A 260,761-nucleotide genomic window follows, 5' to 3' on the forward strand; every position below is an offset into this window, starting at 1 on the left:
ACTCATTGTATGACTTTAGAGAGTCTTGGTAATTTTTCTGTCATTAAGCTGAAATATTTATATTACATGTAGTGTGGCTTGGCATTAAAAAAAAAGGAACCAAAAAAAAGTTCGTTTTCTTGTACCGTAGCAAAGGTCAATACAGGGATTGGTCTTTCCTAGTTTCTGGCTCATGACACAAATTTTTTTTCTCCTCCTAAATCTGATTTAACTAAGGAAAAAAAAAATCCTAGAAATAATTTTGAATTGGAATGCTGATTTTATGCAGAATTACAGAGGGTATTTTAAAAGGAGATGTCTGTATCTCCCTTAGTTCGAAGCTGCCGTCATCATGTCTTTGCACAGAGATAGTACAGGGTATCAGTATCTGTCTCTGTCTCTCTCCCTCTTCCATGCTATATTTATAGCATCCCCCTGGCCATAAAAGGTCTGGACTGGGGCTCTGACATTCCACTGACTGCAGGCATTATTTTTGTTCTGGACCTTGAAGTCCAGTCCTTACCCTCGTCCTAACTACCTCTTTCTTTGCTGGCTTCATTGTTGCTGTATTTTTGTGCTATTCATCCACTTGAGAGCTATTCCATTTGCTGCCATTCATTCGGATCCTGGTAAGTGGGTTTTTCATGCCGGAAGGTTTTATGTGTTCAATTATTTTTAATCTGAATCTGTAAAGCCAAGTTGATAGTAGCTCCCTTTATTCTTCTTAGTTCAGCAGTTGAGGGATTTGTGGACGTGCATTGAAGACATCTGAAGGATCAGCTATGAAATAAAAGAAAGTAGTGCAGGGGCTTTTTTATTTTCACTCAGCTATCTTTGCATATTGTCACAGTACTCTCAAATGAAGCATGGGTTACTGAGATACAGGAGGAATTTGTCATATAATCTCCTTTGGGTTTAGAGAATGTTTAAATAACATAAATATTTTCTAGTTGTGTAGGATGTTATCTTTGCTTACAAGAGTTTCTTTTTTAAAATCTGTTTCACTGTTTTCATTGATTGATGAAGTAGGTCTCTAAAGGATTACACAGACTGATAAACAGCACAAGAGGTAATGCCAGCAAAATCACTTCTTTTAATGTGCAGCTACAAACTGTGGGCAAGTACAGAAATGTCTGTCTGTTCAGTAGTGATTTTAAATACTCACTTCAATGGCTGCTAAAATATAGGTCCAAAAACTGCAATTCATCTAACTATGGGCACTAATATTTTTATGCCAAGCTCTGAAGTTATGAAGAGCTACACAGATCTTGAGAGGGAGTGTTGCCCTCACACTGAAGGGGGCTGCTTTATGGACACAGACTATGTGAATGCAGGTAGTATGGATAAAACTCAAGAGATGGGAGTCAATCTGATAATCAGGCAGTGGTCCGAAAAGGAGTTTCGGAGTTACTTGTCATCTCCAATAGCATCACACTACTGTATCTGATCAGACTAGTGTAACTAGCTTATCCTGGTCTGTGAGCAATCCATGATGTTTGAGAGCAAATGTAAAACATAACTCATAGTGTGATAAAATACCTATGAAAGGAGTATCCTTTTATGTGATGTGAGTCAGTGTTGATCTTTGATTTGAACCAGGAGAGCTGACTGTGCTCAGTGTCTGCCTTGCTACCTTAATTCTCACTCCTATCATGGACTCTTACTCCTGAGGACAGTGAGGTCCAGACCTTTTACGTTTGGAAGAAAAATGTTTCCTTGGTACATTTTAGTTTGTTCTTTTGGTCTGATAAAATGTTAATGAAATGCCTCATTTAACTTCATAATGGGCAACACATGCAGTGCTTTATACTTTGGATCACCTTCCTGGAAGGCTGTGGGAATGCCTGAGCTGAATGCCTGTTAGCATTGTGGCTGTTGTATGAATGGTGAAGCCAGCCAACGCCTCAAATAAAGCTGGTGAAGACAAACTGTAGTACTCTGCAGAAGGAAAACAGGATGTTCTCAAGTTCCTTCCCTTTCAGTGTGCAAGACAATATTCTTCTGTATGCCTTAACCTTCCTAGGCAGTGGTCACAATGACTTACAAGTCCTAAACCTAGCTCTGCAGAGCTGGAAGACGAAGGCAATGAAGAAAAATGAAGAAAAAAAATCTTCTGAAACTAGGGAAATTAAGAGGAGCTGGATACTACTGGTAGCTAAGAAAGTTAAACAAATAACAACACAAAATACTGACAGATACTACAAACAAGGATACTAGACAGAATAATTGCATTATTTTAGACTGACATGAAAAGATGGCCAGCATGAGGAATAAGGGATTTAAAAAGGAACATCAGTTTTTGCCACAGAGAGCAATGGGCTAACACTATTTCCCATTTCTCCTCCTTCCTCACATAAAAATAAAGTAAATGCATAATCTGGTCTCCTTGAAGTCACAGTTTCACTGTGGTCAGGAAACCAGCAATTTCTTTTATATACAGAGTTTCTGGATTAATTTCTTCCTTGTTGACTTCCTGCAACTAAATGATCTATTCAATTATCCTACAAAGAGCATCTCCCTTGTGAGAGCCCTGAAATATAAGAAAGTTTTCCTCTTTGTTTTTAGTTTTTGTTTGGTTTGGGCTTGGTTTGTTGTTGTTTTGGGGTTTTTTTTATAATTTGCCTTGGTTAGGGTGAATACCGCAACAGTTATCAAAGAGAATAGTTTGAAATCTGTTGAGTTATTATCAAAACTAAATACTAGAGAAAAAGCCAACGACTGAAATCTAGAAAGCATAAAGACCAGGGGAAAAAAAAATCACAGAATCACAGAATATTCTGTGTTGCAAGGGACCTACAAAGATCATCAAAGACCAACTCCTGGCCCTGCACAGGACAACCCAAATTGAATATCTAGATTTTCATGAAGTCATGATTGCTCTACAGTTCTGTAAGTGTGTTTTATGTCAAAACATTAAATAGTTTTTCATTAATATTAACAAAGCAAGAAGTGGAACAATTTTCCTATTGTTGTGATTGATATTTAAAAAACCAATAACAAATACCTCTCACCACTGTTTTTGGATCTTCTTTAAATCCTTCTAAACATATCCTCATTGTAGCTCATTTATAACACTAACCAGGTACCTTTTCAGGGACAATCCTATCAGCCATGTAAGCTTAAAAGAAAGACAAAGGTTATCATATGGATTACCTGGGGCAAGCTTGCATGTCAAAGTAGAAAAAGTAAATTATAGCAACAGCAAAATAAAACAAAAGCAAAATAATTACTGAATTGCTGGCTTTAAAACAAACAAACAAATAAAGCTGGGAAATTCTTTCTGCAGACAATTCTCGTCCCATTTTGAGAGGGGAACTACCTGATCAGGTGAGAACCTGATCAGATTTCGTACTACAAGTGACTACAAAACAATCTACTGATGACATGAAAACTAAAACTTAAATGGTCCTATTGTCTGGAGGAAGGGTCTTGACAATCTTGAACATGATATCCCAGGTTAAAAAAAATATATATTTGGATTGAGGAGCATGATATTATTTTACCCATTGCATACAGACTGTATCCCTGATTAAACTGTAAAATACAATAAGCAATAAGCCCTTTTAAATTGAACCCTGGTATCACATACAAAACAATCAATGTAATGCACATTTAGAGAAACACTGACATTCTTCTCAATCTTAGTGTTTTAATTCACTATTGTAATAATAAATGGAACATTAAATTCAATCTGAAAATTGGATTACAAAAATAAATGAAATGTTCATATATTTTTGTTTCAGCTTTTATAGCCTTGTTGGAATTACTCATGCCTTTTAAATAATAATAATTGCTTTATTATCTCTTTTGTAACTGAACAAAATCATTTGCACTATCTTTGAAGAAGAAGCCCAGCACATAGAGTTTCATTAGTTTGCAGTAATAAGTGAACACATAAAACTTGAATAGTTTGCAGTGGCAGGGAGGCCAGCTACAGACGAACAGACACAACAGTGCAAAGCTTTCTGGTCATGGTGGGTGACATGTGAGCATCTTGAAACTTCAATATGAACCTGTCTGAAAGTCTAAATCACACCATAAAAAGATAACCCTAAATTCATTGCATCTGATTATTCAAGCTCAGTGTTAGTTTATGTGAAGTTGTGTATTATTTGTATGCTAACTCAGGAGTTTCCTTGACGAGTCTTTATGTTTGACCTGTTCTTTTTCAGACATCACCCTTTTTCTTTACATTCAGAAAAGCGCAGTGAAACCCAAAATTCAACAGCACCCATGATGTCTTTACCTTTCTACCAAAGACACCACGAGCACTACGACCGCGCGTACCGCCACAAAGCGCTGTCATCCACTGTTAGCCAGTACCAGAAGGAAACCAAGAGCAAATCTGCCGTCTACGCTCAAGGATCTGCAGCTTACGCCAGGGGCTCCGCAGCCTATCGCCACTCGTCTGCAGCAGCCTTCAGCCTCGACTCCTCAGCAGCTTACAGTCATGGCTCTTCAGCCTACGACCTCGAGTCGGCAGCCTACAGCTATGGATCCGCAGCCTACGACCACTCTGCCGCGCAGAGCAAGAGATCTGCTGCCTACAGCCTTGACTCTGAGGCCCTCAGCACCAGCTCAGCTGCCTACAGCCATGGATCTGAATCCATCAACAAGCTGGCTGCAGCCTACAGGCTGGGATCTGAAGCCTATAGTTTGGGGTAAGTAAATCTTTCTTCAAAACAGCATTCTGGTAAAAAAATGTCCAGTCACTTCCCATTTAACTTAATGTTAATGTATTTTTCTGGTCTGGTGTTTTCCCTTGGCTTTGGCAATGGAAGGACTGTGGTCAGATCAGTTTGTTGGACTAACTCATGTGTGATGATTGGACTGTCATAAGAAGAGCACTGGCAATGCTGATGTGGCTGAATGGTGACTTATGCACGCTCCAAACTGGTTAGGCATGAGCTACCTCTCCTTCCAAGTTGTTTATCCATATTAGTACAGCTGAATTTAATATGAAGAGTTGAGATAGCTTTTGGATTGAGGCTGTCTCTTATCTAGCCTTATCTGTCTCTTATCTGTCTCTTATCTAGTTTGGAGAAGAAAAAGAACTCAAAGTTCTCCATGCAAGTTTGAGCTGATGTGTCCATAAATGATTAATTCTTCTTTGGCCTAATAGTTTCACTTTTATGCTAAGTGATTCAAGAAATTGAAATTTTCACACTGTATATTGGTTGAGGCACACTATTTCCAAAGTAGGAGTAACCTGGAGTGTCCATCTTGCATGTGAAGAGCAGCTATACTGCCATGGGTTTTTTCTAAATTTAAGATAATAAATATTGCTCAAGCAATTACATGAGCAGAATATGTTTGAAATAATAGCCTTATATTATTTGTGTGCATATATCTCGGAGATATGCAGAAATTGGGGAAGCATTAAAGTAAGATTAGAGCAGCTCTCAACAATAGAGGAAATGATCAACAAATTATAGCCCAAAACATCTGCTCACTGTTATATTAATGTAAAATTAATGTATCATTAGCAGAACTGAACAAAACTTCTCCACCAGAACATAGGGGTGAAATTATAGCCAAAACCAATGAGGCAAAGACTACATTTACCACAGTAAACAATACCTTGTGATTCCAGCCTTCACTTAGCTTTCAGGAAGTTCAGGGTCAAACCTCTGTTTGCCAGGGTTTGTTCAGGAAGTTGAACCTCAGGCTGTTATAGCCCAGGTGAATGACTTGACTTCTCACTACAAGAAAGTCATTGAGTTGCTGGAATGTGTCCAAAGAAGGGCAACAAAGCTGGTGAAGGTTCTGGAGCATGAGTCTTATGAGGAGCAGCTGAGGGAACTGCAGTTGTGTAGCCTGGAGAAAAGGACTCTCAGGGAGGCCTTATCACTCTCTACAACTGCCTGAGAGGAGAGTGTAGCCACGTGTGGGTTGATCCCTTCTCCCAGGCGATGAGAGGAAACAGCCTCAAGCTGCACTAGGGGAGGTTTAGATTGGATATTAGGAAACATTTCTTCACTGAAGGAGTGATCAGGTATTGGAATAGGCTGACCAGGTAAGTGGTGGAATCATTATTCTTGGAAGTGTTCAAGAAATGTGTGAGTGTGGCAGTTAGGGGCATGTTTTCAGGGTGGGCTTGGCAGTGCTGGGTTAATGGTTGAAACTGATGATCCCATAGGTCTTAATGATTTAATGATTCTATAGTTAATTTTCTTGGGCTGAGTGGTATCCAGGCTTTTCTGTTGAGACAATTTTACTTGTGCACATAATAACCTCTGAGTGAAGCAGTGAGAACCTCATTTATAATCTGCTGGTGAAGGGAAGAAAACTGGAGGTGCTGGGGCTGAGGGTTATGCTTCCAAAGAGATCTGGGTAGGGGAAGATATCCCAAATTTCTGCAGTGATGCAGCTGTGCCTGCACTCAGTTGCCAACCCTAACCCAAAGCCTCCTTCTTCTTGAAGAAAAGGTTCCCATGAAAAAAAGAACTTCAAGCTGTGAAAAATTATTGTTAAAAAAACCCTTTTCTGCGTCCCAGTTACAAGCATTTCAGTTGTCATATGAGTTTCTTCTGAAACCTGTATGTTCTCTTTAAGAAGAACTCTAATGTGAGCAGTATAATATTAAAGGAAATTAAATTGCTTAGTTGAGAGAGAACTTAAAACACTTCCAGGTTTCCTGAGGTTCTGCTTGAGAAAAAATCTTTTGGTTTAAAATAGTATATTTGCATATATAATACTCTGTAGTACAAGACATACCAATAGATTGAGCAGATATAAGAATGTCTCAGTTGCAATTTCTTTATTTCTGTGGTGCTGTCATTGTGTTAGAGGTTTGAGAAATTCAGTGCTACTACGTAAGACAAGGATGCTGGAGATTAGACACATGTGATTCCAATCTCTCTTACACAAAACTTAATTAACACAGGAGACAATATTTCTGAATTAAAATCTCAATATTTAACTTGGGTTTATGGTTTGTATAGCCTTTTTTTTGCAGCCCATAATTTTGCAATTTGCAAGAGGTAAATTGGAAAAAACAAGTACTATCATATTAAAAAATAATAAAGTGGAAATGCAATTCTGCAGTTAAATGTAGTTCAAGTTTGAAGGAATTCTTGCCAAATTTGTACTGTCTTTCCCAGACAACCCAAAATAATTTCAGGGGTTATGTGGAGACAAAAAGTGCTGCTAAAATAAATTAGGAAAATCAAAGGCTTTCCGTTTTCATCCACATGAGAGGAATGCACTAGGAAAAAAAATGAAAAGGAGTTTTCAAACTCTTCCAATTTTCTAAAAGTAGAAAAGACCTTGAACAGGCTGTATCTCAATGACCTCAACAGTAGTGTTTGCTTGAAACCAGAACGGAGACACAAATCCAAATCCAGACAAAATTTTTCAGTTAACAATTGATGATTGCATATCAGTGAATATTACTGTCAAATATACATTTCTGCATAATGGATATAGTTTTGCAGACAAACACCATTAAGCCCAAAAGGAAAATTCAAATACTAGGTTTTTATTCAGGTCACTTCTTATTTTTATCTGAAGTAGCTTCTGCTAACCTTACTGTTCTTGTAAAATTTAAGTCTCATCCCTTTCTGTAGTCACAGTACAGAAAAGTGTTCATGAAGCAACAGTGCTGGCATGCAGTTAGTGCTATGTTAGGAATTTGTCATGGGGAAAGCAGTGGAGAAGGACTAGGGACTAGGCAATCTGCAAGACCTCGACCCAGACCCAATTCTCTGACATTGAAGCCTCGCCTGAGTGGAAAACATTCCCAGAGAGTGGACACACAGGCAGCTTTAAGGAGCTACAGTTTGATTTTTCAGGAGGACAAAAAAATTTCCATGTGCAATTGGCCTGTCCCTTCCCCACATTTTAAAGTCTTCTTCACAGCACAACAGCTTGAAAAAGTACAAGGAGAGAAATGAAAAGTGGCAAAAGCAAGAGCAAGTATGGAAGCTTGCAGCTTTGCTGGTTGCAGTTGGCCAAAGGGGCAAACCCCTGGGCTCCCATAAGAAAGGGCAAATCACCATGTAAGGTTGCCTCTTCACACCCACCCCTCCCCAGCAGATTGTGGGGCTGTCTTGAGCCAAGCTCTTCTTCTTTGGCCTCAGCAGAGGCAGGAAAAGTGTCAGGTGCTGCTTCCCCTGAGGCTCTATACAGGTGAGGGATGTGTATCTTCCACAAGCCAATGTTGTGGCTATCCATCCTCTTCCCTATCCAATCCTTGGGGGCTGCCAGCACGGGAAAGTTGTTTCCTGTGGGAAAATCTTCTTCCACAGCAGCACTCTATCCTCAGTGTGCTTCTGAGAAACTTTGAGTCAGATCTGCCAAAGCTGCTTAAAGCACTACAGGCCTGTCAGACAGGACTGCTGGATTACACTTGTTTAACTCTTTTTTGTGGAATCTCAGAGATTTGCCTTCACTCAAACTTTCACTGCTTTTGCATGTGCTGTTCTCCTATCTAGCAGTATCAAATAATCCCATTGTGTCATGGACAGATTATCTGCCACCAAAAAGGGCCAGACACCTGCTTAGAGGGAAAGCAGAAGTTACTGGTGTGGCTCAGGCATTTGCATGTATTTTGCAGGTGAAGTGAAACAGCAAAGAAGACCCGATATAATTCAGGTGTACCAAGCAAAGAGAGGACAGGTGCCTTTCCAACCTGCAGTTAATTAGGCTGCCAGTGAGATCTAGTGCTCTTCTGAGCAGTTTTGTAACCGGGATTGGGACAAGGCTGAGTAAATAAAGCACTTCCAGAAACATGAGAAGACCATGGTCTTGGCACTGCTCATCCTTTGGTTTATTATAGGTGAGGTTTAGAAGCTGGCTTCCAGATGTCATACCCAAGCGTGGAAATTGTTTTAATGAGACCTGCTATGTGGAAACAATTCCCCTTTAAATAAAATTGTTGTGGAAGCTGTGTTAGGGAATATTGCCAGCAATATTGCCTGGACTTGTGACAAACCTGTCAGCAACTTAAAATTAATATAGTCACCAGAGAGCACTTCTCATTTGTAGAGGCTGAATTTAAAGAGCTCTTTTCTGAAAATAATCTCCTTTCCTGTAACTTCCTTTGCCAATCCACTATCTCCTATTTACAGTAAGTTAAAACACTGCATATTAGGAAGGAAGAACTGCTAAAAGACAGCCTGGACAATGCCTCTTGTCTAATGCACCTTCTGCAGCAGGTACAGCTGGTGCAGCCATTGTGTGTACTATCATCCCTTTCTGCTTACAAGAAGATACATGATTTTGTAGAGGTGTAAAAGAGCTTGCATGTGCCTTTTCATGCAGGAGTTGAAATAACTAAGGACTATGGTGTTGTGGTCTGCTCCAGGAACACATTTCTACATCCACTGGGTGCAGACTTTGTGCAGTGTGGGAAACCTGTCCCTTCAGGCACAGAAACAAGGGCAGTGCCAACATATTCTCTGTCTGAGAATAAGACATCAAAACAGAACTAAAAATCTGTTTGGGAGTTTCAGATGCCCTGCACAGTGTTTTCTTTAGTTCCTCTGTTGGGCTAGAGGGAAAGGTTAATAGTGTCTCTTTATTACATCTCTACAGGACAATGCCTGTGCCTTTTACAACTCAGTGACTCTACTGAGAAACTAGAAAAATGCTGGCATTGATATTTTAACATGCTGAAAAACACCCTGAAGTGAGGACAGTAGGCTTGGGTCACCAACCTTGACAAGCCAGTACAGATAGTATCTGACCTGGAAAAAAATGTATGTACGCTAGCTGGGCATATCAAATGAGGCTGAAAGGTGTTAAAAGGTCATGGTACTGTTCCTCCCTATGAAACTAGAGAGCACTGATACCCTGCTCCTTCTCCTCTGGGGAGATTCTGTTCCACATATCAGGTAAAGGTTGGAACATTTTAAAATAAAGGGCAAGATTTTAGAATCTGGTTCAAGAAAGAGAGTCCTCCTTTGGGCCACCTAAATAATGGTTTTAGGCAGGATTTGGGTTTTGTTTTGCATAGGAAGAAATAGTAAGAACACAAAATGAAAATAGGGAAATAAACCTAATGATAGAACAGTGTTTAACCTATTTTCCCAAGCAAAGAGCTCCATGTAAGTACATGTTTCTACTAGCCTCCATGTAGCTCTGCCAGAACAGAAGCAAATGATAGAATTTGGAAAGGAGAAATATTTTCTGCTGCTTCAAATTTATTCATCCCATCTCGGTTTATGCAGTGCAATTCTAAAGAACATTTTGGAGTGACTCTGGATTTATCTCTGAAAACACCAGCTGAGTGCTCTGGTATGGTCATGAAGGTGAGATGTTCAACATTAAACACGTGGAGTGTTTGAATGCAAAAACAGCCATCAAACAAACAAAACCTATAACAACTTAGTCTTACATTTTCAAATAAATTTAGAGATTTATAAGTGGGAGATAGGAAACTCTCACTACCATACAGGAGAGACATCAAAAAAAGTCTAGCAGGGAATGATGGGAACTACTATATATGCTTCCCATTAATTCCCTTCAAGAGTGTGTAATCTGGACCTTAAATGAAAACTAAACTGACTGCAAGGCCAAACCCTCCTTTAGGAATAATGTGTTGGTCTGGATTTAAAAGTGCTGTAAATGCCTGAGCTGAAATTTTCAACACATTTCAACTACTTTTATGAAAATAGAAACTTCTTGACATTTTAACTTAAATTCAAATGGTACAGTGATCCTTCTTGATCTAGAAACAACCAGGAATCAAGTGGCCTCCTAACAGGTTCAGCCTAAAGCTCTGAGGAAATCTAATGGCAGTCAGAGTCAAAATTCCAGGTTTGACCCATTTTAAAATAGGACAGGAATAAAAGTCACCTGCTAAGTAAAGATCTGCAGCTCCTTACAGGCTCTACTTCAATTAAGAAATATAATGAAAATAGTTTGCCTTTGATGTTTCTTATTACTTCACTTCTTATCAGTTCTTATCACATAATTTGATGAGTTGTCCCAATGTATTTGTGGTTTGCCACAGTGATTGCACCACATCATTGTCCAACCCAGGACTGAGGCCACTGCACACTCCCTTGCAATGTGTCTCTTCCTTTTTATTGCACTCTGCCTGGACTCTTCCCAAGACTTTTTTGTTTGGATTTCTGTCCCCAAAGCTGGATCCACCTCTCTTGTACTCCATCCCTGCCTGCCCTGGGCAGTGCCTGGTGTCAGAGCCCAGAACCCCCAGCATCTCTCTCCTGTAGATGTTGTCTGTGCATTGGCTGACCCACTGGTGCCTGGCTTGGAAAACCTGCAGTCCTGCAGTGTGTGCCACAGGTCCTTGCTGGTTGTGCTTTCCTTTGCATGGAAACCGGGTTCCAGGGGTAGGAGGAGGCAAGGAGCAGCAGTGCACAGTTGCTTTTACCCCCTGTACTGAGCGTCTCTTGGCAGCACTGCTGTAGGCTTGGTGATGGTGGCACCTGGGGAGCACAGAGGAATTACATTAAGAAAGAAAGAGAGCTAGAGAATGGGAGACTGATTTAACAGGAACTGGGTAGGGAGAGAATTTATTCGGGGCGTAGGGATGGACACAAAGAAAGAGGGGAGAATGAGAATGGACCTGTGTTGTCTCATACACAGTCTGAGTGGATAGATTACTAGCACATATTTTGGAAACTAAGCACTCTTCGTGTGTTGGTGGTGGTACTTTTGCAGGGATGCAGCCTAAGGAAAACATTAGCCCAAGGATATAATATTATATTACATTTTGCATGTGTAACATTCTCAGGGGCCCAGTGTTAGGATGGTTCTGATATATGTGTACAGCAATGCTGTGTGGAGACAGCAGTGTAAGCTATCCAGGGTGTGGGAAGCAGGTTATCCCTGACAGCAGCACATGTCAGGCTAACGAGCCTTGCTGAGAAACCAGAATTCTGCCTCTGCATCTGCACATGTAAGCAGGGAGCTCTGTGTAGACAAATCCCCAAACCAAAAGCAGACCTCCATGTGATTTTCCCTGGTGATGTCACAAGACTGGTGAACAGACACTGGGGATTTACAAAAGGCTGACAAATAGTTAGTATATTCCATGGATGTAGGAATTAGAGATGTGCTGCTTGGGTAAAGGAGGACCAGGTGTTTGGGGCTTTGTTTACACAGCTTTTAACTATTTAAAAAAATTAACCTAAAATCATTGCCTCAAGTATGCTTCAAACTCTTCAGAATCCCTCCCAGGCTGGTGAGGAGGGGGAAGCCTTCCTTGTGGTTTGCTCTTCTTCCTTTCCACTCATCCTCCATTCATCTGTGCTGTGTTAAATGGTGCTGCTTCGCTCAGCTCTCCACTTCCAATGGAATGGAGTGGTATGGCAGAGCAGTGGGAACAGCAACACTGGTTTCTGAGCAATGAGCTGCCCTACAATTTCTGTAGAGAGGCTTAAACTCATAATTACTTTGAATATATTTGCAAAACACAATTTTGTTTCAGGATCACACAATTTCAGGACTGTAAATTTTGGGAAAATAGCGGTTATGAGTTCAGATACAATCTTTAGAATTACCCAACAGTCTCAGTGACTTCAGGATCATCTATCAAAACTGGAAACATGAACTCCCCAAGTCACAAACCAAAAGCGATTAAAAGTACATTGCTACCAGGTACATTGTTTATCTATTTAGACTTAATATCAAGGAGCATCATGTTTGTAATGGTGAGATTGTCAAAAGTACACTTAGTTATGTGTTTAATAACTCTGTAAATAGGGCTAATAAAAATTAAAAGTTTTGATTACAAAACAAGACAGAAAAAAAATTTTAGTACTTTAATTATGTTTTGTGCCTGAACAGCTTTTTTCCTGAATTTAACAATATAATTTTTATTCCAGACTGAAAAACTCCAATTTAATGATAGAAGATCAATCCTATAAGATGAGTCCCAAAGCAAAGAGAGCAAAACAGAGTTTGACATCAGAGAACAAAGAGAACGAAGCCATAGACTACTCAGTGCCCATATTCACAGGACGGTATGTTCATTTTAATTTTGTTTGGTATCTTATTTCTGACATTTTATTAACAAATTATGAAACAGCAAATCCGTTAATCTATCTTTACACTCATGGATGTTATGGTGATAGTTTGCACTTCACATGAGTAATAAAAAGACAAAGAGAAGTCAAGTGACTGGCAGAAAATCAGACATTGATCATCCAGATCCAGGACAAATGAACATATGTGTCTGGGCTTTGTTTTGAACACATCGTCAGGACCACTTTCCATGAAATGAAAATGTACTTATAACCCTGCTTATTTGAAACCTGACAAGCATGTTGTCCACATTATTTAGCTTATTCTTTTGGTTTGAAGGCTTGGTCTGTAATCAAATATCTCTTACCAAGCATTAAACATAGAAACAATAAAACAACGTGCTAATTTCTTGTCCTGGCACAGGAAAAACCTGGAATAAAACCAAATGCTTTCTCAAATCTATTATAATGATTCATCCTGATCTCAAGTGTTGGTGGTATTTATTGCATGGTTACTACTGATGTAATATATCTTACTGCAGCAGTGTTCTCAGTGAAGCTGAATGTGAACTTTATGTGGACGCCAGAACCAACACCAGCAAAGAGGCTGTCCTGCCCTTTTTGGGGTATGGGACAGTGATTTTAGCAGGGGTCTCTAGCAGTTCCAGCATAGTCAGTTGTTCAGATTAATACTTTCTGGGGTGTAGTGTGGAAAACTGATTCCTGGTTAAAGGACAAGAGAAAATCTCCTTGCCCACCTGCAGTTCAACAGAAACCTCCTTTCAACTTGTCTACCCTCTGCAGCACAGCATTTTTCAAGGGACACTTCCAAGTTGTTTCTGGGAGCCAGTGCTTTTCTGTCTGCTGCTTAATCAACACCCAATGGCACTTCTGCTTTTTATCCAAACTGGTGGTTTCATGTGAACTGAGTTCCAGCCTGTCCATGGAGGATGTTATTGCTCTGGCCTTTTGAGCATTTGTGATGCTTTTGTGATGAGTAATTTTGATTTTTATTCACTCCCTCCCACTATCTCAGAGTAATTTTTTATCACTCCTTGTACATTCCTGTGTTGGTTTCACTGCTCTTTGGTCCAACCAACATTAAAAAACACACTGCTGCCTTTTTTAAAAACTGCTTTAGAGTTTTATCTGTATCTTCTGTGATAGAAACACATAAAAATGTGATAGGCTCACACAAAACTTGAGATAACATATTCTCAAGGCTTCTCACTACTTTTGCATCTCAGACAGTGTTTATTCTTATGTGGCAGATTTGCAGCTCACCATCATCTCTCTCCCATGCCCTCAAGCAGAAATATCCTCCCTTTTCATTGTATCTTGAGTCTACACAAGTAAAATTTATAGTGTTGGGCAATAGTTGAAAAACATGACTGTTGATTAGTACTTAGCTTTTTTACAGGCCTCTGTGATCTAAGCACATCATGTTAACATCTTAACAAATCTTAAGAAATCATTTTATTTTATTTTATTTTTTTAATGCATACAATAATGTCCAACTCTTGTTGTTGGACATTATTGTGTTGGTGTGTAGTTTTATTTATTTGCATCTGTGCAGTATTTGGGACCCTACCTTAAAAGATACTGTCAGATTCTTATGTCATTGTTACTGTATTTCTTTTGTTGTTGGTATCAATCTTTTTCCATACAGCAATTCAGAAAGTTGTGGGTTCTTTTCTGCCACAGGAATGATCCAAAAAGCTTTATTTTTGTTTGTTGTTGTTGGGCTTTTTGTTGTTGTTGTTTGGGTGTGTTTTGGAGATTTTTGTTTGTTTTAGTGGGTTTGTTGTTTTCTTTTTTTTTAATTAGTTGAAAAGCACATATGATGATTGTGAGAGAGCTCAACTCAACATGGCATGAAATGGTATAAGGTTTAGGCCTTTTTCTGTTGGCATCATGCTCATGACCACACGCCAAGACTGTGGAAGTTGCATGCCACACTCCTGTCACATATTTATTTTTGTTTGAAAGATAACAGCTGAAGCCCATTGAACCATGTGCATGCTATATGTCATTCCCAAATTCCCCTGTGAAATTGATGTGTTGTTTCCCATGGGCAGATAGCTGTTCAAAGGAATAGTTATTTATAAAAGTTATCTCTCTGTGGGTTTGTTGGAGCTCGATGACCTTCAGTGTTGTGTCACCATTTCCATTATTTACTTTATTTTGGAGCCCTCAGGTTCTGCTGTAGAAAACTACTCAGATTATTCATTTTGCAACTGATCCTCTTAAACACCTGGGCTAAACCTTGTAAGAGAAAATTATGGACAGCCAGTCAGTATTCTAGACAATAAAACACCCAGAGCTTGATGTAATGCCATAAGTGCTGAAGTTACTGAATGTGGCTCATGGAGCTATTTGCAATCACTAATAAGCTGATGCCAAAGGACTGTAGATGGCAGATACCCTTAAAATGATATTTTGTGTGTTACAGTTGGGGTTGGATCTAGTAGTATCTGTTTGAAAAGGGTTTTCTACTGAAACCCTTGAGACTTGACTGTAAAATCAACTCTTAAATGGTACAGTGTGCTGTTTTAGTGCATTAATCGTCTCAGGGAACATGTTTCTCTTTGATCTGGGAAGATTATAACAGGAAGAAATTATTAGAAAATCTAAATAGTTAATGCTGTTGATCAAAAGCATCTGGGGATTACAACTGCAGATGACTAGGATGAGTCCTATGTTAATCAGAGAATATTCATCAGCTCCCAAGAGATGCTTAATGCCTTGAGAAACCAGTCCATACTATGAAATTGCCTAGATATTAACTACTATAATTAAGGAGGAAATAGTATCAGTTTGCCTTTGAAGAAAAATGCCATGGATTCATTTAAAATGAATGTAGATAGTAATATTCATATTCGTATTCATTAGACTGATTTTTCAAAATTGTTTTTAAAAATCTCTTCCATATATCTGCAGCTTCAGGTGATATTTGAGGGGGCAGCTGATGTGCCTAAGTGGAGGGAATCTGTCATTCCACTGATTTCTTATGGATCATCCTCTTAAAGCAGACTGAAACTCAGGAAGCTGAGTTTGAGGGTGGTCAAAGCTCTGTGCTGTTAAGTCAGAATTTTAATCTTTTCAGCAATTTTTAAATGTAATGAAGTTTACAGCACATTCCACTTCTTGACTGTCTTGCATCTCACTGAACCGACTTCATAGATAAAGGGCTGGACAGTTAATTGTGAGCTTAAATCCAAATTTTATTGAGTATTAAGATATGCTATCAAATGCATAATATTGGCAATCTTAAAGAAAACAGAAAAAGCATCATTCTTCCTAATATTTTTGCTGTCTAGTAGTAGCAAGTGTTTTATGATAAAAAAGAGGCTGTGCTTGAGTGCAGTTTGGAAACAAAGGTGATGTTTCTGTAGTGCTTGCAAGGTGACACTTAATGAGTACTTAAACAGAATTTGTTTTCAGTGTGCTAACATTCCCTTGAAGTGACTAAATTCAGCAGGAGGATATTAATGCTTCTTCCTAAGTCAAGGAACTATCATTCTATGTGCACTGTTACAGCAGCTGTAATGTCCTGACAGTGCCAAAACCATATGTGAAAGTGGAAACAGGGCTGCACCCACTGAGAATTCTTTGTGTCTCACCTCTGTACAAAGCCTGAAGAGACGCCGTCAAGAAAATCCTTAATTATCTTTCTGAAAGCAATATAGGATTGAATTTTCTATGAAAGAACTTTTTGTTATCTACAGTTATATGGGGGGATTTTACAAATCACAAATGAGGACATTATTATTTAGCTACAATTCTATCCTGCTCCTTTGGCAGTGCTGTTAAGAATGATGCAGCTGCAAGTTAATAAATGAAGATCTGTGGTTATGCCTTACACTCATCTTTATGGTGATGGAGATAAAAAAACACAGCAGGATAATGGTTAAACTGAAAATGTGTGTGGCATAGTTATAGGGAAAGGCACTGATAATGGCCATGACTTTCTACAGTGAAAAACTCAGTCTTTCTGCAGAACCCCTTCCATGTTTCTGCTTTGAATACATATGAGACTATAGTAGCAAAATAGTGTTGGCCACTTTGGTGGCTAATTTGGTAGCAAGTTTAAATGGAATATGTTCTCAGCATTTTCCAATGGGATTCTGCTTTTTAAAAATTCTTTCAGAGAAGTGAATATCAGTGGTATCACAGACACTGAAGAAGAGAGAATTAAAGAAAGTGCTGCTTATGTTGCCAAGAGGAACCTTTTTGCCACAGGTGAAGGAGTTAGTGTCAGCAAGGTGGCCAAGACGACTTCTGAAGAGGAACATCATGAAAAGAAATCAAGGAAAGTAGCGATCCGAGAGTCTGCTGAGCGTGTGGCCATGAAGAAAACGGTAAAAGAGTAGAAATGAACACTTAAGCTGGAAAAAAAATGAGTCTTTTTTAGTTTGGTGTTTGTAAAGTGCCTAGCACACCCAGAGCCTGATTTACTCCATGGGCAATCACAATAGTGGTAGCAATAAACCAAAGTATTTTCAAAGGAAGTATTTTGAATTACTTAAAAGTCTTGTTATTTAGGTATCAAAAGGATAAGGAAAGAGGCACTGTGCCTGAGGCAGGCACCAGGAATGCTTCTGTTGTGCTGCAAGAAAAGAACAGGGAGGGCTCTTTGGTCATGCCCACGCCTATTTAAATGGCACAGCATCCTTCACCTGGATGATGAAGCAACTGCTGGGCAGAGCATAAAGGTGCCAAAATATATATCTTGCTCATATATAGGTGAATGGGTGATTTCTGGACTTTTATAGCCTGAGAACAAGCTTGTCCAAAGTGTTCACCCCAGGGTTTCAGTCATGAAATAATTAGGGTAAATTATATAATTAGGGTAAATTTGGGAGGAACATCTGGAACTGAATCTCTAATTGTGTGCATTATTGTCCAAATTCTTAAAAAGTAATATTCAGAGCATAGTTACAAATATACTGTGACTAGGCTGGCAGGACATGTAAGTGCAAATATGTTTCATTTAGCAAATATATTACTTTATTTATATTACTAAGCTGTTTACATAACTATACTATAGTATTACTAAATTTTATTATTTATTGTCTTGAGCAGAAGAATTGGCAATATGCTTATAAAATATCCTTATGACATAAGGTTGGAAAGGGTGTAAACACATTGAAGGACAAGGTAAAAAATTCAAAATCATCTCAAAAACTGAGGAACAATGAGGGTGAAATGTGATATCAACTGATGGAAATTACTACACACAGAAGGAAAAGATCAAGTAAATGAGGAATGCCTGGCTAGGTAGAAGTGCCTCAGGATCTGAGAGTTATAAAAGATCACAAATTTAATCTCTGCAAATTTAATATCAGTTGTATAAAAATAAATGCCAATCTAGATTATTATGAGTGACACATAAGGGGCAGTTTTTTAATTGTGTTGGAGTCTGTTGGACCTATGATAATGAGCAGTCACTGTCTGATGAATGTTGAGGACAAATAGAACCTGTCCAGGATTGAGAAACCATTGCAGGGAAAACTGGTATTGCCCAGTTTATAAAAGTCTTCTTTTAATAATCTGAATACAGGGATCTGTAATTCTCCATATATGTGAAAATTAGGGCAGAAAATAAATAGTTTAGTTTACAGAAAGCAAGATTTATACCATAGCAGGAGTTTTTTCCAGCTCTTTGGATAGTCAAGGAGTTGAACCAGTTGCCTTGGGAGAATGAAAGATCCCAGCAGGAGGAAAAGTTTGAGCATTGCTCTGTCAGAGATGATCCAGGCATACACAGCCTTGCATTACAGCAAATGTGCAAAAGACATCTGAGTTACAGGTCTAGTTCACCTTTCACTCTATATTTAAAATAATAAATAAGTAATTGCATGTGGAAAAATATTTTACTTAGAATAGTTTTAATAATGTAATAGTTTTAGTTATTTTGGAGGAAGAACTTCTGGAAAATGAAAACTTAGCTTTCTGTGTCCAGGTTAGATAAATACATTAAGTATGTCTGTCTGGGTTTTTAAATTGTGGGGTTTTGTGTGTGTATATTAATAATTTGCAGTTCTAACTGCTGCTATAATCAAGTTTATAATAAAATGTTTCTCTTCCAGCTAGAAGAGACTCAGGCATTCCATAAGAAGTTGAATCAAGATAGCCTCTTACATGCTCCTGAGTTTATCATCGAGCCTCGTTCCCACACCACCTGGGAAAAGGAAAATGTTACATTTAATTGTTCAGTGGCTGGCTGGCCAGCACCCCGTGTTACATGGTAAGTTTGTATCCCTGGCACTGAAAGTCACCACTTAACCAGAATCTGAAGTCATCTCAATGAATGTGGTAATTTTTTCTTGTAATATATAAGTTAAATAAAATAAAAATAAGATACTGATGACAGGCCTGTCAACACCTTTCAAGTGACATTGTTCAGTAAAAGAGCAAAATGTTAAAATGAAATAACAATGGTAGTAGTAATAATAACAATAATAGTAACAATAATAACAATTTATTAGTAGTATTATTGTAAATTAATATAATAATATTTTAAATACTTGCGTAACAGCACTAGGAATACATTGATTTTTTTTTAATATGGTTGAGACATCAAATGTATTTCTTCTGTTGATGATGAAGAAAAAACAGTAGTTTAATTTTATAATGTTTTTATAATGTTTTTTATAATGTTTTCCAAATATTTGTGTTTAGTCTACAAATGAGACTAATGTCCCTGATGCACTAAAGCAGGCTTTGGTCAAGAGCAAACTTCTTGGCAGCTCAGCAGTTATATGAAACTGAAATCCCCTGATGATGCTGTGAAATCTCAATAATGATGATCTGTTCATAGCAGACACCTCATCAGTGTTTAAAGTCAATCACTTCAGGTAGATCTAGAACCATCCAAATAAGCTAAAAGCTTTGGAGTCTATTGGAGAATTTTACAGAATCAGAATATGCTGATTTGGATTGGAAACACCTGCTATATCACGACTTTATGTAATAATCATATATTGCAATTTGCTGCTCTAATTGCTTTAAAGGATTCTGCATTTATTTAGGTCTTAAAAACCTTAATATCAGGGCTTGTCAAAAATTGCTATTAAGAGGTATTTTAATAGGCTAGAGCTGAGTCCACAAAGTCACTGATCTCTCTCCTTGGATTCTGACAACAGATAGCCAGGCCCTGCAGGGAAACAGTTTTCCTGTCTTGTGATGGTTGCATATGTATTCCTCCTGGAGAGGATTCCAGACAAGCCCTTCAGATCTGGTCTCAGCTGGCTATAAGGAATGATCAGCTACACTCATGGCTGTAATCCAGCTCTGTAACCTGAATCCTTCCTAAGAACTCAAGAGCTGGGTCAATTTCACTTTGGTTGAGATTCACTTTATCCCCAAAACCTGACATGGTTAAACTGAGCATTCAGCTGTCTGCCTTTGCTCTCACTGTGAATCAGCCTTTCATCTAAGTGCTAAATGTGGATGGTGGAAATTAATACATCATTTTACTGTACATCTGAGTTCCAAAGGGATTTCAGTTTGCCACAGGCTACTAATATAAAAAAGAAAGAGTTCACATCCATTTCAGCAGGTGTCTTTGCTCTAAGATATAGAACAGTGCTGACCTGGATCTGTCAGCTTTCATTCAGCCTTTCTAACAAAATGTCAGTAGAGTATTGCAAACAGTCATTCTTTATATAAGCAATGAAGACTTTTTCATGCTGTGCCTGAAAAGCTATAAAGCTTTATGAACTTTCTCTAAAGAAAACCTTACTGCCTGATGCAGCTGTTCTGACTCCCTAGGAAAAAAAAGCATATGGAAAACCCAGGACATTTGAAACCAGTAGGAGAAAGCATAAACTATGAGTGGCTAATGACAGTGGGAGGTTGCAGTCCCACATTAGCTAATGACTTGGCTGCTCTGGAATTTCCATTTCCAGAAATAACAAGTGGTCATTCTAACATGAGCTCTATTCTTTCTACAGATTAATATAAATAAGTAAAAATTGAAACTATTATTTTCACCAACCTGATAACGAAGATAAAAAAAGTGAAAGTCTTCTTGCTGCTGGCATGGCTCAGTTAAAGCTTGTTTCTGCACAGAATCCCATGCTACCAAACAACTTTCCTTCCATAAGATCCAAGGGTTGCCTAGCCCCCAGGAAAAAATTTAAAGATACTATGGAGTTAAGTCCTGTCTATAGGATTTCAAATTCCCTGGAAAATACCAGGAACTGAGGGCATTGTTCTATTTTCTAAAATATTTGACACACTAGATGTAGTATAAAGATGCCCTGATGTTACCAGAAAGATCAGTCTGGGGTGCACCAGCTCACAGACAAGGTGAAGAGTGGTGGTGAATGTATTACTCTTGCTGGACTCATGTATTATTCTTGGCCTAAGCCAGGATAATAAACTAACAAGGTCAGGAGTCTCTGCAAATGATGGTATGCAGAATAGAGAGTATTGCCCTGCACTGGGTCCCTTTTCATAGACATTTTGCTGAGAGGAAGATCAGGATGAAAAGCATTAGGGTTTACAGTCCTTAAGCACTTGTAAATCTCCAAAGATATTACTATGCCCAAATATTTGTAGTCAGGGAAATATTGTTTGTTGTACAACACTGGTGGTGGTGAAAGACAGTTTTGAGATGTGTAATGGACATAACTTCACCTTGAGGTATATTAAACTCATAATATTCCTGGTAAAAATAAAAATGTTTATCACTGATTTGTTTGGTGAAGGGGGACAGGCCACAGACACCAAACCTGTTCTCTTTCCTGACTGAAAATCATGAAAGATTTAAAATTTAAAATCTGAAATGAAGAAGCAAACCTCTTTGTTTGGTTATCTGTTGTGAGGAGAAAGATTCATTTAAGCTACATCAGAGTAAGATATGAAAACACTTTTTTCTATCATCCTTTATCATTCCACATTCTTTATATATGTACCTTATGGAAAACAGGGAAAGTTATGCTAAAGTAGGACACTCTTTTAGGAAGCATTTTTTCTTCATGGACCTCAAATCAATGCCAACTGTACTGAATACAAGTCAGAGTGCAATTTATTTATTAGACTTCTATTGCCAGTTTATTCCATATTACCAATGCCTGCTTAAGACAGGATTCACTCAAACATTTACTTGATTACACCATGTAGTGTCCAAAATGAGCAACACTTGATGCAAACATTGAAGAGGGACAATTTATCATGCACCACTGTTCTTCTACCCTGTGAGTCTCAAGCTGTTTATATAAATTCTGAAGTTAGCAGTACCAGCTCACCACTGATCAGTACTGGTTCATTCAGTCCTTCAAAGTATGTACTGGGAATTTTGAATATTAAACCTTTCCTATCTAAAGATACACTTGTGCCAGAAAACACTCACAGTGTATGCCAGTCTAATCCTGTTAAGCATGCAAGTAAACAAGAAAGTTAACTTTCTACCTGACATTTTTGTGTATATGAAGGTTTTAAGAGTAGGTCAAATATGCAAACCAAACAAAATGTTTATGATAGCTAGTAAGTAAGGAGGCTACAAAATTTTTATTTGCAATTTACAAAACTCTGAGATGTTGCTCATGTGGCTCCTCCTTTCCTTTACAAGTAGCAACATGAAGGTTGTCACTGTAGTACCTGGGACAGAGAGATTAGCACAGACATGAATCCAGTGGGAAAGTAGCAAGAGCTTTGTTGTTTACAACTTCAGCTTCTATGGGCTAAAATCCCGTAGGTAATTGGTCAGTGGTCACCCACCTCCTGGGGTGATTGGCTGAAGTCCTACAATGCCCAATTCCAAACACTCTCTGCCTTAAACCCAAACAGATCAGGAAAACAGCAGGTGTTTAGATATTATTTACAAAAACCATCTGATTGTTTTCATAGCTTGCATGAGAAAGGAGAGATTCTGACAGAGCAGGGAAAACCTTCTGCTAGCAGCTTTCAGTATCCACAGAAGCTGATGCTAATATGAACTGATTTTCATCTCACTCAAGACTATTTTCTTCTTTTAATTTGAGAATAAAACCTACCTGGAGCAGGTCAAACAGAAAGACAGAAAGATTACACTTCCAAAGATATGTAATGTCTTCCCAGGGAGTTAAACTACAGTTTAGCTAGGAGAAACATGCAGAAGCTGATGTTCTATTTCAAATACTAAGTACTTGACCTTTTAAAGTATAGACTGACTTCTCTTTGTGACATACTGCTTCTTTGCTTTTCCATAGGTACAAAAATAACGTGCCCATTGATGTACAGGCTCACCCTGGCAAGTATATCATTAAAAGTCGATATGGGCTGCACTCCCTGGAGATTACCGAGTAAGGAAATATTAAATAATTTAACAGCTCATGCTGGAATGTTGCTATAGATTGAGACCTGCAAAAGGTGAACATACCTCTTGGGGATGTAAGAGATATTAAGTCAGGTGATATCACAGATATCAACTGCAGTGAATGCTGTCTACTAAATGTTGGAGCAGTTCTGTTTTTTCTCAGTAGAGGATATGCAATTTACCTGAGTTATTTATCTGGATTATTTATCTGGATATTCTATTTATCTGGATATTCTAGTTATGGCTGAGTCAGAAATGTGGGACATCTATGATTACTTTTTCCATTTGTCTTCTTAATGAGTACAGTTTAAAATGTAAAAATATGTGAGTTAGCTTTTTTCAAATATAGCAAATTCACAATTTTTACTGAAATGAGGAACAGAACTGAGATGTCCTCACTTATATGCAAAAAAGATCTTTAGCTACTCATCTTCCAAGTGGGAAATTTTTGCAGTCACTTTACATTAAAAACATTGAAAACATGAGACCTAATCAACAGAAATCCAGATTTCACAATTTATATAGTGGCAGGTGCTCTTTGAAAATATTTTATGAAGTTTACTCTGTCTGCAACTTCCACATTAAGTACCTCTTCACAGAAGACAGTAAATTAGAGATGGATGTAATCAGAGAGCTTTTCTTACTTGTGCTCTATTCTCAATTTCAAATATGTAAGTGATATTTGAAAAAAGACATTTATTTAAATACTGTGGCTTAACACTGAGAAAAACTTAATGGCTACAATCTGTCCAGTGTCCAGTGTGTCTGTCTCCTGAGCTTTTACTTTATAGATTTTACTCTATAGCTTATACTTTATAGATTTTACCCAGATTTCTGATGTTTCCTTATTCTAAAACACTGGAGAGGCTATGCCGAGGAGTAAATGGGTGCTCTGCCTAATCATTTCTGTAATTTCAGATGTGAATTTGATGACACTGCTCAGTATCGTGCCTCTGCTATGAATGTTAAAGGAGAAGTTTCGGTTATTGCTTCCCTCGTGGTAAAGAGTAGGTTGCAAAATATTTCCTTTAAGGTTTTTTTTTGTTAAGATGTCCATTACCAGTTTTGGTTTTGTGGCTCACAGAGCCTTTACCTCTTGGTGATAATGATTGCTTTTGTCTTTTTCTGTGTAGGGTACAAAGGAGAAATTGATGCAAGTCTTTTGCATGGTAGAAATCTTTTCCTCTCTCCATGTAAGTTACAATATGTTTGTTTGACACTTCCATTTATAGTTGTGACATCATGCCACATGACTAAGCAGAATATTTATTAACATTATTTTAAAAAGAAGCAGGTCTGATTTACACGGGTGTGGAGCTCTGCAATTTAACATGGTGTTATCCTCATTAGCAGGGGGAATGGCATTGACTTCTAGGTCTGTTGGCTTATATAAGAAATATCCTTATATAAGGTTAATATTGCCCTTCACTATGAAACAGAATCTGTCAGAGAGAGAGACACTTTGTCTTTTGCAACATGGCATGGGGATGCATGCTCATATATAGAGTAGATGACTTAATTGTTCTTGTCTGCTGCTTATGTGGTTTTAAGCTGTGAAAATGCAGAGAAAATGCAGAGAAAAGATTGAATATCCAGAACCCAGTAAGACTATTTGGGATATATCAAGACAAACATTGTACATTTAAAAAGTTCATTTTACCTGAGGACCTCACATTTTAATGTGATTTACAGAATTGCATCCATGCTTCCATGATGATAATCCACCCACATATGCCACTTTCCTATGAAAGTTTTGACAGATGAGACTTAACAGACTTTTCTTCTGTCATAGTCACACAAATAGAATCAGAGATATTCTACAAAGGTATACTAGCTGGCATGTATATACCAAAGCTCTGAAATAACAGAAACAAGATTATGTACAACATTGTAAAGTGCAAGGCCATACATTTCCAATAAAATTTGGGACCTATCACTTTGTTATGGGAAAGAAAGATCATGATTTGCATATATTCGTTGATCACAGGAAGAGAGTTATCAGTGTAGGCTAGTTGAGTAAGAGGAAAATGTGACCTTAGGTTTTATCAGCTGAGCTGTTTTCAAAACAAACATGAAAGCCCCTCTGCCATGGATGTGCAGTACAAATGAAAGGCACTTAGACTATTCTGTCTGGAAAACTGCACGACTAGGAACACACGGCATGAGAAAAGATAAATCCAGGAACACGTACAGAACCAGGCTACCTGAATGCCTGGGGGATTGGAGAGCTCATTTTATATTAATAGTAGTCCCCAGATAGGCTTATCCAGCACTTAAAAACAAAGGCTGAGTGGACACTTGACTGCTCAGAGATAGAGCAAGGAGTTAAAAAAGGGAAAGAGAAGAGCCATATAAGCTGAAGATCAACTTGGCCTGAACAAATAATTAATTTCAAATAGAAATATTTTTAAGTTATGAAACAAACCTGATGATAAAACACCAGGTCTGAAATCTTGAAAATTATGAAATTAAATTCTGCAGGAGTCTCTCCCTGGTAATATGAACTAGCTGTAAGAACTAGATATGTGTGCATAAAGAATTAGTCAATTCTCTGCGATAGAAAGGGTTTGGATTATCCAACACTGCAATTACCTGTGAAGATGATGACTTAATATACATATTGTTCCTGTTTATACCTTGAACTTTACCTGGGACTGTATTCATAATCGCTGAGTACATTTTCTTCCTACTCTTGTCACAGAAGGAAAAAAAAAACCAGATTTTTTTTTTTTAATATACAGTTGCCGTTACCCCTCATGGCTATGCTTCCAGGTTTGAAATCAGCTTTGTCGACAAGTTTGATGTAGCCTTTGGGAGAGAAGGCGAGACAATGAGTCTGGGCTGCACAGTTGTCATCAATCCTGATATTAAGAACTTCAAACCAGACATTGAGTGGTACAGAAATGGTGAGAATGGTTGACAAGAAGAAATATAATCTTCTTTCATGTAAATCTTTACGTATTTCAGCTTATGTGAATGTTATGATTTGGTCATCATTTTTTCAGGTTTTCCAATGGTAATATTTTCTCTTTTTCAACAAAAATTGTTTCAAAATTTAGCATTTTGGTGTGAAACCACAGAAAACTGATGAAGCAGTGTGGCAATATCTTCTAGGGATTTTTTATTTAGTAAAAAAAAATTAAATTGGAACCATTTTTATCAGATCAAACATCTATGTGGCTCATTTATAGAGCTCATATAGCTTTTATTATTTATTTATACATCAAGATATTTTTAAGTAGTTGCACAAATGTGTCGTTAATAGCTGATAAAAAATTATTCCTTTCTGAAGTTATGCTTTGAAATCAGAGACCAAGTTGTCATAAGAGCAGAATTAGAAGTTATTTATGACTATTTTCAAAACCCAAATGTTGTCTAATAAGAGTGGTCTCTTTTGTATTTCCAGTCACTTCCAAAATATTCTCTGTACTGAGAATCTATTCCTCAGAAGAGCCAGCTGGTTCTCATAATGAAATTCTCTGCTTCCTAGGTGTTCTTATTACACCCTCCAAATGGGTCAACATGCAGTGGAGTGGGGAGAGAGCTACTTTAACACTGACACATGCAAACAAGGAAGATGAGGGTCTCTACACTCTGCGAGTGGCGATGGGAGAGTACTATGAAGAGTACAGTGGTTATGTCTTTGTTCGAGGTAGGGTACTGTCTTGTGCACAAAACTCACTACAGGGCTGAACAAAACATGTTGGCAAAATCAGTCTCAGATACTCGAGGTGCTTAGCCCTGGAGAAGAGAGGTCATAGGAGTTTATACACGTGTATAAGTACCTGATGGAGGGGAGTAAAGAGGACACTGGAACAGGTTACCCAGACAAGCTGTGGAGTCCCAATCCTTGGATATACCCACACCCTGATTTGACATGGCCCTAGACAACCAGCTCTCACTGACTCTGCTTTGAGCCAGTGGCTAAACTACACAATATCTGGAGTTTTCTGCCAATCTCAATCACTGTGTGATTCTCTGAAGTAATGCAGCAAAGAGTAGAATTAAAATATAATTTCTGTTAATTTTGCTTGTTTGCACCATCAAAAACTTCATTGAGTTTCCATTGTGAATTATTTCTTTAAAAGGAGCCATGGCTATCAGGTTGTGTGCTGATTCTATATCTGTCCCAGCTGCTAAAAGCAGCTGAAATGTGTAATGCTAATTCAAAAGGCTCTGGAAATTCTTGGCTCTGAGACCATGCCCAGAATGGCTCCTTGTTGCCAAGTCCAGCAGAGCTGTGTGAGATAACAACCTGCTCAGAAAATACAACTGAAGCAGATGTTTTCATCACCTGAACAAAGAGCCTATTGAAATGAGGATTTGTGAAAAGAAATAGGACTTGTCTTTCTTTATTTGTTTTGCATTGCGCTGCCATGTAAATAACTGATCATCCTCAATCCTATTACATCTTCTAGCAACACAGGTGTGACCTGACTGAACCCACCACCCTTTCAGCAGGGTATCTTATTAACCAATGGGTGTGTTTACCAAATTCTAATTACATTAACTATATTCTACCTTTCTATTTAAATGGCCCCCACAAGCTTGGTTGGCTACTGTATTCCTCATCACTCCTCCTAAACTGTAGCCAAATTTGCTTTAAATGGCAGCTAAGGTGTTTCAGCTGGAGAAGTTGTCTTTTTGTGTCACACATAGAAATCACTGTGGCAGGGAGGCTCATAATGTGTTCAAATGGACTTTGAGAGCACGTGTGACTCCTCTGCCATGGCTACAGGTCATCATTTGTCAGCAAGCCATCAGGGATGAAATCCTAGTCTCCCAGAGGCTGATCAGCAATGCTTGCTCTCCCAGCTCTTTCCCAGTCTGTCTTGGAAAGAAATTGTGTTGTTTCATGTTCTATTGAGTGGTAAATATGAGCCATTAAAACCTTTCATAAAGAGATCACTGATGACATATTGTTATAACTATTAATATTCTTCTTACTTTCTGATGTTAATTGGATTGTTTACTCTGTATATGACCATTTTAAAAATGCATAAAGTTACCTGTAATTAGAACCTGGACTTGGCAACTTTGGCACAGCTTTAAAAGCTCCATGTGATACTATTCTGCCTATAAAAGAAGACACTGTAAAGTATGGCTGAGTTTGTTTCTTGTCTGTTTTTTTTTTTAGCAAGACTACTGTTTTACTTAATGAAGCATATTAAATACTCTCTTATAAGACATTTTTTTCCTCACAATCAAAATAACAAAAAATAAGGATTACTATATGTTGTAAAACAAAATCCTGTAATGCTTTCAACTGTTGAACCTTTATAGGAACTCTGGGGTTTATTTGGAATGTATGAATAGTATTTCTCAACAAAATATTTTTATTCAGATATATACATCTTAGTCAGGTCTTCTTCTGAAGCAGCTCACAGTTGTACAAATCGATGTTATTCTGCAGAGAAACAACATCTTTTACTTGAAGGTCTTTCACACAAACTTCCTGCAACTGTTATTTTTCCCTACATGAAAATTACACCATCTCACAAATCAGACTCTGTGTAAACAGTAAAACTCCTCACTGCCCAGCACTATGCTCTGTTTTTTGAAGCTTTAGATAAGACATGTCCAGAAGCTGATGCTGGAGTCAAGGCTCTTTGACACCAGCAGTCCCAGATTTGTGGTAAGCACTTGAAAGGAACAATACACTCATCCTTATGAAGGTTATATTCCACAGTGATAATGTATGTGTAACAGAATTAAACTTCAAAAGGTTTTGGTACCTTTGCAGTTCATAGCCAATCAAAATCAAACAATGAAGGGCTGTGAGTGGAGATAAGATATTTAATTCAGTATTGTTATATCTAATGGGTGAATACTTTTGATTCAGCTATTGCCTGACTTAGTTCTTAGTTCAACAGTGTCTCTTGCAGCTTCCTAACCAGAATGCATGGTACTTATTCTATTTAAAATGCTTAGGTGAATTGCATTTACAGTATACTGTAACATATTAAACATTAGTAAATGTTGGAAAGAAAAAGCCAAAACCTAGAAAAACACTGGCAATATAAAAGGAATATTTTTTTGAAGCCAATAATGGGACTTCTTTCTTTTTTGGCTCAGTGGGAACACAGTTCAGTCCTTAAAGATTAATAATTGGGAAAGAACTGTGGTTCACATTTGCAGAGCTATTTCTCCATCCTCACAGATGCTGATGCTGAAATCCCTGGAGCCCCTGGTGCACCACTGGATGTGCAATGCTTAGATGCCAACAAAGATTATGTCATTGTCTCCTGGAAGCAACCCGCTGTCGATGGAGGAAACCCCATCCTTGGATACTTCATTGACAGGTCAGTGAGAGTGCTGGACTGGAAAATTCACATTGCTGCTCATTCTAACTCAAAAAGTTAAAAACACATTGAAAAACATGAGCTAAAACAGTCATTTGTTATTTTCAGTCTTGTTGCTGGCCAAAAAATAATTGCTTTTTTTTTGTTTTAGATTGGCTGGGCCTGATCTAACTTTCATGCAAATAATCCCTTATTGCTTCATTTAATTGCATAGAAAGGATTTTGTGAGATCTGCATAGCTCAGCCCTTGTTGCTTCCACTGAAGCTTGAGAGGCCTCAGGATTTTGTAGTGTTTGGTAGTTTACAGGATCTTCTTCTGCATCAGGCAGCTGTAGCTCCTTCAGAACCAGCACTCTTTTGCCTCTTTCCTAATAGTTGCTATGTACCAGAAAGCAAAATCTCAAAGGTTTGGATTTCTTTCTTATATGCTGTTGTTATCCAAGCTCTTAGATTCCAACCTTCATGGAAATAATTTTTAAAAATATGAAACCTCCATGTGTAACAGTGGCAGGATCCTAGAATCCTGTGATTTAAGAAATTAAGTCAGTATTTTGAGATTTACAATGATCTTCAGTGCTGGTAATGTTTGTTTGAATTCCAGTAATAGAGTGCATCATTAGTAATATGAGGTTCCTCTGGGTTTATTCAAATGCATGGAAAAAACACCCAAACATTATATATATAATATGAAATATACCACTATGTTATGCCATTGTATATACATAAATTATCTCTCTGTAAAAAGAGGTATTGCTTTGTGAAATAAATCTAACATTCAAATATAACTTTACTGTTTGGATAATTTTCAAATGTCAGTCACTGTGTAACTATGCTGCATTAGGTCTAAGCTATAACTCCTTAACATTCATTGAAAAATCCTAAACAAAAGACAGGAATAGACTCAGAACAACAATATCTCATTTTAAAACCAGGCTACTGAGCAATGTTAGCACTGAGAGTAAGAGAAATGGTATTTTGCTTTTTCTCTTGTGTTCACCTCCTTTATTCTGCATTTGCTCCCAAATTCAAAGCTATGTTACTGCTCTCCAGTGTTGGATCCCACCAAAGGTATTTAGGGACCCAAATATTCAGCCAGGGTAGCCCCTATCTGCCTTGTGGAGTGAGGGGTGGCCTGAGCCAGCAGGACTGCTCTGTGCTAATGTTAGAAGCAAAGCTTGGGCATCCCTCACCCCAAGCAGACACAAGAACTGCAAAACCACCCTGACTGGGATGGTAACAATTCTCATGAGAGATTCTTGCATGTACCAAGGAATCTGGGTAGGAACCATAACATTCTCTTTGGCAGCTATCTCACCAGCAATCAGAAGTATTTCCCAAGCTGTAAGGTCACGTTCCTGTTGACCATGTTGCTGGGTACTGGGAAGCCACCACCACAGGCTTCTCTTGGCTACCTGAGCTGAAGTGGCTGCTGGTCATACCTTCCTTCTGCCAGAAACCAGCCTCCTGATGTGTGTGGGGTTCACAGTTGTGGGACCAGCACCACCACACTGGGTCTTGTAATTGCAGGAACTGCAGCCAGCACACCACAGGTCCTCATGGCAACCCCAGTGGTCTGCTCTCTGAAGCAGGGTCTGACTAAATGCCTGAATTTAACCCCTTCACAGCTGCCTGTGTGCTGGGCTGGTCCCAGAACTCACAGTGGGAGTCTCCTCACTCCACGAAGCCCAGCATCTTGTGGGATATACAGTGCAGCATTGTGCAGGAAAGATGAACTGGTGTCCTTCTGGCAACTGCAAGAGATGCATATTTCCTGTCCCTTCAAGTATGCTACAGCTGACACTCCCTAAGCATACTTTGGAGGGTTCAAACAGTGAAGTGAGTTCTGCTCCTATCCGTTCTTCAGTTCAGGAAAGAATGGGTGCAGCTGTGAGGGATTTAGTGCATGCCCAGCTGGTACTTCAGCCTTGGTGCAGCTGCTTTGATGTCACCAGTATAAAATTCTGCTGAGGAAACTGGTACAGACCAGCCAATGAACACGAACAGATGGTGAAGCTGCAAAGGCGTGTGGGTGCCCTGAGTTCATGTTTTTCCCTTCCCAGCACTGCTCTTGCTGTTTGTATTTTTCAGGTGTGAGGTTGGCACCTCCCACTGGACCCAGTGCAACGAGAATCCCGTGAAGTTTGCTCGTTTTCCTGTCACTGGTCTGATTGAGGGCCGTTCCTACATTTTCCGAGTGCGAGCTGTGAACAAAGCTGGTGTCAGCTTGCCATCCCGGGTGTCAGAGCCTGTGGCTGCTCTGGATCCTGCAGACAGAGCTAGGCTTAAAAGTAAGACGTCCTTTTTACAGGTTGCCTGAGAGGTTTAAGAAGTCACAATTCATAAAAAAAAAATTACTATCAACTCATAAGCCATCAAAATCCCACTAGGGGGAGCAATGCAAAGCCAAAATATTCTTTGGAGACAGCTTTGCCAAGGAGAAATCATCTCAGCGCTCTTTGCACTAAGTGTTCTGTGTGCTGAAATGGCTTTGGCTGGCTGCAGTGCTATGCTCCAAACTTGCAGGAAGGGGGGGAAAAGGCACAGGAGAGTTTAATTGCCTAGAGAGTCTTGCTTTTGTTCAGCCAACAAAGTAGCTGAACAGATCCTGTGAATAGTCTCTCTCTGAGCCACAGAGAAGGGTGGCTGATTCTGTGCTCATGTGACAATCCAAGCCTTGCAATAACATCAGAACAACACCAAGACAGCCCAGCAGATCGCAGGCTCTCTGCTTTAAGGTTAGCAGTTTTACAAGTCAAAGGATATTTCTCCTGTGGCCTCACAATGTCTCAGACATTTTGCTTCCAAACCGACCTCTCTCCCCATATGGCATAATCATATGCCTAAAATCAATTTCAACCCCTATTCTAAACCTATTTCTACACATTTCTAAAGTTTTCCTATTTAAAATGGTCCAATGTGAAGTGTTATTGTATACAAAGCTACAGTGCTCCCACAGTCCCAGCTTGTGTGTTACTGTGCATAATGCTGCAGCCAGATGATCTAGGTTCCCATTCAAGATAAAACAAAGGTCAGAGGAAGGAGATTTGGCACTGCTGTGAAACACTGCACTCAGCCAGACATGTGAAACCCTAAGTCTGGGGTGGGGGGAGGGCTCTTCTTCTCAATGGGCAGCATGGAAGCTGTCACAGGAGATGAAGCCTGGGTTTGGTGGTCTATCCCTATTATATCTCCTCCTCTCATCCCTCATAATCTCTTCTCCCCACCTGCTCCCTCTCTTCTTGCATCTCCAAAACAGATCAGCCAATGTAAGGTGAACAATGTGGAGGCAGCGAACAGCATTTGCAAAAATTATCTCTGAAAGTGCACTGACCTGGTTGAAAGCTGAATGCATAACTGCAATAGTTTGATAACATACTGGTTGCTCAGAGAGCCACCCTAATTTATCAAGTGGACATGTTGAGTCAGGCTGAGCCATTACTGTTTGTGACTGTGACCCATGATTTAAAAGCTGGTGATGTGAGGGAAAGCAGTTAAAAAGAGACAAGATGCAGCCTGCAGGAATTTTACTGTTCCTTTAATAAATGAGCTGTTAAACTAAAGGAATAGAGGATGGAAAATAAAGCTGAAACTAATTCTTGGCAAATGATGAGCTGAGTGAACCAAATGCCTCTGCTTGTCACCTAGGAGATTTCAGTGACATTTCAGGAAGGAATAGATGTTTCAGTGGATTAAGTTTTCTAGCTATATTGACTGCTGAGCTGCTCTCAATATTCAAGCTTGTAAGCCTCCAACTAGCTTGGGTTACTAGCCTATTACATGAGCAAGTCACAACATTAACCAAAAATGGAGCTCATGGGGATCTTAGTCTTGAACCACAAAAGCATCAGTTTTCTCATTGTTTGAAAATTTACCAGTCTCCTATTTCCTTATTATCTCTGACATTTGTTTCAGGTCACCCTTCTGCTCCTTGGACTGGACAGATTATTGTGACTGAGGAAGAACCTGCAGGTAAACATGGCCCTTTTGCCTACAAAAGTCTAATGTGAAGCTGGCTGAATAATTAAGAAAACTCTGAGTGAGTTCAGTGGACTTTGGCTCACACCCAACGTTTGTTGTTCCGAGAGTCTCTTGACCTTGAATAATTCTACAACTTGGTTGGGGGGTGAGGTTTCATTATTAAGGACCTAACAAAATCATGCTTAGAATTAAAAGAAGGAAATTTAAACCAAATATTTGGAAGACTTTTAACTCTATGTTTTTAAAAAAATATCAGGTGCTGAGGTATATTGATACTACTATTTTTTTAATAATGATGCTAATTCTGACACAAAAATGAGAGAATTAAATTTGAGTTCCCTTTCCTATTCTTCTTCCCTGTCCTTCAGAGGGTGTAGTTCCTGGTCCCCCCACAGACCTCCAAGTCATTGAGGCCACCAAGAACTATGTTGTGCTTAGCTGGAAACCTCCTGGACAGCGGGGCCATGAGGGCATCATGTACTTTGTGGAAAAGGTAAAATTGGACAAAATCAGAATCATGATGAGGCAATATTTTATATTTGTTTTGTCATGTCTTCTGGACTTCTGTTTATCTTTCATTTCTGTCAGAGACTTTCAAATTAGGGCAAGGATGAGAAGTTCATCAAGATAACTGTAAAACTGTAGATTTAACTGTAGATTTAGAAAAACCAGGAGTAAAAGAAAGATGGGAAATGGGAAAGTAGATGAAGAATGTGTCACACCCTGTAATATTCTTCTTAAATTGTGTCATTGACCTACCTGGAGTAGACAGAACAAAATTCCCTCTATAATGTGCAAGCACAGAGCAAAGTCAGATGCTTATATATCTATGTGTGTGATAGATGTTTATTTTTTATATATGTATCTCATATAAATATATGATACATAAAATATATATAAAATTTGTAAAATGAAGCTTGTCTAGCAGAACAGATGGTTAATATTTTGGATGCAAGAGTTTATTGGCATCAGCACTTTCTATTCCAGCTGCTTTGTCATGTTTATCCCCTACATTAGCTTTCCATTTCCTTCACCAACTCAACAGAGGTAACAAAATTTCTTCACTGGTTTCCTAGAACAGAATCAGTTTTAATTTCAGTGTTCTGCTTTCCTGAGGTGTTTTTGCATGGCTGCTAGCCTAGAAAATTCTTCACACCATCACCCTTTCTACTTGCATCTCTTGGCTCATAAACTTTTTTATCAATGTTTTTTGCTATCAGTCTAGAGGTGTCATCAAGGGAGACATAAATATCTTCCCATTATGTGTTTTCCATCTCTCATACAAAATCTGGTCTAAATAAATGAGTTTCACTTAGCAACAGCTTTAGAGAAGATGAATATATGAATTTTGAGTTTTCATATAAGAAAGGTTTTTTGCTAACCCATTGCATGCTGAGTACTCAGCACTAATGTCACATAATCAATTAACATTCTCCTGAGAATTTGAACCCCTCAGAAACCAGAACCATTACTTGAAATTACACTTAATATAAATGAAAGCAAAAAATTAATTGCTAGTATTAGTGGTAAAAGTGATCACAGTATGTAGAATTTCTAGCCACAGAAGAAAAAACAATTCAAATTAATTGCATATGTTAATTCTTTTCTGGAAAATGAGGGTCAAATACTGATCAATTCTGAAAGCCACCCCAAAAACACCCAGAGTGCCACAAGAGCATCTAGAAGCAAAGTGGAAATGTTAGGGTTCTGCTCTTCGCATTATACTGAATATCTGCAGAACTGATTTTGAAAGTGGCACAGACTGGGTGCAGTTAATAACATCACTTCCTTTCAGGGGAGAGGGTTTAGCTTTGGTATATTAAAACCAGTAAACTTTTATGTATGTTTTCTGGAGTAAGTGGACATCTGGCAGATTCATAAGTTTTGAAATATACTCATTCCTTGGAAAGGCCCAAAAAAAGGTATTTATCTCCCTATTCTCCATATGAATTTGGTGGTCCAGGGAGAAAGCCTTGTTGTATGAGACACTCAGCCTTCAATACTTCTGTGCTAAACGTTGTGTCTGGGTTTGACTGCAGTGCATTGCTGGCACAGAGGAATGGCAAAGGGTGAACACCGAGATCCCTGTGAAGTCCCCTCGCTTTGCAGTTTTTGATTTGTCTGAAGGCAAATCCTACTGCTTCCGAGTTCGCTGCTGCAATTCAGCTGGAATCGGTGAACCCTCAGAAGCAACTGAATCCACTGTAGTGGATGACAAACTCGGTAAGTGTGTGGTCGTGTGTATTCAATTACATCCACAGGAACTTTTCAGTTTATGATGTAATTGTTTTGTCTGCAGGCAGGTTGCTGCCCAGAAAATAATTCAAGTGTGAACAGAAGTCAGCAATTTATTCTCTTTAGCTAAAATTACTTTTGTTTGGGTTGTTCAACCTTTAATGTACAGACAAACGACAGATGCAAACCAAGGAAATTAAGCTGCAAATAACGATGCCAAGAACTGCAAAGACTGCAAATAGCAAAAGAAAATGAAAACTCAAGGAAGTACAAAAATGTTTTGTTTTACTTAGAGTCTTTATTGAAAATAAGCCCAGACATCAGCAGAGTCTAACCTTCCTTGTTTGCCAAATTAAACAAAAGTGAAGAATTTAATACTTACAGGAAAGCAGAGACTATTTTCACTGGAAGAGAAGCCAATATGTTCAATACAGTAAGTCATCAGTAGCTACACCTACATCACCAATTTGTTTCCCATCAACATTGCAGATTTCAGTCCAATTCCCAAATGGTCTCTGTTCACTTCATACTGACTTCTCAGAGCGCTTGGATGCACATGAACTACAGTTTCTAAGAGTAAAATGTCTCTTCTCAAAAAAACCACTGTTGCTACTTAGCAGGAGCCTTGGTTTCTGCTTATCTTGTGGGCTGCACAAGATCTTCAATGTGCACCTAGTGCATTTTCCCTTTCAGAAAGTTCCAAATCACATCTCTGGTGCAGTTATTTAGCACAAGGGGATAAATAAAATATAATTTTAAGGAAATGTGCTGAAGCCTAGGCAATAGAGAAGTGAGGAACTTCACCACCAAAGTCTTGAATCTACTGATCCTGTCTTGTCCTGACAGATTACTTAATTTAAATTGGAGAAGTTTTTTGAAGGTTAAATCTGTACTAGTCATGCTAGCATAATCAAGAATAGAATTTCATGCTTATTTTATTTGTAAGTTTTAACTGGCTGGCCACTAATTTATTTCTGCTTCTATCCCACAGATATTCCCAAAGCTCCTAGCCACGTTATGCCAACTAGGAATACAGACACTTCAGTTGTTGTCACGTGGACAGAGCCCCCAGATGCCAAGGAGCTGGTTGGGTACTACATTGAGTCAAGTGTGGAAGGATCTGGTCATTGGGAACCATGCAACAACAATCCAGTGAAAGGCACAAGGTAATTAATTTTAGAGCATGGAAATTATGGTCACCAATTTCTGATTTATTGGATATATGTGCTTTCCAGCCATTAGTAGTAGTAGAGCTAATCTCTCTGTGGTTGCCAGCAAACTGGAATCCCTCCTGCAGGTGAAGTTCATAAGAAGTTATAAAAATGTATTTCAAACTGTGAGTCTTGTCCAAAGAGAAATTATGATCAACCTTGTATTAGAAACAATTAGTTAAGGGGGAAGAAACATGGACGTTGCTAGTGAAGAAAAGAGAAGCAGCTTGCTACTTCTGGCTATTGTATGGCCTATCAGTTTGATGAAAAACAGGACATTAAGCAATGACTGAAGTTACAAATGTGGAAAACTAAACTGCACAATGTTTGGAACCAAGGGCTTTGTTTTGGTCTAATGCTCTAAACATTCCTGGACTGTGTATCTAGACTGTCAGGAGGACATGTGGACTATATCCCACTAACAATACTAGTTTCTGACTGCTCTTTCACTTGTAACCATCAAGAAATTAATGAACACTCTTAAATATGGGGTACAAACTCACATTTCTTACCAATATGAAGCACGGTCTCTGGTCAGAAAAGGTAATCAAGATTTAAAACTTCCTGAGATAAATCAGATTTGATTTTGTTTGAATAAGTATGTAATCTTCGGAGTCTGAAGGAGTAAGTGCAGAACTTTTTCTCAAGTGGATTGATGTCAATACAGAAGTAGTCCCTGCTTGTTATGACTGATTCTGCTTATTTGTACTTGCTGTCCATGTTAACCCTTATCACAATAAGTAAGACTCTGCTAAATAATCCTGGACCAGCTTTGTTGTTTAGAAAAGCATTGTAAATGCTTAGTATATCAGAAGTACCTAAAACCTCACTTGCTTGAATGCAGGCCCAAACATTTTTATGTATTCTTTAGTGCATTTATATTGCATTTATATTTATATGTGCCAGTATTATATTCTTTAATATATATTTCTATTATCTATATTGTGGTTATATCGAGTGTTGGTGAAGTTTCATGCTTTTTGCTTATTTTAAAATATGAAATGTGACCTTTATTCACCATAGAAATAAAAATATCGTTCTGATTTACTATATATTGTGATATAAGTACACTGCATAGGTTTCTATCCCTGCATTTTTAGTCAGTGTGATATAATGTATGATGCAGTCAGGCACAGACTCTCTGGTAACTCTTGGTTTTTCTGGCTGAGTCAATCTTAAAACATTAGCTGTACTTCACAGTTTGCCTTATGCAGTATACTTTAATCTTTTGAAATTCTGCGTACATCCTGGTGAAAGCAAATGGTTTGGAAAAGTCTAGTAGAATGGGTAGGGAAAACTCTGCTTTGAAAATTTCAATTCAGGGTTTTTTTCCCCCAAAATAAAACTTTGGTTTTGTTTTCCACATTATATTTGCTTCATAGGCCATTGCATGGTGTCAGCGTTAGTAGTGCAATTATTAATACATTATGAAGTAGAACAAAAGTGGCATGAAATAAAATACACTTAAAATACTTATTGAAAAATAAATGAGGTTTTAAATAAAAAAATAAATTTCAAAATCACAATCTATTCCTAAATAAATGATTACTCTCTTTGGAAATTTTGTGTTTTCAGGGTAGACACCAGAGAAATTTATGAGGGTTTTTCTTATGTGACAGGTTATCAAGTAGAAAACTTATTCAAATAAAAGAATTTGCCTGATTTGAATTATTGTCATGTATAGAAGCAAGGAAGTGAAGTACAAAAATAATTTAGCTCCTGTACAATGCCCTGTAATTTTTCTGAGCTCTGCAATTTTTCATGTATGTTTGGAAGGGGTTTATATGAACCTGTGTTACATGTCTCTTTTACTTGTGGCATGAAAATATCCCACAAGAAGCAAACATAGACCTTACCTGTGCAGATTTTCACATTTTTCTGTTAGGAAGTATGGATTTTATATACTGGCAGAAGTAAGATAGACCCTGTGGTAACACAGAAACTTGCGTAGTATCAGAAAAGAAAGAGTGTTGAAATGGTATGTCTAAAGAGAGAGGGGTTTAGTTGTGTGATTTTTGTTGTGTGATTCATTCTGCATTCCTGATCTTCATGTAAGTGACTGGGGTAATGGTTTATCCATGGTTTTTAGAAACCAGAGTAAATTTTATGGAAGAAATGCTTTTTTTTCCCCCCTTAAGATTTTTATTTTCTCTATAATATTTTCTAAGTATTCTTTCACTGGTTTGTTTTAGATTTGTTTGCCATGGGCTCAGCAATGGTGAGAAGTACATTTTCAGAGTCAGAGCTGTTAATGCAGCAGGGCTCAGTGAATTTTCACCAGAATCAGAGCCTATAGAGGTGAAAGCAGCCATTGGTAAGCTATTTTCATTGCCCTTTTTCAATGGTAATTAATTAGGTAAATACGTTCTCAGCAAATATTTGTAATTAATTAATTTGTTTTTTTCACAATGCTGTCCACAAATAATTTACCCATAGATCCTATAGTCTCACAACCATAGTTTCACAATCACTGCACTCTTGTAGACTGTTCACCTTCACCATCCAGTTTTCTTCAGGTGTTTCTTGTGAACCACTGTATGAGAGCACTGCCAAGTTCACTTAATAGGTATCCTGGAAAATGGGAATGTCATTCTGACTCTGTAATCTGGTATATCACCTCTAATGCACACCATCCTATATGCAGTCAGTTCCTAAGAAATTTGTTTCCATGACTAAACCTAATACTCAGTGCAATGTGTCTTTTGTAAAGCTTCTATAACCCTGTGTGCTCTCCCTTTGCTGATGGATTGTTTCTGTTTGCCACAGCCTGAACTAATCCATAAAGATTAATGAGATCACTGGGCTAGAATAAATTGCATGTCTGCAACACCCTCACTCTCATTTGTATTGAAGCTGCATACCTCTCAACCTTAGAGCAGACATACGTGGCCTGGGGCAATTTTTTGAGATCATCTTGATAGGATCAGAAATGTGAGCTGGAAGATCTAATACTAAAATAATTGCAGCAAAGTAAGAATACTATTAACTTCTGATCTTTTTTTATGCTCTGAATACTAGGCATTATTTTAAAAAGCATTATTCATGAGCAGGCTGAGAGGTATTTCAAATTTTCTTGAATTCAAGCTTAACATTTTGTACATAAACCCAGCGACTTGTCATACTTTGGCTGTATTGTTCGCTGCATGCATTTCTTAATTCTGTTGCCTAAATGAAGAAAAAGGAACATATTCTAAATCCAAACGTCTTTGCTGTTTCCTGGCAATTACAGGGGGAGGATTGCTTCATGGTGTGTGTCCTGAACTGAGTGGTAAAGCTGCTGGACTAACAGACCGCACTACCAGCTGGGAAGGCATGCATGGGGCCTCCCAGCCTATCTTTGACACAGATGCTTTGCTAAAATGCAATGCTAAATTTAACAGAGAGACACTACCCAGTAAGTGTGACAAACTGGGGAGTACAGGAGACAGTAATATGAGAGAAATGGTTAAGGATGCTGTCACGTCTGCACCACAAAAAGCTGCTGCTAAGCAGGCAAGTAAGTCTCGACCTGGGGATCTTTTGACAGTGGAAAAAGTTACAAAGAAGAAAGACACAGGTGAGAATTAATAAAAGAAATAGATTTTGCTGCTTTGGGAGGTCCACTTCAGACTGCTGTATCTTCTCTTCAAGTGTACCAAGAGTGAATGTGCTCTACAGTGATGCCTCATCTATCAAACCCATTAATTATGTGCTCAACTGTCCATTAAGATAATTATGCATGTAATGGTATTGGAGGTCACTTTACAAACTTAGTGGTTACTGAAAGTGAAATATATAAATATGGTTAGTAATTTAATGGCTTGTTTAACTACATATTAATGTATCCAATGCAATATATTATTTCTAAACAACTTCAGTAATTTGTTAGAAATCTGGTTACCTAGTTCTCTGAGTTATATTTGTGGGAAGGAAACAAAATCTAATTATGATGGTAAGCATGAAAATCTGTGTTCCATTAGGATATGTGAAGATTCTTTTTGGATTTTAGCTTAAGCTACACCTTAACCTCTGACACACTGTGCTAATGAATCTTGTGTTCTATCTCTGACTGATAGCAATACATAAGGAGAAAAACCTATCAAGTTATAGTTATGCAAGTTATGCACAAAATCAAGTTATGCACAAAATCAAGTTTTAAGTTTTCAGTGCCTAAACACCCATTGTGCCCAAGATATGTGGGGCTTTAACTTCGTTTCAGTCCTGGTACCTGGACAGTGAACTAAACTCCTCCCCAGGCCTCTAAAGTGAGACACAAATGGCTGTGCAAAATGTTGAACAGAAAACAAAGTAGAGGCACTTGGGGCTATTTGACACCAATATAAAACATCACAGACTAAAGGAAACACGTATGATATGGGATTTCCATCCAAAGTACCACTTCAGGGTCACAAGTAGGGCTTTTCACTGGGATGTTACATGTTGGATATGGGCAAGCATTTTCCTACCAGATCCAGAAGAAATATAAGAAAGTGGGTTGGGATGAAGTGACTGATTTCTGAATTGTTAAAAAAAAAAATCTAAGAAGGAGGATTATGCAGATTATGCCACATATTTTTTAATGTAAGTTCCAGTAACAGACATATTCCATTTCTGGTCAGTCTGCAGTGCCTATGATCACTCTGCCTTCCTTTAAGGTAAGATCATATGATGGGTGCAATGATAAAGTTTTCACAGTGTATCAATTTAAAAGAAAAAAAGAAACAGAAAAAGGCAATTATTGGGAGGAAAGAATGTGAGATGATTTTTTTTTTAATAGGGAACTGCGATGAATATTGTATGAGTCAAAAGGGGTTTGCCTTCTGCAAAAGAAAACAAATCATTGCATCTCCAATTTTTTTAGTTCCTCCTTTTTCACTGTATTAAAGTGAGTCCTGATCACTTGCATCAGAGCTGCAATTGCAACACATTCTTTCACTACGTATCAGCTTGCTGTTCAAAAACAAGGCATCCTGAAAACCAATTCCTGTGTAGTTTGGACTTCTGCATTTGGTTTGTGGAAGCTTTTATCCTACATTTCTTATTCCAGCTCCAGAAACTTCCTTTGAGAACATAAATATTGTCCTAATTAGGAAACACAGGATGGGAGCCGCCTGAATATGGTAAGTGAAAGCCAGCCTGAAATATTGCTTCCCACTGACATGTTATTCACATTGAAACAGCTCCTCCATCCCCACCTTACGACATCGTGGTACTCGAGAGTGTTCGTGACTCGATGGTACTGGGATGGAAACAGCCTGAAGCCATTGGTGGCACTGAGATTACTGGCTACTACGTGAACTACCGGGAAGTGGTTGATGGAGTTCCTGGGAAATGGAAGGAGGCCAACATTAAGGCTGTTACTGAGAGGGCATACAGGGTAAGAGGCTAACTCCAGTTATTGCTGGGGGAGCAGAGAGTATTTTCAAATCACATCTCAAAGACAGGTTGGATGAATTATGATTCAGTGTACAGATAACCATTCAGAGGGTTTTAAATACATTGTGGTAAATTTATTTAGCTCCATTAAACTTCTCTGCAAAGTTGTTTGTACACTTATTTGTTAGTCTGGCACCAACTGCTGTCTCTAAATTCACTGACATAGTCTGATACTTTGTCAGTCAGGCCCTCACAATAAATGGAGCTCCTACTGGTTTGGTGGACATGTCCCAAAGCTTTCTGGTGATGAAACCAGCTCTGTGCCAGCTGCTTTGATCAGTTCTTGACCCAGTTTAGAGACAGGACTAGCTACAACCTTGCTGAGCTGCTTTAGAAATAAAAAGCAATGCCAGGACTGAGTTTCACCCCATGTGAGGACAACTCTTGCCTTAAATGAACTTGCTCCATACCACGAGACACACTATGATTGTTGAGCAATACTCTGTTTCCTCCCTGACTACCAAAGAGCCTACAATAGGAAAAGGGGTTTACAATTTGAGTGTGCTAAGATCACTCATGTGTGCTCCATCACTGATCAGAGGAAAAGCCAAGATAGTTATCACCTTAAGATGTCAACAATGCTTCCATCTTCAGGCATACTTAAAAGCATGATCATGTGTTCAACAGTTGTCATTTTGACTTTCTTCTGAAGCCCTAATCCAAAGTTAATAAGTACCATTTTATTGATCCTGCAGATCGAAAACCTGAAGGAAAACATGGTGTACCAGTTCCAGGTGGCTGCTGCTAACCTGGCGGGGGTTGGGACACCCTCCAAACCCAGCAAGCACTTCAAATGTGAAGAATGGAGCATTGCTGTACCTGGTAGGATCCTGAGTGGGACACAGCTCAGGGTGCCCTGGGATCAATTATCTAATGCAGGCAGTTTGCAGGGGAGTCAGTGGGGCACTGAAGTTCATGTCCCAGGCTTGAATCTTCAGCACTTTGATTTACTACCATTGCAATGATGCATTACATGATCCCTATTTAATTAGTAGCATTTTACAAGCAGCTTGAGGTTTGGTTTTTTTTCTTAATCTTTCTTGCTTGGGTTCCTCTACTGTGTCTGGAACTTTGCTTTCTAGTTTAAGTAATAGACATAAACACCTGTCTAAAGTACAAGGCAGAGAAGAATGAGGTCTTGTACCCCATGTCTAAATGTATCCCTGCAAGGCCAGATCCCTGACCTTTTAACATTCATTGAAATGAATGAAATCAACCTCCACTGAATTCAGTGGACTTTAGAGCAGTCCTTGAAGCAGCACATTAGCTTAATTATTAACTTATTTCCCCGAGTTTGGAGAGTATTTGTCTATTTCATAAGCTCATGAATATTTGATCAAGATACCAATCTCAACCAATTAAATTGGGGGTTGGTCTAGTCTTTTTCATTGGCATGGGTTGTATTTACATTGGGTCTAGATATGACACAGAGGGGCTCAGTGTTATATAAGTTCTGTGTACAGTTCTGGGCTCTGTCTGGTTCTGGTTTCTGGAGTCTTATGCATTGGTTGCTTCAGTATTTTTTTTGACGCCACAACTCCAACTTTCACCTTTCAGGGCCACCTCATGATGTCAAATGCACAGAAGTTAGGAAGGACTCTCTGGTTTTACTGTGGAAGGAACCAGTTTATTCTGGCCGTAGTCCCGTAGTTGGTTATTATGTTGATATGAAGGAAACTGAAGCAAAGGAGGAACGCTGGAGAAGTGTCAATGAGAAGCCACTTCAAAATAAATACCTGAAGGTAAATAGGTGAAGATTCAAATACTGGGATAGCAGCATAACCTTGAGGAATTCAGTCTTTGGTAGCATCATCCTGTGCTGATCATGGTGCCAAGAATACCTATATAGTCAGACAAGGCAGTAACTCCAAAGACAAAGTGGCAAGCCCAAAAATAAAAGAAAGCTGTGCTAAACCCAAATACCATTCTTGTAACAGGGAGCATCCCTAATATTTTCTGGCTCGAAGGGTAACACTATAGGAAAACAGATGGTACAAACCCAGATATGATAATGTGGCATGTGATTTTTCTAATACTCAGTAGCTTCTTCTCATATTTCACAGCAAGTTAAACCCAAGCTTTTTGCACTCATTATGGTACATAACTTTGTGGAATGACTTCTAAATAAGAGATCATCAGTATCTCACTTCTAGAGATATATCTGAAGTAGATTTGCTATTTTTATGCTTTTCAGAATATTTGAAAGACAAATCACTTTAAAGTGTGATCCTTTCATATAAGTTTTAAAGGAGTATTCACAGGTGATATAATGTCAGTATAATTCCTCAAGTCATTGCAATTAAGCCTGTACAATTAAATGCCCTCTTGTTTCTAAATAGGTGTGTCTGGCACTTACTGCCCTGATAATTTCATTTTTCAAAGCCAGCATATATCTGCAGTAAAAGGCTATGATGTTTCAGAGGTCAATGTACATGAGTTCAAAACATCCTGTTCCAAAAACAATGCTCCTTTTGCAAAGAAATCAGTGAGAGCAATGACTCTGCCTGGACATTATCTATGCACACAAGGAAGGGGCAAGTCACACAGATTAGTTGTGTCACTCTGGAATTGAATTTTAAAAAAACAAAAAAAAAGAGAGAACTGGAAAAGAAACAAAACAAAACAAGAAAGGAAATGGAATTGTCAAATACCCAGACTGATCTTAGTAAGTGTGAAATTAAAATCAGTGTTTTGCAACACATCATCTATGTGTATTTGGTTCCTCCAGATAAGTGGCCTAACACAAGGTGTGAGCTACGTGTTTCGTGTGCGGGCAACAAACCAGGCTGGTGTTGGGAAACCATCAGATGTCACAGATGCTGTTATAGCTGAAACACGACCAGGTTTGTTGGAAATACTTCCTCTTTGTCATCATATTTACACAGGTTCCTGTTTGTGCAATGTGTTTACCTGCAGGCTACATGACAGGAATTGGATTCCTCTCAAGTCCAGCTTTTTTATGAGGCAAGATATGAGTTGAGGGCCATATCTTAAGTTCTTTGTCTGGTACATTTTCAGGTCAGAACAGATTTTCTTATCATAACTACAGGTTCAGGAATGTAAAGATACAATAAAGTTGTGAGATTTGCATGTACCTACAGGTCGGTGCATAAGAAGAGGACCCAGTAAGATCAGTTTAGCCAAACAATATTAAGATATAAATTTTGCCCTTCCTATTAAGGTAAAGCATAAGTAACTATTAAATTAGTTACTTATGCTTTACCATTCCCCTTTCTTACATAATGCGCCACAGGAAACAGTGAAAGAAACCACTTTTTTTTTTCCCCCTTAGTCTTTAAAATAAAGGCTTTAAAAGCACAATGAAGTCACTTTGGAGACCACTTTCAGTAGGAACTCAAGTGCAACTCTGTGTTGGAGTCATCCTTGAAGTGTGGCTCCAGTGTGTCTGTAGGAGCAGCAAGAAACACAGGAACCAGTGCAGAGGCAGCATCTCCATTCCTGGAACTTCAGGAACCCCCTGGAGTTTGTTTAGCTGTACAAGTAAAATAGGTGACAGCACATTTTTGTCACCAAGTCCCTAACAGAAAACACAAGCATGAACTTGTGGATTATTCATCTATAGACTGTTTTAGAAGGGCAGGGTCCTACAAGAATTCCCAGATATTTTAACCAATCTAGTAAAAGGTTAGTGTGATGTAAGAAGGCACAGGGGTACAACCCAGCCTGGATCCCCCATATACCCTCTTGTCCTCTGACAAGTTCCCTTCCTACACCTGCAGACTTCATTTCCCTGGTATCCCTTCCGTGTTTCTGACCCCAGGTTAATTTTTACATTTTCTGTTTGCACAGCAGGACTTGCCCAGCTCTCATAGATGCCTCATCCTTATGACCAGGGCCACAAAAATTAGACCTCAGTGAGGCTGTAAGACAAGAAAATCTGAAAAAGGAGGTCTGAAACTGGGGGTGTAAAGGAACTGGAAAACTTTGAGTGGGGAGACTGGGGTGACTTCTAGTGAGGCTGGGATGGGGAAAATGGTCTGGAAGGAGTAAATGGTCAGTTGAAAGATTGGGATACAAGGACAAAAAAGTGTGTATGAGTATGAAGAATTTGGAGCAGGATCTTTGAAAAATATAGGAATCCTAATTTCAGATCTATAAGCTGCTGAAGCACCAGGGCTATTTCTATCAACTGGAAGTGGAGTAAGGAAAAACTTAAAAATTTATTCTTACATACAGCTTACACACAGCAACCAATTCTAAAAAGAGAATTCAGCCATGGCTAATACTAAACTTTTGGCTTTACTAACCTGTTTTCATTGAGGGATAATATCTGTGTATCACACTTCTGATAAAATGTTTTGATGATAACACTCTTCAACTGTCCTAAATAAAGAACTGGCCATGTTACTACAATTGAAAAAAAAATACAAACCTAAATTCTTGTGAAGATGACCAACAAGACCAAAAAAAAATTGTACACTGTTTTCAGTGTTCACTCAAATGAGGTGAACTTGAGCAGAACATTTGGTTTACAGACCTCACCATTAGAGAAGGAGGGTTCATAGGTGTAACATCTGAGGCATCACCAGAAAGCCAGGATTTAGCCCAGTGACAACTCAGGGAAACTGAAAATTACTTATGTGTACAAATCTACTTGACCCATATTTTGAGCTGAGACCTGCCGATACAGAATCCACCTACCTAAGCTTCTTAGAGGTATTAAGAGAAGAAAAAAACTTATTTAAAACAATTATTTCATAAGACAGCCTCTTGAAAAGTAGAGCAAGCTTCTACCTTTCTCTCTCAAACCACAAAAATGTCAAGAACAATCATACCATTTTTTTAAAATTACCACAAATTTTTTGCTGCTGACAAATGAATCCTGCTTTTATCATCATCTTGGATGGAGACAAAATATTGTCAGATCTCTCTAGACAATTCCTGCTGGAATGCTACTTTTAGCAAATGTGTAAAATTGCAAGACAGCTAAGATTTCTAACCACGGAATGTAAGCAAATAATATCCTGAATGAAAATACCTGCTTTCCTATAGAGGGTACCAGTTTTCTTTATCAAAAGAACTGTGTAAATATAATGATTCAATACTTTGCATCCAACTTCTTTTCTTAGAAAACCACATTTAATTTGTAGAGTTATCTTCAAAAATTAAATGAAAACAACCCAACCACATAAACAAATACCAATACAGGCCACTTTTTTAGAGCTGCAATTTCACTTTTTATAAAAGCACTTCAGCATACGTGGACCTCACAGAAAATGAGAAATCCATGAGCAGACTGCAGCTCTTCCCCATTGCTGCCCTTAGTCCTTGTTTATCTTGATACAAAGCAAAATTAGATTATGAGCCTGCATCAGCCACTTGAGAAGGTGTTGTACCTCAGAAATTAATGAAACCCTGTCCCATTCAACTTTTCTGACTACTGTATTCAAAATGATGCCATCACCTCTAGTGTGTGGAAGATGTCTGCTTTATGTCCTGTTATTTCTTTCCTTTCATGGCAATAAAATACTATTTAAATGGAGATGTGATATGACATCTAAGTATTTTATTTCTTATTATGACTCTAAGAGAAGGTTTGGATAATATGTTGAAACCACCAAGCTGTCTAGAGGAGGGAAATTAAGACTGCTAGTACTATGACAGCTTCTTTGGCTACACTTTGCTGGATAAGTGGGGAGAGGTCTTCAGATGTGGTCAGTAACTTGGACAATTTTTTTTTTTAACTGATAAATATTATAGGTAAATACTATCATCACTTCTGGAACTAAATGCTGTGCATTCTTATCATAATGAGAATGTTTTAAAACAAATGTAAAAGATTCTATTGTTCAAATTAACCTTATGGCTGTAATTCTTTCCACATCACATAAACTGCCATCAAAAGATTAATGTGCTAATGACCTACAGGAAACTAAACACTAGAAAATTTCAAGTGATGAATTTTGCATATAATAAATTAAATTATAACCAAAAATTGCAAATATACTGCTGCCTAGTAAAATATTTGTAGGCCTTAGACTTCATTTATCACATATTGGTACTTAATGTGCTTCACTACTTCAGGGGCTGGTACATAACAGTACCAACATGGGAATATTAATCTCATCTTTCATTAAATGCTTATGGCAAAGTGTAAAGACTAAGAAAGCTGTGTGTACACAAATTGTCATGACAGGAGCTGCTCGCAGTGCTGGAAAAGACATGTATAATACTAGGACGATGAAACACAGAAATCTCCTTCTGTGCTTGAGGGTCACTGAAAATGATGCTGAAAATAAAACATTTAATCTCGGTGTCAGGAATAAGGCTCTTGTCTCTAAAGTACAATACTTTGTGGAGAAAGTGTGTCATTAGTATTCTGGGCAGCCCAGAATTGTCTTAGCCCAAGCAATAGGGCATGAGTGCCCTATTCAGATGCGAGATCCAGCTCAGAGCTGTTCAGAAAAGAAGGCTGGATGTTCTCCAGCACCTCTCAGTGCACATGCTCTCCCTGACATTCTCAGACAAGTTGTTGAAATGAACATTAATGCCACAGATGACAAGTTCACTGAGTTGCCCAAATCCAGGTGAAATTCCCTCAGCTCCACTGGGGTGTGAGGGAGCAGAATAGAGGCGCCTTCAGGTTGCTGACCTGGGATTCACCCCCAGGGCCTTTTAAAGGACAAACTGGGTCACCCTATCCAGCTTGAGGACTGAAGGTGCTGGCAAGACAGGGTGGGTGACTTAAGCAGCTAATTGCAAATATTCACTCCCTTTGTGGGCCCAGGATTAATGGTGCAGACGGCAGCAGGGCTGGGTGCCAAGCACAGCAATTAAACCAACCTCCCTGAGCGAAGCCAGTGTCACTGAAAATGTGCCTCAGTCACAAGTGTGCACTGCTGGGGCAACTTGGCTATTTCCTGCTCTTCACCTCTTCTCAAATGCCCACATTTGCACTTTATTCCCTCTATAGCTCTTACCTTATTAAAGAATAGGAAATTCATGCTGCATAATGAAAGCTCTAATTACTCCTTACCATGGAAAATATTGCTATTTAATATTTCAAACATTTAGCGGATTTAGAGGCTTGCTTTTTTCCCCTTCAGGCTTTTTCATAGTAAACATTGCAATTCTCATGTATGCTTAGATGCTTAGATTCACTCAAATCAGTTGATTTATGGTTCTTTTTAATCTGTGGATTAGAAAAAGAGCTGTTCTCGTGAACCAAAGATCAAGGATATCAATGAGTGTAGCAATTTATGTTCAGCTTAGAAAATGGTAAGGATCTGCTTAATCCACCCTCTGAATGATATCTATAGAAATTTGTTTGCTGACTTCTCTGAGAAACTGGAATTGCCTTGTTCTGCTCTTTAAGGAACCAAGGAAGTGGTGGTTGATGTCGATGACAATGGAGTAATTTCCTTGAACTTTGAATGTGATAAGATGTCTCCAGACTCTAAGTTCATTTGGTCCAAGAATTACGAACCAATTGAGGATGACTCTCGACTGAACATCGATACCAAAGGCGGAAAGTAAGACCTGCAGGGGTAGCAATAGTCTCGTGTTTGAGAGACATAGACTGTCACAGAAATCCATCCTTTTGATGATGTATGACCTCAGGAAGAGTTAAACCTGCCTCTGTTACTTGAAGGCTACTTCCTGAGAATGCTGTTCTCCAGTACATCCATACACAGACTATTTGGAAATTGTAGCTTGCACAGAATGAGTCAGACCTCCTCTGTAGGCAATTTGGTGGTGTTAAGGCATGGGGAGTGAAAATCTGTGCTCTGTCACCTTATAACCATCAATCAAGGCAGATTATTGTTATTATTGTTTGTTATTATTGTTATTATTGTTATTATTGTTATTATTATTAATCTCCAAAGAATAAAATTATCTGGCTGCTTGCAAAATGCTTTTGCCATGTAACACAGCTGTATTCTTTGGAGTTGCTGCACTAAGCAAGGCTTTCTTATGATGGCGTCACCGTGGCCTGATTTAGTAACTTACATAACAGTCTCCAAGCCTACTCTGTTTCTTCAGGCTTTTCCCAGAGGAAGACCAGGTGAATACACAGGTTCAGCCCATGAAGGGCATCTGTGCTCTTCTAGTGATAGAAGCTTGAGTCAGGCTGTACCTACAGTATCTTTCCAGGGTCATCAAAGACAACAGAGCCATAAATTTGTCTGTTCAGTCAGAGCAAAAGCTAACACAAGGCTATTTAGATCTGCTATTATAGACAGAAAGGAGGGGTTTGGTTCAGATGGATTTCATCTTTTCGTCACAATGCTTTTTTTTTACGTTACAGGTCAAAACTTTCCTTTAAGGATCTTGGAGAAGATGATTTGGGAATTTACTCTTGTATTGTTACAGACACTGATGGAGTTTCATCAAGCTACACAATTGATGAGGAAGGTAGACACAATGCCTAGTTTGCTTTCACATCTGTTTTTCCCAGCTGCTGTGTCTCTCAGATCCAAAAGGCATGCTCACACCTCATATTACGTCTTTTATGTCTTTTGCAGAAATGAAACGCCTGCTTGCTCTGAGCCATGAACGCCAATTCCCAAGTAAGTGAATCAATCATGTCTGCAAGGGAGAGCTTTGCATGCAGTGGGGTATCACAAGCCTGATCGAGTTGAAGATGTCCCTGCTCATAGAAGGGGGGTTGGACTAGACGACCTTTGAAGGTTCCTTCCTACCCAAACCATTCTATGATTCTGTGATCACAAAGCTCCTGCCACCATCAGGCAGTGGGGTCACTATTGGAATTTCAAAGTGGGTTTGGATTGAAAAATTTAATATTCCATTTTTCCCCCTCTCTCTTTCAGTAAATTTGTGTATTACTGATGTTCTTCCCAAACTATAGAAGGCTACTGGTCTATGTAATATGTCTATATAACAGCTGGAAAATAAGAATCGTATTGGCTTTGCTTCTCCTTCAGAACAGGTTTAATACTTATTCAGCATGCCTGACCTGATTTGAAAACCAGAATTTAAAAGATTCTCTAATTTTACGCCAACAGAAGCTCACATAAGTTAAATTTAAGGTTAACAAAGTTGGCAAGTGTAGTAAATTCAGCTGTAATGATCTATACATACAGAATTTTCCTGCTGAAATTCATTCTCTCACTCTTTCCTGGAACATTTTACAAGATATGAACATGCGTTCTACTGCTGGGATGGTATTTTTGTCAACTCCACAGACATTTATGATATAGTAGCACAATTTGGTTATTTTCATTGGAATATTACTTGAATAAATGGGGGGAAAATAATATTGCATGGGATTGCATTATGAATCTTAATGCACCCAAGACCTAAACCTGGTCTCATCTTCTCCCACTACATGATCTTTTTCATTCAAGGCACCAAAACTCTTGACTGCATTTTAAAATCTTCAGCTTAGTGCATGCACTGCTGGCACCTCTTCCAACTCAGCCCACATCGCACTTCTCAGCCCAGCCAATATTTGGCTCCAGAAATGGCCTTCCTTTTTGCCTACATCATCGTCTTTCTCATTTCCTTCTTCATCTTTTTCTCATCAGCTCTACTCTTCTCAGCATACTGTATCACTTTTGATAGCTTAAGGACAGCACAAACATATCCTTGTTTACTCCTGCTCCACCCAATTAGCTTCTCCTAATTATATTTTCACAGTGGAAGTCGGTCACTGCAAAACCTTGCTGCTGTGCATGACCTTACTTGCCCTGACCCTTCCCTTCTGAGGACTCTTCCACACTTTGTGTTCACTACTAACGTCACAAAATAAGCTCCTCAGGACACAGATCATGTCATCTTTTTTGCACTGTATAAGGAACAGGACACACACAGTTGTGCATGAGCTTTCAGAAGGCACAGGCAAAAAGGGAGATCACTGCAGAAAGTACCCTTGAGGAGAAAACTGTCTTATTTGCTTTGGCCACTCCAGGCCCTGTGTACGCTTCAAGAGAAATATATATTACAAATAGGGGTTGAGATTCAGCTGTTTGCACATTTGAGCAGCAATTAATGGAACTTCTGCTTAGAAACACATGCAGCCAGTAACTGTATGGGAAAATGGATTGCTTGAATAACAGCCTTACAGAACCTAACTACATATGGGTACGATAGTGTGCTGGTGTGAGGTAAAAAGAAACTCTTCCAACTCCTCAATTTAGCAACTGCCTGAGGACTGCCTGTCAAGTGCTGCCAGTAATTTGTGATGCTATACAAATAGGATGTAAAACCACTGGAAAATGCCTAAAATAGCTGTCAGTGCTTGTGGAAATATTTTTAAATAAGGCTTTTGCTCACGGCAGACTGTAACACAGATTTGTCCAGTTACTCTGGGCTGAGGAGTGATCAGACTTTTCTCCAAAAAAGAATCATTTTGCATCTTTTCAGCCCTTTAACAGCTGCTGAGATACTTTTCTCTCTTCCATGTTAGACTAAGATATTCTTAGTTAATAATAGGCAAGTCAAGTGGGGTTTAAAATTGCTGTAGAGTTGACAGTGAGACAAAAGCAGTGCAGCCTGATGTCTATTCATACTCCCACTTGCTTCCTGTAGCATTTCAGTTGCTTTGTTTTAAGAAACTATGCAAGCCCTGAGATTCCTTCTGTTTCTTACACACAAAGTGATGTGCTGGGTGAGGAAGGCTCACACAGACCATTGTCACAGCTGGGACACACTTCCGTGGGCTTGTCTTAGCCCTGCTACCTCCTGGCAGTGCTGCCACTCCAGGCTTTTCCCTCTCGGGTTAAGCATGTGTCTTTTCCATAACGCTCTTTGTTTCCCTGTGACTGTTGCCTCGCCTCCCAGGAGCTTTATTTTTACTAGAGACAAACCCTGTGCCACTCAGGCACCAAAGCACTGTTTGGCAGTGCGGTGGGGTGGCAGCTGTGCTCCAGCAGGCACCCCAGTCATTTAGAATAGTGCAAAAGGAAAGGTGAGAGAAATCAGACAACACTTTGGTCCCAGTCCTCTCCTGCTGTAGCTGAGCCCCTGCATACACCGAGCTAAAGAAACTGGCCTGCCCTGGGAGGTGTCTTTACACTATCACCAGACTGTTTATCATGTGTTTTGCAACGTGTCTGTGCACTATCCTCAGCTGTTCCATGCTACACCCAAGCAATGCAGACTTTACACTACTGAGAAAGTAGAGGCTGGAGGAGAGTTCACACACAGCAGCACACGTAATCCTGAGAGTATGATTTTTATTGAGAATCTGCACATCCACTAAGACAGATAACATGACAGAAGCCAATAAAATGAGCAATAGGCCCCAATATCAGTCTAACTACTCATGCTTACTGTTGCTGATTATGGTGCCTTAAAGAAAAGTTATAGTGAAAGCAAGCTGAGGACTGTTACTAACAGGAACTAACTAACTAAAAAACAGAGACTATTACCTGTGGTGTAGTACATGATTTTTACTTTTCTTTTCCCTGTTGACACATTGAATTGGTTTATATGTTGGAGTTTCGATTATTCATAGGAAAACAAAATGTACTGCGAAGACTGAGGGTGTGTTGTGATACTTGGTGAATTCTGGAGATGGAGGTTCCACTCAGCAGAAGATCTGAGTGTTTACAAAAATCTCCCAACCTGCAGCTCAGCAGCTGACTTTTTGATCTGGCTTTCTGCTTGGAGTTTTTTTTGTGTTTTGTTTGGGTTTTTTCCCCTCTGACTCAGTTCACTGTCTTACAGCAATATTATGAGGCAACCCATTAAACATGGGTCTGCACCATACAGACTCATAATGCTGCAGGGATACTTGCAGTTTGCATTTGAAACAGCCTTATACTAGAATGGAGCATAACTCAAATCCTGAACACTTTCAGTTTGAACAGACCTTGTGATTGAAGGATCAAAAGATTAAATCTCATCTGTCATCCTATGTATATGTGAGTGGAAAGGCACTCGGTCTATATGAAGAGCTGTTATGATCTAGTTACCTTGCACACAGTATTTGAGTATGGAAGAACTAAGTAGCTTTCTGGTTGTAGAAGACAATAGTTGTTGGGGCTCAGGCAAAACATATGCCTCATTCTTTTCTTTTTTTTTTTTTGTAGCTGTCCCACTTATCTCTGAGTTGGCAGTGGAAATCTTGGAAAAAGGAGAAGTGAGATTCTGGCTGCAAGCTGAAAAATTGTCTGGCAATGCAAAGGCCAACTTTGTGTTTAATGATAAGGAGATTTTCAATGGAGAGGTAAGGCTTTTCACTGCTTACAAGTGTTTGCATTTTCATGAGTATCAATGAGGATTAGTGTCTCTATCTTCAATATACTTGAAACTAGTGCTCCACTCTGATGAATTTTCATGAGAAACAGCATACGTCATGGAAAGCATAATTAGAAAGATTTTGTCCATAATTCTGAGCTCCATATGAATTCTACTGGATGCATTTTATAAAGGGAAATTTAATACCTTCCTACCACCTTTTGAGTACCATGTGTTCTGTTAACTGTGGTGTTCAAGGAACCACTGCAATAGCCCAGATTCATCCCACCTCCTTCATCTGTGGCCCTAGAAAAACCTTGTGCTTGGTTCTCACCTCTCTCTGTGGTTTGAAAGAATTTATTACCTCACAGAAAAATTCCCAAGTGGTTGTTTCCAGCAGCAGAACTTGTTGCTCCCAAAGACAGGACATGGCATGCTTTTGTTGCAACACTGATATCAGAGAGGGCAGAGATGGAGCATTCTAGACACAGCCTTGTAAAACATAACCATCCTCAAAGAATCATTATTCTGAAGAGATGCAAATCTAAACCTTTCTAATGAAAAAGAACATAATACTCACTGTACAAGAGTTATGTTGTGCTTGTACAGCATCAGTAAATAAACAGATTTATTAATGTGGTTGTATGTTTGGAGCTGGAGTCAGAGATAGTGAATCTAGAATAGGATGGGGGTCTGAACAAATGGGAACCCAAATAAGTGGGAATCCAAATAAAGAAAACATAATTGCTCCTAAGAGGCCGTTATAACACTTCACAAATATTTTCTGTCTCTGATACTTATTAATTGTTGCTTTCCTTTCCACCCCTGAAGAAATATAAAATGAAGGTGGACCAGAAGACCGGCCTTATTGAAATGATTATGGATAAACTTGAGGAAAAGGATGAAGGCACTTACACTTTCCAGCTGCAGGATGGAAAAGCAACCAATCAATCTAGTCTTGTCCTCATTGGTGATGGTAGGCTAATCTGTATTATGCAGTGGGCTGGAAAAATTATACCGGGGTTACCTTAGTTGTCATCTTCACTTTCCACTGTTTTCAGCACCACTAGATGTTCCAGTTATTTTATGTCACAGTTTTGCCTGCCTCCTACAGGACCGACCATGTGTGTGAACTCAAATTTTTAAAGTGGTGGGAGGAATGGGATTTGTTACAGAAGTGTAAATTATTGCAGCATGTTGTGGTTTGCTTTCCTATGGGTGGAATGAAAATTTCCCATATAAAAAGCCCATTCAGTCAGGAACAAGCAGCCACACCTGTTAGAGCTCAAGCAGCTGCTGACTCTGCTGATGCTTATTTGCCTTCCTACCAGGAGCTGTGTGACTGGGGATTGGACATCATCAGACAGGACACATTAAACTCCTGATGACTGCAAGTGGCTAGGAAAGTTGAGTTAGCCATGATCAGCTTCTGACACTGGAATGTTCAGTGAAAACCTGATCCTATGGCCAGGTTCTCACTGATGTCCAAGGGACAGAGTTAGACTGAACTGTTACAGTGACATTCAGCACCATACAAACAGCACATGGAGTTTAACCTTGTATTTCTTACTGGTTTTAATTCTAGTATTCAAGAAGCTACGGGATGAAGCAGAATTCCAGAGCAAAGAGTGGCACAGGAAACAAGGTGATAATATGAATATTTATAAGAATTACATGTGTGTTAGTCTGCTAAGAGTTTGTTTATATTTATACATGTTAATTTGAAATAGAAGTGTTTTGGTCTGTTACATGGTTTCTTTATTCTGAAGAAGAAATAGGAAAAATAAATAACATTAAATAGAACGGTATTCTTGTCAAGTAAAACACATCTGTCTTTCACTTTGCATCATGAATATCATCGATGTGACCTTTAAAAACATTCCTGTAAATTCAAACAGGTCCTCATTTCGTGGATAAACTGGGATGGGAAGTTACCGATGAGTGTAATGTGATGTTGAAATGTAAGGTAAGGTCATGGAAAACACGGAGTACAATGTCCAGAGTACATTGACCTACCACCACCTAGATGGTGAAGATGGGAAGGTACTAAATACATGCCCTTTACTTTTGTACTCCCAACTGCACGTTGGACAGTGACAAAGCCTCTGAAGGTGAATCATGCTGGGGCAGCAGCTCATTGCATGTAACAAAATGCATTGGAAAATAGCTTGAACTTCTTTCTTCAGGTCTATCAGCCTCCCACTCAGAGAAAGGCACCTGGAAAGGAACAATAAGTCTTTGTAAATCCAGGGACTTACTCATTTTCGTCCTGTTTATGCATGTAGAAATTCCCTGGGCAGGATCCACTCATTCCCTGGGTTCCTTTTCTCTCCATTTTCATCCCTGCTGTTTTCCCTGTTGCCTCCCCCATTTTAAAATGGAGGCCTGCAGTAACTCACTGCAATCAAGTTGTAAAGCTTGCTGTTCTTTTGTGAGAGACCTGAACAAACTAACCCATGGAACAAGCTAACCCATACAAAACTGAGCTCCCCTGCTCAAATGAAGAAAATAATTGCGATGTGGTTTTCATCCATCTTAGGTGGCTAATATTAAGAAGGAAACACACATTGTGTGGTACAAAGATGACAGGGAGATAATGGTAGACGAAGAGCACGACTTTAAGGATGGTGTGTGTACACTACTGATATCAGAGGTGAGTAACTGTCCTCATTAGCCCTCAGCTGAAATTAGTGTTATGGATTCAGGTGAATTATATGATCTAATCTGTACTCCAGCAGAACAATTTAAAAAGGAAGTGGGTTTTAAAAATGGAAAAGCTCACAAGGCGTCTGTGTTTTAGCAAATGTCTGTCTGTAACTGCTTGTTCGGATTTTCAGGAAATGATGACAGAAGAGATAATAAGCTTGTCACTTCCTTTGCATGTCAGTTTAGCAACAGATTGAGACCACATTTCCATTTTGAAAAGCATTTGGAAAGTGCTTGTCACTCAGGCTTTCAGAGTCACCAGAGTCTCAGAGTCACCAGAGGGGTCTGGTCCATACCAAGCCTTGCAGCAGACTTGGGGTAGGACAAGATCCTGCATACCAGGACCCCCTGCCAAAGCCCATCTCACCACCCAGCCAGGAGCAGGGCAGCTGGGGCACCAGGGCAGCCCCAGGCATCGGGTACCTCCCTGGGGACAGAGACGGGATATCAGCTGGGTTCAGATGTAAGATCTAGATTTTTCTACAGTACCTGTTCTGAAAGCTGGTTTTATTGTTACAACACTGCAGTTTTCCAAGAAAGATGCTGGCACTTATGAAGTCATACTGAAGGATGACAGAGGAAAGGACACCAGTGAGCTAAAGCTGAAGGACACAGGTCAGAGTCTGCATGCTCTCAGCCACGCCAGAGGATAGCCTGACTGAAGTGGGTTCAGACCAATACAGGCATCTGCACATATTGCCTTCCTGTGGCTTTGTTCCTCATGTACATAAGATCATCTGATTAGAAAAACTGAGATTTTTCAGTTCAAATGACATTTGAATACAGCTTATTGCATCTGGATTCTGTATAATTTTGGGAGCATACAATGACTAACGCTAAGCAAAATGATAACAGATTTCCTCAGGGGGCCATCAATTGTAGGCTTACAAGTATAGAAAAAAATTACAGAACTAGATAATTAAAAATATTTTTATTATCTTTTGCCAATTATTTAGGGGCCTTTCCACTTATTGTGATTACTATATTTTTAACATTTCACTCCTATCCCTTAGAATGCATATAGATGGGTTAGCATTCCAGCTGAATAGTGCTATTTACCAAAAAAACCATCAACAACAAACAAACAAAAAAAAAACCAAAAAACAAAAAAGACCCCACCAGTTCTGTTCAGCTGCAGCAGTATTTATCAAGGCTACACTTAAATAAAGTCTGGAAATTATGACATATCAGATGCATTACTCAGATATCTAATATTCTTTAAAAGGTAGCTTTTTCAAAGATTTCTTTTTCAAACCTTCTGGGGAGAATATTTCAGAGCCAGTACTTGTCCTACTATTGACTGTGCTTGAACTGCAGACACAGAGTCTTAGTCTCTGGATTTTATTTCCACAGCTTTTGCAGATCTGATGAATGAAGTATGCAGAAGGATTGGTAAGCATTTAATTCTTTTTTTTGAATGAATGACTCATTGTGGCACTCAATGAATGGCTGTATGGCTGCATAAAACCATGTGCTCTTCTTTCAGCTTTATCTGCAACAGACCTGAAAATCCAGAGCACAGCTGAGGGTATCAGACTGTACTCCTATGTTACTTATTATGTGGAAGATTTGAGAGTTGGCTGGGTGCACAAGTAAGTACATGAGAGCTTTGCAAAACAGGCAATTTTGGTTTTATAGATTCAGAAAGAACCTGGATATGTGAGAGAGAAGGGCCCAGGTTTCTTCTTGTCTCTCATGAGTCCTTATTTCATATGAGTTTGTTTCAGTCAATTACATTCACATGAAATCAGCATGAGAGTCAGGTGTGGTGGTTCCAGGCCCTCCTCCCATTTTTCTGGTGAAACAGTCCCCTGCCACAGCATGCCAGCAGGATTGTGCTGCTTCAGAGCATTTCTCACCTCCCCTGTGGGAGCTGCATCTTTCCTCAGCTGCATCTTTCCCTGACTCAGTTTTAAGGAGTGAAGCAAATATAACCTGAGAGACTGTCAAGCTTCAAAAGAGGCCAGCAGCAGGGGCTCAGAGATAGCCACCCTGCAGGTCTGCTTGTCTGGAAGCCACAATTCAGTGGAACTGGGACAGGCAGGCATATCCTCTTAACGCATGGCTTCATTTTTAGGAGGCAAAGCAAATTCCAGCATGTGCCCAGGGCGGTAAAATCCAGACAGTCCCTCCTGCAAGCACTACAAATCTAACCAAGACAGACAGAAGAACTGAGATTTTGAAAAATAAATTGCATGCCCTGCTCCCCATAAAGTTAATGGGAGTTGCACGTCCAAATCCACGAGACAGCTTTGAGTTCTCAGCCAGCACAAAGAGCTTGCACTGGAAAACCCAGAGAAGTAAACAAGAGAAGTAAACAACTTAGATCACTTCAAATCTATTATTACTCTTCTTGCTGTTTCACTTCCTGTGGACATGGTAGTAGTTAGTCTGCACAATGGAATCTGAATTACTGATCTCTCACTAAAACTCATGTAAATGAGGCACAGAACACCCAGGCTGGCTGTAATTATTGACAGTGATGTTAACCAGAAGCCTGTTGGAGAAATGAAAGCAGTTTGAGGGCTTCTTGTTTCTTGGCACCCATTTTGACCTGGTATCATCAAAAGTTCTAAGTATTTCAAATAAGTGTAAGAGGATATGAAGTATTCCAGAGTTTTTTCCCCTCTCTCTTTCTCTTTTTTCTCCATTTCATTTTTAGAAACTTGTTTTATCTTGAAGCATGTCAAATGAATCTACAAAAATCTCCAGTGCATTCAAAGTTATCAGTTTAAAGATAACAAGGAAATGAGTAGCTTATTTGATAAATATCTTTTGCCACATCCAGGGAAATTAACTGCTTAGCTAGGAAGCTAGAAAAATGAATTTTTGTTGGTTTTTTATGGAAGAAGATATACTTATGTCAAAGTGTGTTCAACTGTAAATGCCAAACATAATAGAGCATCAGAAAACATTCCAACTGGGCAAACACCATTTGTGACAAAAGTGGAGTTTTTTGTAAATTCAGCCCTGTATAGTTTTGTTTTGCCCAAGCAGAAAAAAAACTATGCTAAAAACAGAACATGATTTGGGGATGCCCGGGCTACCCTTCAGAGACCTGGTTTTAGACTTGTACAGCTTTTTTATGGCTCAAGTTGTAGATTGAGATGCATAATTTTTCTCTAAGATCTGAGGACAGCTGAACCTTGAACAGGGAAAGACTGTCACACCAATTCTGCCCAGTTGGCTCACAACTCTAGCAAGGATTTGACTTCAAAGGTTTCAGAATATGGTGGCATACCATAGCATCTTGGAAATAATTTGATAACTCCATTTGATAACATGAGCAAATCCTTTCTATACTCCAGTTAAACAAAAAGGTAATGTTGTTTTGTACTTTTCAGTGACACCCAGATTAAGTTCACAGACCGAATGAGGACTGGTGTCACTGGGGAGCAGATCTGGTTGCAGATCAATGAGCCAACTCCACAGGACAAAGGCAGATACATAATGGAACTCTTTGATGGCAAGGAAACACACAAAAAGACAGTGGACCTTTCTGGACAAGGTAGGCCATTCCCTCTGCTGACATTATTGCTATATGGGCGCTACACTGTGGTAGGGTGGGAGGATCTACAGCAGGGTCTTGTTACAGACCTGTCACCCTCTGGGGTCTGTGCGTGCACCCACTGGTCTGGCATTCTTTGTGGGGATTGTGTCAACCAAGCCTGACAGAGTTAAGAAGCATTTTTGGGCAATACCCTTGGGCACACAGTGTAACTCTTGGGGACAGTGCTGTATAGGATAAGGAGTTGGACTTGATCCTTGTGGGTCCGTTCCAAACCAGCTTACTCTGTGATTCTGTGATTTGTTCTCCCCAAGCCATGCCATTTGTTCTCCCCAGCCTGTGCTCTCAGGTCATAAAACACAAAAAGCTTTTTCCTATTCCAAATACCCACTTAAAATTTGCCTACCGAGATGCCAGCCCGGTTTCTAAGCTGTTTTACAAAACCCCTTGTGTTGCTGGCATTGATTGTCAGTTTTAGATATGAATCATAGCACTGAATGCGTTCTCTGTGTCTGTCTTCCATGGAATATTTGAAGGAGGAAGTGAGGGACCAGTTTGTTCTGATACTTTCCTATCGTATTTCTTTGATGGGTGTAATAAAACTCCTTATTCTTCAGACATGCCAAGACCTTTCATAAGCATGAGGAAGGACTGTTAGGGGAACAATTTGGATTGATTGTTGGAAGCTTTTACTCTGAGAGACCTCTCAGATCCTAGGGAACAGATTAACTCCTTCCAAACTTGCTCTTTCCATTCCCAGATGTTCCCATCCCTAAAGCTTCACTTTTTGTCTGCAAGCTCTGTGTAAGAGTGAAAACATTTTAATCATGTCCTTGCTGCTCCTTCTGTACCCTATGTCCTTACTCTCTAGGGAAAGACATTTCTTCTTCCCTTTCAAAGCAGGAGAGGTTGACCTCCCCCATGATGGCAACTTAGCAGAATTTTACAAAGGAGACACCAATTTGCTGTTTGGTTTGCTCATAGCCATCAGTGTGGCTCCAATCAGACATCAAAAACACTTGGGAAAAAAATATCTTTTGTATTCCATAAACCAGTAGTCTCTAGAATGGATGTGTGCAAGATGACCCAGTGTGCATCCCTGGGATGCAGGAAAAAATATGAGAACTCCACTAGTGCATTTATATAATCTATAAATAAATATATATCTATTGGGAGTGCATGCTCAAAAGAATTTAAAATAAGGATGTATAATATATAAAGTTTGGGAGATCACTGCCATAATCTATCATTTAGGTGATGTATTGGGAATTTCTTCCTCTATTTTGTGAAATTACTTCAGCCTACTACATTCCTGCTCTCTCTTTCTAGAAGTCAGTCTTAAAGCCTGACTTCTAGAGGAAAAAAAGTGTGTTTATGTATTCATAAGTATGTATGAGAGCTGCCATGTACCATATGGCCTTTATCAGTTGAACCATTCAGCATTTTAGGGTTTGTACAATATATATGCACGCATCCATTAATATTTCTTTAATGATGTCTACATTTTAAATTTATTTACTCATTTTAATTTTAAACTTGTTTGATGATTTATCTCTAAACCTACTTTTTTCCTCTTTACAAAGCATTTGACGAAGCCTTTGCTGAGTTCCAGAGATTAAAGTAAGTATTATGCCATCTAAATAGAGTAATGGCAGCCATAAAATAATAACAGCATTTGTTTGTTTTGTGCTGGAGATAACTCTATCTTGTGAAACAAATCCTAGTCATACAGAAGCCCGTAGGAGTTTTGCATGTGACTTCTTTGGTGGAACTCTTATATAACAGTCAGGTAGCAAAGAAAAAGCAGTACTGCCAAGCAATGAGATTTTCCTTAATGGATTAAAGGGAGTTAAAAAGATAATCTATTTTTCAATCACTCTGAGTAAGCCTTAACTGAAATTGGACTTTCCCTTTGTTTCTTTCAACTCTAGGCAAGCTGCGATTGCAGAGAAAAGTAAGTGGGCCTTCTTTGACAATGGTTGCAATAAACTGTTTATGAAGCTTTTCTTCCTCTCCAGGAAGGTTGTGTGTTGGGAAAGAGAGGGCATGTATACATGTGTGCATGCATGTGCTCATCCTAAAACCAGTTTGTCCTTATACCAAGGAGAAGTAAGTTACCCTTTTGTGATTTAACATTGGTGCACTTTGCAGCTAATCACATTATACTCACGGGTAAGGTTTGTTTTTCTCATCTAAACTCCTGTTCTTAATACCAGTTAGCCTTCTCTAAAAATTAACTTTATTGCTGGGATCTCTCATGCATGTTCCCTGCACAAAAATCTCTTTGTTTTCAAAAATGGAGGAAATAATTTGGCTAGTTCTGAATGCCCTAAAATGTCAAATGACTCTGCATTACTTACAGAAATGGGTAAGAAAGCAACAGTAGCTTTTGAATTGCTTAAGACCTCCTCATACTTTTGCCTGTACGTCAGTTCCAACAGAGCAACTAAAACAGAAGTATGTATTAACTACTTAAGGAATAAGTTATTAGACTTCAACTTGAATTATTAAACTCATTATCCTCCCTATTTACAGAAGACATAGAAAAATGAATTGTTCCAGTGCAAATGACTTTCAGACCTGCATAAAAATTAGGGCAGAACTAGCATTTGAAAAGTTATTTGAGAAAAATGTGCAGAGATGTAGAGCAGGGTTTGGATATGAACTGTAACCCCTACATGTCCCAGCTGAGACAGCACAAAGGGGTCGGTGATAGCCCTGACCTTTAATTTCTAACTGTGGATTATCCACAAGGGGCTGGCATGTTAACTGACATAACACAGTCCCTTTCTTGGTCTCCTAAGACTGTTATCTCTGTGCTCCAGAGCACATCTTTTACAGAACACAACATTCTGTACAGTCATTTCCTTCCTCTGCCAGGCTCCACCCAGACACAACGAACAGAATCCATACTCCAGGATACATGCACTAAAGCCTGCATGTGATAGGCTTATTTGTATTTCTCGAAGATTTCTATGGGACTCCGAGTTTAAAACTAGATCAATCGGGTATCAGTCTCATTTACACACTGACACATGCAAATGGTGGAATTTCACTGTTGCCACTGAGACTGAAGTCTGGTTTTGTATTTAGATTAAAAGCCAATCTCCAGCACTTTACCAGGTGTCATTCATTTCCCTTTGGACATCCAACTTTTTCGTTTACTACAGTAAAAGATTTAAGCACCAGATCTCAAAAATATAAATCTTTTTTGTGCACTCAGAATTAAAACTGAATTGATGTCAAAATCTGCAGGACACAGCACATGTACTTTAATTCCTCTCTGTAAGTGATTGACACACGCTATTAACACATCTTTTGCTGTGAATTCAACATTTTTAAAGTCCAAATGGTGTGCTAAAAATGTCGGATAGTTCCCTGCTAGCACAGAGACAAGTTGTACATAAATAAGACAAAAGGAAAGGACTAGAAGAGAAACAGAACCCAGCACATGATTGATTTTGAGACACTAAAGAAAATTACTCTTCTTTATTTCCAGATCGCGCACGGGTACTTGGAGGTTTGCCCGATGTTGTCACCATCCAGGAGGGCAAGGTACAGTAAATTAACTGAAGCTTTATACAACATCCCAACAGCTTGAATGCCTTTCAATAATGGGAAAACAGTCACCTTTTTTTTTTTTTTTTTAAAAGATGCCATCTTTAAAATCTGCTACATTATTTATTCATCCCCTGCCTTCTGTACATAATTCAATGGACTTGCACAGATGGGTTTATGTATTCAGGACAGTGTCTTTTCTTAAGAATTAGATAAAAGTGAGATGACAATGTGAGTTATATAACCAACTCTTTAAAAATTCATGCACAGGTTTCACAGTTAGATTATTTTTGTAATAGGGCATCAGGGAAGTTTAATTCCTTTTTTTACATGGTAGCCAGTCATTTTATGCCTTTTGCAGTTAACTCCCTTGCAATGTGGCACGGTAGACACACATGTAGAGGCTGGCTTTTAAATGGTGTAAAAGTAGTAAACCACAATAACTTAATTCTCACCCAGACACTTGGAGAAAAATTTCTCTATTTCATCAGGGTAAAGTAGAAGGAAGTCAAAATAAGTCACTGTTGTTATACTGGACTATAATAGTAGAGTTTAGCTGAAAGATTATTGTAAGGCACTCCCAGAGGAACATAGATGCTTGAGCACAGAACAGAAAGTCAGTTCTCAATCTCACAACCTTTTCCCAGCACACTGTTTCTACAACTTACTGTTTAATAGCACTGAGACCAAGAAGTGCTGGCTCTTCGCTTCCTGCTGTTCTTGTCATGAGCCAGTTCCTCTTCACAGTGAGTGTGAGCATGTGAATGTCACTGAAAACTTGTAATGTGACAACTACAGTAAGGCAGCTTCCCAGTATTTCTGGCTTAATCTGGCAGTAGGTCAACTGGGTTAAAAGAATTTGATTATAAGCTCAGCAGAAGTGTTAAGAATCTAAAGTCTTGCTCTGAAATGCTTAGCAATGTGAGATATAGCCAACAGATAGTAGACTGCAGCAGTCCTGCAAAAATCAAGTATGTTGACATCACAAAATACAATTCTTTAACCAATTTAGCAGCTTGAGAAATGCTGTAAAGTAAGAAGGACTCATGAGAGCATTGTAACTGTAGACAGAAGACTCAAAGGAACAGAATGAATTAGCAGATTCCCAGCTAATCAGTGCTTGGAGGCACAATTCTCATAATACTTTGGCAGGGTGTAATCTTAGGTGTAAACTATTACCAGTTCCAAGCTTTCAGCCAAAAGAGAGTTTATATGAACTTGTGTTTGAGTTCACTGAAGCAAAATGTGTAGTGTTTATAAAAAGAATTTGTAAAAAATGAGTTGCAAAATCTTACCCAGACACATGTTGTCCTTGACAGCAAGGACATCTGTAACTTTTGTGTAAATGACTGAAATACTCCCAGAACTCGAGACAAATATCCTTGACCTTATGTTTCTTGGTTCAGTAGAGGATCATTTTGAGTAGGACAGAGAGTGATCAGGGAAAACAGAGCTTGTTTGGGTGGTGTTGGCTCATCTGTCTATTGTTTGCATATATGCTGGAGAGAGGGGAACGCAATTCTCTGTTGTGTAACTCATGCAAATTGCACAATCATTGAGGATTTTGTAAAACAGCAAATGAGGTAGTAGAGGTCTGGCAATTGCAAGCTTTGATTGTGAATACTAGTGCCACCATAACCACAGACTTATATGGACAGATTGGTATCCCGAGACTGAACTTCCAAGCATATGCATATCTCAAATTTAAGTTTAACATTGTGACTGTGATGGTGTTTATTAGCTTTCTACATGTGAGCTGAAGGGTATGGGTGAGAGCAAATGAACCAGTGTTTACCGAGTGTTAATCAAATAGCATTCCAGATGGCCTAAGAGGCTTCCACTGATAGACATAAATGCTCCTCAGCAGTGTGGTATAATTGGAAAAGGCTAAGTGTCAGTTCACATTAGGGAGGAATCTGACCTGACAGGGAATGCTAGCATAAGTTTTGTGTCCAGCCGGCCAACTTAACCTAAATGGCTGTTTTAATGAAGGCCTGTAAATGAGTAAGTGGGCTTTATTTTTGAAAGAAGAGGCTTAGGATTCTGACAGGCACTTTCATGCATAGAAGCAACATGTAGCAGCCTTCTGCCCACCAATTCACTATTCTACCCTTCTGCCAGGGGTGTGGATCCTCACAGATAGGCTGGGAGGAGGGAGCAGGTTTCCCTGACTGAGCTGCTTCAATCCACTATCCACCACCATCCGTGACTGTGACTCAGTGCTAATATGAAAGAGGAATGGCAATACTTGAAAAACAATGACACATCTCTCTCTGCCACCTGACTACCCTACTCATGATAATCTTCAGTAAAAGGCAGAAGAGATAGTGAGGGGCACAAAGGGTCTGTACTTGCAGCTGCTGGTTGCTCCAGGTGGACATGCCTCAATGCCCTGGGCCCAGGAGTACAGTGCACACTTTTTGTACCTTAATAAGCATTTCATGTTGGCCACAGGACTATAATCAAGGATTTAGGTGAGGAATAAATATATACATGAACAAAGACAATCTCTTGCTCAAAGAAGATAAAATCTGAAACAGATAGGTGCACAGTGAACAATCACTACTCCTTGGCTATGGAATTACCTTCCAGAAAACCAAAGATCTCCACCATCTACATAGTTAATTATAGGACACAACTCTGCACATTAGTAGCTGGAAAATAAATAGAAAGAGTTGGGAACATCAAGAGAATCACTGATGTCAAGCAGGAGCTCGTGATGCAAGGCTAAGGAAAATGTAGCTATTTTAAGGAATGATTTGGAAGAAAAGAATCATCACTGCTGTTTGAAACTCTTTGAACTATGGAGTGTGACACCACTTCAAACACCTGAGCTTTGAATGATGTCACTAATGGACATGGATATCAGCTCATCAGCACTGTGGTGGAGTGGCAGCTGGGGCCACTTGTGCTGATCTCTTGCTTGCTTGAGAATCAGAAGACAATCAAGAAATACCTAGCACCTGATGAGGTCCACATGCATTGCCTGACTAAGGCTGCGGGCATTTTTGTATCCAGAGTGATAAGGAAGAGGGGAAATGTAAAACTGCTTGTTTTCCCCTTGTTTTTCAAAAAGATGGACTGATTTGGCAATCAAAACCACATTCACACCAGTGGGCTACGAGAAAAGGAAGTCAACAGCCCAATGTGGTCACTAGCTGTCAGTGCTGCAGGAAATCAGATAGAGGACATTCCCACCATGCCATAACCACCTCTCACTTCGAATATGTTCTTCCTTCAGTATCAAGAATTATGTGTGCTGAAAGACTTCCCCTTCCCTTTTGTTGTCATTTCGGTCTTTAGGTTGGACATGAAGGAATTGATTTTTATTTTGTTTTCAGAGATATGAAAACCTTTTACTTTTATAGAGGTATCAGTTTTTCTATCTGCTCACTTCAACAGCCTTCCAAGCATCTCTCTTCTGTCCCATCTTCCACTATCACACTACCAGATAAGAAGCAGTGAGTTGAAGGGAAGGTAGCCAGTTTAATAAATTTCTCACTGTGGATCTTTATCTTGACAACAATGTGAGTGCTCTTCAGCTGCCCTTATTCTTGACACATTTTTAGAAAGAGCCTTTAAATAAAATTGAAGAGATACTTGATTCCAGTCAAGTGAAAGCTTGTCTATTCCTTATTTATCACTTAGTCCATTCCTAATGAACCACTAGAGACCATTTTCTTTGCAGTAAAAGTTCTTCAATTTTCAGTACAGTTAGATTCCCCTTTGAGTAGCATTTTAAATTTAGATCGGTGTACTATCCAGTTCTATATAAATATACATAGTACTATATATATTATATAAATAAATTCCTTCGTAAATAAAGCTCCAGAGGAAGGCCTATGTACCACTGAATTGTCATGTGAACTTTTTTCACTTTTGGCTCTCTATGTGACATTTACTTCTGCAAACACTTATGAGAAGATTGCCGTAGCACTGTGACTGGAGAAGGGGATCATTTATATGTATCAATATCTCCCAAAAATGAATTTCTTAGCTGACAAGAAAAAAGGAGGCCTGTACATAATGTGCCCAAGAGAGTTGCCAGCCCACTGAAGGTAGAAGAAGCTGTTAGTGATCTCTCCAGCATATGATTCTCTAACAGTGAAGATACTTCCTACAGTCTGATGGGACTGAATTCAGTCGTTAGGAACAGTACTAACATCAAAGGGAAATACTTAAATGAACACCAAAGAATGAGTAAAGCCTGCATTGATTTCAGTTAAAAATAGTTTTACGGGAGTGCATAAAACACTTCAAGTCTGTTAGAAGAGCTGTCAGGGTATAGTTTAAAAGGATCCTAAATTAAACAAAATATTCCAGGGCCACTTTGTTCTTAGTTATTTAAAAAAGCAGGCACACTTTCTTTACTTATGGGATATATGAATATATATATATAGTGAGCTTAATGTGAACAAAACCATCTGACAGTTCATTAAATTATCATTTCAGGTCTAACACACAAATGTAGATAATATCTTATTTTATATTAAAAAATGTGCATGGAGAAATCTCTCCTAATGATTATGAGAGTAGAGAAGAAGGTCCATAAAATATTAAAAGGTCTTAATGGCATTTTTGAATTAACTGAGTTCCTTCTCTTCCTTTATGATACAGAAGAATGACATAAATTATTGATTACTGACAATGGTATGCATCCTTTTACTGAAAGGAGGAAGCTAAATGGGGAACTGGAATATTTGGAGAGTTAGGCATCAAAAAACACATCAAATATTTACTGACTCATAATTCCTTTGTACTTTTTCTATAGGCACTTAATCTTTCTTGCACTGTCTGGGGAGATCCCACCCCAGAGGTCTCATGGCTGAAGAATGAAAAATCATTTGTATCAGATGCCAATTGCATCCTGAGGTTTGAATCTGGAAAAAATGTCAGCTTTTCCATTTCTACTGTATCCACACAAGACTCTGGGAAATACAGCATTGTGGTGAAGAACAAGTACGGTACAGAGACCAGCGATGTCACTGTAAGTGTGTACATACCTGAGGAAGAGAGAGAGTCTGAGCAAGAGAAAAAGAAGTAAGATAAAATGAAAGCATTAATTTAAGACTAGAAGACAGAAGCACAGAGGAGATTTTGAATGTTAGGCTGACATAATCAGTGTGTATAAATGGCTTTCTGCTTTAGCAGGCAGCCTTGGATTTTTCCATTCACTTCACTTTTGCTTCTAATGTACTTGTTTATGCCAGGGGAAACAGGGCCTTTCCTGAATGTTTTCTTATTGCTAACTTCACAGAAACTAATTGTAGCATCTTAGGCAAGGCCAAGTGCATGCTGTCTGTATATACAGCCCATCATTTGACCCTCCTCCTGGAGCATCTGGAAGGAAAGGGTCAAGAATTGTTTCAGTGTACCAACTGAATAGGTAGATGGAAAGATCAAAAATGATCGGGGCGTTTTTGAGCTGCAGTTAGGATTTGTTCCAACTTTGGTAAAGTAGCATAGATGGAATGTGTTAAATCATGGAGAAATTAGTGCTGGTTTTTGTCTGTGTTAAGGGCCCTTTGTATTGCTGTGTTAATTTAGTGAGGCCTTAATATGGGTGTAATTTACAGCCCTAAATGTTGTTTAATCTGCCCACATGGGGTAACAGTACTGTAACATAAATGAAAATAAGGCTTAGGAGGCCAGGATACTAATGTGTGTGTGTCTGTAAAAGTGTATGAACACTCCTCTATGTTCACAAATAAACTGAATTCACTTCCTTCCTTCCATCACAAGCTTGTTTCACTGTGTCTTGTTTTATTAGTCACAGCTCTGGTAGTTGTGCACAGTATCTTAGTGCCTTAATGCTTTCACCACTGTAATTACCTCCAGCTTCCCTTTAGATCCCTGTTAATCTTCACTTTGCTGTTTGCAACAAAACCACAATGGCATCTCTTCACACCTCTCTGTCCAGACCTTCACTGCTTCACATCTCAACTCAATAAGGTATTTTTGCAAATTTCTGGCACAGGAGTAGTCTCATGCTTTTCAAGGCAGCTGGGAATCAATTGTGATTTAAGGATAATATGTAAGTATTTTGTTAGATACAAACATCAGTTAATTTCATCCAAACTTAACACTGGAGATTCAGAAATACCATATTTTATCAAGATCTCTTAAAGCTACAAAAATAATCTTCACTGTGGCACAGAAAAAAAAAAGTGGGTTTTTGGTTTTTTTGTTACACAAAAATGTTGCAGAGAAAAAAATTGTCCAGATCTTTGAGTGCACTTTACATAGGTTAAAAACTCCATGTCTGCTCTTTTACAATGCCACTGATTATCAGCTGAGATAAAGCAACAGAACCTGCTGCACATATGTACGATATATACATGTGATACTATATATAGGGTAGGATCAGAAGCAGTTATCAGCCCAATTGCTGCTTAGAAGAGCAATATCCCATGTCAGTAAATATTTTCTGTACAAGTCTCACAAGTCTCACAACAGCACAATTCTTCACATCAAAATCTATAGAACTAACATATATATTTTCAGTCTAAGCATGATCTGTGTGCACCTTTCACATACTCTCTCTTGTCTTTTCTAGCTACTGTGACTGCAGAAATAGTGCTGCAGTCCCAGGCACTCACCTTGGTGCTGTACTGGCATTTCTGTGAGGATGCCACTACTAAGTGATGTTCCGTTAACACTCACTTCAACCCTTGCCATGTCAGCTAACATAAAAGAAGTGGAAGCATGAGAGAATTCTCAATGGTTCAAGTAAAAATAGATTCAACATAGTTACCAACAGTGAAAATGCTGATTTTAGCAATCTTTTTTTTTTTTTTAATCAGTTTCTATAAAGGGCGAATGATTATTATCCTAATCTTTTAAAAATTATTCATATTTAGATCAGTTTTAAGAACTACCAAAACATGCTAGCGTGAGCCTGACTTTAGTGCATGTGCCTACACTAATAGTACCACTAGTTTCAAGGAACATGTTAATTTAATCTGGTATAAATCCCTTTTCCTTCCAGAACAGATTGCACATCACAGGGATTTTTAACATGAAATCATGCAAAAACAATCTGACTTTGGTGTTTCACATGAACAGCATATATGTTCACACAACCTTATCTCCTAAAATATTTAACACTCAAGTATCAAAATTGATGACAGTATTGCATTTTAAGGTCTAAGTGTGTAATTATGTACTTTAATGAATCAATATCTCTTATTAAAAAAAGTTCACTCTTTAGTCACAGCAGGTGCGTATTAGACAAAGTAATAAGGTTTAATTTTTAGATTTCAAAGTATAATCATGAGAAGATCTGTAATTTGAGATACAGCAAGCTTCCCGAGTTTCAAGAACTAATGCAAAATTATTTTATAATTTTGCTTAGTAGGACGTGAAGCCAATTCAAGGATGATATGGAGGTCACTCCATCTTTGTCCCATGACATATAACTTACAAATAACAGTGACACAGCTCTTCCATCCTCCATAGTGCAAACAAGAATATGACTTGCTCTTTGCAATAACTGATAATTGATGTTTATGACTTAGTAATAATTTTAACAACTATTGCATTTTGGCAGCAGTTTATTTCTACTGTTCTATTTTCAAAAATCTGTCCTCCTGCCTCCCTCCTTTTGGCAGAACTGCCAAGGAATACAAGTGGGTCACCTCTCAGGTAACAGGCTGGATTCTACTTTGCCTTGCTTTGGCAGATATATGTGTTCCTGAAAGTTAGACTAATAGCTGCTTCAAAAGGTGTTGCTTCCAGGAATTCAGTTGTGGTGATTTCAGACTGAATTTGTGATGCATCCACATGTCTCGCTTGTGCACGTTTTGTTCTTGCTTTGCTTCAGGTGATTGTGATGCCTGTGTCAGGGCAGACTGACACAGTCCAAGGACACAATCAAAACAATAAAACTGCATCTAAAAAGAAAAAAACCATGACAGCAAGCAAACAGAAGGAAGGGGAAAAGAAAGGTAGGAGTGTTTTCACTGTTATGGTCCTTTTTTCCAACGAAAAAGTTGTTAAATTGTTATGGAGTGAATAGACTGTGCCAATTAATATTTCATAGGTCCCAATCAATCAAGTTTACAGTACATAGGCTCTTATCAACAGATGCAAGGTATGAATTACCAGGTTAGGCCTAAGAGATTTAAACCAGTATTTTCAAACCACATTTTCTTCTTCCACTGCTAGTTGTTGCCTCGACTAACCTGGCTGATGGAAGTTTTTAAAGTAATAATAAATACTTTTCCATTTCCGAATGCAGAGGAAAGACTTTGTAAGCATGTATACATACACAGATGGTGTTATTTTCCAAAGTAAGACTCATTTCAGCAGCTAGATGTTTGATATTTCACCAGAAATAAGGCCTTGCTGATTTAGGGACCTTAAATGCCTATGGGTTTTAGGAAATCCTGATTGTTTAGCCACTACTTGGGATTAATCAATTATTCTCTCTTCGTTTTATGATCATATTGAATGGTAAAGTTGGAATTATAACTGACCATTTTTTGTCCCATTTAGAGTAAGGGTAGAAAATTAAAAGCTCTCTGGTGATTCAGGATTCTTGAATATTACTTGTATATTATTTTACTGTTCTTTTAGACCCTTACTCTATAATTGCTATTTAGACATTGATTTATTCTTCACAATTATAACTCTCATACAGAGCATTTTCGCTTCAAATCAGTCTTAAATTCCAACAATATCAGAAAATCTGTTTTACATATTTTTGCCTGAGTGTTTTTATCTTTGTATAGAGGGTGTATACATGTTATATAATTTCTGACAGAACATTATGTACTTTTAGTCCCCCCCACACCTTTTTGCTCCTGAGGCAAGAACACATATTTTACAGCATTTCATTCTTCTCTTGCCTCACTGGTATGGTAGACTTTTTGAGCAGTCCTGTAAATTAGGTGACTTAGATGGGAAACTATCGCTGTACCTGCAAATGTATTCCAGTATCTACTTCTTAGTCACTTTAATTAGAGACCATAAAGATTTGGGCTTGGTTTTGGTTTCATAAGAAGTACTAATGTTATGTGTGATACTGAATTTCTTTACATGGGTATGGGAAGACAAAAAGAACATGATAAGGTCATAACCAATGTGAAAGAAATTTTGCTGAGCACAGTAAATATTGTTACGTAGGATTACTCAGAAATTTTATTACTTCTCCTAAATTAGATTGCATTAAGCCACACGTAGAAGAAATTATTGCTACAGAAGAGACACCTGATCCAAAGGAAATGCCCCCTGTGGAAACAGAAAAGGATACAAAAAGCAACCAGCAAGCAGCAAAGAAGACTGATGGAAAGGCAAGAGTAGCAGAAACAGTTCCTCAACCCAAAGAAAGCTTGGATAGGAAGGGAAAGAAACCACCAGAAAAAGTAGCCTTGGGTAAACCCCATTGAACTTGAATGAAGAATGTGATCCTATCACAGCCTGGATAATAAATTCAAGCTGAGATTTCATGAGCGGTATATTAGCCATAATATTTTAACACAAAAGTTTTTAATGATGGTTTGTTTGCTTGTTTTTTTTTTTGTAACATTTGTAATACTTCCTGACTTTGAATTTAAATGCATAGTAGATGGGCACTTATGTTTCAGTAACAGATAATTGCACTGCAGGAATTTCTAAGTATCTGAATAATGACACATGTACTGTCAATGTGAATTTAATTACTAGAAAATGTCCATTACAAGCAGAGTTCATAAGAGCAAATCCTGTCCAGAACTGACATATTTTCTACTCTGTAAAATAATGTCGGTATCAGTTACATAGATGTGTTAATCGATATTTCTAGGCCATCACATCACATCACATCTAGGCCAAAAGACACTGCTTATTTTTTCAAGGAAATGATACATACAGTCCTCTTCATGCCATGTGGGCTCTACTTTTCACCACTACCAGTCTGGCCACAGTGGAAGATCTCCAGAAACAGAACCATCTCCTATGGATGCAGGGGAGGCATAAGTAGTTTTCTTTTGATCCAATTTTCTCTCATGCAAACCTGTTTCATCAGGTGGATCAGGATGACATCTGGCCATTTCTTATCACCAAGCCTCATATGACTGCTTTTCAGTCCTCTCCACTCCATTAATTCCCTTAAAGCCTTCATGAGTTACTGTGGATATAGCATTAGCCCATGAAGTATCAGCTGCCCCACATGCTCATTTTGCTCCACAATTTTTGCTACAGCATCAGATTTCTGATAAACCCTCTGCTCTTCTTCCCCTCAGTGTCTCAGCCTAACGCTATCTCTTCTTCCACTCACTATCATATCCACTGCTTTCTTATAAGAGAGTGTAGCTTCATGTCATATAAGTAAGGAAGAAGCCAAGAATCTCTGTTTTAAATCATTGCTGTGCTCATTCACATTCATTACTGTGTTCATTCACATGTTTATGTACTGAGGATATAGGAAAATATGACTCATTTGCAAATGCTTAGATACCATGGAAGAAGCAGAGTTCAAGCTGAAAAACAAACCAATAAAAATAAAGGTCAGAATTTATTTTGTTGCTATGTAAGCTGAGTTCAACTTCAAAGTGACCTGAAGTTATTATCATAAGAAATGAAAATAAAATATTTTAATTACTAGTAAAATATTATTATTGATTTCAACTCTTAGAAGGCTCAGTCATATTGACTGTCTTTTTCCAAATGGACTAATGATGAAACATTAATGAATTCCGCTGGTATTTCTAGGTGTTGGATCTAAGACAAAAGCTGAAAACACAATAAATACCAGTTTCTAATCCATCCTTAGAGAATGGTTTGCATAAGAAAGCAAAGAGTCTCAATAGTATGTAAATGCATAGAAGTCAAGACAGTGATATCCCTAATGAGAAGAAAAATAATTTCCTTCCAGTAGAATTCAAATGGGATTCTATTAATCTCATTTTAAAACCAACAGAAATTTTCCTGATGGATGAAATACTGGGTAGAACACTTAAGTGTAGGCAAGTAGAGTAATAATGTTTCTGTAAACAATGTACAGGATTTAAACGACATGGATGGTCCATAGTTAGGGACAGACGGACGTAGGATGCAACAGAGAAAAATTTTTAGAAATCAAAATACTGACTTCTACACAAAATAGTGTTGGGAGAAAGTTTAATGCAGACTGAACTACAACTAAAATCATCCTACTATACTTAGGGACTGTTTGACATAGAGCTTGACTCAGTTCTGCACCACATCTTTTTCTAAATCTGTGTATTATAGCCCAGCAATGAAGGACACAAGCATAGGTCCCACAGAGAAATGCAATAAAGAGCATTTCCACAGTAGGACACCCCAATGCACATAAATTCTCATGAAGCTATTCCAGAAAATGATAAATATCTACCGACATGCAATTCCATCACTCTGTCAGAGTTACAGAGTGTGGCCCTTCAAAAGCAGTACAAAGCTGCAGGTTGTTTCACACAACTCTCCCTTGCCATGGCAATTATTCAAGCTGCCTTACATCTATAAAGATCCATCACCTCTTACAGCTCCTTCGGGTTGGGAGCCTGTCTGCCACAAACACCAGCAGCAGTGAGTAAGTTATATATAGAACAGACTGCACCACTGAGAGCCTGATCCAATTCCTGCAAAATGCCGCAGGGGTCTTTTCATTAATTTTAATAGAAATCAAGCTAGATCTCAGAAGAATGTTCTAAAAATGTCCCAAATCTCAGATTACAAAGCCCATTTTTCTCACTGTAAAGCCAATAGCAGGTCTCTCCTCTGTGTCATTGTAGCAGAATCAGGTCTTAGCTTTTTGCTGCAAGAAAAATCACTATTTTCCTGATATTTCAATTAAAACCTACAGGAAACAGCTTCAAAACTTTAAATTAAAATGCAGTAGAGTTTGGGTATTTTTTTGTTAAATTTGGATGGTTCCTCATAGAGCTAGAAATGGAGTCACATCAGTATTGTTCTATAGGAATATATTTGCTATCCAGAAGCATAGTGTAGTTATGCACAGTAATGCACAGAGACAAACATATCAAAGATTACTCTCCCTTTTTTATTTTCATTATTTAAGCTGCAGTGGTTCACAGATGTATAACAAAATGTTCAAAATTAATATTAACAGCATTGTTAAGCATACTAAAGCTTATTATGTTACTGTGGTTGAATAATTTCTTTCTTGCATTTTAAATGGAATATTTATATTCTATTCTCCATTGTAAGTATGAAAAATTGTTTCAGTCTCTGTGCATTATGTAATGATAGAATGCAAATTATTTCTGTAGCAACAGGATCTCCTATCAAACACACAGAATCATCTGACTACATTTAAACTCAGGCACTGGGTGCAATGTTTATCTGAAGTGTCACTTCTCTTTATTTTCTTATTTCTCACCTACATGTTCCATTTCAGCACATACTACTCTTTATATTCAAATTTATAGCTCTTTTAGAAATTAACGTTCTTGTGTTATAATAAATGTATTTAACAGTAAGGGAAAGTGTTGGAATAAGCTGTATTATCCAATCACCTTCTAAAACCACAAAGGATGATTTTTGAAGATGAAAAAGGATGAGGAAAAAAGGCTTTGACTTCCACCATAGTAAAGGCATTGTGATTCCACCTGTCCTTGAATTCTTCTGGATTTGTTAGTCAATTATTGAGAAAGATCTGTCTGTGCTCTGAGACTGACAGACATAATTTGGTAATACATTAAGCCATAACCTTTGAAGCAGCTAGCTGTATACTCAGATCATCCTTAAACTAGCGTAGAGTGCACTTCTGCTCTTTGTCCTTGAACAGCAACTATAAGGTGAATGCACAAATGATACTCCATTTAATCTGCACTTATACTGACCAGACACCTGCAACAAGTCTTTCCCCTCAGTTGTTTTTTGTCTGTTTGTTTGTTTTTGTCTTGCTAAAAGGACATTAAGTTTTAAGAATGGAAGCAAAATGTTGTGCAGGGGAAAGAGCAACATAAGCAGTAAAGAGAAAAATGTCAGAAAAAACCTTCTACATTTCACAAGGGCTTCTAGAAAAGAATGTACTGTGAGAGAGATAGTGAGGGGCTGATGGAGAGGAAGGAAGGCCCCAGATTTGGGTGCAATCTTCTGCTGACTTTTGCCTTTGTCTCATTTCCCGTTTCATTATGCGAGAGCTCTTTCCTGCAACCTTCTTCTGCAAATTTTCAAATGAAACAACTTTCCTTCCTTTTTTACCAATCTTGCATCTTCTACCATCCAATTTGACACAGTCATTTCCATTTATTGTTTCATCACTCATACTAATAGGACCAAAATAAAACCTCCTGCTTAATTAGGCTGTGATTTTGGCAAGGATAAAGAACTTCTTAACAGGAGGCCTGAAATCCTATCATATCTGTTATCAGAAAATGGCTTGTGAAACACCTGCTACTGACTGACAAAGAATGGAGAAATATTGCTCACATGAGACTTGATCTGAGTGTGCTGGCTTAACCAAATATGCTAACTCTACACACAAGTCCAGCGACTTTTGGAACTATTGGTGTGCTTAAAAATTTTGGTGGATCAGGGTACAGATCCTTACAGCCCAGAATCCTTCCTTGCTATTAACTTTCCTCTCTCTCTTTTTTTTTTTTTTTTTACTCTTAAATGGAAATAAAAAGATAAACTGAACTCAACTAAATCATAACATTCTGTCATAATGTCATTCCGAGCTCAGAGAAGTTAAGGAAAATGCTTCTGAGGGACATGTATTGGTTGTGACTAAGAGGCATAGATAAGGAGTCTTCACAGGTTTACAGGGTAAGATATAAGAGTCTAAACAACATGAAAGTTAAAAAAAAAGGATATCCTGTTCACTGTAGTATAAACAGGGGTGATGGTGGGTATGGAATAAATGACTCTCCAGAGAGTGGCTTCTTTCCAACTGTTGTATGCCCACAAATAGGCAAAATGACAGAACAGTATCTCATCACTAATGTCAGCTTTTTTCTTGCCTTGTGTGCAGGTAGCCCTCATCAGGCTACCTCTCTCACACACTGCTGCTGCCAGACACGATCTGCAGTTAAAGAGCCAGAGAGCCACTGATTTACATATGGCACTGGGTAACACACATTCAAATTGCTTCCTCTCCACCAAAATAACCACACCAGTAAGCAGCCGCTCTCTCACACCCTGCCCTGTCCCAGATGGGGGAAACAATAGTGACATTTGTGGTGAAAAGTCAAAAGGAAGGCACATGAGGTAGCAGGTTACCTGTGGCCTGGAGGCCCTGGTTTAACCACCAGTGAGATGTGGTTCTACAAGGACCACAAATGGTGCATCGATGTAGAGAGCTCCTATCTACACCACTCCAAACACTCACAACAGAAACAAATCCTACTTGACAGATATAGCTGGGGAAAATGCAAGCCATTTTACAGCTTGATTGTAATCTTCTAAGTCTAAGTGCAAAAGAGCAAAGAATATAAAGGAGGATACTGAGGGATGTCTACTTCGGTAGTCTTGATTGTCTGGAGGTGATAATTTTGGAATAGTAAATGTTACCTAAAGGGAAGACATTGTGTTTTCAAATAAATGCTCTTTACCCAGAAGCACTTATTCCAGGTTTGAAACAGAAAAGTATGATCTACCCATTTGTCACCCCGTTTCAAGTAATGATTTTTCTGGCTTATTTTTATGACAGGATTTAGCTTAATGTCAATATTTGAGGACATATGATAGATTTAGCCCCTACCTCTTATCTCGCTGTGAATAGAGCTGTCTGGTGTTGAAAAGGAGAATCTCCTCAACTAAAAAAAAAACTTCTTGTCACAACCAGCAAAGATAAGATCACAGAAACACAAATGAAAATACTGTTGGAGCAATTGCTGAAGTGATTACCCTCACAAACTGAGAGACTAAGATGCCAAATAAGGAACTCAGCAAAGCAGGGAAATGATCTGCAGACTGTGTGTTTGCGACAGATGTTATGCTAATATGGCTAGGTAATTATTATTGCAATGTTATACTCAAACAGGAGGCCTCTTCAGAAAACTGCTGCAGCTGAAAAATGGTTTCGCTGAAGGGAGGCAAATTGCTCCATTACTCTTTCTTGCTTCCCTGTATCCTGAGTCCTGGAGAATGTTCCAAGATCAAGTCAGAATTTCTGACACGACAATAACATCATCAAAATAGGCAGGCGTGAAATCTAACCTTCCTTTTAAACATATGCACAACATAGTCTCCCTATCCATGTAATTCTGTGTTTGTGTCTTCTTCCATGAACCACTTCCCTCGAAAACCCAGCCTGCATGTTATGCAGGGATAGATTTGTTTTAGTTCCATACTCAAAGGGATTTAAATATATGATCTGCAAATAAGCAAACTTGCTGGCTATAATCTTTTAGGCAGCTTGTCCCAGGAGGTACAGATGAATAAACAGATCTTATCCCATTGTAGGACTGGTAAAAAAATATTGTCAAGCATCTTTTAAGAGATACATGGACTATCACAATAAATTTTGTCTATATATTTGCATGCTAGCACATCCTTTTGTCAGCTGCCCTGAATGCTCTGCTCACCTGCTTGATTTCTCATTACGTGATAACTACATAAAACCTATGTGAGAACTTAAAATGGCTCTAACACCAAGTGGGGCAAACTTGGTGGGGCAAGCTTTAAACAAAACTCTTATCAACAGATTGGTAGATGAAAGAGTAATGGTGGGCAAACGAAAGTACAATAAAATAAAGAAGTAATATGGATAGCAATAAAAAGCCTCATGTTTGTGAAACCCAAATTGTATTCCCAATTATGCTACTTCTTTTCTTTTCTGTTTTTTATGCTGCAAGTTGTTTGAGGTGACACTATTATCCTGTTTGAGTACATATTATGTCTCAATATCACCTGGGGCCCCTGGGCAACAGTGTGACTCAGGTGAATAATAACACATCACCAAACCAACTTCAGCAAGCAGCAGGCGTGAATCATAAAAGCAATGGCCAAATGAAGCTGCTGTCCTGAAATGCATACATGGCCTGCTGGACATGTTCTGATTTTGCAATTCTACACTTTCACTGCAAAATAAATAAATAAAGAACAGAATCACCAAATCAGTTGTGTCAGAAAAGACCTCCAAGACCATTGAGTCCAACCTACAACAAAACACCATCGTGTCAACTAGACCACGGCACTGAGTGCCACCTCCGGGGACAGTGACTCCACCACCTCCCTGGGCAGCCAATGCCAGTGTCTAATCACCCTTTCTGTGAAAAAAAACTCCTCTCATGTCCAGCTGAAACCTCCTCTGGTGCAGCTTGAGACGTGCTATATAGATATGAAAAGACTAAGGCATATTACATATACAACATATAGATGGATCTACGTATGTAAGTATGTGAAAAAAAAAACGTTTTCCCTCCTCCTGTGGGTTGGCTGGTAACTTTCAGGAGGAGGATGCAGTGACAGCCGTGCGAAGGCAGCGTTCCGTTCCCACCCGCAGTCACGAGGCGCTAATCCCGAGCCCCGGCTGAGCGCAGCTGTTCCCGGGAGGGCTGGCGGCCGATGCCCGCTCCCGAGGGCTGGGCGGGCCGTGCCGTGCCGTGCCGTGCCGTGCCGTGCCGTGCCGTGCCGTGCCGTGCCGTGCCGTGCCGTGCCGTGCCGTGCCGTGCCGTTCCCGACGGGAGACACCGGGATGCGCTCCGTGCTCCCGCGCCGCTCCCGCGCACGCGCGCCCCACGCGCCTCCTTCCCCGCCTCCCCTCCCACCCGGCGCCGCTCCAGGGTCACGTGGCGCCCGGGGCCGGGCGCGCCCCCGCCACCCGCCGCCAGCGGGAGCGCGCGCGGGCGTGCACGCGCTGCACCAACGGCCGCCGCTTGGCGCAGTTCGCACCCGCCCGGGCGCGGCTCCCCCGGCTGCCCGCTCCCGTCCCTCCCTCCCTCCATCCATCCATCCGTCCTTCCATCCGTACAGCCACCGGCCGTCCTCCTCGGCTGGCGCCGGCTCCCGCCGGGCCTCGCTCGAGGTAAGCGGGAAGGGGCCGCTGCCGCCGGCTCGGCTCGGCTCGGCGCGAGGTGTCCCTGCCTGCGTGCGGGGGACGAGCGGCGACGGCGGGCGAGCTCGGGCGGCCGCCGGGCAGGGAGGAAAGGAGGGAGAGCGGGAGGAAGGGAGGGCGGCGCAGGCCCTGCCCCGGCTGCCAGCCGGGCTCGCTCCCCGCAGAGAACCGTGAGAAGCTCCCCGGAACCGTCGCCGGGAAGCGGGGCCGCCCGACCGGCACTGCCCGCAATTCCCGCAGCCCGGGCCGGCGGGGGGAAAGGGAAGCGTGCCCTGGCTGCCCGGTGTGCGGCTGGGCACAGCGGGGTGGGGGTGGCGCCCGGCGCCGCCGGCCCGCCGCGACAGCGGGTGGCGGGACCGCCCGGGAGCGCCGGTGTTCCCGGAGCGGCTTGGCGCTGCCGCTCCGGCACTCCGGGATCCGTGCCGTGCCGTGCCGTGCCGTGCCGTGCCGTGCCGTGCCGTGCTGCCCAGCGCCTTCCCCTCCAGCCCGGGCACTGAGCTCTCGCTCCGCCGGGGCGCTCCGCCTCCCGGGTTTGTCCCTCTGGTGCGGGGAGGCTGAAGTGGAGCTACACTGCCCGCTTTTTTTTTTTTGATGTGTGCTTCTGTTTGGGTTCATGCCAAGCGTGAGCCTGCTTTAATTTGTGTGAACTGCGTTTTTGTTCTCCTGAGGTGGTTACTGAGTACATACAGGAGACATCAATGATTTTGGATAGAGAAGGGCAGTGTACTGTGTAAACCTGTGCATTTCCATCCAGCAGAATGATGTCATAAATATACCTGTGTTGTGGCTGCACTTCGTACGTGCACATCATCTGGTTCCTTTTTTTTTTCTCCCCAACAAAAATTCCATTGTTGTTACAAGAAGGAATTTGTTAGCCGTGTACCATAATGGTATGTGGTATTATTCAGGATACTGTCAGAGACGATGACAGACAACCTTACAAAATTTAGTCCCTAGAATCACAGAATATCCCAAGTTGTAAGGAATCCACAAGCATCGCTGAAGTACAACTTCTTGGGGTCTATTTTGGTTTTCTTTGGTTGGTTGGGGCTTTTTTGGTACTTTTACAAGCATTTCTTGGGACAGTTTTACATACTGAGCACTTAATGTTTGCAAAGTAGGAAAAAATATATAGTGTTACACACATTTTAAGAATGGGCAGGTATTCGTTGGTTGTAATGAAAAGTCGTAAGTCTCAAAATGCCTTTTGTTTGTGTTTTAAAAGTGTGGGCATGTTAATCAGTTTGTAGATACATAACCTTTTTTTTCCTATACCTCCTAGGCAGCTAGCACCAGCCAGGGCCAACAGTTGTGCCTTCTCTCCTAGCCCCTGCTGTAGTTTCTGTGCAGCCCAGAACACACAGGAATGTAAACGGTTTTGCCATCTCTTGCAAAATTAAGGAAGATCTCTTTACTTGAGAGTTGTAAAGTGATATGCTCCATAAAAACATATCACTATTATATAATAGACTATTAAACTGATAAGCTAAAGTTAAAAAGTTTCCAAATGATCTCAGGATGTCAGGAAGTTTGAGTGAAATGCTGTGTTGTCTGGTATTATTCTTAGTTGCAATAGGACTAACTAGGGTGGTGCTGAACGGGTCTCGGCAGCAATTGCAGTATTGATTTTTAAGCTTGTAGCATAACTTTTCAGTTAATCATATCAGAATGTTTGAGTGTTTTAGTGGACTGTAACAGAGATGGTGTTTCAACTTATTCTTGGTACTTAATATTTTGGTTTGTTTCAAAAGTAAGTGTAATTCTTTGTTATTGTTTACTTGGAAGACATGCACATAAAATGTTTCAGGTTTGCAGTGCAGTGAATTTTATGTCCTTTCTCTCTACCTCCAACATTTCCTTCCACTGGTGTTAAAGTCTTGATCAGTTAAAGGGAAATCCAAACTGCACTTAGGGCACTTGACACCTCCTTGTGTACCTTGAGGCCCCAAGCAGCCTTTTTTGCATTGCATGCTTTATGACTTGGTCCCTGCCTCAGAGAATTTGCAGCCTAGATCAGATGGAGCTGAAATGATTTTGTTCAAAGCCACATTTGGAACCTTTGTCAAGGCCAAAGGTTAAATTAGTTGCATTTGTTCCTTCTCTTTCTGGAAGATGCTCATACAGTTAATAGTCCAGATCACAATTTTCTTCTTCTCCAGTCTTGCATCTTAAGTGCAAGATCACAGCAACAGGAAGACAGTTTCTCACGGTCTACTGTGTGAACATAGCATGTCTGAGCTTAAGTTAGAATTTCTAACAAATTGGATTGTTTTTCTCTTTTGTAAAATAGCTTTGAATTATATAGGAAATAACTTTTAATCATTGTTTATATAATGATTTAGCAATATGCTCTATGTAACTGTCTGAAAAGGGATGAAAGGACACTTTCTGGTGTGAGATTCAGTGCTGGATGTTACAGAGATCTACAGTGAAAAAGCTTTCAGCCCTATACAAAACAGTAGGTGATATGTTTGTGGTCAAATACAAGTCTAAAGGGTATATATGAGATGTCTTCATTCCATACTGGGCACTTGCTGAGAACATAGCATAGTAGCATACTGTATCCCGGTGGTTTTTGTATCTGGAGTACCTTCTTTATGAACCTTTGATTTTGTTGAAGTTACAGTTTAAGGTTCTACAGTAACACAAAGATGTGGTCTCTGGACATATTTCACTGTTAGATAGGTAAGCAGAGGGGTTTTTTCTAATTGTGAGTAGAATTGTCCACTTTAAGCGTAGTAAAAAATGTTGCTGCTTTTGCAAAGAATGTGACGCTTCAAAATGAATTTAATCTGCCTAGCTGCTCTCTCATCTTAGTTGTTACATTAGTGCTTGCATTTCAGTTTGGGCAGGCAGACTGATTTAATATGAAACTGTCATACTAAGTCAAGTCAGATTGTCTTACTGCTTTAGGACAAGGCTTAAGCACACTTTTTGGAGCTTTTTTTCTTGTCGTTATATTTCAAGGGAATTACCAAATAAAGGATGCTAGCTTCCCCTTCCTAGCTAAGTATTTTATTTTTAGCAGTTTTTTTCACCTTTGCACTAACGTAATTTGACATTAGCTGTCAGAAGTTGTCCTGAGTCACTCATTTTCCCAAGACTAAGGGACACTTCCTCATTGCTTCTGTATGCACTGAGTGAACAGATGAGATTTTTACCTGATGAACTGGCCCTTTTCTTTACCCAAAGTGCTTAAGTTCAAGACCAGAAATGTAAATACGTGAAGTAATAGTAGAAAAGTCTGTAGTGTACTGGGTGACATATTTCTGTTGGTGTATGTGGCTGAAGCCAGCTAAGCTGGTCTTAGGCTGTGTCTCTAGGTTTACTTGTCTTTTTTTAGACTGCATAACTGTCTCCTCAGGAAATATACTTCTTCCTAATTGATGGTTACAAAAAGCCTTTTAAAGGAAATGTGCAAAGGATTCTTTTCAAAATTCAAATAAGTGCTTCTAATAATGAATTGTAGCTGAGTTTCCATTAGAAATGGAAGTAACTGACTCTCACTCGGCTACCTAGAATTTATTTTGTGATGTGAACTGAAATACAGTGATTTAAAGAAGAAAAGTACTTGGTGGTGACTTAAAGCCATTCATTCCCTGAAGGAAAAAGTGTGCCTGTTAACCAAGAAATCTGCGAGGCCACTTCACAGGTTTGTCATTGTCCTCTATAGACAGTGCAGACATGCTGCTGTGTGCTAGGGGCAAACAGATCCCTCAGACAGATGTGACCTCTATGGTCATTGCAATTCAATAATGCAGGTGGATTGGGTTTTCTGAAAGAAGTGAGTATGTGCCACTTTGTTCAGCTGTATCTCATTTTCTCTTCCCAACATCTCATGTAAATACCACTGTGTGGGAATTCCTTGAGACTAGCATTTCATCTGGTTTGTTAATAATATAGCCAAGTCTTACATGCAAATTAAATATAGGGATATTGCTTTATTTTGGTATATGTTCATGAGTTCAACAATATGGAGAATCTTATCAAGTGAGAAAGAAAGGTATCTTGTTAATATATGCAATATTTGGAGCTTTTTAGGTATTCCATATATGTATTTCTCAGAATATGTATAATTCCTGTTCTTAACCTGAAGATATGTACTAGTCTCAAATCTTACATTCATGTATCCATTCTAAATCTAACCAAATTATTTACCACTAATAGATCAGGCTAGATTTCATGTGTGCACACATGGCTGTGTTCTTCTGCTTTGACTTCCAAACCCTGGGAGGTTACAAAAAGATTTAAATACACCTGGGGCAGATCAGCACCTGGAAAGAAACATTAAAAGAAGAAAACAAAGATAAGGGATTGCTGGATTGCTTATTAAGGATATGTTCAGTGCTTTCTAGAAACATACAGGAAAAGCTTCATCTGCTTTCTCTTATCTCATGCAAAAATGAGATTGATAGAACTTCTGTTCAGAAACACTGGTTTCTGTGTTACGTGTCTGGAAATAAGCTCAACCAAGGATGATGTGCCTTACAAGAGTCTTCATTGATGGAAATACATACATCGAGTATGGCAGGTGGCGGTGTCAGATATTCCCCATCAGATTCCAAAGGACTGCTCTCTTGGACTAGCTTGTTACTTTTTTCAGTACCTTGAAAGAAGTTAAGGTCTTCATGTGCATAAGAACATTGTGTGTGTGTGTAACCTAAGTTTTTGATTGAACTGATTATTTTACCAGTAAAACTCAATTTATGAACTCTTAAAGTATTCTTTGTCCTCACTGATGTTTCTTTGTAAACAGAAAAAAGAGTAACTTAAAGAAAAAAGAAAATGCCCCAATTAATACAAGGACAGATATTGCAACACTTTAATCAGATGATTCATAGCAGATCATACAGATATAACTGTTGACACAATTACAAAAGCACCAGCTCCAAATAAACTGTGGATTTCCTTTCTTGCTATTTTTTTCCCAGTGATAAAAAAGTACTTAAGTTGCATTGAAAAATATTTTGATTTGAATGCCTCTTGATTCCACCTGATGGGAGATCTTGAAGGCATTGAATTTACCATGTTGCATCATAGGAGGAAAAATAATTTGATTTTACTATTTTTAACCACCAGTTTAGTGAACAATACATTACTTTTGTATCACTAGTGTTTCTCTAACATCTATTAACTGCCTAAATTCTTGTACCTGCTGCTATTACTTGTGATAGAGCTTTTAATTTTTTTTTTTTTTGACAGCTGGGAATTGCAGGTAAAAGCAGCTAATACTGCCTATTAGTATTTTTCAACATTGTTGAACAGAATTTTATTTTTAGTTGCATGTAATTTGCTAAAATGGAAAATTTCATTCCAAGTTGTATTTTAGCTACCTTCAGCTTTTATATGGAAAGTCTTAGCAAGTATATTATATTTTTTTAAATAAGAAGTGACACTTGATGGTATTTTTCCACTCTACTAGGGGAAAAACTCTAGCTGTTTTCTTTCAGAAAAATTCTCATGCCTCTTTCGGATGGGATCTGAGGCAGATAATCTTCATTCAGTATGTCTTTTGTTAGTTGTTTTATTTTAGCAAAATTAATAACCTTTGCATTAGGTTTAAAAGTTCATAAAGAGAATGGAGAGACTTTTGCACTTAAAAATGTCAGAGATGTTGTGCTGAATGTGTTTTAGCACAATATGGAATAAGCAGAGCTTTATTTCCAGTCTCAGTAAACAGATGCTTCAGCCCAGGGCTGGGACTAAGAACTTGGGGACCAAAATGTGTTTTCAGCCCCAGTCTGAATGTTGTAATTTGTGTAGGAGAATTGGCAATTCCTCCCCCTTTTTTTTGCACCCAATAAGCAAAGTGTAAAAGTACATGAAAATAAAGAAATGTTGGAATTTTGGAACTGGAGTTGAGCCTTGTGGAGAAAGGATATTTTCTAGTGGGGTGGAGTGTGAGACTAAGAACAGTCACACCCCATCCTGACATTGAGAGCTGTGGTGTTTAATTCTTGGCTGATAGTAAGTAAAATTAAATGTGACAAGATGGGGGGAAGGAGATAATTGGAACGTGAACAAAGGTTGTCCCGTATTTGCCATATCTACTAGGATATGTTTTTTTAGAGAAGGATTTGGCCCATTCTTTTGTCTTGGCATATTTTTTCTGATGTCTGAGTGACTTGGGATAGCATGCTGATAGAAGCTCATGTCTATAGGATTTCTGCCTCCTTCCTTCTAGAACTCAGAATGGTATGCACTGATGAAAGCTGGGGATATGTCCTGTAGCTGTTTTCTGGTGGCATTTGTTCTACAGTTCCTATACAGTGCAATCCAATAATCACTTAAATGTCATTTTCACAGGCAATCAGACTTTTACATATACCAGATGGTCATTAAAAAGAAATCTGATTTGCGACTACAAATGTAGCCTATTGAGGCAATGTTTTGAATATGCAAAGAGGTAAAAAAAGGAGGGAAAATCAGAAAAATCAAGTTCTAAATGTGCTAAACCCCCCTGTATGTTTAATTCCTAATCTGGCCTGAATTTTTCATTGCATAGGTGAAGAAAATAGTGCATCTCTCAAATGCTGTAAAACTAAATGAAATGCAATCGAATATATTATGAAAATCACTGCAGAAAACTACATTTTAAAAATGGAATCATACTTCCCATCAGGGATTTTGACTAATGAGCAACAGGACAAAATGTGTAGACCCACAAAGAGCAGATCAAAGAAAGAACATAGGACGGTGAATGATCTTTGTCAGCATTATTAGCTTGTGTGAGTCTAGTGAAAAACTCATAGGTGCTTCCTGAGACCAAACCACAGGAAAATCTACCTCTACCAAAGAGCTTCATTAAGGTTGCATGGAAACCATTGCTTCTAAGACTTCCAAATTTGAGATATTTGCTTTTCAAAACTAAAGCTAATTTTCCTGTGCAAATTGTAAGTAAATAATGTAGTGCCTAAAGTTACTCAGCGGGAATTATATTTAATATTGAGAAATAAAAGACAAGAGGGCTTTCTAAATGTGCAAAGCTTATTACCTGGTCTAAATCTTATCATATTGCAGTTACCACAATTTTATCTGTATTATAGAAAGGCTGTTTTCTGGAACACTTTTAGAAACTTTGAAGAAAATAATGTCAGTCTGAAATACTGAACAATATTGAAATAGCATGGATATCACAAAAAAGAAATTAACATAAAACTGAGTCTAAAGTGTTTGAAAAGAAGCACTAGTTTATGAATTTCACTTCCATTTTGCTCATAACTGTGTGTTTTATTCTGTATTTTAATGGAGCATACAGCATAGGGGAATGATGAACAGGCAGGGGTGATTGAGCATGTCTAGTAATTCCTTAATATTTTATGAAAATATTTGTCATGTTTGCTAAAAAACCCTGTAGTTTTTGCTGTGAAAAGCCACATGAAATATGAATTTATTCAATGTATAGAAAATGGTTCAGAGATAGTAGCAGCTTCTTACAATCTTACTGCAAGCATAGCAATCCTTACACTCAATTTAGGAGTTTGTCATTGACACTGATTCAGTTTTGGCCTTGAATGTAGTTCATTAATTATTTTGGAAACCTACAGGCCATTTGGCTGCATCCTGTAATGTGATTCATTGTCCTTGCATCAAAGTCTAATACATGAACTTACAAAACTTAGAGGAGAAATAGTAGTAGGGTCCTAGATTAATTTTTTTTTTTAAGCTTGTGATTCAAGAAGCAATCCTTCACAGTCTTCTGAGCAGACACACAGTAACCCCATGAGGGTGGGAAGGAGATGCATGGGTTTAGGATAATGAGAATTTGTCTATTTTGCAGGAATATTGATGGTCCTCAGAGAATGTCTCTCACATTCTGGGACAGAACTGTTTCCTTGTAATACTACTCTTCCTCAGTTATTTCACCTATCCATTACATTATTTAGATAAGTAATGACATCTCAAAATCCCTCAGATCAAAAATTAGTTCTTATTCTGAGTCATGGAGCAAATTATCTAAAAAGCTTGTACGTTTTGTCCACACACTTAAATTATACTGCTTTAGAATTCATTTTGAAGAAAGCGAGAAAATTTCCACAGGAAAACAAATGTTTATCTTGGTGTGCCTTGGTTTTGCATGGTTTAGTACAAACTTGATACCAGGTCAGTCGCCTCTTTACTATTATTATGTAATTTCAAGAAGGAGGGAAAGCACTCCACAAATGCCAGACCCTGAAAAGTTGTCAAATTTGCCGTATCAAACAGGACTGGCTGCCCCAGTGACGCCATCAGCAGAGGGAGCAGCACCTGCAGTGTCAGTGGCAGTCTTGCCTTGGGCTGAGCCAGGACTTGGAGTGCTGCTGGCAGCGGTGGAGTTGCAGCAGTGGGTGAAAAGTCTCCAAGTGAGCTAATGTAGACTTTGCTTAAGAATCATTAACCAAATCCCTGTTTTCGTGGGAGCTTCGGCTGAAGTCACGTGACGTGAGGCAAACCAAGATCATCACCTATCAGTGCAAACATATGGCAAAGTCTGCCCATGTTATTACTTATCTGGGAGTCCGCAAGGGGGCTGTGACATTTCAAGCAAAGCCTATTGGTGAGGGAGTTTCTGTTGAGCTTTCTTAAAGAAGCACTTCCTTTTTCACTCATAATTCTGCGTGGGAATGTATACCAAGCAGTTTCCTCTAAGAGACCAGAAGATTTACATAGTTTGTCTGCTTCTATGAGAAGAGAAGAGAAGAAATGCTGCTACAACATTCTGTTATGTCTGTAATTTTTGCACTTACCTGTATTGTGGAAAGTTAGTTTTCTGTTTTCTGAGATGCGTAACTCAGAAAAGGATGTTCTTGAAGATGACTCAAATAGAAGTGATGCTACCCCTGAAAAGGTTCCTTCTGGAATCTTGGTGAGTTTGACAAACTTATTGCTAAATATGGTGTATAATTTCCTATAACACAGTTGAAATACATAAAAATTGACTGCTTGTATTTAATAGTATGTGGAAGACTTTAATTAGACATTCAACAGACTTTCTTTGTTTCCAATTTTTGTTCTATAACTGCTCTATGCAGTACTAGGAGCAATCCTAAACCCCCAATTAAAATCTTTACTTGGGAGCAAAGATGTTTTTGTTGAGTAGACCTGATGCTACAGTGGTCCTGTTTGACAGGGTCATTTTTCCCCCCATTCTTTTCAGGGTACAAAATAGAAACTAGTAAAACACTTGTTAAGGATTTCCTCTACTTAAGGAAAGCTTCTGCCTCATAAATTTATATGTATGCAAATATAGGCAAAATCAGATAAACTGAGGTAAACCAGTGCTCTGCATGTTTTTTATTTTGTTCTGCCTGATCTCTTGAAACAAATACAGTGTCTTTGCTGTTTACATCATGTGGCTTTAGACTATATTTCAATCCTCTAAAGGTATCTCAAAATAAATGGTTTGGTATGTATGAGTATCTACTCTCCTGTAAGCTAAGATTTATGTTTAATAACTTTTTTTTTCAGTGATAGTTAAAATTCATGCCCTCTAAAGCTGTAGCTCTCTAGAGCAATCTGATAGCTTGTCTTTGAGTAACTTGCACTTTTTCTCTTGTTGAACTAGGCACTTGTAGTAGTCATGTTCATTTGGGTGCGCTTGTATAAAAAGTGTTGGCTTTAAGAACAAAAAAAATGCAGTTTGCCATTAGTAAAGCAGTACTCCACATGCACAGAATACACCTATGGTGGGCAGACTTTTGATCATGTCTTGCACCTGAATATGGATATTACTGAATAACACTAAAAAAAATGTTGAAGAAAACATGTTGGTCTAGTGGCAGCCAAAATAACATCTTTGTTAATGGTACAGAGATATAATTCCTACCCACAAAACCTCCTGCTCAGGTTATGCTAATGTAAGCATTTCCTCTTAATGAGTTTTGAAAATCTGGCTGTCTGTCATATCAAGCATATTAGATACTCTGAGGTGGAGTACTGTTTAATCATTATTTCTGAGAGCCATTCTGTTCCTCATTGCTGTAACGTGAGGAAGTCAAACAGCATATTCAGGGTTAATTTTAGTTGAACTGATTTGAGTACTTTATAGGTGGAGGCACAATTTTATTTTTAGTTATTGAACTTCTGAAGTAGATAATTTCTTTTCTTATTTTGTTTTTACTTTTGTGCTCTCTCAGAAAAACAAAGTTGAAAAACCAAAGCAGTTTCAGTTTCTGCCTTTGGCAGTGCAATGGCTTCTTGCCAGAAAAAGAAATTATTTTCATGATACGACAGAGAGATTCTTTCCCCCAATTCAATTACAGTTACTCTTAGCTTAGTAGTATTAATATATTCAGCTTTAAGAATTTTTGTAAGCTAGGTAGTGTTGTGTAAATATTCCAAAATCAGTCTCTCTGAAGCCTCAGAAGTCACAAAAAGTGTTTCTGCTTTGATACCTCAGGTATTCATAGCCTTTTAATTTGCTGTCTGGGAAGAGTAAGTAGTAGTGAGCTGCATTAGCCTCAGTTTTTATGCAGAGTTCCAGAATTTCACTGCATCAGGCAATGTATAGATTCTGGATATCAAAAGAAATAAAATTTAAAAGCTAAGTAGTATTGTGAAGTATTACTGCATTGTCCTTTCTTAGTTTGTCTTTTCCATCAGGCTTTTGTCTTGAATTTCAAAACTGGAAATTAGCATGCTTTTTAGGTTCTTACAGGAGGTTGTGAAGGTATACTGTTCTCTGCCTTCAAGGCAATGACATTTAAGAAATGTTTACTAAGCATGAGATAGAGTGTTATCGAGGAAATACTGTCTTACTGCTTATTTCATGATCAGGATATTTCTACTCCATTTGCAGAAATTACCACACTAACATTTTAGACTGTTCTGTTCTTGCTGTAGTCTGATTCTGTACTGTTCACCACAAGTTTTCCAATAATGTACAATAACATGTAAAGAAAACAAACCCAAGCAAAAGCCAAACCAAATCCTAACCCCCAAATTTTAGAATCTCCCATCTGGAGTTCTACTGACATTTGAGATAAAATGATATGGTTCTCAGGTATTTAGTGACATTTCATTTCTGTTTGTTAATTTTCTTGCTACAGTTTGAACCTTCTTATGTAACATGTTTATCTTGCAAAGTGAACCATTATGTTGAAAGCTGTACTGCAGCCTGGTAAGCAATAATGTTGCATTAGTTTATTACCTTTATCTAGTTTGGTTTACTTGCCATGTACAAAACAACATTTACATTAAGACTTGGATCATAAAAAGCTGCTTTCCCTATAAGCAGTGGTTTTAATACTCAGTAGGTACAGAAGTTCATAACTTTCACAAGTAAGAGTGAAACAGCTATGAACTTTCGAATGCAAGAGGTTATTCAGTTTATGTGTGTTCATAGAAGTGGCTGTGCTGTGAGCTGCAGCAATGTAACTGATACATGTACAAGAGATAACATTGCTACAGGATGTTCTTATACAGGAAAGCAAGAATATATGTAAAATGGGTGAATGCTTTGGTCATGTGTGGGTTGTGTGGTGAATTTCTATGGTCAAGTTAGCTTGTATGTGAGAAAAACTAGATTATCACGTGAACTCAGTTCTTAGCAGAAGGTGTGAAATTTTGATCTTTTAAGAAGTCGCTACTTAGAGAGAATTCCTTGCTAATGCCCACTTCTCGAGTCTTGCTCATTGAAATTAAATATATGGAGACCCTATTAAAGACTTCTATTCCCAATTGTGTCAAACAAATGCAGTCTCCTTGGTGACACAAAATCAACTTTTCTTTCTAAGCTGATACCATAGACCGCTTTTGCAAGTGACCAAGGTAGAGGCATGAATGATAATGGTTATGCATTAAAGATTTTTTTTTCGTGGGATTGATTTTAAACATGACTGTCATATTAGGGGAAGACTAATTGCTTCAACAGGAAAACAGAGATATTGTAATCTCTCTGTCTTGAGTTACAGTTACATGAGATGGAGCAAATATCTCACTTGTCAAAAGGAAGATGTTCAGTTCCCTGCCTCTTTTTTTTTTTTTTTTTTCTAGCTGTCTGGTGCTGCTCAGTGCCTCGTGACTCAGGTGTTTGTCATGTTCTGCTTAGTGAGCTAATCTAACTTACAAACAGCAAAAAATAGTAGACTTTTGCCAGCTGTGTCAGTGAGCTAAAATCAGCTCGTTAAGAGGGTCAGATGAGGAAAGGTTGAAGTGAGACCTTCCCTCTTTAGCAAGAGTGAGCTATGACTTCACTATCAAGCAGTCAGTTTTATAGTTGTACATGAAGCTACTTAGAGATGAAATTGAGTTAATGACTAATGTTGATAGGGAGTCCATCCTCCTAATCTCATTACTCACCCAATGACAGTCTGTTCTTTCTGTCTTCATCAGCCGTATTGTACAAAGGCTACAGGAAAAGAATTCTCTAGCATGTAACCTGGCATAGTTATTCTGTGGATAATTTCAAGACAGTTTTAAATCAGGATTGGAAACCCCCCACCTTCCTTTGTAAATCTTGTGAAGAGGAAGGAATTTTTAGGAAAAAAATGTTAACAGGATTTGATAATGTGTGAGAAGGCTGGGATGGAGAAAAATGTTTCCACAGCTGCTCTACACGTGAAAGTAGTTCTAGGTTTCTTGCCTGTTTACAATTGTATCAGTATATAGATGCCACAAAAGTAGCTCCCTTTTGAGTGAAAGATACCCTGTGTTAATGTAAGCAAGACTTTGGAGGCTCAAAAGAGAAGTAATTGATTAATTATCTAGACAATGAAAGCAATATCAGTAGGAAGGACTCTTGTAATGCACTACAATTTTGTTTGGAGGTATTAAGAAAAATCCTAAACCTTGTTCAGTGACGAATAAAAATACAAATGCAAATAAAAAATTCACTACAGATTTTTTTTACAATTTAGGCTCTCTTGTGTATTCAGTGTTGTGGTTTTTGCTTGTTGTCAGTTGTTCCTTGTTCTCCCAAATATCCTTAACTTCAGAGGCTGCAGTTGCTTGGATGTTTTTGAAATCAGATTGTAGCAGACATCTAGGTGGGAGGCAGGAGATGGTAATTTCACAGTTTTCCCTCCTCTTTCTGTTAAAGCTCAGATGTTCTGAGAAAGCTTTGGATTTTCATTTCTCTTTGGCCATAGTTCACATTGTCTTTTTAGTCTGAAAGACTTACAGTCGTTTCAGAATTCATTCATTTACTGAAGTATTTTTAATGATTTAGACAGAATTTTCAATAAGTGATTCTGTTCTCTTGTTTATCTTGTTTGACTGTAGCATAATCTTCTTAATGTATCTCCTTTCTCCCATTACATACTTCGATAATTTCTCTAAGATGACTCAGCCATTTTTGAAATACAGAGCTGTAAAGGAAGAGCTACATGCAGTGTGCTCTACATAGCTTTTCCCAACTTCTAAGATTTTTTTTTTTTGCATCCTTATGTACAGTTATCTTCATTTTCAGTAGAGAATCAGTCATATCAAATAGGCTGTCCTCCAGAGAATGAATTTTTCTTTTTAGCTTATCTGAGTTATTAAGCATCACTTAAATCTAGGCTTTGAGGTCTTAAAATTACATTCTTCAAAATTTTCTTTAAAGTACTTAATTAGTCTCAGATTCAAGTTGATAAAGCATTAAAAATAGGTTTTATAACTCTGGAGACTTCTAGTAATACAAGGATTGCCTCAAAGTTCTGTTGAGTCTTGAAGACATTTGTGTAAAGCTTGTTACAATAGAGTTATTGATAAATGGCATTGGACATCTATTTAATTTTTTTAATGAATTTCAAAAAACCTTTCATGTGTTTTAAATTTACTTACTTTTTTTTTTTTCTTTCTTTCTCTCCCTCAGTCTCAGACTATGAACTACGTAGGGCAACTTGCAGGACAAGTCCTGGTCACTGTGAAGGAGCTGTACAAAGGCATTAATCAGGCAACCCTTTCGGGATGCATCGATGTCATTGTGGTCCGGCAGCAGGATGGCACATACCAGTGTTCTCCTTTCCATGTCCGGTTTGGGAAGCTTGGTGTATTGCGCTCGAAAGAAAAAGTGGTAAGTTCAGAAAGTGGGTCAAAACAGTTTTGAGTGCCGGTGCATTCCTTTTTCCCCTGCTTCCTTCCCTCCTTCCCCAGCTCCCCTCATTCCCAGTCAGTAGGCAGGTTTAGTCCAGAGCAGTTGCTCTTAAATGCTGTACAGGGAGGTAGCTTTGGAATGCAAAACAAAACTTTTGGTAATCTGAGGACTCTGCAAAAATACTGTGGAAAAAAAAGCTTTGACAGGTCTGGAGCTATGCAAAAAGACTAATACAAATATATCAACTTCACAGTTTTAAAATGTTTACATGGAGCTATTCACTTACCCAAGTGTGTTGGGAAAGAAATGCTTAATGCTGTTTAACTGATCCCTGATGTTGTAAGCAACTCTTTTTGGAATGTCTGAAGGACAAACAGAGCATATGTTAAGTGTTGGTGACCCATTATAAATATTGCTCCTCGTTAGCCATTTTCAAGGCTGATTTGTGATAGAAAATGCAGTTATTAATATCCACAAGCAAATAAAAACGGAGACTGAAGCTTCATTCCTGTGTGGGCATGTTTGAAATAGAGCCTGGTAAAATTTCCTGTCCAGCCATTCTGAGATGGTGGTGCTACCCAAGCAGATTGTCCTGCCATCCCCTTCCCACAGGCTTTGTTAATCATGCCAAGAGAGTGAGTTGGATTGGGTTGGCTGGAAAATTGACCTGCTGTGGGGGGACTTTACTGTCAGTAAGGAATACTGTGTATGGCGTGTGGGTGTGCTATCAAAAGATGGATTGATTTAAACAGCACATGAACCCTCAGGATTATATTCTGCTTTTTTAAGGAGTTAATGGTTATTGCAGGAAGCTACTCCTATCTTTATATTTTGCTTGTAAAAAGAGAATAAAGTGAAACTGAGAGAGCAGTTAGGTCAGGGCATTTTTTTTATTAAAGGTTAGTAATGAGAGTTACATGCATTAAAGTTGGATGCTTGTCATAGTGACACAGGCGAGTAGCAGGCTTTGTGATTAGTTCATTTTTTGTTTTATTTCCCACTTGTTAGTGTTTATTTTAACAAGCTCGCTGATGACAAAGAATTGATTTACCTTAACAATTTTGTAACAGATTACATTACAGTTTTCAACAGGGATCAAGAGAGGTGGTATAGCTGTACCTTTTCTGATGTCTGGGCAAGCAAGATACGCTTACAGCAGGAGTGGTCTGAAACTCGAGTTTGTTAAATGTGTTTAATTACACTCCCAAGTAGTTGAACCAAATTTGAGAGGTTTTCAGCTTCTGGGTACCTCTAAAAAGCTGCTGAATAGTGGAAACATCTAGTCCTGGTACCTGTTGTACTAGGCTGTCAGCATGATTTTCAGCTTTTGCTTCTGTGGCTGACTGCTGCTCCTTGTTTCATCTGTCCTCAGAGTTGTTGTTCATACAGTTCTCTCAAAAGTCAGTAGAGTGTTTGTTACAGCATTGTGGATGCATTTTTCTCTGGCATATCAGTTGGTAGCCCCAAGATGTGTGGGAACACAAAGTATGCATATCTGTACTTCAGCTATATACTGAGGTCTCCAGAATCCAGGTATATGTACTAAAATAAGAGATGTTTTTATGTCTAAATGAGCATAAAGAAAAGGTGAGGTTATTTTTAAACTCATGTTGCTGAATTGGAAATGCAAGAAAATATTTTAAGAATAAACAGTGGTGAAATAAATATGATTTTCAGATCAAAATCAGTCAGTTATTGTGGGGAAAAAGAAAAGTGGTTGTCTTAAGGATTTGGGGATAGTTCCCGTATATCTTTGGTTATTTACCTAATTTATCATCTCCTATGACTGGTTTTTTTTGGCTAAAAAGTACCTTTTTAGGACAATAAAAACATTATTCTTTGACAAAAATGCTGTGGTTGCAGAAGGGTTGTGGTCCCATGTCATACCAGCATAAACTCGTGAGCAGGAAAATCTGAAACACTAGTTTGAGTTGCAGAAATAATTGTGGCAAGGTTCTTTCCACTTTCAGACAAAGCCTGCCTCCAGGAGGCTTCCAGGTGGAACTATTGGTATTCAGGATTCAGATTCATACTAGGTTCCAACTCAGATTGAGATTTAAACTTATGAATAGTCTCAGTCATTCTTCTGTGAAATAACGACCAGATCAGTAATTATTATTTGTCCTTCAATCTCTCCAGAATGGTTGAGCAAGATTCAGTCTTTTTGATGTTTATTTTCTTCTTATTTTTCTTGTAAGTTTTAGGCTCTCTGCCAGCAGCATGATGTATTTTGCAGGTGAACAAACTAAAGACGATTATGAGAGACTTGAATCAGAAAGAGAGAGGCAAGAGAGACCCGATTATACCATGAAACAAAGTTTATTCTCAGATCTAAGTGGGCCATGAGGTCAGCACTTTCCCCATGATGAATTATTTACAATAAATTGTCTCTTTCCACAGATTGATATAGAAATTAATGGCGATGCTGTTGATCTTCATATGAAACTGGGTGACAATGGAGAAGCTTTCTTCGTACAAGAAACTGAGGAGGAAAACGTAAGTGCTTAGTACTTCTTGATGGCTACAACATAGTATTAACAGAGTAATGGGTTAAAAATGCTTAATACAGTGTTGTCAGTATCTTCACTTCTGTGGAAGCTAGATTTTCTGTGACTGAATCTTAGCATCACTGTCATATGCTGCCAAGATGCTTGATGTTTAGTGCAATTTTGCTGCCAGTAATAATAAAGTAACTAATTATTTTTATTAATTAGAGCATTTTTTAAAAGATGTGTGGATTTTTTGTTTGTTTTTGTTTTAGTTAACTCCTTCTTGTTGACTGCAGTTACACTGATTGCGGTGTCTTATGATAATTTTTGCCTCAAGTTCTTACAGCTTGTGCCTCTCCTAATAAAGGTTGTCTATTTTGGGGGCATATTTTTAATTTGTCTTCCAAATTTTTGCCCAGTTTTTCCCAATTTTAATTATGAAATTTTCACCAGGTAACAGTAACTTCTTTGACTGAGAATTTATTTCCCAAGAGTCTCTTGCAACTGGAGGTAGTGAGCCTCTGAAAAACAGGAATAATAGTTCATTTTTTCTCTGATTTGCCAAGGATATGGGAGAGATATAATCACAGTATTGGTCAGTCCTGAGTATTGCTTTTGATCCCTTTTGAGTCTGCTGGTATTTTTCAGCAAGTCTGAAGGAAAAGTTCGAAATGCAAGGTTCCGAAAGTTTTAATGAAAATAGTCAGAAGAGAGAGGAAAAAAGTTTGTCTCAGTGAAGTAAAAGATAGTGTTAATTTCCTGTTGTTATTAGGAATCAGTCTTTCAAGGCAATGAGATTGATCCAGTTTTTAGTTTTGGGTGCTGCTTGTTTACTGTGAGGGATCAGAGGAAGCTGTCATATTGAAAGGAGTTAAATACAATTTAAAATGGAAGGAGAAAATAAAGTGTTAAGGGCCCGAGTGATAACTTGGGGTAGGGATTCATAACACCTAAGCGAAAGCAAGGTTGGGTTCTGTTTCGGCATACACCATGATTAAAATAAAAACTGAAAGCAGCTTTTTATAGATCTAGGCTGTGTCAGACATTGATGGGAACTGATCAGTCTTATGACTCTCAGAAAGCAAGGGTGATAACCACTGCCTTTGTCCCCAGTACAATGTTTTAAAGGAGCTATTGCACTTGCATAGTACATTTTGATTTATAACAAGAGTGCCTTATCTGTGTATAATGTGTTCTTGAAAGTACATGCTGAAAATATAGATCAAGTTTGCTGCAAAGCAAAACTGAGTTATTTTTTTACTGCTTTTAGGCATTTTTTTTCCCTGCAACTGATCAACATCTTTGTTTGCCTCTTGAAGCTATGCTTAAGGGATAAATCATAAACCTCTCATTGATTTTTTTTTTTTTTTTTTCATTTGGGAGAATTCAGAAAGGTCCTTTAAGGGATCAGTCTTTGCATTTTTCACATCTTGACATTCAGAAGTAATACCACTCAGTCCATATAAATGAGGACAATTTTTCAGCCAGTTTCCTTTAACTTATCCTGAGTGTTTTATTTATTTATTTTGTTAATAGTGTTGATTTGTTAATAATTTTGTTAATATTCTACACTAAGTATGTAGAGTATTAACTTCAGTTTAAGTGCTAGCATTTTATTTCAAAGTTTTTCCCAGTGCAAAATCTGTGTGTCAGCAATGTTGTGTAAGGCTATGTTTTGTTTTCCTTTCTCTACTTCACTCTGCTTTACAACCAGTGAAACAAAATTTGTTCTGTAACTCTTAACGTAACACAATGAAAAATTTGAATTTAGTATTAAATAGCAAGTAAGACTTTGAACACATCAAAAGTAATATCAGTGCTCTGGCTATGTGTCATCAATGTTCCTGACTAATCTTCTGCACAAGCGTCCAGTAACATAACAGATATCTTGTAATTACTTCTATTTACTACCATGAAATTGAGTTCCCTAACTTTTTCTCTTCGCTATGCAAATTCCATTCTCTTCTGCTTTTGCTCCACCTTGTCTTTGTCCCTTCACAGTGTGTTTCTTTCAGACTAGGCATCAATGTCTTCAGTTTCTGGTTGTGATGTAAATAAACCTCAGGCAGCCCATAGCTAAAGCTTTTCCTTCAAAGGGCAGTGGGTTGTAGTTAGTTGAGGGTTGGTTATTTGTATGTTGGTTTCAAGGTGAGTAAATTATAGTTGACTTTTTCCTTTTGAAAGATACTTTACATAAATAATGCCTGACACGTATGATATAACTGAAGGCACCTTCACCAATTTTGTGGGTAACACTGAGCTGAGAGGAGAGGTAGACAGGTCAGAAGAAGAGCCACAACAGAGAGCCAGCTTGGCAGGCTGGGAGACTGGACCAACAAGATTGACACAAGGTGTAACCAAGATACACATGCATATGGGCTGGAAGGATCTCACACAGCAGTGCAGGCTGGGATCTGACTGGATAAAATGCATCTCTTCATCAACTGCCTGGTAGCTTGCCCTGGCAGCTGTGAAGGCAAATGTGTCCCAGGTAGCATCAGCAATAGCACAGCCAGCACTTGGAGGGATCTGGGGTTGTACTGCACAGCCCAGTGTATGTTAGATCAAATCTGGAACACGCTTCTGGTCCCCCTCAGTTTAGGAGAGACAGGGAAAATTGGAGAGAGCCTGGTAGAAGGCTGGAGAAATCAAAAGAAAAGTTGCTGGAACTTGTTCTCTTGAGCCTGGAGAGGATTCAGGGAGATCTAACCACAGTCAGTGTGGTACCCACGAGGTACTTACAGAACAGAGGCACTTCTTACATGGCTGCCTAGTGATAAGATGGGGCAAAGAGTACAAGGGAAAATTTCAGCTAGATACAAGGAAAATCCTTCTCTACAAAGACAATGTGTAACACAGGAATGGGTTGCCTGGAGAAATGATAGACTCCCTCACTAGAAATACTCAACCTTTGGCTTGACAAGGCCCTGGATAACCTAACCTGAGGCCCTGCTTTCAGTAGAAGATTGGACCAGATGGTGTCCAGATGTCCCTTTCAACCTATACCTTCCCATGAGTCTATTTCAAAATAAACAGCAGTGAATTTAATTAGCCTTTTTTTATTAACATATTTAATAAGCATGGACTGGCATACTTGGGGCAGATAAGTTCAAAAACATTCCACTGACTGGGTGTTTGCTTTGCTGGCAAAAACAGTTATTTGTGTCTGAAACTGTAAGAATATTAATGTGCATTTTCCTGAACTTCTTGTAATCACTCCAGTGAACTTGGTTTCTCTTTGGATATCAGCTTCATACCACTGAGCTGCTGTATGGCTTTGTGTCTAAATATAGGTGCAAGGATTAATCCACAGCTGACAGCTATCCTATGTGCACAAAACAAATTGGAAAAAAATAGCTTTTTCTTATTTTAATTTTCTTTTCCTTAGGAAAAAGTTCCTGCTTATTTGGCAACCTCTCCAATACCCACTGAAGATCAGTTTTTTAAAGACACTGACAATCATTTGAAATCAGGTGAAAATGAGAGGACTTGTGGAAACTCAGATATTCCACACCCTGCAGAAACGGAGACTGTGTTCACCCCAGGTTCTGTGAAAAAGAAAAAAAGAAGAAGAAAGAAATATAAACAAGATAGCAAGAAGGAAGATCAGATCTCTTCTGCTGGGACTGAAGAGATTTTTGAAATGGAAATAAGCTCAGATGATGAGAAAAGTGTACAGCCCCTGAGGTAAGCTCTTAGGTATCACTGAACATTTACAAGGTGACTTGTTCATTTCCTCTATGCAAGTATTGCTTAGTTTTGGCAGGTTCTGCCTGGGTCTTTCCTCAAGCAAACAAACAAAACTTCTAGCTGGTATCTTCCAAATCTTCATAGATTGGCTTTAAAGTTGGGCCATTTTTTTATGAACATGAAATGCAATTAAGCCCATTCTGTTAAAGAAGTGTTGTTATGATCTGTTGTGTGACTGAGAAAATTTCAGTGTAATTTCTTTGATGAGGCAGAGTGATCTTCTGGTGTGTTTGGTAATCTCTATGTTGCCTGCAGTGTGGACTGCCTATAGTACACCACATCTGAATTTGGCTTCTCTGTAACCTCAAGTTTACTTTGGCAACTGAAAACTACATACGGGAATGTCCATTCACATTAGTAAAGAGAATTCTTTATACGTGTGTGAAGAGGAGGGGAAAAAAAAAAGGAGTGAAAAAGTCAATCCTGTATTTTGAAGTGGATAAACTCTTAGTAAAGTGGAGCTTTCAGCACATACTGATAAGATGAAGGAGTCTATAGGGTAACAGGCAAGATAAGGTAATAGATGAAAGCTATCAAGCATATAAAAGCTATCAAGCATATGAATGCTTAAAATCCAGGAAAAGCCTACTCATCAGGACCTAGTTTTCAAAGAAAGCTAGGTGTTTTGCTGGACAGCATTGTTGTTAAATATAATATTGCCTGAATAAACTCAAGGTCAGGTCTGGGAATTGCAAGAATGTTTTGGTGTAAGAGAATAAAATATAACTGAAAAAACTCCTTTGGTATGGATCTTCAAAGGAGTCTCAAATTTAGTAAGTACCAGCCAAAAAGGTTACTGAACAGAAAAACATGAATCTGTTATCATACCTGTGACCTGTAAAACACAACAAACAAAATCTGTATTTTAAAGTGTTTTTTTGAGTGTCTGTGGCTTTCTTAGTTAATTTGGCTTATTTTTATCAGTGTCATATTTATGTTAATGAATTGTCATTTAGGTATTTACTGCTCCAAATACCAGTAGAGCAGTAAACTCTAAATACCAATTCCAAATTGGTATTTTGTTTGGTATTTTTTTTTCAGTTAAAGAAAAGGAAGACCTTTGCTCAGTCCTCAGTGTGCAGTTATTAGGTCAACAATGAGCTTGTCATATTGAAACCACCAAATATAAAAATAACCTTCAAGTACAGAAGAGAGAAAATATAATCCATGAAGTGTTTATTCTTTATTTAATGTATCATTACAAATGCATGAAGAATTTAAGAATGTCACACTAATAATGGCTGTTTTCATCCAGTGTTTAGGTTCAAATTGCTATTCTAGCAGTTATTTTACTTTGATTAGAGAGGAATAAAAAATAGTGTGCTTGACTGAAATGTTGAATGTTTAGTCATCGCTGAACAGACCATGGCATTTTCATCAAGTTTATTCTGCTTTTATTTTTTGTACCCTTTAGAATGGGAGGCTTTTTATTTGTAAACCTTTTTTTAACATGCACAAGCAGAAACAGCAGTAGAAATGCATTATCAGAGAGTGTCATAAAGTGAAAAGAAGATTTTGTAAAAGAATGCTGTTTTCTTGTGAATAGCAAGTAAATGCAGGATGAAAAAAAAATACATTTTAGTGATGAAGGCCTAAAGACAGTGGGTTTGTGGCTCTGTGTCTGTTAGTGGAGATCATATATTCTCATTGCAATGTGGGCTACCAAGGCAGGAAATAAAATACTTTGCAATAGGCATGCACTTGTTTTCTTCCCAGCTAACGATATGGTTGTGAAAAAGTGTTTAGAAGTTTTCTTTTCAAACCCTGTGGGTAAGTAAGGAGGTATCAATAGGTTAGTTTTGTTTGTGGTTGTAGTGTTTTGGTTGATTGTTGGATTTTTTGGTTTTCTGGGATTTTTTTTTTTTAGGAATAAATGTTTGGCTCTGAAAAGGAGGAAGAAAGATAAGAAATTAGAAACTTAACTTTTTTTAGACATAGCTTCAGATTTCAAAGCGAAACTAGGAAAGGAAAAGGGAGGCTGATGTTTTAACAGGAAGGTCAAAAATTCAGTCACAGGTGGCAGTATGTAATGTCTTATCGTTCTTTTCTTTTAAAGCTGAAAACAAGCTGTTTCCCGTTTCTTGGGAAAATCTATTACCAAGTGTTTATCAGCTTTTTTCAAAATAGGTCCTTTGTCTTTTCCAGCTATGATTTAGATATGTTAGTAGTGCTGGACTTACATAAAATAATACCAGGAAGACTGAGATTACAGTATGTACAACTCAGAAATAGAGGGCATTATTTCTCCAGTGCTAAGGGTGTTAAAGGATTAAAGTAGTTATCTTTCTCTGAAATCTTATATATTTATTTACAGTATATGTAAAGTGTATAAGGATGTATAAATGTTGCAAAATAAATGGCTTAGAATTGGTAGTGCAACCTGAAGTTACAAGTTGATGCATACTGATTTTCCCCTCCTATTTTCAATAATCTTGGACTGAGTTTGGATTTTTAACTTTTGGGTTTATCCACTTATCAGTTAAATTTGATTTTTTGGATCCTTTGTATGAACCCTGTGTTGCTAATTTCCAGTGGATAAAATCTATTCAGTACTTATGATGGTAGTGCTTAAAGGGGACTTCTGTGTAAAACACGGTGAATTACTATTCAGTGAGTCTCACTGTTGATTTGGTTTGGGTCTTTGATGTAGATACTGCTTGACTTCCCAGTGCAAAGCAAACCCCCCGGTTCAGAAAAGTACAGTATTTTATCTTCTTGTTGTAGTTGATGTTAATTTGTAAGCTCTTGGGTAAATCATGATGCTAGTACCTACCCCTGGTTTTTTACTGTCTTAATTTGTCAAAAGTACATTGTCAAAACTGCCCTTTCTAGTTTAACTTTTTCTGTGATTGCAAGATTCACATCGTAAAGTTTATGTGTAAAAGTGTATGTTCATCTTTGTGTTTTGGTAATATTATCTCTCTGTGTAGAGTAATGTCACCATTACTAATGTAGAGTAGTATCATTTATGCTATTGTAATTTCTTCAGTATTAACTTGCAGGGGTGGTAGATTTTTAAATTTGCAATATTTTCAACCATTAATAATAGTTTTTAAATACATTTTAAGTTATATAATGCTGTCTTCCAAACAACAAATCCTTTAAGCTATACACTCCTTACTTGTCTTCTTTCGTTGATTTTTAATAACATCTATGTAATTTTTTTTACTGAATTAGTAACGCAGATTTCTTATAGCTGACTTAATGTCTTATGTGTCTCCACAGAGGATCCTCAAATTCATCACCAAAAGGTGAAGAGCAAAAAGAATCGTTGATTTATCATTCAAAGGACCATTACCCCTTATCTGATGGAGACTGGTCCCCTCTGGAGAAGTAAGTCACTTTGTAATGTCATCATTTGTATAATGATGAGTAATTATAAAAAACATTACAATGCGTTTTTATTCTTTTCCCCCGGTCCGTAAAACTATCAAACTTGCCTAACTTCTGTGATAGCAGATGCAGCATTTGGTACTAATCTGAAACTTTGGGAACTTCACTCAGTGTATTATTTCACTGTTAAAGAAAGGAAATATAGTTAATAAAATTTCCTCAGGTTGAGAAGGGTATGGAAAACATGTTCCCTATGATTCACCCTAACATAAGCAATACTTGATCTGCCAGAAAGCAGAAGTGTTGAGTATGTAAAGTACACTTTACTGTGTGAAGTAATCCAAATTGCTCAAGGTAAAGCTAGATCCTAAACTTGAATCATATTCCACTTCAGAACAGGGGATTTGCTGGAGTTCTGGTATCTTTGGTTGTCCAGAGATACCAAAATCAGCAGCAGTTGACTGTGGGTTCTTAAAAATGGCATAATACAGCTTGCCAGTCCACTTTCAGTGTGACTAGAGGTCAGCCTTTTGTGATGGCCATTGCTGACTGTTACCTGCTCAGTGCACAGGTACCTGTTGTGTATCAACAGATGCTGGGGCAGAATAGGAGAGATGAGCCTTCAGCCAATGCTTTTTGAAATGTGTATGATCTCTCTGCCTCAGGTGTTTGCATGGCTGTGGCCTCACTGGAGTCAGAATGTACAACACCACGCTTGGTGCCTGCTAATTCCCCCAGTGCATAGTTTGTTAATGAACAGAAGCAGTTGGACAGGAAATCCCATTATCATTCCTTTTTATGTTTTGGGCTGGCAACCACATCCTCAATTATACTTAATGAGATGTAGCCTTCAAATGTTCCCCAAAGGTTTGTGGTTTGTGACTGAAAAGCAGTCATGTTGTTTGACCCTGGGATTGACACGTTGCTGTATGGATTATGTCACCTTGATGACTGTAGAAAGAGGCTGATGCTCATTTCAGTTTATAAAACTCTGAGCTCAAACATAGGCTACCAGGTTGTATCTGGGAGAGATGATTCATGCATCTCTTCTTGTTTATGTATTGAGGGGCTAGTCTGCTCTCAAAACTAGTTTGTGCCTCATGTCAGGCTTTTCATAGTTCTGGGGTTGTTTTCTAACAAAAAACTACCCAGTCCAGATTGCAGTTCAGAAGAGAAATTGGCAATTTTCCTTTTTGTATTCAGAGAGGACATGTGGTAGAGGATTCTCTCACACAAGCCATCTAGGAGAAGAGAAATTTTGCTTTAAATTGCTTCTCCTAAGCCATCAAAGAAAGATTTTATAATGTAGCTATCGTACAGCAAAAGAGAAATGAGAGGTTTTAATAACCTCTTTTTTGGAGATCTGGAAAAGCTAACTAACTTGTAGTTTAGTTGTTTGTCTTGCTCTGCAGACGGAACCCTTGTGGGGAGCTCAAGGAAGAAAATAGCACAAATCCTTTCCTTGAGGATGCCTTTATTTGTCCTACTCACTATAGTAAGACAGAAGACATAACCATTAATTATTTGAAACGTGATACTATCTTCCATCATTCTTCTTGTTTTAACAATCAGTGGTAGCATGACTAGGTCACTATTACAAACATGGGCCTTTTGGCTAAAGACTTCTGCCTGGGAATGACAGTGGAAAGCATACTTTGGGGGAAGTGGAACAGACTTAGGGTCCCAAAGCCCTGGAATACTCAATCTTTTGCAAGCACTGCTGAATATTAAGAATTAGGCTTAGGTTAATATTCTGCATGGCTTCCAACTGACTTGTGGTGTAGGTGGAATAAATTATTTGACATGTAGGGAAAGTTAGTTCATATTCTTCCTGAAAACAAATATTTACTTGTATTTTCATAAGTCCATTACTTTGAACAAGCCCTTCTATCAGTACAGAAAATGCGATTTCTGTATGGCATTGTTAATGGAGAACTCAGGGGGAGAATACCTAAATAGTTTTCTTTCTGTGTCCATGGGTGATTGAGGCTGGAAGTTGACTGAGGTGATGAATTACCACAGAAAAGATGTTTAAATGTGCTGATATCTTGGATTTTTGAGGTGTCCTCTCAGCAATATGAGGGATTCTTGCTGTTTGGATTGTGATCTGTGTAGAGTCAATTTTTGCAGTCTGAATTGTGACCACAGTTTAGTCCTATGTGATACTATAAAACCTGAGTTCCCCAAACCTTCAGAAAGTTTGATGTATGGTACTGAATTAGGTAACTAATCCTTGCAGGAATTTTGTATGGGAAAAAAAAAATCCATCAATTAAATACCTGTAGGGAGTTACTGTAAACTTTTCAGTATTAAATCATTGAACAACCCAAGTTGGGAGTGACCTCAAATGGTCATCTGGCCCAACCTTCCATGGGAGAGGGAGCCTCAAAGAGATAGTCTAGCACCCTGACCAGTCACAAATTACAGACCTCCTGTGGTGGGGACCACTTTCCTGGAAAGGTTGTTCTGGTGATGGATTGTTCTCCCTGTAAAACAGCTCTTTCCTCTATCAAGATGACACCTCCTAGTACAACAAGTGCAAAGATAAGTATGAAATCCTGTACTGGGCTGACATAATCAAGGAGCTCAATGCAGGCTGGGATCTGTGAGGCTGGGAGCAGCCTTGCTGACCTATGGGACAGTGAGCTGAACATGAGTCAGCAGAGCCTGGCTGCAGCAAGAAAGGCAAGCTGCTTCCTGGGCTGCATCCACAGGGATATTAGTGGCAGAGACAGAGATGTGATTATCCCTCTCCACTTAGTGCTGGTCAGGCCACACATGGAGGGCTATGTCCAGTTCTGGTTCCTACAGTTTAAATTCAGATATTGAGGCTTGTTTTATATAAACTGAAACCATAATATGTTATGAATGTCAAAGTGTAAAAAGAGCAGCATTTCTATGATATGCAATATAATTGCCCTGTTCCAGGAAGGGTAGACGAAACCTTGTGTTTTCTTTATTCTCTAAGATCCTAAGTGCAGAATGATTTTGAAATCACTCTTTTCTAGCATTTTGTGGAGAGTTCTTCTGGCTTAAAAGTAATTTTAGCCAGAGTAAATTTCAGAAGTCTGTGTCTCTTTTATTGATAATAACCACAGTATGAAAAATAGGATGGATTTTAAAGGTCATGTAGTCCAAACACATCTGAAGGAAGTTTTCAAGTAATCTCTTTTCCCTCTCCTAAGTTATCTTAATGGGTGTTTTCCCTGCATTGGGAATGGATGTTGTTTTGTGCCCTTGTAAGTTAGGTTTGCGAGTCTCTTATTACTCAAGTCTCTGCATAGCAAGTTGAAATGCTGTATTTTTACAGAGGTAAGGAACTTAAAACTATTTTCTGTCTTACTTTTAGATAAACTTTTTGGTTTTGTTCTTGTTTTGTTTGAAAAATGGAACATGGGCTGAGGGGAGAGCTATTTCTGCACTGCAGATGCAGTGGAGGAATCTGTTTAGTGCGATCACGATGTAAGTCCTTTAGTGTCTTTAATGTGATTTTGGTTTTAACCTAATTTCTCACCGTTTGAAAACCCTGCTGGGCTTCTTGCCATGTTGCCAAATAATTGAAGCTCTGTTAAGCTGTTGAAAACTCTACCAACAGTAGCTGCACAACAAATGCATTAATGCATTCTAAACACTAGCTTTCTTTTTTCTTTTTTCTTTTTTTTTTTCCTCATTGATTTGGTAGCCCTTTCTCCGAGCAAGTCTGCCCTAAAAGTGATTCAGAGCTAGAGGTTAAGCCTGCTGAGAGCTTGCTGAGATCTGAATCCCACATGGAATGGACATGGGGAGGATTCCCAGAATCAACCAAGGTAAATTTCTTTATTGTCTCTAACTTTGTGAACTGAGTTTTGGCATATTTAATACTGTGTCCTAGGAGAGGACTGGAAATCTGCTGCTGCTGTTCAGAAAGATACAGCTGAAATGGGGAAGTAGCAGCCCCTTGTGGCAAGAAAGAGAGTTGGCTTTGTTGAGTACAAAAGCTGCTCAGCAAAGTAATCCCAGAAAACCTAGCAGTGAAAGTCTGAATTTTTTGAATTTTTAGTTAGAACCTGAAGGAAGCAACTTTAGAAATTAATTTTCTTTATTGTGGAGTAAGTTCTGGTTTGTTCCAGAGCAACTATAACCTTGGTAAGAGTAAATTTGGTATCTAACAGAGGCCCTGATACATCCACATTTATGCTTTTTCCTTGCTATGGTTTGGTCAAGTGAGCACTTCCTCTGTGACATTTTCTTTACTGAATTTGTAAATTAGCTCATATGAAACTTCTTTTGCAGGGAACTTTGCTACCATGGTGGGACATGTTTTATGTTGCTAAAATACCTTTTTAAATTATTTTCTGGTTTACTTGTGACCAGAACTTGTACCATGAGTACAAATTTAATGTTTAGAACAGAATGAAACAAACAGGTGAAGTGAAAGGATTGACCAAATTTTTGTTTTTCAGATAAGTAAGAAGGAAAAACTGGAACACTGCAGAACAGCTACCATTACTCCATCAGAGAAGACTCATTTTAGGGTCATCCTCAGCTCTGATGAAGTTGAAGACGATGATGATGTGAAAGATTCTGTCTGTACAGTACTGAAACCTGAGCCAAGAACTCATCCTCTGCTTAAGCAGATGGATGTTAAAGATTCTCTTGCTTCTGCAATCATAGAACCACAAGTTCCATTGCCAATGGATAGTGGTGATCATTCCAGAATATTGGTGGATCCTTTGCCAGAAACAAAGCCAACAGCAAAAACTGAATCTCCTTCAAAAAAGAAAGGTATGGAATAAAGCTCTTGATTCCTGCCCTCAGTGTGATCTACCAAACTTGAGGGAGGTCATGGTGGAAAAAGTATAAATGTACCTTTTCAGTTTTTCCTATTTAAAATCTTATTTCACTAAAAACTCTCTAACTCACCAATCATACAAATAAGTTGGAATCTACCATAATCATGTTTGTATTTAACATTTCTGGGTAACTTCATTTTAGTAATCTTAATTGTTAAAATTAACAGGGGTGCACAAGCGAAGTCATCATCAAGGCCCTGATGATATTTACTTGGATGACCTAAAGGCTTTGGAACCTGAAGTTGCTGCACTCTACTTTCCCAAAAGGTAATTTTGAACTAAAATGCAGTAAATCTGGGGTAATTCTGCAGTTACATTACCTGAGGTATTACATGTTACCATTTATGCGCCAGTTCTGATAAAAAGAATGGGACTTTGGGTTTTTAGGCTTTTGTGAAGTAATCAGTACTAATCTCACTGTGAAAAGCTGTTTCTAATTTGACAAGAAACACACTGAAAGATCACATGAGAGGTCACTACTGAGAGTTTTCCGCTTTGTGGAATCTGTCTGTTCTGCAGAAATAGAGAGGAGTATGTTTAAACTGCACACTCCATTTGTACCAGTGCTCTTGTTTTGCCATATTGCTAGTTCTAGATGAGCACACTTCGCTTTGGTTTTTGCATACCCTGTACAAATTTTCCTACTTTTTTTTCCAATATCAAAAAGGACCAACAAAAATCTGACAAGATCCTCATGCCAGGGTAGTTCAGTCTCAAAATTCATCTGTTTGGTTTGGGTTTTTTTAAGAAATCAAAGCATTTTATACTCCTAAAATACTCTCTAAAAGAATAACTGTCTAGGAAGACCTTTCTAAAACATATAACTTAAGAAAGAAGTATCTATTTATATAAGTATTTATGTATGTTAAAACTAAAATTGTAAACTTTTCGGTACTTAACTGTGGGTCAAACTAGTAACTCTAGCCTTAGATGGCAATGTGATTTTTTTTTTTTTTGGTCACCTTTCTTCTTTATTGTAATTTTTCCAAATGCGCAGTGTTCTAAAAACATAAAGCAATACCCTTTTTTCCTAGTTCTTACTCTACAACTTTCTGGTAAAGATTGAGGAGCACAGTGTTATTCTGCAGAAGTAGAATGTGGAGGATGCTTTCTTCATTTAAATCCAATTTTGGCAAGAGATGTAATTATTTCCCAATTTAGGTGAATGTTAGGAGAACTGGAAACAGTCTGCCAATATTATGAAGGGTTGGTGTGGGTGTGTGTGTCTGAGTTTTTTATTTGGTTGGTTTTAAATTTATGTTGTGAAATGATGTAAAAATGCAACAGAAAGGCTTTTGGTAATTTTTGTTTTGGTTTTTGTTTTGTTGGGTTTTTTTTTTTTTTTGAGTAATCATATAGTGTGTTCTGTAACCTCAGATCTTTACTTTTTTTGCAAGTAAAATACTTTTCACTTTTTTTTAGTGATTCTGATCCTGGCTTCCGGCAGTGGACAGAGTCAGATACCCTTTCTGGTTCCCAGTCACCCCAGTCAGTGGGAAGTGCTGCTGCTGATAGTGGTACAGAGTGCATGTCTGATTCTGCTATGGACTTGCCTGATGTTACACTTTCACTTTGTGGAGGTCTCAATGAAAATGGAGAGATTTCTAAAGGTATGTGAAAGACTAAAATATAAAGAGGAATAGAGCTCAGGCAAATGAATGAAGTGGCTTGAATGCTCTGATCTTCTCCTTACAAAAGTTTGGCTTATTACTGTGCTCATGTTAAGAAAAGGGGATGGAAAATCTTTCATTTTTCTAAAATTCTCAAGCATGTGCCAAGCAGAGATAGCAGAATTTAACCTCAAATTAATCAAGAACACTTGGCATGTTGAGAAGCTTTCTGTCTCTTTTTTTGTACTATATATTGTCAGTCTGACCAGCTACATTGATTTCTGGCTGCAAATCATTACTTAGTCCTATATAAATCTTAACAATTCGTGTTCTTTCCATTTGCCTGGTAATTTTCCTTCCTTTTCATTTTTTTTTAAAGTGATAAAAAACCCCTTTGTGTTGGACTGTCTTTTCTAGTCTACTTCTCCTGTCCTAAATTATTGTTAACATCTAAACTTTTACCAGCTGATTTTCTCTCAATTTAATATTGAAGTTGTATGTATTTTTGTGGGAGCTTTTAGGAGCATCAAATCTTCATGGACATGAAGTGTTTTAATACTACTTTTTTAAGTGGTCATCCAGTCTCTAATACATGAAGTGAAATTTAGATGCTTGCTAATAAAGGCTCAGAACTGTTCTCATGGTAACATGGTAGTGATATTGGATTTGATAGGAAAAAATTATGTCTTGATTGCAGGGGTCTTACACTAAATAATGGATTTCTGCAGACATGTATAGAAACTAGTTGTGAACGTGCTAGTTAGTGATAGTAGTAGTCAACTTTTCAGGTTTGAAAAACATCATCCTTCCCCCCTCTCCTTTTAGTGTAGTATGTAGACCCCTTACCTGCCATGATAATTTTTGAAGAAAACTTGCCTAGACAAGAATCTCTCTCCTTTTCCAGCCTTTGAATTAGTTCCTCCTTATCCTCCCTCTTCTAATTTCTTGATGCTCTTTACTGTGACTGTTGAAGTGGTACAAGGCCTTCCCTGTAGGGAAGAGGCTGTCACAGGTCCTTTGACAGGTATGCCACATTAGCACATCTCCAGTGATGCTGCAAGATCAGCAGAGACTCTGAAATGACAAGGTTTTCCTAGATGTAAAATAATCAGACATCTTGGGATTTTATATTTTTATTTTCTAATTAAAATCTCTTTCAATTGCAGAAAAATTCATGGAACATATTATTACTTATCATGAATTTGCTGAAAACCCTGGACTCATAGACAATCCTAATTTGGTCATACGGATTTATAACAGGTAAATTCTCTGTGTCATGTAATTAGGTCATAGAAAATCCTGTTTCAAATCCAGGTCCCCATTTCTCAGCTTCCATTGCAATTTGAGTGTGAATCTGTTTGAGCCAAAGATTTGAAATAAATTTAGCTTTAGCTTAAGTGAGATTGTTTTTCTGCAGTTGCCACTGATGTTGAATTGTATATATTAAAATGACGCTGCTTGCAGAAAATGCTGATATTAGTCATCGGCAGCAAATACATATTTTCATCAACACAAGAGCAAGTTTTCATGCTGATACTTATTGAGTTGTTAGCAGATTTTGTAATATCTTATCAATATGTTTTAAAACAGGTATTATAACTGGGCATTGGCTGCTCCGATGATTCTGAGTCTGCAGGTGTTTCAGAAGAGTTTGCCTAAGGTAAACAGATAAATGCATGCTTTCTTTGAAAATTTTGTATGTAGTGACATGTGATAATCTCTTAGTTTTTTATACAAACTAAAAACATGTCTAATTTTTCAGGCTACTGTTGAGTCTTGGGTCAAAGAAAAGATGCCGAAGAAGTCTGGAAGGTGGTGGTTTTGGCGCAAGAGAGAAAGCATGACTAAACAGGTGACTGAGACCTATTGTGATTTTTTTTTTTTTTTTTCTCTTAACTGTTAAAAGATGAAAAAATTGTAATTTGTCAGAAGTGCCTCAGAACACAGCTTATATAGCTCAATGTTGCTGAGGGTTGCAGTAGCTGTAGCTGCATCTGTTTAGCCTCAAATCTGCATCATTATCTGGTGTTACTAGTTGCTTCAACAAAATTTATTGTATTCGGCTGTTACACATTATTCTTACAATTCTTCCTTGTAAGCCATAAGCATGTTAAACTAGCAGTGCTCAATTTCTGGCACACAGAGTTTTGTTTCCTGAAATATGTGAAAAGCTTTAGTGGATAATTTTGTCGTAAGCATCCTTTTGTTAAATAATTTATAGAAATTATTATGTAGAATGAGTGATTCTGAGACTTAGTATTAGTTCATGTAGTATTTTGGTAACTGTTTTTCACTTGGATGGGTTTAAAATGCTTAAAATGTCAATATGTTCTTTGTTACCATGTCACCTTAGATACCAGAAGCAAAAGAGGGGAAAACTGAGACGCAAAGAGCAAATGAACTGCCAGCAACTATAAAAGAGCAAGTTAACAGTAGGTGTGTTCCTGTCTGAAGACTTATTTTGTGGACTGAATAGTGCCTTTTTTCCCTTTTTTTTCTTTTCTTTTTCTTTTTTTGAATGAAGAGTTCAGTAGTAATGTGCTGTGGGAAGAAACATTTTCCTGTAAGCTACTGAAGAGGAACCAGATGTGTATAGCAAACAATTCAGCAAAATAATGTGGCAGCAAACATTGTAGGAACTACAAATACACTACAATTATTTCCTAAATCCTATTGTGTTTACTTCTTAAATCATAACATAACTGACAGAACAAACACATACCAGATAACCTTTATCAATAGGCCACTGCTCTGTAAATACAGTGATACTGTTTCTGATGTACCTTGTAATGTGTTTTTTTCTTTTTTGAAGGCCTAATATTGTATGAATAAATTAAACCATGTGTAATTTTTTGTAACATTAAATAATTGAAACAATAAAATAGTATTAATCACAGTGCACATGTTGCCCAAGTTGTGGTAGACAGCTATTAGTGCTTAGCACAAAACTCTCCCATTCTAGGGTATTTATTATTCATACTCATATTCTCCCATGATTTTGCAAAGATACTTGTACGTGTTGGTGTCTTAAAGATTTAAAGAGCTAAATATATTGTGATTTAATACTTCAGAGAAACTATATGCAGCTTTTAATCTTGAAATCTCTAATGAGCAGGAAAATACTGTGAATAACCTTGAAAGGTGAGCTACTCCACTAACTTACCACCCACAGTTTAAATGACGTAGTAACTGAGGCAGCTTTTTTAAAAAACAAAGCACTGTTACCCATTCAGTGTCCCTTTTCATCTGCAATTTACCTAATTCATCAGCACAGTATTAGTGACCACTTGCCAATGTGTCTTTACTAAACCATCATGTGTGGAGCCAGCTGGCAATAGTCATGTTTAGAGCTCCACCAGTACTGGCATTCCAAGTCTTACTTGCTTATTTGGCATGTACTGGCTTTATCTGGGCATTCACTAGACCATGGACTTCCTTAATCTGTGCTATCAGGTAGTAGCAAATCTTCAACATAAGCAGAAGTTATTCTGGCATAAGAATTTTATTCTATTAAAGAAGGATTTTATGTAGTTTACATTTATTCTGGTTGATGTCATGTTAGGCCTCCAGAGGATGATTCTTCTAGTGATGAAGCATCCCAGGAGCTGAAGGAATCCCTGAAAATGGATTCTGCCCCAGCAGAGCATCCACCCCATGGGAATGTTACATCTTATAAGAAGTCACTTAGACTGTCTTCGGACCAAATAGTAAGTGACATACCTGTCCTGTGCATAGGATGCTTCATAATACTTTAAAAAAATTCTTTTAAAAAGGAATTTAGAGTGTATTTCTATGAAAGGGTAGGCAGCTGCAGGGAATTTTTGATAATGTTTTTTTCTGTTGTTTTTTTTTAAGAATCTGTTTGGATTAAAAAATAGTAATTTCTTATGAAGTTCTAAAATCAGATTTCTATATTAAGGTGTTGCCAAAAAAGTGACATTGTTTGCTTCTGCAGTTTGGATGTCCTGAGAGCTGCACATTTGTGCAAGAACATACATTTAAATTGGTGTGCAGTTTATTTACTGTGGTCTAACTTACAAGTTAGTTCTGCTGGAGTCTAAATGTATGATTTTCATCAAGGAAGAATTTTGAGGAAAGCATCCACTAAGTAGAAAATTCTGTTGTATCCTATGGCCATCTGGGAGTTCAGTTTGATAAGTGCTGCAATTCTACTCTAATAGCAAGAATTAAAGTGTAGAGGGAGAAATACTTGCTGCTGAAGGCAGATACAAGAACTGTGGACATACACATGTACCCAGACTGCAACAGACTTTGCCAGCAAAACTGTGCCAGTGTTAAACCATGGTTCACTTTTTGAAGAGTTAATCAAAATAGACAAGGAATAGCATATGACCCATTTTGTGCAGCTCATTTATGACTCTGAAATCATAAAATAAAAATTTTAGAGGGAGGGCAACTTATGTTTTCAATTATTTTTATTTATTCTACTATTCTATTTGCCTGTTTATTCTAGGCAAAATTGAAGCTTAGAGATGGCCCTAATGATGTTGTGTTTAGTATTACAACCCAGTATCAAGGGACTTGCCGTTGTGCTGGAACAATATACCTCTGGAACTGGAATGATAAAATCATAATATCAGACATTGATGGAACAATAACCAAGTAAGTATCTTAGGGTACTTTTTTTCATTTCTTCAGTTTTTTTAATCTTGCTTTTTTGATCCTGTACTGCTTTTCAAAACAAGGTAAAGAAACCTTATTTAAGACGACTATTAAAGGATGTTCATTAACAATTGAAAAAAACTTCTTGGTTTGATTTCATGTTGTACTTGCCTTCAAAGCAAATTAGAAAGTGTCTTTTAAAAGAATAATGCCAAGGTGATAACATTTACCATGTGACTGTTTCCTCTTTTAGACTTCTCCAGGTTTAGCAGCCATAGGTTAACTTGGAAACTGACTTCTGTTGTGTGATCCCTCTAATTGTTTTGTCTGGAGTAGTTACTAATTCTGTTTTTAAATAGTTAGGACCTTCTACACAAATATTTCTATAAATCCTCTTTATAAATTGTATGTTCATTAGTGGTTGTCTTTAACAAAACTCATACACTACATGTCAGGTACCTTTGATTCTCTTTTTAGGTCTGATGCTTTGGGACATATCCTCCCTCAGTTTGGCAAGGACTGGACTCATCAGGGCATTGCAAAACTCTATCATTCCATAAATGAGTGAGTATGTAATCTATGAAACAATTAGGTTTTTCTGGAATATGGGAATTAATGTACAGGTAATCAGATAGTTATTTAAAATTATGCAGTTTATTAAAATTTATTGGTTGAAATGCTGGGAAGTGAGCTACTTCTGTCATACACAAATGAAACTTAAGTTCTTTCCACAGATGTATACCTTTACAGGAATGCAAGCCACCACTTCTACTAGTTCCCTTCTCAGACATTTTGTTCTGCATTTTAGCTTTTAAAAACTTGATGTAATATTTTCATGAATACAAAAAAAACATAATAGAAATAAGTTCAAACATGCACATCTGTGTTCCACCAACTGAGGTTGGTCCCAAAGCCTTTCAGCAATACAATATACAGCATAAAGTTAAAACTAAATAGTGTCTTTCCAATGCCTAAGTGTTTATTGGTTTAATGGGTTTGCTCCCAAAGCCAGGTGAATGTTCCATAGGTTAGGTTTTACGTCCTGGAACAACTTGCTACTGGCACAAAGCATAGGTTGATGTCCACAGCCAAGGTTGCTGTCACTTTGTTGCATTCCCAACAAAAGCCTATGTAGTTCAGTAGAACAGTGGAAAAGTAATTCAGCAAATTGGCAATTTCTCCTTCCCCTCTCTGGGTTAGTCAAACGAATGTGTTCACGTTGTGATCTGCAAGGACCTGCAGAGGCAGCTCATGTACCTTCCCCCTTGCAGCTACAGTGAGGGGTTTGCTTTGTTCAAAAGTGTTATAAACCACACCCTTATAAATGTACTGTTCATCTAAGAGGTACATTGCCCTATAATATTTATGTCCCGTAACTTAGGGCAGAATAAATCTACATACTTCCTTACCTTTCTGATGTGGTCCTTTGTCTGGCAGACTTTTTTCAAAACCACAATGATGCCAGAAATAATACTTGCTTACTGAGGACAATCAGGGAACAATCAGCTGTTTGAAACTTCAGGATTTACTTAAAATAATCAACTTTTGCCTTTGTTTTTTAGTGGTCTTTCTTTCCACGAAAATATTTGGGGTCTTAGAATCTACCATTGGCCTTTGTGTGATTCATGGGAGATAACATGGATGTTTTTGTTTTGTTGGGTTTTGTTTGGGTGGCTTGGGGTCTTTTTTGTTTATTCAGTGCATAATAGAAGAGTAGTTTTGGAATTGTTTGCCAAATTGAATCAAGTCTTTGAAAATGCACATAAACACTCAAGCCTTTTGTGCATGCAGTAACTGTATACAAATCTGTATAACAGATGAACATACAAAGTCTGCAGGAAGAATTTAGGGGCTTAATGAATGCTTGTTGTTACCCATCCTTCATTCTGCACTGCAAGTCCTGCCAACAACCTGAAAAAGACAGGCGATCTGGCACCCATTATTTTATGATGCAGATAATTTAAATAATTGCTGTCATCCTACAGCTGGGCTGAAAGAAACTGAATAAAACCAATGTGGCACTTATTTAAACACAGTCTAGTCCATCTAATTGTGTCATCTGAGTATTACCATCCCTATTCTGTTCCCACTTCCTGTTTCCCAGTTTTGATTGTCATGTATTTAAACTGCTACTTGCCTTGCAGATTCTTTTAACAATAGAAAAGTCTTGTTCTTGTGTGTGTGCAGAGCTCTGCAATAATTAAATCCCTAAACTGGTGCCTCTGTATATTGCTCTAATTGTGTACTTATCTTTGCAAAGAAACTTCAGCAGGAATATGAACTAAGTCAGTAATTTTTTTCTAGAAATGGCTACAAGTTCTTGTACTGTTCTGCCCGTGCTATTGGGATGGCAGATATCACCAGAGGATACCTGCACTGGGTGAATGACAAAGGAACAATTCTACCCAGGGGCCCTCTCATGTTGTCCCCCAGCAGTTTGTTTTCTGCCTTTCATAGGTAAGCATGTGGGATTTTTTATATCAGTTCCCTCCCCATTTCAGAGAAGGAAGCAGATTAAATATATTTGGAATTACAGCTACAACCAAACGTTCTGCTCTGGACTAGATGTGCTGCTGAGACTTGATGTCCCTCTAGCGATCATTTAAAAACTGTTTTGTCTGAATTCCACTTGTGTTCTGTTCACTGAACTTGTGTTCCTGTGGGCATGTTAGAAGTGGCTACAAAATACAGCACATCAGTTCTAGAAGAGCTCATTTTCCATTCTCTTTATTCATCTAGTCCATTAGGTTTTGTTTATGTCACTACACTTTTGTCTTTTCACATATACCTGCAAGTTTTGCAGTGCAGTGCTACTACACAACGTACAGAGAAAAGAAGAAAAAACAGGGGAGTATAGGCTGTAATGTGAAATGATCTTGTGATGTTGGGAGTGCTCCATATACAACTACTTAAAAACAGTATGGAGTTTAGGTATGGTCCAATTCAGTTGATCTTTTGGACCAGCAATAGTCTACCTGTTCTTGATGGGAGGAGTTCATAATGAAAAAGTGTTTGGGGTTTTTGTTTGTTTGTTTGTGAAAGGGGGTTTTGTTTATTATGGGTTTGTTTGGAATTTTTGTTTTTTATTTTGTCATGGATAGCAATGACAGCAACTTTCATTATGATGATGGTACACTTCTGTCAGACAGGAGTTGTAACAAGGTTGCGTGTACTTGACTAGATCTTCTGATTCAGATAGCTACAAAAAAGCAGTTCACAAACTGCATTCAAAACTGGGAATTTCATCCATTTGTAGTTAGCCGGTGCACAGTATTCACCTGGTTCTTTTTACTGTGGGTGTTGGAAAAGAGGGAATGTTTGATTGTTTCTTGTGTTCTTGGACAGCTACTTGCCACTGTCTGTATCACTACCAGTGCTAGCAACAGGAAACAATGGGAATATAAATATAAGAAAAATGGGGGAAGGAGGATACCTTCTATCAAATCATAATTTAGAATTTGACTGTTGAAATTTTATTTTAGGGAAGTGATAGAAAAGAAGCCTGAAAAGTTCAAAATCGAATGTTTGAACGATATCAAGAATTTGTTTGCTCCCAGTAAACAGCCTTTCTATGCTGCTTTTGGAAACAGGCCCAATGTAAGTGCCCCTTTCTAACTGAAGGTTTAAAATGCATGTAATTGTGAAGCAAAACAAACAGGTTTTCATTTTTGTGTTTATGAAAATTTGAATATGGAAATGGGACACTGCTGCTTTTATGGGTTTGATCAGGAAAAGCCACTGTCAGATACCTTAAATAGAAGTTGCTACAATTGCTTATGTGAGAAAGGTTAAAGATTTATTAAATGTGCCACCTTTCCAAATTCTTTTTAAGCAGTTTTGGCTGCTTTATGACCTAAGAGCATTAATTCAGTGCTTCACGGTCTTGAATCCCTTTTCCAGTCGTATGGTTCCTGTATTTTCTCTGCAGCTCAGTGCTTCTGTGATTGAGTGAGAAAAAGAGGGGTATTGTAAGGAGAATATTGTCACAAGGAGTGGTGGTGTGTGGTTTAGACTTTGTGCATGTTTGTTGTCCTAGGCTTGGGAACAGGAGTTAAGTGTTTGGGGGCAAGGGAATTATTTTGTTATTTTGTGTGTGTGTGTATTTTGGGGGTGTTTTGGTTTTTTTGCTGTTGTTTGGGAACTTTCTTTTAAGTGGCAGTTTTACTGTAGCCTTTTTGGATCAGGTTATCTCATTCTTTCAATAAATCACTCATTAGATCACATTCAGTGAGAAAATGTTGAAGCATGTATTCGTGTTGGTGCTTTTTACAGGATGTATATGCCTACATGCAAGTGGGAGTTCCAGACTGCAGAATATTTACTGTGAATCCAAAGGGTGAACTGATCCAAGAACAGACTAAGGGAAACAAATCCTCGTAAGACCATTTTTGTTATTTCAGCTAAAGAAAGTGTTTAGGAATGAGATTACAAAATAGTTGCATCTATAACAGTGATCTACTACTACATATGACATGTGCAAAACCTTATTTACCAGGGACTTACAGCTTTTGATACTTGACTGAAACTTACCAAAATGAAAACTAGCAAAATAGAATTAAAAATTGCCGTCAGTGGTAGTGGGGCCTTATTTGACTGTAACTTTCTGGTCTAGACTTCTAAAGCTCCTTTTTGGCTACAAGCTAACTGAAAAGTTACTAGACTGTTAAATAATAGTTTTTTCTTCTTCTTTAATACAGGTATTACAGACTAAGTGAGCTCGTGGAATATGTGTTCCCACTGATTAACAAAGAACAGAATTCTGCATTTCCGTGCCCAGAATTCAGCTCTTTTTGCTACTGGAGAGAGCCTCTTCCTGACCTTAACATGGATGACCTGGCCTGAAAAGTACTTCTCAGCAGGAGATGGAATTTCATACTCAGCTACTCAACGTCAGTTTAAATGTGAAGAACTTTCTTCATGAAGATGCTAATTTATATATTGGTACCGTAAGTCTTACTATAGAAATGACTTTAATTTCATTGGTTTAAAACAAAGAAAATGCAAAGCTACTGTCTATTTTTTGGGGGTGGTGGATTTTTGTGTTTGTTTGTTTATTGTTTGTTATTATATATCTGTTCTAAGGCACTTGAGATTGGCCTGTCATTGATGGTCATGGTACCCAAGTGCTTCAGGGCAACTAAATGCTGAAGTAAAATATGACTTTGCATTTTCATCAATACAGACCTTATTGTAAACATAGATTTTTTTTTTTTTAAGTTGTCTTAAATATATTTTCTAAAATGAAGCCAAAAAGTGTATGGAGACTGCCAAATAGAATGTTAGACCTGTTGATGAAAAACATGGTTTAATGTTCAGATGGGCAATTAGGCCATTTTTGAAAGGAGCCAGAGCCTAAGACCACTGTGCTCTTTCTCAGCTAGAATACAGAAAATGTATAGACCTTACTAGCCTGACAGATTCTGAAGACATAAAATTCCTCTTTAAATGTAAATATGCCTTTTGTTACATGTACAAGACTGGGCTTGTACAAATCACACTCAAACTAACTCTGCTTATTACTTTTTTTTTTACACACAATGTTTAAACTATTTCACAAGCTTGTTAAAATGAAAGTTGTCTTCAGATACTTGTATGGCTTTTGTTGTTTTCAGGCTGTGCTGTGTCATGTTAAATTTCCATCAAGAGAAATCTTGGAACATTTCTGTAAGAGTTGAGGAACTGGCATTTTTATTTCCTTTTTCAGCACAGAGATAATGCATATGTGTGTGTATGCTGTGTAGGCCAGTAAAATGTATGTACAGATTATATTCAGGGAATTGTAATACTAAAAAAAATTACGTATTTAATTTTTTAATTGTCTACTGCAGGTCTTTCCAGAGTTCTGTATTGCAGGTTTTCAGTAGCTGGAAGAAAACAGAACTCAGTAGTGAGATTCCAGCTGTGAGAATGGTTAAATGCTGCAGAGCAGAATAAAACTTTTTTTTTCCTTTTTTTTTTCTTTTCTTTTTTTAATATTTTTTTGAGTTTTGGGTTATTCTCAAACATCATGCTGGTCATTCCTCGGGTTCCAATCAGAGCCTGTGAACAAATTACATTCCAATTCTGGTGTTTATCAGCTATAAAAGCAGCTAACTGTTCTTTCTCCAAAAGTACTTGAAGGCAAAGGTGGCTGCTTTTTAAGCTGAATTAGTGTATTTAACTTCTTTTGGACAAAGCTATGGTGAGAATGTATCATTCCACCAGCCCAGAGGGCTTAAGGACTACAGTAATTTAAACATCATTTAAGCACCAGTCCTGGGCTTCCTGGGAGGAGTCTTTCCTGTCACTCACTCCTGAAGCAAGTTCCTGGGGCCATCTATTAAAGATCCTTCCGGGGCAACATCCAGAATTCCCACAGACTCTGGGGCAAGTTCTTCCCTGTACAGCACTCTCGGTGGGAGCAAGGGGAGAGCAAGTGCCCTTTGGAAGGCATCTGTATGGAGCCCACAGGGCTGCTGCTCTCGGCCCTTCTGCTTCAGCTCACCTGAGCTGCACGCAGGAAAGGAGCTCACTCACTTTTACTACCTGCAAAAGAGTACATTTAGAGGATTTTATGCCCCTCCAGGAGTATTTTTTTCTCCATTTTCAGATTGAGAGTCTTAACCCACAGTTCTGATGTAACACCAGCGAACTCTGAGCTCCTTGGTGTGTGGAGCATTAAGTCACTATATAAATGAATTACTTTTTTTCCCATTATAAAATTCTAGTGTTTTCTTGTATTTATAAAACATTGGATAAGTAGTGGAGGTAGGCAAAATCAACCTGGAATGTCTTTCAGAGCAGGAGAAGGAGAGTGGGATAAAAAAAGATACTTACTTGTCACGGTGTGTCATGCATGTCAGTGAATTGAAAGGCATCCTCGTTTTTGGACTGTGAGAACAATACTTTCCTTGGTTCTTGGTCACCAGTCTACTCAGTGTTTAAGTGGATTTCACAGGATTCAACTCAAAAGGATACTTTACAGCTTTTTTTTTTGCATTTTTTAATGTCAAAAGCTTTCAAACATCATTCCATGTATTTTTCTTTTCCCTTTTCTTACCTTTTATTCCATATATTTCATTAGAGACTAAAATTTTCATGATCACCAAGTGCTTTGAATATCAATGTGATTTGAGCTTTTAAGTCACTTAAATACTTTAAAATGAATAAATAAGAATCCAACATAATAAAGTATTTTAATTACAAAATAAAATATTCTATCTAAAGATTCTATTTTGCATAAAGGGAGTGAAGCAGCCTTTCCTAAAACAGTCCTTTTGTGGATGTCAAAATTTTCTTTACCATGCTTAAGTCTACTCTTGGTAGCCCTGGTATTACACAGCTTTTCTAAAAATAAAAGCACTTCATGAAACTATGATGAGTTCCCAAATAGGACAGCTTGTTACCAAGGTTTGGCTGTACCTTTTTGGTTAATGTATTTTTTTCACTTGTTTTATTTATTTTTCTTCAACTCCCTTCATCTTTTCAGACTGTCGTAAAGATAAGCTCTGGATTTCAAGGTGGGGACTTGAGTAAATGAGAAGCATGGAAAAATAGTATCGGGTGTATCTCCAAATACATGTACTTTCAGCTGGTATGAATGTGGGGGTTGTGTGAGTGTAGAGAGCTCCTCATTCTGCTAATACATCATTTTGCATTGTAGGAATGTCCAAAAGGTTGCTTAATTAAAAAATTTGATTTTTTTTTTCTCTGTAACAGCTACAGTTTGATATTTGTTTTTTGATAAAATGTAAATGTTGAGTCTTTCTGATACGAGTAGGGCAGGGAGTTTGGTTTTTCTAAATCTGGCTTGTATTTGAAGCTTTTCAGATTGTTTGTTAACCCTGTTTAGGGACAGAATATGGGGCCTGTCATTGCATACTTATGTCCTTGGGGCTGCTGGGCACTTTACTGACTCTAGAGCAGACATCTCGTTGCTATCGAACTGTAGGCTTGTGCTGCAATATTAATGTGGAGTGGGGTAATAAGAATTATGCATCAGCCTGTCCTTTGTTACCTTAGTGGAGAGAAGTGGCCTGAAACTAATGTTTGAGAACAAGTTGTGCTATTCTGATGTAAAATTAGCGCAAGCTACATCATTCTTTCTGTGAAAGAGGAACTTCTAAGTGTGCCTGGCTGTGGGCACACACACACCCCTGTTCAGACTGTGTTGTTGAAGATGCAGATCCTCTTAGCGTTGGAACCCTTCAAAGGCTGAGTCAATTACACCTGTCTGGGAGTAAATAAGGAACATTGCAATTCAAAACTTGTTAGTGACTTGGACATTGCCCATTTCTATAATGATTTAAAGATCAGCAGTTTAAAGGGTACGCATTTCTGGATTTGATTTTTTTTTTTTTTTTTTTTACTATACCAAGCATGTTTGTACTTCAAAAGATTGGGCTTTGATTTCCAACAGTATACAGTTGCATGTGCAATCTTGGCTCATGTCTCCTTAGCTTTCTGTCATCAGTATATGCCTTCCAAGACCCTTTTGTTTCTTTTCAACTGGAAAAGTTTTAACACTTGTGTCAACTCCTGAAGTTATGGAACTTCTGAAGCAAACTCTGAATCCGTTTATAATAAACACAAAAGAGATGAGATTTCATGTTAATATTTCATGCAAGTCTTCTAGAAAATCCTGTCATATTAATGAGTTGTTTAAATGACTGTAATGCAAATTCCTAATGAAACATCACAGATAGATAGTGAATTTGAGATGCCTTTAAAGTGTCACTTTTGCCTGAAGAAATTTTAGTTTCCAGAGTTAAAATTTGCTAAATAGAATGGAATTGTTTGGGACTTTTTTTACAGTGTTAATTACTTCCAGATGAAAGTTAAAATGTTGGTTTATTTTGAGGGTGGGAAAACTCTCTTCAGTCATTTGTTTCATTTTTATCTTGAAGATGTGGAATATTTGATTGTTAAGCAACCCAATCACTAATAAGGTAGTGTGTTTAAAATGTCAAATCTGTGATCATACCAATACAGTGGTTTTTGTTAAGACTGGACTGTCTTGGGTACAGCAACCCACACTTCAGTGCAATGTTTATCGGTGTTCAGAACAATGTTATCACAATAAAAACAGACTTAAAGTGAAATTTCTCTTTACCTTGTTTTTGGTAATTCCTTTATTGTATTACTGAGTGAGTAAATGCGGGACTGTTAAAATTGTATTTATGTTTAACATGGAATTCAAGTTGGTCTTCTAAGAACTACAATGTATTTGCTTTCTTTCACACTTGATTTACTTCTTTTCAGAGTATTTATACAGCTGATAAAAAATTGCTGTCATCAAGCTTAACTTGTGTGCCAGTGCCAATACTGGGTTACAACTGTAGTGAAAAGCAAACATGCACTTGGTAATATAGAATATCAGGTAACAAGCCAGACCTGGGAATGCACAAACTGTCTTGAAGAAAATGTTGTAACTGCAGTTTGAGCTCTTGCAAATCTGTCCTAATTTGGAGTTTTATCCTATTTCTATCAATGTTAACTTTTCCTTTTCAAGGCAAAAGAGTATTGTCTTCCACAGCAGTTGTTAAATGGTTTGAGGCCAATATTGTGAGGCTGTCTTGGAAAGGGGCCTCAAGCTTTCCGTAGAAGTTGATTTTCCTAGTCTCTTGCTGCTCTTGGTAAATGCAACCAACCAACTAGCAGCCTACGTAGAAAATGTGAATGTTCAGTCACATTGTGACAGGTTTGTGTGAAAAGGTCAGTGATGCTGTGCCTTTTTGTCCTGTGGTGTTACTGCTGGAGTTTTATCACCTCCTGCATTCCTGCCTGGTTTTCCCCATGACTGCTCACACACTGCGCTTGCTCCTCACTGCCCATCTTCCAAACCTGGGTCTCTCTGCTTCCTTGCTGCAATGAGTGACTTTGCCAGTGCAAGCAAGAGAAGGGTGGCATGTCCTGTGTATGCCAAATGTTTGGATGTGTTGCAAAAACGTTGCTGAGCTGGCATTGTTTCTCCTGTGTCCGTCTTACTCTAATGCACTGCTACTGGGCTGATCTTGTTCTTGGTGGGTAGATTTTTCTCTCTTGGAGCAACTGGCTTAGATATGTGAAGAACATAATCACAGTTTCCAGGAATGGGCACTTTGCTCTCTGCAGGACACTGGTCCTGGAGTTAGTTCATGCAGTTGGGGCACCTGCACCCTGCTCTGTTTTGGTGGGAAGTATATGTACACTCCCACTTGTTTCCAGCTGAGCTCTCGTGCCAGTGGTGAGCTGAGCAGGGAGTAAGCTCAGCAGGGTTGTCTGGGCAAATGTCCCATGTGCTGTGCAGCTTCAGAGCTTTGGAGGTTTCACTGTTGGGCAAAGCAAGGGTTTGTCAGGGTTTTCTGCCTGACTGGGGTGGCACTTCTGTGCAACGTGTTTCCTAAGCAGGATGATACTTGCTGCTTTTCCTCCTTTCCCTTGCCTTAAATTAAACCCACAGTGGTGTTTCTGTCCCCCTCAAGAGCTGGTACATCTCACGTTTTCTTCCTGGTCATGTCTTTCAGCCAACCTTTCTCTGCCTAGTTAATTAATCTTCCTGCCTTGCTGGTCTCTAATCGTTATGCTCCCCACCTCTGATGGTAGCTCCTGTGTACATGCTCTAGTGAGAATAAGCAGCAGCCTGAACTGCTCAGCCTGGAGCTGGCTGAAGGGCAGGGCTCAGAGGGTTGTGGCCAAAGGGACTCCTAGTGGCTGGCGATGGGTGACCAGTGGTCCTCCTCAGGGCTCAATTCTAGGGCCAGTTCTGCTCAATGTAGTTATTGATGGTCTGGATGCAGCAGTCAAATGCACCATTTGCCAGTTTGCTGATGATACCAAACTGGGAGGTGCTGCTCACTCTTGAGGGACAAGGCCTTGCAGAGAGATGTAGGTAGATTGGAGCTTTGGGCACCTCTGCTCTGCAATGCTGTCATGGTTCAGGAATGGTATTCCCCAATTTCACGTTCCCACTGAAATACCCCAGACCACCAAGCTGTTCTTACCCCACTCCAGCTCCCCCTTCCCCTGTGGAGGGTTGGAGATGAGAACTGGAGGCACACAGAGCTAAAGATCACAGGTTCAGGTAAGAACAATTTACTAGAAACAGCAATGAAGTAAAAACAGGAACAGTAACAACAGCAAAATGAACAGCAGGAGTGTACAATTCACATGCAATTGCTCACCCCTGCTGCAAAAAATTAACCCTGTCCCAGACAGAACCAGGACAAATGCAAAGGCAGGTGATTAGTAAAGACGAACAAACAAACAATAATAAAATCCAAACAACCAGCAACCCCCAGAAATCCCCAAACCAAAGTGTTTATAGAATCTCTTGTGTGTAAGACAGCTCAGTGCACTCCCCACATGGCACTGGACATTTCATTTTCCCTGGAACCCACCCTGGATTCCCCATGCTCTTTAACTTCAAGCTGCTTCGATACACCACAAAGAGGGGTGTCCTGCCAGGGCCATGGGAATGGCTGGCTGCCCAATCTCTCAGTCACTGGGAGGATGGATAGAGGGGAATGCAGCCCTGGGGTGGTCTGTGCAGCTGCTCAGCACTCAGGAGCAGAGACAGCCCTTGCTCCATCTGCTTGTGGAGCAGGCACAGACCCGCTGCAGCAGTGGCAGGCTCAGCCCTGCAGATGCCAGGTCCCGAGCCTTTGGGCTCTGCCACTGCCATGCTGGGGGAGCAGAGGGGCCATCTCAGGATCCCCAAGCCTGTCAGTGTTTAAGAGGCATTTGGACAATGCCCTTGACAACATTCTTTAGCTTTTGTCCAGCCCTGGACAGGTCAGGCACTTGGAGTAGGTGGTTGTTGTAGGTCCTTGCAACTGAAATAGTTATTTTCAGTGATCAGGGCAGTGACTGAGCAACTAAGATGGACAAGAACTGAGTTGGCAGAACTTCTCTGTACTACAAAGCATATGTAAAAGTGCTGGACAGTGAATAAACATTTAAAATACACATGCAAGCTTGACTGAGAAGCCAGAAACTGCGGTTCTAAAGGCGGTGGAGAAGAGAGCAAAAATTTTGGCTTACAGTGCAGCTCTACTTCCTGGAAAGCAAAAGAGCATTGAGGCATTACACAAGAGGTAGGCTTTATTTGGACATATTTGCAGTTGTTTTTCTGTCACAGAGTTTTCTTCGTGTTCCTGGATATTACTCTCTCTCCCCATGTGAGATTATTTACATATATATATGTGTGTGAATGTATGTATAGACATGCACACCTAAAGCATTCTTTGAAATGCACTGTTCTTTTTGCTGAAAAACCTTAGTAATGTTCCTTTTTTCACAATCAAGACAGCAAAATAAATGCCAAAACCTGCTTATGCAGTAACATGTTACAAGGTGTTCTTTGAAGTCTCCCGTGTACAAAGAATTGGCAGAGCTGCTGTTCTGCATCTCAGGTCTGGAGGGTACATTTCAAAAATGTAGTGTTGGCTGGAGCACAAGTTTGTCTTGTGATGACAGGAGACTGCCCCCAGGTATTCCTAGTAGCTTGATGATTTGAACTCTGCCATTGTTTGGGAGCAACCAGCAGCCAACCTGTAGCTGCTGAGCTAGTCTCAGTGGAGTGCATATTCCTCCCATCTCCAAGCTGAGACTGTAAATGCATTTCTAGTTTTAGTGGAAGAGATCCATAACCACCACTGGGCTGCAATACAAGGATTTACCTAATCAGCAGATAACAATCATTTCCAAATGCAGGCTGTATTCTCAAGAAACAGTTCAATCCTGATTAGAATCTCCTGATTGCCATCAGGAGGCCCTTTACATTGCATTCCCAGCGCATTTTAAAGCTGCATGGGGTTGTGATGGGCATGTTGTTTCAAGTTGCTTTCCTATGCTTTTCACCTACAGCTTTCTTGGCTATTTGTATTTTTTCTTGTTAGGCCAGTTGGCTTCACCAAACCAACTACTCTCAGTGACACTGCACAAAGTTGCTGCAACTAATTTGGTGTAAACTGAAAGGAAATGTGATAGAATACCATAGAAAATCCTCATTGCTTTGAGTGTTCTCAATGTGGACAGTAGAAACATCTTCGCTGTCTCAGAAGTCTTAATAGCAAATTAATGAGGTAGAGTTTTTTACACTTTTTGCAGTGAAAATTGTCATTCCTGCTTTACTGCAGTCTTTCCTGGGGACATGACTGATTTATATGTCACATTGTGGCTGTAGGATACGCTTGCCACGTTTGGCCAGAGCTGAGTCTCTCTGGTTGTCAGCATGCTGGCTTGGCTTCAGATGTTCTGCTGCTAATGCCCTGCCGCTGGGAATTCACCTGCCTCACCAGTGATGCTGCCCTGGGGACTCACCTGGTTTTGGTATTTGCAGTCCCTGAGGAACCACAGTGCCTCATGCCTGGCTGAGGGACTGTCAGACATTTATCTGCCTGTACAGCTTCACCTGGTAGGGTTTGGTTTTCATCCTGTTTTGATGTCAAATTGGAGCACCTGGCCCAACAGATACTGTATTGTCTAATAGTCCTGCAATTCTCATATAATGCCTTACTAAACTACCTACAAAGCAGGTCTAAAAGGCAGCACTGTGATCTATGAAAGTGGCAGCAGTCCTGTCTTAGAGCTCCCACCCACTGGGGTTTTTTTAAGGCATTCTCAGTTAACAGATGCTTGTGGATGTTCCTGGATGTGGCAGTCAAATCATGAACCCACAGTGAGAAATGTTCCTTTCAGTGCAGGTATTTCTGCGCTCTGCTGCTGATTCTCACCAGATGTAAATGCTCTGTCAGCTCAGGGTATTCTGGAGCAGGGCTCTTGCTCCTTCCTTTGAAGCTGGGCTGTTCTGTGTGGAGTCAACCCTTGTCAGGCCTATGAATAGATTTGTGTTTGAGTCTCTTCCAGCTGCTACATTGTTAATATTATATCCAAGCACTGCCTGGAGCAAAGACAAACTCAGGTTCTATCCTCCCTTTCCCTCTTCATGGGCTACATCCCTGTGGTCTTCCCGGGTGGGTGAATATTCCACCCTGTATGCTCCAGGAAAATAACCTCATTAGGAGGAACTGAGCCACCTACCCTGATTACAGCAATTACTAATGAAGTGCAAATTAAGGGTCGAGTCTCCCTCAACAAAGGCAGGAACCTAAGTTAGAGATTCCTCATAAAAGGTCATAGCTTTGGCCACCCACGCTGCTGGAGATGAATGGGGAGCTATGCTTGAAGGCTCTAAAGGTGTCCTCAAAATAAATTGCTGGGATTGCACCCTGCTGTGACACAGTTTAGGGAATGCTCTATTGCAGCGTACAAATACCAGTTACGCTGCATTATGAGGGCTTAAACCATCCCAGCATGGCACCAGCAGATCCTGGGTCTAAAGGGAAACTTTCTGGCAGAAGATGGCTCTGTCCCATTTGCAGAACTGGGCTTGTGAAGATTTATGGGCTGGATTTAGAAATCTCCTGGAGCAGTTAGGTAATAAATGATTGATACAACTTTCGCAACTCTTAGCACTAAACTTGCACTGCTGATTCTTAAATATTTCTCACTTGGAGGGAAGTGGAACAAAAAGGTGTTTGCCAGCTAGGTCTCCCTAAGCACTCAGTTCATTTTGTTTGTTTCCATGAGTCATTTTTAGAACAGGCAACAATAATCTTGAGTCACACATAGTCTGGACCCAACTTCTTAGAGAACACAGCTTTCTTGAGGAGAGTGAAAAATATCCTGAAAGGAAAAGTGCTTCTCTGGCTTTTCTACATAACAAGAAATTATGGTTTTGTTTTTTTTTTTTTTAAGCATATTATATGCTTGGCTTTTGAAAACACAGAAAACAACCCTTCCTATCTGCCCCTACAATTCTGAGACTTAGAAATGCATGAGACAGAAAGGACAAAAGAAAGCTAAGCCCCCCTTAAACAAGCATGCAGTTGCTGACTGCAGGAAAATGCACAAGTCCAGAAAAACATGCAAGGAAATGAGACGGAGGTGGCTCCTTTTATCAGGCTCTGAAGTGCAAGTTCACTGTACATCTTTGGCTACTGACTAACAGCTGCTCTGACAGAAACAGCCTTCCTGCTACAAATACAGCCAGCCCTAGCTTCTGCTTATCTCTAACACCATCAGTTGTCAAAATCGGGTGCCAAGAGATCTTCCCAAACCAGGTGCTTTAAATCTCCACTCAAGGTTTCCTTCCTGTGCTCACAACTCCCCCAGTGCAACCCTAGCTGCACTAGGACTGACTCAGAGGTCCTCTGTGGACAGAACGTTTTTCTGCCTGCTTTTCTTAAAAACAGTTCAGCTTCCAGGATGTGATAGTTTGTTGTGGGAAGGCCCCATCTCATCGCCTGGAAACACAGTTATTAGGGGATATCTGTTCCAAAACTAAGTAACAAAAGCACAACTCTTAATGTGATCTCCTCGGAAGGGAAGGGCTTCAGCTAAATACACTGTGCTGCTTTTCTTCCCTCACCTAAAGGAATTGTTTGTTCTGAGGCTATAAACAGCTGTTCTGCATTTGTAATAAGGAAAATACACTGCACAAACCACTATGATAAATACAACTCTATGTGGCATGAACAGACTATTAGAAAGATCAGTCAATACAAAGAATATACAGGTGACAAATGTATGTACACGTGAAAAATGAATGTACAGTCCTACTCTCAGCAAAATATGGCTGGAATTTTTTTCAGCCACAAGTGATCATAGTGCTAACTCCTAAGAATCAAAGCATCATTTTTATTACCTCCACTGAGAAGTGGCTAGTATGAGAAATAAAACACTGCTGCCTCAAATGTATTTATCTGTTTAAGCTAAGAAAGCTTGCTTCATCCATATGAACAGATGCTGAGTGTTGAAACAAACCTTGCTCAAAAGCACCGATGCAGGAGGCTGTCACAATGACTCTGGCAGAGGGTTGGTTTGAGCATTTGACAATATTGACTAATAAAGACTATTTTCCTTTATCAACCATTTTTCCTCTGATTTGTCTGCTACAACACACCAAAGACAAAAACTTCCCTTTTAATGCAAGTACTGTTGGAGCGCCAGAAACAAACCCTGCAAAATTTTTTAAACTTTTCAAAGTCACCATTTTTCTAGCTAAGCAAAGATGACTCTGATTTTCCTGACCTGTTTAATTCATTTCCAGCAGTAAGCTTTAATCTCAAGAGCATCATGAATAACCAGTCATCTTTTTTACTCTATAGATAGACAATAACTGTTCTAAATCTTTCAGTAGTAGCAAATGCTCCTTACACTCACATCTGCCCAGTGAAAAGCAGAGGCAAGTTCCTCCCTGCACTGCTGCTTCCACCTGACTGCAATGAGTCACTCATCTTGTCTCCCAGTACTGTGTTTGGCCCTTAAAGGAAAAAAAGAAAACTGATGCAGATGAAAATCATTTTGTTTTGCACCACCATGGTTTGCAATTGCACTGAACAAATTGATTATGCCAACTCATATTATTAAATAATGCAAGGAACAAAAAGTCATCAACCATGTCCACTATAATTTCACTTTCTTGGCCCTGCTTTACTGAAAACATGAAAAGAGCTGACAACTGTAAACTTGAGTGAAGATGTAAACTTTGATACACTAGGCACAATTTGAAAACCTAGGGAAAAGATTGTGAAGACAATTTAATAGGGAATAGCAGGAGCACAGTGGAGAAGTATCTATTGAGAACATACTTGTTTAAACAGTTGTTCTGCTTGTACAGGTAAACAAGAGTTTGGGAAGGAGTTCATTTAGCTACAGAAACATGTCCTTTGTAGCTACCTCTAGAAACAAGGGGCATGGAAAAGGTTTCTGGATAGAATAACCCCATCACTGAAATCAAATATATAAACTGAATATATTAAAGCTTTGAAATTTATTACACTTAATTTCTTCTGAATATCTTACCCTTCTCCCCTTTTCATGGTAAACCTAAACATGAGAAATGGAAGGATAAAGGAGAACTCCACTAAACGTGGAGTACATTTCATCAGAGTCTGTGTAGGCCAGTTTGCCTCCCGTTACGACAACGTTTACTTCATCTCCCGCTTTGAGGTGAAGAACAAGGTGGAACGTCCCAGGACCACCACAGGTCTGTTTCCCTGAGTAGGGTTTGTGATACTCCAGCAGTTCCCTTCTGTAGCCAGCAGTGTGGAGCTGAGCCACGCTGGCGTTGGAGACAGACAGCACTGCTTCTACATACTCATCCCTCTCCGGGGCCAGCACGGCCGTGATCAGGTAGCGCCCTTCGTACGGTGACGTGAAAATGCCTGAAGGAAACACACAGAACAGGCTTACCAGAGTTATTCTGAATGGGGACTGAGCACAATGACAAACAAAGCCACATGGGTCACCCACTATTACATACAGGTAACTGCAACAAGGTCAGCCTGGTGACCAACTGACTGAAGCTGTGAAGGCAAAGGCACACCTAACAGCGCCGCAGTGCTTGAGAAGGAGGCAGCCCCCAGTTAGGGTCCTTGGGGAGGCAGAATGAGTCACTCCCTCTCCCTCCTCTCCCTCTCCCTCTCCCTCTCCCTCTCCCTCTCCTCCAGCAGACCCAGCCGCAGTGAAGTGGATTAGTAAGGAACCTCACCTACCTGGGCTCGCTGGCCTCAGGTGGGCTGAGGAGCACAAGCAGCTGTGCTGGCAGGGCACACATGGTGGTGAGCTGGGCCTCAGTAGCACTGGGCAGTCATGGAAAACCAGCCATGGCAAAGTGTGTGCCTGTCCCCATCCACAAGAAGATTTTACTCTCATGTGTCTGGTTTAGATGGACTTAATTGTTTGTTCAAGGTGCCAGCAAGGCCTGAGATAACATGGAACACTGGTAACCCATGCTACTGCCTGTCTAGCACCTCTGTGGGCCCATTCTTTGGCTGTTACCTGTGTTGGGGTTGTAATAGTCCCCGTCATTCACAAGCACTTTGTTGAAGTGAACCACACCGACATCGCTGGAGAAAGGCTTCTGTGTGAGGCCAGCAGAAAATGACACCAGAGAGGGCGTGGCAGCAGTGGCAGGTCCTGAAATGAGTAACAACATGAGTCTGAGTCACATCACCACGACAACACAGCCTTTTCCTTATGATGCTTTATAATCCAATGTCTCTGTTCCTGCACATACTCCACTTGGATTAACCCTGCCAAACTGAGGGATGCCAGAATTAGCAGAATACGTATTGCTGGCCCAGGCCCCAGGTGCCTCACCACAAAATTTACTGAGCACCATAAAGTTCCTGCCTTGGCCACAGTATTTTCTTTTTTTTTCCCCCCTTCTAAGAAAACAGTACGTGGCTTGTAAATGCTGGCAGTGGAAATCCTACCACCTTTCAATTCAACAATGCTTCTGCCAAAGACCTTCTTCAGGACTGAGGCTTCCTTTCAACATCTCCACTCTCCATGACTATTACAATGGCCAGAGGAGTGCCAAAGATTATAGCTCTTGCCAAGCTTTCCTTGTCATGTTGAGAAGGTGTGCACAGCTTAGATCTCCTACCTTCTCTGCCACAGCATAGTGAAAATGGCTATAAGAATATATAACACTTCAGTATTAATGCAAGGAGAACCTTTTTTCTCTCTCCAGTACTTCTCTTTTCGGGGACTTTTCACTGCACAATTTTTTCTTCTTTTCTGAGGAGTTCAAACAGACACTTTGGTATTTTATAGTGGCTATCCAGTTACAAGATAAATACTGCTGTTAGACTAAGTTGGATGAAATATAATTGGGACAATTAAGACAAATTTTTACTTTTAACAGACTGACTTAATGGCAGGTGTTCAGTGCTCAATCACTTATTAGTCCCATTCTAGCTATCTTCCCTTTAAACATTTTCCTTAAGGCAGTACACACTGCTAGAAGTAGTCAACTCTTGTTGCTTTGTCTGGGCAAGTAGCTCAATAATAAATGCTCTAAAGTTGTCCAGTGCTGCTGTTTCACCCTGTTCCTTCTGCCGTCCTTAAAATTAATATTTGGCCTCTCCCTGCCAATCAGAGAAGCCCATCAGCAACAAATGTTCAATTCATGAAAACATTGAATGTCCTGAACTGAAAGGGACCCACAATGATCATCTAAGTTCAACTCCTGACCCTGCACAGGACATCCCAAAAATCACACCATGTGCCTGAGGGCATTGTCCAAACACTTCTTGAACTCTGTCAGGCTTGGTGCTGTGACCACTTCCCTGGGGATCCCATTGCAGTGCCTGACCACCCTCTGGGTGAAAAGTCCAATCTGATTCAGATGATATTGCTTAAATTTTGAAGTATAAAAAGTCACAAAACTTAATTTAAAATGCGTATATACAAATGTTCTGCTATCCATTGCTTTTTCTGAGTAACTCAGGTGCAAAGGGTGTGTAGGAGGAGAAGGCAAAGGGGAAGACATGCCTGCAACTTCAGAATTGGCAAATAACTCTGTTGATTTCCCTCAGGGTCTGATAACAAGCTGCCTTATGTATATTTGGAAATCTTCTTATTCAGCATTTTTTCCTCATGCTCAGAATATAGACAGAAGCCCTTTTTCATTACTCCTACCTGCCAGTGCTCCTGCAGGTGCTCCTGTAAGCTAAAATGAGGTTATTGAAAGGAACAAAATTAATTGCAGGAAGTCTGCTTACTTAAACAGCTTCAGTAAAGCTCCACCACCATAACACAATGCTACTTACAGAAAGCTACTCTCAGCTTGCCTTGAGACTCAAATTAACTGAAAACACACCTCAGCTTGTTGGCTCACTCAAAAGGTTTCTATCCCCTGCCATCACACTGCACAAATGGAACAAACCATGTGTTGCCTGCTCAGAAATGCTGTCCTCTCCCTTTGGAGCAGCTACAGTCCTGTTTGGGTTGGTGTCATCTGAATAAGGGACTGACTCCTGCCCTGGCTCTCCATGGCTTCCTTCAAGGTTTTCCTTCACTAATTGCTAGAATAGTTGTTGTTATGCTGATGAAATTGCTTCAGATCTGCAGCCTAGTTTAGCACACCATAGGTATCTATTCAAAGGAGAAGTCTTAAACCTGTCTAAATACCCTGTAGATCAGTTCAGGGGTCAATATAAGGAATAAAGGTGCAGTGTGTCCATGCTCTCTTCCCCTCTTCCCAGCTCCTAGCCTGCTTGTGCCTATTTGAAGTTTTCACAATTCCTACCAACAGCTCAGCAGTGCTTTTGCAGAACTTTACAGAGCATTGCACCACCTTCTCTTACATGTCCCCTCTTGCAAACACTTTTCTCCATGCAAAGATCAAAGTTCAGCTCCTCGAGGGAAGGTCCAGGCTTGGACACTACTTTCATTTAAGCAATCAGCATTGTGGAGGTATAAACATTAAAAAAAAAATTAAAGCATTTAAAAGCTGTGAACCACAGGCACAGCTCTGATGAAGAAAGTGCTAGGCAGACAAGAAGTTTCACAAAAGATTCAACCACAGTTTTCCTCCCTCTTTTGGGGGAGGAAAAAGCTCTTTTAACTTCAGACACATTGAAGAAGGTTTCACTTGAGATATTATACATACACATAAGCAGGAGTAGGTATGTCTGTTCTTGGCAATCTAAGCTACACTAATGCATTCAAGGGAGTCAAAAAAACACAGAGAATGCATGGGTGGCCCTTGTTAGGTTACATCTACTTCCATCCATCTGCTAGTTGTGTTGCTGGTTCTCCACCTCTCTTTTGACTTCCAAGCACAGTTCATGCCTCCCACAGAGCCCAAGGGCCAAAAGGAGAAAAAAGAAAAAAACCATTAAGCAAAACAAAACAGCACACAGCATAGGCATTTGCTATCAATACAAAAGGAGAAAAAAATAACAGTGTGATGGTCCTGCTGACAACTGCTCAGCAACTGGAATGAGGATTCTTTAAGAACTGACACAGAATAGAGGCTGTAAGTTCGTAATTCAACAGAAGAGAGACTGTAAGTACATAATTCATTTGTCAGTAGGCACTTATGATTCCTTTGGATATAGCAGAAATATGGAGGAGTTGTCAGATTTCCTCTGACAAATGGTCAATACTACTAAATCTAAATAAGGGCAAAGTGTGTAATTTCAGTTAGAGCAAATGGGACAAAAATACAAGCAATTTATCACCTCCCTATTTTTTTTTAACTCTCCAATTTGACCCTATCATCTCATTTTCAGAAACATTCCTCCTGCCTATGGGTTGGCCATGCAGCACTGCACCACATTGATTTCCATGAGCCTGTGCTTAATGAAGCTGCTCTGTCACAGTGATTCTGATGTGGATGATAACTCAGCGTCTTAGGAAGACACACATACTTGTCTCCTGAATCTGTCAGTAACATTCTCTGTCTGCTCTTACAACTCCATCCTTTCACACTGCAGCAAGAGAAGATTTGCTCTAGCAGTTACCTACAGCTTCTTATACAAATATCCAACTCTTCCTGTATTAAAAAGGATTAAAAGGATGCACTCAGGTCCTGACACTCAACTCACCTTTGCTGTAAACTCCTTGCCTGTGAAAATAGAGCTACTATGTAATATTGTATCTTGCACTGTCTCATTGATACCTGTAAGTCCTTGAAGATCTTTACCTACAACTTCATACTGTGGGATGTATGCACATAGCTAAGGAATCTGAAAAAATCAAGAAATGTTTTGGTACTGAAAATATGCAAATCATGCCTCAGCATAGAAGAAAAGCATAAAAGTGGGCTACTTTAGTTCCAGGAGACAGAATTGGAGCCCTCAACTTCTTCCTGAGCAGTGCTTTTATGTAACAGAAGCTATTCAGAAACAGAAATTAAAGACAGTACTCAGGAGGCAAATCTAATAGTACAAGCTTCTTGTATCAGGAATTATAGAACAAGAAGGTCTGATCATCTTTCAAATTTGAATGTGAATGCCACAAAATGTACTGGGTGAAGACTGCCAAAGACATCATAAACAGTTGTCCTGAACTAATTAGACAGTAAGGATTCCTTGATGCCTCATTTAAGCATTAAGTTCCTACTCCAATAAGCCAAAAACCTTCCCTTCCCCAGCTGTTAACGTCCACAACACCGTTAACTGCTGAATTCTGCCCCAGAATGATCTCTTCATCAGACACTGATACTTAGAATCACAGAATCACAGGCTCAATTAGACTGGAAAAGACCTCTGAGATCAAGTCCAACCTATGACCAAACACTATCATGACAACTAGACCATGACACTCAGTGCCATATCCAGTCATTCCTTAAACACTGCCAGGAATGATGACTCCACCACGTCCCTGGGCAGTCCATTCCAAAGTCTAATTGTCCTTTCTGTGAAGAAATTCTTCCTCATGTCCAGTTTAATCCTCCCCTGGTGCAGCTCTAAGCTATGTCCTCTGGTTCTGTCAGCCGGCAGAAGAAGCTGATCCCCACCTGGCTACACCCTCCTTTCAGGAGTCACCCTCCTTTCTTGCAGACCTCCTTTCAGGAGTCACCCTCCTTTCTTGCAGACCTCCTTTCAGGAGTCACCCTCCTTTCTTGCAGAGATCGAAAAAATCACCCGAGCCTCCTTTTCTCAAGGCTAAACAACCCCAACACCCTCAGCCATTCCTCACAGGACCTGTGCTCCAGACCCTCCACCAGCTTTGCTGCCCTTCTCTGGACACTCTCCAGCACCTCAGTGTCTTTCCTGAACTGAGTGGCCCAGAACTAGACACAGGACTTGAGGTGTGGCCTCACCAATGCCAAATACAGGGGAAGAATCACTTCCCTGGTCCTGCTGGCTGCACGGTTTGTGACACAGGTCAGGATGCCACTGGCCCTCTTGGCCACCTGAGCACACCTGACTCATGGTCAGCCACTGCTCACCAGCACTCCAAGGTCCTTTTCCTCCAGAGAGCTTTCCAGTTACTCTGCTCCCAGACTGTAGCCCTGCAGCAGGTTATTGTGGCCAAAGTGGCACTTGGCCACGTTGAACCTCATCCAGCTGTCCTCAGCCCATCGAGCCAGCCAGATTAGGGACAGTGGATGTAAATGCTCCAACTCCACAGAAGCCTTAACAGCTTTTTGTACCATCCTTATCTCTCTGTTTTCTGACTGTATCTGCCATTGGCGTTTGCAAGGCACACCATGTGAACTTCAAGGAGAGATCAGCAGCTATATCTTTTATTTAGATAGGTATTCAGGGCCATGGATCAGAAAAGTCAACTCCTTGCTCAAGCCCACCTCCCTCTGGATCCCAGGGTGGTAACTGTTCCACCAACATGTTCCACCAAGCACCAAACAGGCACACTCCTGCCTTTTCAATATTTCTAACATCCACCTACTGTTTCACACAGTTTTAGCATAAACTTATTAAAATACTGCTGTCTATAAATTGCAATGGGAAGAAAACCCCCAGGAAATCCATTTATCACAGAAATCTAGACATCTATATTGGCTTTGCTGGCATCAAGATAAATGAATGTTTCTTTACTTCTTATCCTCTTCCAGAAACCTCATCTTTTGCTGCCTGTTCTTACCACGACAATCCTCAAATGCAAAAAGATTGCTTTAAGGCTAGGATGGATTTTTAATTAGAAGGTATATATATCAGAATTAGAGCGTGAACTCTGCAATTATTTTTTTGTCAGTCCCCAGACAAGTCTTCATGAACTGTTATTTGGGATTTTGTTATGGCCATCAAACTAAGTCCGGGGGGGTAGAATTTTTGATTTCATAAAGACTTAATGTTTAACTTCCATCTATCACCCATATTTCCTCAAACAAATTTAGATGAAATAGCTCTTTTTGAAGAGGGTATAGAAATATTTACTTTGATCAAGGATACCATTCCCCAGGGTTCGATAATATCTCGAATATGAGGTTGCAGGGCTGGCAGCACCCAATTAACGTATTTATCTAGGCCAACTAGCATGGCCCACATAAGTTTTATACCTGTTCATAGTACAAACTAATAAATAAATTATGATATTAACAATTATAAAAAGTAAAGCCCCACAAAATCAAGAAAACTGCATTTTGAATTGTTTTAATCAGTGGCTGTCCTTTCACTGAAATCAGGAACACAAGCCCTGGTGATTATAACAAAGCCAGAAACTCTCCAAAGAGCAGAACAACCTCATGCACTAGGCTAAGACACCAGCAGTTCCTCATGATCTTAGTCTTGGCCTTATTAATATTGTATTAAAGAAATACTAAAATCATCATAAATATCTATTTATTTTCTCATTTAAAAGGCAAACAGAAAGGTCCACACTGACATTAGCTAGAAAATACCAACTCTCTGTATTTAAAAAACACACAATGAAGTAAGTAGCAAGAACCCAAAATGACTTTTCAAAACCTAACTCCTCTCTCCACCCCCATATTTTCAAAGAGACGGGCAGATTATGTTTTAATACTTAGGTATAGCAAAAATCAGTCCAATTTTCCTCAATGCTAAACTTAAATACTAAAAATCAACACTTTTTCTTCTCTCAGCCATGACCTTCCAGGGACTGAAATAAATGTTAAGTACCTGTGTGAAGAATTTCTAGGAAACAACTGCCTTACCTTGTGAATCTGTGGTAGAAGGAGATGGCTTTGGATATCCTACAAAGGAAAAGTAGTATGTGTGACTCAGTACATAGCAGAGTACATTATGACCAAATATAACTGCAGTCCTTTAAAAAGCATCCCTGGTTACTCAAAAGCAACCTACCAAAATAGCTACTAAATAGTGTCTCCTATGACATGCTCAATTATTGTTAAACTGCAGTGGTCATGGCAAAGAGAACCAAGTCATTACTCCAATGTACTAAATCCACTGCAAGAATTATGGAAATAAAAAAATAATTTAATTTTCCCGAGTGGCAAAGACTGCTGTAGTTACCAGGGATTTTACATCATCTCTGTTGACCTCATGCTTTGTGCAGCCTTGGAAAGGCAACAAAACTGGCACTGAATGTGTTTCCCCTACTTCTGCAGCCAGCTGGAGGCTGCAGGGGCCCATTCACAAATCATCTCTGCCGTGAACTCATTCCCAGCAGCAACAGCCTTAGTGGGTGTCCCCGAAAGGCCAAAAGGGGCTGGTAAAGCACAGCAGATCTCAGCGTCACCTCTCCAGCAAGACCTGATGTATGCATTGCTCTCAGTCAGGAGTGATTCACTGCCAGTTTGGCTCTCTCACCTGGTGCTCCAGCATACCCCTCAGCAATGGGCATGGTACTCTGGCCAGCCTGACCGTTCGCACTTCTGAGCCTCCCTCTTCCAGACATCAAAACCGTGCCAGGAGGCCCTGCCTCCCCAGTCTCCACGATGATCCCGGTTGTTCCAGGCAGAAGCGGCACAACTGCTGACCCTGGCAGGGCTGGGTGTGGAGGTCTCAGCTGTGGTGGCAGGAGGGGGATCCTCTGCCGTGGGGGGTGTATCCTGGGCCTTGATGGCAGCAGGGATATGCCAGGCTGGGGCTGCACAGGTGGCCTTGGTGGCAATGGCTGCTGTGGCACTTCTGGCCGCCCTTTGAAACAATGAAAGAAGAGGAAAAACACAAAGTTATTTGCCTAAAACAGAACATAGGATTGGACAATTTTGCATAATAAATAGGTTAAAATAAAACAGGACTCAATATGAGGCCACCTGTTCCCTCAGACCCAAGGCTGCACTGGCTAAACATCATTCCACTCTTGAAGTGCTAAAGAATCCACTCTTTACCAGCCTGTGTGACACAGAGAAAGAAATGAAGACAGCTGGAGACAGGACAAGCAGCGTCAAATAACCCATGAACATTCATTCCACTGCTAGACCAGCTCGGCCTTTCTGCACCAAGCAGACTGAGTATCACACCTATTCCCATCAGTACTTTAGTCTCCCTCTCTCTTTCTCCTTTCACTTCAGTTCTCCCCAAACCCTTACACCCACCATGCTTATTTTTGACTTTGTACTCACACAACTCCTAGCACAAGCCTGGCCTTTAGCATGATCATAAAGAAAATTATCCACAGCAAAAATAACTGAGTAGAGGTGAACATGATTTAAGAGGTTTTTTTCCTTACTTTAAAAAGCAACGAAGGCAGAACCCTAGGATATAATCTACCAGAAAATTCTTTATTGTTTAAATAGAAGAGATACCATTATAGGACTTTTCCACTAGGGCAGCCAACCCATATGACATCAGGGTTGAACAGTGCTGACATGGTTAGATTTGTGTATCTGGTCAAGTTCTAAGCCCTTTATAGGAATTCTGGTTTATTCATAAAAATGAAGTCCTAGATGACACTTAAGGATGCAATGTCCTCCCAAGAGTAAAGCTGAATTACATCTACACTAAGAACAGAAATTTACAAATATGTAGAGTTCAGCAGATGCACCAGCAGCTTTTACACAAAATAAATAGAATTTCATGCTAAATTTAACTTCAGCATAGGTAACTTTGGTCGCATTTTGAGACCAAAACAAGTCTTTAGGTGCAGGTATGGAGTTTCTGTGGAAATGGGCAAACATCCCTTTGCAAATTTATCTGATACAACTCGTCACACAACAGAGATGCTTGCCAAGGTCCCTAGTGGAGATGACCTCTCTGAAGTCTCGGTGATCACAATGAAGCACTTCAATTCAACACAGTCCAAAATCAGCCCAGGCAAATTCACCAGTGGCTCAGGCTAAGCCAGCTGGCTGTGCTGAGAAGCACATATGGTGTGAGGCTTCCCCTGGCTCCGCTGTGTGTCTGAGAACCCCAGAGAGCCTTACTCTGCACCTTTGGGCAAGAGCCAAAGGTCAACAAAGATGTGCAGGTATTGTCCCCAGTGCATGGCTGGGGACCAGACAGTGTCACTGGCGACCCATGTGCTGTTTTGGGTCTATTTGACACCTGCACTTTACCCTTGTGAATCTCATTTCTTGTTTTCAGTCTCATAAAAGCCTTAAAAGCCCACATAAGCCTTCCAGAGCACTGGGAGGTTGTCTGAAGTCATAGTCTCACAGCACCTGCATTCATTTTCTAGATATGGCTGTTAGAAAAAACCTCCCTGAGCTTTGCTGGCTGGTTTTTAACTATCAGGAGAATTGAAACTTACATAAGCAGCACACCACAAAGCTGGGCTGAAGCTCACTCAGTAACTCTGTCCACAAGGCAGAGGCCTAAAGAGTGAAATGTTCGCTTTATACAGATTAAAATTGTTTTCATAAAACATCTAAGATTAAAAAAATCTTACAAAATTTTCAAAAAAAAGCCTTAAATTATCAAAGTGAATTTTTAAACGGAATTATTGACTTTGTGAGACTACTTCTGTCCATGGAGGCATCAATTTAGACCTTCAACTAAAATCTTCAGATAAACATCATTGAAAAAAAAAAAAGACAAAACACTTTGCCTTGGGATGTACATACTTGTCATTTCTTGAGTCAGTTATCCTGGACTTTATTAAGACAATGATTTGGGGTGAGACTGGGAAAACAAATACATTTCTCTGCTTACTTTTTTACACCTTTAAATAACAATCAACTGCTGAAATCCCATATCCTGACTAAACTGCTTCCTTGCATGCAACATCAATACTGCAATACTCAGAATTATCCCATCTTCATAAAACTAAATCCAGAATCACTTGTCTAAAGCTCAACTTCAAGTGGAAGTAATCAGATATGTGTGAGCTGGGATCTGCTTTAACTTTGCTGAGCAGGCCATGAAACAGAATCTTCCTGATCATCTTTCCCATCTATCTGGGAAGGCAGAGAATAGAGCTGAGATCATTATGCAGCTAGGAACAGTAACTGTTCTCAGCAGCAGCACCCTTGCTGCTCTGCTTGTCATCACTGTTGTAAGTGACAATGTGGTTTCCATATCACATAGCAGCATCTTCTCATGCTCTCCTCAGCCCCCAAAACACACAGAAACAAAGTTCATAAAGCAAACTAGCGAGTAAAGGAATCTGTGACTGCACTCACAAGAAGTCAAAAAGACCTCACTTGGGTTTTGTTATAGACACCAAGGGGATTTTACAATTCCGTTAGAAAGCAGCATTTTGCACAAGCTCACAGGGAACCCAGAGGAATTGACTGTATGACTATTCACACTACAACATTAAAATTTTATGTTGCATTTTATCCATGCTGTAATGCAGAGCACACATGTGGTTTCTTAGACCACAGCTTCATTAGACAGCATTTTGCTGTTGGTTTCAAAACCCTGCTCCAGAGACAACTACCATAGGAATTGCTGGTCAGGTCAAATAACCATAATCAAAGCAAACTGCACTCCCAGCACAGTATCTGGCTGCAAGACCACACTCTTGATTCCTGGTAAAAATCATGGTTATATAAATGAATAGGCAATAAGTTAAAAGAGACCACCAACTTTCCCATGGCTTTCAGTTTTGTGCCATGTGAAGAGCAAACATATTCACAGAGAGGCATGGAGTGCAATGAGAACAATTTACCCTAAGAGACATGGAGCTGGGGGCAGGAACCATTTAACGTGGATGGAAAGCTGCTGGATCATACAACCTTAGAGAGCACATCATGCGTGGTTCCCTAAATGCTTAGGGCGGACCATGGTCTGCTGTCACCACTGCCTTGTGTGCTGCAGGACACTGCACTACCTTCACCAGGAATTACAACAAATTAAGTACATTTCTGGTCTCTGGGTTCATATCTCATGTGCAATCATTCACAAAGTCGGCTTGTTAATTTGGATTGAGGCACTCGAAACCCCTTAATAAAAAACATGGAAGAAAATACATCCATATTTTTAAGATCAGGGTCACTTGACTTTGCTGGGTTTACATTATTTGGTAAGATTTTATGTTTTATTTCTTGCAACATATCCTTGCCTTACTGCCCTCAACAACTTTATTAGTAACAACTTGTTTCTGTTTCGGCCCCTCTGAAGTCAAATGACATCATTTGAATGCTACGATATGCTGGCAAATTGTGCATAAGAAACTCTCCACTGATCCAAGTCCAGGTCTTCCTGTCAAATAACGTTGGTATGGGAGACAATGCTGCAGATCACAGATGTAAAAATAGTTAAAGTCATATCCCAACTCACTTAACAGGGTTCCCAAAATCACTTCCAAAAAAGGCTCTTCTGCCAAAATCTTTCTGCAACTCCAGCCATCAGAAGTTACTTAGGCTGCTGTGCCAGACAGTGCTATTGTAATTGGAAACATTTGGGAACTGCAGTGTGTGCCTCACGAACCCTTCAGAGGCCAGGGGCTCCCCAGAGCAGCAAGGGATGCCCAGAGTGCATCCCAGACCCAGCAGTAGTGTCCTTCCACAGGTTTTTAACACCCAGAGGTGGATGGAGGGATCTGCCCTGAAAAGGTGTTATTTTATTGAAACCCAGGTGCACTGAAGCTTTTTAATGCTTTAATACATTGTAACAGAAGTTGATAAATGCAACCCATGAGGTCGCTTGAACACCTGCTTCAAACAGCAGAAGATTACTACTTGTGTGTATCTTGGACCTTTCTCCAGTGCTGAAGCCTAGTGCTAGTCAATTTTGGGCAAGATGGATGAGAAACAGGATTACACAGATACATCATGATCCATTTTAATGGAGACTGGGTCTGCTTGAGCAAGATCAAGGGGTAAAGATCCTAACCCTACTGAATTTAAGTCAAAATTACAGCAAAAGAATTATCTGAAATTTACAGACCCTCTTCACTCCATTTCCTCCTTCCCCCCATTTCTTTTTGATTTCACACAAAAGCTTCTTGCCTCAGAAAGACTTTTCAGTCAAGTACTGCTACACATTTTGTTTCAAACAATTAAACAAATGAAACACATTTATCACAAGTTTTCAAATCTCTGCCTCAGGGTGAGAAGGACATTCTTCCCTACAAAAATTAATTTTAGACCCTTCATGAGGCACAACTTGTCCATTCAAGAAAAAACACTCAAGAGTCTTGCATCTGATCTCTCCCAACCACCATCAGCTGGAACGGCCCACAGGCTCTTCCCTCAGCACCTCTTCTAATTTCAGGCCAGTCAGAGAAATTGGCCTCTTATTTATCTCATACATGCACAGAATTAAAACCAGAAGCATCAGTCAACTGAGGAGTGCAGTTTCAAAACAGTGTCCAGTTGCTATGATTTTGCGTCATGCTAACAGAAACAGGAAAGCAGGAACTCAACTTCCTTCTGTAAACTTCAACACTCAGAAAAACAACCCACTGCTGAAATTTGGAGCAAGAACTGCAGAGGGCATTGGGCAAGGTCTCTAAACCTTCAAGGCTTACCAACATGCTGAGGTTACCATTTCCCAGCGTTGTGAGCCAAAGGGAATGTGCCCTGGCTTCTCAGCTGCTCCAATGCAAACTTTAAATCACCTATGGAGGCAGATTTGCACCAACATGTTGGACTACTAAGAGAAGTGGCTGAGGTATTAAAACATTGCCAGCTGGAATGTGCCAGCTACTGCCAATGACCTTGTGGGAATGCAAGCTTCTGGGAGAGCCATGAAGCAGAAGTCTTATATTGCCATGCCAAGATACGCCACAGCTTGTTTGTGAAACTTCTAGATCAAAGAGCTGGTGCTGAATTATAACCATTAACTCATGCTACGGACACAATTTAGAGGAAATCTTTCTTATCATAAATTTGAATTCATTTGACTTCAGTTTTCTCCATTTACTTTTCAATTTTCCCCAAGGAATACAGAATAATCTTCAACAACAAAATAAAACAAAATAAAACAAAAGTCTAATCAAATGAACTGGAGTAATACAGACAATTATTACGTAAAACTCACTTTAAAATCACTATTCAAAACCACTACTTTTCCCAATCTCTTTATTCTAGTTCAAAGTAAACATAAAAACATGTGAGCTTTTTTGCTTTTTTTTTTTTTTCAGGGTACTTTTAAAAGCACTCAAAGTACTCTGTGGTGTTCTGGAGCAAAGAGCCAAAATTAGAGTCACTGTAAAAACAAAGTAGAAATTGTGTAATATTAAGTTTTTCCTCCCTTGTTTAGTTCCTTTCTAAGAGTTTCAGAAAGGAAAGCCAGTTGAAAAACAAACAAACAAATAAAAAAAAGTACAAAAATAAGCAAGAAACTTACTGGTGTCAGATGGAGATTTCAGCACGTCTTCCATGTCTGTGGCAATTTTGGAAACCTGACTATGAAACTGTTGGACAGAGTTTTTGAGGCCAGAAATATCCGTGGAATGAGATGCTATAGTTCCATTCATTTCACGGATGCAGTTCCATAAACTGCTCACATGCTTATTCAGACCTTCTTTTATATTCTGCAAGCTGTCTGAAACAGAGTCCAGCTTGCCACAAACTTTTTCAACACGTGAGACTCTGCTCTCCACATCTGAAACACCCTCCTGGACACCTTGGGTCTTTTCTTTGCACTTGCTAAGATCATCCAGGATATGGTCATTCAATTGTTCTAGTCTCTCCTTCACTTCACCACAGCAATTCTCATTGGAATGAGCAGTTTGATTCGCAAATGTCCTCTGCATTTGATCAATTTTTCGGTAGACACCTCGCTGTGTTTTTCTGCATGTGGAATTGACACCCAGAAGCTGCTCCCTGCAGCTACTCAGGCCGTCTTGAAGATTTTTCATATCTTTATCAATGGCATTTAGATTGTATCGGAATACACGTATGTCTCTCTGCATTTTCTGGATGTCACGTTGGTTACCCTTAATTAGGTTGAGTTTCTCATTAAGAGAGCTATTTAGAGACTGTAGGAGACCAGAATTATTCTCTGTTTTCAAAAGCAAGTGATTGTATTTGTCGTTACAATTTTCTAGCTGTTTCTGAAGGCCCTCCGTACCTTGTGGTGCAGACTGGCATTTCTGCCCACAGAGCTGTTCAAGTGACAGCAGTTTGTCCTTCAGGAGATTCACCTCTGCTGTAAACTGCTCATTTGCAAATCCTGCATCACTGGGCAAGATGGGCCCAGGATGAACAAACATTCCATCTGGGTCCGTGGTGTTGGCAATCTCTAAAATAGTGCCGCCCAGCCTAACCTCTAGTGCCCGCAGCTTGTGGTCAAACAAGTCTCTCAGTTCATCCACCTCAGCAGCGATAGTGCCTCGGAGAGTTTCCTCAATGTAAAAACAATGTTCTTCAGCATTTCGCTCTGTGATATTCATCCTTGCATCCAGCTCCTCCAGCCTCTCACCAAACACATCTTCCAGATCTGGAGTTGACAATCGAATGATTTCATTATCTATTCTGACATTCAAGATCCTCTGTGCTTCCACAATTCTGTCAATCTTCTTATCTAAATCTTTCATCTGTTGGTCGAAGGCATTTCCCTCACCCTTCTTGCAACAACTGGAGCTGTTTGATGGAATCTGAGTCCGGAGAGTATTTATTTCTTTCCTCAAGTCATTCTCTTTTCCTCTTATTACATTGAGTAGCCCTACACAGTTATTTTCATTGTCATCATACTGTTGCTGACTGTCCTCTAGTTTGTACTCACAGGGGTTCTTCAGATCTGCCAGTTTCTTTTCAAATTCTTCCATTATTTCCTGCTTGAGGGTCTCAAATTTTGAGTCTATATAGTCCTGATATATATTGTCACTGGGCATTGATATTGTAGGTCCTCGTGCTGCCTCCTGCAGTTGTTTTAACTGTCCTTCATAGCCTTTTACTTTTCCATTCAGTTCCTCTAGCTCATCATTCCTCATCTTCAAGGCTTCTTTGACCTCAGCTAGCTCAGATTTTATATCTTCCATTTCAAAATCAATAAAAGGGTCTTTTTGATCTTTATTGTTGTGGAGTCCTGGCAGCTGAATAGTGTCTGTTTCACCACCAACTGCACTGTCGGGCTCTGGGCGATCATAAAGGTTGTTCAGCCAAGTGACCAACATCTTGCTAGCATCTTCTTGTACAGTCAGCTTCAGGTTTTCATTCACACCTGCCACAGAGGACTGAAGTTCAATCACAGACCGTGTAAGTCGAAACAATTCATCCTCAAGAAACTGCATTCTCTTCTCATACGGTGGAGGCTCTGGTGCTTCTGTTGGTTCTGCACCTGTTTCCCAGAAATAACAAAGTCTGGATGTCAATATACCCAGTGGTTTCTGTTTTAATCAGCTGCACTTAACTTCACTTTTCTTTAAAATGAAAAAATTATTTAAACTGCCTAATGCTTGTTGCCTTTTCTGTTCCTGTTTTCAATAGTTTATACATTATCAAACCTCCCAAACGAAAAGTTTTAGCCCTGTGACCAATTCCTGCCAAGATACAGTGGCAATAAATAAACTGGCAAGCAGAATCACCCCTCTTGTTCAACAACAGATCTAAGCTACAGCATATATAACAGACCATTACAGACCCATACACATCACAACACAATCACCTTAGAACCACTGCATCACCTACAACAATAATTTGCCCCTGAATTTCCACTGAAAACTTCAGCTGCAGTCATTTACGTGCTTCAAGTGGGTTTGTGCTCCAGTATTTTACTGAACTGGGATCCAAATATAGATCCCATGTATGACATGGGGTTCTGCAAGATACGCCAGTTATCACACTGGCTACACAAATCTCTAATTATTTGACATGTATTTAAGTAGGCAATAAAAATATGTATAAAAGCATAAGCTTTACACATTCAAAACTGTTAGGTTAAAATAACTTATCCCTGCTGAATGAAAATCAGAAAGAGAAGACTTTTTATCTATCATAAATCAATTAATGAATCTGAATCTTGTCATCAGTGGCACCTCATTTGCAGAGTCATGTACAAATCTGGATGTTCAAACAAAATGTCTAACAATTGCAGAAAATCCAGAACAAAAAAAAACCAAACAAACATTATCAGAGGCCAAGAAAGGATAAACTGCAGTAAAAGTCAAAGTGATTTTTAATTTTGTCTAGAAGAGAGGAGAATGATGCAGATATCACCATGTTTTACTATCATCTTCTGGAATTAATATTTTAGGTCAACTAACAAAATATTTTAAAAGCTGTTTTTTAAAGCAGGTTTATAACCTATGGAGCTAGTTTGGTACCATGTATTCCATGTATTGAAACCAATACATTCCACTACTCAGAAAACACATGTGGAAATCTGACTAAGTGCTATATGTGACACTAATCTCCACTTAGGCTGCAAAACGTCCTTCAGAAGGAAACATCTGTTTATCATTTTTTCTTAATGGATAAAAGGCATAATATGACAGTAACAGCATTCCTGCTTGACCTTTCAGAAGACAGTATCTTATACAAACAAACACCATTCATTCTTTAAGATATTTTTTCAGAAGCTAAGGTTCATCCTTACTTATTGCCTTACTCCTAACTATCAAGGCAGGTAATCTAACATGAATCTGTAAAATCTGCACAAACTTGATCAAAATATTGTGGAACTGCTAGAGACACTTTACATATCATTAAAATTAGTACCTGGGTTTTTCCTTTGTTTTAATAGTACTTCTTCTTAAATATATCTTCTTCTTCTTTTTTTTTTTTTTTTCTGAACATTGGAGAAACCACAAAAAAAACCCCTGTAAATTCTTACAAAACCCACAATCTTAACACAAAGATTTTCTGGAAGCATGAGTAGCCAGCTGGCATTTCCAGCCAGTGTTCTACAGCCCATTCCTGTGTTATTCTTCAAGAAATTCTCTGTATTACGACTGCTATTGCCTGGCTATTATTTTCCCACCACACAAAGTCTTTTGTACCTGCCAGTAGTTGAGTTTAATAGAAACCACAATTTTTCTGTTCCTTAGAAGACAAAACAAGAAACCAGACATGATCATGCATACCAAAATTCAAACAAAAAGGTTACCTGTGCCTTTCTTCACAGCAGCTCTCGGTGGTGTTGCAGGACGACGAGCAGTGTTTGGCTTTTCTGCTGGTCCTTCCCTGCAGTCCTCCCCTTTGTAGCCAGGACAACATCTCCATTCTAGCTCTGTTACTGTCTTGTAGGCAACTGTGTACCGAGGTCTGAAACTCGTTCGGTATCTGCCAAAACAGAAAGTATTTTAAACAATCCCTAACCTACACTGCTATTTAGATTAAACTTAAAATTAAAACAGGTTTCAGGGTTTTTCCTAATCAAAATGAGGTACTTACAGCTATGATTCATTTTCTGTTTCCAGCATCAAATGAGCAAATGTTTCTGGCTAGGTTTTAAAGCTACCTTAATTCAAGAGAGCCATGATAGGGAGCCATGGAACAGCGGCATTCATGTATGAGCAGAGGGATAAAATGCTGTGGCAACTGAAAGTTCAAGTCATCAGACACCACTAAGAATAACAGTGACCACCAGTGTCCATAAATTTAAAACACTTTTCCTCTAACTTTTCATAGCAACCCTTCCCCCAGGGCTCTTCTGAACATCACAAAATGTTTTTGCCTGTTTTGTCCCACTTGTATTTCCACAGTCTCCACTTAAAACGTTCCTCAGAACTCATATGCATGGAGCAGTCAAAGCTGGGAGGGATATTCCAGAGAAGGACAAAATGCTGAAAATGTGAGTCAGACAAGGACATGAAAGAAGGAATTAGATGAAATGCTACAACCAACAAAGAAATCAGCTTTTTCCTACTTCATCAGTTGAGCCGAAGAGGGTCTCGCAGACAAACCTATGCACCCATTATGTGCATACAACCTTGAGCTTCCCTGATTAACCACTCTAAAGTTAATAAATTACAAACTGATTCTGGTTGTGCAACTTTCTTAACCATAGACTTCTTCCATAACTTCCCTTCGAACACATCCCACATGTTCAGCTGTGGTCAGACACTGTGGTATCCCACCAGACCATAAGCAGAGGCTATGCTATTGAACAAAAATGAAATCATTTGAAGGTGCACCTCATTTTGGGTTGAGAGACGAGGAAAATTATTAAAACAGGGATTTGCCACCTGAGGTCTATAAACAGGTATTCTTGGGACACATGGAAGCAAAAATGTCATCCAAATTTCTCTCATTAATTCCTTTCTCTGAATAAAACTAGCATCATGCTACTAATTTCTCTGTGGCTTTTTCAGATTTTTTTTCCTTATGATTATTTCAGATTAGAACAACAGTTTGCTTGCATTAATAAATGACACGCTCATTTCACAGCTGAGGTGTTCCTCAGCAGTAATACCAGCAGAAAAAATGCAGGACAGCAGCAAAGGACAACACAGGAGCTCTACAACAGATTTCAGCCACACTACCACACAAAAATCACCTATTTCATTGAACGTGGCCTTGTATTACTACGCAAAATTCCTTATTGGTCAAAAAAACCAAAAAAACCCAACCAGTAATCACGTATTAAATGGAAAGAAGTAAATCTTACACAGACTGCGAAACATTTCCTATAGAAAGTCATAGAGAAGGAGTTAGCTTACTGTTACCCTTCAAAACTTCACTTCCCATGTGTGCAAATAGTTGCTGAAATAACTGTAATTTTTTTTGTATTCAGCATATTTCAGATACATGATTATAATATAATGTCCCACATCTGACAGCCACTTGCTATCCCTTTTCGGTAAGCTTCTTAACAAACTCATGATGGTGTGCTTAAAATATTAACTACTGACTTTGCACTTGTTACTTTTCCAACTGCACCTTTCCCAGTTCTGCCACAATATATTCTAATTTCTGCACTCAGGAAATACTCAGTGCTGTTTTGCGTTATCACTTTGCCTACAACTTCTCATTTAAGGGGAAAAAGCTACTTTCACTAGAGACAATGTCATATTTTTTCCAACTATTTCTGGGCCAAGAGTTCATTTATTCTAATAAGCCTCTCTGGATTCCCTTTTTCTGTGAATCTGCATAGGAAGACAGGGGCTGTATCCCTGTCTATGAGCTGCTCATAACTGCAGTGGTTTGATGTGGCTATCGGCTTTTCAGACTCTGATTTGGAGCACGTAAACTCAGAGAGGGTTTCCAATCCTTCTTTATCTTCTGAACACCATATATGAAACAGCTGCACACTGCACTCCAGCTCATCATTTCTTCTACAACTTTCACTTAAACATCTGCCAAATCCTGTTTACAAAGCACAGAAATCCCCAAGGTCAAGTGCTTTAAAAATTAAATAGAGGAGTGCAATGTAGAGAGCACCATTGGGAAGAACAATATCCCGGCCACCCAGGAACTTCCTTTTCCTTCTCCCTTATCTAAAGTATTAAACTACATCTTGTGTAGATAAGTTGGGTTTGAATCCTTTCCTTCCAATTAGCTGCCAGAGTGAGGAGCAACAGGATTAGCTAGATGCTTGTGTTTTGAAGTGGTTTTGAGAGTCATTACAACCTCTCACAACCACCACATTATTGAAATGCAAACTTTGAACTTCAAGATCAGTTTTCACATGCCGGAAATGGTCGTACATGCTTCTGTATGATTTCCATAAAACACTTAACTGATCCTAACTTTGTGTGTGTTCCTCTTTTTACTTTCAGGGCTAAACCCCTTCCTGAAAATGACAGTATTTTGGTTATTTTCAAATGCCACATCTCTCTTTTTTCCTAACAAAGTTTGGAGAATACAGCTGAAACTAATTTTACAAAATGAATAAGAACTACTTATATGCAAATTGTGTGCTTCTTTGTTCAAATTACAGAACAAGGATTTTCTATAATATTTTTTACAATTTTCTCTTTGAACACTTTCTCTGTAGTCATATTCATCGACATAGACACCTTCAGATGACTTCAACGGTCAGACAAATCCTAAGACACAACCAAATACAAAGGAATATAAACCAATAAAAAGAAATCAAACTTAATATTTCTCCTATGTCAAAAATTTAAAACTTTTCCAAACTTCATCTTAAAAATGAAAAACAAGCATATTTGACATTCTCACTCTTTTTTGTTCTATAGTTTCCCAATCCTAATAGGCATAAAATGCTTAAATACAATTTAATTTTAAAAATTTAATTTTAAAATTATTTGAAATGTAGAATTCTCACATTTTAAATTATAAAATATAAACACTGTATCTACAACTTTAAAAAAGTTGCAGTAGTCCACTTCTTACAAATTCTTGAAAGTTTGAGAACTCAAGCAAATACACGAATTGGATCTGTTTTGTTTTCAGATATGATACATCAAATACAGATTAAACTGAATCCTGAACCACAATTCTCCTCGAGCTAAGATAAGCTAGAATCAGAACATTTCAAAATCTGGATCTAGAACAGCTTTCATATTTCACACTTTGAATGATGTACTCATGGATGGCTCAGAAATTCAGCTGGGATTTACTTACCATGCACTACTTCTCTATACTGCCAGTCCAGCTGAATGAATCATGGAGCTACTCCCATTTCCTTCAGGAAATGTAAGTAAGGCTAGGAAACAGGAACTTACTCTAGCACTTTCCTAATTTGAATCCAGTCACATAAAAATTTCTTAAAAATCACAGCCTTGTTGCTACAGCTTCTCCACCAATGATATTCTTCATGCACAGCTGCTGTTGAAGTTGCCCATGCAAGGAATGGTGTCACTGCCACAGCACCATCCAGCTGCACTGACAAATAACAGTCACCAGCCTGCATCCAGCCCCAGGGAGATTCTCAATCATACAAAATGCTTTTTTAAGTCAGAACTTAGCTCACTCAGTAAATTTCAGTGGAGGAGCTGGAGAATTACAGGATTTTTCTAGGATATAGCTGTCTAACAGCACTGAACACAATTACATTGCTGGTTACAGTTCTAACAAAACAAACCATAGCTTTCTGCTAGGGACCCCATCCTGAGAATAATTTGTGATTATACATGTGGGAAAGACATAGGACTGGGAACTACCAAAATATACAAATTAGACATGTCTTTATGTAAATCTGCAGTAGTCTGAATCCAATTACTCACTCATAGTCACAGCAAACATATAATATACAATCACAAACACACAAAACACATGAAATGCACTAAGTGTACCCAGAGAGACAAAATGCTGCTTCTCTATGAAACTGGATACAGATACATGATTGGAATGTAACATCATGTTTCACATTGTTTATCTGGCAGGTGTAAATATTTACAGAGTTATCTAGTGAGGTAATTTTGTCAAAAGGGTCCACAAAATTTCTTAACTATCTTAAAAATTGAGGCTCCACTTTTCTATCTGTATATGCTGCAATGCAATTAAAAACCAGTAAAACATCAAATCTTCCTCCAGTTGACTTGGATTTCTGCTATTCAAATCAGTGTCAATAAACACCATTATTTTTACAAGTATATTTCAAAACCATTTTAAAAAATAGTAATTTCTTACGATTAGAAATTACATATTAGAATTACATATAGAATTACATATTACAGGTTAGAAATTACATATAACACACCAGAATTTACTGTGTGCCTAGTCATTACATTCTCCTGTGGACTTCCAGTCCAAGATGATGGTCATAACCTCTTGATGAATTGAGCTAAATACTGTAACAGAAATAATTCTTTTATAAAGCATGAATAAAAGTTGATTTCAACTGTATCTAATCTTTCATTGCAACAGAGAACAAAATAACAGCTGTTTTTAGGTGTTTTTCCACAACAGGATTGTAACTACCCACGCCTCCTACCTTCACCATGAACTCAACATGCTGATCAAATGAGAAAACACATTCAGAACACTAATACAAATCTCCACTTTTAATATCTAAGTGTTTCACAGCTGAAATGAAGTTGTACAGGGTGACAATAGCACTCAAATATTCCTCCCCTTTGAGAGAGGAGTATTTCCATAGGAAAATGCTTAATTAAAAATTCATGTTTGCTGCAAATGCTAGACATTTTGACTAGGGAATGAGCTATAATATTCTCATGGTGCAAAACCACAGAAGGAAACAGTTAACACTGATATTTGGAATGTCACCTAATAGCGATAAAACTAATCAGAAACATTTGGATGGAATTGGTGGGAAAACATACGGCTGAGCTCTGTAACTAGATATTAACGTTCAACCTCTTGGGAAATGCAATGAGATAAGTGCCACCAAACCCTAACTGTGAGGAAGGGACCACAGAATCAGCATGTTTCTACATAAGCAGCATATAAAATGTTTACTCAGAGCACAAAGCTCCAAGGCTGGCCCAAAATTCTGTAGTGATTGGAACAAGTCCCATGACTTCAGCAGCCTACAAATTTCTGTCTCCATGGAACAGAAGATATCAAATCTACCCTATTTAACACTTTTATTGCATGTAGATACATTCTCCCTAAATTATGCAGTCTGGTAGTTATATTTATACAGTAATACTATAGTTATACAGTCCCAGTCATCTAAATCTGCAATATACTGCAATGAGAGCACTGGAGTACCATATAGACACCACCCAAAAACACTGCCTAGAAGACGTAATTAAACGCAATCATATTTTTACCACGTATTTTTTATTTTGTAGGCTGAAAAGGCTTCTGATGAAAACATACCTTATTGGCCATTTAGACTACACAGATACAGAACTGGAACCAGTTGATCCTAAGATTTCTGATTTCCAAGCATGCAGGCCTAATTATAAGTCCTACAAGTGGTGGCAGAAATCCAGGTTCCACCGAAATCATTGCAGATTTTAGTGGTTGTCTGTGAGTTTCAGCACACCTGGATTTCAGGTGCCTCCTGTGTAGGTAAGGACAGGATTTAGTGGTCTGTAATTCCAGGCAGGCCAACTGAAATTGTCAACACAGCCAACAGAGACAAAACAGGGCTGCATCTCACCCTAAAGTCATTATTTACATCCTATTACCTCCAGAGCATGCTGGACACCACTGACTTGCATTTGAGCCACCAACACTGCACATCTAAGCTCCCAGACTCACACTCATCCCTCTGAATACATACAGACAATTTAGGTCAGGTGAGTCAAATCCCACCTTTGTTTTTTGTTCTTTTATTACTTTGTTACTACACAGCAGCATTGGCAGCTAGCTTGTGTTCCAGCCCACAGATAAGCCTAATTTGAGAAAAATGTGTCTTTACTAAGAATTTATCCTTAAGGCATTTATAACAAGCAGTGAAAAGATGTTTTGACAGGAGTAGATGAACCTACAGAAGTCTAGTGTTCAGTGAAAGCAAACCATCAAGGCCCTAATTATACAAATCCCAAATATATAATCCAGAAAAAGTCTATTTAAAAAGAATCCTATTGTACCCAGAAATAATTTTCCATTTCGATCTGGCATTAGAGACACTAAGCTGTTTCTTACAGATGGAGTTAATCAAGTTTTATCTTTATACTGCTATTCTTCCTTTACCTGGCATTTTTTCATTCAAAAGTTCATATAAAGTAGGTCAGTACATGTCTTTGCAGGCACTGGGATCTGGGGAATTATATTTTCTTGAAAAAAATGCCAATGACCTTACACACTAATGCCTGTGCCCAGGTACAGCCATCTAGACTGAAGTTCCTGAAAGACCTTGATCAGGTCTTTAGATAACATAATAATCAAACCCAAAAAAACATATCATGAAAAGCAAAGCAGAGAGTGTTTCAAAATTTTTTGTCCTGGGAAAAACAGTTTTGAGGCACCCCTGTGGAAAACATAAAGTTTATGATGAGCACCACTAGCACAGATGACCAAGGAGATTCAGCTTCTCCAGGCTCTCACTGCTCACTGGCTCTTCTCATAAGGGATTTTTTAATAAAGTTTGCAGTCATGTATAGCATGGCAAATATTTATACCAGATCTGTCCTGAGCTAAATCCTGAACAAAAAACTGCTAGTGGCTGAGAGCATTAACAGGGACTGAAACTGAAGGGAATGAGTCAAAACACCCTGCAACCACAGGAGCACAACTGCCTGCTGCGTACACACCCAAGAAATCACCCACCCAGGTCACTGCAAAGAGTGCTTTAGTACCTGACTATGAAAGCACTGTAATTTTTACTAAATGTTTCATAAAATAGGAATGAGCATTAGAGACTAAGTACTTTTTTCCATTGGTTATTTTTACTTGGTATCTTCACACTACCTGGAAAGCATGACAGGAGAAGATGGCTGGAAGAAATTGCTAAGCAGGCGGAGACCTGGCACAGGTGCTTGTATTACTCCTTCATACAAGGAAGGAAGAAAAAAGTTGTTTTGGTCTATCCCTAAATAAAACTGTCGTCTCATCTATTGGTGTCAGGGAAGAAACAGAGAATCATGGTGCCCCAATCAGCTCACAACAGTCTGGTCTCTGGCACTTAATTCTCTTCAACATTGAGCATTACTTCAATGCATCTGAGAGAATCTGGCTGAATTTTACTGCAGAGCTCGTGGTCTTTCAACAAGAAGGGCAGAAGATTACAGGAACTGGTAGAGGACAAAAACATTCAACTATTCTCAGGCAACACCACATGGTTTCATTTCAAAGTCTTCAGAAGTGCCATTGTTTATTACTTATACAGTGGATTTTATGCCACTCAGCTGGAATTCTTCTATCAAAAAAAGATGAGATTCAAACTACAATTTTCTCTCTTGGGAGAAAAACATTTCTTCATGGGAAGAGAGAACCAAGGGACTGCACACTCTGAAATATGACCTATCTTCATACACACATACACAATTCCCTATCTGTCCCTCTCTCTCAGATGCCAAGGATTTTATTTTCAAAAAGCTGACCACTAAAGTCCAGTAGGAAATACCCAAAAGTTTAAAATGTTACTACTCCTAATGTTCATAAATAACAACTAGGTAGGCATCCTGTTCTTTGAGCACAGGATGCATTTAGTAACTTAGAGCCACCAACAGCCTGTGGCAAAGCTCAAGAGCTTCAGTCTTGGTATTTACAATCTTGAATTATCTTACATGGTTGCTTCCTTCCATTTTGTCACAAGACACACCTGCGCTGGCCAAACACATGGTTACAAACCAACAGTAAGCTATTAAAATCCCACTTACATAGAATGGGGTAGGAGAACCTTGAAAATACGGTCCTTTCAAAAGGATTTCAGACAAGTTTTGTAGAGTGGCACTGTGATGTACTCTTAACAGTGACAGAACAGGAACAACTTTGCAACAAGGTGTATGTTAACAACATCATCACCTGCCCCTTGCAGCAGCAGGAACTAAGTTTCTCACCTTACTCCAGGGGAAAGATGAAGTGAGGATGCAGAACACTGCTGCTGATAAAGCTGCCTGAAACGCTGAGTTGCAACAGCATCTCTTCTGTTTCTCTGCCCATGAAATAAGCTGATTTCTAGAATGCTCTAGAAAGAGCTATTGCTGAGACATTATTTGAAAATGTACCCAGATGAAACAAATAACCAATACTTTCACAAAGGCAAGAGCTAACCTGTGGGTCTAAGTGGGACCCTGACTTTGAGAATAAAATGGAGCATTGTTTTGAGAGCTGTTACTTTTCAAGATACCAAGTTAAAAGTGAACCGATGAGGTTCATCGGAAAAGAAAGATGAGATGAAAATGCAAAAATTAAGTCAGATGGGAGTCATAATATCCCCAATGTGTAAAACTGGCACTGCCCACTGTCTAATGGTACAGAATGTTCCTTGGGTATTTGGGTGATTTATGATGAAATACACCTAAACAGGTCAGCAGCTTCCTGAAAATAAAAAGTTATTGCTTTGGCAACAGTTTGGTGCTTAACAGAAGAGGCCTCAGACCTCCAGGTCACACATTTCTCAAACCAGAAAAGCATGAAACACTTAAGTATTTACATTAATGTGAAGTGAGGAGCAGTGTGGGATTTTTTTTTTTTTATACATTATTGCAACAAACTCAAATGATGTGTGAAATGAAAATTCCCTGTCCAGTTCACAGAGAAAAGACTCTGCTGCATTCAGTGTGTGGAGACAGAGATGCACAATTTCAGGCTTGGGGAGAAAGCCAGGAAAACTTACCACACCCAGCAGGATCTCAAAGATTTTTCAAACAAGCACTCCAGGAGACTGAAGTTTTTTAAGTTTCCTTACTGTTTTCAATGCACAAGCCCCTAGGCTAACCTCCCTATGTAGTCAGCTAGCTGGAGCCTGTACAAAGAAATTCTGCTTCATACAAAATACACAAAGTTGGAAAGAAAGTCCTGAAGACCTTTATAGATACTTGGAGGGGAAACATTAAACAGCTCTCGCTTTCCCTTCAAGGTTTTGTGCATCCTGAAAGTTTTTCATATGAGATATGTATTGCTGGAGGCCAGTGGCAAACACAGGCTCAATCTGTGCTGACTTGTCTATCTGAGGTTTGATCCTGCCTGGTGCTGAGCACTCTGACACTGATCTGCATGCCTAATTTCTAGCAACAGAACAGCCTCAGAGAAAACTACATGGGGATTTCCTGTATGTTCCTAGACTGGGGCTGATGTGCTCCACCCAGGTCGTTCTGGAGCTGCCAGATGGATGAAGCCATTGAACTGGACGTCTCATCTGATGGTTTTCAGCAATAAAATTTCCACTTTTACTCAATAATATTTTGTTAACAAATGCTGAATACTGCTTATTAAAAGCTGTGCTTTACTCATAAGTAACAATCTGTTCTGATATTAATGAATACAGAAAACTCATAGTAACATTCTCTAAAGTTATTTCAATCTTGTGCTTTGAATCTTCTGGGCCATGAATAAAACCATTATTAGTTTGGCACTGGGCTTATTTATGTTCATTTGAAAGTATAAAATGACAAGAAGTTGGAAAATATTGCTCAATGTGAGATCTGGAGAGGCTTGCTAATTTAGCTGCTGATTCATTCATCATTTTCTTGGTCATTTTCTAAATGAAATAATGGGTTTGCTTAGTACACATGTATCATTAGTGTTAAGATGAGAAGCTTACTCTCAATCCTGAAATTCTCTCCTCACAAGCTAAAGAGAGATGACCGGGCTTGAGCACACAAATATCTTTACTCACATGAGCGTAATTAATGGGGGCTGCTACATGAATTAGGAGATCTGATAAAACATCCTTTCTTCAAGTCCCTGAGCAAACTTATCTAACTTTGAAGCTGGTTCTGCTGTTAGCTGGAGGCTGTGAGGGGATTGCATGACCTCCAGAGGTTATTACCAATCTAAATTTCTTTTCTATTTGATTTACTGCCTCAAAGGCAGAGGTCCTGTTTGCAGTTCTGTAGCAAAGACAGAAACCCAGAAAACATCCCTCTGCTTCAGCCACTTCAGACTTTAAAATCAAAACCTTACTTGTGAATGCAGCTTTCCCAAAAGTGCTGGGCCATAAATTGGAGCACTTCTGGTCCAGCCAGGTGTACCCACACACTCTACAGAACAAGAGGCAAAACAACCAACTGCTATAACAACATCCCACCCTGGCTATAATGACCAGAGGATGTCCCAGACAAGCCACAACCCTAAAGAGTGTGTAGGATTTAATGAGAAGTGCAACATATTTTTTCTTTTAGAAATAGATGATGCTAGCAGTTACAAATTGCTATTATTGCTAATCAAGTTACCAAACAATGCATAAGAAAGCTAGGAATGGAAAATTCACCACAAAAGAAGTGGTGAGGGGTCTGTTTTCTATAAAGCAGTATTAAATTTCAAAACATTCAAATTCATTTTAGTGAGTATAAACACTAATATTTTTGTACCTTTTAGCCCAGTGACCCACTAATAACAAAGTTCCTCCTTCCTTTGCCAGCCACAGTTTCAAGAAAAATAAATCAGGAGCCCCTCATACTTCAAAGGGGACATACTTCAAAGGGCATTTCTGCTCTTTCTTTCTACTCTCTCTTCCTATCTCGTAAGCAGCCACACTTCAACTCACATTCATCTTCGACACCTTAATCAGCCAAAGCATTCACCAACTTTTCAGCAAGGAAATGCACTATCGAGCCCAAGTACCTATAAAACAGTTAAACAATGAAGTGCAATAATTTCCTGAATTTCAACTTAACATTTCAGGAAATACACCCTGCAGCCAAAGTGTATTTACAGTTAACACTCCTAGAAGTGTAGTCATTCCAACAGGGGGCTTTGGGGGTTTTTGTCTTCAGACAAATTATGTTTTAATGGGCCTAAAGGGCAGATAAAAAGGGTTCATGCATGCATATGATTTTAGGCTTAATCACCAGAGCTTTCTATTTCTCAAAAAAAAAAAAAAAAAAAAAATCAAAGGCAAATCAGTGCTGACTATAATCCATATCTGCAATACACCCTCTCTTGTCTGTAAAGAGAACATGGAATTCAGGAGTACACTGCAAGTTTAAGGCAGTGAAATGCTCCCATATACACTGCACTCTAAGTAATTGTTATGCATAACCTAGACTGTACCTAAACACTAGAAGGGCTCTTTAAATCTAGTCTTAAACTAATATAAACCAACAGTAAATCTACTGACTGATTAAAAAATAGACCTAATAGTACTTAAGTACTAATAAAACACACACATCCATGATACAGTTAAGGAACTCTTTGTTTGATTTGGATCTCACTGTCCCCACTGTCTGCAGCTGAATGAGCTCTTAGAAAAAACATGAGTATCGAGAGGAGACTACACAGGGACTGCACTTTATTCCCATGAATATCTGCTATTTAGTTCATTTTAAGATCACTGTGCTAGTGTATAAAGGGAAAAAAAAGAGAATAACTTCCACAAAGTCCTCACAGTCATTTCTTTGTTGTTTTATACCTCTTTCCTGTCCTATTTTTGTGAACATTAGTTAGCAAACATATATAAACACATTTTAGTATTCAGACCACTACTCCTGAATTAAACAATCCTTTTCACAGGAATGAAATTAGGGGTTTGCAGGATTTGAGGCATGTATTTCAAACTTTCTGGATTATCACCTTTCTTACTCTGCCAACAAGAGAAGGTATATATGCAACTGAGAGAAAAATAAAATGACAAGTTATACACAGTTTTGAACACAATAAAATTTCAAGATTTTGATATTCCACTTTCTCTCAGTGTTAAGCAACTGGTGCTGTGACACGAAAAAGAATATTTTATTGTAAGAATAAGGAATATTTTATGTTACAAACAAGGAATTGTTTTGCAGTTGCCATTATGGTTATGAAGAAAACAACAGTGATGTTCACCAAAAAAAGTCAAATAGAGGGAAACAAAGTCTTATGATAAGTATCTAATTCCATTTTCAAAAGAACAAAAAACCCCCATGAGACTAAGACACAGCTGGTGAGACCAAATGTCTGTTCAGCCCCATATTGTCTCTCTGACCGCAGCCAACTCCAGATGTTTAGAAGCACAAGGACAGACAATGCCATTTCACAGAACCACAGAGAAATCTGGAAGGGATGGGACTTCTGGAGGTCGTGCAGTCCAGCCCCCTGCTCAAGCTGGGCTTCCCCTTCTTACTCCTACCAACAACCTCACACTCTCAAGCAGTTTCAGTTCAGGAATTTCCTGAGCTAGAAGCAATGCCTTTGCACTTTCTTCATTATCTACTAGCAGATAGTCCATGAAAGTCCTGATTTACCGCCTCTGAAATTCCTTATCTTACTGCTTGGTGATTTATGTCTTTAAAGAGCTCAGTTTCAACCCCTCCTCACACCTCTGTAGCTCCAGTGTGGAGATTTCTAGGATAGAGGGCACACCCCATTACACATCCATAAACTCAGTCAGAAGTCCAAAACGGCCAGTTCAACACTCCAAGGAGAAACAAGGGAAATTACACAAGATGGTGTTACTCAGCTGTCTGCTGTCTTTGTTTTTTCCCCTCAAATTCTAGTGTTTATATAGAGAAAAGTGGTGTTTTTAACAAAAATAACAACCCAAACAAATAGAAAGCAGCACATTTGAATGCCAAACACCCAACACCTATTGTCAAGAGCCCCAGGGTGGCAGCGTCATCAGTGTCTGAAGTTCTATTTCAGTAGTATCCAGGATCTTGCAGTATCTGTCTCATCCTCACTGTTCCATGTCAAAATAAAAACTAGTTACTGCAGCTTTATTGTAAAACAATCCTCATCACCACGTCAGCCCAAGCCTGAGCCTACAAAGATCTATGGGTGTCTTTCCAGTGACTTCTGGAGGAGCTGAAATGGTTTCACAGAGTGCATATTGCCCAGACCCTTCAAATAGAAACGTGTAAATATTACTGCTTTTCAAGTGGAAAAGTGAGGAAAGGGGATTTGCCAGCGATTAGCCAGCAGGTGAGATCCATCTGTTCCCTGATGCCTGCTGTACCTGCTGCAGCACACCTTGCCATAGGTGGCCACTCCACGGACTACCACATGGTCACACTCGCGAAGATCAAAACCCAACGAGCAACTTTACATTCCCCCCCGTAAAAATCTCAGCACGGGCTGCTCCCCTTGCTGGATAACAGACAGGGATACACAGACTGTAAAGGTGCTGGCTCACGTTCCTGGCTCTCCCTTTACGCGCCGATGCAGCAACACAGAGCTACCACACAAACCGGTTTTGAGCGCGGCCGTGCCCTGGCAGCTCCGGGCCAGGAGCTCTCCCAGCAGCGCCTAGGCGCTCCCGCCGCCCGGGGAAGCAGCCCGCGTGCTTTCCGCCCGCCTGCACGCCTCTCCGAGCCGACGAGGTGTGCCAGCGCACCTCCCTCTCGGCTGCGCGGACCGGCCACTCAATCTGGCTCTAATTAGCTGCGGCAGCCTGATGTTCGCAATGAGCGAGCGCTTTGTTCGGGGCGCGCTGGGGAGCAGGGGCGGTGCGCTTCCCCCTAACCCCAGCCCTGCGCTTTTCGCGCTGCCGGCAGCCACCCGAGCGCCGGGCAGCGGCCGCTTCCCCCCGGGGCTGGGCAGTGGGTGGCCGAGCGCTCTCCCTGCCAAGGTCGCCCCTGCGCTACTTACACCAGGGTGGGCTCGCAGGGGAATTGGTTCCAGGCGCACTTGTACTGGGCCTGGACGTAGCTCTCCGTCCCGTCCAGCACCGAGCAGCTCACGTTCTTGTTCACTATGTAGGCGCACCAGTTCCTGCGGGAGAAGGACAGTGTGGGTCAGGCACCCCGTGCTCCGCAGCCCGCCCGGCCCGGCTCGGCTCGGCTCGGCTGGTCCCGCAGCGCGCCCCGGGCGGGCGGTACTCACTTGCTGCGGGAGCCCGGCCGGGAGTACGGCAGGTGCGGGGTGCCCTGGCTGAGCCCGGCGGCGCCCAGGGCGAGCAGGAGCGGCAGTGCCCATCCCGAGGGCGGCGCGGGCCCCGGGCTCAGCTCCATGGGGCGGCGGGCAGCGGCGGCGGGCGAGCGCAGCGGGCCGGTGCCTCTCCGCGGGCTCCCTCCGTCCGTCTGTCCCTCCGTCCGTCCCGCCCGCCCTCGCCCGCTCCCAGCTCCCTCACTGACGCAAATCCCCCCACCCCGTTTCCGCCCTCCACGGCGGCTCCGCACCCCCCTCCGGCCAAGGAGCCGCTCCCCTCCACCCGCCCGGCCGGCCCCGGCCCCCCGCCCCGCTGCAGCCCCGGCCGGGCAGGAGCGCTGGGGCAGCCCGCGGCCCCGTGTGGCGCCCTGCCGCTGTCAGCCGCTCCCCTCGGGGCAGCCCCGCTGCCCGGCCCCTGCCCGAGCTGGCCGGCGACAGCCCCCGAACCAGTTTTTCCCACTGGAAAGCTGATGGGAGGAGAGGTCCGGGCGGCTGGGGAATCGCCCACCCGCTGCCGGGGAGCCGGGGTGCTGGGGCAGAGGGCAGCCTGCGAACCGCGGGGAAGGGAGCACTGCGTTCTTCAGGTGGGGTCGGTGAGCTCCCGGTGTGTGCCGGGGAGGCTGAGGCTGGTTCTGCCTTGTGGCAGCCCTGGGATCTTGCCTGACACCAGTGCCACAACGTGGGCAGTGTTCCCTTGCGTGGCCCGACGAGGGCTCATTTTGCCCCACTGTCAAGGGAAGGTGCTGGCGGCTGCCTCAGCCAGGGGTGTGCAATAAGCGTTCATTCGTTCACTGGGCAGAGAGAGAAATGGGCATTCAGCTTCACCCAGCTGTTAAAATCCGACTCAAGCACCTTGAGTGAGTGGCCTTGCCCATGTGAGGCTGTCACACCGAGGTCAGGACCACAGGAATGTCCCTGGGTCCTCCTCAGCTCCTGCTCTTTTGTGAGTTGGGTTTTTGGGCTGAGGCAACACTGAACAAAGCATCGAGGCTGGGCCACCAGTGGGAAGGAGGGGAAGGGAGAGAACATTGTTTGGGTGGAGGAGAGTTTGGGTGGGAGATGTGGGAGCAGTGCCTGTTGCTCCTGCTGTGCCTGACTAGCCCCAGCCCTGCTCACACTCTCCCAGGCCTCCCATGGCCAACAGCAGCTGCTCAGGCTTTCCCAAGTCTCACATGCAGGCAGAGCCAGCGGCAGGGCTGGGTTCTTCCTTCTGCTCTAGGCAGCAGCCTGCTGACTTCATCGTTTGCCCTGACCTGCTGAAACAGGCAGATTTCATCTGCCAGTCTTACTGTGGGTCTCATCCAACAGCTTCTCTCAGCCTCTGAGTCTGCAGGGAAATATGCTTTAAATGCTGAGGTCAAAATGATGCATTCAGACTGGTTTTTAGAATCTGTTTCATTGGAAATGTACACTAAAGCTTCCTGTCCCCAAGAGAAATGTGTGCCATTACAGATGTGTAGGAACATTTCACTGGCGATAAATAGCAATGGGAAAAGATGAGATGTTGCCTCAATCTGTCCCATTTCGCTTGAAACCCTTCTAATGCTCTGCAGCTGCTTTGAGGAGGGTAACACCTCACTGTCTTAAGAAATTATGCTTTAATCTTAAGGGTTAAACAATTTCCTGTGCCACTGTTTGCATTCACAGAAGCATGTAATTCGGGTTTCGTTTTTTGTGCTGGCAGAAATTATCTGGAGTTTCCCAAGCCTGAAGAGAGCAAGACTAGAGTTCAGTCCCTAAAAAGCAATGAAGAAGACTTTTTCTTCCTTTTCCCCCCACCTCATTCAGCCAAGGAACTCATGAAGTTGGTCCTTTTCCAAAAGTGATGAGCAACATGGAAGAGCTGCATGTTGTCCCACAAAGGGAAAGTCATTAAATAATGAAAGACTGAGGTCATGCCTGTGTTGAGAATGACTGCACAGTACAAAAATTAATAGACTTATTTAAACAAAATGAGCATGAAGCAATAGTATATTACCATATGCTAAACACTGAGTGTATATTTTGGAGAAGGAAGATAAATCAGATGTTACCTGATTTGCCATGAAGGCACCCTACTTACCTGTGAACCTCAGACTTGATTGCCTGAGCAAATATAGCATGGGGCACCATCAGAAGGAGAGTTTTTAGAGTCCCTGCTTACCCCATGGATATGACAGATAATGAGCCAGAAGCTTCCTACAACTTCAGGACACTGTCAATATTTGTTCACTCAAAAACTATGCAAGAGTCTCTCCTGATTTCTGATACATACTTGTCCTTTTACTGTCTGGATCAACTAGTTTGTAAATATTATGAATCAAGGCTTTGACAGCATTTGCTGCCATTTCTTTAAAAGGCTATGTAAGACTTCTTCCACTGCAAAGCACAGTGCATTTTTGAGTTTGTTTCATTTAAAATAAACCATACCATGAAAAACAAAACCCTGCAGGACCATTCCCTTCTCCCTGAAACTAGAGCTCTGTGGGAACTTGAATACAGGTGCTGTTGCAGAGAGTGAAGTTTTAGAGTGGCTGCACAGTCAGTAAGGAGTATCAGCAGAGGATGAGTTGTGCTAGAAGTATGGAACTGAATAGAAATGGATGAACTTGGGCAGATGCACAGAGCTGACCTCAGCTCCTCTGATACTCACACTGGGCCTGCAATATCAGCTGATTCAACAGTAACCAGTACAGAAACTGGGCTTTGCCAGGAGAATCTTCAGCTCAGGTGCATGCTGAAGATGTCCAAGCTCTGTTCATGGCTGCATGTTTTCTGTGGGTGTAACTAGCTTTGTTTCACAGCGTAAGTATGAGGGTTGATCATGTTCTCAAGGAGACAGAAATGTTCACATTTTGTATTTCTGTGCTATATCCTCTCATTCCTAAAATTCACAGAAATCCCAAGACAGATGATTCTTACAGTACATGGAAAGCATCCCTCCACTCCTCCCTACAAAGGGAGCTTGTAGTCTGTGAGTGCACTGAAGGGAACTTCGATGACTGGCGAGCTCAGCACACACATCCTTGGGAGACAGAGTTCAGCAATGTGAGTCCATAAATCCTTTTTAAAAGTTTTAAAGTTCTTGTTTCTTTACTAAGCAGTCTGGCTGTGTATCCAGCACCAAGATCAACCGCACTTTCGTACACCATAACAGGATAATGATGGGGAAACAGCAAGGGTCGTGTGCAAGGGCCTTCCAGAGAGAGAAAAGTGCAGTGAGCAGATGGGCAGACTAAATAACAAAAACATTACCAGAGTATTTACTGCAGAACTCCAAAAGAGAAATCTGTCTCTAGTGGTGTGGTACATGGAATGGGAATGGTGGTCTCCCTGCAGTTTACCTCTCTTATCTATCAGGGCTTTTTTTTCTGCAGATTTCAGCAACAAATTGCTTTGTGAATTCTGGGTTCCTCTTCTTCCAGTTCACTGCTTCAAAACATTGCCAAAATAACCTGCGGTGAGTGGTTTTCAGAGAGGTGTTTGTACTGCCTTGATGCTTCTCTCTAATAAAAAAAGTCTCTCATATCAGGAAATGTCTGTGGTGCAGAAGGTCTTTCAGGTATGTCTCACTTGCCATCAGATGTGAGGAGCCAGCCCATAGCTGTGTGTAGTCTGGATTTACATTTGGTGCTGTATTAACTCTGTCCGTGAGTCAAACAGGTCACAGTGTCCCTCTGGAAAGATGAAACTGGTTTTAGGGAACAAAGAAAAGTTTGAAAGGAAGCTGTAGGAAACTGCAGGCTAAAAGAGGAAAGCTTGGATGGAGGTGTATGACGCACGCTGGCTTGGATATACCAGGAAAAGCACTCTGTGGGGAAGGAGGAGTTTGAATGGTGCTTTGCAGGGACATGATACAGCCCTGTCCCGTTGACTTGGCCTGGTGTGTATGTCATTACATATTAATCTTAACATTAACATAAACCTTCTAATTTGAGTCTAAGATTGATGTTCTGCAACTTTTCCACTCTCAGATCAGACCATGAGCTTTGCTTGCAATGTCTTTAAAAAAATCACTCCCCATCACAAGAGGCGGATTTCGATTTTTAAATTTTTGTATGTAATCATCTCAATAAGGTCTGCCAGACACATATTGGGCTGTGAATACTTAATGAAAATTAATTACTGAATGAAAAGTAAATAACAGTTAATAAAATTACTATTTATAAACATGTTCACTTAGAGCAAAAAATCCAAGCACTAGTCAGGGGTGAATAAATAAAAAAATGAGAGAAAGGAGAGCAGAGTATTTTGGTTTTCTCTTTATTGGAGAGCCACCTTGGAGGGCTATAACCGTTACACAACCACAATGATTTTATTTACTCGACAACGAAAGGTCTATAGCAGTCATCCATCCTAGGAGCTCTGGAGTATGCAGAGAAGTAGCCCATATGGTTCTGACCAGTGCTCAGCCACATCTTCTCCTTGCTGTATTTGCCTGTCTAGGTACTGACAGTGGGGTGTTGCAGATGTTTCAGTGCATGGGTGGGCAACCTGGCAACTACGGCCTTTCTTCCTTGGTGTTATTTCCTTTTTGAGAAAAAACATTTGTGCTAATTTTATTTATTTAAACAGAAAAACAAATTGGTGTATTGCAAAGAACCCAAACATTGCCTAGTTGTGGAACGCATTAAGTGTTTTTGTTGAAACTGATGCTCTTTATAGTCACAGGTATGGTTTTGGCTGGAGAACACAATGAACAAAGGCTATTCCCTGGGAGCAGCTCTCAGCACACCATCACAATCTGCTCAAGGCCTCAAGGTGGAACAGCAGAAATCAAAATGCATTATTCACCTGGAAGAATGATCTGCCTGAGTGCTGGAGCATGGTAAACCATAAGTATGGTTTCCACTCTTGTGGAACATCTTATCTGCTATACTGAATGGTTGTGACAACTAAAGAAATAGTGGGATTAAGGTCTACACTGCTTCCGTACAAAAGTTAAGTGCTCTCTTATATTATTTATTATAAAATATGACATATCGTGCACTGTTACCATGGTTTTCTGAGCACAGCAAGTCTGGACATCACAGTATGGAATGACAATCAGAAGTAAACATTTCATTACTCCACAAGATCTTGCAGTGAGAGCCTCAGGCTGGCTGGCACATGTGCAAAGGTGGAAAAGGTTAATGAGTACTGGAATCAAATCAGAAGAGATTGGCATTTCTGGGCAGATGGGATGTTGATGGGAGGGTAAAGGAGATAGGGGGAAGAGGTTTATTTTGTGTCTGCTTATCTTTGATTTGGTGAAATTGCCAAGTGACTTCAAGGGAGAAGATGCACAATGTTCTTTTGTTCTTTCCACAGCTACTGCTGCTCTAACCTGCACATACAGTAGGACAAAGCTGGTTTGTACAAAGCTGCGGTTGTTACCTGTGCATAAGCCCTTCAAAAACCTGCAGGCAAATTGCTGAAACATATTTAGAAGACTGAGCCTGAAACTGTATGCATTGCTAACCCTTGCTGTAAAGAGTTTATTCAAATCTTGCTTTTTATGAAATGAAGAACTGTCATAATTGTTTTGGTATCTCACTTTTGATGGAAGTACACATTTCAGAATAAAGAATAAAATATTAATTAATTACTGTGCAGTCCTTACCTCCAGTACAAAGTAGTTTCCAGAGTTTCACAGCATGCACTGCCCTTCTCAACGTGCTGCTCTCTGATTGAAAGTGACAAATTTCAGCTTTCTTGATACATTAGAGAAGAGCTGGAATGGAGTGCAAGGGAGTGGCACATGGCTTTACAGTGTTTGGGACAAAGATGTCAGCAAATTTTTAAACAATTACATTGCTCTGGATGAAAATTACATGATTCTGAAGCTTGAATTTCTTGTTCATCAGTTTATCCAGTCAGTCTCGTTGAGTTTGAACTAAGAGAGAAAGTTATGTAAGTCTAACTACAACAAGTGCAAGTTTCTATGCAGACATTATAACCTCAGTTTAGGCATGATAGATGTTGGTTTATTTAAAGGAATTGATTAAAAATGTAGTCTGTCCACTTGAAATTAAAATAAGAAGGTCTTCCTGAAAACAAGAGGCGGAAATTCTTTATGTTGGCAAGACCTAACAGTGTGATTCACAACATTGGTCTTAATTCCTTGGAAAAAAATAACTCCTGGCCTAATTATTTCCCAATAAAAAAAAAAATGAAGGAAACCTTCTCTATGTTTCTTCTGATTCTTATCTATTTTGCATTCGAAAAATTTACTTAATAATTGTCTGGGTTTATTCTACAGATTTTTCAAGAAATTATTCTTGATAAATGTTTCACATTGTATCCTAATTGTGTGTCCAACTGTGTATTAATCAGACTGTGCAAAACACATGAATTGGATTTCTCAGGGCTGCAAATAAATGAACTGGTGATAGCAGTGCTCTGCTCTGATCAGTTAAGTAACATCAATGAGCCAACAGCAGCATCCTCAAAGTAAGTAAGTACTTTGCTTCCACCAATATTGATGGGAATTAACAGTCCTCATCTGTGTGAAAACTAGGGATTAAGCACCCAAGATTTGTTTCAGTCAAACCTCTGCTGGATAACATCACTGGATACCATCTCTGTGCATTTTGTGCCTCATTCTGCCACCTTGTCTTGAAAATCTCAGGCAAGAATCAGTAGTTCATGAAAAAACACCAAATATTCTGTTTCCAGACATGCTGGTCTAAAGTAATTCCATGACTTGGGCAGCAAAGTCCATGGAGGACAGGGAAGTACAGATGTGTTTTTCCACAGGAAATAGCCTTGTTGATTATTTGTTTCTAGTACTGGGAGAGACTGAGTAGGTTTAAATACATGCCTACTAAAGAGCAATAGCTCTGTAGTTAATTACAATTGGTAGACAGTGAGGAGTATTTAAATATGTATTTAAATTCACTCACTGTGATATTTCCATTCTGTATCATAATATCCTTTAGATAAGGGAGTGTTGATATATATTGGTAAATAGTTAGATTTTAGAACATCTCAGAGATTTCAGCAGTATCCTTAAGTCATTTATGAGATGAGTCCAGATTAGTCTTGAATTTCCTTTTTCCCACCTGACATCAAAACCTCCTGGTGAGGATGGTGACACCATTTCCTCTGATTCTTTAAATCAGATCTTGCCCTTCAGCATCCTTCCTGCTGCAGGCTGTGCAGATGAGTGTTCTTGATCAGCCACAGACTTGTATCCTCTTTAATTTGTCTTTTATTGTTAAAAGGAAATATCTGTTGCCAAAAGAGGGTGTAGTTTTATATAATCTCAGAAGAGCAATGGCTACAGGGATGATGTTTGGGGGAGAAGAATTTAAAGATGAACATTGCTGGTGTGTTTCCTGTGTGGTGGACTGAGAACCGGTGGATCAAATGACAGTAATGCTTCCACTGGGCAAGACTGTATGCAGTAGTGGTAAAATGAACTCATGGTTTCAGAATTTGCTTCAGAGAACACAAGATATGAAGAATTCATATGTAGGAGCATGTGTTCAAGAATGAACTCAGTCATGGACTCAGTTCAGGGCATCTGGCATTATTTACAGTGCTTGCTTTTACTTTAACAAGCACAGAATTTCAGGCTTGTAGAATGTTATTTAAAATATTTTTTTATGGCAGTTAAAATTACATGTAAACTTTTGGATGAACTCTGTCAGGAATTGTTAGTACTCTCTTCTTGTGTTGGTGTTGGGCTTTTTCTTCCCTTCAGCCATTTACAGAAGAACACGGTGGGGTCATTACTGCTCTAGGATGAGAAATGATTAAGGAAGGAATCCTGCTGTTTTATAGGTACCTGTCAGTGATGCTAGAGAATATGACTGTTGTCTTCAGTTGTTCAGTCTCAAGCTTTGCGCCAAGGCCTGGTCTCTACGGGGAGTTTTGCCACTCCAGTTACACCACCAGTGTTAAAGACAGGAAAAGGTCTGTAGTTACAGACATGGTTATTATGCATATGCTGGGATAACCTGTTTTAGTTTGGGAAGTGGTTAAACTGTGTCAGATGAAAATCCCTGTATTCCAGTAATAACAGCACCTACAGTAAGTGTTGTAGGGCAGCTGAGGTTAGTATAGAGGGGGAGGGAATGGGAAGAAAGCAGAAGAGGAACAGGGAATTTTTGGTCTTTTCTTTTGTGTTTCTCTTTCTGAAAGAAGTGTAAAGCTTATATTTGTCATTGCTGTTTAGAAATACATTGGCAACTGTTTTGCTCCTTTCAGTATTGATTTTGGAGAAATAGGACAATCTTTACTGTAAGAAGCTGCCTTGCTTCTTGCCAGTCTACACATTCAGTTTGAACAGTTTTCCAACATTACCAACAATAGGCCACTTGAAGGCAAACATTCAATTAGTAAATCACACCAGTTCATTCCTACTGTTCCCTGAAGTTTGTCACTGATAGAGAAATAACATCACAGAAGCTGTGATGTAGACATGTTTTTAAACTGCACTAAGGGAAAATAAATTGCCTGAAGCACAGTAGGACATTTCCTAATTGGAGGTAAGGGAAGTCACTGCAAATCTTCTTACACTGTAATTTCAAAATACTATACTGCAGGAGATTAACACAAATTATGGGGACAGTTCTTCTTCACAGAGAAGACATCCATATCCAGGGCAGAAGCATTAAGCCAAAGGTCTAGAAAGATCAACTGTGTATAACTGGAGAGATTTAGATAACTCACACAGAGCCACTTCATTGAGTGTATCCTGAGACAGCCAAAACTTCGCTGCCTCATGCATGAGTTGTCCTTTTTGCCTTGAAAAAATGGGAATGCTCCCAAGACCTTTATTCCTAGAGAGGTCTGCTCAGTTCAACAGGCTTTACAAGTTACAACAGTGAAATCTCGATGGAGAAGGAATGACTTATCATTGTTAGATTACGGGATGTATTCTGTTACATCAATGTTCTCTCTAAAAACTGAGGCAGAAAAAATAATTTCTCTACCTACTGTGCTTCATTTGTTCTTACATTTTTTTTCAGTATTGCAGCATCTCCTACATTTTGCTTTTTCATTTAAGTTCCAGTTCCTGGAATTCCAGTGTGATTTGAGCACTTCAGATTGTATTGCAAGAGAAAGTTAGTTCTGGCATTCCTTTGCAGAGAGTAATTCGAAAATTTGACTCAAACCCATCCTACAGACTCAGAAATAAAAAGGAAAGTACATATAATTGTATCATTTTCATATCTGTCTTTCAAGCCAGACTCCTGATTTTTTTTCTTGTTAGAGCTTTACAGTAATTCACTGTCTTATCCAACTGCTTCTGACTTTCAGATGTCCTCTGGAGTTGCTGCCTGGATCTGGCAATACAGATTACCTTAAAGCACTATTTGCTATGTGGCATATTGAAAGGCAACAATTATTTAATTTTTTTGTTTTAGATTCTTTATCCAGTTATGGACTCAGAGTTCTTCACTCTTTTATCAACCCTGCTTTACAATTACTTTATTTAATTTTCCTTGTGTGTAAGCTTTCTCTGGTAAGGGCCATATCTCTGGATTGTGTTACTGGTGTGTGACTCTTCCCTTCTTTCCCCTCAATTCCATCTGTGGTAACTGGGTATTTGTATTTAAGTTGTCCCTGAAACCTACACACAGCACTTCATGCCTGACTCATTTCTTGGTGACTTGCAAAACTCTTCTGAGACATGTAAGTCTTGACAATTTTTTCCAGGCTTTAGTGATTTAAGAAGGAGGAGCTAGCTTAAAATTCAAGCCTAGATCCTTTGCATGAGTATGCTCTTTTGTTTCCAGGCAGCTAACGCACACACACACACAAAAAAAAAAAAAAAAAGAAAAAAAGAAAAAGAAAGCAGAAGTCCACAGCCAAACGTTGCAACATAGGTTGGACACACATCCAGGGTGGGAACAAGACAATCCTTTTCTACAGACTGTCTCTAGGGTCTGGTCCTATTTTTCAATTGGCAAAAAGTGGTTACAAAACATTTTATACTGACAGCAAAACCTCACTGCTGTTAAGGACAAGGTTGGTTTGGGCCTTTTGAAGGAAAGGGGCTTCTGCAGGCTCCTGCTGCAAACACAGACATTTGGAGCATTCAAAGTTGTACACATTTAAATGAATGATGGCTTCTGCCTATGATCAAACTTTTATCTAGAGTAGTAGAGGATCAGACTGTGAAAAACTAAGACCCATCTGCAGCTGCTCTCTAGTCGCTATTGGCACCTTGGATCTTTTTCTGGTATTTTAAACAAAGAAAAAGGGAGAAAGCATTTGGTTATTAAAACTTAACTTTGTGTGCAGGTTACTAAATGACAGTTAGATCATCCAAACTAGTCAGATTTTGCAGCTCCAGCAGTCAATGATGAAATCAAATTTACTTGCCATCACCATCATGTACATGAATGGATACTGAAACAGCCACAATGTTGTGTTCTGAGGGTGGAAATCCAATGGCTTGATGTCCAGTAGTACAAAATAGCCAGCAGCTCCCACAGAAGTCTACTGCTTCTCTGCCTACAGGAATGAATCCTATTTAAACATCTTTATTTTCCATCCTAGAGTAATTTATACTAGCAGACTTAACCTGAATTTTAGGAAGAAAAAAATCATATGAAGTTATATCCAGCATTTCATCTTCAAAGAGTTTCAGATCCTTTGGCAAAGAGAATCTGATAGCTCTTTTTTTCATACTGAAGATTCTAGTTTTCCTTTTTCTTTTGAGAAGAAACTTACATTTACTACTCACAAATCTTTCTCAATCTTTACTAAATATATATAGTATACATAGTATATATAGTATATATAGTGTATATATAGTATATATAGAAGACAGTTGTTTTTAAAAAAGTAGGAAGAAGTAAGCTGACAGAGGATATAATGCAGATGAAAGCTCTAGATGTTATGGATTCTGAGATGGCATTATTTATTTTTCACTGAAGTGAAAATTTGCAAAGGATTTGACTACTTGTGTATCGCTCTGTATAGTTGCTTTGACAAAGTGTTCCAAGAGCAACAACTGGCATTGCCTAAAACCTGAGGAATGTTCTCACAAATATCCCTCTTTCCCAGGAATCAGGAGAACTGGAAAGAGTGGAAGGAGATATACAGTTAATGTCCATGCAAAATATGGCAAATACATTCCAAAGGCAAAGCAAACTTAAAAGCAATAGCTGTAATTTTGAAACATCTGAAAACTGAGAACAAAAGAACATGGAAACAATTATTAAACTTTCTGATTCCCAAAGTTATAACTGTATTATAAATTTATTGCAAAAAATACATTTTAATGCAGAACACTGAACTGCTTTGTGCTTTTCCAACTCAGGAAAACGAACCCAGATTTCTTTCCATTTCTTCCCCCAGCCCCCCCCAAAGATGGCATATTTTTCATTATTATTTTTTACATACAATCTCTGCACATGCAGGACAGTTTTTCAACAAAGGAATAGCTCACATTTGAAGTGGTGTTGTGGAAAATATTCCATATCATCAGGTCCTTGACACATCACACAGATGTGTCAGCATGTCTTTATAAGGATCTGGAACAGTCAGTCTTGGCAACAGAGCTAAGCAGCAAACTCTTTGACCCCAAATTCCTCTGTTTTGATAATGCTATCATGCATTTGACACAGGGTGACTATTGCCCTCTTACATACAGGAAACCTTTGTAAGAGAAACTGAGTAACTCATTAAAGAGAAATCTAGTTTAAAGTGATAAGCTGCAATCTGAATAAACCATGCTAATTCCAGATAATTCTATTTGCCAAAATTCTAACAAACGCATCCATGTTCAGCTCTTTCTCCAAGCCTGGCAGAGACCCCTCCAGATCCTCAGAGAATGCAAGAGTTCAAAAGTTCACTTGTTATTTGCACTTCAACACATTTGGTTAAAATAATGTTTCCAATCTTTCTTAACACCAGAAGTGGTACATAATACAATTCTAAGATAAGAAAAAGTAGAGAAGTTCAGGGAAAAAACTCAACACAAACATTTTAAATGCATTTATGGCAGTGTATCAATATATAAGGAGCAAATATTCTCCAGAATACCCAACATTTTGTATGTAAAGCTTATGAAGTATATCTGTGTATATCCAAGCCTTCTTATTTTACTAGAAAATACTTACACTTAAGAAATATTAACATAAAAAATCTCTTGGGCCTGTGTAGCCTAGAACATACATTCCCATCCTGTGACAGAGTGGGTGGTGGAGTAGCTGGGAATTAGATGGCTCTGGAAGCCACAAAATACCTCACAAGGATGATACAAAACCTAAAAAATTCCGAGTGTTTCCTTTCCCACAAGAAAAATAGTTAATTTTACCACCAAACCTTTTTTAAAAAGTTAATTCTGTCCCCGTGACCTTTCAGCAACCCAGGGAAGTTACCTGATCAGGATGGTGAGGAAAAGTGGCCCATAAAATCTTCTGGAACAGGGTATGCAGCATAAGTTTCAAGTCCACTGCAAAGAAATTTTATAATGTATTTTCACTAGAATCCTGAATCCATGCCTACCTGTGAGCGTGGAAACAGAAATAGGCTTTAGGAGTTGCGCTGGTGAGGTCATTCATGAATCTGCCATAAACCTCTCTCTGATATTGATAGATGTGTTCATCTCTTGGGTCAGCTTTCATGGAACTCCTTGCATACTTCCATGGTATTCTGTTTTTGGAACTCCAGTAGTTTCTGTTTTTCTGCTCATCTTCCCCGTGTCATCAGCATCCAGTTGCAGGGAACTCTTATTACACTTTGAGTCTCCTGGGGGCTCTCAAAGTTGTGTGCCAATAGCATCCATGGCTGGTTCATCTCTAATCCCAAGCTGTTTCAGTCTTGGAATCATCCAACAACAGAAGCCTAACAAACTCTCAGGTCTCCTTTTGGGAGATTTGAAATTCAGACCCAGATTTCAAAGCCAGTGATGTCTGATTCCTTATGCTCTATCACTTCCACACTTCCCCCTTCCCTACCACACACTCCTCCATTCAGACATTTCTGAGGACTCTTGTTTATTATTGAAATATCTTGACACATGAGGGTGGCAAAGATCAATAGGGTAGAGAGATTCTACCAGCATCACAAGCTTATTCCAGTATGAGTTAAGAGGAAAAATTAATGACCCTTTTTGGCTTTGAGCAGCGTGAGACAAGTACAGCACTCTGCCAGCACTCCGGCTGGCCTCCCAAAGTGCGTTTCCAGAGAAAGGAGGACAAGAATGGTCAGATCTTGTACGGGTCAGATGCTCTGACAAGGACCCTCAATGGGCTCAGTTCTGCAGGTAGGTATAATCTCCATCCAGAGACCAACTGGATAAGTCAGTCTTGGTCTGACCATCCACTTTCAGAGAACTTTCTCCATTCAGACTCTGCATGACAACAAACTGCCTTTGGCACCCAAAGGCTCTCCACTTGGAACGTACTTACAAACTTAAGAACAGTAGTTAAAATGCCAGTGAAGGACATGATTAGTTGCAAGCTTGCACACGTCTGCAACACCACACTGCAACAGCAACACACTGTAACTCACTAACTGATCTCACCGCTCCACATTTTTACCATGCTGCTGCAGCAGTTTGACTCAAGCACCCTTGCTGTATGCCTTAGGTCAGTTCAGGTGAGGATGATGCAAGATGAAGTTGCTACACTGAAGGCAGCTCTCTGTAAGCTATCTATCTGTCAAAGTTACCACTGGCAGGAGAAGCAGGCTCAATTTCAGCCTGTGAGGCCTCTCACATGTGACCCCCAGTGTGCTTCCACTTCAGCAGCTCTGCTTTAACTTCCCATCACTGCTGAGCTAGCTCTGGTATGCATTACCAAAACTACTCTCATGACTGCTTCTGCCAAAAGTCCTTAACATGAAGAGGATTTCTAACCATTCCTTCTCACTTTTCACAGGACATTCTCTGTCCTAGAATTGCCCCGGGACTGCTGAAGAAAAGAAACTCTTGAGCAACTTGTAGAATGGCCTCCTCCATTGTTTCAGAAGAATTCACTGAATTCCTCAGGCTGTCATGAATCTTCCTCTTGCTCAACCAGCTCTTCCAGTTTGAGCAAAGCTGGACCTTTGATCTGTATCTTCTGAATGGGTTTAGGCTAATACTAAACCTGCACAGGAGCATTCAAGTGCTAAGAGACTCTTAGAGTTACAAAGACAGGCTCTTGAAAGTAAGACAGGACAGGAGAATGACAGTCCACCTTTCCTTTTCTTTTAAGGCAGTCTTTAACCACTGATTTTATGACATTGCCATTCCATTTCTCTACTATATTTTGTTTATAAGAACATGGTAAAAGCAGGAGCTGTGTCTAATATGAAACAATTGTTTTCACTAGCTGTTTACTGGGGAAAGTTAACTTTCAGATTTTTTGGGAACATTCCCATTTTCCATTAAACAAAGTAGCAGCAACTTTTAATTCAAAAGCTCAGTTTTTTATTCAGTAACTTTTTAAACTATCAATTTTCTTGTGAAAAACACAGTTAGTTACTTGGTTCACAATTCTTCCAAACTTCTAAGTACACTGGGAGAAAATAAAGTCATTTTTCTGATCTAAAAATTAGGCTCAAATGCAGTATTTTGTTATGTGGTATGGTTTAATTGATTTGCTGAAGATACAGGATGAGGGATAAAGAGGGAGTGGATAATAGGAAATGAGAGCTCACTAAATGTTCTTCACATAGCTACAAAAAACATTCATTTGCTAAAAAGGGTGAATATTATATAGCATAGGCAAAGATTCTTGGACGATGTTATTAGATGAAAAAAATTCTTTCATAATTTCTTCCTGTGTAAGACTGTGAAACAAATAGTTCTGCTGTTGTATAAAATAATTTCAATTTTGGAGAATTGAAGGAAGCTCGATGTGGCCCATTTCTCTTGCAAAGTCCATGTGTGCTTGATGGTGTGCATACAAACAGGGCCTAAATAGTGTAGTCATAAACAGCTAGGCTACTGTAAAATAATTACCCACAAAGTAATGAGTGGGGATTTCTTTAGACTCCTCATAAATACTGAGTTCTATAAAAACTAGCAAGAGTTGTAAGAATCCATTAACGTATATTGTAAAATTCATGGAATTTATGTATTTGCAAATTGAAGAAGCTAGTTTTTTGCCTCTAATAACTGAAAATTTTCCAGTTTTATATATAGGCTGGTTTAAAATAAAATTGCATTCAATTAGTTTACATACACCCCTTTTCAAAGTCAGTTTTGTTTGCTAAAGCTGAGGCTGTGCTCTGCTCTTGGAACCATTTCATAGCAGAGAAACCATGCCACAAGGGCAGAGATAGGGGATGTGAGCAGCTAAAGTACATCCAGTCAACACAGGAGCTCTCTTGGAATTTTAGTGCATTTCCACAGTCACACTGGGTGTGGAAGAGCCTGTTTATGGAAATATATAATAATTACATGTACACATCTACATACATAATTTGGTGTGTGCATGCACATACACATGCCTATACTCTTTACGAACCTGAAATGATGCCTGTTGCTGAAGCCTGGGGAGATGATCTGGTGTGGCAGGAATGTCAAAATGACTGGATACACCCTATCCAGCAATAGGCAGAAAGGGAGGCAAACAGCTGCTTTTTACTGATACTCTTACTGCTACCATGAGTAAAACATGTTCTAGTTCCTAGATAATAAGCAAATGGATTTCTTAAGAAGAAAATATTACAGCTAGCTTGAGCTTCTCCTATGTGGTACTACATTCTGCCAGGTGAAAAGAAATTTACTGCAGATCTGTTCTGTGATGTTTGCCTATCCTTGCTGTGTGACCATGAAATGCAAATTTATTGGGCTTTATTAAAAACTCTAAACCAAACAACTTGGGAACAGAATTTATTGGAAGAAAATCTTGGCGCATGAAGGCAGATGATGTTTTAATGACATTTCCTTACTAATGGTTTATTAAATATCCACAAAATGACACTACCACAACCCCAGCAATGTATTCCAATTACAGAAGTCTTTAAAAAAAGCTTCCTACTCTTGCCCTGTTTTTTCTTTCAGTCAAGTCTGTTTCCAGCTGATACTTTTGCTATCACATAAAAAAGCAAACAACTTACCTCTCTCTCTTCCCATTGTGACCAGCGGAAGTATGAACCATTCACCAATGGCAACTGCAAATCTTTTTAAGTGCTTAGCTGAAATGGAGTTCAGAATAACAATATAAAGCTAACTTAATCAAATATGCACCTACTCTGGAGGCTTCAATAAGAAACTTCCAGTAACTGATTACTTAAGTCTCACAAGGTGTCTCAATGGACATCTGGAATGTGTGTGTTTTTTCATCCAGGCTACTGATACAGCAGTCTCATAGCAACATCCGGCAGTGGTTTTGGGCCTCACTTGCTGCTCTGCCTTCCTTTTGCTCCCCCGGGCATCATCCTTTCCTCCTCCCTTCTCACTGCTCTTTTTCTGAACTGGAGCTCTGGCTGACAAGGGGATTTTGGCCCTGGAGGAGGCAGTGAAGTCCCAGATGAGATACACAAGGCTAGAGAAGTACTGGTGATACTGGGAGTGTGGAGATGTAGTCAGGGCCATGATACTGATGGTGGGGCTGTAACACCACAAGTGTGCCTTGACAAGGAAGGACTTGTGATCCAACCTACATTACTGGGTTACATGGGGTGCCCCCACTCACCTGACAGGCAGCCTCCGCATCCCTGGGTGCTAGTCAAAAAGCAGCCCCAGACCGGAACTACAACCACTTTCTCCCAGTTTTCCTGCATGACTTCCAGCAGCCCTTCATGAAATCTGCAAGGACAACACACACTGCCCAGCATGGCTGAGGTCCCTGCTCTGCTCTGTTTCAGAGTAAAGAGTGGGTAAAGGAGAAAGATGGACACTTACCTTCAGTGATGAAACTTGATGTCATGACTAATTCAGCTACCCTCAACAGCTCTGCAAAGCAGTAACTTCTACTGTAATAACCTGCTATCCCTCTGCTGGAAAATCCTGAAAGTTCCCTGGTGAAATTTCGTGAAATCTTGGATAGCTATTGCACAACCCTGGAAACCATCCTTAGTTTTCTGTTTGCTTCCTCCAGCAGAGAGATACATCACATGACGCTGGTAGTGCCTACACTGACTACCAAAGGCAAGAGATGAATGCTGAAAGGAAACATTTCTGCTAAAATGCATATTTAATCTAACAAGATTCAAGGTTATCCAGAGGCTGGGGGCTGAGGCTAAGCAGGTGTCAGAATTAAAATAAATGTATTTAAAAGAAGTACTATCAAGTAACTTGGTGCAGTGGGATAAATTATTACATGGCGAACCCTTCATTGTGGCTGCCTGGTTCAAGTCTCAATGTTTAAATTTAGAGAAAGAAAACAAGAAAAAAGGCTGAGGGAGGGCTAGTTTAGTTTCTTGCTGGTGTCACATTATACTTGAATGTATTTCTTTTCTTTAAGAATAGGACAATTTGATACTTAGCCTATCTTTAAGACATGAAGCTTTGGAGAATCTTCCACCACAGATTGCACTGCTTTATTTCTCCTTAATTTGGAGAAATTTCATTTTATTAGAACTGTCACAGAGATGTGCACCAATGATCAGCATTCTGAAACTTCTAGCAGGATGCCATATCTTTTTAAGTTTAAAGTCCTTTTTCAGAAAAGCAGTATATATATAAAATGCATGTTGCTGAATACAAATCAGTAGATTTGGTGTCAATATTCACTCCGAGGCAGAAATTCTTTGAGGCAGGTGTGAACCAATACATCCACACCCCTGAACACTGTCTCCTGTTTTCTTTATTTATATGGCTTCAACTAATATTTTATACTCTCTCAAGCTTCGCTTTCTACTCTTGCCCTATTTTATCTTTCAGTCAAGTCTGTTTCCAGCTCCTTGCTCTGACCCTTGCTGAAATTTTAATCATGCCCAGTCCTTTTCTGCCCTGTTCATCACTAAAATCTTTGTGATTTTAGATCATTAAAGGTGACCTTTGACAATCTTCCCCAAGACAGTCTGGGATGCTTTCAAAATTAAAATCTCATTTCATGACACAATCTATTCAATACAAGTGATTGTACTGGCAATGCTTTGTACTGAAGCAGTTTTATTGAAAAGATCTTTTTTTCATAAATAAAAAAGAATATATTTTAAACTTTCTTTTCCACACATGAACATAAAAACTCTGAAAGCTTTTAGAAATGAAAATTAACTATACAAAAATTGGGCTATCAGTGTTAAATACTTAAAACTTTCGTAACTACTAACTGAAATACATTTATATCTTCTATCGGTATAAAAATCTTCAGAGTTATGTTAATACAACATGAGTATTTCCTTTAACTGAATGTATTCACATTTTCAATACATTGCTTTTCCCAGCAAGTCTGATCAGTCTATGCCTTTCTTTTTCGTGAAGTTCCATTAAGTTCTGAAGAGGCCATTTGCAGCACTTGCTGCTGCTTTGCAGGACAGGAGATCCATTCTTCTGGGCTAAACAAAACATAGCACAGTGGCTTATAAACAAAGCTTTCCTTATATATATATATGTACATATAAATAATATATATATATATGTAGCACAGAGTTCCCAGTAGTATAAACAATATAAATCCCATATTTGTGTACAGCTTCTCATTATTGTATTTATTTTGTTAAAATGAATAATAGCATCAGGCTAATATTAGATAGTTTAAATACATAACCACTTCAGTTCTGTATGTAGGTAAAAATTAAAATACTAACAAATAGAAAAAATAAAGAGACATAGTAATACAGTGAACACTTGCTCTGAGAGTCACAGAACACTACTTGTTAAGATTTAAATAATCTCAAAACCACAACCATAATTCAGTAAAGATAATGATGCAGTCATGAGGAGAGACATGAAAAACGGCAACATCAGTTTCACTGCACTTTAAAGACACAGACATACAGATTTCCCAGATTGTGTGTGTGTGTGTGTGTGTGTTCAAATGCTCATTAGCCACAGAGGGAACAAGAACAGATACATGGGCAAAGAGATAACTGTGTTAAATACTTTATCACCAGTTCAGCTCAGTTACTTAGAAAAAAATAGTGTAAGAATTACTCTATTCTGTAAGAATAATTCTGTCTTCATCTATCCAGTATTTGACAGCAGATCTTAAAAGAGTTTACAGACTAACCCTTCTCATATAGTTGTGGGGTGTAACAGTGTGGAATATACCCAAAAATAAGGGGAATATGATGCATGAAGATGCCAATCAATCAGTTCATAAAGAAAAACAGAATTAGAATTAGTAAGCAAATCTTTATATGAGGCTTTAATAGCAGCAGAATCTTCAAGGAAATTAAAAATTAACTTGAAAATCAGCTTTATGCAAATTCTATTCATTGTTGCTTATTGGATACAAATATGAATTAAAAAAACATGCAGAATAAACTAGTTTTTGTTTTGAATTCAGATTATGGGAAAATAATGACTAAATTCAGAAAAGACGTACCTGTACAATTTTTTCACTATTTCTCTTCGCATTCTTTTGGGAGGAGTGGGAGTGTCAGACATATCTAGCATTATAGGCTGAAGTAATGATTCAGTGCCTTTATCTGATAAAGCAGGACTCATACCTATGAAAAAGTTGCAAATAAAAACAAATACAAAAATTAAACCTGCTGGTTATAAGCAGGTCCTATAACAAGAGAGTTAAACCTTTGAAGTAAGACTTTAGGAATGTCATAAATTTTATGGTTACCTTATATCTGAAACAGAGTTCAAAGATGACAGTTAAAACTATTTGCTTTATTTATAGCTGTCACAGAGTAAATATTGATTTTTAAAATATATTTTGAAATATCATAAATTCCTTGATATTGACATAAAAACATTTGTAACTAAGACAATCCTTGCAGACTTAGGGGTGTTTCTTTTTATAGCACAATGTTTTGATTGTGTTTCCTTAGCAAAAGCAATTCAGCTCTTTACTACACAGTCATTTTGAAAAGCATGCCAATGTTCTGTAGCACAGGGCCAGCCACACTAATAGTTATATAATCTCTTATTAGTGAGATCATGGGTTCATGTCCACAGGACACTGACTGACCACATTTTAATTAGCTGATCACAACACAGGGCAGTGCTGCTCTAGACAATAGCCACAGCATCATACTACTACATAGAGTTTTTCTATTCTTTCCTTAAAATGTGACATCTCTAAGCTATGAAATAATGTTAACAATCTTTATTCATACTTTGAACCTCTTAGTTTGTAAGAGCAGAATACATCTGGTTGCAGTTAACTGTTCTCCTCCTTTCGGACACCAAAATTACAATACAATAACCTACCCAATTTTTGTTTTATTAGCTTGAGGCTTTTCTCTTGTTCAGCAAGTTCCTGTTTTTTCTTTTGCATTTCTGGAGTGTTCAGTGACTGCAAATGTAAATCAAGGTCCTTATTCACACTATCAAGTTTAACCACTGCTGCACGGTATTGCTGAAGAAGATCTAATTGAGGAATAAAAAAAAAAAACCCAGAAAACAATAAATAAATGGCCATTTTGATTTAGAATTCTACCAAATACAACCAAGGCAATGTATAAATCCACAAGAAATATCTTTCAAAAGCACTACTTAAGAAAACATCCAAACTTGTGGTGAATTGGCGGCTGCTCTTAAAATGACTGTAAAAAAAGAATATCTAATATTTTGATTCCTCTTTTGGAGTTAGTATCTTAGATGACAGCAAAATACCACCAAGCTCTGAAAATGATGGGGGACACTGGTATCACTTTACACATCTTGTTGCCTGTGTGCTCCAGTGGAATTCTCTACCTCGGATGACATGACATGCTCATAGCATGTTGTGTTTTCAGTGCTACAAAGCAGAAGCTTGTATAACTGACTTGAATTGTATTCCACCTTGTGGACCAAGAGAATATTTACAGAGTTTCACTTTGTCCCACTATGGAATCTAATCAAGTAGATGCAGATAAACAATGGTATATTTTGATGACAATCCTTTTTCCTTTTTATATGTAAGAGACAAAATTTTTCCTTGTCCAGGCACTGAAGAAATACATCAAGGAATAAAGGAAGAGTTCAAGCATGTTAGCCCGGGTTCATTCATTTTACTTTGAGTATGAGGTATCCTGCACAAAGCTTAACTGAACACTAAATGACTTCAAGTTTGCCATGGGGTGAAAGCTCTCACACAGAGAACTGTGGCAGAGTGATGAAAGGCACTGCAAATTCTTAGTACAGCTTATTTTACCAGTACCTTGCCAGTATAATAACAGATTAAGCAACTTTTATGCTACGAACATTGAAAAAGAGCATGTCAGAACTAATGCTAAGTGTGAAATTAAGTTCAAAACAAGCCCTGTGTAATAAGATGCTGCCCTTTAAATGGAATTTTACTATGATTTACCTTTAAATGTCTAGTATCTAAGTGAAATTAAACCACACCCTTTTCTTCTACCGTGATTGCTCCTGTACTAAAATATAGAAAATTCCAATTTAATTTGTTTTAGGTAATAACTGAGTCCAACAATTGAACACATGCTGCTAGACACACAAAAAGAGTGCTTAAACACAATGTATTTTAGACTGTGACTGACGTGCTTACTGTGTTTTTCCTACATGTAATATAGTTTTACTAAAATGCCAAGGAAAGATCTTTTTAGTCCTTATTTGCTCTCTCCCCACACCTCTCCACTGCACTATCACAGATAAACTGTAACGGATAATTTTCAAAAGAAAGGACATGAAGCTTAAGTATTTAACAACAATCTTGTTTTTAAGTAAGACTTTTCAGTGTTTCACTGGTCAGGTCAGCTGTTACTGACCAGAAACTGCATCTTCTAACTTAATTTATAACATTTATTCTGAAACTAAGAATCCAACACATGACATAGAAGTCATCCCACAGGAAACAGGGTAGCTTATGATATATTCTCTCTTACGAGAACAGGATTTTTTCTACCATTTTTTCATAGAGCTCATTTGCACAGAAAGACATTCTAAATTGATTATGGTGTTTCCAGAGTAGAAAGACCTGAAACTTGTTTTTCAATGATGCTGGAATTCAATCAGCTCAAGCTTCTCATGCCGGCTGTTTGAATGATTATTACTGCTTATACTCCTTTAATAAGACTAAGAAAAAAGGGGATTATCTTTTTATTTTTTTTAAGATTTCAGGAAATGTAATAGTTATACACTTTTAAGTAAAGGCAAATTCATGAACAGAACATTGTACAGGTCCTATTTCTTAAAATAACTTTATTGAAGGTAAATTGAAGTTTTCCTTTCTGTATTACTTAAGAGAATAAAAAACATCAAGCAATGTAATTTTGTAAGTTTTGTATTCTTATGACTTCATAAACCCACCTATCTGTCCAGAAAAGGTGGAGTAAAGTTTTGGCATTGGTGCTCCAAATACCATTCCTCTGAGTTTGTCCATTGGAGGAGCTTTATTTTGCAGGCCTCCAAATTTTCCATTGCTGCGAATCCTGTCTCCTTCCCTGGTCAGCAAGGTAGGGCAATGTGTAATTTTTACAACCTACATAGGTATAAAAAGTGATAATACATTAGTAACTCCTCAGAAAATCTAAGTAATGCTGTTGTGAAGCTTTGCATTTTTCAACTGCAATGCAGCTTGCTCCCTAATGAAAACATATTTAATGAAATTTCACATCCTGATTGTGCTTTCAAGCAATAGAATGCATATATTAAAATTAAGCTGTATTGTCAATAATAATGAAGACCAGCTTTTTTGGGTTTGTCTTCTCATTTTATGAGAACTCCGAGGGAAGAATTTAGATCTGTAACTGGAAAAAGCTGATTATCAACACATACAAAGAAGCAGTGGCAGTCAGTACAGTTCTACATTTTTAGGCTGAATCATTATCTAGATTCTAGCTAAATCATGAGTTGAAAGGGAAAGTGCCCAGTGTCATGACTTCCTCAGAGACTCCTGCCTGCTAAAATGTGTACCATTAAACCTAAATAAAATGGGTCCCAAACAGATCTAGTAAGTTTCACATCAAGTTTTTAGTCAAATGGACCTGAAATTTAATCATATGCCTTAGACTCCTGTGTTTTAATATACATACAGTGACTACTTAAGTACAGAGAAACTTGCATTTAACACTAACAGCAAAACTGAAAATGCTTATCATTAGAAACATGGTCCCAAATGTATCATGGCATCCTTCACATAATGGAATTTGTTGAATGGAGGTAGTTTTGTCAGTGCCAATAACAGAGACTTCATTCATTAAAAGTGCTTTGAGACCCACAGATAGTAAGCAGACTTACAGATAACACAGCATTAAACTTGACAATTATTCCAAGTTTGTAATGCATTAAATATGCAGCAATGCAATAAATCTATATTATAAAATATACAGAATAATTAAAACATACCTCTTTTCTATAGTGGTTGGCAGCATCCAAGTTATCTATAATGATAGTGTCACCCAAGAGCATACCGAACACTGAAAAATGTAAGTTTTTGAATGATGAAATTTCTCTGGAGCAAAATAACTTGAATCTTGAAAAGTCAATTCTGAGGCACCATTATTACATCTTTTAAGATAAGTGCAAGGGAAATAGCATGTAAATAATTTTTGTTTCAACAAAATTCTATTCTGAGGTTGAGATATGCAATCTTCTGCTTTCATCAGAGAATTCATAGAGGAAAAAAATTAGTACATTTAATTGCCATTTGGTAAAATTGACTGTATTTTCCAATAAAATACTCTCTTGGTACTTTACATTTATCAGGACACACATAATAAAATCCCATTTCATGAAATTATACAAGTGATAACTTCTAAAAAGTCTTCCTGGAAGGTTGAATTTTGTTTTCAGTTTCTTAATATTCAATGGCTTATGAAAGAAAAAAAACCATTCACAGGCCAATGATCTAACTGAACTTAAAACTCTCCAGCTAATAAATGACTGTTTCATGTGAAGTCTAACAATGTAGTCATGCATGAGATAGTCAAGCAATGTGGTTTTCCAATTCCCCCAAGGTGCATGAAGAAGTTATAGTTTAAAGTCTCTCAATATCTAACGTCCTAAAAATGCATGGGACTAAAAATTGGTCTTTATTAACAGTACAGTGGAATACTTCAATAGTGGGAAGTCACGAAATAAAGTGTAAAAATTACTGATGTAATTACAGATTCCAACCCTCCATATAAGGGACCAGGTCTACTTAATTTAAAAAAAAAAAGTGTAAGTAAAGGTAGGGATTGCTATGCTGTTAAAAAGAGCGAGAGTATGATAGTTCCCTAAACTGACATCTACAATAAAAATTGAAAGCTTTCTTAAAACTATTAAACTATTTAAGCATAACATATACAAGTTCAGTCTGTGTGTACTTAAATCTATGCATTATACATTTTTGAGAGAATTGAGCTGGAAAAACAGTCTAACAAAAGGAGTAACTTCTGCAACATGAGATTATAAAGTTAATCTCATGATTGTCAGTTTCTGCTTTAAAGAGCTTGCAAACAAGATAATGCTGCTGGAATTTAAGGAAAAAACTGTAGTACATCTGAGTAGAGAAAACGAAAGTAAGACAACAAGCAGAAGAAAGTGTTCACTGTTCAAATTTTCACAACTTTTGTTTACAGATAATTAATGCTAATGCCCTCCTATTTTTACCGACAGAACTCAGGAGCAATGTACACTGGCATTTGCAAACATATCAATGAAGATTATTGAATGATTATTATTTGTGATGTTTCCATCTTTCATTTTTTAAAAGAAAGAAGTTATTAATGATTTCTTTCATATCATTTACCTGTTTGACAATGCTCAATGTTATCTGGAAATGTTAACAGATCTCTGGCAAATACAGGATTTCCAATAGGTCTGAAGAAGTTTCTTCCATTTCTTAAGTGAGGTAAAGGTCTGGTTAAAGAAAGGGGAGAGTGAGGGAGAAGAAAAGAAGAAAGCAATTTGTCCTTATTCTAGTCAGAAATCTCCAACTGAATTGAAAGCATCATAATGCTTCCACATGAGGTGGTAAATGATCCCATCATTAACTGAAATGCCAGTTATATTAAAGATGTTTTAGTGAAACACTGATTTGTAATGAGACATTATTTCTAACAAATTCATTTGATTAATTTTATGGACAAATTTTAATGCACTGTATTATAAAAACTGAGATTTTGAACCTTATAAATATATCTATACATCAGATCTTTTCTGAAGGGCATTTTTATTATATTAGCAATCATTTTCATAAGCAAATTATTTTCAGGAACAGAAATACTTATCTTTCATGCAACTGAAATAGCAAAATATTTCTACAACTACAGATTATTTTAGAAATGTACTCAAACAGAATTTTTAAGTCATAATCTGACTACAAGCATTAGAATTATGTAAAAAAATTTCCTGCTCTAGAAAACATGTAGATGTGAAGAAGGAAAAAAAGTAAATTGTCTTCCTTTTTTAATAAAAACACCTTAATAAATAAAGAACATAACACATAACACAGCAGTTAAAGACATAAAGCTAAGATTTCACCTAACATTTCAAGTGACATTACTGTTGCTATTATAATGAACGCAGAAATTTTATACATCAATGGAGTAAAGTTTAAAAATCAAATTAGACAAAAAAAAAAGGAAAAAAAGAGTTCAAGCAGTATGCAATACAAATGCCAAACTTTCATAGATTTTTCTCTACCTGGTCCAATCTGGGAGTGTCTTCTTGTAAATAGAATCAAGGGGTAATACTTGTTGTCGACCTTGAGTTTCATCAAAGATAGAACGAGCAGCTTCCGTGGTCAGTGTGACGACACAGTCCATGTCACTTGCCAAGTGCCAAGAGATAACTTTTGCTGCTTCATTATCCTCGATTTGAGCTAAATGTGCAATCTGTACCACAGAAGTTACAACAGTCAAAACAGAAACCAAGACCACCTCCCCTTTTCATGGCAATCACAATAATCCTGCAACTTCAGACAGGCATTTAATCCCCTGTTGGTGGCTCTGTTACAGGAGCTGATCATCTGATTTGTCAATGCTACGTTTTTTTTAATACTCCCCAAAAATTACTTGCCTATTCTGTTTGATAATTTTTCATCACTACCGCTTTCTGGAACCAAGAAAACTCATTAGAAGGCTCCCTGAGAGAAAACTCACCTTGCCTAGAATATCCTGGTTGCCTTTTGGATAGTTTGGGAGGGTACAAGTTCTCCTTGGCTGCTTCATTACTCCTTCTTGTTCCAACATCTTTTTTTTCAGAAGAGAATCCACATACTGGAGCTGAGAATGAAAAGTTAGTATCAGCAAGCATATACTATTGGACCGAGAAGCAGAAGTAGTTATCTTACCTGCCATCAATTAACTTTCTAACAAATAACATGCAATAATCTGAAACTGTGCTCAGACAAGAGCAAAGGAGAAGCTCACTGTAATTGTGACTGAACTTTTTAATCACTTCATTTTTTTTCTTTTTTTCCTTTTTAAAGACTTCAAGGAGCATTTCACAAAGAATATCAGTGCTTGATTAGAAACAAAAGTGAAGAAAGTTTAAAACAGCATGAAGAGAATCATGAATGTACAAAAAGAAAACATTTCAGAAGGGGTCTATGTCCAGGCTTGAAAAGTTAAGCCAGCAGGGTGATCTTCATTACTGTAACTGCAATTTAATTCTATTGATTTATGATTAATGACTGTAACTTGGTTTTACTTGAGCCAAACATAAAAAAAAAAAATTACATAGGTGGTTTTTCTCCCAAATGTTAGCAGTTTGAAAACATTTAAAAAGTTTCTTTAAAATATAATTGGATCTTTACAGGAAATTACCAGTGGGGTACATAACCCTGAATATTTGAACACTTGTTTTTACATGAACTTTGGTTCTCTGATTTCCTGAAAAGATGTGTTTTCCTTTGGCCTACTTATGCTAGAATACATACAAGTATATACTAATCAGCCTGCAAAAACCCATTATAAAATTTAGCAGTACCAGTAACACTGGTAACCTTAGCAGAAATGCAAAAACAGGATCAGAATATAAAAGAGAAGGTTTTTGCTATTTCTCTAGCAGTTTCTTAAGAGATCCTCACATGGAAAGAACAATAAAAAAAAAAAATCTTAAGTTTGACATTGATCCATAAATTTTCCTACAGTTTAAATTTTCACAGTTTTGGTAACAGATGTGATTCAGCAATATTATAGATTCATTTCAAACTGAAAGATATTAATGGAGTTTAGTAAGAAGTGAGCCATACTGTGTTTGTCTGTGGTAATTCAATTTGGTGCTTTTTCAGTTCACTCTTCAGGAGAGCTTCTCTTGTTTCAGCTTCTTTAACCTGACCTGAAAAGAATAAAATCAAAAGAGAGTAAGGAAATATTAGAAAGCAATGAAACACAGAATTTCTTACAACTTTCCAGAATTATGCCAGCTGCAACTGATCTTATCTACTTCTTAATTTCAGCATAGAATATCAAAATTTTTCCACAAAGATCTTGTGATTTGTATAGTTTCTAAGAAATTTCAGCAGATGCCCCTCCTTCAGCTTCAAGAAGCAAAGGGGCCTAGACCTTATATCAGTCTGAGCATGCCAGCTGGTTTTAGTTTTCATCCTCAATTATCTTTCTAAATAATGAGTAATAAAGTGTGCTGCTTCTTTCTACTCTGTATTCAAAACATATTTAAATTTGAAAATATAACTTAAGCATAAAGTATAATGGTGTACTCTAACTTACTCTACAAGTACAAAACAAAACTTTTATGCCTTTCACACCGGAATTCAGGACTTTCCATTCAGCATGGAAATACACAGTATTAAAATTACAAGAAACAGCAACATCTTCTAATGCCAGTCTGCTTTATTTACACTTAGCAATTACTTAAAATAAAAATTCAAAATGCCTTTAATAAAAACCCTTCTGATCAACAGGCAGGATGTTAACAAAAAAAAAACACTTCAAAAAAAGCTTCCTTCATTTCTCCCATTCCCATAAACCAGTGCCCTCACACTGCTCTGCAGTTAAATAAAACTTCATAAAGGATTATATTTGCTAAAGAACAAAAACAATGAATTGCTACACAGCACTTTGAATAACGTATACAAACATGAGGGGAAAAAAGTAACATTTTGAAATCTTTACGTTTTTTAAAGAGGATTATCTATAGCTCATTCTCCTCAAATTGTTTCTAGGCACCTGTTAAATTTCCTGATGTATGAGCATGCAAAGATGTTGAATTTCCAGATTTACGAGCATGCAAGGATGGGAGTGAAAGGCAGTCATGGATAAAAAGAATCAGATCACCAACTTCAATGTTTCATTCCTCCTTTTCACAATTCTGACATAAGACATTCTACCTCAAATCAAGACCCTTTATAGGTAGGTACATCCAAATAATTATATGCTTCCTTGCAAGATATACAGTCCTTTTTATCTTCTCTAATTACTGGGTCCCATGATTTCAATACAGCTTTTTCTCCCCTTCTCTATATTCTCAAAATTATTATAAGAAAAAAATATAATCTCCAGAAAAATTATTTACATATTTGATTGAACTTACATTTAATTTCAGCTACAAGCTGATTAGTAGTATCAAACATCTTTCTGTAAAGATCTATGGACTTAGACAACTGGTCTTTCTCCTTTGTCAGTGTTGCCATCAGCTGCTGCTTCTTGGAATCTACAGAAATAAGCATGTATTCTTTTAGAAGAAAATACAGTAACATACTTAACTGGTTTAAACATTAGCAAAAATCTATTAAGCTATTACATAGTTCTGAAACACATTATGGGTCTAAAAGTAGCTGATTCTAAGGAAAAGCAAATATTTTAGAGTAGTTGAAACATACCATTGTAAAACATAAATGAGAGACAGTATGGTTCCAAAGATTTTTTCAAAGCTGGCAGATGTGGCTCAAAGACAAGAATATATTCAGTGCTATCTCTTCCAGGACTGTCTTCAGCCAGCACTAAATTCTATTAAAATAAACAAACAAACATAAGTTCATGTCCATGCCTGAGATTAAGCACAAAATAAACATTATTTGGATACTAAATCTTGTGAGTTACTTAACACATAATGTCTCTACAGTGTTACTACAGTTTTAAGTATTGGCTTGCAAATGCCTTTTTTAAGTATTAAACAACAATAAAATACAAAGATATAGCACTAGCTATTTTATTATTTAAGAATTAAGATTGTCTTTTTACCTGTTTAAAAAGTCTTATTATTTTTGGCTATATATTTCATTTCAGAGACATATGCTCAGAAAAAAATATCCTCTGCATTGTCTCATAAGCAAGATTTCCTCAGTGTACTTCATTCAGTATGTGAAATGCAAACAGATTATTAAAAAGAAAGACCCAATGCATAAATGCAGAGAAAGAAAAACAAACTATTCCCAGTGCTCAGTTAAAGTTACTGCTGTTACCATGGAAATAGACAGCAGATCCCAAGTGAATGAACAATATATGTCCAAACACTATCATAAACATTTAACTTCTTATAATTCCTTATTGAAAAGATAAACTAAATCCTTTGCCCTTCTTTATAAACATGAGAAATATTATAACACCATAAAGGTAAACAGAAATTAAATTAGTATAGGTATTATCTAAATGCACTGTTACTTTGGGAAAGGTATCATGCATAAAATGAAAAATGCTTATAATAAAACTCATACTGTTTCCACCTTTAACATGTAGAAATTGCTACTCAACTGGCCAAATCAAGAGAGAGGTGGTTGCAGCCTAAAAGAAGAGATAGATATATAACCTTCAAAGATAGTCTTCATGGCTTTCAAAAATATTGCAGCTACATATTGTATCAGGAGAAGTCTGTAGTGGAAATATCTTTTCCTTAGAAAATATATGCTAACAAAAATCTAAACATTTTTCTTCCTTAAACAAGTTTAGTATTCCTGAACTTGTGAGTAAGGGTAAACAAGTCAGATTATCACTTTCATTATATTCATGCTAATTGCACATAATTGTCTTTATAAACAAAAGGGAACAATTTCAAAATACTTGAAGAACACTAGTAAGTCACTTCCCCTCCCCATTACAAGTCATATGAAAAGTACAGTGCATCACAACCAACAAATCCTTTCCACATGGGTTTTGTGAGCTGTCTCAAGTCAGTGAACTCAGTATAAATCAGATGCCTGAAAACTGCCTAAAGAGAGCAAGAGATACTGGGTTCACTGAAATGCAATTATTTCCCATGGATGACTGGGGAATACAAGTTACTGCCAAAAGCAGCAGGATCTCTTTAGTTCACAGTAATGAGAAGGAAGTAGCATGTAAGACCCCCTACCTCCCACCAAATCAGGAATACATACAGAGAAAGAAAAAACATCTGCTTACAAAAAAACAAAAAGTCAAAACAAGCCAGACAAACAAATCCCCAAAACCCTAGCACACTCCCCCCTCCATTAAGTAGGTTGTTAGCTTTGTCACTGAAGTAAGATTGGAGAATTTAGGTCACAGTTATGCAACAGCATAGGTTACTACTACATGGAGATAAAAAATTGCTATTTCTGTGTAAGTGAAGAGTCTTAGAAATTAATCAGTAATTTTATCTGAACAGTCAGAGGCGATCATATGGGGTTATTATTACCCATATAAAGGTGTTCAGTTTACACCTTGTTACCATAGGTGTAAATGCAAGATTTGCAGAGTGTTTTGTTAGACCAGTGGTTATAGGTGATCCTTTAGCTATACTTTTGCACCTTTTCTTAACCCTACCGGCCTGAGAAAAATGTGCTCACAAACCAGTTAATTTACTACTCCTGAAACATGGTAGGGAAACCAGAGAAACACGAGAGTGTACCATAAATTAATCATTATATTAATTTTATCTGATACCCCTATTTGGTCCCAGCATTTTATTTTTCTATCTTGTTTTTCATACGTTTCATCACTTTTTTCCTTGGATTAGAGTAGACTAGAGTTTTGCAGATTAGTAACATTTATCCATGTTAACTAGATGTTTCTGTCCTTGACTGTAACTGACTGAGAATTTTTTATGCTGTGTCATTCAGTTTCACATATGTAGCTCCATAAAAGCAGTCCATGTATTGAACAAAATATATTATGAAGAAGTTTGTATGTAGGATCAGCAGATTTTAGATTCTACTGGATTCTAATGGTGGTGATTTCCAAGATGTATTTGGAGAATTTGTACTTATTGCTATGCAGTGTCTGCCTTCACCTGGCACACACTGGTGCTGGTCTGTCATAAAGCTGCTTCCAATGAGCGAGTTAGAAAAAGTGGCTGAAAAAATGTCTTTAAAAAGTTGGATCCTCCTTTAGTATGCCTTCTAACTGTTTGAAGACTTCTGCAGATGTCACACTAGTAAAATATGTGACAATCAAATGATATAGGGGTATAATTTTGCTCTGCCATTCTTACATGATACTTCAAGTTGAAAACAAAAATCAATATAAACTTTTTCACCACAAGAATACTACTAACTGAAGTTCTGTGTAGGCTTTTAAGAGAGTGACTCTGACCACTCCATTCAGAAGAAACTCTGCATTCAGCTGGATTTTCTTTGGTGTCTTTTGAAGAGCTCCTGATTTTCCACATGTGCACATTCTACATTGTGCCTTTGTATTATATTTTATAACAACTTTGACAGATGGAACTGACAGGTTTTAAAAATTTGATCCGTATTTGTTGAAGAAAAAGGGACTTCAGTGATGTGACTACAATATGCAGTACTTTCAGAATATGCATGATGCCAGAGATTCAAACTAAAATGGAAAACATTTTTAAAAGCCAAGTGCAGTAATGAGTGAAACAAAGCATAAAGAGATATGATAGTTTTATCTTCTTCAAGTGAAGGTGGGATGCAAAATATATATAGGCCCTCTTAGCTTGACAAAATGTAAAGAAAGCCTGGCAAAATTTAATTACAAATATATGAAGTCAGCCCAAATGACCTTAAGATACTACAGCCTGAGAGTACTATAAATAAAAATGTAAAATACTGGTAATAATGGTTTGACTACAAATTGTTTAAGTATTATTCACATGTGAAATTCAAATGAAGAAAATATTTTCCCTGAGTGTCCTGGTCCCTAACTGAGAGTACTTGTACACTTCCCTCATTAGGCAAGTATAAACAGTCTAAAGAGTGCCCTTCCTTCAGGTTTTCTAAAAATCAGCAAGCAAACAGAGAAGAAATAATTTATCCAGTTATCTCTAAGGGAATATAAACTAAATCTCCACAGAACACAATGAGGTGCAAGATAACTTTGAAACTGCAGGAAAATGAGCCTCATTAGAACCACTGTTCATGGAGCTGTGTATTTCAGTCACACTTACAATTTCAGCCGATCCACCCTCCAGTGGAAACTCTATTTTACTGACTTTCCCCTGAAACTGTGGGATCTCTGTTTCTTCTTCATTTGGGCTTTTAATTTTTGCTATTATTCTGCCAACTAGGTCAAGTCCAGTGTGGTTGTTGTATTCATCCTGTAAGTTAAAAAGACAATAAAGTTAGTTTGGGACATGAACTGAGCTAAATAATCCATTTCTGTATTGCCCTGGATTTATATGGCAGTGCTAGCAGTCTCAGCAGAGCGGGTCTGCAGAAGCAGCCTCTGTGAGGAGAGGCTGGAGCCAGTGCTCCAACTGATCGACTGCAGGGACAGCTGAGCCCCTCAGCCAAAATGGAATTTCTTTATATTTAAAAATGGACAAAAATGCACAGACAGGTGAGAAGGGGAGAAAAAAAGAGAAAACAGAGGATGGTGAGAGAAGGAAAAGGCGGAGGAGGTGCTCCAGGCAGAAGTTCGCCCTGCAGCTCACGGGGAAACTCGAGTGGAGCAGGTAGTTCCCTGTAGACCATGAAGGACTATGGTGCAGCAGAGACCCACATGGAAATCCACGGAGGACCCCATGCTAAACCAGGGGGATAATTCCTGGACTGCAGCCTGTGACAAGGGCTCACACTGGAGCAGTTCGTGAAGGACTGCAGCCCATGAAGGGATCCACACTAAAACAGGGAAACTGAGCAAAAATGACTGGCAAAAACGAGCTGAAGAGCTGTTATGGGTTGACTGTGATCCCCATTCCCCATCCTCCTGCACTGCTTGGGGAAGGGTACAGGAGCCTAGGACAATGCTGAGCCTAGGAAAGGGTGGGGCAGAAGATGTTGCTTTAGTTTTTTAGTCTTTGTTTCCTATTACACAAATATTTTTTAACTGATGATAAAATTAAATTCCTGTTCTACAAGCTGAGTCTGCTTTGCTACTGTGGTAGTTGGTAAGTGATTTCCTTTTGAACACTCAAAGTTCAAGAAACCTTTTTTTGTAATATAAGATTTCTAAGAGAAACTATCTCTGGGAAGAAAAATCACGGACAGAAACATTTGCTGTATATGTGTTTTCCCACTAGAAACTATTCTCAAAACAATTTTTTTGTGTGGCAACAAGACATGGATTTCAATTGAGATACCTGACAGCAAGGACCAAGCATTTCAGTTTTGGTCATCTGTACATAAATGAGACAAGATGGATCTGTTACATGCTGAAAAATCACTGATTTACATCTTTTTTTGTGAAGGTAATCTGCAAAGAAACAGCAGCAATGCCTTACAGCAAAATTCAACATAGTTTTAGCAATCATATATATTTCCCTAATTATGATTTTGTATGGAAGTATAGTTACCATTAAATGGAGGTATAAATCCTTGACCAGTGTACGGCTGGTAAGAGCTCGAACATTGGAGACTGCAGGAGTAGCTGGTAAAGAATCAGGTAACAAGCGTACAGGATCATTAGGTACAACTTCAACTACAACCTAGCAGAAAAAGGAGGAAGAATAAAATAAAACAAAATAAAATAAAGACTGATGTAATTAACTGCAAATCACCTGCACACTTGGGTTGCTCAAAAAAATCTAAAACAAATGTATGTGAAAGTTATGGACAATCCTGAAATAAATTAGCACAATCATAAAGCAGTTCTGCTAGGTTGCAAATTATGCAGCTCTGTTATTTCATCAAATTGTTGGGTTATAAAAGTTAATGAAAATATATCTGGATAATCAACAGTTTGAAGTCAGTAACCATCAAAATAAAAATACAGTTTTTGGCAAAACTTGCGAGTTAAAGTATTTGCCTTCTGAATCTACAAAGTATCATAACGCGTCTTCCAGATGATTCCGTATTATGTGCTCTTGGCTACACGTAATTAATATAGATTCAAACCTGTTCACTGTTGAGCATATTTGTCTTATCCATTGCAAAGGTAAACTGGATAATATAAGTGCCCACCCTCTCTGGAACCACTTTATCCCTAAAAAAAACAAAATAAAACCCAAACAAATATGAGTCAGTGTCAAAGTCACAAGTAATTAAGTATGCAAGCAATTAAAACTCTGAGTAGTCCTCCAAACTAGTGAGAAATCCCTATTAAGGCATAATACTCCTCCTTCAGCAAGAAGGCAATCAAAGTTTCTTGAGAATTAGAACAAGGCTTTTGGAAGCTTGAATGAGGAAAGACTCCAAGAGTTTGTCTCTTCTAGCTGACAGGAAGTTCGTCATGACCCTATTATTCAGAAATCTGCAAGTCTACATCATTTAGCTTCCCACTCAGAATTTTCAAAAAGCTACTGGAACAAAGCATAGACATATTTAGACCTGGAGCAACAACCATTTCTCTCCAAATTTAGTAAAATTTACATAAAGCCTGAGTGGGTAATTCCTTCCTTAGTCAGACTGTACAAAGTTGGGTAACTTGGACCACTGGCCAAGGTTGACTATAGTAAGAGAAAAAAAAGAGTTTTCATTCTGCCTTACAGCATTCCAGAGTGCAGACTGCTGGCAAAGAACCCCTACCATCAAAATAAAAAGAAAAGCCCTGACACCTGAGGTTTTGCTGCTATAACTACACCCAGCAAGGAAGGCCACATGGCATCCGGAGGACCTTTGCAGTGTTTGGCAGGGGACAGAAATGACTTACAAATGCTTAGAAACTTTTGAGGACATACAAACAGCCAAAATTCAGGTATTTCTCCAAGGATGACATGTGGCACTCTTAAATTGATTAATGAGATTCTTGTTTTCAACATACAGCATCTTAACTGTTTTTTCATGTTTTTTCAATAACATGAAGAAATTTGTCTCTTCACATTTTGTTTGACAAGAATACGCAAGATTCTCTGGAATGTTTAACTTGAAAAAAACTAAATCCCAAAGGTTTAATATTTCTAGAACAGGCCATGACTTTTCTTTCTTTATATTTCACATACAGAGGTAACAATTCTATCTTCTTTCCTGCGTTTCATCTAGCTTAAGACTGACAGTAGCATCTGCCTTGTCAGCATACATTAAAACACTTAGTAGTAAATAATCATCTAAGGATCTCATGGCTGGACAGACGCAGACTTTATAAAAAAGAAGAAATAACACAATTGCTATGTAAGACTGCATATCAGCATCCATGTTACTGACTGGCGATAAACAGATGAAAACCATCTGAGAGTATGCCAAGAACAGGAAAGCTTGAGAGAAACTAGGTGCTAGACAGTGATGCCATAGACACTGGCAGCAACAAGTCATATGTACTTTTCTACAAGAACTGCTAATGGGCAGTGTCCACTGTCCTTTAAAATTTTTCAATAAAGTTGGGAGTTTTAATTCTGGACATTTCTGGACAACTAGTAAACTACAGGTACCTATGTCAAGGAGAGCCCACTCCCAGAAGGCAAAAGCTTGAATCAACAGCCAGTAGCACCATAACTATTTAGCTAATTCCACAGATTGTCTACCAGAAATAGATGCAGAGAGAATGTGGCAGCCAGGCACCAGCTCATGATGAGCCCTAGCTCTGCTGCTGATCATCTAAGACACTGTATCTGAATAAGTAGCTCAAGAAAAGATTACTAGACTGACAAGACCAAGGTCATGGTTCAGGACTGATGCACAGCTACAGAAGGTACCAAATAAAGAGTTAAGTCTGCTTTGTCCAGCCTGCAATTCTACAGTAGTTGAAGCAATATTGAAAAGAATAAGGAATGCTATTATACAAGGGACAAGCTGATGATGTTAAGTCCCCTCACTGCATTTCTCATAATATATTGATATATTATTTCAGCCTGTTTTCTTCTCTACTCTCAGGTCATACAAATGTCAAAAGTATCTAGGAAAGAATTCACTCTTCATCTCATTGCATCTTGCTTGTATCTTTCACCTTTTCTGTACCATACTAATGCTATGACAGACTTATTACCTAGTAAGTAAGAACTGTAAGTTCTATCAGTAATTATAAAATAAATGCTGCTATACCTGAAGTAGAAGAAGCTATCTTCCTTGTCATCCTTCCCTTTACTACAGCTAAAAGTTGTGACCTGTAAAGATGCAAAAAATTTAATGCAATACACTGGAAGAAAAGTACTTAACTTGTAATATGCTACCAAGACTTAATGATTTGCAGTACTGATAGCCCACAACAAGTCAATGTGACTGCCAATATTTTAGACATTATTTTCATGTTCTTAATTCCCACAGTTTTTTCTTTGCAAAATTCTGTGTGGCTAATTCTTATACTCTCCCTGACATGAGTTAGGTTCTGCAGAATAGTAATATTTTTGTCATTACTGTAGTACTGATGCTTGACCAGTCCAACAACCTGTAACAGGACAGACACTGATAAACACATAGGGTTGATCTGCAATATTTGTTATTTAAAATCTAGAACAGGATATAGATCTAAGTCACATGAAGGAAAGTTTCTACTATAAATATGTTTGTCCTATGCTGGCATTTTGATACCCATTTTGAAAATGCATTTTGATGACTTACATCAATTGGTGTCCTAACCCGGGTGCTCTGTGCTTCCCACAATTTCATAGAAATCCGTGCTGGATTAATATTTTTAATAATGGTGTCATCTTCAGAAAGAACACTAACCATAAAATCTGTGGGATGAAAGACAATGTGTTTTGAAGATTATTTTTAGTCGGAATTAAGAAGCTCAAACTTAATGAATTTCTGTGTCTCCCTCAGACTTAGGAGAAAAAAGACTTACAAAACAAGCATTCCAAAAAGGGCCAAAACAAGAAAGCATTTCAAACCAGATATGAAAAGCCTTCTCTCCTTAGCCCTGTCATCAGACCAGTTAACAATCCTTAGGAAAAAAAAAACCACCTACTTTATCCAGTGACAGCCTTAAAAAAATCCCAAAATTTCAAGTCTACCTTTCTCAGATTATCATTCTTATCAAGACAGCAAGCCAAACTGCTGCTTGCTCTCAGGAATGAGTATCACTTAGCAGCTGATTCCTTCCTTCAAGGACAAGAAATCCAAATATCCCTCTTTCTTCCCAAGTGCTTTAGCCATTCAACTGTTGGATAAAAAGGCACAGTAACTGTAAAAAGACTGTACCAACACCACTACCATTTTCCCAAGGGATCAGAATACAAATTTGAAGCTGAGTTTGGCTACTTCTTACAGACTAGGATCACACAGATAGAAACTGAGAGATATGGATCTCTAATAGATATCTGTATCTGTTAGCAATAGGATATAGGGAGACATTTCACTCTAGTTCTGCAGTCAAAATACTTGCCACTTTGTATCCCAATCTAAAAAAATTTACTTTTCCTGTATGTCCCATAGAAAGTGCAGTGGTCTGAAGAAAATGGAATCCAAGGTAGAACAAAATACTTTAACATTACGGTTACAGGTAGAATTCATGCATGTAAATGAACTTGCACTGCTCATGCAGGATTGAATTTTGCACTTTAGGGAAGGACTATGCTTTGATGTGCATGAAAAATTCAGGCATGACTCCCTCCAAGACTACAGCACCTGCCCTCAGGTACACCCAAGATCACCAGTAAATCAAATAATTAGAACGTTAAAGTATTTTTTTTTAATAAATATGAGGCTGTTAATACAGAATTTATTATCTAATGTTATTAAAAAATTTAATGTCATATATACTATATATATTTTATTGTCCTGGAGAAGTTGTTTAATTAATTCTCTTCCTATCTCAAAACCTGCTTGATTTACTACACACTACATTTGAAAATGGTCTATTTAGCAGGGAGGTCGGAGGTAGATGATCTTTTTCAGGTCTCTTCCAATCCAAACCACTCCATCATTCTTTGACTCCTCTACACAAAACTAAAACACCTTGTGAATTTAATCAAGTTCATAACCCTGTATGGAGTATTTTAAAAAACAAAAACAAAAATGTAGGATGGCCAAGAAACAAACCCTTTTGTGAGAAAATTGAGCAGGAGAAAAGAAAATTTTGTGCTGTCCTCCTGCTGATCACTTTTTGGTTTCTCTTGGCTCACAGTTGGCTCAGAGTTTCAGAGCTACTTCCTTTGTTACTATTCCACAAAAAGAGATGAGGGAAAACATACATGAACTAGCTCAGATCATATTACAGTAAGACAGAAGAGACATTCTGTAGTTTTACCATTTACAGATGGATAAAAGCAGTAATTTAGAACAAATAAATAAGAGGTCTTTTGAAATGCTTTCCAAAGATGACCTACATATCTCTTCTGTCCAAGTGTTACATCTCAGATACAGCTTTTACAAAGAACTGAGAGAAAACAGACCAGAAAAAGCAAAATATACAGCAGGAGAATAATGAAAATAGTTTTTCACAGGTTTACAAAGCTCTTGAGTGACTGGTTGCCACCAAAAAATCCTTACACTTACCAGGAAAGGTACTTCCTGCTGGAAAAGAAGGACTTTTGTCATATTTAACATTCAAGTAGACAGGTTTCTCTGGATCAGGGAGGACGTTCATTGTGATTACAGGACTGTGTAATACCGTCTTGTTGTATGAGGCTTTAAGCTGCAAAGTGTGCTCTCCCCTGTAAAATACAGAAATCATAAAAACAGATGTAAAATCTTTTCTGAAAAAAACAATTTTCAACAGGCTTCATGTCTGAAAAATATACATGAAAGCATGATAAAGAATATCTAGTAAAGTAGTAGTAAAGACAAGAAAAAAATGAAAGTGTTAATGCAATGTTAGATAAGTAAAATCATGAGTTTAAGTTATTCTTAAGATACTAGCTTACTAAATTTAATTTTGTGTTAATATTTCATTAATTTGATCATGTTTCATTGCCTGTACAACACTAGCAACTACAGCTTCAAGTAGCAGAAGACAGTAAAGCAGAAAGCAATGAAAATGCTGAGGAGCATTCTGCTTTGACCGAAGTTTCCAAAGAGTGAATCCAAGTACAATTCACATCTAGCAAAGTGCACTGAAAGTGTATGTCTTCAATGCTACCAAATAACATATTTTCTTTACAGTACTAAACACTTGAAAGTTAAGTTTTCAAATATAACTGGGAATATGGTATTTAACTGCATAGAGGCTGTACTTCCTAGCCAGTTTTGATTATGCTATAAATAGTATGATGTCACACCTGTTTCTAACCTCTGGTGGTAAACTGACAACTAACATTCATCATTCTTCTACCAAGTCACAGGCATTACAAATACACTGAGCATCATCAACAGCATTTAAAACAGCTTTCTTCCAAATGCAAAAGAGCATTATGGGTCACATCCTGCAGGGATGAATGCAAAGAACAAGCACTTATTGTTAGTTTCAAAATAACTTAAAGCCAACCCAGTCTTGCTCAGAAAACTCAGGGATACAGCAGGACGGTGAATATGAGGTGGATATAGAAACAACAAATTTGAAAAGTCATATGGGACATAAGTGTGTAAGGGGAGCCATACAGGAGAAAGTGAGCATGAAGAAACACAACATGAAGAAGCAGGAGCCACAGGACACACATCTGCTGGAAATGAGATTTCATCAGTTCAATTGCAAATAAGAAAAATTAAATGTATCCATTTAAAATTCCTTTGCACACTCTACCTATTACTTTAAAACAATGTCTAGCATGCAGAGAAAGTAGACTTTCAACACTGTTAAAATGTGTTCCTATTTTAAAAGCATTGTGTCTGGAACTGGCCACCTGAAGACTGTACATTTCAAATCCTTTAAGTGGTTTATAACACCACTTTCACTTGGTGCGAGTTGACAATTAGAAGATGTGGTTTACCATCACCAGAAAATAAAAGGAATCAGAAAATTTGAGCAACAGCTTCTCAGTAGATTAAAAGCAGCAGCTACCAAATTTTATTTAGTTAAGCCTTTAATTTTTTAGAACTTTCTATCTGGCCATCCACCTGCATACAAATAATAAATGTTTGATCTTAGCTCTAGATTAATACTTGGTAGCACTTTATGAAATTCATCTGGTTTTCACTACTTACCTAGGTGCATGAATACTAAAAACTCCCAGGTTAGCCCTACCAGTGTCATCTGTTTTATGCTGCTGGATGGAAGGAACAATCTGTCAAAAAAAAAAATTCTTTCAATGATACAGAAGTAATATCAAGTCTTAGAAGAATATGTTTATCTCATCTGCCTGCATACTATCTGTTGATTTAAGCTGTAGCTAAATTTTTGCACTGTAAATTATGGAAAGATGGACTGTTATGAAGACGATATTAATAAAGAGGTTTTAAATTCTCTGATGGCTTTTGAAAACAATCACTTCAGCTGAACTAGGACATTTTTCCTCATTAACATGTTCAACATATTAATTTATAAATTATATTATAAATTTATTAGTTATAAATGTATAACATTTCTAAATGTTATTTTTTAAATTGCTAATGATGCTACCATATCATTGACAGCAGATGTTAACCTGAGTATATTTTCAGATCCAAAAACCTTCTACAAACAATTTAGTCCCTGTTACAGTATTTCTCCACCTTGCACAGAGATTCCTGGGTAGCAAGAAGTGAATAATTATACAACTGCAGTAAAAATAACTGAGATATCTGTCTCTCTCTTCCTGTTCCCCATTCTAGTCCTGCTGCCAAAAATGTAAGACTGCTAGACAACCTAGAGAAAAGTGTTAAGACAAGTGATAAAGTACAGTACCTTATCTAATAAAATGCAATGATACTAGTCTAGAATTGATCTCAAGTTATCTGCAAAAAATGGCATTTAATCAAACACTAATCATGATAACTTCCTGTCACTGTTATTTTAGGCTTACACCACATATGGCTTATATATTTGTTTATCTAGGACATTAAGTAGCTGTAAGTGCTTTGAAGTCAATGGAAATTCCACGACTGACTTAAAGGAATTCTTGGTGACTCCTGCTGCTACAGAACAATTCCCCTTTAACTCACTAGTAGTTCTTCAAGGTGTGTTTTCTGTGTGCGCCCTGTCTTTGCTGCACACCTTTCCCTGGCACTGGAATGAAAATCTTACAATTGGCAGTACCTTTTAAGTCATACTTGCATTTACACATTAAACAGCGTTACCTAAGAAATACCTTGTCAATATATCAAAAGAACCTTAAATAGTTTTAAGAGCTGGGCGGACAGGAAAGGAAGCCATGGATACATTCTGAGTTACTCTGTAATAAATTACCCTCCAAGGAGGGAAGTCAACTCTAATGCAACAATGTGGCACAAATTTTTGTCATTATCTGAACAGTGCTTGGCATTAAATTGCTTTCCCTTTGCTACTTCAGCACAGATTTCATGAGACTAAGTGTCTAGCGTCCACTTACACAAAAAAAATTATTTTGGAATACTTGAAGTGGGCAATCTTCTTCCAGAATTATTTTCCTTCCCAAATCTCATGTTAGTAAGTTAAAGGAATAAAATCACTTTAGAAAAAAAAAAGTGAAAGTTGATTCATAATGGATCAGCTATGGCAGCATGAATTTATCCCTAGCATGTCACTAGAGAAATGCAATGGCAAAAAATATGTGCTTAATGGTTCAAATGGAAATCAGCATTGCAAAGATATAAGAAAACTGCCAAACTTTTCAAAAATTCTTTATAAGAGTATATTCAGCTCAACAAAATAGGTCTGTATTTTAGATTAGCATATATCACGCAACGGGAAGTTTTAATTTTTACAGAAACCAGTGCTTTGTGCGTTTCCTCTACTGAGGTGCAAATAATTAAGAGTGTTGATGTTCAACCATGCTAATTTAGTTTTGGACCTGTAAGATATCCTTTATCTTAAAGGACAGAGAACTTGAAATGCATGCTGCAACTGCATAATACCAGGCTTTGGAGACTTAGAGGGTGGAATGTGAAATATACAAAACATCTTATTTGAGAATTTCAATTCCAAATTCTTCTGATTTCTTTTAGGAGACTGCATACAAGATATTGGAAATGCCAAGGCAGAGCACACTGCAGTAAACACTTTGTAACAATGATCCACCTTGGCTTTCAGAACACTTTCTCCTGGACACATCCCACTTCGATAAAGAACATGTGGACTCTAAGACATGCTGCTGCTCCACCCTGGAAGAAGGCATAAAATCTGAAAAGACACTGCCATGCCACCTCAACATCTCTGATCAGGCAGCACAACCACTCAGTGTTACTGCCAAGACTGTACATTCTCTCAAGAACAACATAACTAGAACCCACAATGAACTTCAGCTGCCACCATAAAGGCAGTAGTTGGGGCAAACAAAAAAATCCCAGACTGTGAGGTAAGCTTCTATGGCAAGAGAGCCAAAAAAGCCAGAAGAAAGCTGTTCAAGATACCAAGAAATCTACTTAAAATCCAATTGAAAGAACCACAGCATAGTTAAATTGGGCAAAAGGTAAGGCTGTGCCACAGCTCTGGAGGGGTGAGCAAAAGAAGTTCTTGGCTGTTATGTATCCTGAGAAAACTGAGGAACACAAATGCACAGCAAGCAGGAGCAAAAAGGGAACAAGACAGGCCCCAAATGAAAATATGTTATGTCCAGAGGTGGATGAATATATCCTGTGTTGATAATATATATAATCAATGTAACAATCTGTGTCCTGACAGATAGGAATGTTTGAGAGCTTGACTTTTCTTTTTTTGTTCAAAACCAAGAACAACAATTTTAACAAATGGAGTATTCTGTCAAAGTCCTTCCTTTGTACAGACCAATGGGAAAACCACCTGACACTCATACCTCACTTAAGGAAATGACAGTAACCACTTAAATTTGGGATAGATTTGCATCCCCATTGTTTTGATTTCGTTTATTCTGCCAATGATTTCAGAGGATAATCAAGCAGGGATCAAACCTGCTGACCAGCTTTACATACAGACCAGTAAGTCATACATTCAGGAATCAAAATCAAAGAACCACCAGATAAAAATTATTTGGTTGCTAGTTGAGACTGTATCATTACTATCATTTAGTAAATTGCCTCTTACAATGTGAGGGATGGGTTGGTGTGATATATAAGCAAAATTAGGAAAAAGATCTGTAGAAGATCTGGAATGAATTTGAATTATAATTGGACACTGTCCTATAGGAATTTTGTTGTATTTGTGGTTGCTGTCCTGGGACCTGTTTATGTTATTTGTTCACACTACTCTTACACTGGATTTATTATTCTTTTGTGCTCTTACAATATTTTATTAACTTTTAAAAAAATGTCCTGAATATGGAGATAATGTAGACATGACAACAAAATTTGTGTTAAGCAAAGTTCACTTAATAAGGCCTATGCTTACCTTTAAATGGTTACCCTTTGTAAGGCTGATTTTCACATTAGGTTCAGGAGCTGGATTTCCCCATTGATCACACAATTGAACAACAAGGGGCCTCTGCAATTCTCTGCCATTAATCACTGCAACAGGCTGGAAGAGATACAAATGCATGATACTATTCAATTCTAGGTATCTTGGACATTCACAGCAGTTCAGAAATCCCCAGAACAATGGTGCCTACCTTTTCCATACTATTCTTCCCCCGAAACAGCTAGACCACGATCAAATTGTATGCAGGAATGTATTTCTAGAGTTTATTTATATTCTCTTATTTATATTCTCTTAGAATAAAATGCACTACTTGAATTGAATGGCATGGGTTACTCATGTTGATGTGACTAAAAGGAAGGACATGATTCTGAAGGGGCTTGTCAGTGTCCTTGTTGTAGGAAGAGCTATGGCCTAAAACTTTTATTTCCTGATATACTTAAACAGCTGTCTAGAGAACAAAAATAGTTATACCACTCCCTGAACATTTTGTTTCATTTTCTTCAGTAACATTCTTCTCCATTTTCCCAAAACACCAATCTTGATTCCTGTCCTTGATTCAGAAATACAATTTTCTTTTTTCTGCTATCAATTTTCTGTTCTGGTTTCTGCTGCAAGTTAAGCACTATTTATTTGAATAGCCAAAGTAAACATTGAAAAATAATTTAAAAAACCCAAGGCAAATAAATGTATGGCACCAAAAATCTCCAGCCATTTCCTTTGAGTCCTATACTTCATTGTCGTTAAGTGTTTACTTTCTGACAGTAAACACTTGTAAACTGAAGTATATTTGGGACTGCCATCCTACATCATGAACATCAAAAAAACCCCACAGGAGATGAAGGAGAGAGGAGCTGCCAGCCATTACTACCATTAAAGACTATGTTTAGAAAACAGCAGTGACAGATGGGTGTCAGGATCCAGTCCACAGTAAAATTATTGCACCAAAGAAAAGTTACACTACCCTTAGAAAGACAAATGGGGCAGAATAAACAGTTTAAAATATATCAGGCTGTAAACATATACATATAACTTAGATTACTCAAAAATAAGTTTACTTTTAAAAACCTAATGTAGTTAGCTATTGCACGAAAAATGGAAATAAAATACCTGATCAGAAACCATATTGCTTTTTCTTCCAACCAGAACTTTCAGCTTACCTTTTCTAACTCTGGCCAATCCACAAATTGCAATTTAGCTGGGGATCCTGCCACTAAATTCACTCTGATAAAGTCAGAAAATTCACGCCAAGCGAAGCACAATTCCTTGTTTCCAAGTAAACAGGGTTTATATCGAATACCTTTTACTTTCATTGTTTGAGTATTTTCCTATTGAGAAATAAAGAGAAAATTTTATCAAGAACAAATAAAGGGAAGTAAAATTTATTAATATTTTTTCAATATAGTATTTAGTATTGATGCTGTCCAGACACTATTTGATATGAGATGGTGGACTAAAAATTAAACTACAAGTTCTACTCCTTCTGTTAAATTTAAATGCACTTCGTGAGTAAGAAGCAACCCATTTCAAACTCAAGAATTTCTCAGAAACCTGTTTTCAGGTAATATCCAGTATATTTTAAAAGGTATAGACACTAGTCCACTTAACAAGGTTCTTCAAAAATCTTAAAATCAACTGTACCAACATAAATAAAGATGGAAGAAAAGACTAAAAGCAAGATAGAAGAAAACATAAAGAACAATAGACTAGAAACAAAGCAAAGCCGACTCAAGCACAAACTGAACTGGCCTCCACGTTGTATAGCTGCAGCAATGATAAGGTTTTTAACAGATGCTGCTTTGTTCCTTAGAACAGGATTATACAATTTTAATGCTTTAAGCCTCTAATCACACAGTTTACCAACTAGTGTGTAATTTGACTACCTTCCCAAAATTTTGGTTCAATTCTGTGTAAGAGAATTAGGACAATTACCACACAAATGCCACAAAGAAATAAACTACATGACATCTTATAAATACCTGCCAAGTTACTTTCAAATTTGATTTATCAAGTCCAGGCCCAGAAACTCCTAGGGAATTTACACATGCAGATGTCAATGTCTGAACCTGATTTCCAAACTGATCTGTAATCATTACATCTGTTAAAAAAGATGATGATGATTAAAATGATTATTAGGATGATTACCTCAGCAGCTGTTTTAATGAAACATTATACAACGTATGGAATATAAACGTACACAACATAGACACAATATAGAGAAAATTTACGTAACTATCACTAAATCACAGAGAGGCTGAGGTTGGAAGGTATCTCTGGATGTCACCTTGTTCAAACCCCCTGCTCAAGTAGGGCAACCTTGAGCCAGTTGCAGCCAAGCAACTTCTGAGTACCTCCAAGGAGGGGGACTCCAAACTCTGGGCAATCTGTGCTAGTGTTTAGTCACCCTTGCAGTGAAAAAGTGTTTCCTGATATTCAGGGAGAACATCCTGTATTTCAGCTGGTGCCCATGTCTCTGATCACACCTAGGAAAGACTGGCACCAACTTCTTTACACTCCCTTTATGTTTTTATATACATTGATAAGGAACCCCCAACCTTGTGGGTATAAACCAAACACGTCTATATAGATATATCACATATCTGTGCTTCCCACTTTTTTGAATAAAAGACTTTCTTACTATAAAGTTAAAAGAAAAAAAAATCTTAAAACTGAAAGCTGTTTTTCCACCTGCTCGTTTGTTCTATGTGCTTTCTTCATTCACACACAAGCTTTTAATGTCCCAAAACACTGTAAGAATTTTTTATTTCCCACTATGTCATGTAGTAACTGCATACAGAAACCAAAGGAGAATGAGAAGACTGATCCCTAACACTCTCTCCTCTTATGGTAATCTTAAAGTGTGTCACTTTGAAGTCCATGCCTTTGCAATAGTCTGAATGCTGTTATAGTCTTTCAGATTTCATGATATACAAACTAAACAAAAATATATGAACAATTCGAACTCAGTGTGGTGGATGTCCCAATATGCAAACTAAGAGGTAAATTTTATCAGAGAGTAACTCCAGAACTGTAAAACTGCAATTAAAGAAATCTGATCATCCTTCTGCAAACAAGAATGCAAACCTGTTTTTTATATTAAGGTAGTTGAAGGTAAGTTACTCTTGATGACATCTGCCTATATAACAGTCTTAACAAACTGCCAAGAAAAAGAAATGTGTCTTAGAAGAAAATGAAGAATATACAAACACTCACCGATTTCACTCTGCAGTTCTTCACCCATCTGCAGGGTGTTTGATCCTTTCAGTTTACATTTAATGTGTTTGGGTTCATCAGGAACTGGTCTGAGTTAGCACATGAAAATTGACTTATTTCTCTCATCAAGGTAAACATAACATAATAGCAGGCATAATAAATAACTTAAACAGTCTTAATGCTTAGTCATGTAATATACTTTATTTTCCTACTGCAGATACGTGAAATAACTAATTGCTGCACATTTACCCCTGGCATCAGAGTGCTGAGAATTAGTTAGTTAATTTTAACCTATTAAAATCACATGAAATACACTAAAGCAATTTAGAATCAGATTAATCTCAATAAACTTTACAAAGATACAAGTAGAGCTAACTGTTTAGACTCACTAAGAGTGATAAACTGATAATTTTAAAGTTCAATTTACAGCCTGCCATTTTTGAATGAGAAACCAGACGAGAACTAACTTCACAGTGATATTTCTTTCTCTTCAGTAACCAGTGACCTGACTCTTCAGTAAAACCAGTTATTCTGTAAGCTAATGTTTACTGCAATTTTACAAAGATAGCAATAATCCTCTTGAGTGTATCTATTCTTACACAAGTGATTACAGAGCTGGATGCAAACAGATCATGATGAAGTCTTTCACATAGGTAATGTTCTCACATGTAAACAATTTGCACAAATCCTTCCCACCTCCCAAGCTTACATTATCCTGTTAATTTACCAACCACTTTCATTATTTCAGTTTCTGTAGGAAGACTTGTTTTACCCGAAAGTAATGAGATCTACAATGCTATGGTAACAACGTAACTAATAAAGAAGTACTTCAAATGAACAAACCTGACTGTGAATGCACTCTCCAAAGACACGTGCTCATCAAGGTAAGTAATTAGACAGTAACGTACATCTTTTACTGAGGTTGGTACCTTCACATCAGGTAATAATCCCTGTATCAACAGCTCTCTGTCAATTTTAGGTGTCCAATTCACCTAGAATTAAAATTTCATAAATTAATCATAAGCTAAATTATAACTGACTAGCTACATAATACATTTTGTAGCCATTCTAATAACATACAGGTAATAGCAGCTTTCAATGGAAAGCCTGTACATTTCCCAGCAGTAGCCAATGATATCTGCTTAAACACAATCACCCGAAATAAAACCCCAAGCACATCAAAACATACATTAGGTTTCACTCATTTAACTTGAGCTAGGAAAGGTCCAATTCTTTAAAAAAGGTGTGACATATTTGGTGAATCTCTATGCTTATCTTAGGCTTCACATACATACACAGATGGAATAAGATAGGCAAGTAAGCCTTCATGAGGAACATGCCTACTGAAAGTTCCAAAATGTTGGGAAGGCTCCAGATCTGAGGAATCATAACTATGTCATAATTATTTTATGGGTTTAGAAGAAGCACTGGAAATCGTAACCTGCTTTTCATAACACTACTCTGAAGCACTACTTAATATTTAATTAACTAAAATAAAAGTATTTTTAAAAAATCCTTAAGAGGAGAGTTCCGTTCCCATGTTCAGTAATAAAGTCTTGAGGACTATTATTTCTTAGTCTGATTTCTATGGATTTTAAGGGAATCAGCTTTGTGTCTCTCTCCCTGTTATGCTGCTATTTACTCCAAAGTACTTGCCTTGATTTTTTCCACAGCAGCTGCAGTTATGGGTATTTCCCTTTCTGCTTCATCGTACATCTGAAATATAAGCTTGTTCATGACATGGCCAGCAACACAACTGATTTCATCCTGATGTTTAATTTGAAGAGCTTTTTGTCCATTCATGCTTAAGACCTGTAGTCTTGCAACATGACTGCTAGGAAGAAGTTTTATAATCTTTTCCACTGGTGGCACATCTTTGCAATCCTATACATGAGTGAAAAAAAAATAGACATATAATTAAGATACTAAATTTAAATATGCATACACGTAACTCCATAATAGCCTATGGCAGTGCTCTGGATTATCAAGTGTGATCAGGTGTCCAAACATGAAATCAGGTTGACTTGTCAAAAGTAAATTGACAGGATATGCCAATATACTTACAACTCTTAACAGATACTAGAATTGACGCTAGCCTTTTAAAGAGTAACCCTAAGTATCCTTTCATAGAATTCACCTTGCCCTATTAGTATTTATTCACACATTTTTCCAGGGTAGAACACACACAGGTATTATTTTCTCCAGCAGTGCGACTTCTGACTACCAGAGAAGTAGAATGTTCAATAGCATTTAAAAAATTGATATTTCGTGAACTTTGAAACTGAAATGCTACAAAAAGCTATTGATTGCCATACCTGTTCTTACACTAAGTATTTATGCAATGAGAGCTATTTGTCAAAACAATCCAGGAATTTAAAAGGGGAAGAAAAATCCCAGAAAACATGTATTTCTGAAACACCTCAGGGTTGTAAGAAATAGAGTAAGAGGTGAAGAAAGAAATGGAAACTCTTAGCCTTCTTGTGATTTTCTAGAGACAAAAAAAGCATAGCCACCTGACAATGAGGTTTATAATACCTAAACCAGGAACTTTTGGGAGCTAAGCTTATTCATAAAAGTTGCTAGCAAGACAGTATTGATGCCTGATGATTTTTATCTTTTCTTTTTATACCCTTTTTATACATTTTTATACCGTTTTTATACATTTTCATACTCTTTCCCTTCCCTTGTACCTAGCCCTACATGTTTACAATTCTTGTAGTCTGATATTTAGCTTAGTATGAATGTTTGGTCTTTTCACTTTGCAAGACCCCAAACTATCTCAGAACTAGAGGCTCCAACCTTGGACAGAGTCTCCTCTCTGGAATATGATTTTGCAAACTAGGCAGTAGTCTCATTTGGGGGGTGGTAATTAGAATCGGGGGACAATTACTTCATCTTTTAAGCCTCTTATTGGGGGATTTCAGGTAGATATACTATTTTGCGAGGTCCATAAATTTGTATATGCATTGTACAGGGCGTGCTTCTCAGCGTGTTGCCACCTTTGACAAGTGTGCACCCAGGATCCTATTAAAGCCAAGGTAATATTCCCTTTTCCCTTTACTGCTGTGTCTGCTTCATATTTTTACCAGCTGATAAGGCATCAGTACAATACACTTGTTTTCAATCTTTTGTTTGCCCAAACATTCCAAGCAATACTTACAAGTACTTCAATCCTTGCTTTCAGCATCTGGTCTTTCTTGATATTCTGCACATGTATAACTGGACCAGCTAAAATGTTTGTTCCTCCATTACTGCAGTCCACAGAATACACAGGAAGGTCTGAAGCACCTAAAAACTATTTAAAATGTAAGATTAAACATAAAGCTTCTTTCATAGAAGTAAAATTATTTCAGAAATTATTATTGGCATTAAGTCCAAATATATATAGACATATATATACATACACACACATATACATATATATACATATATATATAAATTATATACAGAAAAGTTTCATTTATTTCAGTTTTCCAGAGCCTGTAAGACAAACACCTGCATTTTTCTGCAAGTGCTAAGAGATGTGTGGTAGAAAGCGCTATGTTGCAGAAACAAAATATACTATCTATTCACTTGCTTAACACACAGTAATTAGACTCTTCTGCCATTATGCAATGAATTCAGTTAACTTGTGAAGCAAACTTTCATCTATTTTCTAAACATCACGTGCTAAACAAATTTAAACGTCAAGTTCAACATGTCATCCTGTCGCTGCAGACCCAGTCTACAGTGACTTGGTGCAAGTGTGAATTTGCACTTCATTCACACATATGAAGTGCAAATGGAATGTAGACTATTTTGCAGTGGGAAAATATTTTTAATTATTCTTGCTGGATTTGACTAGAATTGGAAAAGTCACTTTCTTGAGTTCAAAAAAAGGAAAGGCCAAAAGTGCACGTTTTTTTACTTCCTAAAGTCAGAGCTTTACTTCGTAAAATCAGATGTGCATTCCCCTCTGACCTTAGATTAGCGCTTATGATAATAGTCTTATCTAACATTATTTTTAGGCATTAGACTAGAATTTTCAACTTAAAAAAAAACCAACAAAAGTAAGCTGTAGAAAGTTATTTTTCTGAATAGATTTTTTTAGCATTGTATATGATAAATATAGCCTAAAATACCTTAAAATTTAATCTGTATATCCTCACATAATTTTCTCTTCCGTTCTAAGGCCAAGTTCCACTGATTGTAAAACTTACTGAATGACTCATAAGAGATGAGAGGTAAGAGAGTCACAGTTATGGCCAGCAAGCTGTAGAAACTTCAAAAGCATTGTTGAAGATACTAAATTTTACACAGATTCTCAAAAGAGACTCTTTTTCCAGCCCTTTAAAAAGCAAGAATCAAAATCCTTATGGCACACAATGAAATGCAGTTTACCTTACAATGAACAATCAACTCTGGCTGTGCTGTTATATTTCCTGATTCATCCAGTACTTCAACCTGAAAGGGAAAAGCTGTACCATTTTCAATCTTTAGAATTTCTGAATCTGGTTTTACTTTCAGCTGACGAGGAGGCCCTGCAAAAAATGCAGAATTGCAGAATAATTATATTTTAGATAAATTGTGAGACATTGAATTTCAGTTTTTGCTATCTCAAGCAGTTTTTAAAGCCAAGCTACCAAGATATGTGTGGTAACAAACCATTTCAAACAATTCAGGTATATTGGTTTGTAAGGAAAAGTCCTAGACACTTTCTGTCCTCCAATACATACCACCTGCCAATCTTCTTTATTGAATTAATTCAATAAAGAACAGTTAGACAAACATGATAAAATTCAGCATATACAAGGTGTAAACACACGATGTAGTTCTGTTTACATACTATATGGATTCACATTCATCAAAAAGAAACTTAGAACTTTCTTCTGACATGTTAAACCCAAAAATATTAATGTTGAGATATCCAATTAATTGCCAAAGCTATCACAGCTACAATATGCATGCAAAGAAATGCAAAAGAAAATTTTGTTGTCATTACTTAAATAATAAAGTGAAATTCTTCAAGTAAGTCTATCCCCTCGAACACAATTATTTTATCAGATTTTAGAAAGTGAAGGAAGTAATGAATTACTATTAAAGACAGGCTCTAAAGGAACAAAGATGGCAATTTTTCAGAAGCATCCTTTATGCATGATTTGTTAGAACTTCTATTTCAAACCAAGTGGTTAAAAAACAAGGCTGAAATAGCTTTTATTTATTTCTTCCTCAAAAAACAGCTTTCAAAGCCAAACATATAACTCAAGTGGAGAAGAAAGAGGTAGTGAAACATCTTCATATTGTCAAAAGCAGAATGAAGGATGAAGCTGCCTGCAGTCCAAAGTAAAAAACAGCAACACACAACACAGTCCGTCTCAAGTCCAATAATTTCACTGTTTTCTACATAAAACCGTAACTCCTCAAAAGATAAAGAATAATGGAATAAACTGCATTGTTCTTCTAACAATGTAGTACATAACTTCTCTGCAAAAAGAGATTGGGAAGAATGAAATTTGGTAATCCGGGAGGCCAAAACTTAGCCTTCAAACAATACGTTATAGCCTAAATCCAGAAAAACCCAGGAAACAAAGGATAACAGATCTCATGTAAGGGAATCAGCATCACAACATCCACAAAACATAAAATTCTGGTAAGGGCAGTGTCCTTAGAGACAACTGTGTTCCTCTCTTGCATTACAATAAATTCAACATGCAATATTAAACTTTCAGACAATTCAAATTGCCAAAGCATCCCCCTTTTCTGGGTTAAGAAACTGAATAAGCACTTAGTCATTCACAAGATGTTTTCTACAGGAAGAACAGGTCAGTGCAGATTAGTACACATTAAAGGTCTTAATGCTAAAGAAAAATGAGAAGAAATTTATTCAAAGGTGTTAGATTAGAAAAATATGTAAAGTAATTAAAAAGAGAAAAATGTATCTCAAGTAAGCAGACAAAAACTCCAACTCCTACAACAACAGGTAACATTGAGCTGTGAGTATGATGATATTCCTACCAAGAATGACATGCTCTTGGCTTTATTTAGCTTCTAGCCATCACCTGGATCCTTTCTTATGCCTTCTTGGAAGAAGTATTTCATTAATAGTGTCAGCATAAAATTCAATTGAATTTCACTAAATATTTTAAGGATACTCACCAGGCTGCAATCTTATTTTAATGACTTGTGTGTCTTCTTTCAAACCAGGGAGAGTAATCTTCAGATTAAAGTTCTAATGAAAAGAATTATTTTAAATATTAACCTTAAACAAAACTGTAGAATAGCCTCACATAATCATGTCAATTTGTATCATCACTAAAACCAATTTTCACATTAAATCAGAGAATGAAAAATAATAAGAAGAAAGTAACACCCCTTCTTTTTAATTACTATAGTATGATATTATTTCTGTACTGCAAGTTCCTTAAATGATTCTTGGTCTTGCCCCTCACCGAATTTGTGCTTTGCTACAGCCTGGCACTTTTGCTCCTACACACTTTATTTCACATAATCCACCCCTTGTTAAGTCATTATTCTTGCCCTTCACCTTAAATTCTGCACTTTGCCTACAAAATTTACTACATTTGAAAACTCTTTGCTCTTCAATAAGCAGGCTATTAGTACTTATCATCTCAACTAAGATTGGAAGATTTCAGTGCTCCCTATCATCTTTCAGTGCAGAAGTCACCAGGATGATTTCGCATATGATTTGGCTTACACCAATCTCAGCACCAGTTCAAACTAAGACAGCTGATTTAGCGTGCTTGGTACATTCTACTACACACCCATGTGTTGCTCAGCCCTTCCTGCTCTAGTCCCATCAGATTACAGAGTGCAGGTATGAGAAATATAAATTGCTTCAGGTAGAGTTTTAAGAGATAATTTGAAAAGATCCTAAACAATACCTGTAGACATTAGTGTAGAGCAAACTTAACTAACATTATGTGACAATTTTTCACAAAAATTATTTGCTCTGTGTCTTTCTTTTTTAATATGTTACTTCAAGTTTAAATTTATTAGCCTACCTTGCCCTGGCAACTATTTATACAGCCTTTAGCAGTAACACCCTTAATAACACACTTTGCTGCCACAGGTATGTCGTCATGCTTCAATGTTAATCCACTAGAAAAATATATAGAAAACACAAGAGAATCAGTTTAAAAACAAACACAGTGCTTTAATATACAAGATACTTTCAGAAATTCTTATGAAAATAAAAGAAAAAAATGCCAGTTAATTAATGTGAGAAATTCCCAATATATCATTCAGATAAAACCCTGAAGTATTATTATATTATTGTCACACAAAGAAAGGGAAAAAAAATGGCTGAATTACCTAGCTTCCAGAATTGGTCTAATGCGATTTGTCAAGTGTGTTGGATGACCAAATTCATCCTGCAGTTCCAAAGGAATATTAAAAGGTACTCCAATTCGAAAAGGAAGCTCCAAGAGACCCACCAAAAATTTCTCCGGTTTGCCCTCTAAGAAAAAAGAATAATACATTTTTAGAAAGAACTATGTGTTCTCCTTGGCTTTTTCTTGATTAAGGCTGCAATTAAGTCAAGTGGTTTTCAGATGCAAAGCAAACAGGCTGTTCAAAATACTGTAATAACCAAAGCTATGGTTTATTCACTGATGTTCTTTTTCTCAACTTACACTAAAATAAAAACAATAGTTAAAATATAATAGCAGTAGACTACAGTATAGGAAACATAACAGGACAGTAAAAACTCCCAAAGTGCTCAGAACAGCACCTGAAAGTGAACACATTTCATGTGGACAGCTTTTAATTACTTTAGTTCTGGTAAAATAAATCATTCATGCAACAGAGCATTTTTGCTCTACAACTACGCCAAATCTGAGAGATGAAGACATGTAATAATGTGTATTAGAAAAAATAAATGTGAGTGTACCTTTCCTGTGAAACCTGGCCTCATTAGACTGCCTCCTATTAGGCACTATCAAACAAGACCAAACAGCAGTAACAAATGGGAGCATGTAAATCAAGAATCGTGTTTTGTGGAATCTTGACCAAGTGGCCTTTGAAAAAAGAAGCAATGCACTGCTGAGCTAAATGGTAAATAAATATCCTACCAAACAATTTCAAACTCAAATTAACAACTACTGTCAAAACCTAGGGGTGTCATTATCAGGGAGTCTCCTTTGCACAAGAGATGACAGATACGTTGTATTGGCCAAAATTAGTTACTGGTTACAAGAGAAAGACCTTAACCTTAGAGTGTCTACAACTTTGTTTATCATTATAAATGAATAACAGAACTGTAAAATGATTTTAGAAAAGTAACAGTAATGTAACTTCTCCAATGTCAAAGTTAGTAACAACAAAACGAATGTCTGAATTAAACCCACAAACCTTGTAGACTGATGTACACAGTACAGTTTTAATACACATTTATAGTGCTTTTTTATCTTATCAAGAACTACAAACACTAAATGACACCTGTTGTTAGAGAAATGAAATAATTTCTTTCTCGGCCAACAATAAGTTTTCAGTTCAGACTGATCTTTTCTGGATTTTTAGAACCTATATACATAAAAGGTAACACAAATGTTAATATTTTGGAATAATGAGCGTGAAGCTTTATAGCTGCCTCAGACAACACAAAACAATTGCAAAAATAAAGACTTGAAATATTTACTTTTAAAAACTGACAATGTTAAAAATGTCAAATTATCTTCTGATTAAATAAAAAAGCAGTGATAGCTAAAGTTGCTTTTGTTATCCCTTGCATTAAAAGTACCAAACTACTAGCTAAATAGATTTTTCAAATTTTTATTCCTTTCCAAGGAGATTTGTTCATTTCAATTGTTATAGCCAAAGGAATCTTTAATTGAATGCTGCCATACTGGGGAAAGCACACTACTATTGAAAAGTAGCAAGATTCTCTTTTCACTTTGATAAAGAGATAAAAGAGCAGACAAGGTTCATTTTTGTTCAGAGTAAGAGATTTTCTTTTCTTTTCTTGGAACATCACAGAAATATCGTGAGCCTTCAATGGCATGTTTTCAGACATATGTTTAAATAATTACTCTTTTCAAGTAATGCCAAACTTTTTTTTTTCTGTATTATACATGAATACCTCTTTCTACTCTGCCAATAAGCAGAAGTTTTTAGAAGAATATGCTACATTCAAAGAACTCTTTTCTGCCTCAAGAGTTTGCATTTGAAGTCTCATTTTGTGGAAGAAATAGGAGGCTATGGAAAGCCCTGATTTTTTTCTTGATCCTCTAAAAACAGATGTTACCTGTACCTTCCAAAATTGTGACCAAAATATCCATTTTAATATTAAATGTGAAGAAATTCGTTTACTGTCCTGCTTCCCATCTCCCTTGTAGACAAAGTCCCCAGAGTCAGAAGTATTTTCTGGAGATCATCTTACCCAATGTGCCTGGCTCAAGTGGGGCCACCTAGACTCAGCTGCCCAGGAACATATTCAGACACCTTTTAAATATGCCCAAGAAAGGAGACTGCACAACTTCTTGGGCAGCTTGTGCCAGCACAAGGTCACCTTTACAGAGAAAAAAACCAGTTTCCTGATGTTTGAGGAGAACCTCCTGTGTTTCAGTGTGTGCCCATTGCCTCTGGTCCTGTCACCAAGCACCACTGGAAAGAGCCCAGCTCCCTCTTCTTTCAAGTCCCTTCAATTATTACAGATATTGCTAAGTTCCCCATGAGTCTTCTCCAGGCAGAGCAGTCACAGCTCCCCCAGACTTTCTTCATATAAGAGATCATGGAGTCACAGAATAGTTTGTGTTGGAAAGGACCTTAAGGATCACTTAGCTCTAACCTTACTACCATGGACAGGTACACTTTCCACTACACCAGGCTTCTCAGAGCTCCATCCTACCTGGCCTTGAACACTTCCAGGGAGGGACAACCACAACTTCTCTGGACAAATTGTTTCAGTGGCTTATCACCCTCCAGTTCCTTCATCATCTTCATGGCCCTGTGCTGAACTCTCTCCAGCATGTCCATGCCTCTGTGTTATAATGTGTCTAGTTCTGGGCACAGTACTCCAGCTTTGGCCTCACCAATGCTGAGTAGAGAGAAAGGATCACCTCCCTCAACCTGTTTCTAATGCAGACCAAGAAGTTGTTGCTGCTCGTTACAGAGAGGGCACATTGTTGGCTTGCGTTTACCTGCTGCCAACCAGGACTCCCAGGTCCTTTTCTGCAAAGCTGTTTTCCAGGCACTTGGGTGGCAGCTTGGGGATTGTCCTGCTGCAGGTGCAGGACTTTGCACTTCACATTGTATTTCATAAGGTTCCTGACAGCCGATTTCTGCAGCCTGTTGAGGTCCCTCTGGATGGTGGCAAACTCTCAGGTGTATCAGCCACTCTTCCAAGTTTTTTGTCATCAGCAAACTTCTGAAGGTACATTCTGTCTCATCAACCAAATAATCAATGAAGGCATTAAGCAGGATCAAACCCTGTATTGAATCCTGTAGTAACCACTACTTACTGCCCTCCAACTAAACTTAGTGCCACAGATCACCACTCTGGGTTTAACTGTTCTGCTGTTTGTTAATTCATCTCAGTTTGCTCATCCAGCCTGAACTTCATCAGCTTCTCTGTGAGGATCTTATTGATGTCTACGCAGACAACATCTCCTGCTCACCCTGCATCTACCAAGCTAGTCATTTCATCGCAGAAAGTGAATCCATGATAACTGCTCTTGATTATCTTCTTGTCTTTCATATACCTGGAAGTGGTTTTCAGGATTAGTTGCTCCATTACCTTCCCAGGGACTGAGACGAAGCTGACTAGCCTGTAGCGCTGTCTGTCTGTAGCTCTGTCTTCCTGGAACTTTTTGTAGATGGAAGTGATGCTTTCCTCAAAACATCAGACAGTTCTCTCAACTGTCATGATCATTCAATGAGTGTGGGGGGCCTCATAAGGATATCAGCCAGCTCTCTCTGCCTCATGAGTGCATCCCATCATGGCCCAGGGACTTACGTATCACCAATATATTAGGTATTTCCTGGCCTGATCCTCTTCCACCAAGGGTGTACCTTCCTTGCCCAAGACCTTCCACCAGTCTTTGGGGCCTGGGATTCCTGAGGTCTGTCTTACTAGTAAATACTAAGGCAAAGACTATTTCAGCATCCTTTTCTACATCCTGTGTTCCCTGCCTCATTCAACAGTGGGCCCAGGTTTATTTCAGCCATCCTTCTGTCACCCACATATTTAAAGAAGCCCATCTTGCTGGCTTTGATATCACTTGCCAGTGATTCTGTTTTCAATTCCAGTTGGACTGTGGCTTTCCTAACCCCATCCCTGCATGCCTGGATAGTGCTATGTATTCCTTCCTGGTTACCTGCTCCCATTTCCACCTTCTGTATACTTCTTTGTGTTAAGTTTTGCCAGTAGTTCCTTGTTCAGCCATGCAGGCCTTCAGGCATTTTTGTTTGACTTCCTATTCATTGGGATGAACAAGACTTGAGCTTGGAGGTAACCAGTGGATAGTAACAAGCTTGCTTGGGCCCCCAGTCTGTCCAGGGCCTCCTTCCATAGAACTCTACCAGGCAGATCTTTGAAGAGGCCAAAGTCTTCCCCTGAAGCCCAGGTTGTGAGCTTCCTCTTTGTTCTTCTTCTTCCAGCCTTTTTGGATTCCTCTGCCATTCAGGACTACCTCCCAAGGGCTACCTTCAGGACTGCCTCCATCAACCACTCCCCTAAACAGGCCAAAGTCCGCCCTCCGGAAGTCCAAGGTGACAGTTCTGCTGACCCTTCTCCTTACTGCCTCAGGAACAGTAAACTACCATTTAGTGATCAATGGGCTCAAGACAGCCTCTGACCAGTCCTTCTCTTCATAAACAGCAAGTCCAGTGGGGTGCCTTCCCTACCTGGCTCCCTCCCCAGTTGTGCCAGGAAGTTCTTTCTTCAGGAAGTTCAGGAAGTGCCAGAAACCTCCTAGACCATTTCCTCTCTGCTGTGTTATATTTCCAGCAGGTATCAGGTAAGTTGAAATCCCCCACAAGAACAAGGACTAGCGATTGTGACACTTCTCCCAGCTATTTATGCATTTAAACTGTCTCTGCATCCTAGCTGGGTGGTCTGTATTAGACTACCACCACAGTATATGCCTAGTTGGCCTTCCCTCCTGTCTCAGCCACAAACACTCTACACTATTGTTACCATCATCAAGCTCCAGAAAGTCTAAACACTCCCAGGCTACCCCACCATCTCTCCCTTCATGCTGATCCCTTCTCAAGTGGAATATTCTAATAAGCATTATAATAAGTATTTTATGATGGTTCATCCAAAGAGACATATCAATTACAACCTAATTAGAATTGGGTTCCTTCTCAACCTAAAAAAACAATCCCAAACCAACTTCAATCTCAACATGCCTATTTTAATTGTGTAACCCGTTTTTATAAATGAGTTTTTGTGGTTTATGCATGAAAGTTGGCCTAATGAATACTAGTTTTATGAAAGAATAATTATGTCAATGGCATGAGGAAAAAGGGTGATTACAATTAAGTTCAAGGTCATTTTGTTAGGTACATTTGAGAAAGTTAAGATCAGGGAGCTTTAGATTCCATCAAATTTTTTTTTTAACTGCCTGTTACACAGAGCCAACTTACTACATGTGAGATCAAAACCTACTACGAAAAACTTTTCCCTGGAAATGCTTCATATTTGACACTGAAATGCTACTTTTCTGTGCTGAAAAAATCACCTCTCAACTAGGACATGACAAATTTTGATATATTACGAATCAAACAGTAACACTAAAAGTAGGAGAAAATAGGATTGGAATTCTTACCTATAATAGTAAATTTAAATACTTTAGATGGTAGAGGCCTTCCTGCGTAAGTGTCTGCATTACTTTCATTCAATACTACTTGCAGTTTCAACGAGTAGTTTCCAAGTTTCTGAAGATTTTCTAAACAGAAATAAAGGTACAATTAGAAAGAAAAAAAAATTATAAATGAACTGAAGATATTGAATATGCAAACTTACCCATCTTTTTAAACCAGTATGGCCATTTGCCTCCATGCTGACTGATATGGGAAATTATTTCTTTATTCTCAGTAGGTGCTGCAAAACAAACACTTAGCTACATATATTTAAATTTTACACCATAATTCTACACTTTTTCAAGCACTAGTGTAATTTATTATTAAGTGTTATTTTCACTTCTAGATCTAATAACATCATTTTGGCTTCACAGCTAAAGACATTGATCACAGTCAAAAAAATAAGTTTCCCATCTTAACTCTTTTTAATTAAAAATTGTTAGCCTCAGGCACATTGCACTGAAAGTCGCAAGTTTGTAAAGTTGACTTTTATTGGCTCTATGGCTGTACATTCCCCGCTAAGTCTGAGCACTCTCCACTGCATGTTGGCAATGCATCAACTTGGCAAATGACCACAGCAAAGTCACTTAAATGGGAGCAATAGTAAAAATCTCCAGTTGACAGAATATATAACTGAGAAAAAAAGAACATTCCTGTTTTACTTCAAATTGTTTTATCTGTCTTTATAAACCTCTGCAGAATTAAGACACATACAAAAAGAGAACACACTGAAACTCTGAGGCAGTGTTTAGTGACTGGTGCTACAACGTAAGATAAATACAGAAGTTAGATTTATTATTGGAAATGTCAAGAGCCAATATTTTTTTTTTCAAAATACACTTCAGAATATAGAATGTGATTGAAATAAGACTACACAGAATAAACAGAAATGCAGTAGAAATACATCTTGTTCTCTAGCTAAACAAAACTGTTTCAAGACCTTGTTCTTGCACCAAATGACATATGTAAGATAAAGTAAGAGCTGTCAACTAGCCTTTATCGTTCTGTTAATCCTAATTTAAACCCTAATTTTGAATCGAAACTTGTATAGTAAGACTCCCCAGTAACAGATCAGGTTTCTCATAACTGAGCTCTTTTGGCAGTCCATAGTACAGTCTGCCACACATTCCACTCTCCCAAAGAGAAGAGTGTATGTGTATTATGTTTGCTCTTGGCCTTTGTATGGGTGTAACCACATGTCTCTCATTTACACAATTAGGGCTTTCAGTTCGACAGGTATGCCATGCCCAAGTCATCATTTATAGGACTTACTCAGTGTTCTGGTGAAGAATAGGAGGATTTTCACTACTCAATTGATTCTTCAATTGAGTAATGAAAAAAGTTAACATAGAAAGCAGTAGAAACAGTTGAAAGTACAAATTTCCATCAATGAATTGGTCAGGAGACATGAAAGGTCTTGAAGGTAGAATTTTCAGAGATCCTAGAAATAACCCTGACAAAACAGAACAATAGAAACACCAAGTCTCTCTCAAGTTCATACTTCCTGAAGCCAGGATGGTGTATCTCATTAAGGTTGCAAAACACTAATTTGTCAACGATGCTGATAGGAGACAACTTGATAATCTAAAGTAAACGAACACCTTTCTTTCAATTCCAACCTCTTTGCGCCCAGCACACTATGCTGTACAATGGTCATGCACAGCAGCCACCTCCCAGAAAGGAGTGGCATTAAAATACCATGTGTAATCTCATGGCACATATACTAAACTGTAGCTAAGATACTCGCATTTGATTTCCTTTGACATGTATCACTACAATAACCTCAGTGCTTCAGAAAGGTATTTTTACAACTCTCAAATGAATTGGATTTTCCTATCACATATGGAAAGAAACAAGGCAAACAAGATTTTAAGTTTCTACAAGTTTCAAATACACTTGACATGTGCAGAATTGGAGTTTTCATAGAATTTAGTGTTCTGTGTTCAAAACACAACTGAGTGATTTCAGGTGCCCTGGAGAGAATGCAACTCTTAACAATGCAATGCACGAACATCAAGTGATGCACCCACAAAATGGAAACCACAAACCAGAAAATCAAAAGAAACTTGTTTTTTAAAATATTCTGTAGTAATTTCATGTTAGATACTAAACAAGTCTGATCCCTACTTTTATGCAGCTCATGTAAATCGCTATGCTAATAACAGAAACATTATCCATTTTATCCATGTTCTTATGCACATTAAGTAGACAGGCTGGAATTGAAAAGCCCTCCTTACTTGTGACCAAAGATGTAATCAAAATATGGCATTAAGACATTAAACATTTGGCATCGAAGCAGATGCCATTTCATGGAAAGTAGCTTTGAAATGTTACATGCACTGATAGAGTATTGTCCTTAAAACTAACTACTACATCCATCAAATTTTAAAATCTATTTTAAATATATACATATAATACAATGAAATACATTATCCATTATGCACTTTACAAATAATAAAGGTGCAATTAAATATACTGTAATACTCACAGTGCAAAATAACCTTGAGTTCAACAAGAAGCTTCTTTGAACCTCCATGGCTTGTACCCGGAAGTTTTTGCATTGTTTCTCCTTTTTTATTCAAAATTTCGATTCTTAACGCTCCTGTGTTTAAAATTAAAAATTATGGACTTTTAAAATATACTGTGGATTAAAAGAGATCAGAGATTTCTGTGTGCTTGTCTTTTTAACAAAACTGCATGATGTATTTTTAAACTGCTGTTTAATGTTTTAGTATTTGGAAGAAAAAAATATACCTATGGGTGTACCAGCAAATCTTGTTTCATTTGGTAACAACTCATCTCCTTCAGGCCATGTTACTGATAATTTGTCAGGAAGTCTAATAAAAAACAGAGGGTGAACATTTTTTCAGAAAGTTAAAAAAAAAAGGATGATTTATCTTTAGTTAAATATATATGAACCTCTTTTTGGGGTAGCAAAACAACCCCAAATCCTGAGCTATTTCTTCTTGGTTTTTCTTCATTTCTACTGAAACAGCTGACTGCTTTCCCATTTGGGAATAAAACTGAAATTTGATTCCTGAAGAAATACAAAAACTCTAATTAGGAACTCCACAATTATGTAATTATTACTTAGTCCTTACCTTGCCATTTCATCCTCTATGTATTTTTTAACAGTTTTGTCAGAGACTGTTCTGTCAAGTTTTGAGATTGGAACAATTTTCGTTTCAGCATACAATGCCTGTGGTTCCTGAAATGAAAATTCAGTGCAATGATGAATGGCCAGACTTTACAAATATGTCAGAGAGGAAAGATCTTCCAATCATGGGACTAGACACATCAACACAGAAATAATACAATCTGCTAATAAATACTACCTGGTGACACCACAAGACACTGTTCTAAAATTTGCTGAAATCACAAGGCTTAAGAAAGATGAACAACGTACTACTGATGTCAACTGTGATACTTTATTTCATATGCAAATTTTAATAAATCAGATTGTTGAAATTGAATAATAATTTTAATATATTTACATTAAAGCTAAAGTTGAGTATTTCTAGACTGCTGATTGTCAAAAATTACATCATTTTCAACACTTACTTAAAGATAAATTTAATTAAGTCTGACCATGGATTATGTTTAAAGATTTCATATCCATACTAGCTGTGTGAAACCTTTCAGTATTCGTTCTTACCACAGCAATTTGAACCTCTCCTCCAGTGGCAAATATATCACCATCATGGTCCCCATACAAAAAAAATTTCTCAATACTTCCATAGAATATTGGATGAGTCTTAGTAGTTTTCACCTGTAAGCAGAAGATACCAATTAAGACATTAATCCTGCATCAAATGCACAGTATTTGCCTTTCATACAGTTCAACTAACTTACCAGCTGTCCAGTTTTGTATGTTTTTCCATCCCACTCTATTGCAGAATATATTGCCCATGGGCTCTGCATTCTTTTGGCTGGTACATCAGTACGTACAGTTAGTCCTCTAAAGACTGTGAATTTTATCTGTTTGTCATATTTTTCATGACAGTCTTTGAGCCACAAAGCAAATTCTCTGTCAATCTTCATTCGCTGCTCCTATAAAGAAATTACAAAATAAATACAAATTACCAATGTATTACAAAATTTAAATCTGACCACTTCAGAAGACTGAACAATTCTAAGAGTACAGGCATACTTTACTCAAACAAAAAACCACCAAAACCCAAAAAGACACACACTAAAAGAACAAGGAAAAAAAATGAAACAAAGAAACAGAAACATAGAAACAAAGGCACAAATTAAAAAAGGATCCTTCAGCTTGAAAACATTGCAAATTTCTAGGAAAGCTACATTTCAAGACAAAAAAAGTACTTCCCCCAGCAGCCATATTCCTCCAGGAAGAGGGTCTGTCCACAAAAACTGTCATACAACAACTAAAAGTAATTATTGAAGAAAATTAAAGGAAAAATACCAAGTCTTAATTTTTCAGATTTAAAGATTCAACTTTACGACTCACTAAGCCAGAGAGAAATGAACAAATAAGCAAAGGTTTCTACATCATATGCATTAAACCTCACCAAGAAGAAACACTTAACAGAAGGGAACAATTACCTGTCCATTGAAGATTCTCGTGAACAGAGTATTCTTATCCTTTAGCTTCAGCTCCAGATCCATGAAAGTGAGTTTGTTTGTGCTGACCTGGAACTTATCATTGGTAAACAATGCACCAGAAATTCTGTTGTAGCACTCAATTGGAGCCAATCCTCTCTTCTTTGGAGGAGCACACCAGTCAAAACTTAAACAAAAGGAGAAAGATATTAAAATAATTTTTTATAAAGAAAGGTTTACATTATAGAAACAGAATGTAGAAACAGATTACCACTTACTCTTCCACAGTTGTGTATGGTATTAATCTTCCATTCCAAAAACATTCAAAAATAGGCCTTTTTCCTCTGGCACCTTTTTCTACTATAAAGCAGTCATCATCATCATCGTCACTTAATCCTTGATTTAAAAAAAAAGTCTGCTTGAATATATTTCCTTAAAAAACTAATATAATATCAAAAACCAGAGCAATCTAAATTAAGAAGTACTTTTGTTAAGTTGAGCACAGTAGCAATGCACAATATCAAGCTCATAATATACAGTATTAGGCAGAAGAACTAAGAAAGCTAAAGAAAAATTTTAAACAGAAGTATTACCAAATCTATCAAATTTGAAAATTTCAAATTTGAGCGCTGTTTTTCCCTTAGTTTCAACTGATGTTTTTCTAGTATCATAAAATCTAGTCCCAATTAACTCAAGATTTGTTTTGTCAGAAAGAAAAAAAAAGTACCAGCATAAAATATTTTAAAACCCCTAGCATTTGAAAACTCATCATGACCAAATAAAACAAATTTTAGATGAAAGACTTCAGAGTATGTGTTGTGCTTTGCAGTACCCCGATACTAGAGTCTCTTGAATCTAACTGCTCATATTTTATTACTTTGTTGGAGCAAAGATGCAGTCAGAAAGGTGCAAAGTTTCAATTGGACTACATTCCATAAGAGTTTATAGTTTGAAATCAGATGCCAAAGATATTATGGCTGTTATGCCAAAGATCAGGTTTACAGAAATGAGTTACCACAATAACCAATTTATTCACAGGATCGGTTCATCCAAAAGAATGCAAACTTTTCTGCTCTAACACAACCTAAATCAGGTAATACTCTGCACTTCAACTTGAATTGTTCTAGTTTTTATTTCATTAAAACATTTAGAGTAGTAGGACTGTCTATGATAGGACTGACAAGCAGCAAAACCTTTCACTTACTTGGAAAACATGGATCATCAGGGTATGTTTCTTTATCATACAGGAAGGGATGATATCGAATGATGCCTTCGACTATACCTTCTTCTTCAACATGTGCCTTAAACTCAAAACTATCTGCTGCAGTATTTATATACAATGTCTGCATGTCATCTTGGATCTCCCTCAGATTGACAATCTTTGGTACTTTTCCTTTTTCAAACATGGAAATCTGGAAAAAAGGGAAACAGGTGGATTTTCCTTAGAGCAAAAGACTTACAGTAATAAGCATTTTGGCAATTAACTGTTAGCAAATGAATTATTTCCTACACTTCAGTGTTCAATAGAATTACTTCAAAAAATTAAATTACATACACATATTAAATGCTATATTTTAAAATGCCTGATGAAAGAGAATGAGGCACAATATGAAGCAAATTGCCATCAAAGAGCACTTTTGACTAACAAGTATAAAATCTCTTACCTGAATGTCGATGTTGTTGAAAGGGCTTATTTCTTTTGTCACAGCATTAGTTTCATTTCCTTTTGGTCCATGGATATAATAGTGATAGATATGTCTGAAATACAAATCACACCAAAAAACCACCCCCCAAAAAAAAGCAAGTGAAATTTAAAAATTGCACATTATAATTAAAAAAAATCTAAATAAGCTTGTATTTTTATTAAAATATAACTGCTTTGTTCCACTGTTATAAATCAACTCCTTGACAACAAACATCTAGTACAGAAGATTTACTTAAGGGAGAGACTCCTTTTCATTCCTCTCATCTTTCTCATGCACAATCACATTAGGACAATTTTTGGGTAATATAATTGGAAATAAATTTTAAAAATGCATAAGTGAAAAAAAAAAAGTTGTTACCTGGCTACAGATCCTTTATATCAAAGGGCAAACTAATAAAACTACTGCAAATTGTTCTGCACTCTGGAGATCAGACAGAACTAGAGCCACAAATCTTTTCCACACTTTGTTTCTTAACACCAGTTCTGTATCAATCATGTAACAGTAATAAGGACATATAACAAACAATCACTGTCTTTCAGGAATTACAAAAATTTAAATACAGGCAGGAGCAATGGATGTGATCTGTCTATTAGAAATAATTTTTTTATTTGCAAACATTTCCTAATGGGCAGTTATCCTCATTTAAGAGACTTCAAAAAATCCATGTAATCAGATAGATTAATGAATTTCATAGAGATATGAAATTTGAGAAAACTGAGGAACTTAACTCCATTTACTTAAACTTTTCAGCAAGCTAGCTAGCTAGTTCTTTCAACTTCAAAGACTGAATCCTTAAACCTCTGGGTGATGGTTTGGAGAAAAATGAGATTATGTAAGTCAGTGGGACTAAATGCATGATAAAAGTTAAATGCACCTGCAAATCTATAATTGCTCTGCTTCTGACATCCACTGCACTACATATTGCCCGAAGAGAAATCTTGGTTCCCAGAAAAAAGCTCCTCATGGTCTCATTGCTTAGGACTTTATGGTATGTCCAAAATGCTAAGCATTTTGTCTTCATTTCTTCCAGACTTCAAAAGGCACCCTCATGGCCTTAAGATGTAGTTATTTTAGGGGTTCATCTCCACTTCAAAGCATCCAAAATAATGAGGGCTGTGCTTCAGCCCATTAAAGCAGAATGAAACTGGTATCATGCACATGTGGCAAAAGGCATGGCAGAAAGGAATGGGGAGGTGTTTGAGGGGAAAAGAGCTATAACAGCTGAAACAGCAATGCAGGACTGTGTAGCACTGGAAGGCTAAATATGTTTGGTTTTACTTTAATAACTACAGGGCATATATTTGAATAATTGCACCTGGGTTCCATCTCAAATGGAGGCAGCTCTTTCACTTCAAGAGATGGTAGGAAAGAATTAACACACACCTAGGTGTGAGTGTTCCCTTGAAGAGCACCTGGAAGCTAATGAAGGACCTAAATTAATCTCTCTATGTAGATGTACCTCCAGATTTTCATGAGGTTAAAAATGGCTTCAGCAACAAGTTTTAATGTGCAACACTGAGTGATATTTCACATAATAAGATGTTATTTAATTCTGATATTAATCCTCTTTTAAAGTATTATTTGTTATTATTGGATTATAGGTAACACAAAAATAAAATCATAGTTTGAAAACAAAGTTCTGTAGTTTGCCAGATTTCAAAATTGGTCTATAACTTTGTATTTCAGTTTACATTCACAGACAGATCCCTCATCTTAACAGGTAAGCCCAAACTAGTCACAGGTATCACAAGAATCTCCAGGCTCTGTGGGCCCATTGAGGATGACATTACTATAGTACAGTATCAGAGTGGATAGTATCATATAACCTTCTCCCTCTTAAACTGGGATGAAGCAGCAGTACTTTTGTTGTTTAAAAAAGCCAACCAACCAAAAGATCCCCTAAAACTGTATATACAAAGCTAGGTACTGAGTTTAGGTGCACAGCTGTGAGCAAAGCAACTGATGAAGTAACTAATAATTACATTAACTAATTATTACATTAGTAATACAACATTAAATTGAATAGCCTACTAAAAATTACAGTGGATAACTATGTATCAATCATCAAGTCACATCTTTGTTGGGGGAGCCCCATTCAGTTGTGTTAGTTTCTGTAAAATTGGTTAGGTAGGAAGATTAATTGTAGTATCAACAGACTTAACAGGTATAAGGTCAATGTCAAAAGTACAAAAAGGAAGCAGTTCATAATCAGCTGACTTTGTTAGTAGCCCACTTTTAAATCAAATCTCATAAATCACCAACTTACGCCAGCTGCCTTGTCCAAAGATGAAAGTAGTTTTTCAAGTACTGCATGTGATCTGGTTGTACACCTGTAATGACAACTGCTGTGAAACTCTCTTTATCCCTTTCTTCTAATATTAGGTTATGAAGAAATCTTTCATCATCACTTGTGATGTGAGTAGAGTCAGATGGCTACAAAAAGAGTAAAATAATAAGAGCAGGGATGTAAACTGAATTTCTGAACTCTGATCAACTTGAAAGTGATTAAAAAACATAACAGAAAAGTAATACAGAACACATGATGCTAAGTATCACAAAGGATTAAAGCTTGAAATAAAAGTTTCCAAATTAAAGTCAACAAAGCAGAGAATGTGACATCACTGATCCAGTCCATTTTCAACTCACTTTTATCACAGCACTTGAAGTGTGCAGTCTGGAAATGCATTTAATCATGTTTAATGTAAGACAGTGTATTATCCATGTTCTTGTCCATCAAGTGGAACCATTAAATGTGTAAGACATTAAATTCTTTTCAAGAAAACAAAGCCAGAAAAAAATGATTTGCTTTTAAATGGATAGGCTGCTTTTTATATCAGAAACTCAAGTGGAAGACATACACTTTTGCTGGGGGAAAAAAAAAAGTGAATCTTCAGTGCCAGATGAAATGTCAAGTAGTCTAACAGAGATTCTTGATTCCAGAAACTACTTATTCTCTTTTCCTGGATGGATGCACTTTGCTCTTATGACAGGTTTCTAAACTGCAGAAAGACAGTGGTTCATGTCATGCTTCACACTGGACCAGTGAGTAATCCCTTATATTTGGTACAACCAGAAAAAAAGCTGTTTTTAAAATAAAGATTAAGATCTTTATGGTAAATGCAAACAATTGCTACAACTGAGAAGACATGTTGTAGTAAATGCAGCTACATGCCTTGTTTTGCAGGAAGAGAGACAAACTCCACATCACTAAGGCCTGAAAAGAGGCATGTCCTACCTAACCATAGGAGGCGAAATAGTTAATCAAGAGTCTTCTGTTAAGACTTACTTTCCCCAGGGAATCAAAGAGCTCCCCCTGAGCAAGAGGATAATTTAATCATTTTTGGGACCCTTCATCAAAGGAGACTACATTGCTTTCTTCTGCCCACAGCACAGTCTCTTTTAAACCTAACAGTCTTGCTGGTTTCATTCTACACTAGTGATGGGATCAGCAATAACAAAGAAAACCAGAGCTGCTTGGTCCTCATCTCCATATGATGTGACAAACTTAGAAGCTAAATGCTGATGGTGAACAAGCACCACTCTGTACAATTTACAGAATAGAAGAACCTCCAAAATGTCATTTCAAAGTTCTTTGGTTACCTTCCCACTAGAGATGACAAACTACCATGGCACCTTCCTCTACATTCCTAGCATCCATCTCAACTAGAAAACAACTATTTACTTGTTTGCAATATTAAATGGTCCAGAGAATTTACTGTGAAGACAGTGTGTCTATTATGCAGGAAGGAAAGATGATCAGCAGGGATGCTACCAATGACACATCAGTTTTCTATAGTGCCTTTTGTTTCATACTAATTAATCTCTTTTTCTTTGCAAAAGTAAGTTCCTTCACCAACTAAACAGCTAAAAGTCTCAATTATTGTTCTCACAATAGTGATCCATTACAACTTCTGTTTCTGCCATAGTATTCTCTTGCTCATCTATGTGCATGAAGCACAGACCATTTTTAAAGTCATTAAAGAGACAAATTCATACATTTTATTTCACATCAATATAATGAACTGACCTAGGTATTTTACTGATTTGCAAAAAAACTGCTAAACCCGAGTCATTTATCCATAATCTCCACACTTCACTTCTATTACTTGAGTCTTTCATATCATCTCTCCCCTCTTGCATAGTTACAAGTTAGTTTTTAACTCTAATAGAACTTGCATTTATTTAACAGTGTCACATTGATGTTAATATTATATTACCACAGCTTTTCAAACAGTTGATTGTACCACCTCCTTTAATTCTTCTGAAGTATCTATGCACCTCATTCAGCTGCTTTCCTCCACCTTATACCTGCCAGCATATCTTCTACTTTATATCACTCACCCTCTCTCCTCAACTGTAAATGGGGAAGGAAAGCATTTGTACCCTTTACAAGAAAGCAGATTTTTGTCTGCTTTCCCGTTCTGTTTTTGTGAGTCTACCTTCTTAACCATACTGTACAGAGAATAAAAACGAAACTCTGACAATTCATTTCCTGTTGCAAGTCACTGATTCAGATTGGCATGATAAAAACCTTATTTACCTCCTGATCCTCTCACCCACGCAAAACACCAAGAACATTGACATAACTCACTAGATATGGGCTCAAGGTCTGACTACCTTGTCACACACAGAACCCATTTTTCCTCCCACCTGCACTCTTAGCTACATCTTTGCCTTTATCTCCTTGCTCAAAAATGTCCAAAGAACATTTCTTTTCAGTCTTCCTCCTTATCTTACAGGTTTTTTACTTAAGCTCTTTTCCTTCATGAAAAGCATCAGGACTGTTTAGTTTTCAGCTAAATAGTTCCTTTATTTTACAAAACTGATGAATATTTGTAAAACCACTGGGTTTTGTTGATCTGGCTGGACCTCTCTCTCATATGTAGGTTAGCTTTACACATTTCTAAATATGTACAATTTGTGTCCCTAATTTATTCCTTACTGTTTCAGAGAAAATACATTTTTCTTTATGTTTCATATACAACAAAAAAATCTGCTGTGCTTAGGAAAGTATTTTAATGTATTTTACTTAACCCGACATGGAAAACTAGAAAGCATTTCTGTCATTTAACCTTAACTGAAGAGAGGAAAAAGCACCACATACAAATAAAGCATTATGATACAGTGTCTTCAAGTTTTTGGTTACTTCCTTTTACACTCCAGGGTGCAAATGATTCAGTAAGATGAAGATATCCCCAGATAAGTATTACAAGAATATTGCCCAGTTGAATCACATTAACCTGGGAAAGGCCTTCAATGAAAAATGTGAGTCTTAAGGCTATTTACCTTTCTGTTTCGAATGAATCCAGAATATATTGCTTCTTTGTTTTTCTCCTTCTTTTCAAAATCCTCTTTAGAAAGGACAAGTTCATGAACATCCTGAGATGCTGCAGGTTTGCTTATCATCTGATTTTATTAAAGAAAGAGCATTTAAAATCAAAGTAAGATTTAAAATGAACATCATAAAATATTTTAATGCTGTGATTAGAAGTTAGGAAATAATCTGATTGTGTGCAAATGTTCTAAAATAAAGTCTCCATTGACTTACTCTGGCAGACTGTCCAACGAAGAACACTGCTTGCTTGCCTCCAACTCCAAAATATGAGATATCACTATTTAAACTACGAGGCACTGGCAAAGGGCGTACATATCCTGAATGATCACTGAGAATAAAAACACCTTTAATAAACTTTTTCTGGAAAAAGTAATTAAAAAAAAAACAATGATACTTCTGAACTAAAGTTTCTATTAAATTCTTCCTCCTGGCATTTTGTTACAAAATCCTTCACTTTGTACCTTTTAAAACTGCAACATTAAAATGCATGTGCCTGAAATTCTTGATGCACTCTTTTAAAAAGGATGATGACTTGCCTAAGTCATCTTCTGTCTCTTATTGCAAACCAAATCTTATTCAAATAAAAATGGCTTACAAAGCAAGCCTGATCTTTCTGATAGCATCCTTTCATAAAAATACTTCTAAGTCAAAGTGGGAAAAAATTGCCAACCCGCTATCAAATAAATGAGGACTTGGAGAGACAACATATTCTATCAGTAATGAAATCCCAAGTCTTTTAATTCAGCTTCAACAGTCTTACCTAGTTTAGGACAAACATTTATTTTTAAATCACAGCAGTCCCAAATGAAAATAAGGTGTAGATGGTATCCTGCTATAATTTACACCTATGGTCCCATTGAGCAGTAGTAATCCACAGTTTAAACCTGCAGCTTAAGAATACTACATATTTTCCTGTCATTAAACTTGCCTACAGCAATTTCAGAAAGCAGTGAATCTCTTTGCAAATGACCCAGAATCACTTTTTATGCACTTATCTCCAGATGTTTAAAATACCTCGACATTCTATTTGGAGATGCTTTCATTGCAAAAAAAATGTCCCTCAGCTATATTATCACTTCCCATTGCCCCATTACTTTTTACACTACCTGCTCATAAAACAAATTATTTTTGACTGAGGCTGTAATTCTCATTTTCACATTTACAATCCTAGGCTTAAGGTATGTAAAACTTGACTGAAGCTCAAAACTGTACACACTAATTCTGCGTAATTTTATCTACTAGGATTAAACCTGACTGTGCAGGTGGAAAATCTCTTGTGAACAGATTCAAAACTGTAAAGTTCATTCATGTAAGTAGCAAAACCCCCCATAAAGCCTCCACCTTTTTCTTTAAATGCAAAAAAATTATTTTGCGTAGCCTACTTCAAAGAACAGACATCTTCAAGTATAATTTACAATACATTACACAGAATTAAGATTCAAAAAAAAAAACAAACACAAGAAAACCCTAAACCAAAACATGCTGTTGCAGTAGCATAACAGACATTGAATGCACTACTGAAAGGCTTTCAGGTAACAGATGAAGACAATAGAAAAAGCTTCTGCAGAAGATAGAATGCCCCTATTTGTAGGCAAGCAAAACAGTTTTAGAAAAGGTCCCGAAACCAAAAAAAATATTCACAGTGTCATAACAATAGAAGAGCAGTTTCATGTTATGAAGCTTCTCTATTTCCTATCTCAAAAAGGTATGGGTCTATTTATGTAATCATAAGATGACAGAGTTTAGCTAAGTGTTGGGATACAGCTACGTCTTAAAAGCATATTTTGTAGACCTTCGCAGAGTTTGCTAATTGGTGTAGAACTATTTAAAACTTTCTAACCTTTCAAAGTCACCTTGTCTTGTAAACTTTGACAATCTATATACAGCCCAGTTGTTAAGCTGTTTAGAAGTCATTCCACTTCCATTATCAATCACAGCAACAGCTGGTTTTCCTTGGGATTCATCAAATAACTGTTTGGGGAAAAACAAACAACACATCAATAAGGAGCAACAAAAAAAAAAGGATAATGCAAACTACATCTGAAAAAATTAAAGTATTTCTATCTTACCAATTTTATGTGTATACTCCGAATACCAGTATTTCGGGATGTAGCTGACAGAGAATTGTCAATCAACTCAGCAAGGGCAAATGCTAAAGAAATTGAAGAAAAATAACCCTATTAGTGCTCAGAAAACAGACACACACTTATGGCAGTTTCTTCTGAGCAATTAGGATAACACATTGCCTAAACACAGACAAGAGCTAAGCATTGTCAGAACAATCAAAATCATACAACATTTTGTTTAATAAAGAAAGAAGCTTTCGTACATGTACTTTATTTGTTTCATGACCGAATCTCTCACATCTCTCTTAATGGTAAGAATACAGTTACTCGAAAGAACAATGATGAATTAACAGTCTCCTTACCAAAAGACAGATTTGTCCTTTTTATGAACAGGAATTAGATTTTATGATTCATATACGAATCGAAAGTGCATTAATAATGGACTTTGACTTGTTAAAATATTGAGGGAAGAATGAATTAACTGAATAAACCTGAACTGAAATTTTGTGCACCATCTAAAACTAAATACTTAATTGTTTACAAAAACACAAAGAAAATTCTAAAAGTGGTTGAAATATCTTAGTGAACGGTAAATACAACCACAGTTCTCTCTATGGCAATACACAGCAGAAATGGTCAGCCAAACTGATTGCACAAATTTGCTGCTTCTAACTATAACACTTGAAGCCCTTACCCAATTAAAGGCTACCTAAGTTTAGTGGGAAATTGCATTTAATTTAGACAACAGAATCAATATGGAAAAAAATACATCAAGTTCAGATTAATTCAATCTGACTGACCAACCTTAGTGAACAGACATTTCCATTCAGTCTCTCTAAAAAGGAAACCTTACTCCCTACAATTTGCAGAGTTCTTCAGAATGCTGCAGTGGAGATTACACTGGCCATGCACTTCAGACATGCGAAAAGAAATCCCTTGAGTATTAGTGTAATGCAGCAACACTGAAGCATTTGGTGTTTTCCCTCAAGTTGTTACTGAAGTATAAAAAGAGTTCAGCATTTTTTTGCAGCTTTCTTTATTGCAAAGAAGAGTAGCTGAGCATCAGTTACATGATCAAAGAAAATATTGGTAAAATTGGTAAGACAGTTCCATATCAAAGAACAGTGGTTCTTCATCAACATTTGAAATTGGTTAGGCATTGCTCTTACAGATGTTGTAAATAAGCATCAGCTACATTACATTTACAAAGGCTCAAAACTGCTATTTGATGCCAGTGAAAATTTAAGCAAAAATTTGTTTAGTGCTTCAATCTTCTCCATGTCAGTTGCCACTAGAGCCCCTCACTTCATTTATTTCGGGTGCAACTTCTTTTGTCATCCTTTTCTACTGCATCCGTAGAAAACCTTATTACTCTTCACATCCCTTGCCAAATTTAGCTCTAGATGAGCCTTAGCTTTCCTAATTTCCTCCCTACATTCCCAGCAATATCCCTATATTATTCTCAGTATTTATGCCCCTGCTTCCACCACCTATGCAATTCCCTCTTGTGTTTTAGTTTGACCAGGAGGTGTTTACTCAGCCTTGCTATTCTCCTGCCTTCCACACAGAAATCAATAGTTCTTACACTCTAAGAAAGCCTTTAAACAACTGCATTCTTCTACTCCTTTATCCCCAAGGGTGTTTCCCAGGACATCCCATCCACCATGCCCTTGAACAACTGAAAGGTCACTTTGCTAAGGTTTTGAGTCCTTACAATGCTTTTACACCTTGCCTATTCAATCGAATTCCACCAGTGCGTGGTCACTATTGACCAGGCCCCTCTTGGCCTTTCCAGTAAATTCCTCTGTGTTGGTAAGCATTAGATCCACTAATGTTCATTGCTGCTGGCAGGAACAAAGCACAGATCCCCACAGAAGGCTTTGTGTGGCCTTATACAGCAATTCCTGTGCACAGGGACAGACGTATCATTGACCCAAGTATTACTCCACTTTGAGCACAGTACCCCCAAACCCGAACCAAAACAGTGCCTTCGCTGGGGCAGGGAAAAAAATTATGTGCACAAAGAGGAAAAGGGGAAAGACTGGTCCTTAAAAATACAGCTGCTATTTGCAGACATCGTTGATACTGTTTTAAAACAGAAATCACAGTGGGAATATCATGATTGAGTCTTGATTTTTTTTTTTTGCATTTCTTTTCTGTACAATTTTGAACCTGCTGTATCTAAGTACATACTAAGAAAGCAATCACAGTCACACACACAATTTTCAGAGAAGCCATAACCAGAAATGAATTTATTCAGTAAAACAACACCAAATGCTGGTTACATATTTCATACACCACTTAGATAAAAACTAATTTAAGCAGCATCTTTTTAAAGGAATACTTGCGCTTGTTGGTAAGTTAAGCCCTATAGAACCCCTGATGGGAGGGCACACAATATTCTATAGTAGCTCATACCAGAACTGTTTGCAAAATTCATACACAAAGTCTACTGTGTTTAGTATAGGAGACAGAAACTTTATAACACAAATGGTGACCTGTCTGGATGATATGCACAAGATTATTTAGGCTACAGTTATTTTATTTCTAAAACATTCAAACTTCTTGAAGAAGTATTTGAGGACATACCTCTATAAATCTGTATTCTTAGGTGGCTAGTTTTTTAAAAAGTTTTAAAATAAAAATCTATACAAAGAACATAGTTAATTTTTCTTCCGCAGTTAAGACTATTTTTAGCAGTAATAATTATAGGTAGAATTGCTCATTACCACATTATATTAATATAAACATAATTTACATCATTTACAGGTACTTACGCAAAGGATTTTGCCCCTCGCTGGCATAGTACTCGTACATGCCACTTTTAACAAGTGTATCGTAGTGGGGCAGAAAGTCGATTCGTTCCTTTGTTGCCAAAAGCAACATTTGATCAACTGACTGGAGCAGATATAAAGTAACTCCATCTTGAACAAGTTCACCTGCAGTGAAGATGAAATACAAAGTACGTTGAAGAGCACAGTGTCAGGCAACTTCTGCTCTCAAAACAAGTACAGGTTTTGCCGCAGGTTATCTCTGTATCTTCTTAGGCGTTGCCTGCTCAGTATCTAACAACAACACTTAATTTAGTATCTTTTCACATTTCCAAGGTTAATAATGCAAGTCTTCTCAGGTGACAGCTATGTACATGTAATTTTTTTCCCATCATTTACAGAATTTGTGATGGAAGATACTTAGCATAATCGTCATCATATTAACGAGTACTTGTCAAAAACTTGTTTGCAAAAGAAATTTAACAATTCTTGGCAAACTACTATAGGACTTGTGCTTTCAGATAACTATTCCATGTCACAGAGCACAATCACCACGCGACCTTTATGATCAATATAAGAAATGGCTGTAATTATTTTGCCAGTTAAGATACTTACTGAAATTATCGTCGGTAATCTCCTTCCTATTTGTTGTGGTGATAACAAAGTTTTCATCAGAAGCTATGCCAAATGCCTACAAAAATCGAAGGTTATTCAGTTACGACAACTGAGCAGTCCAAAAAGTATTCAGATAAATTAAAACAAATTAAAAAGGTGTGGTGTATTTACTTTGTCACAAGCTACTGAGGAACAATCAGGTATTATCTCTTAGAACACAGTAGAACTTAAGCTCCCTCGTTTTCTCAATTTAGCCAAATCTGTTCATACTAGGGTAGTTTATTTCTTTACCTGCATAAAATATGCTCTAGTTGGCAACAGGAATTTTAAGGAGGAGGAACTGTCTTACAGGTAAACCTGGAGGGCAGAGGAACGAGACAGAACAGCTCTACTTCTGTCTGTGCAACTACAACAGCAACAGTTATGATCTAGAGGGTGTCCCATATTTAACTGCACTCTTGAGACATCAAACCAACCTAATATTTCTTAACGCCAGATATTAAAGTCTTTTTTTCAATTATATGATACATCTAAAAAATAATAAAGATTTCTTTCAGAAAATTTCTTCACTGGTAAAGCACTGAAGTTTATTCTTCTGAACCCAAACAATTTTTGCCACTTTGATGCCTTCTTTTGAAATTGTTACTGTAACTTTAGACTTTTTATCCTGCTTTCTACATGCATTTAAATGCCTCTACTTCTGCCATAATTTTTGTACCCTGACATCCAACACTAATCTCTTTCTCGAAACAATAAAATTAGTATCTGTATTTTCTCCTGCCTTTCCAGGTCGTTGAAACTCTGATCTCGTTAAACTCCATCAATCCACTCAGTCCTGCAGTGACAACTCAGGCAGATGCTTTATGCACTTTTAGCCAGATTCTTCCCTGAAGGAAACTAGCATTCTCTGCAGCAGCTTGCCCTCATCATTTCCCACATCTCTCTTTCCATCCCTATTACTCAGGCTCATGAAAATATTTATAAAACACTTGTGGTTTCATTAGAAGCCTGCTTTCCATATTTCAGTTACTTTCTCCCCATGACCACATTAAAGTTACAGGTATTATCTATCAGCAAAATTAGAAAAATTGTCAAATTTATTATAGCTCTTGGTGCAAGTAGAACAAATGGAGATGACACAAATAGACTGATATTCAGATTTAAGAACCTGCAGTAATACTTTTTAACTCTTCTACATTCAGATCACCTCAACAACTTCAATACCTCCCATATTACACAAATTTCCACACAGCAAATCTGTGCAGAAAAAAATATTAAATTGCTTAGAGCAAGAAAAGTAAGCAATATATGGATTCTAGAAAGCTAACATCCTACTGTGCCATTCAAGGTCAGTGGTTAATATGGAATAACTGTAGAGTTTTACATTTGAAAGCACAGATAAGCATCTTTCCCTCCAGCTATAATTACAGCTTCCCTGTTTTCTCACTCTCCCAAAGGCTTTTCTGCTCTCAAAACCTTATGAAGACTGCAGTATTTACTTTGAGGCAGCAAGAAGTTAGCATTAGCTAGTGCATGTACAGGACAGAACCCTCTGCTACTGGAGCAGAGGCAGACTCTTCCTTCTGATCCTCTGTCCCCCATTTCATGGGTGAGCCTCAACTAAGCCAACCCCAACAGCCTGGCAGACACAGCCATGCTTTAATTTCCTGGATGAGCCCAGCATGTCTGTGTCCACTGGCAGCATGTCCTTTCCCCTTCACAAGCTGCTAGGCAGGTATGTGGACCAAGTCTGGCACTCCAAAATACAGGTGTTTTTTCTTGTCCGTGCCATAGTTTAAGAGGCCATATCCTTTGTAAACTTTGGCCAACTTTGGGGATTTCTCAGTTCGAATGCTTCAGTTCTATATAAGACTATTTGTTTTACTTCCTCCCTCCTCCCTCTGTCCTACATTCTTGGTTATCCTAGTCCCAGCCTCTTCCCACTATGCCAGGTAGCAGTGACGAGGCTGCACAGCTGTCCCAGTATGCAGATGTGATCTCCAGAAAGAGAAGCTGCTGCTCATTCCTGAATTAAAGTGAACCTACAGGGCAATTTACTTGTACAGTTGGTGATTTTCATTCAGCTCTGATAAACAATGTTTGGTCAAATGTTTCACTTCTCAGTAAGATTTGTGCATGTAAGAGATATGATATCTTCTGTTGATAGGAAGTTCAGGTTTCACTGCCACATCTTTCAGCCCAGCATCGTGCCCTTTTCTAAATAAGTATTGAGGATGCACACAACTCAATTTGATGAGATTCATGAGATAACCCAGCAGCACATTCATATGATAAATCTGGGAATTACTATGATAACTATCCAGACACACAACCATGATCAAGCTTGTCTCATCATCAAAATCTTCAAAAGTACAGTACAATCACCATACTCCGAAATGCCTCTGCACAGTCACAGTGAAAGCATCTTTGGAGATTTTTGTGTTGAAACAGCTAAGTGGAAAGCTTTTACCTTTTTGTATATGAAATGAGAGATATTGGGTAAACAACAGAGACAAGCTTCAAATAAGTCCACAAGCTAGGAAAGGTAGATGTGTGAAAACACAAGGATCTCTAAACTATTGGTTACATATTATCACTACATGCAAATGCAGGAGTTTAAATGGTACAAAGATGAACGGTTATGTGCATACAGCAAAATGACACCTAAAGCCTGGAAAGTATATACTATGTCAAGAAACCAAATTTTGAATATTCTGGGAAAACAACCACAGCTGTTCACTGAAAACCAAATTAATTGCTAAACCACACTTGGAGATGACCTGAGTGTATGCTGCCAGGCTTTGATGGCAGAGAGCTGAAGGAGTGACCAGTGTGGGAAGAGGCCATCAATTACCCTGAGATATCCATAGCCAGTTCCAGATGGCTCTCAAATCCATGGAGACGACTCACTCCTCACCAAAATTTCAACCAGAAGGGCACATGGTGCTTCTGCTCAAACTTATCAGGGAATAAATAGAAGAGACAAATGAGAAGCGACAGAGGAGATGCATCAGAGAAGACACTGACATTCTCCACGCCAGAGCAGGGATGGTCCCAGAGGTGCTGAGGTCCATGGAGGACCCATGTCAGGGTACAGAATTTCACAACTCTGTCCTCCTATGTCCATGGGGCAGTGACCAATGCCCAATTCACCACAGCAGGAAAAAAACCAGTGAGAGCAGCAAAATAAAGTCGTCTACATGCCCTGACGTCTCATACTACCTGTTGCCTAACCAAAGGAATTGGGATTGACCATGCATTGTGCATTGGGAGAACAAGGGTAGATCAGGCTGGGAATGGAGAAAGAAAGGCATATGACAGAAGACAAGTTTGGAAAAGGGGAAAGAAAGGCATTTCTCCAAGTGATTAATTTCCCCGCTCCCACAATCAACCATCAGAAATTTGTGTTAACTGGCAATAAGTTAAATGAAGCAAAAAAATCCCTGAGTTGAGCTCGTTTTGCACACAGCAGGGTATCAGTCCTTAAACCCATGGAATGATACAGAAGCAAAAAAAGCTGCCTTTGCACAAACTAGAGAAATATCCTCTTCATAAACTGGAGGATCAGTCTGGAGTAACACCTATGCTTCATGATAAATAAATCAAGTTAATAGCTCTCAATTTGTTGGTAGATATTTATGACATGAGATTAACATAACACTAAAGGAGTTTGAGACAATGTCACAAGCCCAAAAAGCTTTCAGCAGAGCACTTTACAGGTATGATATATGAAGGTGTGAATGAACTGTGGTATCTTTGAATCAAGAAGCAAGATTCAGTTTATGGACTTGCTTCAATCACAGGTTTTCTTTATAAACTACAAAACCCCCACAAACCTCAAAACAAAACACAACCCTACAAATCACAGCTAACTCCTCTGCAATTTACACTCCTTCAAATAGGCCTCTTTTTCTTTTCTCTTTCACATATCTGCACAAAAGCAGGTTTTACTGCTACTTGATCTGCACACACAGAGCAAGGCTTCCCTGGCTACTGAGCCAACTCAAACACTCAACATGAAGTGAACATAGTTTTTGCCTCTGGTTTAAATATTTGCCTTGGAAAATGTGTTCAACAAGCAAATACTTAACTTGGTGTGCATACCACCACAGCTTGCAGTCCCATGAATAGGCTTGAGGTGGTAAGTGAAGGAGAAGTAATATGCTGTAAGCACAGAATCATTGGCCTGCTTCCTCTGGTCCTTCAGTCTATTACCATAAAATAAGAATTTCTTGTGGTGACTTTTCAAAGTGAAGGAATGGAACACTCTCCAACATGACAAAGGTGGAACAATGAAACCTAAACTACAATGTTTTCAGAAAAGACATTTAACCCCCTTGCAATCCAAACTTTCCAACACAAACAGTTGTTTCCTATAATAAGCACGTTCTGTACCCTTAAAATTCTGTATCCTCCAACCATAACCAATCCAAGCAGGTAGTGTATGAGAATGATGTGAATAAATGGCCTCAGAGCTTGGTGATCCAGCCAAAGGATAACAGAGACATAACATCCACAGAGCCACCTTCCACAGCCCAGAAGTATTTTTCTGACTTCTAGAACAGTACTGACAATGCAAATCTCTTAAAAGGGACCTGAATTGTATCAGTTAAATGTAAAGAATCTGGCCACGTCATTTTCAATGCTGCACTTCATAGTTATTTACTTAGCTACCCAACATGGAAAAAGCAATAAAACTTTTTCAGTATTTCAAACTGATTTAGCAGCTCCTTTGCAGAAACTTGATCAGGAACCTGAAAAAATGAAGAGCTACATCCAAACAATGAGAGGGCTATAGCCTTCTGTAATTTTGCACGTGATTAACTGAATATCCCACGCTATCTGCCAAATTACCACCTGAAAGACATAGATTTATCAGTTAGCTTTCCTACTTAATGAAGGATTATCAGTCCAAATTGAGAGCAATCTCTTATATCAACAAATAGATGAAATAATAGTACACATTTAAGGGAAACTATTTCATTCTCAAATCACAGATTTTCAAACCAAGAACTGTCTTTTGTATCATCTCTCTCAATTATTCCTACAACTATAAAACGTTAAGGTAACTAATGAAAGCAACAAATACAAAAACTAAGACATAAAACGATTAAGTGGAGACCTTGCTGGAAGTAAATGAGAACAACTGTATGTGACTTATAAGAATGCCAACCAAATAAACTCTTCCAATCCACTGTTAGGTCAGCTCTCCACATGATCACAACTTGCTGAGGATCTGTTAGTGAGAACCTAGGACTAAGCACTCATGGTAGCAGGGCAAGTATAATAATCATGCTAATCATAATCCGAATGAGCTTCTCTAATGTCAGAACACAAACCTATGTATAACATCTTTGGACACCAACAGAAAGGGGAATCTAAAAGTGTCTAGAAAAGTAGTTGAAATTAAAAAGAAGCTAGAAATTATTTCTAAGCATTTCTTGGAGTTCAATGCAAATACTTGTATATTACATAAATACAGGAATAGACAGGAGCCTGTATCTCCTGGTCAGATGGCTACTAGAGATAATCTACAGACAAAAACAAGCAGTGAAAACTAACGTTCTAAAACATTTTCCAGGCTTCCTTTACTGACAGAGCTACCTCCATCTAAAGAACAAATTATGGAGGATAACATTTGCAGATCTTGAAGATCCTTGCCCTCCATCCTAGTTAAATGTTTCACTACTTTCAGAAGTTCAGTCGAGACACTTCTAAATATTTACAAAAAGTAATCAATAGAAGATGCTAAGTGAACTGATAGTTCAACAGAAACACTGAGAACGTTGCTACCTATCACAAGATTCAGTAATAAAGTTTTCATGAGGTGTCTTGAAGTTTTATAATAATTTTATGGTAAGTATCATAATAAACAGAGAGAAAAAGAAGAGAAGCAAACTTCGTGACACAAGATCTCTACAGAAGTAACAAGCATACTTGCCCCGAACGATGTGTTAACTCAGACATCTTTTAAAGATTTGCAACATTCAGCAAGCAGAAAGAAGCTTGGGACCACAGTTTCTACAAAGAGCATGCTGTCATTACTAGACCTAGTCTGAGTGTATACCAACATAGTAACTTACATGAGACCTTCACAAACTGCTGTGTCTAAAAGCACAATCACAAACAGCGCAGCTTTCAGCCAAAATTTTAACATTAACTTCGTGCCAGCTTCCCCCACAAAAATATTTTGTAGGGAACCACTTGTTGAAGTAATAAGAATTCAGAAACCACTCTTCAAAAGATACTTGGTCACATCTGAAAACTGCACCCAGATACCTGGTCCTAAAGACTGCATATACTCTGCATCTGACTGTATTGCCAACACTCCAATTTGACCAGAAACTTACAAGCCACTCAGCTTTCCAAATCAATTGACGCACCATAAAGCTGTATCGAAGTGCACAAAGGTATGTAAACTGCATCCTTCTTTCCACCAAAATATCAGTAACACAAAGGTGCTACCCACAAGAATTTCAGTGACATCTGAAATACAATGTGATATTTTGGGAAAAAACTTACAGTGTCACTGCATCTTACACAGATCTTACAGTACCTCCAACTGTTTCTTTAAAAATCAAGAAAAACTTGCTTTGTGTATGCATAGAATGTCTAAGACACAAAAATATAGTTATTGCGAGGCATACTGATTTAATCATTAAGAATAGAAGTATTTCCATTGAGCATTTATCAGAATTATGTTTTGGTGATACAAATTTGCAGAAGTTGCTAATATTTTTTCTTTGATTACAAATAATTTAATTATACTTTATTTATTGGGCACTGACAAGCAAATATTCACATAAAATGTTACATTTTTCTTTTCTTGGTTTTCTACTACACATGCTTATTCTCCATACTCCGTCTTAATAAATATCTTTTTTTGCCTCTTGGCTTATTGAGACATTGGAATTTATTTTGGAGGACTGGCAAAATAATCTATTTAAATAGTAAGTAGACAGGTTAGGATGCAATGGGAAGCTCAACAAAAGACGGGACAAAAGATTAAAAGCAAAAAATTTTGGTTTATTGTGATACCTGGTTTTTTAGTATTTACTTAAATTGCAGATATTTATTTTATATACAATTTACAAAGCTATACTTTCTTTTTTACACAAGGAGGTCACAACAATAAGGAGAAATTTCAGAAGAATTAAGGAAGCATTGACCACTGAGTTTGGTTCCTATATAAGTAGTAACACTAATCTTAGTACCAATAACTCTCTTCAGACCGCCAGTTCACCTCAAAGACTCTTAAAATACCTTCACACATGGCAAAACTTCTGTGCAGTTTTCAGCACAGACACCTCTCTACCTTAAAAGGAGTGTGACCTCTCCAAGTGCTGGGAAGGATTTCTGCCACCTCAGCAACAAACTGAAGCGTTCCAGCTTCACTTTGTACCTGGAAAATGTGAGCAAGGGATCTAGGATTAGCTGTCAACAGTTTAGCTCCATATTCTGCTTATTGCCAGGAAGTATTTTCGAATTATACTCTAAACATCAGGACAAGCAGTGGGGCACAGACCTAACAGAAGACAACAGGAAGGTGCACAAGAAACAGTACTGCCAAGAAGAGAGGCAAAGCACAGTATTTAATTCACTTATTTACCTTAAAACTTCATGGTTCTGTACACTGAAATTATGTGACTGCTCCACATGTGTTCAACAGTGCACAAATGGAGTACTCAAGATAGCACCATTTTTAATTAAGAGGTTTCTGTTTTAGGATTGATCAATGCAAGGATGAAGAATAAAGACTATATACGCTCCAGCTTCTCATAAGATTTTTTTCTTAAATCTTCCCTCCTGCAACACTGAGCATAAAAGGATAATTTATCAGTATAAAAAGCCACATCGATATTGTATTAACTGTTTAGGGGACAGTAAAAAAAATTGCTTCAAAAACCTCCCTAAAATATAAAAAAATTAATAAAGAATATTTTAGTAATAATAGAGGAATATTTTATATGACAACAACAGAGAGGACATGCATCAGCTCCTAAACCAACTTCTCAAGTGGCTGAATAAGTTACTTTGCTACATAAACAGGAAAACACCTTCTCTCTGCATGATGAAAAAAACCCTAAGTCTCAGAAGCAGGCAGCCTAAGACCCTGCCTTCGGGCATTCATGTATTTTCAACTCAGGATCATCACACACCGCAAGCAGGTAAAATTTCATCATGTTTTGCAAGATGTACCTTCTCCTTTGACTCCTACACATCCAGTTCTAGCCAAAAGAATTCTCTTGCGCCATAGGAAGATGTTCACAACATAAATAGTTCCAACACCTTAGTATTTCTGCCATCCTTGCCAGCCATGAGCACATTCCCAGCCCAGACTGGCAGGCTGGAAAACGCGGGAGCACCTTAGCTGCTACAGTAACACCATTCAGTTGCAGGACAAATTGCCAATGGGCGTCCTTTGAAAGTCGAGCCTGTACGGAGGCTGAGCCGCGACAGGAAACCCGTGGAAACAACACTGCTGCATATACATTTCCCCAGGCAAGCAGTCTGATGGTGTATAACTGCTTTAATTGTCAAAAAGTGAATACAACTTTCCACTTCACTTTAGTCTGAAGCAACTCAAAATCTGCTTAACAAGAGAATCGTTCTTCCTGAGCTTTCACGTCTTCCCTGCCGCATTTTCAGCACCACGAAGCTAGGAAAGTCTGTCCCAGTCAGGTGAACCCATTCATCACTTTTCCTGAAAGCAATTACCTGCAACTTTCAAGATGCCAGGAATTGGGAACTTTGGAGTACAACACTCAGAGAAACACACACAATTTACAAAGCTCTCGGGGCACCGAGATGCCAGAATGTTCTTCCAGAAGTCTAACTAGAACCTGTACACTACTGGTGTGCGAGATATGAGATATCAAACTTCCCAGACCTCTGCCTGCCCAGTTTTCACTGTGCCAGCATTTACTGGTCATGTCAATCCCCACATCTCAGCGTCCTTTCAGAGTCAGATGATGAAAACTCCAATGTGCAAAGAGTCATCACACTGAAACTAGCAGTGCCAGAGGCATCTCTGACGGGACTCACAGATGGTCAACACATTATTAGAGAAGGTCTTTCTCTAAGGGACTGATTAGCTGAGGTTCCTGCTGCACAAGTTTGTAAGAGCACAGATGCTATTATCCTTAACACCCAAAACAGCCAACAGGACTGGTGATAAGGTTTATGATGTTAAACATGTTAAAATAACTATATTTCAAAATTTTACTTTCACGGGCACCACATTCAAACACACCAAGGTCTGCTTTGCAGCAGCAGGCTTCTCAAACGCTCTGCTGCTCACACGAGCAGTCTGCCTAGCCGCATTAAAGTACCGACTTCAAAATGTCAATACATTTCTCAGGTAAAAAAAAACCCCGAAGCTCTTAGTACCTGAGATTTGTCACAACTGGTGATGATGGCTTATTTCTTTATAAAATTACAAATATGCTAAAAGCTCTGTGAACTACTGAACACCATGAGGAAACATTAAGTGCATGCACGGAAACATTAAGTCAGGGGAGTGCACAGGATATATAAAAAACCCCATGACACAAAAAAAACCCCAAAAAACCACCCAAACAAACCATGAAAAGACAGACTGTTCTAGAACAAATTGCAAGTGTTAAACTCAGCCTATCAATTACAAAATCTAAGAAAAGATGGGTTCAACGTCCACATATTTGCCTCAACTGCTGTAAATATGAAGTATTCTTGCAATTCACCTGCTAGGTAAAGTTGTGATGGTACCCATTAAGACAACTCTTGGAGAAAACTATGCAATACTCATAATTACTCACAGGAGATACAAAGCCTTGGAGGATAAAGAGCCCACCCCACTGTCTAGCTTCTCAGACTGTTACACTGCATAAAGTCTACTCATTTCTTTATTCCATTTGTTTACTGTTCTTCCAGTCTTATGAACTTTAGGGGCACTGATCAGACCAAGGGATGTGCTATCACTCCATAACCACTTTATTTCCGAGTACAGAAACACAGAACCACAAAGGCTGGAAAAGACCTCCAAATCCAACCTCGACTTAATAACACTACATTCACTGAACTGTATCACAAAGTGCCATCCCTGCACCTTTTCTGGACACTTCTAGGGCAGATGACTCTACCCTAAGATTCAGTGCCTCTAACAGAATATGGATATGCCATTTTGTACACTGAAATAGAACTGTGCAAGGAGGAGGCAATCACAGGTGACAGCTATTCCTGCTGACACTGGTAACTCAAAGCTTCCATTGCAATAGGAAGCCATTACATTAAACACTGCCCGGACATAAAACAATTTATATAGTATTTGTTTAGCTATTTTTTCTCAATAAATATTTTATATATGCCTTTTTACTATTACATATAATTAAATTAATTATATATTTCATCATGATATAGATATTTAACATATGAAAGTGATAGATGCGATAATATTTATATTGTTTATAAATAATCGATAAATTTTATAAAATGTAGAAATAATTCTATTCATGCAAATATAAAATAGATACTTATTGTATCCCATCTATGTGTAAAATACAGAATTTTCACTCTAGAGAACTAAATGCAAATTACACTGGATAAAGAAGCTAAAATAAATGTTTTATTAGACTTAATTAGTACAAAATCTAGAGCTGATTTTCCAGCGCATTTCAGATGGTAAAACACGCAGGCAGCTAGCAGGTTTAGGGCGTTTATCACTCGCTATGAAAACGAAACCACGGCAGCAATGGGCGATGCCTACTGGCAGCACTAGCAAACAACAGGAAGCGGTCCGCACGCAGGGAAGAATCTCCACCTCCCCGAGCTGCGAACACGGAGTAGGTTTCGTTTCGCTTCACGACGCGGAAAAAGAACCGAAAGGACACGCGACGGGGCAAAGACGGTACGGTATTTACAGGCAGACACGGTATTTAAACGGCAGCCGCCGCTTGGGACAGCAAACGACCAGCGCTTATCGCCAACACCTTGGACAGCAGACAAAGAGCCACAGAACCATTTCGGTTGCGAGAGAGCTCGCAGCCCTCCGAGCCCGCGCTGCGCCCGAGCTGCTACCGACAGCCTCCGCAGCGCGGCACCACGCCCGCTGCCGCCGCTGCCCGCGCGGGGGCGCTCGGGGGCAGCCGCTGTCTTCCCGCCCGCCGCCAGGGGCTGCTCCCGCCGCCGCCCCGCACCGGCCCCTGGTGTGCGGGAGAAAGGCGGCGCCGACGGCACGGGCGCAGTCTCTCTTCCATGGCCGCCCGCCCGTCCCGGCAACAAAGTTCGCGGGCGGGCGGCGGGCGCGGCGGTCCCCGAACAGGCTGCGGTACCCCCGCCCCGCCCCGGCCGCCCCCCAGCCCCAGCGCCGCGGGGAAGGACTCTCACGCATGGAGCACCGGCACCACCGCGCCCGATGCCGCCCGCCCTGCCGCGTACCTGGCAGACGGCGCTGCGGAAACTGCGGTAGTTGTCTTTGCCGTAGCTGAGCACCTTCTCGTCCGGGTCCGCCTGCTCCCGGCGCCGGTCGAAGAGGAACACGGTGCGGTCCCCGTTGCCGCGGGGGGTCAGCAGCGCTGGCCTGCGAGGCGCGCGGCCGCCTCCCGCCGCTGCTGCCATGTTGGGGAGCTGGGCACACGGAAACCGTCCCGCAGCGATGGCGGCAGCGACGGCTCCTGCTGCCGGGCCCGCCAGCGCCCCCGCGCGGCAAAATACGGCCCGGCCGGGGAAGGAGGAGGCGGAGCCAGTCCCGAAGCCGGGGAGCGAGGCGCCGCGGAGGCCCGGAAGAGGAGGGAGGAAGGAAGGCAGGGAAGAAGGGAGAGAGGGAGGGATGGAAGGAAAGAGGGAGGGGACGGCGGCGACGGCGCTGCCCGTGGTGCGGAACGTTGCCGGGCGTTGCGGGGCGGTGCCGGGCCGCCGGCGGGAAGGGCCTGGAAGCGAAAGCGCCCCTTCGGCGTTGCGCCCTCGGAAGGAGTTGGCGCCACTTCCGCCGCCGGGTGGGGCCGGAGCGGGATCGGGATCGGGGCTGGGATTGGGATCGTGGCCACTGGAGGCGCCGGCGGGCTGGGCGATGGGAGCGCGTGCTGCGCGCGCGGCCACCGTCCGCCGTCCGTCGCGCGCGGCAAGGACAGCGCGGCCGGACCCGCGGCCAGAGCGGCGCGCTCCCGTCACCGCCGGGCAGCGGCTGTGCGGGGCCAGCGGGGCCCTGCGATGGGCCGCAGGCGTGAAGTCCCGCTGGGCCTGCCTTAAAGCTGCCAGTGCAGATCCCAGTGCTGCTGTTTTACACAATCACAGACACACACAATCGGTCTGGTTGGAAGGGACCACAGGGGGCCACCTGGTACAATCTCTTCAAGCACGGTTGTCCGAGAGCACATGGCACAGGGTTGTGTCCAGACAGTTCTTGAGTATCTCCAGTGAGGGAGGCTCTGCCGCCTCTTGGTCAATCTCTGCCAGTGCATGGTCACCTTCACAGTTCTCCTTCACGTTCAGGTGGAACTTGCTGTGCATCAGTTCCTCACTATTGCCTCGTGTCCTATTGCTTGTAACCACCGAGAAGAGCCTGACTCCATCCTCTCAGCACTCCCCTTTAGATATTTATACACATTGATGAGGTCCCCTCTTGGTCTTCTCTTCTTGAGGCTGAACAGGCCCAAATCTCTCAGCCTGTCCTCATGAGAGATACTCCAGTCCCTTAATTGCTTTGTCACCCTCCACTGGATCTGCTGCAGGAGCTCCATGTCTTGTAGTGAGGAGCAGAACTCGACCCAATGCCAGGTGTGATCTCACTAGGGCTGAGTAGATGGGCGGGATCACCTTCCTTGACCTGCTAGTGATGCTGTCTTCCTAATGTACTCCAGGATACCATTATCCTTCTTGGCCACAAGGGCACTGCTGCCTCATGGACAGCTTGTTGTCCACCAGGACCCTCAGGTCCTTCTCTGCAGAGCTGCTTTCCAACAGGTTGGCCCCCAGCCTGTACTGGTGCAGAGGGTTATTCTTCCCCAGGTGGCGGAACCCGTGTATATCGTGGTTGAATTTTAGAAGGTTCTACTCTACTCCTCTCTCCAACCTGTCAAGGTCCCTCTGAAGGGCTGCACAGCTCTCCAGGGTATCAGCCACTCCTCCCATCTTTGTGTCATCCATGAACTTGCTGAGAAGGCATCTGCCCCTTCATCCAAGTCATTGATGAACAAGTTAAGCAGTACTGGACTCAGTATTGAGTCCTGGGGGACAATGCTAGTGACAGGCCTGCAACTAGACCCTATGCCACTGATCATGACCTTCTGGGGTTTGCCATTCATCCAGTTCTCAATCCACCCCACTGTCCAGTCATCCAGCCCTCAAAGACTGTAGCTACTTCTGTTTTAAGGAGTCTTAGTTTTGAGGAAAGGGTTGTGATGGCATGTAGGGGAAGTTTGTAAAACAGCAGAGGTGACAAATGAGTAAGAAAAAAATATTGTCATGCATGAACTGAGGTTCATGCATAGAATCATATCATCGTTAAGCTTGGAAAAGACCTATAAGACCATAGAGTCCAACCATCAACACTGACATATTCACCACTAAACCATCTTTCCAAGTGCCACATCCACATGCCTTTTGAACACTTCCAAGGATTGGGATCCCACTACTTCCCTAGGCAGCTTGTTGCAATGCTTAACCACCCCTTCAGTGAAAAAAGTCTTCCTCATGTCAAACCTGAACCTCCCCTGGCACAGCTTGAGACCATATCCTCTTGTCCTGCCACTTGTTGCCTGGGAGAAGAGACTGACCACCACCTGGCTACAGCCTCCTTTCAGGTGGTTATAGAGATCAATAAGGCCTCCTCTGAGCCTCCTTTTCTCCAGGCCAAGCAACCCCAGCTCTGTCAGCTGTTCTTCATAAGACTTTTGATCCAGATCCTTCACCAGCTTCCTTGCTCTTCTCTGGATATTCTCCAGCACCTCAATATCCTTCTTGTATGAGGGGCCCAAACTGAACACAGGACTCAAGATGTTGCCGCCGCAGTGCCAAGTACAGGGTAGGCTGTCCTGCTGGCCACACTATTGCTGATACAGGCCAGGATGCCATTGGCCTTCTTGGCCACCTGGGCACACACTGGCCCGTGTTCAGCTGCTGTTGACCAGCACCCTCAGATGCTTTTCTAGCAGGCAGCTTTTCAGTGACTTCCCCCAGCTTGTAGTGCCTGGGGTTGTTGTGACCCAAGTGGAGGATCCAGCACTTAGTCTTGTTGGACCTTAGACCATTGATCTCAGCCCATCAATCTGGCCAGTCCAGATCTCTGCAGAGTCTTCCTGCCCTCCAGCAGATCAACACTTCTGCCCAACTTGGTGCAGAGTGACCGGGAGTTGCTTGATCACTTGCCTTGTCAATGAAGATATTAAACAGGACTGGCTCCAACAGTGAACCCTGAGGAACACCACCTGTGAGTGGCCACCATCTGGATGTAACTTCACCATTCTCTGGACCCAATCACACTACAAGAAAGCAAATTGCATATGAACTGAACAGTGTAGAGTTTTGTGAGAATCAAGAGCACTTATACTACCTGGTTAAGAGAGGAAGGGTCTCTTGAGAGTTTTCATATTGGCTGTGGCTCAGAGCTGCTCTAAATGATGGTGTAATGAAATTTGGAAGAGTGTATCAAACCTTGTTACTTTATGAGTTCATTAAACAAAAATTTCTTTTACTGCATACTTGTGTTTCTAGCCTTGAGACAGCACTTCCATTTTAGAATGCTAACTGCTTTGGGCAAAAAACCTTGATGAACTATTTAATCTAGTTTCAAAATTAATATGGCAAGGGGAAAGGGGTGGTTTTACCTGAAATGCAGGCACTTAATTTACATGAAAATAAGTTCCTCATTCTTCAGCCTATCTACAAGCTGATTTAAAGAGTGCCTGCCGTTGAGGTTTTCATTCTGCAATATGAAGTATTTTGTTCTATGAACAACTGAGTAATCATTTTCAGTCCTTGTGGAAAAGAACTTTCTTTTCTGGAAAAAAAAAAAGGATTGTGTAAACTCATAAGCTGGGTTTTAAAGTCAGATGTCATTTTTCAAAATTATTAGTAACAGTAGAGTAAACAAGAATGTGTTCATCTTGCCCTTTGACATTTCACATAATGCTCAAGAAAATGGGTGGTTTTGTGTGTGCGCAGGATGTATTTATTGTTATATCCTGCATGTATTTAATTTTTTTTCATTCAAGGAATAAGTTAAATATCTGATTTCTTTTGTTATTGAGGGCAAATATTAACTAAGTTCCAGCACTTGGCATTTTAAAATAGTAAATATTTTGTATACACATATCTGTGTCTTCACTAGAAGATAGTGCACAGCCTCTCTAGTAGCTTGTTGCAGAGGCAGAGTCTATTTAGTGATACTGGATTTTTCTGCCTACATATGCTTTGCAGGTACAATGTTACAAATTATAAATGATCTAAGGAAAGTGCTGCTCCTCCTTAAGGTAACAAAGGTTTTTATATGTAAGGAGAGGAGCCTGTGGCATCTTGGGTTTAGAACTCTATGGGCCTTTTACCCAGCCTGTTAGAAAAAGTACTTTAGTGAGAACCCCTGAGGTGTGAGATAAAAAACCCATCATTACTTGAGCCACTGAGGTGTGAAACAATAGTGCCACTATTCAGAAAACCAAGCCATTTGAGAGACAGAAACCAAATAATAGAATCAAACAATGAATTATCATCATAACATGAAAACTAAGGTAGATGTGAATTGTGTTACTGAAGTGCTAACCAGTAATTTTTTTTTTCATTTGCTTCTCAGTAACTTGACAAAAACTAGTGAGCAACTAAAGTGACAAAATTTGTGAGACACAATCCATTTAGTCAAGTTGAGAGGACTGTAAACAGAGTCCATGGTTCTGAAATATATGACTGATGTGATAAGAGATTAAATTTTTAAAAATTTGAAGGCAACAGAGAGAGAGAGAGGGTGAAGAAGGGAGAGGGTCAACAAACCATTAGTTCAACCTGCTGTGGTCCAAATTAACTCTGTCAGCTGGGCCTCATAAATAAAACTCATGTAAAGAATTCTCACTGTTCATTGTGTACTTCATTAACAAAAATACCAAGTGACATGCTCATTTAAAATCCAATGGCAATAAAGGCTCTAATGACTACAGATAGGATATAAATAGTGAGGAAAACATACCTAAGATGACTGGTATTTCCAAACAAAGAAAGTATTATAGTTAAAAGTATAAAAATAGGAAAGATAATTAGGACCTTCTAGTATATCTCATGAAGCAAGAAGGAACATGGAGTTTTATTAAGGAACATGCAGAACTGACAGGAATATCTTCTTTTCATAAAACGTTTGATTGAACTATGAAATACATTTTCACCTAATGAGAATGAATAATTTAGGGAGGTTTAAAACTATTTCTTCTTCAGATGAATAGAAAGGAGATAAAAGACTAGAAAAATTAAGACTGAAATTATTCCCAGGAGACACAAAAATGGTATAGTTTGGCCATAGAATAAAATATCCAAATATAACTGAGTAGGAAGAGTTTAAGTTGGAAAAGAAGTTATTCCATATTTGATCATTGTTTTTTGCACTGTTTTCCAAAGCCATATTTGGAAGGAGGACACCGGATTAGATGGATAATTGTATGATTTTTGAGGGCCTGTCAGCTCTCCTAGGATTGTCATGGAACTATTTGAGGGAAACCATGGCAATAGCAGGAAACTTCTCTGAAAAGAGAATGAGCAAGAAGCTCTTGTCATTTGCCTTTGAAAAGGGCAAATGAATGCAGCCAAATATTCAATGGTCATTAAATTAGTTTCATGGCAAGCCACTGCACCTTGTGAGTCCCAGAGTCAACTTTCTCATGGGAAATTAATAAGGATGTACCAAACCTTAAAAACTTTTTTCCTCTGTAGACAAAGAAACATGAATGATTCTTGAACAAATATGTGAGAATGTGTATCTGGCAAATGCACATTGGGAAAAAACAGTTTTTAATTTGTGGAAAGGCTGTTTGAGTTTAAGATTTGTGTCTTCAACCATCACTGTTCTGTTAAAACACTGTTGATGCTATGATTGCATAGATTTTTAAGATCATGTCTGAAGAAGTCCCTCCAATTACACTCTTAAAAGACTAGGATCAAATACATCATTCTCTCCTGTGAAATGTATAAAAAATAGAAAAATTGATAAATACATTGTCACAGAAAAGATCCCACCATGTGTGTAAGACTCTATGCTTTTCCATTCAAATTGCTATTGTTGTTCTGTGGTCTTACCTGAGTATCTTCCAGGCTTTTTGTGGCTGGGCATCATTAGTGTTTGCTTGTTTTTTCAGGAAGGCTTCTTCCTCGCTTTTCCTATTGCCTTGCTTTTGGCACTCTTTTTTTACCCCTTCCCTTCCCCTGACTGCCTTCTCCTGAACCTTCAAGGAGTGATTATATCACCAACTCCAGTAACAGTGGCACCATGAACTCCAAGCATGCCCAGGCAAGACCAGTTGACTGCTTAGTTATTTGTTATATGTCTCGGCATGGCATATCCCCATACTCCGAATTTTAGGATGGTGACACAGTAACCACTGCCCTGTCTTTGTCACGATGGGTGTGTGATTCCTCAAGCATGTATCACAGAGTTTTTGTTGTAGCACTGTAGTGGGTTGACACTGGCCAGACAGCAGGCACCCACCAAAGCTGTTCTCTCACTCTCCTCTGCAACTGGACATGGGAGAGGAAATACAATGAAGCCTTGTTCATGGGTTGAGATAAGGACCGAGAGATACCACTCACCAAATACCATAATGGGTAAAACAGACTCAAATTGGGGACATTAATTGAATTTATTACTACCAAAACTAGAGGAGGTAAGAAGCGAAATGAGAAGTAAAATAAGTCTTAAAAACACCTTCCCCCACTCCTCCCTCCTTCCTAGATCTACCTTCCTCCTCTCAGTGGCGCAGGGAGACGGATAGGGGGTCACAGTCAGTTCATCTCCCATTGTTCCTGATGCTGATCAGCAAGGGCAGTCCTTCTACTGCTCCAGTGTGGGGTCTCTTCCACAGGAAACAATTCTCTGCCATGAATTCTGCTGGAATGTGGGTCACTTTTTCACAACATGCAGTCCTTCAGGCACAGCCTACTCCAATGGTGGTCCCCCACAGAGTGACAAGTCCTACCAGGAAATGTACTCCAAAGTGGGCTCCTCTCTTCACAGGTTCATGGCAGGAGCCTCCTCCAGCATGGGTTTCCCATGGATTCACAGCCCTGTCTTGGGCATCTGCCTCTTCTGGTGTTGGTCTCTCCCATGGGCTGAAGGTGGATCTTAGCATCCCTGTGGACCTCCATGGCCTGCAGGACAGCCTGCTTCACTATGGTCTTCATGGGCTGCAGAGGAATCTCAGACCTGGAGCAGCTCCATTCCCTCCTTTTCCACTGACTTTGGTGTCAGCAGAGTTGTTCCTCTCATATATTCTCACTCTGCTCTTCCCTGGCTGCCGTTTCATCTGCACAATAACCTTTTTTTTTTTTTTTTCCTTTTTAAGTATCACAGAGGTGTTGCCACCATTTCTGAGCCTTGGCCAGCAGCAAATCCATCTTGGAGTTGCTGGACATGGAGGAATCATCCAGCAGCTTCTCACAGAAGCCACCCCTGTAGCCCCTCCACTACTGAAACCTGGCCACACAAACCCAATACAAGCACACACAAAAGACAGATGTGATTTAAAGAGCTTCTCGGCTAAGCATTTGTGTTCTCAGTACCGCCAATAAAACACCTCAGAATAGCTTCTGAGGAATCAAAACCATCCAGCAGCTGCTGGAAGAGGGCCTTATTAATGCTGAATTGTCGTTCCTTGATTTTTTGTTCATAGCTTTAAAATTCTGTAGCTTTCAAGTAAATGTTTTTCCTCTTAAAAAACCTACACTTGTCTGAAGAGTGCAAATTCTGACTGTGGTTTTCCCTTTCTTATCTTGTGTGACTCAACTCTGCAGCTTTCCTCATGACTTTCTTACAAGTGATGGCCTAACCCTTGGGACGGGGAAGAGGACAATAAGTCACTATGCAGCAGTAGTCAAGCAGACCCCATTATTTGGTGTCTTCTCTGCATTTAAAGTATAATGTAATGTCCTTTGCTAATTAAGACCTGCCAGATAGTTAGAGCTAGTAACTCCAGATGCTTTTTACCAGGCAGGACAGTGAATGCCTTTCAGCTTGGCATACCAGTTGTCATGCATGACTGTACTAGTGTTCAGTGCTCTCAGAAGAACCATGTGATTTCTGCCAATACAAAGGCATTCACTATTATGAATCCTGGTAGGAAAAGTAAAATAAAATTACATAGATCTTGCTTGTTTCAAAATATTTATACACATTCCATCACCATTTGTCTTTCCTTCTGCTTTGGAGTCTTGCCAGATTGATAAATGTTTCATTGGAGGTGAAATTGGAGTAACAGACAATTTCATATGCCTGCTAAATCTTTGCCTCGTGCAAAGGGTTCTTGAGACTAAAATGCTTGTGGGATCACTGCCAATTAAAACTGTGGTGTCATGCATAAGGTACTAGGGAAAACACCATACAGACCACACATCACAAAGGCTCCTTGTTATCATGAAGCTGTTGATAAGAGCTTCTGGAATGGAGGGACAGTGCAGC

At 38.7% G+C, this 260,761-nt stretch overlaps 4 protein-coding genes across 12 annotated transcripts; 2 read left to right on the forward strand and 2 right to left on the reverse strand.

Moving 5' to 3' along the window:
* Positions 1 to 450: 450 nt before the first annotated feature.
* On the forward strand, positions 451 to 76,738 carry MYOM1 (myomesin 1). Of its 6 annotated transcripts, none has more exons than XM_085052645.1 (40): positions 451 to 608; positions 4,152 to 4,640; positions 12,777 to 12,914; positions 17,065 to 17,275; positions 19,007 to 19,164; positions 23,114 to 23,206; positions 24,139 to 24,227; positions 24,354 to 24,413; positions 25,962 to 26,126; positions 26,711 to 26,872; positions 29,381 to 29,522; positions 31,611 to 31,810; positions 33,435 to 33,491; positions 33,869 to 33,993; positions 35,540 to 35,723; positions 36,727 to 36,901; positions 39,139 to 39,260; positions 40,176 to 40,502; positions 42,106 to 42,302; positions 43,057 to 43,183; positions 43,919 to 44,103; positions 45,090 to 45,204; positions 49,698 to 49,854; positions 50,631 to 50,737; positions 50,848 to 50,892; positions 54,379 to 54,515; positions 55,358 to 55,502; positions 56,112 to 56,171; positions 56,425 to 56,492; positions 57,066 to 57,179; positions 57,760 to 57,847; positions 58,586 to 58,624; positions 58,719 to 58,824; positions 60,577 to 60,740; positions 62,324 to 62,360; positions 62,672 to 62,694; positions 64,240 to 64,295; positions 69,070 to 69,285; positions 72,121 to 72,244; positions 73,461 to 76,738. In XM_085052645.1, the coding sequence occupies exons 2-40, from the start codon at positions 4,213 to 4,215 to the stop codon at positions 73,685 to 73,687; spliced, it is 5,373 nt and encodes a 1,790-aa protein (XP_084908771.1). In that variant the 5' UTR covers positions 451 to 608; positions 4,152 to 4,212; the 3' UTR covers positions 73,688 to 76,738. The 6 variants fall into 6 exon arrangements, with proteins under 6 accessions (XP_084908771.1, XP_084908773.1, XP_084908774.1 ...); XM_085052647.1 differs by having other exon boundaries at positions 40,176 to 40,442; XM_085052648.1 differs by having other exon boundaries at positions 40,176 to 40,193.
* Positions 76,739 to 81,042: 4,304 nt separating this feature from the next.
* Positions 81,043 to 124,977, forward strand: LPIN2 (lipin 2). Of its 3 annotated transcripts, none has more exons than XM_085052636.1 (20): positions 81,043 to 81,234; positions 95,039 to 95,239; positions 97,661 to 97,756; positions 101,138 to 101,436; positions 104,725 to 104,832; positions 108,515 to 108,638; positions 109,275 to 109,596; positions 109,832 to 109,931; positions 111,087 to 111,274; positions 112,441 to 112,534; positions 112,865 to 112,934; positions 113,037 to 113,126; positions 113,628 to 113,710; positions 114,837 to 114,981; positions 115,749 to 115,897; positions 116,375 to 116,461; positions 118,202 to 118,354; positions 119,380 to 119,494; positions 120,170 to 120,273; positions 120,595 to 124,977. In XM_085052636.1, exons 2-20 carry the CDS (start codon positions 95,048 to 95,050, stop codon positions 120,737 to 120,739), a joined length of 2,664 nt encoding a protein of 887 aa, XP_084908762.1. In that variant the 5' UTR covers positions 81,043 to 81,234; positions 95,039 to 95,047; the 3' UTR covers positions 120,740 to 124,977. The 3 variants fall into 3 exon arrangements, with proteins under 3 accessions (XP_084908762.1, XP_084908760.1, XP_084908763.1); XM_085052634.1 differs by lacking the exon at positions 81,043 to 81,234 and adding an exon at positions 89,767 to 90,109; XM_085052637.1 differs by lacking the exons at positions 81,043 to 81,234; positions 119,380 to 119,494 and adding an exon at positions 89,767 to 90,109 and having other exon boundaries at positions 120,595 to 120,727.
* Positions 124,978 to 126,933: 1,956 nt separating this feature from the next.
* Positions 126,934 to 164,828, reverse strand: EMILIN2 (elastin microfibril interfacer 2). The gene is made up of 8 exons (XM_085052633.1): positions 164,607 to 164,828; positions 164,373 to 164,495; positions 150,487 to 150,662; positions 146,785 to 148,719; positions 140,914 to 141,243; positions 140,298 to 140,336; positions 133,703 to 133,840; positions 126,934 to 133,086 (listed from the first exon to the last, which is right to left on the reverse strand). The coding sequence occupies exons 1-8, from the start codon at positions 164,732 to 164,734 to the stop codon at positions 132,749 to 132,751; spliced, it is 3,207 nt and encodes a 1,068-aa protein (XP_084908759.1). The 5' UTR covers positions 164,735 to 164,828; the 3' UTR covers positions 126,934 to 132,748.
* Positions 164,829 to 182,593: 17,765 nt separating this feature from the next.
* On the reverse strand, positions 182,594 to 253,166 carry SMCHD1 (structural maintenance of chromosomes flexible hinge domain containing 1). Of its 2 annotated transcripts, XM_085052638.1 has the most exons (48): positions 252,556 to 253,166; positions 241,141 to 241,216; positions 240,532 to 240,693; positions 237,758 to 237,840; positions 237,529 to 237,659; positions 235,902 to 236,016; positions 235,640 to 235,759; positions 232,620 to 232,786; positions 230,312 to 230,405; positions 229,852 to 230,059; positions 228,926 to 229,043; positions 228,651 to 228,834; positions 227,937 to 228,134; positions 227,740 to 227,853; positions 227,186 to 227,292; positions 226,839 to 226,921; positions 226,573 to 226,686; positions 224,248 to 224,325; positions 224,051 to 224,170; positions 218,595 to 218,739; positions 218,285 to 218,381; positions 217,419 to 217,491; positions 215,664 to 215,803; positions 214,444 to 214,578; positions 212,940 to 213,167; positions 212,127 to 212,275; positions 211,284 to 211,372; positions 210,050 to 210,168; positions 209,231 to 209,398; positions 208,047 to 208,172; positions 204,773 to 204,852; positions 203,189 to 203,346; positions 201,311 to 201,426; positions 200,795 to 200,856; positions 198,716 to 198,803; positions 198,175 to 198,306; positions 196,828 to 196,977; positions 193,346 to 193,472; positions 193,057 to 193,176; positions 191,756 to 191,841; positions 190,662 to 190,784; positions 190,204 to 190,394; positions 189,308 to 189,417; positions 187,921 to 187,991; positions 186,883 to 187,054; positions 184,843 to 185,001; positions 184,004 to 184,127; positions 182,594 to 183,011 (listed from the first exon to the last, which is right to left on the reverse strand). In XM_085052638.1, exons 1-48 carry the CDS (start codon positions 252,733 to 252,735, stop codon positions 182,915 to 182,917), a joined length of 6,087 nt encoding a protein of 2,028 aa, XP_084908764.1. In that variant the 5' UTR covers positions 252,736 to 253,166; the 3' UTR covers positions 182,594 to 182,914. The 2 variants fall into 2 exon arrangements, with proteins under 2 accessions (XP_084908764.1, XP_084908765.1); XM_085052639.1 differs by lacking the exons at positions 232,620 to 232,786; positions 235,640 to 235,759; positions 235,902 to 236,016; ... (3 more) ...; positions 241,141 to 241,216; positions 252,556 to 253,166 and adding an exon at positions 230,711 to 232,594.
* Positions 253,167 to 260,761: the final 7,595 nt, after the last annotated feature.

This window comes from Lichenostomus cassidix, chromosome 2 (genome assembly GCF_008360975.1).
Source record: "Lichenostomus cassidix isolate B80296 chromosome 2, HeHo_3.0, whole genome shotgun sequence".
Lineage (NCBI taxonomy): Eukaryota > Metazoa > Chordata > Aves > Passeriformes > Meliphagidae > Lichenostomus > Lichenostomus cassidix.

What these genes read in the sequence shown, in the direction of transcription:
- SMCHD1 (XM_085052638.1), bottom strand. Translation starts at nt 252,735, where the DNA reads ATGGCAGCAGCGGCGGGAGGCGGCCGCGCGCCTCGCAGGCCAGCGCTG. An exon ending in ACTCAAGGTTATTTTGCACT is followed by an intron (nt 224,326 to 226,572) that starts GTGAGTATTACA and finishes TTTGTTTTGCAG; the next exon opens with CACCTACTGAGAATAAAGAA. An exon ending in AAGCAAGGATTGAAGTACTT is followed by an intron (nt 213,168 to 214,443) that starts GTAAGTATTGCT and finishes ACTCATGTATAG; the next exon opens with GATTGCAAAGATGTGCCACC.
- MYOM1 (XM_085052645.1), top strand. Translation starts at nt 4,213, where the DNA reads ATGATGTCTTTACCTTTCTACCAAAGACACCACGAGCACTACGACCGC. An exon ending in AGACAGAGCTAGGCTTAAAA is followed by an intron (nt 31,811 to 33,434) that starts GTAAGACGTCCT and finishes CATTTGTTTCAG; the next exon opens with GTCACCCTTCTGCTCCTTGG. An exon ending in GAAGGAAGGGGAAAAGAAAG is followed by an intron (nt 72,245 to 73,460) that starts GTAGGAGTGTTT and finishes CTCCTAAATTAG; the next exon opens with ATTGCATTAAGCCACACGTA.
- EMILIN2 (XM_085052633.1), bottom strand. Translation starts at nt 164,734, where the DNA reads ATGGAGCTGAGCCCGGGGCCCGCGCCGCCCTCGGGATGGGCACTGCCG. An exon ending in CCCTGCGAGCCCACCCTGGT is followed by an intron (nt 150,663 to 164,372) that starts GTAAGTAGCGCA and finishes CTGTTTTGGCAG; the next exon opens with ATACCGAACGAGTTTCAGAC. An exon ending in TGCTGTGAAGAAAGGCACAG is followed by an intron (nt 148,720 to 150,486) that starts GTAACCTTTTTG and finishes TCTGGGAAACAG; the next exon opens with GTGCAGAACCAACAGAAGCA.
- LPIN2 (XM_085052634.1), top strand. Translation starts at nt 90,026, where the DNA reads ATGCGTAACTCAGAAAAGGATGTTCTTGAAGATGACTCAAATAGAAGT. An exon ending in GATTCCCAGAATCAACCAAG is followed by an intron (nt 108,639 to 109,274) that starts GTAAATTTCTTT and finishes TTTGTTTTTCAG; the next exon opens with ATAAGTAAGAAGGAAAAACT. An exon ending in ATCTCCTTCAAAAAAGAAAG is followed by an intron (nt 109,597 to 109,831) that starts GTATGGAATAAA and finishes TAAAATTAACAG; the next exon opens with GGGTGCACAAGCGAAGTCAT.